Source organism: Artibeus jamaicensis, unplaced genomic scaffold (genome assembly GCF_021234435.1).
Source record: "Artibeus jamaicensis isolate MK-2021 breed Jamaican fruit bat unplaced genomic scaffold, CSHL_Jam_final contig_465, whole genome shotgun sequence".
Taxonomy (NCBI): domain Eukaryota; kingdom Metazoa; phylum Chordata; class Mammalia; order Chiroptera; family Phyllostomidae; genus Artibeus; species Artibeus jamaicensis.
The window spans coordinates 14,853,085-15,096,877 of NW_026521843.1; the positions used below are offsets into that span (position 1 = coordinate 14,853,085).

The window sequence follows — 243,793 nt, forward strand, 5'->3', positions numbered from 1 at the left end:
TGGTATTACCTATGCTTTATTTAAACAAATCACTGGATTGCTTATATTTTCCTATCTTTCAAATTGGTCAAACATTGAAGATAAATTGAAAAATACTAGGCATTTTTAAAACCTTTTTTGTCTGTTTCTATTAGCCATTCATGAGCCTCTTTCCAGTTACCTTTCATGAGAGAAGGGAGAAAAGAGAAGGTGTTTAAGCCAGTGGTTTTCAAACATGAGATATTGTGAACCATTAGCACACACTTCTCCAGACCCAAAGGGACTCAAGGGACTCCAGGCAACACTGCCTTAAAAATTAAGTTAGCTTCAGAGTACAATATAACACCAATTCAATTTAAACTGAAACACAAGATCACTCAAAAAATATAAGATTCTATATGTGTATATATGTATGTACATATATATATATGGTGCTAATCCAGATGATTAAAAATATGCTAATATGCTTATGTTATAAAACTTAAAGCACAAACTTTTAAAATTCTCATAGAACATACACAGTGCCTTGGAAATCTAAGACTCCCAGAGGCGAACAGACACAGACTGAGAAACCCGACCTGCATATGGAAGACGTTAAGTGAGGAGAGAATGAGAAGGAATTTGGAAAGCAGGTGCTCTCAGACTCTACCCCACACTTTTCCTGGGTGTCCTAATTCTGTTTCTGACCCTCCATATACTTCCTTTACATCCTATTTCTTCACATCCTATTAAGTTATAAGATACTACCTTTGGAAGCTCAGGGGTTTTGATACTATATTCTTTCCTGTGTGCGATTAAAGGTAAAATATTGGTCCAGGGAGGGGAGAAAAGTGTGGGGGCAAGATTTAGGATTTAGATAAAATACAGATCATTTGAAGTTACCAGGAGAGAGAGGGGAAAGTAGTAATGGACTAGGTCATACTCTTCTTTGTATTCATAAGTTTTAAAGGGTACCCAATAAATGACTTATTGTATTTATTTTAAGTCTTTATGGGTGCTTTATTCAGCTGCCAGAGAAAACAGCTGGTTATGTATCCTAAAAACCATCTTTGACTTTTTTTTTAAATCTTCACCCAAGGATATGTTATTTATAGAGAGAGAAGAAGAGATAGAGACGGAGAGAAACATCAGTGTGAGAGAGAAACTTCTATCAGACCAGGGACCAACCCTACAATCTAGGTTTGTGCCCCTACTGGGAATCGAACCCGCAACCTTTTAGTGTTTGGGATAATGCCCAATCAACTGAGCCACATCAGCCAGGATGCAATAAATGATGTTTTAAAAAGTCAATTGCAGTTTTATATTTCTAGAGGACAAGACAAATTCATTTCGAAGCAGTCTTCCTTTTCTCAGATATCACCAGAATGGGCCCTCCACACATACATAAAAGAAATACTAACCCTGGCCAGGGAGCTCAGTTCTTTTTTTTTTTTTTTTTAATATTTTATTTATTTATCTTTGGAAGGAGAGAGGGAGAGAAACATCAATGTATGGTTGCCTTTCGTGCGTCCCCTGCTGGGAACTGGCCTGCAGGGAACTGGTCTGCAACCCAGGCATGTGCCCTGACTGGGAATCGAACCGCGATTGTCTGGTTCGCAGGCCTGTGCTCAATCCACTGAGCTACACCAGCCAGGTTTTTTTTTTTTTTTTTTAAATAAGCTCAGTTCTTCAGAGCATCATCCTGATACAGAAAGGTTGTGGGTTTGATCCCCAGTCAGGGCACATACAAGACTCAACCAGTGAATACATAAAGAAGTGGAACAACGAATTAATGTTTCTCTCTTGCAAATCAATCAATAAATAACACATACATTTTTTTAAAAAAAGAAAGACTCGCCTTTAGCTTAAAGATAATTGTGAAATGACCATTAACCAAAATTCAGATGTTTCAGACTGAGATACAAGGGTTAATTTATTTATTAGTTATATAAATTGTGTCTTTTACAGGATTGTGCCCTGGCAAGAAAAGACACCAACCATTTCTTTCCCCTAAATGAGAAAATAGACCGGAATGTCTCTTAAAATCCTTATTTGTTTTTTTTTTATTTTTTATTTTTTTTAAAGATTTTATTTATTTATCCTTAGAGGGGAAGGGAAGGAGAAAGGGAGAGAAACATCAATGTGTGGTTGCCTTTCGTGCATCCCCTGCTGGGAACTGGCCTGCAGGGAACTGGGCTGCAACCCAAGCATGTGCCCTGGCTGGGAATTGAACCGCGATTATCTGGTTCGCAGGCCCGCACTCAATCCACTGAGCTATGCCAGCCAGGGCCCCTTATTTGTTTTTTTAAAGATTTTATTTATCTTTAGAGGGAAAAGGAAGGAGAGAGGGAGAGAAGTATCAATGTATGGTTGCCTTTTATGTCTCCCCCACTGGGAACTGGCCTGCAACCCAGGCATATGCCCTGACTGGGAATGGAACAGCGGTTGTTTGGTTTGTAGGCCCACACTCAATCCACTGAGCCACACCAGTCAGGGCAAAATCCTTATTTGTTTTTAGGAAACCAATGTATGTTTTTTATCCAAGTGTTTGCTCACAGATGATCACAAAACTGGTGCCACCCTGAAGAGTTTGTGCCAATATTATCTTCACATCTCACATAAGTGGACATGTGAGGCAGGATAGACAGCAAACCAAGGCAGAGAGGTGGAGATATGTCTCACGCATTCATTCTGCAGTCCCGAGCCTGCTCAGATGATATTGCCAGGTGTTCTGAAAAATCACAAGAAAAACCATGATAGGGCAGGAAGAGGAGGGCCCTTGAAATTCTGTATGTATTGTTTCTACTGTCTGGGAAAGAAAGGCTTTGGAATTGTATATTGATCCCAAGGTTTGGAGAGAGGAGGAGGAGGGAGAACCTAGAAGCTGGCTACAAGTATAAAACCCCTAAAATTCCAATAGTCAGGGCACTCAGACTATCTGGACACTGGCTTGCAGCTTCATGCTCAAGTGTATTTCATCAATAAACTTGCCATCGCATTTCCACTATATGTGTTGTCTCTACCCTGAATTTGTCTCTTGCAAGTGAGACAAGAACCAAGGAGGGAGGGTCCCCAGACTCAGGTCTCCCTGGTAACAGACTGGTCCGAATCACTGGTATCTTACAAAGTGGTACTATGTAAAGCCAAATTATCCCAAGTCTGGAAAGGGTCAGTAACTTCTGGGATTACATCAAGCAGGCCAAAGTGGAGGTGAGTTTTTCCCCCTAAGGAAAAGGTCGTCCCTCAGTAGGACATTCTAGAGTAAAATAAGGAGACACTGAAATGGAAAAGAAAGATTCTCTTTGGTCCCATGCCTGTTGCCATTATTAGCATTTCGAGATGTGACACAGTCTGGAGATTCCTGTTGAGGGAAGTGGACAGGCTGAACCAGTTCTACCTTATCAGGAATCTGAAGAATAGCCACTTTCAATGTTAATTGTGGACTACTCTTTATTTGTAATGTCAGTGCTTCTGTGTCTGTTTAACAGCCTGGACTGAGTTGAGCTTTGCAGAATAAAGTGAGGAGATCTGTGTCCATTGGGATGGGGCCATGTGCAGAGCCTGAAGGAGGCAGTGGCAAAGTTCAAGAGCAGCAGTGGTTTGGAGCAAGGGCAGCTGGCAAAAGCCATAGAGAGGATCTATGGCACACTTGACCATTCCTTAGGGATTCCTCAAAGTCCTTTGGTAAGGGGACTCCTTTGCCATATTGGCTGCTGAGAACTGAGGAAACACAAGTCGAGTTTGGCAGATTGGCCAGAAAAAAACAAACTGTTCCTTAGAAAAGTCCTGCTGCTTCTTGCATTCATCAGTAAGGCAGAAGTTCTTAACTGAGGCTCATGTTCAGAGTAACAAATTACTTCACATTTGTAATTATTTGGCTCTATAATTTGCTAAGGACTAAATAACAAAACCAGCAATAAAAGTAAATCTGCCAGCGACATCCAGCTACCCTGTCCACCAAAATGGCTTTCTTTCCTCAGCTGTTCCACCTACTCATCTCAACTGGTTCTTTTTTCAATGTTGATAGTTCCCTCACATGTATGTTTTAGCTCAGTGCTCAGCCCAGATCTTGAGAGGGTCTTTCTGCAGAGCTCCACTGTTCTCTGTATGTAGCTCAGTCCTTTCTGGTACTCTACCCTGAAAATGTTTGCCCCCCTTGGCCTCCCTAAACGCCAAACCTTTCTTCTCAGTGCAGTGAGATTGTCAGGCTTTGTTTGGGTTTTCCTCTCTCTACAAAGTGACCTGAAAACTCTTTCTAGGCAGTAAGCTGGGGTACTCTTAGGATACACTTCATTTGTCTCCCTTCTCTCAGGGATCACTGTCCTGTGCTACCTGCTATCCAATGTCTGAAAACTATTGCTTCATATATTTTGACCAGTTTTCTGGATGATTAAGGTGGGAGGGTAAATTTGGTCCCTGTTATATCATCATGGCCAGATTGTAAGTTTCCCAATGAGTTTTATAAATTGTTATTTATAAATAGGTCTTTCAGTAAGATTGTGTGGGTATTTTTTTTCATCTCTTCATTGTTTCTACTACATCAAATGTATTTTGCACTTGTAACAGGGTGCAGCCAAGGCGGGAGCAAATAGGAATTTGAATGGGGTCCAGAACTTGGTGTCCAGAAAATATTAGAAAAATATATATAAGATGTCCTCACCCTCACAAGTCTGAGCTAGGGGATGGGACACATGGAGCGGGGCCATTGAGAGTTGTTTTGAGTAGCAACAGTTTTGCAGATAACCTCTAGAATGGTCCTTTAACATATCTATAACCTTTAACTAGTTTCATAGATATGTTTAACAGCTGTGGCTATGCTTTGAGCCAGGGGGATGGGAATGACTTTAACCCAGGATGTACCTGGGAGGCAGCTTCCCCTGGTTACAGAGCCTGCATAAAAGCTTGGAGATGATTGGCTCCACACCACAGGGCCACACCTGCCCGGACTTACTATGGCAGCCCAATAAAGCTGGAAAAATACAGGAATGCTGGCAGCTGTGGCCTGTTGTGGGAGGAGTTGGAAATGGTACGGCAAAGGAAGATTAGCGCTGGGATTTAAACCCAGGTGCAGCAGCCGTGTGGCATCTTTTTGAGACCATGCGGCTTGGGCAGAGAAAAACCACGGACTTCTATTTTTTTTCCTGAGATCTGGTACCCTGGACTGGTCAGAGGCGGAAGGAAGTGCTGTGCATTTGTGGGTATTTTAAAGGACTTTGAGATCTCAATGAAGACATTAAATCATTACTCTTTAAAAAATAATCCCTTTCCTTTTCACCAATCTCTGGCATTGAGAGACGTCTCTCTCTGGCAGTGAGCATGGTGAACCTAGTACAGGGAAGGGGACCTTCGGGGCACAAGGGTAGGTCCATTAGGTAATAGTGTATCATTCCCCCCTGCCCCGGGTCTGTTCTGTAACACACTCATTGAATTCTGGTTTTGCAAGCAAATCTTTTATCAGTCTGACTGCTTTTTCATAGGTAATCTGTTTTTTTCTCCCATCTCTGGTATCTTTTACAATTTTTATCATTAATGTTAAATAAATGTCACTTTGATGCGCCTTATCGTGTGTTTATTTTATTAGTATTAAAAGCTTATTTTGAATCAAAAGGAAGGGTAAAGAAAAGCTTATTTTTATTTTTTAAAGCTTATTTTTAAAATTAGAGGACTAATGTCATTCATCAATACTTAAAATTCCTTTTTTAAAAAAAAAATCCTTACCCGAGGATATGTTTATTGATTTTAGAGAGAAGGGGGGGGGGAAGAGAGAGAAACATCAATTGGTTGCCTCACATACACACTGGACCCAGGGATCAAATACACAACCTAAGTACATGAGCTGACCAGGGATTGAACCTGTTAACCAAGCCACCCAGCCAGGGCAAAAATTATCTCTTATGTTTCAAACTATTTAATCATCATTCTCTTTATTTTCTTCTAGAACTCTCATATTGGGGCTCTCAATTTATTATACCTCTCTCTTAGCTATACACTATATATCATTGTGTCTCTCTTCAATTATACCCAGTTTAGAGTTCTACTAACTTTTTATTTTCACTATTTTGTTTATCTTAGTCCCAAACAAATCAGGCAAGGAGTTCCTTTGCTTGCTTTTGAGGAGGGCTTTGTCACTTTCTTCCCAAGTTTGCTCCAAAAATAAAAAGGTGTTCTTATCAGATTATTTTTTTAGTTTTCTCATTTATTCTTTTAATATTTTCCCTGGAGAGTGTCTTTTTTTTCTCTCCCAGAAGTAAAAAACTTTGTAAAAACAAAGATTAAATTTCAAACTGAAAAGCCAGACTTGGGGTAAAGGAAGAAAAATAACACCTTTGTTGGAAATCTTCAACTCTTACTGTTAAAAAGTGACATAACTTGGAGTGGAAAATCATAGGATTTATTGTCCAATTTCCTATCTTCTGAGGCTGGATAGTCCGAGAAAAGGAGAGTTCAGTCTTGTCCAGACTCTTCTCCACTTCCTTCCCTGTTAGTTGAATTTCAGTTTAATTCCTATCCTTTAAAACCCAGGTCACATAGGCATCAATCAGTCTTGTTTGAGAAGCCTTATAAATTAGTTTCCTGTAGCTGCTGTAACAAATCACACCACAGGTTCGGTGGCATAAAACACCACAAATTGATTCTCTTACAGTCTTGGAGGTCAGGTTGCTGAAATCAGTGTCACTGGTTTAAAGTTGTTGGTCTTCCTGGTCCCCCTTAGGGGCCCTGGGGAACAGTCCATTTCCTTGCCTTTTCTAGCTTCAGGAGGCTGCCTGCATTCCTTGGCATCACTCCAGCCTCTTGCTCGCCTGGTTTTACTTCTTTGTGTTCTGTAGTCAAATATTCTTCTGCCTCCCTCTTTCCTGGGCACTTGTGATTACCTTTAAGGCCTATCCTGGTAATTCAGGATAATATCCTGATCTCGAAATCGTTGATTTAATCACATCTACCAAGTCCCTTTTGTGATATGAGGTAGCATTGACATATTTCAGAGGTGAGGACATGGATAGCTTTGGGGGCCATTATGCCTACCACATCTCTCCAGCTATTTTTTGTCTGAGAAGGCAATCACACCCTTATCTATTCGGCCTATGGAACTTTAGATATATATCTGTTGTTGCACCTGTTAAGTATTTGTTTGCCAAAAAACCCCACTTTTTGGCTTTGTTTTGTCTTTTTTGTTTGTTTTGTTGGGTATTGTAACTTTTTTTGTTTGAGCAGATAACTTCCCAAATAAATACAAACTTTTTAAGGACAGGAACTTTGTCATATTCATTTGTTACCCTGCTGCCTAGCCTGATGCCTGACACGTAGCCAGCACTAAATAAGTATTTATTTCACAGTAAAATAAAGGAGCGTTAGACCACTAGTGCTACAAAGGGCCTCCAAAGCCTTACCTTACAGTTTGATCTATTTTTACAGGAAATAATTTTAGATTTAGGAAAGCCATCATTATTATTTACAACAAAGGTAAACTAACTGCATGAAGTCAACTATAAAAGGTTTATATTAGGGTTTTTAGTCCAAGAAAAGCTGCACAGTGACCTGGGAATTATTTTATTTATTCATTTTTATCCTTACCTGAGGACTTTTTTTTTTCATTGCTCTTTAGAGGTAGAGAGAGAGGAAGGGAGAAAGAGAAACATCAACCGGCTGAACCTGCAACCCAGGCATGTGACTAATGGGGAATCAAACCCACAACCTTTTGGATATGGGGTGATACTCTAACCAACTAAACTACACTAGCCAGGTATACCTGAGAATTATTTTAAAGGTACAATATCCCTGTGAGATAAATATTACCTTTATGCCAGTAAAACCCAGAGAAAAGTAAATAATAAATTTGATTTTGCCCTGACCGGTGTGGCTCAGTTGGTCAGGGATTGGCCCACATAGTGAAAGATTGACAGTTCAATATCTGAGCAGGGCACGTGCCTGGGTTGCAGGTTCAGTCCCTGATCAGCATACGTAAGAGAGGCTACTGACTGATGTTTCTCTCTCACATTGATGTTTCTCTCCTGTTCTTTCTCCTTCCTTTACCCTCTCTCTAGAAATAATCTTTAAAAATTTTTTTGATTTTAACAAAATTGAATGCAATTGTGGAAGTCAAATAATCTAAGGTCAATTCTTCATTTAGGTGGGCTGTTTGTTTTTTTATTTCCCAGTGCCCCTATTTATTTATTATGACCATCTTAGAGGTTGGCTCAATGTCTTATGACATGACAGAGGTATAGAGCTAAATAATGTTCTTATTTCATAACTTGAATAATGAATCTCAGAGACCTAATTTATGAGGCAATGTCTCAAGGAATCATTCCTAGACCTGGAGAAGGAATGAGCTGGGGCGATGGCTATAGGCCAGGCTACCTGCATCAGAATCACCTGGGAAGATTCTTAGACATACAAATACTCAAGCACTCCCCCTGCATGGGGTTCAGATTTGCTGAATCCAGGGGAGACCTGGGAGTGTGTATGTTTTAAAGCACTTCAGGTAATTCACAATTATCAAGAAATCTAGGGTTCTGTTCATTTGAAGCTCTGCAGAAATGTAAATGCCAAGCTTGAGGCAAAGGAGCATTTTTGTTCCTTTGGCTATGTCTTCAATTAAAAAAGATGCTCTTTTTGAAGAAAGGATCCACACTGTGTCCCTTAGAAGAGTGATCAGATTGGAGGTATGACTAGTGAGTCTCACACTGAGGAAGAAAAGCTTAGAGCAGAAACCCAACAGATTTTTCAATTGCCTTAATCTATGGAAACCAAAATCTTGAAAGATTCTGGACAGTTTTGTTGAAGTATAATTTTTACGCCATAAGATTCACTCGCTGAATTCAGTGATTTTTAGTAAATTTATAGACTCGCACAACCAGCATGTCACAATGCAAGCTACAGTTCTCCTGGAGATGAGGTCAGCAGGTTACTTGGGAAGTGTAGAATTAAACAAATAGATATGAGTGGTCTTAAGGCATTGCCTTTCCTTACAATCATTATAATAAACTATTTCTTTGTTAACTATTGTTTCTTTTTTAAATTAAAAGTGACATGACACAACATTCAAAAGACAAAAATGGGAATATAAGAAGCCTTCCTCCTACCCTGTCACCTAGCCATTTGGCTTTTATTCCCAATAAATAAGTTCTTGTGGTAGAAATCTTTAGGCAAATTAAGTTTGAAGTGACAATGGAGCATCTACTTTTATTCTGGAGTTTGGGCAAGAAGTAAGTGCTAATAATAAATAGAAATATCATTCAAAAAAGAAAAGAGAAATATCATTCAGGTGCTGTATTGAAAGCTCATCAATGGATGTGTTTTCTAAAGAATGGTATAGAGAATAAAAGAATACAACTTTGGGCACAGTCCTAGGAGGAAAGAATAGAAATTAAAGCTAGAGGAGAAAATTAGGATGAGTTGAGAAAGAAAGGAAGTAAATCATCATCTAAAAAAATAAGAGTTTTAAGAACGTGCTGTTCAGTGGTCCCAGATGTTAAAGAGGTCCTGGAGAATGAGCAATGTGAAAGGGCTTTTGGAGGAGAAGTTTAAAATAAATGGAGCAAGGCTTTAGTAGGGATAGAGATAGGATGGGATTCACATTGTAGGAGATTGGGGAGACAATGAGATTTTCCTAAACACAAAGAGCTCTCACAAGCTAATAAGAAAAACATGATCAACCCAGTGAACAATACACAAAGAACTTCAAAGGCAAGAAACTGAAGAGGAAATGCAACTGGGCAATAAACATTCAAGAACAATGATGCTGGAACAACTGGACATCCACATGTAAAAAATGAATCTACACACAAACCTTACACCCTTCACAAAAATTAACTCAAAGTGGGTCCTAGACCTAAATGTGAAGTGCGAGACTGTAAAACTACTAGTTAACATAGGAGAAAACCCACATGGGTATGGTGATGCTGTTTTAGATACGACACCAAAGACACAACCCGTGAAAAAAAGATAATCTGGACTTGAGTAAAGTTAAAAACTTTGTTCTGATAAATGCAATAGCAATAGAATTAGAAGACATGCCAACATATGGGGTATAATGTTTTCAAAAGACACATTTTAGATAAAAGACTACTATACAGAATATACAAAGAACCCATAAAACTCAACAAGAAAACAAACTCAATTTTTTAAAGGGTCAAAAAATAAAAAAGGACCCAAAACTTTGACAGCTCACCAAAGAAAATATTTAGACTATGAATAAGCGTATGAAAAGATGTTCCACATTGTATGTCACCAAGGAAATGGAAATTAAAACAATAAGATACCACTATGAATCTATAAGAACGAGCAAAGTCTAGAACACTGACAACAAAGCTGGCAAGGACATGAAGCAACAAGAACTCTTGTACATTGCTGGTGGGAGTACAAAATGGCTCAGGAAGTTTGGAGGACAGTTCAGTGGGTTTTTACAAAAATAAACATGCTCTAAATATACAATCCAGAAATTGTACTCTTTGATATATACCCAGAGGAGCTGAAAACTTATGTCCACACAAAAACCTGAAAATGGATGTTTACAAGAATCTTTATTTACAATTAACAAAACTTGAAATTAACCAAGGTGTTGTTCAATAGGTGAATGGATAAACTGTGGTTCATCCAGACAATGGAGTATTATTAGTCACTAAAAAGAAATGATCTATGAAGCCACGAAAAGACAATCTGGAAAAAGTGAAACAATAGAAACAATAACAAGATTAGTGGTTGCCAGGATGGGTAGGCAGAGCACAGAAGATTTTTAGGGCAATAGAAACACTCTGTGATACTCTATGGTATTATAATGATGAATATATGCCATTATGTCTGTTTAAACCCAGAGATTGTACAACACCAAGAGTGAACCTATAGTTAAACCATGACTTTGGGTGATTATGATGAGTCAATGTAGGTTTACTCTTGGTAAGAATATATCATTCTTGGGAAGGCTTCTGGGGGTGGAGGAGAGGCTCTGGAGTGGGGATGGTGGCTGCAGGGCTGAGGAGAAACTGCTAAACTTCCTTTGAAAGTGAAGTAGAATTCATAAGAACATAATGGATGGAGAAGAGAAAACTTATGATGATTGTGAAGGCTCTGATGCCATGTATGTCAAATTGAGATCTTCAGATGGTCACGAATTTATAGCAAAGGGAGAATGCGCATTAACATCAGAACAATAAAAGCCGTGTTGAGTGGCCAAGGTCAGTTTGCTGAGAACGAAACCAATGAAGTCAATTTTAGAGAGATCTCCTCACATGTGCTATCAAAAGTAAGCGTGTATTTTACTTACAAGGTTTGCTACACCAACAGTCCCACGGAGATCCCTGAATTTGCAACTGCACCTAAAATTGCAGTGGAATTGCTGATGGCTGCGAACTTCCTAGATTGTTAAATAAAATAAATCATTAATAAACTGTTAGCTTTTACAGTATATATAAAATTCTTGTGAATTATGTTGATAAAAGGAAAGACTATGCATATGTGGTGGCAGGGGGAATATGAGAAATCTCTGTGCCTTCCTCTCCATTTTGTTGTAACATTAGAACTGCTCTAAAAGAAGTCTTAAAAAGATGTTTAACTTCATTCCTAATTAAATATATGCAAATTAATTAAAGTAACAAAAAGAAAAAATCAATAAACTAAGACAAAAAATAATATGTGCAAATTAAAACAGCAGATTTTTTTAAACTATATCATTAAATTTGAAAAGATTGATAATTCCCAATGTTGGTAAGGATGTTGGGAAGCAGAACTGTAACCATGTTCTTGTGGTATTATTTATTTGATAACATTTTGAGGAGCAACTTTGCAATATATATTCAAATTAAAATGTTCTTACCTATTAATTTAGCAAGCAATTCCATTTTTAAGAATGCATAAAAATAATTTTCACAATTAGACAAAGATGTCTAATTGTACAGCAGGATGTTCATTGCAGCTTTATCAACCCTGGCGATCAATGGGGTGACAGATGTCCCAGCCAGATCGCCCTCACATCCAGTTGCAGCTTTATGTATAATAATGTGTTGGAAACAACTTCAATATCCATTGGCAGTTGTTAATTAAACATTGGCATATTTGGACAATGGAATACTTCATAGTAATTAAAAAAAATTAAAGTAGTGCTATAAGTGCTGCCATGGAAACAAATTAAATGGGTAAATTGAAATAGATTGTGTTATATGTATAAGCTTGCTTTTATTTTGAATTGTACACATATATTAATATATACATTAAAAATTTGGAGAAATACACATCTAAGTCTTAATTATTTTGGTGAACTAGGATTGTAAGAGAAGGTTTATTTAGAAAGTCACAGAGGTAGAAGAAATGAGCTATAGAAGAAATAATCTCAGGGAACAAGTTACAGAAGCAAAAGAAGGGGCCCTTGGAGTTTAGAAGAGAGAAAGTAAAGGGGAACAGGAAATGACCTGGGCACTACCAGGAGGGGAGAGAGAGCACTGTTTGAACATTTTAAACATGAATGAAAGGTTTAAAATAAAATGAGAGTCTGAGGATGCCAATGGGTCCTCCGTGTATTTGAAATGGGATAGTTGAGAAGGAAAGGTTGATAATGCTATGGCTCAGAAAGAAGAGAATGGGAAACTATAAGGATAATGGAAAACTATTAAATATCAACTGATATTTAATGGGTGTTTACCCACAGACCAGGTGTTCCAATTGCTTTGGAACTCACGAGAAGGAAAGGTTAATCTGGAGAGAAGGAACATACTTTCTTTGATATTAGAGCACAGATTTTTTTAAATTATTGATTTTTTATGGAGAGGAAGTGATAGAGAAATATCGATTTGTTATTGTTCCACTTGTTTATGCATTTATTGGTTGGTTCTTGTATGCACCCTGACCAGCTATCTAATTGGCAATCTAGAATACACTAATCAATTGAGTTACCTGGCCAGGGGTAGAACAAAGATTTTTAATTTCAATTCCCTGAAATTATATGCTAATTTTGGTGGGTAAAATGCATTTTTTAAAAATCCAAAACAAGGATTTGACCAGATATCTAAGAGCGTTTGAGCCTTCTGTTTCAAAAGTAAAAGCATCAAGGAAGGATGAGAGAGTGGTTTTAAAATAAATGTTTCGAGGTGAAAAGATGAGAAAACTAGAGGCTTTTGACAGATACCTATCTTTTTCCTATCATGAGAGATTCCATTTAAGGAGTGAAATCTGGTGATTATGACATACTCAAGTTCTGATGATGGGTTTACCCTTCTCCCCCCATAATACTTCTCTAATGGCAGAGTAAACGTCTATCCTTTAGGCTCCGTGTTTAGTTTTCGCAGATCGACGGGCTCACCCAAAATCTTTTCTCTTCCTTGGAATCAAAATTCTTTCCAAACATCTTATGAGTTATTGTTTTGGATTCTAGATTTGGTTCTTATCAACTTTCGGTAAATAGTCTAATAATGCCTTTGATTCCGTTTTTTTTTTTTTTGCCGTTGTCAGCTCTCATTGTAGGATAAGTTCAATTTCTTATGAGTATCAAATGAGATGTCCGTGAAAATCTTTTGCAAAGTTTTGGCAAATACCAGTGTTTTGCAATTACTAAGTATCAACTATTAATTTTCAGTGTTAAGGAGTTCAGTAATTTGTTTTGTTTTGTTTTTTTTTTAGCTTTCTGAATAATTGGTGCTCTGCGCAGTGTCGCCCCTAAATAATGAAAGTGGATGGCCGCTCCTCTTGGATTGAAGCTACGTCTTTGGCTCCTTTTGTCTTTCAGTCGGACAAAAACTGTCATGGCGCCTTCAAGAAGATGGAGAGGGCCTTCCTTTCGCCGGGCGGAATCACTGGGGGCACCTGGAGTGGACGGAGAGATGAGCCCAATTTGAGTCTGAAAATTATCAAATCCTAGGAGAGGTCTCCAAGGGACAAGCTCAAGGGGAGGAGACCCGGTGGAAGACGATCCCAGCGAGCGACAGTCTACCCGGGGCACCGCCCCCTCTGGCCCCCTTGTCCAATGGAAACCCAACAGCAGTGCGGCACCGCCCATTTGTTGGCCTGGACACGGAGAGGGCGGGGCTCACAGTTCGGTTGCGCTGCGGAGCACAGCTGTGAGGGAGTCTCTCTGATCTGCGGTCCCGGAACCTGGGCTGAAGCGTAGGCTGCGGGAAGCCGAGTGGGGAGGTGAGCGCCGAGGCGGCTGAGGGGGGTGAGAGGGGTCCAGCAAGAGGATGGAAATATCGGCCTCTGCGGCCTGGGGCGGTGGGACCCCGGTAGACGGGTGCTTGGAGGCGGCCCTGCTTGCTCGGCGGCCCAGGCCCAGCCCTCGGGAAATGAGGAGCTGGGTCTGGGCCCCACAATCACTGCCGGGCCATCCGCCACCTCCCCAGAGTGGCGGCCGCGGTGGCCCGGAATTCTGCCGGTGCGGGGCGCGAGGTCCTGGCGTTCGTGTCCACCTCGAGCTGGCGAGAGGCGGGCCCGGAGGCCTGCGGAAGCGCGGGGTCGGCGCGCCGACGGCGCGGGGGCGTGGCCTGCGCCTCTGGCTGCGCCGCGGGGCCCTCCTGTGATGAGGTGGCTGTCCGGGCTTGTCTCGGCTTGCCGGCCGGCCTGCGGGGCCGGCATTCACTTGCGGACACCTGGCGGGCGACCTGTTGGAGTGTGAAATTCCTCCCCTGAGCCTGTGATGTATCTGGTCGCGCAGTCCTGTAGGTCTTGGAGGCCCTCTTTAGTCGGGTCTCGGTGAGCGCGGCCGAGAGGCCTGCGGTCTGCGGCCTGAGAACTGTTGCCGAGGAGTGGCAACGTAGAGGGGCCGCAGTCGAAGAAATGCAAATCTCGGAGTTCAACTTTGCAGGACGATGCACCAACATTTCTCAGAAGTCAGCACACTGTGCACCACGGGGTGGCTAGAGGCGGTGTGAAGATTCCCTTTAGGGACATCAATGGCCTTTTACATATGTGGTTTATTTAAACCTCTGAACGACACTGGACAAAACTCCCAGTGTTGCAAAATTTCTTCATCAGTAGGGGGAGTGCTGGGTATCTTGAGCATTGCCTTTATTTTTGCCTATTCGGGAAAGATTGGGAAGGGAGATGACAAGCACATTCCAAGGGTATCCCTATGATGGACGAAAGTTTGGCTTTTCTGGTGGTGCCCTACTGTACATTGTGTCCTGGGTCCAGAAATTTCTCTCGAGTCCATTGGCTACAGGCTTCCAGTATTAGAATCCACTAGAGTTTCTTGCTGTAATCTAGCTGGAAATTTTACTTTGCTGTTTGTATTCAGGGTACATTCTATAAATATAGCTGCTCTAGAAAGTAGCCCATAAGAACTTTATTACTAAGAACTTTATTATTACTTTATTACTAAGAACTTTTCTTAGCTACTTTTCAGGGGAAGAAGAAGGAAAATTATCTCCAACTCATTTTCTGGTGGATTACTAACACATGAAGATTGTAGCTTTCCTAGCTGGTTGAATAAAATTTATGAGTCTGGAACCTAGAAAATAACATAGGGAAAGACTGTCTTGCTAGTTTTTCTGTGTAGTGCTTTATCACTCTCCAGTACTTTATATAATGTCATCTGTTAAAAATCTCCTGACTTTACTTGGCTGGTGCAGCTCAGTGGATTGAGCGTGCACTGTGAACCAAAGGGTCACCAGTTCAATTCCCAGTCAGGGCACATGCCTGGGTTGTGGGCCAGGTCCCCAGTATTGGGTGCATGAGAGGCATCCACATATTGATGTTTCTCTCCTCTTCCCCTCTCTCTAAAAGTGAATTTTTTGAAAAAAAATCTCCTGACTTGAGATAAACATGGCATAGGTTGGGGGCAGAGATGGGCAGAAGGAGGCATCTTCTAAAAAGAAGTAAAGATTTTTCAAAAAGTTAGTGCTCACAGGCTTCTGTGTTCTGAACCGACGCAGAGCAACAACTGTTTTCCAGGACATCATTTCATTCTGGAGAGCACTCCCTTGAGTCCCGCACATGCAGGTTCCAGTTCCTTCACAGCCTTTGCTTTTAGAGAGGTGGAATATAATATTCTACGGTTGTCCTATGACTATCTGGACAAGTTAATGACTTTTAGCTTTTGAGAATCCTTTTTCTTTAAAGATTTTATTTATTTATCTTTTAGAAGGGAAGGAGAGAGGGAGAGAAATATCAATGTATGGTTGCTTCTCATGCGTCCCCTGATGGGAACTGGCCTGCAATCCAGGCATGTGCCCTGACTGGGAATCAAACCGCAGTTCTTTGGTTCGCAGGCCTGTGCTCAATCCACTGAACTACACCAGCCAGGGCAAGAATCCTTTTTCTTCAAGTAGCAATGCCTGTGAAAAAAGAAAGGTTATACTATATAGTACTTTAGTACTTGTTCTTATGGCCATTTGTACTTGAAAGGAGTACCCTCTGCTAGATCCAGTTCCCTATGGGGTGGTGCCTTTGAGCCATAGAAGGCTGAATGATGTATCTTGAATTACTTGTACTTCTAAGAGTACATATGTCAGAACCAGTGCCCCAGGGGATGGTGCCTTTGAGCCTTGTGAATGAAACGAGAGCCGGAAGCTGAGTCTTACAGCTGCCTTAAATTTGTGGCTCCATGAGTATGAGCATCTTTTTAATTTTATTCACTATTGTATCTCAAGCATCTAGCCCAGTGCTTGGCTTACAATAAGTGGTTGATAAACATTTGTTAAATGAGTGAATGAGAAAAAAATGTTTTTAACTAATACCCATTTGCCACACTCACATCACAGGGAAGGTGAGGTCATTAGGGATGAAGTCACTAACCACTCCCAGTCACCTGGCCCAAGGGTGGCCTCACAGAAAGTTCCCTCCTACCCTCGTGTGTAGGAGGATGGATAGTGAATGCCAAGGTTAGTTCTAGTGGAGTAAAATCAGCTAAGGGTTTTCGGGGGATACACTGGGCTGAGAGAGCTACAGGTCCAGTCTTTGGGCTGGGTTAGTGGAACATTTTGGGGTTTGGAGTCATGTGCTCTGAACAGTGCCCATGTATCTCAGTTCTTGATTCCGTTGCAAAGGTGTACATAAAGATTCAGAGGGAAGGCTATTGGGTGAATATTTGCTGAGAAGGAATGGGACTCCTGGTTTTTGCTGTCCATTTGGACTGCAGTAGGGGTGGCTTATACTGCCGTAAATCTTGCATTTGCCACTCTTGGTTGGATCATCTTCAACCACAGTAGCTCCCTTCACCAGACTAGGAGAGCAGTTAATATGTCAGTGTTCAGACTGTTTCTGCTCTGGGATTTTAAGGAAGCAAAGGAGGTATGTTTTATTTACTCTTTAATCCCAGATGAGGCTTTTAGGATTAAATTGTTACGGAACTATCCTAACCCTTTCTGCCTTCTTTCTCCATCCTTGCCCCAACCAAGGCCTGAGTGTGTGTTCCAGCATGTCGGAGGGAGAGTCCCAGACACTACTCAGCAGTGGCTCAGACCCAAAAGTAGAGTCTTCATCCTCAGCTCCTGGCCTGACGTCAGTGTCACCTCCCGTCACTTCCACAACCTCAGCTGCTTCCCCCGAGGAAGAAGAAGAAAGTGAAGATGAGTCTGAGATCTTGGAAGAGTCACCCTGTGGGCGCTGGCAGAAGAGGCGAGAAGAGGTGAGGTGATGGTAGTGTCACTTTTGGGAGAGTGAATTCTAAGGGGTTTGAAGTAGAGAGGCAGATTCTAAAAGGGGTCGACCAAACTTCAACAAGTCAAGAGGCTAGAAGATGATCACATAGAGTAGTAAAATTGCGGGTGCGTGAGGTAACTTTAATTAACCTTTCATTTGAATCTCTTCTCAGGTGAATCAGCGGAATGTACCAGGTATTGACAGTGCATACCTGGCCATGGATACAGAGGAGGGTGTAGAGGTTGTGTGGAATGAGGTACAATTCTCTGAACGCAAGAACTACAAGCTGCAGGAGGTAGGTGGTGGGGAAGAGGTGCAGCCTGTGGGGTGTCAGAAAAAGGACTTGGTGTTGGGAGGCCGACCGAGGAGAGTGTGTTGCGGTTAGATCATTTCTGGAGAGGGCTAGGGGATGGTTTTTCAGGATCACAGTGATTTCTAACCCTGTAACCCACCTTCTTCCCTGCTTCTAGGAAAAGGTCCGAGCTGTGTTTGATAATCTGATTCAGTTGGAACATCTCAACATTGTTAAGTTTCACAAGTATTGGGCTGACATTAAAGAGAACAAGGCCAGGGTAAGAACTGTTTTCCTGAGCTTGCTGCAAAGAGATTAGCTACATTTATTGTCCCTTTTACACCCAGATATTAAAACAAGATAATCTTGAAACAGAACTGGAATCATCTGCTATGGTGAGGAGAGTAGGGCCTTGACTACCACCTAGGCCTTTCATCTGGTTATAGACAGGGCGGGAATGAATGAACTTTTGTTCCTCCTTCCCATAGCCCAGTAGTTTTCATTGTCCTATTCAATATAAGGAAGTGGTACTAGCAACAAAAGGAGAGAAACTTAAAAAACAAAAACAAACCCCCAAAGCTTTGAAATTTAATATACGTGTGGTGTAGATATCACCAGGTAGGGGATCATTTTTGCTATAGGGCCTTACTGGTGTGCTTTGCCTCTTCAGGTCATCTTTATCACAGAGTACATGTCATCTGGCAGTCTTAAGCAATTTTTGAAGAAGACCAAAAAGAACCACAAGACTATGAATGAGAAGGTATGGAGGAAAAGCAAAGTTTTAAGCTGGTTTGGGGGTTTAAAAAGTTATGTTAGTTATAAAATTGATCAGGAAGGGCTGGAGGGAGCTGTGAAGAGGGTTAGAGAGGGGATTAATATTGACCTGTGATCACTCTCTTCCAGGCTTGGAAGCGCTGGTGCACACAAATCCTCTCTGCCCTAAGGTAAGAGGGATCTGATTAGTCTTTCCCATATCTCCTGATTTAGTTCCTCCAAACAGATTTGAGAGCACTGTTCTGCTGTTCTGTGCTGTCCCACCCCACTTTCTTTGAGTCATATCCTGTAAGACTAGGCCCCCATGGGTCTCTTAAAGGGTCCATCCTAATGCCCTGAGTATGATACTGTCTCCCAACTCTTTCTCCTAGTGCTTATCCAGCTATTTAACTCATCGGGCATAATGGAGATTCGGAGTGTGGGGATTATTTTTGTGACCAGCAGGCGACCACCAGGCCCTTGCTCCTATTAACCCTTGGGTTCCCCCTGCCCTTAATTTCCCAGTGGCCCCTTTAACAGCCCAGTGCCCCCACAGCTACCTGCACTCCTGTGACCCCCCCATCATCCATGGGAACCTGACCTGTGACACCATCTTCATCCAGCACAACGGACTCATCAAGATTGGCTCTGGTGAGGGGAGGGAGAGGTTCTGGGCAGGGGAACCTCGGGATTTTGGGAACCACCGGGGTAAGATGAAAGGAATTGGGGAGAACAAAGCAAAATTCTGAAGTATGGGCTGATGACGAGAGAAAGGAGTTTTCTAGGGGTAATTTATAGGGAGAACCAGTCCATTAGTGGAAAGGGCATAGGGTCTAATTGTACACTTTTTTAGAGGGAAACAGATAAATACAAGAGATCTTGATAGGAGGTTGGGAAAGGGCAAGAGATGGGTGAAAGGACTAACTTGAGCCTCTGGGGCTGGACCCTACCAAAGGAGGTTCTAGGCTGTGCCTGCTGTGAGTGCTTCCATTTGCCGTGTATCTGTGTGCAGTGTCTAACATCTCTGTGTGCTGTGTCTGTGGTGTTTGTGTGGCCATTTGTCTGGGGCTTGGCTGCTCCATCGCTCACAACTTTTCTCTGTTTTCCTCCCTCCCGCTTACGGGCTGCTCTGTTCCCAACAGTCTTTCATAGGATTTTTGCTAATGGTGAGAGCTCCCTCTGCCCCACGTTGGGCTCTGTTTGTGCTCCCTCTGCTCCCCTTTGCGGCTGCCCAGTGCATGCAGTCGTGGGAGCAAGCCCTGTTCCCCTACCTCCCCTGCCTAATTATGTCTGTGTGGCTTCTGCCCTACCGGCCTGCTTGCCCTTCCATAACCTGCTTGTTTCCTGTGGATTCTGCCTGGCTGGCCACTTACATCCTGGATTCTTACTCACTCTCATCATCGGGCTGGTTCCGTAACTCATACTGTGCTCCCAAACTCTCTGTGACCTGTAGTCATTGTTTATGAGTCGAGTGAGTCCACATTGGGCCTGGCCCTGGTTCCTCATTCAGCCTTGTGGTAGGCAGTGTTGAGGGGGATAAGGGGATAGAGCAAGGGTCTAAAATTTTGGGGGGATTAAAAGCGAAATTGATTTAAGGGGATTGGTTCAGTTTTAAGCTATTTCTGAGTTTCAGTCAGCAGAGGTGGGCAAGAAGGAGGCTGTCTACTTGGTGATAGCTTTATATTTTATCTAAGTTTCTGAGGTCTCAAATTGCCCTCGATGAGGAAAGGCTGTCTGTTATTTTGTTATTTGCAGGGTGGATGAAAAGAACTAGATCTAACAGTTTTCTGTGACCAGAGATTAGATGTACCTAGGCTTGGGGGAAGATGAATAGGTCACAAGTGAAAGTTTCCTTAGCTTGTCTTGCTCCTTAACCAGCCCAGAGCCCCCCTTGTCCCTGTTTAGTGTGGAGCCTTTGCTGCTGTTGAGTTAGGGACCTTCTGTGAATAGTGGTAGAGCTGGGAACAGGGCCTTAGGTGGTGCTCATGTTTAGTTTGTAGTTGATGGGAAAGGATTTGTGCCTGTTGAGGGTTAGAGACTTCAGCAGAAAATTTGGCTTTTGGGGGTCTCTCTGGAATGCTACTGCTCTGTCGATGGTGGTCAGATTGTGGGTGTCTCCCCTACTCCCAGTGGCTCCTGACACTATCAACAATCATGTGAAGACTTGTCGGGAGGAGCAGAAGAATCTACACTTCTTCGCACCAGAGTATGGAGGTGAGGCATCGCAGTTTTTCTGCCCTGTCCCTCGCCCCATGTTTCCACAGAATAACATAACTGGAACTGCTAGGCCCTCTCTACTTGCATACCAAAGTTTTTTAAAGGCATTTCTGCCATGCCCCGCTCCCATTCTCTGATTCACCAAAGCCTACTCTGTTTTCTTTAGAAGTCACTAATGTGACAACAGCAGTGGACATCTATTCCTTTGGCATGTGTGCACTAGAGGTGAGGACACCACAAGGGGGAGGGATGGTGGTGATGGAAAGCAGTGGAATTGGAAGATGGAAAGGGGAAGTGGAGGGAGCATAAGCGAGGTCCTGGGTTTGAGGGAATGATTGTGGGAGCACTGAGGTGCTTAGTTCTCTGCTTTCCTTTTTATTCCCCCTCACTGCAGATGGCAGTGCTGGAGATTCAGGGCAATGGAGAGTCCTCGTATGTGCCACAGGAAGCTATCAGCAGTGCCATCCAGCTTCTAGAAGACCCGTTACAGAGGGTAAGAATCAGCAGGCTCACTCCCTCCTTAACAGACTTTGAAATGTCTTAAGTTCTTCTTTCTTTCTGCCTACTGGGAATATGCTCTCTTTTAAGAGGAGGAGAACAGAAAGCAGAAAGGACCAGCAAAAGCAGTAATCACTTGCCCTTGCTGGGTGGTTTAATTTAGTTGGAGTGCCTCGGGGTGTGTGCAGGAGGCAGCTGATCAGTGTGTCTCTCTCCTGTCTATGTTTCTCTCTCTCCCTTCTTCTTTCTCTAAAGTCAATACATATATCCTCTGGTGAGGATTAAAAAAAAAGTAGTGGACATTTCCCTACTATGTGGTGCCTACTATGTGTGTTGTATTTACACACACAGGTGTGGGGGTTAAGATGGGTGATTATTGGGGCTAAAGATTATGCATTAATTTAGGTATATATACATGGAGGTTAACTAATGTCATGGTTAACTCAGGTAATTCATAAACACTCAGAGGCATCCATCTTGAGTTTTTTAATGATAGGGGCATTCTTTTTTTTTTTTTTTTTTTAAGATTTTATTTATTTTTAGAAAGGAGAAAGAGGGAGAGAAACATCAATGTGTGGTTGCCCCACACTTTCTCTACTGGGGACCTGGCCCTGCAATGTGCCTGGATAGGGAATGGAACCGGTGACCCTTTGTTTCACAGGCTAGCACTTAGTCCACTGAGCCACACCAGCCAGGGCCCATCTTGATATTTTTAAATAAACAAGTCAGTCAGTTTGAATTAATCAAATCAGTCATTTGGGCATACACACACACACACACACACACACACACACACACACACACAGAGTTGACCCTTGAACGATGCAGGGGGTAGGGATATTGACCTGTGCAGTTGAAAATCTGTGTATAACTTACGGTTCCCTTAAAACTTGAGTTGTCTCTCAGTATCTACGAGGGATTGGTTCCAGGACCCCCTGCAAATTCCTAACTCGGGATGCCCAAGTGCCCTGTATAAAGTGGTGCAGATCAATACACACTGTCGCCCCTGCCCCCCCAACCATGAATTGAAAACAATATAGGTATTTATTTTTTTAAAAATGTAATGGTGGAACTGTGCAGTTCAAATGCCTGTTGTTCAAGGGTCGGCTACAGTTAGGGAAAGTGAGCTTAAACAATGAGCTAAGATTTAAAGGATATAAGGATTAGGAGTTGGTAGGTAGACTACAGTAAGTAGAGTCAGGACAGGAGCATCCAAACAAGGATAGTTCTTAATTGTGAAAGGGAGAGAAATTAAGGAAGACTAGTGGGAAGTCTTGAGGCTAGTGTGGAATAACTTCTCAGCTCAGTGTTAGGATGGGGGTTCAAGAGAAAGATGAGGTATATCACCTTGTGGACCTTCAAGATCAAGAGGAGGAAAGCATGTTAATTATTATGGGACCTAGGGAGGTGGGAAGGGGTGATTTAGAAGCATTGGGAGATACAAAGATGCATACATGGGGGGTACTTGCCAGATGCCTGCTCCACTTCCTTGATTCCTCTTCCAGGAGTTCATTCAAAAGTGCCTGCAGTCCGAGCCTGCTCGCAGACCAACAGCCAGAGAACTTCTGTTCCACCCAGCACTGTTTGAAGTACCCTCGCTCAAACTCCTCGCTGCCCACTGCATTGTGGGGCACCAGCGTGAGTCTCCTTGGTCCTCCTACAAATTTTCTTCCTGTCTGGAGCCTTGTTAACCTTTGCTGCCTTTCCTCTTTTACTTCCAAAGGGAGTCTTAACCTCCAGGACCTCTGTGCCTTTTAATATGACTATTCCTGCATAACTTCCCATTCTGTCATGTCCTCCAGACATGATCCCAGAGAATGCCCTGGAAGAGATCACCAAAAACATGGACACCAGTGCTGTACTGGCTGAAATCCCTGCAGGACCAGGAAGAGAACCAGTTCAGACTTTGTGAGTGACTGACTGAGGGTCTGTCAACTGTCCTTTCTCTGGGCGAGGTTGAAACTGCTGTTTTGCCTGTTTCCTTCCTTCCATCTTCTCTTTTTCTCTGTCCAGGTACTCTCAGTCACCAGCTCTGGAACTGGACAAGTTCCTGGAAGATGTCAGGTGAGAAGAGTGAGAAGGCTTTTTTGAGGAAGCAGGGGAGGGCATCCTCGGGCATTCAGGAGCCCATGTGACTCATGTAATCTCCCTTTAGGAATGGGATCTACCCCCTGACAGCCTTTGGGCTGCCTCGGCCCCAGCAGCCCCAGCAGGAGGAGGTGACATCACCTGTGGTGCCCCCCTCTGTCAAGACTCCAACACCTGAGCCAGCTGAGGTGGAGACCCGAAAGGTGGGGCTGTGTGGGTGTGGACGTTGGTATGGTCACAGTGGAAGGGAGAAGAGGACATCTCAAATAAGGCTTTGTCCTTTAGAGAAAGGACTGTGTTTCCGCTCCCTGGCAACCATGTCACTCTCCGGTCCCTGCTCTGGTAACCGTCTGTCCCCACTTTCTAGGTGGTGCTGATGCAGTGCAACATTGAGTCAGTGGAGGAGGGAGTTAAACACCACGTAAGGCTGGGGGCCAGGGTTACATAGGGTTGGGTGGCCAGAGGGTGGGGCAGGGGGACCTCATTTTCTGACTATCCTATTCTCCAGCTGACGCTTCTGCTGAAGCTGGAAGACAAACTGAACCGGCACCTGAGCTGTGACCTGATGCCAAGTGAGTCTCTCCTTTCCCTCAGAGGATGGAGAGTCTATGAGCCTTATCTGTGAGGGACATACTCAGGGGTGGGCAAGGTGCCAAGACAGTGACATACTGACATCAAGTGACTGTGTTAGCCCCCCCAAATTTAAGGGCGGACCTGACCGTTTTGCTTGTATCCTTCTTTCCCAGCCAGGGTAACCCGACTGGGGCTGTTCCACCCCTCACTGCCACCATGTGCTCACGCTGTCCTCTTTCTCTGTCAGATGAGAACATCCCAGAGTTGGCGGCAGAGCTGGTGCAGCTGGGCTTCATTAGCGAGGTGCGGTTTCTGCCCTGGGGCAGGGCGGGGGGGGGGGGGGCAGGCTCTGCCTCCCTCCGCCCCTCTCACTGCGCATTGTCCCCCAGGCTGACCAGAGCCGGCTGACCTGCCTGCTGGAGGAGACCCTGAACAAGTTCAACTTTGCCAGGAACAGCACCCTCAACTCAGCCGCTGTCACCGTCTCCTCTTAGAGCTTCCTCGGGCCAGGCCCCTAGTCCGAGCTGTGGGTGCGCTAGTCGCGCTGCAGCCCTCCGCCCCTCCCCCAGTCAGTATTACCCTGTGAAGCCCCTCACTCCTCTGTTATTTAGGAGGGCTTTGGGGCTCCCTGGTTCTGAGCATCACCCTCCCCCTGCCCCTTCTCTCCCTCCCCTCTGCACTTTGTTTACTTGTTTTGCACAGACGAGGGCCTGGGCCTTCTCAGCAGCCGCCTTCCGGTTGGGAGCTAGTGGCTGATCTGCTGGCTCCTGCCAGCCTGTGTGGCAAGGATGCCCGCGGGCGCCGGGGAGCTGAGATCCACAATCCCGCTGGGTGGAGGGGCGGGAGAGAAGGGTGGTGCTGCAGTGGTGGCCCAGGGGGCCATTTCATTCGCCTCAGTTGCTGCTGTAATAAAAAATCTACTTTTTGCTAAGAGCGTCCTGTGTGTGCGCACGCGCCTCGCCGCTAGGGGGAGCGGGCCCAGGCCGGGCCTTCAGGTGGCGGTGGGCGGGGCCGCCCTGCCAGGGCGGGTGGGGCCAGGCCCCGACCAGGTAGAGCTGTCCGGCTGCCGGTGGAGGGACACAATGCGGTGCTGTCGCGCCTGTACATTCGGTAACCGCCCCTTTGGCCTCATTCTCCCGTACTCACCTGAAACCTACCCAAGCGCCCCGGGCCCCGGGTAGCTCGGGGCCGTAGCGCGGGCTTTCCTGGTTCCCCTCCAGGCTCAGGCTTGCCCCTCCCCCGCGCTCCACAGACGCAGCCCGGGGCCCTTGGCGGCTTATGCGCGTGGGCCTCGCCCTCATCCTGGTGGGCCACGTGAACCTGCTGCTGGGGGCCGTGCTGCATGGCACCGTCCTGCGGCATGTCGCCAACCCCCGAGGTGGCGTCACCTCCGAGTACACCACAGCCAATGTCATCTCTGTGGGCTCAGGGTTGCTGGTGAGTGCGGCGGACGGGACGAATTACGGGCGGGTGAGTGGCGTGCCCTGCCCAGAGCAGCCTGGGCCTCACTCAGGCTTTGTGTCTTCCAGAGTGTTTCCTTGGGACTTGTGGCCCTCATGGCATCCAGGAATCTTTTTCGCCCACAACTGGTGAGGGGGGATTTCTTCAGTTTAAATGAGGGGACCCCGAGTCAGGGAAATGGGGGCTGACTCAACTTCAAGTGGGGAGGAGGAGCCCCAAATGGAGACCCAGTGGGCGATTCAGTGGGACAGTCAGCCACCCCAGGCTGCTCACCTGATCTTCTGACCCTGGCAGCACTGGGCCCTGCTGGCAGTAGGTCTGGTGAACCTGCTCTTGTCCACTGCCTGCTCCGTGGGTCTCCTCCTCGCTGTGTCACTTACTGTGGCCAATGGTGGCCGCCGGCTCATTGCCGACTGCCATCCAGGACTGCTGGATCCTTTGGTACCACTGGACCAGGGGCCTGGACACGCCGACTGCCCCTTTGATCCCACAAGAATCTATGTAAGTGTGCTCCTCGGCTTTTTTGCAGCTCCCAAAGCCGCCTTCTGCCCCTTCAAGGACCCTGATTTGCCACTCCTGCCCTGCTCCCTCTTAGTCCCTCCAACCTTCCTCTTCACCTTTTAGGATACAGCCTTGGCTCTCTGGATTCCTTCTTTGCTCATGTCTGCAGTGGAGGCTGCTCTCTCTGGTTACTGCTGTGTGGCAGCCCTCACCCTCCGTGGGGTGGGACCATTCAGGAAGGAAAGGCTACAGGGGCAGGTAAGGAAAGTGAACAGGAAGGGTTCATGCAACACAGACTGGCTGTGTTGAAAAGACGCTAGACTTGTAATTCAGCACCAGAGTACTAACTCCACTCTCTTCTGCAGCTGGAGGAACTGAGAGAGCTTGAACATCCTAAATGTAATAGGCAGGATAGTGAGCAGCTACTGGGTCAAAATCAAGAAATCCAGGCATCACAGAAAAGTTGGGCTTAGGACAGGTAACTGGCCATGAGGACTGTGGCCTGGGAGAGGGTATGGGCAGGGAACTGCTCTCAGAATTGAGTCTAGTCCCTTATTATTCTGCTTGCACTCTGACCCAGGCTCTCCCTTCTGTCAAGCAGGTGCTGCTGATCCAAAGGCTCAGTCCACAGGGCTTTCCACTGACCTCTAGGTGGCATGAACACTGTAATAAAAGGACTTTTCTTCTACTTGATTCTGATTTGGGGGGGAAAGGGCACTGGGCTGGTATTGAGGGTGACCTTGATCAAAGAATACAGCGATCTGTGTTAGTCATAAGAGTTTAATGAAAGAAAGAACTTAATATTCCTCCCGGAGTCCTGCCAGTTACTGAAATGAAAAGCTGGTGCTCGGGAGCCCTCCACACCACTGACTAATGAATTTCAGCACATCCTGGCACACCGGGCTGTGGGAGGTCTGTGAGCAAACAGAAAGAATGTCAGAGGAACTCATCAGGGCTGAGAAAAACATGCCTGCTCTAAAAAAATCATCTCCATCAGTGTGGGCACCTGGTTCAGGGCCTGCACCTGCCTTCTTGACAGTCCCACCCACCTGTCTAGTGGTCTGTTTTCTTCAGTGCGGCTCTCCCTGCCCCACCCTGCAAGTCTCCCGCTCTCACCTTGATAGCCATAAGGAACTTATTCCAGTTGTCCTTGTTAGCCGCCTTTCCTGGCCGCTTAAATTCAATTTTATTCCTCAGAATGGGGTATCCTGTGGGGGACGAAAAAAGATGAACTGGGGTTTGAGAGGGACTGAGGGGGAAAACAAAGATTAATTTAGGGGTAGGGAGTAGGATGTTCTTCTGCATCCTTTATTGAATCACAGGAAAGCCAATCTAGCTATTTCCCCCTCCTTTCTACCTACTACGGAACACAAGGTGCTCTGGGGTTCTGTACCTGTAATGAGGCAGGGCAGTGCCCGAACGCCAGTGCTCGCCGCCACCAGGGAAGCCTCGTAGGCACCGCGTTCATCCCGAGGTAGAACCTGCTCTAGCCGCTGGTCCATGGAGACTGTGAGCACCCAGTCTCGAACCTCTTCTCTCTGAGCCTCCTGGGGAGGACACAGGGAACAGCAGCTTCACACAGGGCAAGGCAGGGCAAATGGGTGGCAAGTGAGGAGGTTTGCTAAGCCTCATACTTTCTCCCATCAATGGTCCTCCTTGAATTAGGTGTCACAGTCACAGCCTTGGCTTTTTCACTCTGATTCTACTTTCACTAAAAGACCAGTGAGGACTGAGGCCATGGTTGACTGACAGCCGGTACAAAGCGTTGGGAGGACCATCCTAATGTGTCCTCCCTTCTCAGTGCATGCACACTGGTGAGCCCCCCCTTCTCTAGTCATCTGTCCTTACTGGTACATGCTGCTTGGCTGGCAGAGGCACTTCGAAGGGAATGTCTGTGTCCTGAAAGTCAGAGTGGTCAAGAGCATCCAGAGTCCCTTCCTCGATCGCCTGTGGCAGAGTAAGCTGTCATGAGATAGGCACAGCTGTGACAGGCAACCCCCTCTCCCCCTGCAGGCACCATCTCCCTACTCACATCCGTCAGATCCAAAAAGCGGTTGAGGAAGATGAATGCCATGTTCTCCCAGCCAACTGCCTGCAACAGAAAAGTTGCAAATAGGGGTGAGCAGCTGGGTTTGGAGGCTGCTTTTACAGGATGCAGGGGGGAGAATCCAGGAAGATATAGGAAACCAGTATCCTCCATAATGTCAGCCCCACACTCAGCTTTGTTCTTCCTGAGCAGATGGGATAAATCTGCCTTCCAACCTCTGATTTCCTTATCTCCTCAACCACACCCTTCCTTGTCCCAGCTTACCTTGGCTGCAACACCTGCTTCATAGAAGGCCTTGTCTGCAGGTAGTAGCTGGGTGTGACGTAAAAGTGAAACAGAAAGCTTGGCAGCCACAGTTTCCTACAGATTAAAGTCAAAGTGTTATGACCCTGGCCCTTCAGTGGCCAAGCAAGCAGACCAGTGATCTTATGACTCAGGCAGCCACAGAGCCGGAAAACCAACCATCATTAAACTGCGCTGGATCTCAAGCTGTTCTGGGTCTTAGTTATTTTCATCTACACAGAACTGGGCACAGATTACTTCTAAATTTCCTTCCACATCCAGAATTCTATCAACCGAGTGCATGAAATAATGACACAACATTGGTTTTCAGCCAATGTGCTACAAGAATTTTTAAAACATGCAAATACCTGACCATTGAGTCAGGGGCTGCTCTCTTTTTCCCTTAGATTGTCACATAAAAAAATGACAACAGCCAACACAACAATAGTCGCCTAGTGTGAATGAGTCAAAAATTATACCTACTTTTTTTTTTGTCAGATTGTCAAAAATGTTATTTGGTGTGCCACAGAATTTTAGTAATTAGTTTGTGATAAAAAAGATTGAAAATCGCTGGTATATTGTATTATTGGATGAAAAGGGTTGAACATCGTTGCAGTATATTGAATACTATGATGAATAAGCCAAAGGCAGGTATATAAGAGGCTGATACAGAGATCACGGGATCTGAATGTTGAAGCATAATGAGGTGGGAGCTGTGTGGGCAGATAGCCCTGAGATCAAAGGCAGGGAGAAAGCCATCTCAGCAGGGATTCAAGGTTTATTTAAACAGAAAAGAAGCTAGGAGAGAAGTGGGCCAAGCCTGAGAACCTAGAACTTGAATTCACTCCATGTTATGCATTTGAAGGTGCATTCACAAGCCCGAGTGCCCTCCCTGCCACCTCACCAGCTGTTTGACACTCTGGGCTGCAGAGCGGGTGGCATAGTAATGAGCGATCAGCAGCATCGTCTCAAACTCCTCATGGGCTGGAGTGTTGGCCTCACTGGACTTCACCAGGTTTTCACACTAGAGCAGGCAGAGAGCATAACCTGGGTCAGGGGTCAGAGTACCAGGGCCATAGAGTGGTCAACTGGTGGCCACTTGGACAGAGGAAGGTACAATAATGAGAGGGTAAAGACTTAAGTGCAGGAGAGAAGAGACAAGACAGGGACAGGCGGAGCAGCCTCATCACAGGTCAGCCCGACTTCCGCACCAGGTTGAAGAGGACATCCCGGAGGTCTGCCCAGGTGTGGTAGGCCTCAGCACTGTTGGTCCCGGGTGAGCTCACCACGTCGGTGAAGATCCTTTTGTAGATGTTGAAGTTCTGAAGGTAGAGGGGTAAGAGGAGCTGAGTGAGGCGGGGAGAGCGCAAGAGAAAGTCAGTGGAAGTAAGTCCAAGAGGGGAAAACAGGTTGTAAATGTGCGTGGGGAAGAATTGTGGGACAGTGGTGGAGAAAGTGCTAGTTTTTAGGAAACAGACAAGAGTAAGAGAATACTTTTTTTTCTATTTCAACTGTTGATTTTAGCAGGGGGAGGGAGGGAGAGAAACATCTATCAGCTGCCTTCTGCAAGCTTCTCCACTAGGGACCAAGGGACTGAACCTGCAAACCAGGCACGTACCTTGACTAGGAATCGAACCAGCAACCTCCCAATTTGCAGGATGATGCCCAACCCACTGAGCCACACCGGTCACATGAAGGTAACTATTTCTCACTCACTGGTGCTCTGTGACTTTGGGGAAATGTGGGGTTGCGTGCACAGTCACGGTGGGAATGGGCTAACGTTCCAGAGAGCTGTGATGCTCAGCTGGGGCAGCAGTGTACATTCACCGGGGGGGGGGGGGGGGAGGTGAGGCCCTGGAGGTGTGTGCGGGATTCATATCTGAAAGGCTGTTCCCTGTGGATTAGGTAAAAGCTTGACAGGTTGGTGTTTCTTCAAAGGGTAAATCTCCAGCGAGGCCATACATTTTGGAGAGACTGGGTGGGGTCTCTGAGCATGACACTGATCAAAGAATCCCTAACAAAGACAGCTCCTGAGGGAAGGGTGGTTCTCAAGGAGAAGAAAACAATGTGTTGAGGAAGGGTTCACTCCAAGGAACAGGCTGGTACCTGTGGGTTAGCAGGGGCTCCGTGTTGCACGTACAGGGCCAGTGCCTGGGCGTAGCCACCCTCTCGGATCAGGTGAGTTGCATACAAGGCCACGTACTTGTGCAGAATCTTGTAGTTCTGTCCCGGAGGTGGGAAAGCATGGCAGAGGTTGGGATCAGCAAGACCAGACAGTGAGGGCGGGGTGGTAACTTGAGACTGTGGATTTGTTTAGGAGGCAAAGGGCACATGCCAGCCAGGCCCCCTTGGCCTCTAACCCCGATTTCAGAGTGTGAAAGACTAGGTGCTCTGGTGTTGATCAGGCGTCTTTAGGGTTTGGGCTTTCAGGAAGTAAGGGATAGGTAGGGGCAGGTGGGGGTCCTGGGAACATGTACAGAAGAACTGGGAATGGGAGGAAGAGGGCGGTACCTGCTTGGTAGCTGTTTCAATGCACTTGTCCCACTGGCCCTGCTCCACGTACAGGTCCAGAGCTGCTACCACATCCACACCCACCAGCTACGGATCCGTTGAAAAAACAGAGTTAAGAGAGAGATGACATGAGGGGGAGAAGAGGGAGAGAATCTCAAGCCTTCTCATGTGCTCTGCCTCCTGCTAGCTCCTCAGGTCTCACCGAGTCCACTTTGCCCTGGTCCTTGAGGAAATCTTTATAATGCTGGTCCACATAGTCTTCGTACCTGTGAAGATGTGCAGAGATCTCACACTTCATGGTCCTGGATGGTCTCATGGTCACACCCTTCCTATGAGAACACTCTCTAATCTTAGTTTTTATAAAAGGAAGAAGGAGAATTTCCCAGTGAGAAGGGGCAGTGAGCTTACCGGGGATCTAACTCCTTGGCCACACGCTTGGCCTTGTTCCACTCCTCAGCCTCCATGAAAGCGTCAATGGCTTCCTTGACTAGGTCCAGGTTCAGATAGAGCTCCGCAGCCTGTATGGAGGGATATCTGAGACTGGAGGCCATCTTTCCTCTGCACGCCTCAGTTCGCCCTCTGTGAACTCTTCCCTTGGTGTCCCCACAAGCGCATGCCACGCCTGCCAAGAGGCCCACCTCACACACTTGCCCGGGCGTCCATGTCGCCATTCCTCCCACCTCTGCGAAACCTGTCTCTCCAGCCCCAGCGCCCGACTTACTGCACAGTGCTTTCCAATTCCAGTCAGCTGGGGTCCTACAGCCCGAACTACTTCCAGACTGCGCTGCGGAGGCAGAAACTTGATGGAGAGCTCGGCTGCCTGAGTGGTTGAACAGGAGAGAGAGATGGGGAGGAGAGACAAGGACCGCTGGGGGTCTTCAGCCTGGTCTGTTTTTTCCCTCCAGTTGCCAACTTGCTCTTTTAAACTCTCCCTCACCTTCCACCCTCCTAGGAAAAGCCCGCCTCATGGTCCATCAGCACCTCTTGACTCATCCTCTGTCAGACACTCCTTGCTAAGGTCACTGTATTTGGTCCTGCCACCTTTGACAAACTGGTTTCTCGAGTTCTTTGTCACAAATACAATCTTAGCAAAATGGTTTAGGTAAAGAAACCCTAAAGTAGCAGCCCAGGACATTTCATAAATATTCATGTGGGGCTTCTCAGATCCTCAGTTTCTTCATGATAAAAATGACAGTTGGTCCGGACTCGCAGTGTCCAGAACAGCAGCCACCAGTCACACGCAGCGTCCCAGCTGAGACGTGCTGTAAGCCTAAATGTACTTGAGTTTCGAAGACTTAGTATGGAAGAAGGAATGTACCATACATATCTCAACATGTGTTCATAGTGATTACATGTTGAAACAGTAGTTTCGGTGTATTGGGTTAGGTAAAATGTTACAATTATTTTCACCTGTTTCTTTTTCCGTACTTGAATGTGGCTACTAGAAAATTTTTACTTACGTGTGTGACTTGCACTACATTTCTGTTGGACAGTGACCACCAGTGATGGTCTAGGTGATCTTAGAGACACCTTCCAGCCCTAACAGTCGGTAACTCTACAAACCCTCGTGCTCTATAAGCTTACTCTATTTCCACTGTGATGCTGACGGCCTCCCCAGATTTTAATTTCCATGTGGTCTTGTTTAGCTACAGGCTGTGCTAGTCCTCCTGGTTCCCCGCCCCCCACTTGTTCTTGCCTGTCTCTCTTTACCCGCCAAACCCTTCGGAACTTAAAGTGCCCCCACCCGGGAAGCCATCCTGCTCAATCTGAAGAAGGTATCATCATGCACAGACCCCAATAAGCAATGCTTCAGAATAAGACACAGCAGATGCTTAGTAATTATTATACTTGCTGATTAAATCCACTAAACTCTGCCCTGGCTAGTATGGCTCGGGGGACTGGGCATGGGCCTGAAAACCAAAGGGTCACCAGTTTGATTCCCAGTCAGAGCACATGCCTGGGTTGTGGGCCAGGTCCCCAGTTGGGGGCATGTTTCTTTCCTTCCTCCCTTCCCCTCTCTCTAAAAACACACGAAATCTTTAAAAAATAAAATCCACTAAACTCTCAGAACAATCATCACTCCTTTTTACTTCCCCTCCAGCTTCTACGGGCTATTCAGTGACAAGACCTCAGAAGCCTAAGGGAAATTCTGCAAGGGCATCACTGCACCAACATTTTATTTCGGGGGCTGATCAGTCTCACCCCTCATAGCACCTAATACCATAGTTGCCTGAATCTAAGGCACACCATTTAAACTCCACATGTATCCCAACTTCAAAGGTACTAAAATGTGACTGTTTATATGTCTTAGAATTGATTAAACACATTGGCTTGGCTTGATCTGCTGGAGGCTTCTTTCCAGGTGCTGGGCGGAGGGGAAGCCTCTGCTTCCTTCCTATGCTCCATCTGGCTCCAGCTCCAGGCCCTAGAATTTGCCTCATGGAGCCTCCCGGGCCCCTGCAACCCGTGGAGATCTCAACCTTCTCTGAACTTCACTTGGAATCACACACTTTAGTGGTCACTGAGTGATCACCTCGTTCAGATACAACATTAACGGAGCCACATGTCTGTCTAAATTGCCCCAATTTCTTACTGTCAGGGCTGTCAGACACCCCCTTTTACAGCCTTCGGAGGTTTTGGACCTACATCTAGCAAGTATTCAACAGATACCTACTACCCGACTGAAAACAAGAAGGGAAAAGCGATGAATGTCTGCGAAGGAATGCTGGGCGTGAATGGGGGCCTGGGGAGGCCGGGCCCGGCGGGGCGTGGCCGGCCTCACCTTCATCCAGCACTTCTCCACCAGGCTGCTGCTCCCTGTGTCCCGCACTTTGAGGTAACAGTCGACTGCACGGCTGTACTCCCCGGCCTGCTCCCACTGTCGAGCTTGCTCCACGAGCCCCTCCATGCCCCTGTAGAGATGGCACTGCTTGTAACAGGAATGGGGAGGGGCGGTGTGGCCGATTCTGTGCACTTCATGACCCACCCCCTAGCCCTGTCCACATTTCCAGGGCCCCCGGCTTCATACCTGGCCCCCTTCTTGGTAGCTTCCCGCTCATACTCTTCCTGCAGCGCCTCCAGCTGGCCAGGCACGTAGTCCTTGCAGATCCGCAGGGCGTCGCTCCATAATCCAGCCTCCTGCTCATATTTCCAGGTATCAGGAGGGCAGAGGAAGGCATGACAGCTTCCCACCGCTACCCATGTGGCGTGGCCCCAACTCCTCTTTCGTCCTTCCTCTTCTTCTCCTTCCCCTCCCTGGCGCCAGCCTGATCTTTCTCATAGCAGAGGTCTGTGCAGCACTCTGTGGACTCAGACATGCTCTTCCCCTCCCCTCACGGCCCTGACTCCGGTGTCCCACCTTATAATAATTTAGGGCCAGGCCTGGTCTCTGGGCCCGAAGCAGCAGTCCTTCCGCTTTCTGAAAGTCCTTCTCCTCCAAGGCCACCCGTGCCTGCCCCACGAGAACCTCAGCAACGCTGTCAGGGTCGTGGGCCTCGGCCACACGCTGAGCGGCCTCCCAGTCCTGGTTATGGACAAACCTGCCCCCAGATGGGGACACAGGAGAGGCTAAGTGTGGCCTCGACGGCGGGAACAAACAGGCACGTCACTGAAGGGTGTAACGTTCACTGGGACTAGGTTTGGGTGAAGGTGAGGGTGATGGTGAGAGGCCCTGGGGCCGGGCTCAGGGACAGGATTTCGGAACTTCTGGGGTCACTCACATGAGGACCGCTTCCTTGGGTTTGCCAGCCCTGATGAACTCCGCTTCAGCCTCTTCAAATTTACCCTACAGGAAGAGCGGGGCAAGCACACAGGATGAGGAGACTGGTGTCACAGGCAGCCGTGAGGTTGAAGTGGGAACCCTCGGCGCACTGGGCTGGGGGATGGAAAGGAGGGCTCTGTGGTCAGGGTCAAGGACAACAGAAAAGGATCGCATCCATACCTCATCCTCCAGGTACATAGCATATCGGAGATGAATCTCGGGGGTTTTGTGCTTGAGGGCCAGCCGAGAGAGTTCAAAAGCAAAGTCAAAGGAGCTGAAAGGGAAGGTGCAGGTAAGGTTTGCCTACTCAACACTTCCTTTGATAAGAGAAAGAGTGGGCAAGAGAAAAACAGAGAAGAGGCAAGAAATGAGGGGAAGGGAGAGATTAAGAAAGACAATTGCCTGAATTGATACAGAAACACAGACATGAAGAAACACAGGCAAGCAGACCTGGGATGGTCCCATCACCGTCGCCATGGATTGGGACGCATTTGGAAAAGCCCAGACTAGCCATGGGGACAAGTGGGATGGGCGGGAAGCAGGGAAGGGGCCATGGGCCTCAGGGCACTGCAGCCCAAAGCGGGGAGGGCTCCCCGCGCTGCCACCTCCCCGTCCTGAGCCATGTCTATAGTGGCAGAAAAAGTCTCTCAGAGACAGTGGCACTGCCCTCAGCACTCCGACTGACGCGGGGCTGCTGCTGGCATCTGTAACACTGACTTGAGAAAAGCTCATTTTGCATTTAACAGAATCACACTTCTGCTACTCAGAAATAAGATACTGGCTTAATGCATTTTAGTGTTAAAAGCTCTCTCTCTCCGCTTTTATCCTCAGAAGAGCCAAAAATTAAACACTGTTCTGAGACCCAGGGAACAGGGGAAGAGTTACGGCTCTTTCCTTATCGCACTTCTTCACTCCGCCTCAGCTTTTAGAAATGCTTCTAAGTTACACCTCAGTCTTATTCCTCAGCATGGAGGCTCTGTCTGGAACGGGGCCAGGCAGAGAAGGCTCAGCGCCTCACCAGTTGTCGGCTGCGTGGTCGACTGCAGCTTCTAGGAGTCCCAGCTTGTTAAGCAGTCGAACCGCAGCCTCTCCTCCCAGGCTCTTTGCCCACAGATAGGCTACGTGTTTGTGGGCATTGGGTCCTCCGTGAGCCTTGGCCACCTGTAAAGCAAAGCCACTTGGAAGCTTGCCAGCACAGGCACATGGGGCTGCTCCCTTCTCGTCTCTGACCTGACCTCGGCTGCAGCAAGGATCAGGTACCGGGGCTAAAACAACAGGAGGAAGGCTGAGTTCTGGGTCTCTTAACCTGTTTACAGGCCAAGGACGGATTTCAGGTGGTCCACAGACCCTTAAGATTGCATGAGAAATTCTGGGTATAGGTGTGGATGTTTTTCAGAGACCCATGCCCAGATTAGAATTAGACAAACACTCGAGAGTAGGGAAGGAGGGCTGTGCCCCCAGTGTGCCCTGGGAATTCCTTACCCGGTAGGCCTCTTCCCAAAGCCCATTGGACCGGTACATGTTCACGGTTGCCTTCCACTCCTGGGCCTCGAGGTAGTGGTACTCAGCCTCCTGAAGTCGGCCCTCAGCCTCCAGTTCCTGTGGAGAGGTGGGTCAGCACGGAGAGAGGCCGATGCGGCTTGTCTGACGAAGAGGAAGGCAGGGACAGAGGAGGGGCTCACCTTGCCCAGGTGGAGGTGTGTGTCACTGAGGAGGTCTGGGTGGTGCTTCCCTACCAGGCGGATCATGTCGTCGTACAGCTTGTGCTTTTTGAACATGGTAATGGCGAGATCAGGCTCTTCTACTGTCACATACAGCCTGGGGAAAGGAGACAGACACTCTTGGGGTCTCCTCGACCCACACTTCTGCACAGGACACACCCTCAGACCCCACTCCCTCCCCCTCCACACTTCCTCAGGGGCCCTACTCACCTTTCAGCCTCGCGGTACTTGCCCTGCTTCTCCATCTCCTGCGCCTGGGTGATGTACAGCACCGACACCTCTTCTGGTCTCATGCACTTTGTCGCCAGCTGCGCACACAAAGCAAGAGTAGTCTCAGGTGCCTGTTCCTGAGGGAAGTGGGGCTGAACGGAACCTGTCTTCACAGACCTCTGAACTTTCTGCTGAGCACAGGAGTGTGTTTACTGCCACCCTCCCAGTCAGCGCGGGGACTTCCAAGTCCATAAGGAGCCAAGTAAGGACTATATTGTACTAAGGCAGGAGAGTCCTCTGTTTCCACTGCCACCCTCCTACTGTGGCCACCGGGTTCTGGGAGCAGGAGTGAGAGCGCAGCTGCCAATGCCGCTGGAACGTCAGGAGTGGTATTCCAGACTGCCCAGCTCCCAAGACCACCCGCTCTTCAGACTTACAGGTTTGGGGACACAGGTCTCTCTTTGTCTTTGCCTTTCCCTGTGGCAAGGGATCATAGTTACCCTATGTTTTGGTACTTCCTTAGCTTTCTGGGAACCCAGGGAAATGGGAGGCTGATCAGAGACGAAGGAGAGCAGCAGCACAACCACCGGGGTGGGATTCTCTGGTCACGGCCCCACACCCTCGCTACCTTGTGGGCCTGCTCCCAGCGGCCAGCCTGGGTGTACATGTCTATCGCATCTTTTGTCTGGTCTCCCTTAACGAAGAGTTCCTCAGCAATCTGATTGAGAGAGGCAGATGCAACAGAGGTCAGAGCAACAGAGCTAAAGCAGCCTGCAGGGGGAAAGAGCAAACCTCGGCCAGGCGGCAGTAGATAGAGCCTGGGATAGTTTTTGTACCGTAACAGAGAAGAGATGACTGTGGGTATCTCACGCCTTCTACCCTCTTGGAAAAAAGACCAGCCAAAACCACTAGGAGGGCAACACAATGGAAATTTACAAGGGCCTCACCTTACTCTAGTGCAAGGGATTTTCTATGTTAGCTAAGTTGGAATTATCCATGAGGAATCACTCATGCTGGCCCAGGAGGAGGGTCAGTGTGATACTGGAATGAAACAGGGTCAGTAAATTGTTTCTTCCCATTTAGGGTGGTGACATTGCTGGGTCTTAGAAGGAAGGGTCTGGTGAGGTGGCCCCCACGTCCCGTTCTGGTTCTCTCCCTGTCACGCTGCACTGACTGCCTCAGGCTGCAGGGAGGGGCTGGTCCTCACCTCGTACTCCTGCAGAGATGCATAGTGCTGGGCCACACGGGGATAGTATTTGGACGCAGTGTTCCGGTCCTGTAGATCTAATATATAAATTGCCTTCTTCCACTGGCGGGCGCCCAGGGCAGCTTCAATTGCCTTAATGGAGCACCTGGCATAGTTGGGAAAGGTATAAATGTGTTAGAAGAAAGAGAAAGATGGATGGTGGTGAAGGACACCTCGGGCATTCCCCATGTGCGTTTTGAGAGTTCTTCCTTTAGGCCTTGGTGCCCTTACTTGCACACACCCGATCTCCTCTGCACCCCAGACCCTCATACCTGGCTTCAATATAGTGATTAATGGCTGCATCAAGCTGCTTCTGCTGCACCAGGTGGTCCCCCCACGCCTCCTCTAGTCTCACCACCTCTGCTGGGAATGCCATTCGAGCCAGCTCCACCGCTGCCAGAGATGGAGAGGCACTCAGCTCGGACTTCCAGGGATGGGGCTCAGGGAGAGTGAGACAGGGAGATGAAGTGTGGAAAACAGGTGAGAAGTGGAGGCATGGAGAAGGGAAGCCCGTCAGCCTGAACAGATGCACAGGAGTCCGAGACACTGAAGGACAGGTTGTGGGTGACCTGTACCTTTCATGAAGGCGCTGCCTTTACAGTAACACTCCAGGGCCCTCTGTGGATTTCGAATCTTTTCAAAGAGATCACCTGCCTGTTAACACATACTATATATTACTACCAGGAAACCATTACTACACAAAGAATCAAGTACCAGCCCCAAGAAGAAGAGAATCAGACACCAGTTACTGAGGGCAATGTACTCCAAGGCCCCTCTGGGTTGGAGAGGGGCGCTGAGCCCTGGGAAGAAGGGTCAGGAACAGGAAGCCAGCCATACCCTTTCATACAGTTCCCCCTTGATAAGGGCTGCCGTGATGTGTTCCACCAGCTCGGTGTTGGCTAGCAGTTCCTCCTGGGTCAGCACCAGCCGAGCAGCTCTGGCAGGGAGCCCCGCTTTGAGGTAGAGGCTGATGGCTGCTAGCCCGTCCCCCTGGCTCTCCTGCAGTTCGCCTGCTCGCTCTTCTTGCTGGGTGTCCATCAGCCACTGGTAGTAACTCCGGCGCAGCTTTTCTAGAGCGGGGTGCCCCTGGGGACGCAACAGAGAAGAGCGGGGAATCGCCTCTCTCCTTCCCACCCTGCTGCCTCCTGTGCTTCTGCAATCCCACCGGAGCACCAGAAATCCTCCTCTACGCCAGTGTCCTGACCCCTCACCATGTCAGCTCCCAGCCCCAACCCATTCAGCCTCCTTACAAGCGGAGGTTGCTGATGTTAGTGGAACCGAGTTCTGAAGCACTGTGGAGAAGACACAACTGATACCTTGGCCTCGGCCACAGCGATGCAGTCATCCCAACGGTGTAGCTCCTGGTACATGTCCATGGCCTCCTCAACAGCATTCTAGGGGAACCCAGGCAGAGGGCAAAGGGACACCACGAAGACATGAGGATCAGAAGTCAGCAAGCTCTTTTTGGCCTGGCTAAGATACCAGCCCAGATGGCATTTACTTATACACAAGCAGAGGTGGATTTCTTGTGAAACTCAAAGAGGCTTAAGCTTCAGGGCACCTTATTTGCACAGGCCCCTTCCAAGGCAGTTTTTCTTAAAGAGGGCTTCTCAAATTGTATAGCTTCAGGCCGCCTCCTCCCTCTGGTCCCTCCTCTCCCATTACCTGTTCCAAGAAGATCATTTCAGCCAGTTTGTAGTTCTTTTCCAGCATGGCTAGACGTGCTCGGACCTGATAAAAATCTGTTCCTTCTCCACCCTGCAGGGGAAAGGGAGCTTCTGGTGAGCCTATCATGCTGCAGGTGCCATTCTGTCTGGGCAAGCCAAGACAGGAAGGCCAGAGAGATGTGGAAGCTAACAGACTGGGAAAGCTGAAAATCTTCATGGGTTCACAGGCTTGAGGTTTGGCAAGCAATTCCAAAATGGTCCAACTGGAGGGCGCAAGGGGAGTGGGCAGGGTAGAGGAAATCAGTCATGGCTGGAAAGCTAGGATTCATGGAGCTGAGGACTAAGAGAAATCTCAGCTGGAGAGACTGACTGAATAAGGAGGGTAATACTTGCATATTCCCGAGACACTTGATCTGCAATCTCATTGGTCTCATGCAGGAACCGAGCTTTTGCTACATGGCCCAAAGCAGAAAAGCACCTACAATATGGATACAATAATAGTAACAGTAATATTACTATAGGGTCATCATTAATTCATTGGCTTAGCAGGCATATACTCAGCATCTATTATGTGCCAGGCATTGGTCTTGCTGGAACTGAAGACACAAAGGGAGTAAGACAGATGGGAGGGCCTTGGTCCCAGGGAACTTACTTTCTGGTGGAAACAATTAGCAAACAAACAAAAAAATAATAATTTGAGAGAGTGAAAAAGGAAACAAAATGTGTGGCATTACAGACAGTAACCAAGGGGTCTATTTAAATTGGCAGTCAGAGAAGGCCTGGGTGAGGTGCTGACATCTGAACTGAGACCTGACTACAAGAAGGGGGCGGTCACGCAAAGGGTGAAGAATTATTGCCTGCAGAAGGTACGGCCAGTGTAAAGGCCCTGCGGCAGGAGTGAGCCCAACATGCTCAAAGGGCCGAAAGGATGCCAGTGCAGGTGGAGACTAGTGGGAAAGTAGGTACGTGGTAGGAGAAGGAAGCAGAGGCCAGATATTGTAGGGCCTTAAAACATGGCAGAGTGTGGGTTTTCTACTGAGGACAATAGTAAGCTACTGGTAGATGCTGAGCAAGTAAAATGACATAATCTAATTTGTTTTTTTAAAAATTACCTCAGTTGCTCTGGGATGAATGGATCTAAGGGTGTAAGGGAGTCTCAGTGAGACTACTTAAGAGGCTACTGCAACACTGCAAGTAGAAGATGGTAGTGGCCAGTTCTAGGGTAGGGACAGCAGAGTTGGACAGATAAGACATTCAGCATGTTTTGAAGACCCTGGATCAGAGTCGCCCAGACTTGCTGACAGTCTGGCTGTGGGGAACCTGGGGGAGGGGGACCAGGATGACTCCCAGCCAGAACTGCTGCAGCTGGCATTTACTGAACACCTGCGATCGGTGCTGTTTGCATGGAGGCTCTCAGTTGTTCTCCTCTGCCACCGCCGCCATCCTTCTTCACCAACCTTCAACGTAAGTTCTGTTATATCCCCATCTCGCATAGAGGGGGTTGAGGTACCAAGGCTTGGAAAGGTTATGTCATCTCTCCAAGGTTACACAAGTTGGTAAACGGAGCCCAGATTTGAACTCTAAGAGTCTCAAGTCCCAAGTCTGGCCTATTAACTACGCTCTGTTCCATACTCAGAATACACACATCCATGCCTGGATTGTAGGGTACAGGTGTTAAAAACTTCGAAGGGGCCCCTAGTTACAAGAAGGGGAAGCAGAAACAACAAAAGATACACTCTCAGAGTCCAGGGTGAGAGGGTTTGGAACAACTGTACTAGGGAAGGGCTCGCTGACATTTGCTGGCACGGGACGGAAGCAGGGCCTTAACCCAGGACAGGAGCTGCCCACGCGTAAAACGCCCACGTGGTCAGCCTTCTCGCTGCCAGGCCCCTCGCTCTGCGGGCCCTCTCACCTCTCAGCAATGTGCAGCTGCCTCGCCTCTAGCGCCAGCTTACTCAGGGTTTTCCACATTGCCTCTGTCTCTGGGGTCATTTCCAGAGTCTCCAAGAAGGCTGTTGCCCTGGAAAAGGAAGGAACCAAGGCACAAGGGCTGAGTCCAGGGTCAGGAAGACACGGAGGCACAGGGGTGACAGGGCGGGGAGGAGAGGGCCAGGCAACTGTCTGTCCTTTTTGTCTGATCTCCTCCCTGGTCACCAGGTCCTGTTGAGATACGGCCCGCTTCACAACCCACGCCAGGTTGCTGGTTCAAGGCCCAGATCCTTACCGGGTGTAGTTGCCATCGTCAATGGCTGTTCCGAACTCAATGAGACCTTCATCCAGCGTGTAGGCAACTGTAGTCACACCTTCGGTCACCATCACCTCGGTCTTTCCCCCGCCCCGCTCCACGCCTACAACATCACCCTGTAAAATTCAACCCCCACCCCACCCAAATTCCAAGTTGGTGTTTCCATGAGTCAAATGCAGGACACACCCACCCTCGCCCAATGACCTGGCTGTCCTAACATTTAGTTTTCCTCGGGGAGATGAAAATCCCTTATCTACGGGGTCACACGGAGGTTCAAGTAGTCACAACTCTGATGCCACTAATGCCTGCAGGTGAGGTGACAAAATGTAACAGCCACTCCTTCTTCCAGCAACACCATGACTAGGTGTTCTTAGGTATGTTCCCCTTCAAAGGCAACTTGAACCTGGCATACTGTGGGCTTTTTAAAAAATATTTTATTCATTTATTTTTAGAGTGAGGGAAGGGAGGGAGAGAGGGAGAGAAACATTTATCAGCTGCCTTTCACATGCCCCCACCAGGTGACCTGGCCTGCAGTCCAGGCATGTGGCTGGACTGGGAATCAAACCTGTAACTTTTCAGCTGTGGGACGAGGCCCAACCCACTAGGCCACACCCATCAGGGCGAACCTGGCATACTTTTTAATGCAATGCTGACTTCAACTGAGGAAATCACTAGGAATGCTTCTTACTTCCTCTTCCATTCTTCCCCCTCAAAAAAGAAAGAAAGAGCCAGAGCCAGAACAAGAGCAAGAGAAAGAGAAGGAAAGAAAGTAAAAGGTCAGCACACTAAAACCTGAGCAAAAAAATATGAAAGTTGAGCAAGTGGGAAGAATGTGCTCTGAAGGCAAACACGGTGTCAGGAGAATAGACCTTGGGTCCTCCAGCACAATGGGACGCTGAGTCCGAGAGTCCCCCATGAACCTGGGGCCCTTTCTTCAGTAAAGGCACCACAGGCGGCACTGGTCACTAACAGGCCTGATTCCTGCAGAAGCAAACTCAAGTCACCTGTAGAGGAAAACATTCTAGGTCCTTGGGATTCCAAAGATTCAACGTGACATGAGCTCATAATTAAAAAAAAACAACCCAAATATGAGTTAACAAGATACTACATAGGAGTAAACAATAACTATGAACAGCAGTTTTGGACTTCCAAGGATTTCAGACACTAAAAATATCAGTTTTGGAAAAACTATGGAATACAAAATAAGTCAATCAATGGGACAATATTTGCAGAAGGCTAAGAAAATTAAGTCAGTCTAGAACTGGGTACTGAGTCCAAGCATCTTTCAAGAACAACAGCCCTGACTGGTGTGGCTCAGTGGGTTGAGCATCGTCTTGCGAACTAAGAAGTTGCCCATTCAGTTCCTGCTCAGGGCACATGCCTGGGTTGTGGGCCAGGTCCCAGTTAAATAAATAAATAGAAACTCTATTTCTGTCCTTTTTAAAAGGACAGAAACTCTGCCTTTTTAAAAAAAAGGACAAAGGCCAACTAGAAACATTTTCAGATATTCAAAAACAAAGCTTTCATCATGAGAAGACTGTCAAGAAGAAAAAGAACTCTAGAGGAAAGGTCTGCCATTCGCAAAGGCAAACAAAGAAACTGGTACCATGATGGCTAATCTAAACAAATTGTATAAAACAATAATGTCTAACTTGGCGGATAACAAAAGAGAACTAAAATACTGGATAATAATGGCAAATGGGAAGTAACTGAAGTTAACAAAGGTCCTTTTTAATGTCCTTGTATTGTTTGCAGGGGAGTGGAGGTTAGACGCTGATTGACTTTGGACTTTGTTAATTTATGTACATGGTAAACTTTCAAGAGTAATCACTACAGAAATAAAATATATTACCTCCAAAACAAAAAAGTGGAAAAGGGGTGTTTAAAAAGTAAAAGACAACAAACAAACAAAAAAACCCAACCTTAATGAGCCTAAAACAAGACAAGAAAACAGAAAAAAGAGATACAGAAAAAGAGCAAAAAGGCAGTATCACGTGTTCGATGCACACCCGCACCGGTCACCCTAACCTGGCACGGGGCCTCTCCTCCTTCCCGTCAGTCCCCACATCTGAGGGGACCCCCTGAGTGTGTGATGTGGGAGGACAGGAGACAGGGTCTGACCTGCAGTCTGAGCAAAAAGGAATTACAGCTCTGAACGGTGTCCGACAGAACCGGCACCAGGGGAGTGACAGGAACTGCTCCTCCTGGCGGGGATCTACCAGCCTGAGGGAACGCCCCCTGTCACCCGGTGATTTCCCAGGGTCCCTGTCATAGAGACCCATACTCCAGGGGTCCAACACAAGGTCAGGAATCTGAACAAGAATGGTCCTGGGGCCTGGTCCATTGTGGGGAAGGAGTCTAAGCTTTACTTACCAACTCCTCCCAGAGATTAGGGGTGGTGGGCAGAGAAAACCCAGTAGCCCTTGGAGCCGCCTCAGGGCTCTAATTCATCAGCCTGACTCGATATCTGACATACCCTTATAGGGGACATGGTGACCCTCTCAGGTGCCTCAATGTTGTACCACACACACAAGCTGTTTCGGTTCTGAGCCACCAGCACATCGCTTCCTGGGACCCACTGCACATAGGAGCAGAAGTTGAGGATCATCGTCTTAGAGCAGCTTTCGATATCATACAGATGCAGCTGAAGAAGAAAGAGGCAGACGGCACAATCAGAAGGGCGTGCGCAGTGTCTTCGGGTCTCGGCCATTTCCCTGGTGGTGAAATGTGGCGAGCTAACCCACTGGGCAGGTGCCTGCTGAATTTCCAAGCTTACTGGCCTGCAACCCTTGAAGTTTATGTTGAGTTGGAATATTCTGACCTGTCAGATGTAGAGCAAAGATCTACATCCTAGGAGTTTAAGATAGGCGAAGGGCAGACTTTCATTCTTAGAGTAACTGGGCCAGAGTCGCCAGCCTGGGTTACAAAAGTAAAGCCACCAAGGTCAAGGCCTGGAAATTTGGTATGTGGCTTTCACATAACATTGAAAAATAAAATGAAAACCCAGCAGATATCCCTTCGCCCCTGAGGTCGAACTCTTTGGTGGTACTGTACTGAAATCAGAATCAACGAGTGGCGGGGAGGAGACCGCCCTCGAGCCAGCTGCAGTAGTCAGACCAGCGCAGCGGATGTGCACTGCAGCAGCAGGTGCGGGTGAAGGTCGGCGTGAGGAGGAGGCGTGCAGGGGTAAGGCAGTTTCCCAGGGGCACAGACCTGTGAGTAGTCCAGGAGAAACCAACTCAAATTCCCCTCCTGACTTTGGTGCCATCATGACACAATCTCCTTAAGGGTAACAAGGATGGGTTGCAGTATCCAATACAAAGAACGTTGGTTCTTCTGGGCCTTGTGCTATGCTAATAGCACAGCACCAAGATATTATGTCCCATCCCGCCCCCCACAATCCCTGATAGCAGCAGGTACCACATCCTCTATGGACCGGTCAACGGCTAAGGCCTTAGTAACCCTCCTCACACGAAGTTTGCGGTCCCTGAAGAGAAGCTTGTGCCCCGTCTCATTAAGTTCCAGCCAATCCACACGGCTCTCATGGCTGATGGTGCCAATGTTGTAGCCACCGATCAGATCCACTGGAGAGTAGAGGAGACAGGATTAAGACGAGACATTCCGCATAATCATATATAGGGCAGGAGGCACCCTGCAGAAGCCTGGCCTTCCCATCACAGGTGGGGCTTTAGGAATGTTGTATCAGTCCAGAATGTCCTGAGGATTGCAAATGACCAACACATCAGTTTGCTAAGACACTTAAGATGCTGGGTTTCTCTGAAAACTGTTGAGGTTTTGTTTAACTTTGTAGTTAACTCTAAAGGTCCAGACTCATCAAAAAATAAGATTCCCACTCTGGCTGCATAGCTCGGTTGGTTAGAGTGGTTGTCCCAATACAAGCCAATATGTGCCCTTACTGGGTTCAAGCTCCAGTAAGGGCACATATTTCAATATACAAATAAGGTGAACATCAAATCAATGTCTCTCTTTCTCTCTGTCTTTCTTTCTCTCCCCCTTCTTGTCTCTCTCTCTCTAAAATCAATAAATTAAAAATAAAAAAACAAGAAATGTGATTCCTCTCTGGCACTCCTGGAGTTGTCTCAGAGTAGATAGGAACTATGGAGCGACTGGCTTCTATTACTCCTGAAGTCTTCTGAGGCAGCACTGAGCGCGTTGAGGATGTGCCCTGTTACAGCGCCCCAGGGAGGAAAGGCTGATGCATGACATGGCCTTGACGATCAGACCGGTTCCAAGGCGCTGCCTGCACATTGGACAGCCTGTGATGGAAGAGTGCTGAGGTGCAAACAGTGGTGAAGGTGCACAGAGAAACCGGAGGAACCTCTGACTAAAGCCAGGCTGGTCAGGACAGGGGATGAATAATTTGGTCTGAACCTTGCAGACAAGATAAGAAATGATCACACTTAACACAGACCCCTCAGGGATGGCTAGGATGCTTTCAGGAAGTCTCCTGAACAAAACCCATTCACAACTCTGTTGATAATGGTCCACTATTAATAGGCAATGTGCCTGCCTTTGGTATACGTATTGAAGCTAAAGACCAAATGCCAGATAATGTCTCCAACTGGGAAGACTGACTTAAAAATGAATTTTCTTTTAATTAAGGAGTAGAAAGCCCTGTTCTGATGCCCAATTATAAGGACAGTCACAGAAAGCTACAGCTGTAGGGACTCTGTTTTGTGTACACTGGAGATGGGACCTGAAGAATGAGGTGACTTACCCAGAGTCTCACTGCTCACTATTGCCACTAGAACTCTAGCCACTGGACTATGTTATTATTTCCATTATAGACACATTTCTGAGCTCAGCAATCTGATATGAAATACAGAATTCACAAAATGTAACAATATCTTAAGAACAGACAGACCTGTATGTATATGGAAACTTGATTTATGAGAGATGATATTAACAAATTAGTAGGTGAAAAATGGACTTTCAATAAATGGTTAAACACATGGAAAAAATAACATTAGATCCTTAGGCACATAAAAATAAATTCCAGGTGAAAAGCAAAATGTAAAAAATGTTACAAGGAGTAAAAAAGAAATTCTTAAATAAGACCACGAAAGTTAAAAAACTACTTATTAAAAAGAGAAGCAATGAACATTGAGATTTTAAATGTACTAACACTAGAAGACACTGAGAAGGAGAGAGCAGACAAGCCACCGGCTGAGTTACAACACCCCCACTGCAAATAACCGCCAAAGGCTGTAAATGGATACACACACAGAACTCCTCAAAGTCAAGTAAAAAAAAGATAAGCTAATTAAAAAAGAAAATGGCCAGGGATACGATCTGGCAATTCACAGATGAAGAAAGCCAAACAGTCAATAAACAAATGAATGACAACAACAAAATACAAGGAGATATGATTTCACATACATCAGATGGAGCCAAATAATGACGTCAGGCAATTTCAAGTACTGGCAAGAATGTGGAAGGAGGAGAATTCTAACTGCTGGTAGGAATGTAAATTGGTATAATATCTTTGGAGAACAATTTGGAAATATTTGGTGAAATTAAAGATGTACCTCTTCTATGATTCAGCGATTCCACTCTAAGTATAAATCTCTGTGAACTGAACACTGTAACCATGAAAAACCAACACCTTAAGTGTCCATCAGTAAGAGAAGAGATAAAAAATTCAAGGTAAATATGATGAAATGTTAGGATTGGACAGAACTGGCTATGGATACATACTAATAGCATTATGAACAGCTACCATTGTTATTCTGTACCAAACACCAGTCTAAGTGCTTTCCGTATAAGGTGAGTACTGTTTGTACCCCCATTCTGTGGGTGAGGAAACGAGGACTCAGAAGGGTCAGCGACTCCCGAGGCCACACAGGTGCTGTAGAGAAGCGGGGCAGCCTGAGCCCTGAGCCCTGCTCTTTACAACGGCACTGTATGGGCATGTCATTCACTGCACCCCTTAGAGAGTGCTGTGCTGTTCTCTGTGCTTAAAACATTTCATAATACAAAATTAAAAATTAATAGATAAAATAAGATTTATAAATGCAAACATCCGTGAGATGCAAATAGCATCTCATCACTAGTTACTAATGCCAAAATGTACAGAAAATAAGGCACCTTCCAGTTTTAAGCATCTATGATCCTATAAGCTGGAAAACTTATAAATTTGCTAGTGGTTCTGCTCCACAATTCATAATTTTCCAGACCTGAGATACACACCTAGAGCACATGAGTGATTATATGGGCAGGCCTGTATATCCACAGGATACACGCCTGTACCTACACGTACACATGCACCTGTGGATTTGAACGCTTCACACATCCACTGCACAGCGGGGTCACACCTTACCTCTCAGGAGTCTGGATCCTCCACCACACACGATCCCTGAGACGTGGACATGCACTATAAACCCCTATTTTGTCACTAAAGTTATGAGAGGGTCTTACTCACCTACAGCGATAGTCTTAATATCAACCAGATAAGCCAATTTCTTATTCTCTTCCATTCCTCGCTGATGCCTCTCGTTAATACGGACACTGAAATGTAAAAGATGAGGTGAGGCAAATGGGCTCAGGCAGCTGGGCTGTTTATCAAGGACTCAAGTTTCAGGGGATAAAGTTTTCAGGTTAATCGAGGACACAGGGATTCGAAGTCAAAAAGCAATTCTCTTGCGGGGTTACCTGATGAGATGGGGGTTCATGAATTCGGTACGTACAGAACCCAGGGTATCATTACTCCCGTATTCCACCAGCGTTAGCTCTCCAGCGTTGAAGATCATGCACACCTGGGACGAATGGGATTGTTACACAGCAGGGAGGTCACATGATGAGAGAGAAAAATAGGAGAAGTGTCCATTCAAAGTGACTCCCACTTCTCTCTCTATTCTGTTCCTCTACCTGTTTCACCCTCTCCCTTTCTTTATTTACCATTGCCGCTTTCTTAATCAACCTGATGCTCTCTGCCATCCTTCATTTAAAAAAATTATCTATTTTGAGAGAGAGAGAGAAACATCAATTTGTTTTTCTACTTATTTATGTATTCATTGGTTGATTCTTGTATGTGCCCTGACTGGGGATTGAACCCTCAACCTTGGCTTATCGGGACAATGCTCTACCCAGCTGAACTACCTGGCCAGGGCACCACTTGCCATCATTCTGACACAGGAGCTGGAAGGAAGCTTATCAAGAAGAAATAAAGTTCTACTCACATTTTCATTTTCAAAAAAATACTTCTCATTGCCACCAGATCCCTGCCAAGCTACCTGTGAAGGGAAGAGAAGACACAGGGAGCACTGTGCGCAACTGCCCAAGACAATGCGGACAGAATGAGTGGGGGAGGCAGAGGGAGGGAGTCTGGGAGGCTCTGACACGGCACAGAGGCGGCGCTCTGCTCTGCCCCTGTGTTTCTGAGAGGCAGCATAAAACGGCCTCACAGTGGCGATTCATACCCCAGGGTGCTAAACACCCCGGCCTCCCTCCCTGACACTGGATCCTCGGCATCTAGATTCCAGAGTTTCCTGTGGAGCTCTTCCCGCTAGGGACCCTAGCTCCCCCCGAAATAGCAACTCAAGAAGCCCCATTCCCCACCCCTCCATTTTGGATCCTACCTCACTAAGGCGATTAGTGTTCAGGTCCCCCAGCAGCAGGGTGTCTGATGTGTGGGCCACCAGGTAACGCTCCTTCCCCAGGATTTTCACTTCTTCCACCTCATAGCCATAGTGTGACTTGAGTACCACTCGGGTCCCCGACGATAGGTTCTTCACAATCACCTTGGCAGAGGACAAGTCTCAGCTCCCTAGGCTTCCCCCAACTCACAAGAGGGGGGAACGTGCTGGGCCCTTTGCCCACCCCCGCGGTGCTAAACAAAGCTGGCATCCGGTTTCCTCAACTGGCCTATGGTACTGATAGTAATAAGAACACCTCACATTTGCATGGTGCTTTATTATTTATGAAGTACTTTCAGACATTATCTCTTTGATGCTTATAATACACATGAATCTGAAAGGTCCACTGGACACACAGAGTCACTCTCCCTATGGTCCTGTAGCTCTCTGCAGAAACCTTTATGGTAACTTTTACCACCATTACCGTGTATCTGTATCTGTGTAGAGATACAGATACAATCAGATATGTCTGTGCCTTCGCTGGAAGGATCTTCCCCATTAAGGTACAAAGTGTTACAGACAATTAGCTTTGAATTCGCAATGACTAACAGTATTGACACAGAGAATGGATACATGTTTCTGGACAAAGTGAAAGAATGAAGGAATCAATGAATAATAAGTAAAAGAAAAAAGGAAGGTAACAGTAGAAAAAAGTGGTGTTGGGAACTGAGAAATTAACTCACAACATCCTGTGCAGTGAGTGCTGAGGCCCTAAAACAGCAGGATTCACCCTTGTACTCCTACTTATCAACCTCTCCAGCTGACATCGTACAGGCAGCAAGGTGTTAGACCAGGAAGATGTAAGCGGCCATCTCCATATCCCTGAAGCCTGGTGTTTAAACCTTTTCTTATAACAAGCTGGAAGAATTATTTCAGGAAAGTTGCCAGAGAGTTGCCCCGACACATTCTGTTCCCCAGAAAAACTCTGCCAGAGGTTATATTTGACACTGTGGCTGCGGCCAGAAGGCAGGGAAGTATTCCAAAGATGAATGAGCCAGGGCAAGATCTGGGTGTGGCAGGCTTTTAGTGGCTCACCTGGCTGGGTCCCACGTAGGTCAACTCAAACTTGTTCTTGTAGATGCTCCTGCGGAGGCAGCAGTCGAACTGCTCCACCCCTCCACAGAGCGTGCCCTAGAGAGGAAAGCGGCAGCGTGAAGGGGAACACGCAGGGCACCCAGGTGCGGGAAGGTGTCCACAGGCACCTTCGAAACTCAGGTTCCAGAATCCGGAGAAGGGTTGGCAGTAAAAGAGTCGGTAGTTTTTAGAAGCACCAACAGGAAAAGAGGCAGCAAACACAGGACTCATGGGTGCAGTGATGCGATGTGAGGGAGAAACCAACCAGCTTGCACGACTCTGTCCCTTTAGACCTCTACTAAAGTATGCGTTTCTCCTTCCTGTCTAACGTCAGAGTTTTAGGCTGGGGTCAAAAGGAAGGGGCAGATTCTCTAGTGTCAGGAGAGAGTGTGTTAGGGTAAGGCAGAATTTTTCCTGGTTTGGAAACCGTCACCAGTGCAGAAAGGGGTTAACGAGTAATGTACCGCACACAGTCGTGAGCCGTCCCGCTTCCAGGCCAAGGCGGTGATGGTGTACAGGTTGGCGATCTCCTTGGGCTTCGCCTCTTCCCAGATGCTTCTTCGAGGGCTCCAGTTGAGCACCCGCAGCCTGAAATAAAGTATGTGGCTTTTAGAGGAGATGGAGGATGAGAAAAAGAGTGAAAGTGAGCTGGTGTCTGAAGGAAATTAGTCTTGCTAAATCAGAGAAGGAAGGAAATAAAAGAGAATAGACAAGCTAGCGAATCTACCAGGAGAGGACAAAAAGGTCGAAAGGAAGTAAGCTGAGGAAATCGGGTCCAAAGTAAAATGGAGTAGGAATGATGGGAGTGGAGAAAAAAGTGGAAGTTACAGGTGGTGAGAAAAACACGCTGTTAGCAGGAGGGAAATACGGACAAAGGACAGAGAGATGACAGGAGTCAGAGACAAAGGAAAGAAACAGGAAGAGTCGCCCATGAGACTGAAGGGGTAGAAAGACAGGGCTGACAAAGCGCCCCAGGGAAGTGGTGGGGCCAGACCCCAGCTGTGGTCTACTGTTCCATCATTCATTCACTCATTCTTTCACCCACAATTTGAGTACATAATATGTACTAGATGCTAACCTAGCCATTGGAGATTTTTAAAACGTGAATAACAGGCCCTCTTTTCAAGGGCTCTTCAATTTAGCCAGACAGACACAAACGCTACAGTATAACACAGGGTGATGGGCACTAAGCCAGTTGTCTGAAAAGGGGCAGGGGGAACACAGAGAAAGTGGAGAGAACCCCCCTGCAGAACCCCAGGGAGAGGCACCGAGACACAAGAGAGCGTGTGCATTTTGGAGCTGCCGACGCGCCAGTGGATGGCGCGGAAGAGGAAAGTGCAAACATTAAAACCTGAGAATCTCTCTCGACGTGCACTTGGTTCTGATCCAGTCTCCCACCCTGGTTGAGAGTAACTGGGCTGAGGCAAAGAGTGTACACAGGGAAAGCAGGCAGAAGACGCCACCAGAAAGAGGACACACCTGTCATAACTCCCTAGCACAACGGACTGGCCGCCAGGACTTGCTGCGGCTGTGGTGAACTCCCGCTCGTGCGGGTCGCGGCTATAATCAAAAGTCTGTAGCACATGGCCTTCCTTCCCATAGGCCACAATCCTCCGATCGCAGCCTGCGGCCACGATGCTGTTGGCAGCCCAAGCCAAGGCATAGGGTGGGCATGGATGGTTAACCAACTTCCCCTAAGATAGAAGCAGAGAGTTTCAATTGCTCTGGCTCAGAGGACTTGACCCTGGAGATTTCTCATTCCCAGCACCAGACACACTCGCTCTGATCCTCGTACTCTGCAGAACTCTCTCCCAACACATCCTAATCCTGAAGACTTCATAAATTGTCTTTCTGTCTTATACTCACACACACACACAAATGACATATATACACAGTCAAGAGTAAAACTCAAAATCCTTATGTGTTTGAGGTATTTAACTGGTACCTAATAAGCTCCCCCAAAAGGGAGATGTCCTACACATTAACCAACCACAGGGCGTTATGGCCCCTTTTTATTTATTTTTTTTTTTAGGATGGATACATTTAATTAATTATTATACAAGTAATTCTAAATGTAAATGATTCAGACCGAAGAGAATTAGAATAAAACATGAACATTCCTTTTATCCTCCATCTTTTCCCCCTCAAGAGTAGACATGTCCTTCATCTCTAAATTTATATGTATTTTAATATATAATGAGAATAATTTTCACTTTTTACTACTCAGAGTTTTTACTTCCCTGTGTCTCCAGGTCCCTTCCACCTGACTCACCCCTTCCCACAAACATTAAGCTCTGGCCTCCTAAACACACCACCTCTCTGTGGCCACACCCACGTGTCTCTCTCCCTGAGGTCTCACTCCTCCAGCCTCCTCCCCCAGCACCTCAATCAAAATTCCTCTGTGCCTCCTCTAGGGCTCTTGGCATTCCCTTACCCTCTAGCCCAGAGCATTTATTCATACCTGTGACTCTCCCGAGCCTTCATCGTCAAAGAAATACCTAACAATAGTGCCATCGGCATGACCAGAGAGAATTCCTTTCCCAGAGCAACTGAGAAAGGGGAAAAGAAGAAAAGGAGAGAAACACAGAAAAAGATTATTCTGTCTCACTAAGAAATTCCCCTTTCTCTGTCAAACCCTGCCCCCCCCAGCTCCTGCTGCCAGTGCTGCCCCCACCCCCACATCATCCCATCCCTTTCATGCTGTGATCTCCCAGCCCAGACTTCCCCTGAGCTTCTTCCTACCATTTCCATTTCCAAACTCTCGGGATACCACTCTCCTTACTCACTTCGTTGTCAGTGATACCACGTACGAATCTGTCCCATAGATGGTAGACGACTTATTAGTTTTAGTGTTTGCTAAACGAACCTGAAAATGGGAGAATGGACACAAATCTGGTTAGGGTACTTTCAGTTTCACCCAGGTCGTAAGGAAAGAGAAAACCAGAATGAAAAACTGGTCCCTCCGTATTGTGCCCCTGTATACAACGTGACCCTAGGAAAGAGTAACTGCATTTCCCTCTCCGGAATAATCACTCCCACCCGTAACGTCTCCTGTGGTTCCCCTCCCTCCTTTACCTTCCCTTCAGCCAGGCCAAAGACAATGATGTACTCTGCTGGCCACTGCAGACAGGTGACCGCACTCTGCAAGAAAGAGAATGAAAAGGATGATCATTTCTGTGTGCATCAGCACATTTACAATGGCATGGATCTGAACCACCTGGACACCTTGCCACATGCCACTGCCGCAACCACTTATAGGGATGGAGGGGAGGGGACACAGCTGGGCTCAGATGAGGATGAGGGGCCAGGGGGCACCATCCATGCAGGAGGCAGACTCAGATACAGATGTTAAAAAATGCAAGTATACTGATTAGTTTACCCTAACCTCCCAGGGACGGGTCTGAACTTTACCGTCTGGATGAACTTGTTACAGATGACTTTCTTGTCACCCCTGCCAAATAAAAGGAGGAAAAGCATATTAAAAACCATTTTTATAACGGACACAAATAATGCTGGGGGCAGAGAAGAAAGGGCAGACACCTTCCCACTACCCCATAGGCACCCTGAAAGGAGGCATGAGCGGGAGCCTGAGCAGCTGTGGAACGAACAGCACCAAAAATGCTCCATCACTCGGGGCTCCCCAGGGCCTTGCAGGGCCTGCTGTTGACTTAGCCCTATTCCTCCCAGGACAGGACCACAGAACATGTGGGCAGGCAAAGGGAGGCACAAACAGGTGCCACCTCCCATTCTCCAGCTTGGCTCCTCCTCCTCTCTATTCTTCCCACCCACCCTGCCAGCAATGAGGCATTTTCCCCTGCCTTCCCTGTCCTCTCTGAGTCACCCCCTTCTCCAATCACTGTCCTTACCAATCTTCTCCAATCTTGTACACGTAGATGATGTTGTCTGTCTGTCCTATGGCAATTTTGGTAGAATCAGGAGAAAAAGCCATGCCCTTCACCATATAGCTCTTTCTGCCATACTAGGAGTTAAAAAAAGAAAAGGAGAAAATAAAGGGAGAATATATGAAAGAGAAAAGAGCAGACAAGGCACACGTGTGGCTGTAGTGAGTGTGAGGCGTTTATACTGAGACACGGAGGGGCAGGCCGTTGCCTGTGCCTGTGGCTAGGAAGTGGGTTAGAAAGGTTTTCAGGTTCCTAAATCCCCATCCCAGGGTAAGGTACACAGGAGCACTCTTCACCTTCATGTCAGCTGGTTTGGTGGAGAATTTGTCTCTCCGCTCCCCATGTTCATCATATAGCAACACCACTCGGTCCACCGTGCACACAGCGAATTTGGCATTGTTCTGGGACCACGCCATGCAGGTCACCTTCGCAGCTCCATCCTGCAGAGGCAGAGGGGGCAATCATGAACCCAAGTGCTGCTCTAGAATGCCAAAAGCATTTCCGGTTCTGTGACTTCTGGTGTGACTTTTGTCAGTTTTCCTTCACACAAAGAGATGCCCATGATCCATTCTGGTCTCCGAGGCCAGAAAACTCTAGACTATGAAGACAAGGTGCTTCTAGAAACCCATAAGGCAAGTGTACTAAGAGGTCACATGCTTAGTCAACTGTATCAATGTATCCCTGCAATGGCCTTGTCCCCTCATATCCTAGGCCTGCTACTGAAATAAAGTCATTGATCTAAGTTTTGGTCTTTAGCTATTTATTCAATTATTTTTTGAAGTACCTCACTGAGAAAGGCACTTGGCCAGGGGCTGAGAGGCTGGCAAAGAGCAAAATAAGACGCTGCAAAAAAAGAGGAAAAGTTCCATAAGTGAGGTGTGTACAAAGCATTGTAATAGTTTGGAGAAGCCTGAGATCATTTATGTTTGTATGATCAACATTGAGCTTTGAAGAATGAATGCAGCTGAGTGGAAAAATTATCTGAGGTACAAGGATTGGCATGAGCAAAGGCAGGTATGGTCAGGAAACAGGAATTTAATTTAGCCAAAACTATCTTGTAAATAGCAGAACAGAAGAGGGTACGGCACGAAAAACAGACTGAGGCCAGTCAAGAAAGACCTTCAAAGCTAGGACTTTGGGTTTGTTTGGTAGGAAAGGGAGATACAGTAAAAGTTCTGGAATAGGGAGTAAACTAATCAGAATTGAGACTCAGGAACAATGCCACCTTGTCCCCCCCTCCCCCTCCCCCCCCTTAACTATCCACTTCATAAAAGCCCGCGTTGGAAGGGATCACCTCCCAGTGAATTATTCTTGCACGTCTGCCCCTTCCCCCACAAGCCCTGCACTAAGGATTTCCCCCCTTACTTTAAAAAACGGTTTTATTTATTTATTTTGGAGAGGGGAAAGGAGGGAGAAAGAGAGGGAGAGCAACATCAACGCATGGTTGATTCTTACACACTGCTGCTGGGGACCTGGCCCGCAACCCAGGCATGTGCCCTGACTGGGAATGGAACTGGCAACCTTTGATTTGCAGGCTGGCACTCAATCCACTGAGCCACACCAGCCAGGGCAGATTTCCCTCCTTGAAATAAAAAATTTAGCTTCTGCTTCAATTGTTTGATTCATTACTTGGGCTCTAGAGCCCTGGTTTAAAACAGTTATTTCTTACTCCTAACCCAGTTAAACCCAGAGGTTTCCAAAGAGGCTTTTTTTCATCAAAATCCTCAAACCACAGTCAGAAAATAGTCATATCACCACTAGTATCACTCTTCAACTCTTTAAAAAGGCGCCTATTACTTAAAAATAAAAATATTTTATTTATTTTTTTAGAGAGAGGAAGGGAAGTGGAAAGAGAGGGAGGGAAACATCGAAGCCTCTCTTGTGCCCCCATCTGGGGATCAGCCCATGACCCAGGCATGTGCCCTGACCAGGAATTGAACCTGCGACCTTTAGCCCTGCAGGACGATGTCCAACCAACTAAACTAACACGGTCAGGACTCACCCTCCACGTCTTACAACATGTTAGGACCGAGGGTTCCTCAACAATCAGCCAATCATCTTCCTTCATCATTTTTTTTCAGTCCTGGGCATTCAGCCCTTTCCTGCATCATGACATCATCTTATTTTGAAAGACTGAAGGAAGATTTCACTTCCAATTATTCCATTAGGGAAAAGGAATTTTTAAATTACAGATTTAGGGGGCAGTTTACTGAGCAATGGGCACATCTCTCTTTTCTAATTTCCTTCTATTCTCCTAATGCCACATCCTTTGTTAAGGCCTCCTGAGTCCCATAATCAATCAATTCTCCTTTCTCCCCAACATGTACCTCACAGGACTGTCATGAGGATTAAATGAAGTAGGAAATAGAACAATAATAGCTAACCTTGAACAAGGGCTTATCGTTACCATAGACTAGGCATTTTTCCCTGTAATCTCCACCAGAGGATATATTTGTAGATTTTAGAGGGAGAGGAAGGGAGAGAGTGAGGAAGGAGAGACACACATCCATGTGAGAAACAACCGCTGGTTACCTCCCACACGTGCCCCAACCAGGGATCGAACCGGCAACCTAAATGTCGCCACGACCAGGTTCGAACCTGCAAGCTTTTGGAGTACAGGACGACACTGCAACCAACCAAATGTCCCAGCCAGGCTAGACTAGGCATTCTGATTAGTGCTTGATATGCATTTTCTTGTTTTATCTCCTAGCTGAGGTAGATGCTATTATTATGCATCTTTTACAGGTGGCGATACTGAGTCACACAGAGGTTTGAGTAATTTGCTCATTTACTTATACAATTTGTAAATGACAGAACCAAGACTTAAATCCATGTGTGTCTGACTCCATAAACCACAATCCTAACTTCTTTACTTATGCTATTAAACATTCAGTTATGACGGGCATTATTATTAGTTTTGTATTATTTTGTTCTTTGAATTTTGAATGTCTTTCTGTCCATTTTTTTTACACTGTTTTACGCAGTTTACAATGTTCTTTTGTGTCATTGTACCTTCTCCAACTCTTCCTAAATCCCCTAAGGGTGCGAGTAGGGGGTTGCTGAGGGAGACTGTGGGAAAAGGGCTAAGGCCTGAGGCATCGGGTCATCTAAATATTTAAAGTAGTGGTGGCGCCAGGACTTGAATTCTGGTTTCCTAACTCCCAAACTCTGCCTTTCTTCAACACGTCTCGGGGCTCCTCCCCCAGTACCCAGCCTCTTCTGAATCAGAGATCTTCGCCATCAGAACGAACGGTGCGGTCTTCTGCACTCCTTCCTTGGGGGCTTGCACTTAAAGCGCTTATTTAACTCGGTGTAGGTTTATGTTCCTTGTTTACCTGCACGTCTTTCCCTCTAGTCCGAGACTTTTGCAGGCAGGAACAGTAACAACTTGCTCTGGATCCCTCCGAGCTCCTGCACGGAGCCTGGTACCAAACTGATGCTAAATGAAACGCAATGAAAGCCGCAGGGGTTAGCGGTCAATCTCGCCTACTGAACACTATCAAGGCAGCAGAGTCGCTATAGCCTTTAGTCTTCTGCACACAGTAGGCGCTCAGCATTATTAAACTTCAGTCCCCTACTTTTCTTGGAACGTTAAGGCGGGCGGGGGAGGGAAGAGGCACGCAACTCCTCACCTGAGGGCTCAGCAGGGTTCTTAGGTGCTTCAACTGCATCAGGAACACCTGTCTCTCAAATGCCACCAGACAGCCGCAACTCCCGTGGTTACCTGGACAACCCGCCACGCAACCGCAGCAGCGTAGCCGACGCAGTTGCGACCACAGCGCAAAACACGTCGCAAGGTCACTACGTAGTTCACGGCGAAGCTAAGAGAAGGTGCGCAGGCGCAGTGAGATTTAGGGCGGGACCTGGCCAGGACTTGAGGAGTTCTCCCTCTGACCAATGACGTCGCTGCTCGCAAACTCAAGATCTAGCCCTGTTCAGAATTTTGCTGCAAGCCCGGGGTCTATGTAATCGCATCCTTTCTCGTTCTTTGATATACGTCATCGTGACTGAGTGCATTTTTTTCATCTTAGCAGTTCTGAGGGAAAGCAGGGCAGTTGCTATTCAGGACCTTTTACAGTTGACGGAATTGAACCGAATGAGTTATATATATGACTTGCACGGGAACACAAGGCTAATAATGGTAGCAAAGAGTGAATGAATACTCAGTGTGTGTCCGCCAGGTTTACTGTTGCAAAGTGTTGCATGTGCATTATCTCATTTATTTTCAAAAATGCCTTTTAAAAAAATATTTACTTTTTAGAGAGAGGGCTGGGGAGGGGGAGAGGGAAAGAAACATGGATTGGTGGGCTCTTGCATGTGCCCCCACCCGGGACGGGCTGCAACCCAGGCATGTGCCCTAACTGGGAATTGAACTGGTGACCTTTCGCTTTGTGGGATGACACCCAACCAACTGAGCGAAACCAGTCAGGACTCAAAGCCACCTTTTAAAGGGGATAGCATTACCATTTTACATAAGAGGAGGCTCAGGATTTACATAAGAGGAGACTCGGGAGACCTCTCTCCTCTCAGTAGAGAGGTCGTTAGCCCAAAATACGAGTCAGTTAAAGCTGGAATTGGGATTTAATCCAGAGCTGGCACATTCGAACACCCTTTATATTCCTTCTCAACTCCCACCTCCCTGTCTCCATGCCTCTGTACCCTGTGACACTCCCGTCCCAAGAAATGATGTGTCCCCTGAGAGATGAGTGTTTTGGAACCAGTGGCCAGGGAGAGGTAAGGTAACCTCCTTCCAAACTGGGTAATGGTGGATTAAAGACTGCTGATTAGGTCAGGATACTTTCATGGTTCAGGGTAGAAGGCAAATCAGAAATTGGCTCACCTGATAGGTTAAGTTTGTGATACCTGGGTGTGGGGCTTGATGAAGTAGGAAAGATACTGACTTCTTGATCTTTGGATTGGGGTTTCTTTCAGCATTATTGGTTTAATTTCTTGTAACATACCAGAGAGATCGAGATTCAGAGAACAAGAGTTATTCCTAAGCCTCCTCTGGAAAGATCTGTAGTTGAGAAGACCTGTAACCCTCCAGGAAGCGGCCCATATGCTGCCCAGACAGACTCTGGGTTCTGAAGCCTTGCCCCCGCCTTGCCCCCACCTCCCCCACTGTTGCTGCAAATGTCAGCTGGTATTTCACTGACAGTAGGCGCACTTGGAACATAGGGAAGAGTAGAGGACAGACCCTATTTTTATAGAAAACAAATAGGCCGCAGGGCCCAAATTATAATTCTTTTGACAGGGATGTTTGAACCCTTCAGCTTTATTTCCAGAATCCTCCTCTGGATATAGTGGCAGAGAGTGAGCATAAAATCATTTATGCTTTACAATTATTATTGCCCTTGACTGAACAGAAACAGAGACAAAAGGGAAAGCAAGGGCACGGAAGAATAGGCACAGGAACGCACAGGAGGAGCACGTGGCACTGAGGGATCCATTCGTGTAGCTGCTCTTTCGTTTGTCCCAAGACACTGTTCAGTCCTTTTCTGAAAATGAGCTCAGGGTGGATGGAGGAGTCAGGAGAATAAATGGCGAGGAGCTGGGCTGGTGATGTGAAGATCAAAAGGCTACTGGCCCTCTCATGTGACATAACACTAGTTTCCACTGGCTCAGGAAGAATTTATATCCATTTCTTTCCTTCTCCCCTTTCTAACCCAACAAAGCAAAAGTAACCAGGGCTCCAGTTTTCCATATCCCTTTCTTAACCCCCTTACACCCATTCCAGGCTGGAGAATCAAAGCAAACACCTTACAGTGAGAGTTGCTCCTGTCAAGTTGGGGGTGGAATGAGGGGCCCTTGTAGTGAGAAGAGAGAAGGTGTGGAAATGTCTTCAGCATAGTATACAGTATACTATACAGTCAGCTCCAGTTTGCCCAAAACCTTTATTGGAAAATGTCCAAGGGGTGAGATCACCAGCAGCTGGGGGTGCTGCCAGGTAAGAGAGGGAGCACCTGAGGCTCCATGGAAGACATTGGAGTAGTGCAGTGCAGTGTCTGTCTTTTTTTATTTGCTGGGGGAGAGGGTGTACCTACAAAAACCCCTCTCTGAGGCCCAGAGGCAAAATGTGGGGGCAGCTGGGAATGCTGAGAGTCCTGATGCAGGTGAAATCGGGGCCCCACTTGGGACCTAATGGGATAGTGTTGAACAAGGGATTCTCCCCTGGACCTTGGGGATGGAAAGACACATCCCATCTGAGACCCACTCCCCGGGTCCAGGGGCACACACCCTAGCATACCTACCTTCTAGCCCTGTTCACAGTGGAAAGAGGATGGATACCAGGCCTGAGATTGTGGGAGTGTCATTATCTTCTGGGAGACTGTGGGATCCTTCAGTCTTGGGCAGATCATCATCTTAGGCTCTCCCTGACCCCATCCCCATCCCCAGGTTGTTAGGGCATCTCTCTTCTGGTTGTGTCTTCACTCATACGTCTATGGTGTTGATGGATGGTGACTTTTTCTGTGAATTAAAATGGCTTGAGTCTCTAATTTCAGAAAGGACATAGCCTCTCTTCCATCCCAAATTTTCATTCTCCCTTTTCCGGCCCGTCCTCAGCCTTCTCCCTTTTCCCTGGCTGCTCCTAGAGGCAAAATCCCCCTTCCCTCCCTCACTGGCCCCACATCACCTGTCTGGTCCCCACTGGCCTTCCCTGAGGACTCTGCTCTGGCCCCTTGCCCTTTTCCTTGGGGTTGTTGTTGGAGTCATTGTCCTTGATGATATCATACTGACGGCAGAACAGCCCGATTACAGCTGAAACACAACAATCTGATCTGAGCATCGATCCCGACCTCCCCATGCACAGCCTCAAAGGGCAGTGAGATACCAGTTACAGAGAATCTGAGAAGAAAATCCTTGAGTTCCTGGTGCCCATGCAGCACAAGCACCACCCTCCTAATCCTTCCCTTCGAGCTCCCCTCGAGCTTAGCCTCCTCTCCTCTTCAAACTTCTGCCCATCCGTCTCAACTAAGCATCTTCCCCCTCCATTTCCCTCACCCCCTTTCTTCCAACAACATTCACTGCCTCCTACCCTCACTGAGGCCCATTCCCTCAATTGCTGGTCCCCTGTCCAGCTGCGTACTCACCGGCCCACATGAGCAACACCACCACAATGATGACCACTTCCCCTGTCTGTAAAGGTCGCTCTCCGTCCAGACCCTCCACTGTGATGTCACCTGGGAAGGAACGAGACAGACTCTGGGTTGTGGGGAGTAGCTAGAGAGCTGTGTCTCTGCAGACAGTTAAGGATGGAGAGACTGGGGGGATGCGGGTCAGGCTAGACCCATCTCATAGTTGCCCCCTGGGAACCCCTCTCTGGGACGCTGTTGATGGACAGGTGGTCACAGGCCAAATCTCTGGAGGGCTACAGGTCAGGTACTTGCTCACACAGGCTGCAGCTGCTGTGAGCTGAGGCTGGATCAGAGGAAGTTTAAATAAGCCCTTCCTCCAAACGATTCATGAGCAGCGTGTCTGTACCCCATCGCCTGCCAACCTGCTTTCCTTCCTTTCCTGGCAGTACAACAAATTAAATCATCCTTCTATTCATCTAAGCGAGACTGTTGCTTGCTTTGGAGAAGTAAACAAGAGGCTTTTAAAGTCCAGATAAAAAGCCAGAGTGTGCAAAGCTTTAGAGTGTGGGGGATAGCTGAGACCCTCACCTGGGCTCGAGCTGTTTGAAGGCAGCCGGTCAGAACCCTTGAGAGTTCGAAAGTGCACCCGGGGCCCTGGGGGACTCTCTCCCCGAAGGCCGATGCTCCTGACCTGCACTGTGTAGTCGCTGTCTTCAGCCAGGCCCCAGAGGGCACAGGCTCGCGTGGTGGTGTTCACCTCCCGGATCACACGCTGTCCGGGGCCATTCTGTCGCTGCAGGGAGACACCGAGAGGGAGGAGGGCAGCCTCACCCCGGTCTCAGGCCACAGGCGCAAGCCAGGACTCTTGAACAACCCAGGACTCTTGAATATCCATGAAAGGGGCAGTATGAGCCAGGGAACACGAGTTCCCAGATTCTCCCACTGCTGGGTGAAGGTTGGGGGTGGGGTTGAGGGTGGGGGCGGAGGTTACAGAAGGAATATTCAGAGATCCAAGGACACAAGTTAGGGGACCAGAAGGGTGATTCATACTTGCTGGGAAATGGAGTAGCCAATGACGATGTTGCCTTCTGGGACGTCCCAGGACACAGTGGCCGAGTTGGCTCTGAGGTGAGTGACTGTCACATTCACAGGAGATGGAGGCCGGTCTGCGAGTGTCAGTACGTTAACAGTTAACAGCTTCCACCGGCAAACTAGCTCTGGTTAATCCCCACCCCGTCCTCCTTCACTCACCTGCGCGCACGAAGCCCAGGTCACAGCTGACCAGCAGGAGGACCGTGGGGCTTAGGTACGGGGAGAGGGGCGTCAGCGTAGCCATGGTCCCCACCGAGTCCGCTAGGAGGCACTGGGACATCCGCTTGGCATCCAGGCGGGGCTCCTGGGATGGCAGGAGTTGGTGGGGGGACGGTGGTCAAGGACTGTCCGGAACCCACGAGTGGCCAGCAACTCCCCCGGGCTCCCCGCGGCCCACAGCAACCCCGAACTCCCCTCTCCCCACGCCTTCCCCACCCCTGCGTCCCCAGTGCGCGGCTCTGCCCTACCCACACCCACCTCCGCCGGTCCTCGCAGTCGGTCAGGCCTCGGGGGGCTGCTCGGTGCCCAGTGGGCGACCCATCGCCCGAGTTGGTGGCGCTGCCCCTACCCCATCCCGGCGCGGGCCCGGCGAGGCGGGTAGCACGAGGCCGAGCAGCAGGCAGAGGGCGGAGGCGTAGCGGGCGCAGGGTGCGGGGCTGCGGGGCCCCCAGAGCTCGCGACGGCGGCGTAGTCTGTGGGTGAGCGCGGGGCGGTGGGCGAGCCGCGGGCCTGGGTCCCTGGTGCGGGAGGCTGTGCGGCCGTCTCCACTGGCCCCTGCTGAGGGATGTGAGCGTTCCGGCGAGCCAGCCGCTTCCTTCTGCAGAGCTGGCCCCGCTCGCTCCGCCGCAGCCTGGCCGGGACGCGCGGGTCCCCGCCCCGCCCCTCCCGGTCCCTCCCCGTTGGGGTTCCTGCCGCCGTCATCCTCCGGCCCCTCCCGCCCTCACCCCCTCCTCTCAGGGCTTCGCCCACGACCCTCGCAGGAGCGGCACCCCCGCGCGCCCCCATTCCTTCAGATACCTCCTCCCCGCCCCAACTCCCGGCTGCGTCCCGTGAGCCTGCGGGGGCGACGGCGGAGGCGCAGGTGCGAGGGTCCCCGGCGCCCGGGCCGCCCCGCCCCTTTCCGACGCGAGCGGGGAGGGGATATTGCACCTCGAGTGCGGAGGGCGCAGGGGTTGAGGTCAGTGCTTTAACAATCTCCGGCTTGTAGACTGCGTCAGCTTTTAAGTCTTTTCCCCATTCATAATGTGATATTTATTCCCTTCATCCTCTCATTCATTCTTTTATTTATGAAGCAAACATTTATCGAGGGTCGCCTATGTGCCTGAGATACAGCGATTATTAGGAGTACTGAATTTGTAGGGGGAAATTTAAACAACAATGACTTAGGTGTCTCGTCTTCCCTTTTCAACTTACTGTTCGGCCTTGGAGAAACTGACTCATCTAAGTCTCAGGTTTCGCACCTGTAAACCAGAGTCCAAAATGTCGCAGGACTGTTGAGACAACAGATCAAAGGAGACAGTGTTGGGGAACGATCTTTACAAAGGTTACCACACTGTGTGAATGAGAGATGATTAATTTGCACCAATTTGTTAGTTACTTTATTCAGTCGATAAACATCTAATAAACCCTCACTTTTTTCATGCTTTGACTTAACGTGGGATCTGGAGTAGGAGCCCGGATGTTGGTGCCAATTCTGTCAGTGTGATCTTTGGCAACCAACAACTTCTGAGCCTCCATTTCATCGTTGGAGAAAGGAGGTGTTAGTGCTGTCCACTTAGTGTTAATCTATGGAATGAGCTACTGTATGGGAAAAGAGCATTGTTCAATGTAAGTGAATGTTGGATAACATATTTAGGGCAGACGCTTTGTTTTCTAATCTTTATTGCAGTGTTTCTATTTCTGTGGTGCTTCCCCCGGCACATCCAGTTCAGTGCGCTCGCCCCCGGGGCTCCGAAGCCTCTGTTGTCTTCCTTCTGAGTGGAGAGTGATGTGGGGTAAGTGGGGCACAGACAGCTGGGCCGCTGTGTGCGTTGAGCATGGGATCAAGCCACAGGCCGGGGGCCCTCTGACCTCTGTTGACCCTGAGGACCCGGGTCTTTGGCCCCCCCGGGGTTGGGGGCCAGCTCCCAAGCAGTACTGGTTTACGCACTGGCTGAGAGAGTCATTACATCGCCTCTGACCTCTAGGTGTTCAAAGTCCAAGATAATTGTTCCTTCACTATCATTACCACTTCACATCCTCTCCCCCTGGACAGGTCTCCTTCAACCAGCTGATAAAAGGTCTAGTACTGAAATCCCTTTACACCCACCTCATTGTAAAGAGGTGATGGGTTAGCCAACTTGGCCTGTGAATATTTTGTTTGGCAGGAAGAGTGTTTTTTTTTAGAAACTGAATTTGAACGCTTTTAAGATGGAGATTGTATCCAGTTTGCTTTGGTCCCTACCATTCCTCATTGCCTTACACTTGGTCCACTTCACCTGCTTATGTTTCTGGATGGCCCTTGTGGGTAGTTGAGCTTTTCCACCCTACAGAGTGTCTATCATTGTGCCCAGCAAGTGGTAGGTGCTCATTCAACGATAAATTTCCCTTCATTCTGCTCTCTCACAGCCTGCCCTGATAAACCATAGGCTTCTGCTTTGCAACCAGTGCCACTGACCTTGAGTCTATCCTCTAGGTGGCCTCTAGGGAAGGGACAGAAAATAGTACCCTGAATGGAACTGAGGAACTGAAGAAGGTCTGTATTTTCCACCAACATATGTCCAGAGACCTCTGTCTGTTCCTTCTCATGGGGACATGAAATCCCCAACATCCAGCCAAAGGCCCTTCCCTCCCTGGTCCTGCGCCTGATATCCCCACGTAACAGATTTGCACCCTGGACTCTTCCTGGTGGCATTACCTCACCCGCCCTGCTCTCCTCAATGGCTGCTAGGAAGAAGAGGGTGTCACTGGCACTTCAGTGTGACTCTGTGAGTGTGAACGTGGGCTGGGTGGGTCAATTTTACCGGGTGGGGGGTGGGAATAGAACAGCATGAAAGATAGATTGGCAAGGTAGGTTCTAGAAAACAGAAGGGGTTTGCACAAGGAATTTTGATTTTAGTCTCACTAATTAGGATCCACTTGAATGAATGTGGGATGAGGGGGGAAGGGATCCCATCTCAGAATAACTGTGAATCAATCCGTTTAACAACCAGAATAGACGGACTGGCCCAGGCTTCAGCAGACTATGCTGGCAGGTCAGTCCAGCTGCTGCCTGTTTTTATAAAGGAAGTTTTATTGGAACACAGCCATTTGTGTTTACATATTGTCTATGGCCACTGTCATGTTACAGTGAAGGGGTTGAGTGGCTGGACAGAGATCATAGGACCTCCAAAGCCTAAAAGTTACTCTCTGGCTCTTTACAGAACAAGTTGACCCCTGCACTAGTCCCTTGCTCCTGAAAGTACAGCAGCAACATCAGTATCACCTGGGACTTGTTAGAAACACAGAATCTCAGCTCCACCACAGACCTACTGAGTCTGCATTTTAGCAAGATTCCTAGGTAATTTGTTTGAGAAGCACTGGGCTGGGCAACCCCAGGTTTCCTGTCAGCTCTCTGGCTCTAAGAACTCCCAGAGCAGAAGCTACATCCACACAGTGCTGGATGTGGAGGGAGGCACATGAGGAGATCAGGACACCGACCTCAAGGAGCTTGCAATTTAGTTCCGTAGTTTCCAAACTTGACTCTGCAGAAGGCTCCACTGGCGGAACTTGTTCACAGTGTTGGTTGTTGGGCTCCCCCTCCTTGAGATTTGGATCCAGTAGATCTTAACTGGGGCTGGGAACCTGCATTTCTAACAGGCATTCTGGGGAATTCTGATGCATCTGGGCCTTGGGAAATACTGGAGGAACCCCCGCTCATCATGCCCTCCTCTGTCTCCCCACCATCAGGCCCCTTCTGGGGCAGGCCAGATGGACTACCCCGTGGGCACCCCAGCCATCTTCCTGCCAGTCTTGGTTGGGCTCAACCCAGTGAGCATGGTCAGATGAACCTTTGGTAATGAAAGGTGGGGACTGGCCATACCCCTGGGGGACACTGGGAGGGAACCTGTCAGAACAGAGAGTACAGTCACAAAGGAGAGGGCAGGGCAAATATGGTTTTGTTCACCAAGTCTCAGAATATTAAATTAAAGATGGGGTGTCTCTTAGCTTATGAGTTTCTTTTATTTTGTCGGATGGTTTAATTATTCTCGTTTGAGGAAGGTTGAAGGCAGTTTACAAAGGACACATAAAATGCAAGAAAGCACACATTCAAACCAGGGATCAAAGAGGCAAGGATAAAAGGGGGCCTTGAACATGCATACCACAAAGATTGGACTTTTGTGTGTGGGCCCCAAGCATCTTTTCACAGAAAGAGTAAAGAGTGTTGAGTGGCCCCCTCTCCGTTGGTAAGCTCCCTAATTTCAGTGCCCATTCTCCATCATTCCAGGCCTCCTGGTCCCCTCTGGTTATTCAGACCTCCCACCATGTTCCCCTTTCATGAGAGCCCTGTGCCTCCAAATCACCTCCCTCTTAGTCTGTCTCTGAATGGCCACTTTGATCCCACAGAAGGTCAGCATATTAAACCATAGTGCTCAGCGTGGTTCTGTGGATGATCTGCCCTTTAAAAAATGAGGAAGTAGAGTCTAGCCCTCTGTGAGGGAGCTCGGATGTCGTAGGTTTGGGGTAAGGCCCTGAAAAATCTATTTTCTGAAAGCAATCCTGGAGATTCTGATGTACAGCCAGGCTGAGGGAACTCTGCTAAATATGCTCTTGGTGTGGGCCACTTGGTGAAGCGGAGGACTTCCTGTCATGGGGGCCCTTCCAGAGAAGGCTTGGTGATCTCTCAAGGGCAGCTTCGAGTATTTAGTGGTGGTCTTGGGGGCAGGGGTGAGCCGGGTTCTTTCTGTGGAACTTTTTCAATTTCCAGATGCCCAGCTTGTGGCGTAATTCATGTGAAAGTGTCAGTGTGTCTGAGGTACTCTTCACCCCGATCCTTTCAATGGATCTGCTTCCATTGGACCCAAAATACATCTGCTGCAGTGGATGCTAATTTCAGGCACCGTGACTAAGTGAAATGAAGGTTTCCAAATAATGTAGGCATGGAGATCTTCCAGTTGTTCCTTAAATCAGTGGCTTCCAAACTTGGCTGATCTTCAGAGTCGTCTGGGAAGCATTTTAAAAATATAGATTTTGGTCGGGGGGTGCTCCACTCCAGAACTACTGAAGCTGATGGGGTGGACGCAGTGCCCAGAAATGGGTAGTTTTCAGAAAACAAACTCCCTAGGTAATTTTGATGACTAGCCCAGTATGGAAATCTTGGTTTTAAGCCACACGGTAAACACCGTCTCCTCTCTCTGCTCAGATCTCCTGTCTTACCTTTCTAGGAAGTTTCAGAAGTGCTTTGAAGATAAATAATAGGCAAACACTTTACACAGTGAGTATGTAATCCGTGAAATTTGTTTGCCCTAGAATGCAGAAAAAATATATATAATAGTTCAGGGAGGGCTGGAAATTGCAGGGATAGAATGATGAAGAGAAGTAGCTAGGGACTCCAGGTACAGAGCGAATCTGAGGTCCTGACGCAGTGGGCGATTCACAAAGTATTCCTGGGCAAAGCTAGTAGACGGTCAGCTAAAGAAGGTCCCCATTCTTTGAGACCCCACGGTTGCACCAAGGCGGATATCAAGCCCGTCGATCTCTTATTATCACATTGTTTTGTTCTTGATTAATTTATTCAAGGAATAGCTGTCAACTGCTAGGTGCTTCTCAGTTTGGTTCCCTCAGGGGAACTGTCATCCCTCCTTCAGGTCATGAGTGGTTTACTATTTGGGGAAATTTTCAAAATATATTTCCCAAAATAGAAAGGGCTTCTGATGGACCCTAAGACTGAAAATAAGGTGGCAACTTTGACAATTGGATGGCAGGCCTTCCCTCAGGGACCAGAGAGTGCATGGCTAGTGTGGCCATGGTGGGGAGGCAAGGGTTAGAACCAGGATAAATAAAGTTCTGGTCTTTAGCTGGAACTTTAAACGTGAGTGTTGGCTTTGTTCTGGGATTAAGTTGTTGAGTGTTTTATTAGCCCTGTCCTTGGGGTTCAGGGACACAGTGCCCCTATAGGTTCCAAATCTCTCTAGGAAGTTATTGACCTCTGACCCCAATCCCAATGTGGTCTTTGACCCTGACTCTCATCTGAGGCCCTTCCTTTAGCTCCTCACAGACCATCCCTTACTCTGTCTTTCTTTGGGCCCAGAAGTGACCTCACTGAGGACTGGAATTCAACATTCAAACAAATAGCAGAGTGGATGCAGAACCTGCAAGAGACACAGGAAGCTTCAGTGCTCAGTTGTGCTGTTGGGGCAGGATCTTCCCCACCTCTACGCCCGCCCCTGCTCAGGATTGCCGGCCTCTTCACAAGGGCCTCTCATTTGAGGTTCTGTTACATCTTGTCTAAATTCCTGCCATTGTGTGTCAACTAAAATGTCATAAATCAAATCCTATTTTCTCCTTTCCTTCTTCACCTTACAATGTGTTATTTCCTTCCTGACCCTGTCTCTTAAATCAGTAATCATCAGACTGCCCTAAATGGTCTAGGGCAGTTTCTGTTTAGAGAAACTTCATGCATGTGTATGTAGAAAATATTAGCTAGAATGGCAGATTGCCGTATGTCTCATTCATACATTTAAATGTCAGATATAGACTTAAAAAAATGGGACGTGGTTCCACTCTTCTGCCTTTCTAATTATCTCCCCAAATCAAGGTGGGCCTTTTAAGCCTCCAGTGGTCCTGTTTCTATTTTCCCTGGGTTGTGGATGCATCTCTCGAATGTCATCTCCCCTTCCTTAGACTTTACGAAGGCCTTAGCCAAGCCCCTGCCCATGCTCCTCTGTGCCAGTGATGGGCACACCTGTGACATCCTCCTTAATCTTGCTTTTGTGAGACAGAAAGGCAGGACTTCCACACGATGCACAGTACCCTAGCTTCCGTCTCCCAGGTGCTCATCACTCTTCCTGTCTGCAACTGTTTACTTTTAATCTCCTTTCCTCAGACACTGCCTTTATCACTCCTTTTGCTGTGATTGCTTTACCTGTTTGGTGTGTCGTGGTAACACATCAGTACCGTTACAATGGCTGCTTCATTGGTCTGTTCAGGGAACAAGACTGTGGTGTTTAGGGTGACAAACTGCTATTAAACAGTGGGGGATGGGTGTAGAAGAAGTTCTCAGGCTGGGGTGAGGAGTGGGGGGGGGAGTCCTCTCTGAAAAACCCTTATCCCCAGCTAACAGGAGACTCAGTCGTTGGGGGCTCCCTCTTGGAGGCCCATGTAAATGACCAGAGGCCCTTTCCTCTTTCTACCCCTTCTCTTAGTTAAGCTCTCAACCCCGCCCTTTTTCTGACAGCACTCTGGAGGCCATCAGTGTTACCAAATGCATGCCCAGTGACCACTACCCAGAGTGTGAGTCCAGAGGTCACTGATTAGTAAACTCCAGGGTCCTCCTTTCTCTCCCAGTTCACCTGTCACCACCTCCTCAGCCCGAGGGCCTCAGGGGCTCCTCCTGGGTGGAAGGTGGAAGCTGCCCCCAGATCCTGCTGGAAACCGGCTCCTGGCAGCCCGCAGGACTAAGGATCAGGTCACTGCAGCATCTCAGCAGTGAGATGCCCGATCTCTATAAGAGAGATCAGAGTCCCTCAGCGGGTGGGATGGTGTAGGTGGGGGAGTGGCAAGTCCAAATTTAGAGTCTGGCTTGTGGCAGCAAGACGGATGCCCTGCCACTCCTCCTGGGAAAGGAGCCAGCGTGGGGATGCTGCTGTTCCTACCACGTGGCCACAGAGTCTGCGACCATGTTTCCAGTGGACCTGGATTCCTCAGATCCAGACCTAATCCCTGTACCACCTTGGACATCAAAATTAACCTAGCTTTGAGAATCTTTGGTTTGGGGATGGTCCTGGTCATGCAGAGGACAGTTCATCCCACCGTGGGCCTCCTTCCCTTACCAGGTGTCTACCCCAGCTTCCACACTGCTCCCTTACCTCCCCTTCAGCTTCCTGATCCCCCTTCTCCCAACATTCTCATGATGTCCTGTCTGTTTTTCTGCTCTTTGATTTTCTGCCCTTTCTACCTCTCCTGAACACAGTCAGGCTCTTCTCACTGCACCTTCACTGGGGGCCAGCACAACTTAGTTTTAAAGGAACTGCACCTTCCTTGGAGAGGAAGATACCCACCCAGGCTTTCTGAGGGGGCACAGGCCTGCCCTGAGAGCAGGGGAGACTCTTCAAGTCATGTTAATGAGGTGAGGAGGACAGTTCTGAAGGTTGGAGGGGCACAGTAGGCTTCTTGTTAGCTTATTCCCGTGCTGTTCCATGTGTACCTTTCTCCAATGCCTAGTCCTTCCTCATCATGATCTCTCATGTCCTGACCATGGCTCCTTCTCAGCCTGGAGAAAAAGGTCGAGTGTACCTGGTTGGCTGGCGCGCCCTTGGCATCACTGCCACCATGGATGGAATAGACTACGTCCACACCTTTGGAGCTGGTGGGGCCCTAGTCCACACCTCCTTCCTGATGCCTCCAAACCCAAACCCATTAGTCTACTAGACAAACACTTTCCTACTCCCAAACCATGGAGGCTCCTCATTTCGTGGCCCAACCCTATCTAAATAGGCATTTTAGTCAAATACTCCTTTCTTTGAACCCTGGCTCAGCCCTTGATCCCTCCACTCCCAGCCTCATGCTTGGCTATGAACTCCACTGTGTGCTACACTTTACACCTTACTTGTCATTTTCTTCCTAGCCCATTGACATCCCCCAAAGCCTAGAACCTTCCTTTCCTATAAAGTGAATTGCTCCTCTCTCTGCTCTTAAACTTTCCAGATTTCCAAGGTGTCCATGGCTTTATCATCAGTGATTACAGTGACATGTTTAACCTGAAGGCTAAGCTCATTGGCCAGATGGGAGGATGATGGAACTTGGGGAGTTGTGAGGTTGACTGGTGTGCAGAGGGCAGGAGGAAAGGGGACGGCGGAGATAGGTGACGAGTAAAGTGGGACAGTCTAGAAAAGGGGATATAGTTTGGAGGTCATAAGGCTTTGGGGCAGCACACGAGCGTGGAAAGCTCTGGACTCACCCTCCAAACCTGGCTCTAGTCCAGTGCTATTCCACCAACTTGCCGCACCATCGTGGGCAAAACACTTTATCTTTTTGAATCTTGGCCTTCTTCAGTCTCAAGGTCTACATGCTGGAGATTTTCCAGAGAGGGACTCTCTTATCTTCTGCCCCAGGGACCCCCATTCTCCCTCCCCCCAGGAGGACTCCCTGACTTCCATCCTGCCATCTCTCATGAAAAGTGCCATTGTGGTCTTGGTTTTCACCGTGGATGGTGAGAGTGGAAATAGGAGTGATGGAGTGAGGGGATGGAGGCAGTAGAGGACCTGTTATTTTGAGGGGTATCAGGGTACCTGCTCAGAGGAAGGGACCGTGGTGTGTGTCCTAACCGGCTCCCAGGGTAATAGGAAGTATGACTGAATAGCCAGTAGTCTGATGCCCACCCCCTCTCCTTGACCACCTCTCGGAGGTGCAGACTCTGGTGGAACAGGTGAAGGAGAAGGCATCTAACACCCAGTCCTTGGCACAGGGCACATTGAGGCAGTTCTTGCTGGTGAGGGTCCAGCCTTGAGGGGGGGCCCTGGGTGGCAGGGAATTCCAGCAAGGTCTTCCTGGAGATGTCATCCCCTCTCCTGCTCCTCTTTCTCTCTCATTTTCTCTCTCCACACCCCTCTAAAGAACTCTTACCCTCTACCATTAGCCTCATGTGGTCTCAGCCTTCCTTTTAATATGAAGGGAGCTTCTTCCAGGTGTGGGGAATGAGAAGGTGATATCTGCAGTGAGGGGCTCAGAGGAGAAGGGGTTCCAGAAATTAGAGACACCCAATGCTGGAGGGTAGGAAGCTTTGTTTGAATTTCACAGAACCAGCCTGAGCAAGTTCGTGTGTTACCAGGTCACTGCTCAGAGTCTCCAAGGCAACGGACTACTGTAATCCCCAGTTCTCTCTAGGAATATGCAAAAAGTACAGGATAGGCCACCAATCACCTGAGAGATAGATACATGTTTGTCCTTTGTCACAGGTTAATTGTTGATTCTATAGTCATCTTCACCATCCAAAAGCCTTTAAGGCTTTTTCTTTCTTTTGCAAGTTCTATGCTGAATTCATGGTAGATCTTACATTAGTTTAGTCTATGCTTACTAATAAAGTTATAATGTACTACAAACACTGATAACCATCATAGAAATAATAATCATTTGGGTGCACTTTGTAATTCAGAGTTTGGAAGGGGCATCAGGATGTCTGGGTGCTAGTTCAGCTTTGCCTTGTGGCCCAGGAGAGAAGCAGTTTTACAGCCCCGGTCTCGGTTTTCACACGACACCTGTCCACCGCCTATGGAGCAGAAGCAGGGCCCTGAAGGATTGCCCTGGAGAGATGTGGTATCCAAACCACTCCTCCTAGGGAGCTTCCCAACTTGACCAGACAACAGCCGGCACACTGCCTTCCCTGCACTCAGCACCCAATGGAAGCCCTTCTCCTCTGAGAAGGGGATCCACTCTCCTTCCAGTGCATAGATTTGTCTTGCTTTCTGGTGGTGTTCATTGGTCACATCCCTAATGCCTCAGCATGCTTTCCACATTTATTGTCTCCTTTGAGATTCCTCATCTTCTAAGAAGTCTTCTCCAATTAAACCCCTCTCCACACTTAGAGGTCCCATTGTATAATCGTACCTAATACACAAATAAGCCTTTGCATTTTACACAATATTGCATATGTATTATCTCAGTTCTCATAGTTGCCTAAGGAATGTATGTTTAATGTTCCTATTTCCTAGATGAGGAGCTGATACTAAGAGGCCAAGAGATTGCCCTGACTGCTGTGGCTCAGTGGGTTGGGCATCATCCTGCAAACTGAAAGTTCACTGGTTTGATTCCTGGTCAGAGCACAGGCCTGGGTTGCAGGCCATGGCGGTCCCCATTTGGGGTGTAGAGAGTCTATAAATCAATGTTTCTCTCCCACACTGATATGTGTTTTCATCTCTTCTCTACTCTCTAAAAATAAAATTTTAAAATCTTTCTTTGTTTTTTAAAGAGAGAATGTAATCATGACCACACAGCTAAGACAGTACTCAAGACTTCAACCCAGGTCTTGTGACTGCAAGTCCTTGATTTGTTTTACCGTACAGTGTAAATTTCAACTGTATCCATGAGTTGAGCCAGATTCCTTTATTCATTTATCCAACAAAAATATTTTTTATGGACCTATCACATGTGACATATTGTTCTAGGGACAAGGGATATAGTAGGGAATGTTAGTTAGTCTGTGAGCTTTTAAAAATATTTAAACATACATTTTATTTATTTATTTTTAGAGAGAGGAGAAGGGAGGGAGAAAGAGAGGGAGAGAAACCAATGTGTGTGCCTCTAGCATGCCCCCTACTGGGGACCTGGCCCACAACCCAGGCATGTGCCTTGACTGGGAATCAAACCAGTGACCTTTCGGTTCATAGGCCAGCACTCAATCTAATGAGCCACACTAGCCAGGGCCTTTGTTAAAATTTCAAAGAAAATTGTACTTATGATAGTTATCATTTGTATTGTAAATTCTTTAGAAAATACAGAAATCAAAAGAAGGAAACAATAATTAATAATCTACCTTTCCCAGAACAACCACTCAGACAGATTTTGGAGGATGCCCCTCTAGACTTCTTTTTTATGCATATATAAATATATTTATACAAAATAGAACCATACTTGACATGCTGTTTTTAACTTCCTTCTCTTCATTAGAATTATGAGCATCTTTCTGTACTAATATATCTACATCATCATTTATAATGTAACTGTATTATTTCATCCTGTATATGTACCATAATGTTTATTCTAACCCCACTTTTCAGATATTGTAGACAGTTTCAGTGCTCTTGCTTTTATTAAAATGGTGCACTGTGTCCTGGCTGGTGTAGCTCAGTGGATTGAGCACAGGCCTGCGAACCAAAGAACTGTGGTTTGATTCCCAGTCAGGGCACATGCCTGGGTTGCAGGCCAATTCCCATCAGGGGACGCATGAGAAGCAACCATACATTGATATTTCTCTCCCTCTCTCCTTCCCTCTAAAGATAAATAAATAAAAATTTTTAAAAAATGGTGCACTGAACATTCTTATACACACATATAGCTATTTTATTAGGATAAATCTTGGGATAAACATCTAAGAGTGGAAACACTGGGTCAAAGGGTGTGTAAACTTTTAAGGCTCTTTGATACATATGGTCAAATTGACCTCCGAAGAGGTTTATAAATAAAGTGTGAAATTGTTTGTTCCTCTATATCCTTAAAATACTGGGTTGTACTGTTTTATTTAATCTTCACTAAACAGTAAAGCAAAAAAGTAAAATCGTTCATTGTTGTTTTAATCTATGTTTCTTTAATTACTGTGGAGATTGTTTACTTAAAAATACATAGCAGCCATTGATTTTTTCTTTATTGTACTGCTTCATATCTTATGGACATATTCACCTATTCTTTCGGGGGGTATTTAAAAATTTTTATTCATATATTTTAATTTTTTATTTTTAAATATATTTTATTGGTTATACTATTACAGTTGTCCCATTCTCCCCCCCCTTTATTCCCCTCCGTCCTCCACTCCCCCTCCCACCTGCATTCCCCCTCTTTAGTTTATGTTCTTGGGTCATATATGTAAGTTCTTTGGCTTCTACATTTCTTATACTATTCTTCACCTTTCCCTATCTTCTACCTACAATTTATGCTTCTTATTCCCTGTACCTTTTCTCCCTCTCTACCCACCCACTCCCCCGCTGATAACCCTTCATGTGACCTCCATTTCTGTGATTCTGTTCCTGTTCTAGTTGTTTGCTTTGTTTGCTTTTGTTTTTGTTTTTGGATTGGTTGTTAATAGCTGTGAGTTGTTGTCATTTTACTCTTCATTTTTTTTTATCTTCTTTTTCTTAGCTAAGTCCCTTTAACATTTCATGTAATAAGGGCTTGGTGATGATAAACTCCTTTAACTTCACCTTATGTGGGAAGCACTTTTTCTGCCTGTCCATTCTAAATGATAGCTTTGCTGGGTTGAGTCATCTTGGATGTAGGTCCTTGCCTTTCATGACTTGAAATACTTCTTTCCAGCCCCCTCTTGCCTGAAAAGTTTCTTTTGAGAAATCAGCTGACAGTCTTATGGGAACTCCTTTGTAAGTAGCTGTCTCCTTTTCTCTTGCTGCTTTTAAGATTCTCTCCTCGTCTTTAATCTTGGCTAATGTAATTATGATGTGCCTTGGTGTGTTCCTCCTTGGGTCCAACTTCTTTGGGACTCTGAGCTTCCTGGACTTCCTGGAAGTCTATTTCCTTTGCCAGATTGAGGAAGTTCTCCTTCATTGTTTTTTCAAATAAGTTTTCAATGCATTGCTCTTCCTCTTCTCCTTCTGGTACCCCTACGATTTGGATATTGGAACATTTTAAGATGTCCTGGAGTTTCCTAAGCCTCACATTTTTTTTTTAAATTCTTGTTTCTTCATTCTTCAATGCTTTTTTCTTCCTTCTGGTATGCCATTGAGTCCCAATTTCCTTCTCATCACTGTTGGTTCCTTGTACATTTTCCTTTATTTCACTTAGCATAGCCTTCATTTTTTAATCTAATTTGCAACCATATTCAACCAATCCTGTGAGCATCCTGATTACCAGTGTTTTGAACTGTGCATCTGATAGGTTGACTATCTCTTCATCGCTTAGTTGTATTCTTTTCTGGAGCTTTGATTTGTTCTTTCTTTTGGGCCTTTTTTTGTGTGTGTGTCGGCACACCTATTACATATAAGGGGCGGAGTCTTATATGTTCACCAGGGCAGGGCAACACTCGTCACTATGTTGTGATGGTCTGTGGGGGAGGGATCCTAGAGGAAACAATGGCGCTTGCTCTACTCTCTGCCAGTTTTTAGTCACTTCCTTTAGTACCCACAAGCAAACTGGCTTTTCTGGTGCTGATTCCCAGGTGGGTGAGTCTCTCCAATGAACTCTCCTGCTACCACCTCAACTCCCACAGGTGTTTTCAGTCAAAGGTTTTGAGGCTGTATTTCCCTGCTGGAACCCTGGGGTGTGTGATCTGTCTCGCTCTGCAGTTGTTCCTCCCAGTTTATCTGCACAAAAATGTGGGACCACCTGGTTCCCAATCCACTGCCTTGACACAAGTCCTTTCTGCCCGGCTGCCTGTCTCCACCCCTCCTACTGGTCTGTATGGATCTCTCTTCTTTAACTCCTTGATTGTCAGACTTCCATACAGTATGATTTTTCTGTCAGTTCTGGTTGTTTTTGAATTTGTTGTCTTTCTTTTGGTTGTGTGAGGAGGCATGATGTGTCTACCTATGCCTCCATCTTGGCCAGAAGTCTCTGTTCATATATTTTTAGAGAGAGGGGTGACGGGGGAGGAGGGGGAACATTGATATGTGAGAGAAACATTGATTGGCTGCTTCACTCAGGCCTCCAACCAGGGACCAGGCCTGCAGCCCAGGCATGTGCCCCAACTGGGAACCGAACCAGTGGTCTTTCTGTCTTTGGGCCAGAGCTCAGTCCACTCTGCCACGCAAGCCAAGGCAAGGGGGTATTTTTAAAACTAATTTGTAAGAAGGAGTGTATGTAGCAAGAACGGTAGCCTTTTTATACTATTCCCTATTTTCCCAGTTTATTATTTTTTATTTTGTTTTTTGTAGATGTTTTCTATGTAGAGATACTTATTCACATTTTTATATAGTCAAATCTGTCAGTCTTTTGTTTTCTGTGGTTTTGGTCTTTTGTTTGATTCAAGTTTTTATCTTTCTAAATAAATGTATTGAAATTGTTTGAAATAAGCAGGCTTCCATGAGGGCTTGTAAACCTTTAGTTGTAGAAATATTTTTGATGTGAACTCCCCCACACTTTCATTTTGAAAAATTTCAAACCTACAGAAAAATTGCAAGAATCAGACAATGAACACCCACACGCTTTCCCTAGATTCAACAACCATCAGCATTTTCCCACATCTGTTCATTTCTCTTTTCCCATTGAGTCATGAGAGATAATTGGAGGTGCTATGACACCTGACACAAATTACTGTGTTCCCTATGAACAAGGACATTTGCCTACACAACGATGATATGATTATCACCCTCAGGAAAATGACAACTAAGACAGTATACTTATCTGATATACAGGCTGTACCAAGTTTCCCAAATTATCCCTGTATTGTTTTCATTTTCCAGATACAGGATCCAATCAAGGATAACACACTGCACTTAGTATCAGGTCTCTTCAGTTTCCTTTAATCTGTGTGAGCTCCTCAGCTGTTCATGTCTTTCACGACATTGATATTTTAGAAGTCTAGACCAGTTGCCTTCTAGAATGTGCCTCACTTTGGATCTGCCTGAATTTTAATTCATTATTTTCAGGTTAAATTCGTTGGCAGCAGTACTGCACAGATGGGCTGCGCCTTTATGAGCGTATCCCACCAGGAGGTGCCACATGTCAGTTTGCACCTTTTGGTGAGGCTATATTTGATCATTTGGTCAAGGTGATGGCTGTACTCTACTTTGCTCCCTACATTTGTTTAGTATCAGTATGGATTTGCACATTTTTTTGTTGTCCTTAAATGTGGTTTAAAAAACTTCTTTTTATGTAATTTTCTTTTATTAAATTTATTTTTAAATTATATTTTATTGATGACGCTATCACAGTTGTCCTGATTTTTCCCCTTTTGACATCCTCCACTTCCTCAGGCAATCCCTTCACTATTGTTCAGGTCCACGGGTCATTGGTATAAATTCTTTGGCTGCTCTATTTCCTATACTGTACTTTACATCCCCATGGCTATTCTGTAACTACCTATTTGTACTTCTTAATCCCCTCACCTCCTCACCCATTCCCCCACACCTCCCTCCCATCTGACAACCATCGAAATGCTCTCTGTATCCATGATTCTGTCTCTGTTCTTCTTGTTTGCTGAGTTTGTTTTTTAGATTTAATTGTTGATAGGTATTTGTTGCCATTTTATTGTTCATAGCTTTGATCTTGTTTTTCTTTTTTTTTTTTTAAGATTTTATTTATTTTTAGAGAGTGATGAAGGCAAGGAGAAAGAGAGGGAGAAGAACATCAATGTGTGGTTGCCTCTTGCATGCCCCTCCACTGGGGACCTGGCCTGCAATGCAGGCATGTGCCCTGACTGGGAATTGAACCAGTGATCCTTTGGTTCACAGGCCCGTGCTCAATCTACTGAGCTATACCAGCCAGGGCTTCTTTTTCTTAAATAAGTCCCTTTAACATTTCATTTAATAATGGTTTGGTGATGATGAACTCCTTTAGTTTTTTTCTTGTCTGGGAAGCTCTTTATCTGCTCTTTGATTTTAAATGATAGCTTTGCTGGGTAGCGTAATCTTGGCTGTAGGGCCCTGCTTTTCATGACTTTGAATATTTCTTGCCAATTCCTTTTAGCCTGCAAACTTTCGAGAAATCAGCTGACAGTCTTATGGGAACATCCTTACAGGTAACAAACTTCTTTTCTCTTGCTTCTTTTATGATTCTCTCTTCATCTTTAACCTTTGGCATTTTAATTATGATGTGTCTTTGAGTGGGCTTCATTGCATCCATCTTGTTTGGGACTCTGCTTCCTGGACTTGCACGTCTATTTCCTTCACCAAATTAGGGAAGTTTTCTTTCATTATTTTTTTGAATAGATTTCTAATATCTTGCTCTTTCTCTTCTCCTGGCACCCCTATGGTGTGAGTGTTGGACTTTTTGAAGTTGTCCCAGAGGCTGCTTATACTATTCTCATGTTTCTGGATTCTTTTTCCTTCTTGTCGTTGATTGTTTTTTGCTTCCCTATTTTCCAAGTCATTGATTTGATTCTTGGTGTCATCCACTTCACTGTTTTTTCCCTATAAATTGTTCTTTATTTTAACTAGTATGCCCTCCATTTCTGACTGGACCTTTTCGTGATGCTTAGTGAAGACTAAGTTCTTTGAGCATCCTTATAACCATTGTTTTGAACTCTGCATCTGATAGATTGCTTATCTGGAACTTTTTCTGGAGCTTTGATCTGTTCTTTAATTTGGGCCATGTTTCTTTGTCTCCTTGTTTTGGCAGCCTCCCTGTGTTTGTTTCTATGTATTAAGTAGAGCTGCTTTGACTCCCTGTCTTGGTAGCATGGCCTAATGTAGTAGGTGTCCTATAGGGTCCAGTGGCACAGCCTCCCCTATCACCCAAGCTGGGTATTCGAGGTGTGCCCTTTGTGTAGGTTGAGTACACCCTCCTCTTGTAGTTGAGCCTTGGTTGCTGTTTACAGATCAATGTGAGGGACTTACCCAGGCCAGTCAGTTGCAAGGATTAGCTATGACCACTGACCACAAACCTCTGCCCTTTGTGGAGGATCAGCTATGCAGGGGCAGAGAGGTGGTGTTCCAACATGGTCTGTAGCTGTCCACTGGGTGTGCTGGCCCTGGGGTTTCCTGAGTGGTACAGGTCAAGGTCAGCCCCCACCTGTGTTTTACCTGGGACCACCCTGCCTGATCTATAAAGCAATCTGAGATGCTGCTACTTGTGCTGGGCTTGGAGATTCCCAGGTGAAACCAAGCTGTGAATCTAGGCTGGCTGGCTGTTGCTAGTGCTGTGCCTGGGACTCACTGAGGCCAGCTGCTGCTTGTTTGAGAGGATTTAGGAAGTTATGAAGCAGGAACCAAGACTCATCATTCAAATGGAAAAGCAGCTTTGGTGGGTCCATAAGTTGGGTGGGGCAGAATCTCTGGAAATTTCCAAGGTGGGTCATATAGTGTTAGCCAGGTTGATAGAATCTCAGATATGGCACCAGCTTGCTGGCTTAGTGGCCCTGTGGTGGGAGGGCTCAGAAAAGGGACAATGGCCTATGTTCACTTTGATGCTAGACATCTCAGTTTCTCCCAGTATGCCACTGGTGCCTTTCAAGCTGCTACCCTGGTGCTGGAGCTCAGAGGGAGTGAGTCTGAGTAGGTGAGTCTGTGTGTAGGTTCTTTAACAGGAACTGCTTGGGGCTCTAGAAGTTTCTTCCACCAACTCAATCCCCACTGGTTTTTGAGGCCAGAAGTTGTGAGGATTTATCTTCCTATCACAGGTACCCTGAGCTGGATGGCCTGGTGTGGGGCTGGGACGCCTGACTCCTGAGATGTTCCTCCTGAATTTTTATCCACTACACATGGGTGAGAGACCAGCCTGTGTGCTCCCTTTCTGCCAGTCTGGGTGGGTGTGGTTTAATTCCATAGTTGTTAGACTTCCATTCAGCTTGACTTCTGAGTTTTGAGTGATGGTTGTTCTACATTTTAGTTGTAATTTTGATGTGGTTATGCAAAGAGGCAAGCCATATCTACCTGCATCGCCATCTTGACTGGAAGTCATTAAATGTGTTTTAAATCTATTTGTCATTACTCATTTTAATGTTCAGTATGAGAACTCATTCAAGCTGGTTCCTGTGTCCTTGGGACATATCATGTCCACACTAGTATTTAACACTCTTTGCTGTATTTCTTTTTTGAAAAAAAAAACCCCTTTTCTCTCTCTCTTTTTATCCTCATCCAAGGACAAGCTTATTGATTTTAGAGAGAGGGGGAGGGAGGGAGAAAGAAAAGGAGAGAAACATCAATCAGTGGTCTATCACAGGTGCCCCATTTGCAAGCTAGGCATGTGCCTTGACTGGGAATTGAACCCACAAACTTTTGGTTTGAACAATGCTCCAACCAAGTGAGCCACACCAACCAGGGTCTTTTTTCTCTTATGCAAAGGGTAGCATACTATAGTCTTTCCTGCCTTGTGATTTGTCATTAAATGTGTTTTGCCTAACAAGATACCCTGAAATTCACTGCATTTCAGTTTACAGATCTTTTCTTCATTATTATTTATGTGTATATGTATGTGTAATAGTTTACCCAGTCATCTCCATGTAGGAGCACAGAAATGTTGTCCAAGGTTCACCTTCTGCTTTCCTTGGTTCCAGCCCTGGAATCAGCATTTTCCAAGGAGCTCCAGTTCTTGTTACTGGAAATTGGATTTAGAAACCTAGGTGCTAGGTATGCTCTCTGCTACTGGTGTGTCCTTGCCTCTAAGCCTTTTCACCCACATACATATACACTCATATGTGTACATAATGAATCCCCTCAATTCCTTTACTGGACTCTTGTTGTCCTCAATGTGTGGTAATAGGTATTATAAGTGCAAGATAATGAGGGCCAAGGACAGGTGCTATTACACTCACAGCGCCATGTGTCTGTACACATTTTGGTTTTCAATGTTGTTTCGCATGCATTAGCTCTTTTATGTAGGAGATGATTGTAGCAAAGTAGGAAATGCCCTCATCACTGAATCAGAAGACCTTAGCTGAGATCCTGATTCTGAGTCATATGAGCTTATTCAAGTTAATTTATTTCTGGCCTCTAGTTTCTGCATATGTAGAAATGGGGATAAAACCTATTTCATAGGGTTGTCATAAGGATTAAACTGAACTCATTTTTCAGCAAACATGTATCGATCAGTAAGTACGTGGCCCCACACACTTGGATATAAAAAGACTGGGGCATTTGGTTTAGTGAAATGAATCCCAGGACTCCTCCTTCTCTCCTGTGTGGTACCTGGGAGCAAAACCCTACTGTGGAAGCACTCAGAGAAGATATCTGTCTGCCAGGGGTCAAAAACACAAATGTGTGAAGCCACCAGGTTTGCCTGGAACGGTACTTGTTTATAACCGCTGTCCTAACATTTAAACTCTTGGCTGGTCAAACAAATTATGCCTGCAGTTTTGTCCTGGTGTTTGATCCCTAGATTCCTGTCTGATAATAGGGCCCTGTTCACTCTGTTGCTCTGTCATCCTCTAATCTTTGATACTCCCCAGGTGTCTACCCTATTTAGAAGTTTTAGCAAGAACTAAGCAGCAAATGGGCGCTGAGTCTATAGTGAGTATAGGGGCCCATGTGTTTCTTGGGTAGATCTTCCAAACCACATGTGGGACCTCCACATTTGCAACTCCTCTGGCAGACTCTGGCCACACTGCAGGTAGGACATGATGAGATGGGACCAGGTGGGGCCTGACCTCAATGGCTAGGCTGCCGTAGGAAGGCATTTGCAGAGGTAAGGAGATGTGTTGGCATACAGCTGACTTTTCTCCTTTGCCTCTCCTCCTCCTCCTCCCAGGCTCAACCTTCCCTCTAAGGAGTATTTGTGTGCTCATTGGTGTGTTTTTGTGAAATTGTAACTATTTGGCAAGATTCTTTCAGTTACAAGTATGTGTTATAAAGCCAGTTCATACTGGCTTTTAAGTGGGACAAGGCAAATGATTGGCTCATGTAACTGAACAGTCCCAGGGTACTAGTTCCGGATACGCAAAACAATATTCTCCAGAACTTGATGTTTTCCCAGAGGAAAACCAAGGCGCTGGTACCAGGAGGAGGAATGAATGCTGAGCAGGTAGCTCAACAGATGGTCATGAAAGTAAGGTTGCTAGATTTAGCAAATAAAAGTAGAGAACATCAGTTAAATTTGAATTTGATAAATAATTTTTTTAGTATTATGTCCCAGGCAATATTGGAGACATAATTATGCTATTTTTCACTATTTGTCTGAAATTCCTATCTAACTGGGTGTCCTATATTTTTATTTGCTAAGTTTGGCAACTGTGCCTGAAAGAAATCAATCAATGAGCATTTGGTGAGCACCCCCCAGGGTCCCAAAACAACCTTCTCAAATGAATAGAAACAACTAACCAGTGGGGAAAAGAAGTTTCATGCTGTTCTAGTTCCTGGGGTTGGGGTGGGTAGGGAGAGCCAGAGATGCATTTGAGCTGGTCCTTGCCCTCCGAGTGGCCCATCTAATGGAGGAGAGACAAACCCATAGTTGAAACAGAGAACAATGAAGTGTCAAACTGCATGATCCTTACTGAAGTCCAACAAACTTCGGAGGAGGTAGGGTCTGTGTGCACTGTACCATCCATACAAACTGCACGGAGGAGTTGATGTTTGAGCAGGGCCTCATGGTTGTGACTTGGTACATGAAGGAGCGAAGTGTATCCTTGTTAGAAAAAACATTAGCCAAGGCCCAAGAAGGGGTACTAGGCATGACATATGGGGGACTCGGGTCTGACCACAGTGAAGTATCAATTCCTAGAGTAGTGAGAGATTATAAGGGAGCAGGAAGGAGAGAGACTATGAAAGACTCAAGGCCTGAGAAGAATTTGGACTTGTCGAATGTAGCTAGGCCTGCCCTGTGCACAACACTTGAAACATGAGGAATATGACTGAGGAATTGAACTTCACATTTGGTTTTAAAACTAGAGCAATGTCATTTTTTTCATTAAGTGAAACTTTATTGTTTAGATAGACCTATATTTCACCTTTACCTTAAGATTTAGCACTCAAATCGAGGTGTGCTATAATTGTAAGATACACGCTGAATTTTGCAGAGATAGTATGAAAATATTGTAAAATACCCCACTAATAATTTTAATATGGAAATAAAAGTTTGGATACATTGGATTAAATGCAATAATGAAAATTTATTGTGCCTTTCTTTTTTAATGCAGTACTAGAAAATTTAAAAGTACATACGTAGCTCATATTGTATTTCTCTCTGCAGGTGCTGAGCTAGACAGAGGGGAGGGGATGGCACAGTAGAAGCTGTGCTATGGATGGAGGGTGTTGGCAGCAGTGTGAAGGATGGATATGGTTAGGAAAGAAACCAGAGGAAGTGAATTCAGTTTAAAATGACCGACCTTAGGAGGTAACCTTACTAAGCCTCCTAATCTGGGGCTCCAACCCCGAGGCCCAGGCACAACGGGTGGGCAGCACCTCCCTGTCTGTGAGACTGTCATGAGCGCCCTCACCAGGCCAGGTCGGAAGCGCAGTGCGATCCCCCTGGAGACTCTGGAACATGCCCTACAGCAAACTGGTATTTTGGGGCTCTGAGACCCAGCACAGCCGATGAGGGTTTGTTGGGCCAGAAGTACATGTGTTGGGAGGCGAGGCCTAGACTTCAGGGGCACCAGCAGCCCAGGGTGGGGAGAGAGTCTCTTTAATTTGGGGGAGTTTGTGCTCTTGACCCAGTGGCCTCCACTTTTACTAGCATATTTTGATTTCAGAAGTAAAGAACTAAGTGTCTTGATTTGGAAACTTTACTTTGCAGACTTAGATCAGAATCACTAGACCAGAGGTAGGATGAGATGGGTGCCATGGGTTGTCCCAACATCAGGTTTGCTTCTTTATTTCTCCTCTACCCTAATTCCATTTTATTGGTCACTGACCCAAACCTGTTTCAGCATCTCTATAAGTCCATCTCCAACACGTAGATGCGCCCACGTGCACATATACTCCATTCCAGAATAACACGGGCAAGGAGAGGTGGGAACTTAGGTAGTTCCAGGGGAAGAGGGACCAAGTTGTGTCCCTAACCCAGGACAGCCAAAAAAGACAATCCCGCTTACGCACGACAGGATTTCTATCACTAGAATGAATGCCGCATCCACACATTGGACTGCGAAGTGAGACCGCAGCTTCTGCCCAGAATTTGTAAGGGGAACCTGAGGAACAAACTTAGAATCAGTAGACCAGGGGAATGTTCAGGGGAACAGCCATTGCTGCTGGACCTAACAAACACTAGAAACAGCAGCCTGCACATTTTCGACCTCAGCTGTCACCAGTTTTGACAAATCCACTTCACCCTCTCTGACCCATGCCAGGTCTTCAGTGCCTAGGATAGTGGAGAGCTGGCTCCCCCTTGTGCCTGAGAAAAACAAATAGACACCCAGGAAGTCTAGGGACAAAACCTCTCTGAAGCTCACTTGAACCTTTAGGCAGGAAGGTGACTGCTAAGCAGTCAGATTTGGGTTTTGGGAGGATAGAGTAGTCAACTTTTAAAGACCCTCTATGCATCTGCGGGCCTCCAGTTCCTATCTGAGCTCTTTTCCTTTCTCTAGTTACATTCACAGTAACCACTTGACCGATGCCCTTCCCCCATATAAAAAATGGAATCTGCCCTGGCTGGTGTACCTCAGTGGATTGAGCGCGGGCCTGGGAACCACATGATCACGGTTCGATTCCCAGTCAGGGCACATCCCAGGGTTGCAGGCCAGTTCCCAGCAGGGGACACTTGAGAGGCAACCATACATTGATATTTCTCTCCCCCTCTCCTTCCCTTCACCTCTAAAGATAAATAAATAAATAAATAAAATCTTAAAATATATAAAAATAAATTAAAGATGGAATCCATGATATCTCCTCTGAACCAGTTATTCTTTTTATATCTAAAGTGGTTTTGAACATTAGACAGGTAGAGGCCAGGTCACATGGGACAGGAAGGTTGAAGGGGGATATTGGGACCAGGTAAGCAAGGGACCAGTACAGCAAAATGTCTAAAATCTGATCCAGATGCAGGAATGGTTTGGCTGCTTAGGTCAAATCCTAGGGCAAAGAGGACAGGCACTGAATCTAGGTAAGTATAAATGCTTCCATCCTGGAAGAGCGAAGAGTTTGGCTTCCCTGCAAACCAGTGGCTGAGGTGTCATGGCATGGGACGAAGAAACGGGAGGAGGACCTGGGGACGTCTTCTAGTGTCAGGAAGTAAAGGAGTGCTCTTGAAAACAAAGGGCTGGGTCACGTCAAAAGGGACGCGGGAGACAGCCCAGAAGGGTTCCCAGTGGCTGAAGTTGGAACAATGTGAGCAACAAAACAAATAATGTAGTATTGGACAATAACACAAAGTCCAAAATAAGTATAAGTATATAAGTTCATACTTATATTAAACAAACAAACAAACAAACAAACAAATAAAAAGAGGATACAAATCTTCCTCCTGCAAAAATTGCAAATAATATATGTAGACACACTGCACTCCCTACAGCCCCAGACCGGGCTAGGCTTAGAGGTTTGCTTCCAAAGAATTGAGTATGGAAGGAGAAAATCGGTAGCTTCAAAGTGGAGAAACCTGGCAAACACTGCCTGAAACAAGTAATGGACATTAGATCACCAGCTGACATCACCTACCACCTGATGTGGTGTAATGGGGAGGACACATCATCTCTGTGGTAGTTATCCTTCCCAAAACACATCGCCTCTGTCCAAGTGTAAGAAAATCACTAGAGAAACCCACATTTGAGGACATTTTATAAAAGGCCTGCCCAGTATACCTCAACATGGTCAAGGTTATAGAAAAGAAGGAAAGGCCGAAACTGTCACAGGCCACAGGAGACTAAGGAGGCAGGACAACCAAATATGACCTGGTACCCTGTATTGATCACTGGACAAAAAAAGGACGTGAGTGGAAAAACTAGTGAAATCCAAATGAAGTTTGGGGTTTAGTTAATAGTAAGTATACCAATGTTAGTCACATAAATTTGACACAAGGAGCAAAGTTATGGAAGATGTTGACATCAGGTAAAGCTCACTGTGCTATCTTTGCAACTTTTCTGTAAATCTAAAATCATGCCAAAATAAAGTTTATTCAAAAACAAAATTTAAATTTCTGACTACAATACCACAGATGTAGGGAGGGGTAAATAGAGCTAAAATATTCTAAGGACCATGATTTATTCATACAGAGGATAAAGGTTTTGATTAATTTGAGAATTTGATAGGTTAAATGTGCATACTGCACTTTTTAAAGATTTTACTTATTTATCTTTAGAGGAGAACAGAAAGAGAGGGAGAGAAATATCAATGTATGGTTGCCTCTCATGCGTCCCCTGTTGGGAGCTGGCTTGCAACCCAGGCATGTGCCGACTGGGAATCGAACCACGGCAGTTTGGTCGCAGGCCCACACTCAATCCACTGAGCTACACCAGCCAGGGCACATACTGCATTTTTAAAGCTATGCTCTAAAAATGCAGTTGGCAAATTTTTTTTGAAAAGGGATATATGGCAAATATCTTAGTTTTTGCAGGTCCCCTATGGTTTTGTTAACTACTCAACTACACTGTTGTAGCATGAAATCACAGACTATATGTAAAATGGGTGTAGCTGTGTCCCAACAAATCTTTACTTACAGAAACAGGCAGCAAGATAGATGTAGCTTACAGCTACTAACAGTAGAAAAACAGTGTAAATTTTAATTAGTAGGAAGGGAAAGAGAAGTAATTGATTAGTTGTCCAAATAGAAGGCAAGAAAGGAGAAAAAAAGAAATACAAAACAGGATAGCAGAAAGTACAAAGAGCCCTAGTTGATGGTAAACTAGCCCTGGTTTATGGCTAGTTTTATGGTAAACAGGCTCAGTAGATTGAGCGCCAGCCTGTGAACCAAAGGGTCACTGCTCCAATTCCTGGTCAGGGCACAGGCCTGGGTTGTGGGCCAGGTCCCAGATGGGGGCAAGTGAGAGGCAATAGATTGATGTTCCTCCCATGTCAATAGATGTTTTTATCCCTCTCTTTCTCCCTCCTTTCCCCCTCTCTATTAACAAATAAGTAAAATCTTAAAAAAAATAAAATGTTATCATTAAATATATTTTAGAAAGAGAAAGTACAAAGAAAATGGATAGATTTTGATCCAAATACTTTAGTAATTGAATTCAATATAAATGGATACATATTCCAGTTAAAATCTCTCTGTTTTAGATGTCTCTTGTGAATAGCATATATTTATATTTGGTTTATTTTGTAGCCAATATTAAAACAAAGGGATATAGAAAGGGTAAGAGTAAAAGAATGGGAAAATATATACCATGCAAAGACCAACTAAAAGAAAATTGCTATTAATAAATATTAATAGCAAACAAAATATTAAATATTTTGTCTGAAGTATTAATATCAGACAAAATAACTTAAGGCAAAAAGCATTACTAGAGATAAAGAGGGTCTTCACTATCTTCATAGTGATAATAAATTTAATTCACTAGAAGTAAGTCATGATTTTAAATAACAAAATATATAAAGCAAAAATCTGGCATACTCAAAGGAGAAGTAAACAAATCCACAATTGTAATGGGAAATTACACACTTGTCTTAATAATTCTTGAAGAAAAACAGAAAAAGCTTAGGAAGAATATAGGTTTGCACATCAAGATAAAATAATTGACTAAATGGACGGAGGGAGACACTATTTCCAACTCCCACCCCCAGGCAACACACACACACAGGCAGAAAAGGAAGCTCTGAAGAGATGCTATTTTTAACACCTGAAGAATACATCTTGTTTTTTAAAAAGATTTTATTTATTTATTTTCAGATAGAAGGGAAGGGAAGGAGAAAGAAAGGGAGAGAAACATCAATGTGTGGTTGCCTCTCGTGAGCCTCCCACTGGGGACCTGGCCTGCAACCCAGGTGTGTGCCCTGACTTAGAATTGAACCAGTGACCCTTTGGTTCACAGGCTGTTGCTCAATCCAGCCAGGGCAATACATCTTATTTTTAAGCACATACAGAATATTTTCAATTTACCATAAACTAGGAATAAAGTCTTGAAATATTTCAAAGAATTAAAATTAAAGTATATATTATGACCACAATATACCTTTGTTAGATTACTAGAAAGTGCCCATATGTCTAGAAATAAAAAAGCACTGAATAACCCATGAATCAAGCAAGAAATCATTATGGAAATTAGAAAAATAGTTTGGACAGGATAACAAAAATTCTACATACCATAACTTGTGGAATGAAGGCTAAAGTATTTCTAAGGAGGAAATTTATATCCTCGAGTGCCTCTATCAGGAAAAAAAAAAGCTAAAAGTGAAAGATCTAGGCCTTTATCTCAAGAAGTTAGAAAAAACCCCAACAAGGAACCCAAAGAAAGTTAGTAAGTAGTTATGTCAAGTGTGTTTCAATAAAGTGGGGTGTGGGGGGGAGAAAGTAGAAGTAAGCAAATAAAGACAAAGGCAGAACGTATTGAAATAGAAAACAAACATACAGAAAGTTAGCTCTTTGAAAGGATTAATTAAAACTGACAAATCCCTAGCAAAATAGATCAAGGAAAAGGGAAAAAAGAGAAGACAGAAAAAACTGATAGCATAAAAACAAAGGAGACAGTACTAAACTTGGATAGCTTTTTGTCAATACATTTTAAAATATAGATTAGATGGAAAAAATATTAGAAAATATAATTCTCCCAAGCTGACTCAAAAAAATTTAGAAACTCTCAATAGTGTCATAACCTCCAGGTAAATTGAAATCTGTAGTCGAAAACCATCACTCAAAGAAAACTTCAGACTTGTATGGCTTTTCTGATAAGTTATACTAAATGTCGAAGGATCAAATTGTTCCAATTTTATACAAACTCTTTCAGAGCATAAAAGAAGGAAACATTCTTCAACTCATGAGTGTAGCATAATGTTGACACCAAAAAACCCCTGAAAGACAGAACAAGAGCGGAAAATGACAAGCTGGTCTCACTCATGAAAATAGGTAACAAAAATCCTAAACAATTAGCAACTAGAATGTAGCAATATATTGATAGACAAATGCCCAATTAACTTATGCAAATGTATTCACAAGTTAGCAATTATTAATAATCAGAAACATTGAGGTTAAAATCACAATGAAATACCATTACCACATATACCAGATGGGCTAAAATTAAATAGCCTGACAATACTACATGTTGGCGTGAGAAGGGAGCAAGAACTGCCTGCCCTTCATCACTGGTGGAAATATCAATACAACCACTTGGAAAAAATAGTTTGGCACTGTCTACTGAACTCCAAGTTACATATACTCTAGGTAGGTACCTTAGAGCAGGGATCCTCAAAGTATGGTCTCTGGACTGACAACATCAGCATCAATGTCACCTGGAGATTAACTAGAAATGCCAAATTCCTGGGTCTACTCGAAAGTTACTCAATCAGCAACTCTAGGGTCCAGCAACCTGTGTTTTACACTTTAACAAGCCCTTCAGGTGATTCTGACGCCTGTTAAAGCTTGAGAAACAGTGCCATGGAGAATAGGAGTACAACTCCACCAAAGTACACGAAAAAAGATATTTTTTAAAAAGCATTGTTTTGTAATAGCCAAATACAGAAAACAAGCCAAATGTTCATCAACATACTGGATAAGTAAGTTATGACATGGTTATATAATACAATGAAATAATGCCATACTAGATAGCATAAATGACTCTCAATCACAATGGTGAGAAAATATTTAGGACACAAAGAATACATTTTAATGTATAGAAAAAGGTTCTTGTCAAACTGTACCTATATATTTTAAGAACCAGAACTATACCTCCAGCCCTAATCTTTTCTTAGAACTCTAGGCTGGTATAAAACTAGTACCTGCCATGTGATGTGTGCTCAGTATGACAGGTTTCAGTCTTTATAATTACAATGTTTACAGTGACTGCAGAGTATTTCATAATATGGATATGCCGTATCTATTTAACCACTTCCTTGTTGATGTGTTTTTCAAGAATGTTACTTTGGCTGTCCCAATAGACTGAGAATTCTGAGAGGTGAGAGACCATGTTTGGCTTCATCTAAGACAGTGGCTGCTATTCAATAGTTACGTAATTGAATTGATTTCGGGTTAGCTTTCCTATAAGAAAAAAATGCCCTGGCTGGTTTTACTTATCTTTGTTAGAGCATGAATTGATTTCTTGAATTTTTTTAATCCTCACCCCAGGATATGTTTATTGGTTTTAGAGAGAGAAGAAGGGAGAGAGGGATATATACAGGGTCCAGAAGTAATTCCTGCTTGAGTGTGGTTGATAGGTTAATAATGTGGGTGTGATAATTTATAGTTTTAATTTGAACATTTCACCTAAAATGTCATCTGATGTGCTTGAGTGTGATATTGTTATGTTACAGAATTACAAAATTATGATTTTTTAATAAAAAGGGACATTACTTCTGGGCCCTCTGTGTGTGTGTGTGTGTGTGTGTGTGTGTGTAGGGAGAGAAAGAGAGAGAGAGAGAGATTGATTGCCTCTCATACACATCCTGACTGCACCCTAGGTATTTGCCCTGACTGGAAATTGAAGCCACGTGCTTTCAGTGTAAGGAATGCTCCAACCAACTGAGTTACTTGGCCAGCGTGATTCCCTGTTTACAGTGAATTTCGTTTTTGTTTACAGTGAATTAACACTAGAGAATCTATTCATTGGGTGTAATGGCAAAATAAACAGACTTGGGAAATTAGACCATGAATTCTGGAGTAAGATCATTTAATTTCCCTATGTGATCTCTTCTTTGTCTCAATACAACAGCAGCTAGGAAACGTGTCAAGCCTTAGAATTAGGAAACCGTATATATCACACTTTCTGAGAGTACCTACTTAAAGTATCCTACCTTAAATGTACTTGCCCCATTGTAATTTATGACTTGGAGCATGTGACACCATACCTGGACCTCTAAGGAATGACCGGCTCCAGAGAAGATGCTTATAGGTCAGGATAGGCCACTGCTCCTTGGAAACCTTGCCTCCATACTCTCTAATTTATGCCAACTTTTCCAGTTTGCTCCTAGAAGAGTCATAAAAGTGTTGGCTGTCACAGCAAAGACCATGGGCTGCTGCCAGAAGGAGCAGCAGATGGCCATGGCTGAGAGAAAAGGCTTAGTAGCATGCACAGTGCCTGGACCCTGTCAGGTTTACCTTGAATGCCCATTGTGATGTCATACACAGTCACAGCCTTGAGGGAAAACCAGTTTGACTGAGAGGGGATGGGGTTGAGTAATGGCGCTGACATGGGGGCCAGCCCTCCCACTGCCATCACATGTCAGTCTTCTACTATTATTTGGTCTCCTTGTTTGGGGGCTTTGGGTGCTGTTTTTTGGGAAACAGAGCAGGGAGCAGGTGGCAGCAAAGACAGACTCGGAGGTATGTGATGTAACAACTCTTGAAACTCACTGATCCCTGTCCCTGAAGCCATAGAAATTCCTATACCTTGGGCCATGGGCAAAATTGGATGGGGGAAAGATGGGAGTTGAGATAGCGCTTTTGGATGCCTTCACATATATAAGTCATTCTCAATTCTTTTCCCTTCAGTTCATTTCAACAACCTTTCAACACCTATTATATGACAGCATAGTAGACATTGAAGAAGAACAAAATACCATCACCACCTTCTAGGAGCTTGAGATGAAAAGGGGAGATAGGCAGACAGATATATGTTGAATACATAAATAACTTAAGAAAAGAGAAAGTGATAAGATTTCATAGAGGTATAATTATTGCTAAAGAGATGAGAGGCAAAGAGCATTTTGATCTACAAAAGGCCTTCTGGGGGAGCTCAGTTTGAGTTGTGCTTCAGAGTAAGGGTAAGACTTTGAAGGTGGGTGAGGTGGGTGGAGGAGAGTACAGAAAGATTCTTCAGACAGAAGGAATATATTGGGAAAAAGCATGGAAAAGAAGCAGAGGAAGGTCGGATGTGTTTGAGGAGAGCTGAAGACACCTACCTGAATACAGTGTGGAAGTGCAGGGAACTCAGGAGGGAAAAGGTTTGAAAATCGGTAGAGGTCGCATTGCAGAGGTCTGCTAATGCCAGACAGAATACTTGGTAGTATAAATGTTATTCTGTATGCAACTAAAAGACATCAATAAATTTAAAGCCAGGTAAAAATGTGCTTAGATCTGTGTCTTAGAGAAGTGCTTCTCAAACTTTAATATACATATGAATCACCTGGGGGTCTTTTCTTTAAAAGCAGATTCTGATTTAGGAGTGGGGTAGGCACTGAAATTCTGCATTTGTAACATGCTCCTATGGTTGAGTGAACCTTGACAATAACTCCAATGTATATAGTAGTTCTCTGGCATAGATAAGCCATGGGAGGCTGAATTGACAACTTAGTGTGAGGGAGGGCAAAGAAAATGAAAGAATCCGAGCAGTAAGGTGGACAAGAAGACTTGGATTTATTCTCAAATGTTTGTCACCATCACCACCACTAAAAGGCACTTCTATAGGCTATGTGGATACAATAGTAAAGCAGGGACAAGGAGATGTGGAAGATGTGGGGTCTACTGAGATGTGGAAGAGGAGGGGTCTACTGTGGTGAAAGTTTGAATGTGGGAAGTGAGACAGAAAAGGAGGGAAGGAGCTGTCTTTTCCTGATTGAACTTCAAATCCAAAGAGTTAATTATAAACATTATCATCAGTTTCCTACGAGGACTGTATTCATCTTTGCACCCCATGTGCTTAGCACACTGCCCGGAGTAATAAGTAAGTACTCCAAAAATGTCTGTGAAATGAATGATGCCTTGTCAATGTTAACCTTGAATGACTGATGAGATGATGGCTTTTCAAAGAATAGAAAACATTAGGTAGAAGTCATGAGTCCAGCCCCACTGTTTGGCCTGGGTACACCTACCAGCTCCACCATTACAATGACAGAATGGTACACACTGCTTCTGTAAAGTGACATCCTTCAGATATTTGGTGGCTTTTTTGGATATGCATATATTGATGGTCTGGGAAGTTTCATGAGTATTCTTAAAGTGAACACAAAGATTTGAACCTCTTGCTTTGCATAATTTTGTGGTGTTTTCTGGGTCAAGTGAATAGTGAACCATTTTTAGAAGTCACCAAGAGACACTGGACCTCCAGCACCAACCACAGGCTTTCTGCACCCCTGCTTGTCCCCATTCTTGCCCATTGTGCCTTTTTGGGGGCTAAAAAGCCCACGTGGTCCCATGGCACCAAGTCAGGTGCTCTGATCTGTCATCTAATTTTTAAAAAATATATAAATCATATATATTTTAAGTACAAGTTTTAACAATATTTGTACTGACTGTGTTAATTTATATCACCCATTCATCTTATCTTCTAGTATGTATTGTAATTTTTTCTTGAATACCAAGAATGTTATATGTAAAGTTACTTCCCTCCAGACATTAGAGTTATTTTTGCTTCTAGAAGTCATTTACAGAAACTCATCTTAATCCAATCAGGTATTGAACTCATCAAAGGCTAAGCTTCAATTTTTTAAAAATTTAAAACTTTTTTCAATCATAATTGACATTCAACATTTTAAAATATATTTTTGTTGACTATGCTATTACAGTTGTCCCAATTTTCCCCCCTTTCCCTGCCTCCTCCTGGTACTTCCATTCCCTCTAGCAACCTCCTCACTTTGTTCATGTCCATGAGTCATGCATATGAGTTCTTTGGCTTCTCCAATTCCTGTACTATTCTTAACATCCCCCTGTCTATTTTGTACCTACCAATTTAGTCTTCTAATCCCTATACCTTTTCCCCCATTCTTCATCTTCTTCCTCCCTGCTGATAATCCTCCAAGTGATCTCCATATCTATGATTCTGTTCCTGTTCTGCTTGTTTACTTAGTTTTTTTAGATTCAGTTATTGATAGTTGCAAATTTGTTGCCATTTTAATGTTCATAGTTTTGCTCTTTTTCTTAAATAAGTCCTTTTAACATTTCATATAATAATGGCTTGGTGATGATGAACTCCTTGTTGCTTTACCTTGTGTTCCAACTGGGAATCAAACCACAACTCTTTAGTCTGCAATCCCATGCTCAGTCCACTGAGCTACACCAGTCAAGGCTCAGTACTACATCCTTAATTTCTAGGAGTAACATTTAATTCTCTCAAATTTGCTAGATAACTTTCTATGATTTTCTGTTTCTTACAAATATGTCTAAGCTTGGCTTTTATTTCTTTTTAAAAAAAATACTTTTTTATTTACTTTTAGAGAGAGGGGAAGGGAAGAAGGAGTGGGAGAGAAACATCAATGTGTGGTTGCTTCTCATGTGTCCCCTACTGGGGTCCTGGTCTGCAACCTAGGCATGTGCCCTGACTGGGAATTGAACTGGTGACCCTTTGCTTCACAGGCCCATGCTCAATCCACTGAGGTACACCAGCCAGGGTGGCTTTCTTTAAATTTGATATGCATTGTTGTTTTCTAATCTAGATCTGATGATTCTAATATCTGGCATCTCTGTGGTCTTGTTTCTGCAGAAATAATCTATTTTATAAAATACAACATTCATGGGCATTTTTTGAAGCCTAGGATAAAGATCTTCCCTACAGAGTGTTTTATTTCTTTTTAACTGTGGCACCATCCATCCAGGTCTACTTTAAATTCATGGCTTCAGGGTTTTTTGTGAACTTGAGCAAATTACACAAAAGTCCACCTGTGGTTACAACTTCCCAGGGACTTCTCTTTAGTCCTCTGAACTTCTCAGTGTCATGAGGTTCCAGCTGAATGTGGCAGAGTGTTCTACTGGATTGTCTTTCTTTCTTTTTCTTTTTCTTTCTTTGCCTTGTGGTTTGTATTTTTGAAGTTTTCTTTTTCTTCTTAAGAAGATTTTATTCATTTATTTTTAGAGAGAAAAGAAGGGAGGGAGAAAGAGAGGGAGAAAAACATCAAATCAACCAGTTGCCTCTTGCATGCCCTGGTGGGGACCTGGTCTGCAACCTAGGCATGTGTCCCGACTGGAAACAGGCAGGCTTTCAGTTCACAGGCCAGTGCTCAAAGCACTGAGCCGCACCTGCCAGGGCTGAAGTTTTCTTTAAAAAGTTGTTCTGTGCTTTAGGTCACAAAGATTTTTCTCCTACTTTTTTTAGGTGTTCCAGTCTTACCTTTCACATTTTAATTTTTAATACACTTGGAATCCTCCTCTAAACATAAGAGATCTGATTTTCTTTTTCTCTTTATAGTGAGCCAGTTTTCTCATCACTATTTGCTCAAGTATCTTTTCCTCATCAATTTGTGGAACTCCCTTTATCATGTGCATGAGTCCATCTTTGAGTTCTCTACTCTGTTCTGTTGGTTGGTTTTTTCCTGTATTTACTGTCATGTATTTGTAGTGTGTTTGAGAGTTTGGTACAGTAGGCCTCTTCTTTGCCCTTCTTTTTAAGGTTGATTTAGCTACTAGTGAACCTTTCTTTTGTCATATAATTTTAGAGAGTTTAACAAATTTTTGAAACATTCCAACTGAAGTTTAGATTGGGAATGCATTAACATATAATTTAATTTGGGGAACAGTGATATCTTTGTAATTTCAAGTTATTCCAACCAAAAGCCTAGAATGCCTCCCCATTTATTGAGATAATTTTCTCTGTCCTTTATTAGAGTTACATAGTTTTCTACAAGAAGGTCTTTTGTATTCTTGGTTAACTTTATACTTTGATACTCTATCATCATTTTTATTGCTATTATAAAGGACATATCTTTTGCTATTTAAAATGATAGTTTTCTAGTTTTTTTTTCTGCAGTAGAGAAATGCTATTGATATTTATAAGTTCTGGTAATTAGAAACCTTGAATTCTTTGATTAGGTCTGATGGAAAATGTCTTTGGTTATCATTTCAATTGCTTTCATATTTACTGGTCTATTCAAATCATATATTTATTTTTGCCTGATTTTGATATTTTACATTTTTTCTAAGAATTTAACTATTTCAAGTATTTCTCATTTACTTAATTATGTTATTCAAACTGTTTTCCTTCTCCTTCCTCTTCTACTTCAATTTTCAAAGAGATTTTATATTTCCTTTCCTCTTTTTCCCTAGGGGCACAAGCCCAGAACCACTTTTATTTTGCTTTTGAGGGTTCCTGACTACGTAGTGAATGTAAATTAGTATTTCTTACCAGCATGAGCATAGACTCCTGGTTAAAATTCTCAGAGAAGCCTGTTTTTTTTTTCCCCCCTCTACCCAGAGCTCAAGCTTTGTTGTGTGGTGGGCATATTTTTTTTCCTAGCCACCTTTTTACTGATGTGTAGCAATTTGAAAATCCTGGCTCTTTTTCCCTGGGGTCTCAATTCCAAATACATCATGTGAGCCTTGTCTTTTGTCCCTTTCTTGTTGTTATCCAAAGTCCTTTAGTCACTGACCCTGCAAATCACCCAGGACATTGAAGTGTCAGCGGACTTTCCACTCTTGTTTTTTAGTTTTCTATTGTTTGGGCTGGGATATTTCCCTTATTCTCTTGTAAAGAGCTAAGTTCTGCATTTTAAAGAGTATTTATTATATTTCATTCAGCATTTCCAAGCGTTTTGTAGTGGGGAATTATTTAGGTCTGTGATATGTAGAGGTCATTTTGAGATAAATATAGAGAAAGATCATTTGTAAACATAGTAACCTGTATTTCAATATCAGTTTTCCTTTTCATTTGATGTTTTTAGTCAATGGTCTGTCATGGACATAAGTAATACATGACTAAACATAAAATCAATTTAAAACTGTTTAAAAGTTAAAACTGCCAATGTGCTGAGCAATGAACTCAGTGACTGAATCACGTGGACTTTCAGAAATTCCTCAGTAATTGTTGTTGAGGCTCTTTTATTTAACATGCTCTCAGAGACTGATGTTCTAGTATAAAGGGAAGAAATAAAAAATTGTAACAAATGTCGTTTTTGCCTTTCAAGTGACCTGGAACACTCTTGCAAAAACCCAGGAGCTTATTCACTACCGATAGGGAAATTTTTTCCTACAGAACAAAATTAAAATGCTACCGTTGTCATAAACCGGCTTCTACCTCCCTTTTCAGCTTCATCTCTCACTACTTAGCAAAAGTGCGCTCGACAATCACGACTTCTAATATCAGTGAAGTTCCCACTTGCTTGAAATGCTCTTTCTTTACCTAAAAACCTTCTGTTGATTCTTCAGACTTTAATGCAAATGGCAACTTCTTGAGTAATTTTTGTCTTCTCTCTCAAGCAGTTAATGACTATCTTTTGTATTCCCTGGCACTTATTATTTCTGTTACAGCATTTACCACACAGTATTGCCATTTCTCTGTTTAGAGATATATTTTCCCCACTAGTATAAGCTCCTAGAATACAGGGATCATATTCACCTTTGTAGTCCTGGCACCCCACAGAATACCAAGAACTTAGTACTCGATAAATGATTCATGAATAAATGAATGGGGTGGTCATTGTTCCTATGGATATGAATGCCAAGTGAATGGATATTTGTGTATATAAGATGAATTACACTGTCAGTAAATTCTCTAACCTAGAACATTACCTGACTTTTTTTCTTTTTGTGCCTCTCCAGACTTCAAAGCAACATAGATTGAAAAAGATCCCGAAATTCACAGGTCAGAAAGATCCTATGTTTTATTTTCAGCTGAAGGCTAATGACAGACCAACTGTGGGTTACTTTAAAGCTCTATCCTTTATACCTGGCTGGTGTGGCTCAGTGGATTGAGCACCAGCCTGTGGACCAAAAGGTTGCTGGTTCAATTCCAATTCAGGGCCTGTGCCTGAGTTGTGGGCTTTCCCACATAGATGTTTCCATGCTTCCTTTCCTCATCTCGTTTTGTGTAAAGCTCAAAGTATCAGGAAATAAACTTAGTGACATTGGAGAATGGAGAAGGGGTAACTACCAAGAGTTTGGTGGGGGAAAGTTTCAGCACCTTTTTTCTCTACCATAGACACTGGATATACACTTCTGGAGGAAAAAAAATGTTATGACCTCTGTTCCCCCCACTTCAACTCCCTACTACCATGATTATTCCTGCTCTTTTCAATCACTCACATCTATCTATATTACAGGGTAAAGGCAGCACAGTGAAGTTTAAAAAACAAACTTGAGATCTGGATTAAAACTGAGCTCTACTACTAATTAGCTTTAAGATCCCGGACATGAGTTCATCGTTGTTTCCTTAATTGCAAAATAAGGGTCTTGGACTAGGTGATGTCAATAGTCATGATACTAACAGATTCTTCACCTCTGCTCCCAGCTCAACAGTGGGAAGAAAATCTCAGGATGGGCTGCATTAAAACTAACCTCACATGGTGAGTAAAAATTGATCTTCACTGTTGTCTTTTTTCTTCTTTTCAGCCTATTCTACTGATAAACTATAAAAATTTAGGAGTAAGATAGCTGGGACTCTGTTTTACTTCCCACATTATCATAGTCTTCTCTAAGTTAAGTCTCTCTTCTTATTGGTTTCCTTACCAGTACTTTTAGTATCACTTCAGTTACACTGACATACTCTTTTTCATCCAGCTTTTCAGGACTCCCTGAAGTATGGACCCAGGAATGTATACTCTGTCTTGAACAGATATTCCAACATCTGGAAAATGCAAGGTCAGAGAATGTAGTTTCTGAGGGGGGATTGAAGGTGGTAGAGCTTTTAAGAGGGAGGAAGGAAGGGAGTAAAGAAGAGAGAAAGGGATATGAGGAAGCAGGGAGGAAGAGGAAAAAGAGCATTGTTGATTAGTTAGTCTTTTAGTTTGGGCAGTAGGGGAAGGTTCTAGGTTCAAAGGAAGTTTAAGAACTACTGGTTTATTGGTTACTTCTGACTGGAATGGGATAAACGCCTTCTTTTGTCTTGATGGAGGAATTCTTTCCACAATTAATTGATGTTGGCTAAAGCAACTTATTATCCTCCCTCAGTCCAAAATATTTTGCACTTGAAATTGGCCATTATTTTTCCCGTTGTCTACTTTTTTCTGCCTTTTTCCTGTTTCAAAGCAAAATGAAACTTTTCTCTTTATTCCTCAGATCAGCTCTTATGGAATCATGTTTGCCTGAATCACAGTGTATGATTTCTTCCTCCACCTCCTCTGGTTGTGTGGCTCAGGAGCCTATTCTACCCTTTTGTGACTGTAAGACAGCAAAATATTCTACTACCCACAGCACCTCCTCTGGATCATCATGCAACAACTCCAGTTTGTCTCACTTTTCTGTGTCTTCTGAAGGAACAACCGGGAAATTCCGGAGCCATAGTTTATCTATTTTTTCTAAAAAGCAACCATCTGTGTTCAAGAACCAAGGCACATCCCTGCCTCCTCCTCATCTCTCGGAGCTTGGGAAATCAAAACTCTTTCAGAATTTGGCAACTCTTTCAGTCTTAATACCTCAAACCTCTCTCACCAACTCTACTATCTGCAAACAACTGAAAACAGAGGATGGGAGAAGGAGCGAGAATCATTTGACATCAGATCATCGGCCAAATTCTATTTTCAAGGAGAGACGACAATTCAAAAACCGGGATCCAATCCGGATCTCTTCTTTGACTAGGTGGAAGTTAGAGAGACATATGGCTTGGAAGGTTTGTACTTTGCAGAAACAAACAGTACCTCTGCCTGTGAAGGAATCATGGGCAATGTTGAATTACTTAACCGAGGTACAAGAAAGCATCCCCGAACCAGAAAAACCCCAAATCCAGTTATCTATGCCCATTTGTCAAAGCACTGAGCAAAATATCAACAATGAATCCCCAGATCTTCCATCATTTCAGCGCCGTGTGAACATTGGAGTGGAATCTGGATTAAATCGAACAGAAACAAAAATTTCACAATCACTTACCCCAGGTAAGCAGTCACAACCTGAGGGTGGCCCCCAAATCCTTGGATCCAAGTTGTTAGTTACATCTATGAACACTCCACCTCCAAAAAGTTTAGGAGTTGACATAATTGAAAAAGAAACCACTTTACTGCAGAAGGACACAAAATATACACTAGAGCTTAATGTAAAGCAGAAGGTGATAGGTCTTCCAGAAAGAACCATACAGAAGCATGAGACCCAAGTGACTAGTGTGGAGTTGACTCAAAGGCTACCATATCAAGTCACAGATAGCATAAAGGTAACCCCACTGGCATTACTTCAAGCCATGGATTCAATGGGGTTGATCCCGGAATCACATTCAGAAGTGATAGAATCTGTGGGTTTGTTTCCACGACCAAATGAAGTTGTTAAACCATTGGAAAAACAGAGTGCAAGCTCAAAACCAGCATATCAAGTCACTGAATCAGTAGAGGTCACCCCAAGGCCTCAGCACCAAGTTACAGAATCAAAGAAGATGACCTCAAGACCACTGAATCAAGTCACAGATAATGCAAAGATAACTCCTGTAGCACTGATTCAAGTCATGGATTTTATGGGAATGATTAAAAAATCACACCCACACATCACAATGGGAATGACCCCAACATCAGAATATCAAGATAAGGAGTCAGTGAAAATGAACACATTGTTGGACCATCAAGTCATACAACCAGAAAAGATGAGTCCAAGGCCACAGCATACAGTCATGGAAACTGTGGAAATAACTCCAGGACCACAGCATAAAGTTATTAAATCAGTGGGCATAACTTCAAAGCCACAAAATCAAGTCACAGAACCAGTAAAAATTATTCTAGGACCAACATGTCAAAACACAAAATCACTGAACATGATGCCCAGGCCATTGCATCAAGTCATGGATATCATGAAAGTAACACCAGAGGCACTACTAGAAGCTATGAATTTCATGGGAATAATTCCCCCTACACAGCCAGATGGTATAGAATCTGGGAGTTTAACCCCAGATTCACAGACTCATATTTCAAATTTGACCTCAAGGGCAACTCAACCAGATGATTTGACATCTTCTAGTTTTCCTACTACTATTAACCCACCTGGAATTAGAGAGGCTATGGGTGTACCTCCAAAGCCACTACCTAAAGTCATGGAATCAGTAGGGATGCTATCACATCAATCCATGCATTCTCTAAAGATAACCCCAATAGCACTGGGGTCATCCAATGGAATGATCACAGAACCATCCTTGGAGTTGACTCCTAGGCCATGGATTCTAGACACTGTGGGGATGACTGCACAACCATATCATCAAGGCACAGAATCTATAGCAATAACTCCAGTGCCACCTCAAGACATGGAATCTTTGAGATTGACCCCATGGTATCAAATACCAGAGTATTCAGAGATGAGCCCAGGGCAAAGCCACCAAGTTATAGAAACTGTGGGATTGACCTCTGACATGTACTTACAAATGAAGAAATCTGTAGAGTTGACACAGTCACATCATCAAGTAATGGACTCTTTAAGGACAATCCCAAAGTCACTGGGTCAAGGTACAGAATCTACTAGACTGAACCAAAGACCACTACATCAAGTTATAGAATCCTCAGTACTGACCACTACATCACTGCTTCAAGGTGTGAAAAATACGGGGGCAAAGCCAATGTCACAACTTAAAATTATGGATTCTATGAAGTCATCACCCGGGTTGCCAAAAGTAAAATCTGAGAAACAGATCATGGGAACAGAGTTGAAAAGTATAAAATCTGTAGATATAACCACAGGTTCAATCCCACGCAATAAAATAATAAAATATGGACAGCTGATCCCAACTGTGAACTCTACAGAATCAACCATAGAACTTCAACAGCCGAGAGTAAAATCTAATGAGTTGACCCCCATTTCACAGCTGCAAAGTGGGAAATCTGTGCAGTCATCCCTGGGACCTCACTCTCAAGGTGAGAAATCTATCCAATTGACCCTAGGACCACAACAGCAAAGTGAAAAATCTGCTGAGTTAGCTCCAGCACCACAGTCGCAAAGTAGGAAATCTATAGATTTGACCTCCAGTTCACAGTTGCAAGGTATGGAATGTGTTCATTTGAGCCTACCACCAGAGTTGACAGGTACAAAAACTATGGAGTTGACCCCAGGACCACAACAGGAAGATATGAAATCTGTGGAGTGCACCCTAAATCCATTGTTAGAAGCTATACAATCTGAGATAGCTGAAGTACTATTGCTTAAAGATGTGAAAACTCCTCAAGTGGTAGAATGTAGGAGGTTGATTCCTGAGACGCATGTAGAAAGTATGAAATATGAGGAGCTGATCCCAAGGGTACACATTCTAGCAGCAAAATCTGTAGAGTTAGTACGCAAGCCAAATCATGAAGCCATAGAATCTGAAGAATTGACCTCATGGCATCAAGCTTCTGAATCTTTAGGGATGATTTCAGAGCCAGGATATCAAGAAACAGAACCAAAGTTGACCTCTGACACTTGTCTTCACAAGAAAGAATCTGTGGAGTTTCCACAATCATCTTTAGGAAATACCCCAGGGCCATTGAGACATGCTTCAAAATCTAGGCAGATGAACTCAATATCATTCCAAGGTACTCTTGAGGCAAAGCTCCAAAGTGTAAAAGCCATGGGGGAGACTCCACTGTCACAAGATACAATACGAGAATCTCAGAAGGTGGTACCAAGATCAGAGGTACAAGCTATGAAATCAGAGGTGTTAATCCCAGACTTCCAACTGAATCTAGGAGCATGTTCAGAAGTTATAAACTATGAGGAGTTGACCTCAGAACCACAATTTCAAAGTGTAAAACCTGTGCCATTGATCTCAGAACCACAGCACCAAAGTATAAAACTTGAGTCAGTCCCATTTGTGGTAGGAGCTAAAGAGTGTATTACAGGACCAAAACCACATGTAATGGAGTTGGCTCCAGAGACACAGCCCAAGGACGCAAAGTCCAGACAGTTGGATCCAGAGCCACAATTACAGGATGTGAAATATGTTAATTTAATCCAAGAGTCAACTCCTACCAGAGCAGTAGAATCTGAGAAGCTGATAAAAGAGCCAGTGCTACAAAGTATGATATTAGAGGACTTAACTGTAGGGCCACAGTCACAAAGTGTCAGATTTTCAAAGTTATATCCAGGGCCACCTCTCCAAGAAAAAAAATCTGTAGATTTAATCTCAGGGCCCCCACACCATGTTATGAAATCTGATGAATTGACTCCAGCTTCTCCTGTGCAAGAAATCAAACTGTCAGGATTTACATTACAGCCAAAGCCTCTAAGTGTTACACATGTACAGTCAACTCCTGAACCACAACCTCAGGGTATCAAATTTGTGGAACTAAACTCAGGACTGTGCTCAAAAGATGTTAAATTTTCTGATTTGGACCCAGAATCAAAGCATAAATGTTTCAAACATGTGCAGTTTATACCAGAAACACAGATTCAGGATAAAAAGCTGGTAGGGGTTGTAGCAGAGTCATCTTTGAAGTTAAGTCAAGGGCTCCCAGTTGAAAATATGAAATCTGTTTTGTCTATTGAAGGATCACAATTTCACAGCATGAAATCTGTAAAACTGACCTCAGAAATACAATTTCAAGGTGTTAAATCTGAGGAACTGAAACTAGGACCAAGGCAGCAAGTTGTCGAATTTTCTGAATTGACTTCAGGGCCAAAGCTTCAAGGTGTCACATTTGGGGAGCAAACCCCAGGACCACTGTTTCATCATGTGAATTCTGTGGAGATGACTCCAGAGTTAGCGCCTCAAGATTCTAAATTAGCAAAGATGTCTCCAGGGCTTCAAGTTAGGAAACAGGTTGGGCTTAACCCAGGGCCATGGCTACAAGATGTTGAATTTTGTGATCTGACATCAGGAACTCAATCTCAAGGTGTGAAATCTTCAGAGTTAAAATCAGGGCCACAAAAACAATATATGAAAAATTTTGAGTTGACCCCAGAGCCAAAGAAGCAAGGAGGAAGACCTATGGAGTTGACCCCAGGACCTGAAGAACAAGGGGTTAAGCCTGAGATGTCAGTACCAGGGCCACTGTTTCAAGGTGTAAAATGTGTAGAGGTGGGTCAGCTGTTAAGCACTAACAGTGACATTTCACATAAATTAGTGTTAGAGCCACAGATTGCAGATGTGAAGTCTATGGAGATGACTCCTGAGCAACAGTTGCCAAGTGTAAACTTTTCTGAGTTGACCAGAAGACCACAGTTACAAGGTATGAAATCTTCTGAATTGATCCAAGGACCACAGTTAAAAGATGTAAAACCTGTGGCGTGGACCCCAATCTCAAAGTTTCAAGGTTTAAAATCTGAGACACTAATCCCAGAGCCACAGTTAGAAGATAGGAAACCTGTGGATTTAACCCTACGGTCACATTTGGGAGGTTTGAAACCTGAAGAATTGACTTTAGAGCCACAAATGCAAGACATGAAATTTGTGGAGATTACCCCATGTTTCAAACGTAAAAGTTTAAACTCATCAGAGGAGACTCTAGATCCACTGCAATGTGTAAAATCTGTGAAGTTGACCCCAAGGCCAAAAAAGCGGGTAGTAAAACCCACAAATGTAACCAGAATGCAAAAGTTTCAAGGAGTAAAATCTGTGGATTCAGCTCCAAGGCAACAGTTTCAAGGGACGACACTTTTGAATTTAACCCCTAAAGAGTTAAAACTTGAACCACAGTTGCAAAGCACAAAATCTCCCAAGTTGACCCCAGGGTCACAGTTACACCAAGAGAAACCCTTGGTGTCAACTTTAGAACCACAGCTTCAAGGGGTGAAACCTGTTCTAAAACAAGAGCCACCACTTGGAAGTATGAGACATATTCAGTGGATACCAGAACATGAGTTCCAAGGTGTGAAATCTAGAGGGTTAAATCTTAGGTCACAATCTCAAGGTGTCAAATCAGCAAAGTTGAAATCTTTGAGACAGTCAAGAGATGTGAAGTCATCTAAATTGACTCGAGGACCAAAAACTCAAGGTGCAACATATATGGAGTTCAACTGTGGGCCACAGATGCAGAGTGTGAAAACCCCTGAGTCACCCCCAGGACAACTGCAAAAAGGGACATTTTTGGCCTCCACATCAGAGCTACAGCTTCAAGGCATAAAAGGTGTGGAGTTAAACCAACAGCCACAACTTGGAAGTACGAAATCTGTTCAGTGGATACCGGCATTAGAGTTTCAATGTATGAAATCTCTGCTAAATCTTCGGTTACAATCTCAATGTGTCAAACCAGCAGAGTTGAAACCTTTGATAAAGTTAAGAGATGCAACATCACCTAAGTTGACTCCAAAGCCAGAGCTCCAAAATATACAATCTTCGGCGTCATTCCAGGAACATCAGCCTGAAGGTTTTGATTTGAAACCTCATCTGCAGTTTAGAAGTATGAAATCATGTGACCTTACTGTGAGGTCAAAGCCCTGTGATATAAAATCTATGATGTTCAAATCTAGGTTTCACTTGCATGATGGGAAATCTCCTAAATTGAGCTCAGGACTACGGCTTCAAGAAGTGAAACCCTTACAGTCATCCCTAGGAACACAGCTTCAAGGGGTAAAGTCTCCAGTGCTTACACAAGAACCACAGCTTCCAGGTGTAAAATCTGGGGTATTAAGTCAATTTCAGAGTGATAAAACTGTGCAGTCGAGTTCCCCACTATGCTTCAAAAGTATGAACTCATCCAAGTTGGCTCTTCAGAAAAAGCTTCAAGGTGTGAAATCTGAGGATTTCAACTTTGGGTCACAATGGCAAGGTCTAAAATCTTCTAAATTGCCTCCTGGTGTAAAGTCCCAAGATATGAAGTTTACTGAGTTAAATCCCAGCTCACAGTTGCAAGGTGCAACATTTTCTACATCCAATATAGAAACAAAGATTCGAAGTTTCAAACGTAAATATTTCAACCCTGAATCATTGTTACAAGTTATGAAATCTTCTCAAGGGATTTCAAAGACAAAGCTTCAGGATATAAAAGACAAAAAATTCAGCATCATCCCCCAGTTGCAATCTTCTGAGCCAATACTGGGGACAAAGCTTGAAAAAGTAAAGTCAGAAGAATTCAAGTCAGGTCCACAGTTGCAAGATATAGAATCTTCTAGGATGGTCATGGGTATAGAGCTTCAAGGTGTAAAATCTATGAATTTCGGGTCTGGATCACACTTGCAGGGTATGAAATCTTTTGAAGTGATCTCAAAGGAAAAGCTTCAAGGTGTGAAATCTGTAGATTTAAAACCTAGTCATAAGTTACAAGCCGAGAAATCAGATTTGACCCTGGAGAGCAAATTTCCAGGTGCAAAATCTGTAGAGATGGATTCAGGTCCAAAATTACAAGACATAAAATATTCTGACTTGATCATGGGTATAAAGCTTCAAGATTTAAAATCTATGAGGTTCAACTGTAGATCACATTTTAAAGGTATGAAATCTTATGAGGTGATCCCAGGGACAAAAGTTCAAGAAGAGAAATTGTTTTTCAACTCTGAGCCACAGACACAAAGTAAAAAATCTCAGTCAATTCAAGCAACAAAGCTTCAAGCTGTGAACTCCTTAAGGTCCAACCTTGATCCAAAATTACAAGGTAGAAAATCTGATTTAACCCAGAGGAGGAAGCTTCAAGATGGGAAATCTGTTGAGTTAAAACCTGTTCCACATTTACAAGTTGTGACATCTGAGTTAACACCAGAGACAAAGCTTCAAAGTAAAGAATCTGTGTTCATCACCAGGCCAATGTGTCAAGATATGAAATCTTTTGAACCAACTCTAGGTACAAAGAAACAGGATGCTAAATCTTTGGGGTTTAACTCAGCCCCACAAGATAGGAAGTTGTCTATGTTGACACAAGGCACACACCTACCAGGTGTGAAATCTGCGGAATTCAATTTGCAAGGTGTGGAATCTTCTGAGTTGATAAATCTTCAAATAATGACCCCTACAGAGATCAACAATGGCCCCAAATTTCAGGTTGCAAAACCCTCTGATTTGGCTTTGGAATCAAACGTTCACAGTGTAATAACTTCTGAGATCAATTCTGGAAATCAGTGGCAAGGGGTAAAATCTGACTTGACCAAGATGAAGCTTCCAGATGAGCCATTTCTCGAATTCAAGCATGAACCTAAATTGCAAGATGAGAAATCCTCTGAACTGAATCCAGGGCCACAGCTTCAATGTATAACTTTTATGGCATTCAACACTGGGCCAGTGTTGCAAGGTCTGGAATCTTCTGAGTTGAACCCCAGGCCAGAGCTTCAAGGTACAGAAACTAAGGTGTTCTGCCTTGAGCCACATTTGCAAGGTATGAATTCTTCCTCATTAATTTCAGAACCAAAACTTCAGTGTATAAATTCTACTGGCTGCAACCCTGGACCACATTTGCAAGGTGTGAACTCTTCTGAATTTTTACTTTCAAAACTTCAAGGTATGAAATCTTCTGAGTTGAATCCAGGGACAGAGATTCAAAGTGAGACATCGATGGTGTTCAACCCTGGACCACATTGGCAAGGTGTGAAATCTAAACTGATTCCAGACTCAAAGTTTCTAGGTGCAGCATCTATGGAAGGCAGCCCTGGGCCACAGGTGCAGTGTGAAAGTTCTTGTGAGTTGAATCCTGGGCCAAACTTACAATGTGTAAATTCTACTGGATGCAACCCCGAGCCACTCTTGGAAGGTGTAAAACCTTTTGAGTTGACTCCAGGGACAAAATTTCAGGGTATAATGACAACAGAGTTCAATTCTGGCTCCAAGCTGCAAGGTATGAATTCTTCTGAATTGAATTCAGGGTCGGAACTTCAATGCACTAACTCTATAAAGTTTAATCCAGGGCCACAAATACATGGCATGAAACCTTGTGAATTGAACCCTGAGCCAGAATCTCAAGGAACGAGGTCTATTTTGTTTAATCCTGGACCATATTTGCAACGTGTAAAACCTTCTAACTTAACTCCAGGGACAAAGTTTCCAGAAGTTCAAGTTTTGGAGAACCCCCTTGGGTCACAGCAACAAGTTAGGCATTCTGTTTTGGGTCCTCAATTAAATGGTGCAAAATCTGTGTTATTTTTACCACAGCCATTGCTTGAAGATGTAAAGTCTGTGACGATGAACAAAGAATCATTGCTTTGTGGTGCAAATTCTGTAAAAGTGATTTCAGACTCAGAGCTGCAGGACTTAAAACATGAGGTGTCTGCACTGGAGTCATGCTTTAAAAGAGTGAAATCTGCGGAGTTAAATCCAGGATCAAATACTGAGTTGAAATCTGCAGAATTAACCTCACAGCTAACATCTTCATTTGATGATCCTACAATGTTGACTCATGAACAAGAACTTCAGGCTGTGAAATCTATAGGGATAAAAATAAGGCCTCCTCAAGTTATGGATTCTGAGGATTTGAATCTAAGACAGGTAAATCAGGATAGGGAATCTGAGGAGTTAACATTAGGAGAAGAGTTACAGATAGGGAATTATTTCTCTAGGTTTCTATGTAACTCTTCAAACTCAGTCATCTCAAGCACTGTCAAAACAACATCTGAATTAGGAGGCCTTTGGGATTCTGAGATGACCAAAGTATCAAGAGCCTTGGATCTAGAAAGCCCTTGGACAGGTATTTTGCAGCCTGAAGAGAGTTTTGCTTCAACCTTTCCCTTGTCCTTTCATAATCAACCCTCTGACAAGACAGCTCACACTGTAGAAACCCCCCATGCTGAGATCCCAGGAGTGAATGTCATATCTAAGGAGAGGATTCAAAAGGGGCAGGTGGCAGAGTTAGAGAATTCACTCCAGGGCCTCTTCCAACATCCACCAAAAAGCTGGAGATCACTACCCAGGACCTTCCAGACAGGATCAGGGGCTCGAAGAAACCTTACCTGGTCTGTCCTGGGAAGACAACAGAATATCTGGGAGAGTCACTCCTGGAAGCAGAAACTACCTAGAAAATATCTCTCCAATATGCTAATGCTGGGGAATGTCTTAGGGACCACTATGGAAAGAAAGTTTTGTTCTCAAATACCTTTAACAGAAAGAGTCACTACAGATGCCCAACCTATTCAGAATTTATTTGGGGTTCCAGCTGAATTGACGGAATTTTCCCAGAGTCTGCTAGAGATGGGTCAAGGTACTGTTTCTCAGGCTTCAGTGGTCAAAAACTACATTCAGAGACATACTTCATGTCATGGTCATGAGAAAAGAATGGCCTTAAGGATGTGGACACGTGGTTCTATGCCGTCCATAATACAGCAATACTCTGGAACTAGAGTGAGAATAAAGAAAACAAAGCTCACTGATATATCCCAGGAAGTCATCCAGCAGCACATGCCTATTTCATATACAGGGGACCAGCTCCTTGACCCAGTAAAGTCAGAGTCTCCCTTCAATATATTTTTCACTATGAAAGATCCTGTTCCAGTGAAAGAGAGTGAGAACTCACAGACTGATTCACAGACAAGGATTTTTGAGTCCCAATACCCCCTTACGCCAAGTTATCTTTTCCAGGACAACTCTGTCTTCTCAGAACAACTCCAGTTGCTACAAGATCTGCAGCTAAAAATAGCAGCAAAACTGTTAAGAAGTCAAATACCCCACAATGTACCTCCACCGCCAGCTTCAGGACTGGTCCTGAAATACCCTATCTGCTTACAGTGTGGCCGTTGTTCAGGTTTCAATTGTTGTCATAAATTACAGGACACTTTGGGGCCTTATCTTATTATCTATCCACAGCTCTGCTTTGTACGCACTCCCGAAGGTCACAGAGAGATTAGACTGCATCTTGGCTTTAGATTGCAGTCTGGGAGAAGATCCCAAGTCCCAAAGTATCACAGAAGAGACAGACCCGTTACACCAAGGAGCCTGATATCATCATCACTAAGGAAAGCTAAAATCTGTACTCAAGCTTCCAAGAATCCTACTTCCACAATAGATTTCCCATCTCAGTCTTCCCATTCTCCTGCTCCTATACAAGCCCACATCAGGCAAAAGCAATGTGGCAGCTCTGACCTTATAGGAAAGACAGATACTAGAGAGCCTGGACGCTATGAATTCACTGAAGTTTGCTTTTTACCAGAAAGTGACTCTGAAAGCAATCAAGATGAACAATGGGCTGAAATGAGAAGCCAAAGCACCTGTGATTCAAGATATCCAATGAAAAGAATCACCAAGGGAGTTAGAACACAAAACAAAAAGTTCTACACAAAAAGTAGAACCTTAAAACACAGTCTCTCTAGGGAGATAGCAGCTCAGTTAAAAATGAAAAGGAATGGAGCACCTCAGACAACTACTGACTCTTTTAAAAGACCGCCTAAGACATCCTCCCAACCTAAATTCATTCAACTGGTTTTTCAGGGACTAAGGAAGGCATTCCAAACAGCGCACAGAATTATGGCATTTGTTGGGCAGAAGTCTGAGCACAGAACAAGGGCAGGCCATTTGTGGTCAAGCAAAAATTACCAAAGAAAACAAAAAGCCAGAGACTACTGCTTGCTAAGAGATATTGAAAAAGAGAGGATGCCAGTTATGAAGCTAAAACCAACAGACCCAACCACTGAACAGGACAGCATGTTGTGGGAAGGAACAGACCAACTCAGATCAGCTCAACAATCAAAAACAGACAGCTCTTTCCAACTCAGACTTTTCCCACTGCCCACACGCAGAGTTCCCCAAGGAAGCACCACTCCCAAAGCCACCACAATCAGACATCCTTTGGGTACCATTCAAAATGGCAGGGGCAGCAGACCTAAGAAAAATTTCTATAGAAAAGAAATCTCTAGCCTGGAGTCCAAGAACTCCAAAACAGGAATCAGAAGTCGGGTCCAAGGGAGAATTCTACATGGCACTGCTATGAAGAGAACCTCACACAGTCCCCTTAAAGACAAACTCACACATAAGAAACCAAACCACCACAGCTTCCTTAGGGAAAGAACCCCTTGCATTTTCTCTGACAGGAGACATCACAGTCCCTCTCGGAGGAGCCATAGAAGTCCATCTGAAAGGAGCCACTACAGTCCCTCTCAGAGAAACCATTGCAGTTCCTCTCAGAGAAGCCATCGCAGTCCTGCTCAGAGGAGACATCGAAGTCGTTCTCAGAGGAGACATCGAAGTCCATCTCAGAGGAGACATTGCAGTCCCTCTCAGAGGAGCCGTCCCAGTCCTTCTCAGAGGAGACATCGCAGTCCATCTGAGAGATGTCGCAGTCCCTCTGAGAGATGTCGCAGACCCTCTGAGAGATGCCATTGTCCCTCTAAGAGGCGAGGATACAGTCTTTCTGAGAGCAGGCGACCCAGGCTCTGTGAGAGCAGTCATGGCAGTCCCTTTAAGAGGAGAGGACATAGTCATTCTGAGAGGCTCAGACACAGTCACCCTGAGTGGAGTGAACACAGTCCATCTGAGAAAAACCATGGAAGTCCCTCTAAGAGAACTCATCACAGCTCCCCTAAGGAGAGGCCCAGACATAGTTTGTACAAAGATCTCAAGACTCACTCAAATCATGTCTCCTAGGGACCATACAAAAAAAACCCCAAACAGGGCAAGTCTGGAGTCTCAGAGTAGATGAGGTTTCCACCCCCATTATTCCTTTATTGACTCAAACCTTCACTAAGCTTGCCTTTCCTGGCTTCTTTCCTGCTCAGCCACCGGCTCCAGTTCTAGCACCCTCAGCAATGAAAGAGTTTATGCCTCTCCATCAGGGGGCTGGGGCAACGGGATTGGGTCTGCAATTTCTCTAAAATAAAGGGGCAATAACTGATTTCCTTGTGCATGTAGAAAGACACTCGCTGTGCTGGGTGGGGAATGGAGGGTGGAGGGACGTGAAAGGTTAGGGTCCGGAGGCCAGATTAAAGCCCCACCCCCAACTCACAGTCCTCTGGGTCCGGGACCCTAACCTGGAGGGCGGGGTCTCAGGGTCTCGGAGTGTGGTCGTCACGTGACTCACTCCCGAGGCAGCCCCGCTGGAAGGCCGCTAGGCGGAAGTCGACGTGCAGAACGGGGTTGGGCGGCTCAGACTCCACATCCGGGAGAGGAGAGGAGAGCGGAAGTGGCGTTGGTCTGGCCGGAGCCCTTGGGTGAATTTGTTAGGCGTGGAGAGGGAGTGATGTCTTCCAGACTCGGTGCAGTACCCGCTGTGAGTTTCTCGGTTTGACCGTTATGCTTCAGAGGTAGCGCTGTCGAGCCTGCAACACGCGGTCCTCTCTTTTGTCCTAAGCTCACAATTGGTTTTATCAGAGCCCATCGTAGGCCCCACCCTTCTAGGTCAGATCTACCTGTCCCCTTCTTTCCCCTCACTTTTCGCTGTCTGTTCCCCACCTTCTTGGACTCAGTTCGTCGCCAGATTGCCATTAGCTTCTATTCTTTTTATACATGCAGTGCTCCCATGTCCGTTGTCCTCGCTGTTCTCTCTTTAGAACCTCTATCCAGACAGGGCGTTAAGAATGGGGGAGATGAAGGCTCTGGTGTTGTCACCTGCCGTCACTCTGTAGAAAGATAGGACCAAATACTTTTCCTTAAAAAGTCCTGCCTCCTTCCGTTTGAGTTAGATGCCCGGGGAGAGCTTCCATTTCTTCTGGGCACAGGGGGATTGTCATTTTGTGGTCAAGGTTCAGAGGTCTCTAGCATTCACTCATGTGCTTGCGTTTGCTAGACCCCGGGACCCACGTCCTTTAAGCAGCAGAGGACCACGAGGATCGTGGGCGCTAAGAAGTAAGTGAGGTTTTCTGAGGTCTGTTTATAACTGTCGCCAGGGCTGTCCATTCGAAGTATCTGTGATGATGAAAATTTTCTGTATCCGCGCTGTCCAGTATTGTTGCTTCTAGCCACGTATGGCTTTTGAATGCTTGAAATGTGGCTGGTATCAGAAATTGAGTTTTAAATTGTATTTAATTTTAATTCACTTAAATTTCAATAGCCACCTGTAGCTAACGTCTACCTTATTGGGCAGTGGGGGTCTAAACCTAGAGAACCAGTTTGCAAAAAAAAAAGAGAGAGGAAAAGAAAGAAAAGTATGAATCATAATAAAAATGGAGCATATGCTTTGAATTTATGTACTCATGGATACATTGAGGAACATGGAAGGACTAATAAGAAATGACCACAAGAAATCCTTGTATTTTCAAACTACTTGGCTTCCAGACTTGTGTATTATTTTGTATATTGAATGTGTTAAGCTTTTCCATACTTGTTAAGACAAAAAGGTCGTTGTTAACCAGATAGTCATTGGAAGGGATTAATTCATTCAGATAACATTTACTAAATATCTGCTATGTTCCAGGTGTGTAGTGGGTTAGATAGACAGACATGAAAAAACACAGCTAACAGTCTGAATGGGGAGATAGACAGACAAATAGATCAACACAGTACAGTATAATTCAGTATTTTTAAACAGGAATTTAATACAGCCTTTGGGAGAGGGGAGTGATAGTTTAGAAGGGAAGGTTTGACAGAGCAAGGCAGCTTGAAAGTTAAGGGAAGGGAAAGATGTTTTTTCCAGAAGAGAGAACAAGAGGTAAACAAAAATAATTTACTGGGATAGCAAGTGAGTAATTGTTAAAAAAAATATGAAGGTTAACGGGCCCTCATTTGTTAATCTAAATAAGAATAATTGGGGTTAGGACACTGACATTCTTATTTTTAACTGGCTCCCTAGGAGATTGTGAAATCTGAGAACCATTGGTGAGAACTGAGACTAGAAGTGAGTGGAGGATGAAACCATGAAGAAGAATATCAGCATTTAAGGACTGGGTAGAATAAAAGGCTGCAGATGATACTGAGATTAACTAAAATACTTTGTTAATGAAATCTAAATATTTATACCTAGAGAATGAACTAAGAGTCTTAAAAATTCCTGCTATATCAGAACTCAGTTGAAAATAAGGTTAAACTTTGCATCTCTGTGAGCAGAAGCAGAGATTGAAAAGTAGTGGCGCAGACAACATATTGTAAAGTTGCTGATTATTATAGTCATTGTTGGAACCAAAAGCCTTTTTTCTGTCATATGTATGGAAAGAGGAGTTTGAGATGATTCTGGTTTTTAAAAAATAGTGAAATGCCCTGACTTAATAGATAGATAGCATAAAATACTTCAGAACTGTTTTGTTGACCTTTAAAAATAAAGGTCACCTGGAGGGATTTCCTAACCATGTTGACTTAATACCCAAAATGTTATTCATGCTGATCATAGAAATAATTGATTTTTTTTTTTTTTTTTTTTTTTTTTTTACTTTGCTCGTGCTTATTCATGAAAGGGGTATGGATATATCTGAGTCCTACTCTGACAGTAAAGAAATTTCCATGAGGACAGTTTCCCAAGAAGAATCACATGAGACTTGACTCTTAATGGCCTGTGGACACTGTCAGGTCTTTCCAGTGAAGATGGTTCCTGCTGTTTGGGATGGTGGGTTTTGGCCCTAGAAGATGACCAGTTTCCATCTAAAAAATTTCTTAATACTTTTATGGAGGTATAAGTAAAGCACAATAGACTGTATTTATTGAAAATATACAGCATTATTAGCTTTGACATATGTAAGTACCTGTGAAACTGTCAACACAGTCGAGATAATATTTCAACCTCTTCCAAAAGTTTTTCATGTCCCTTTGCATTCCATTCCTCCTTCTGCTGTCCCCAGAGACCGCTCTGTTTTCTTTCACTGTACAGCAGTTTGCACATTCTAGGATTTCGTATAAATGAAATTATACACTATGTTGTCTTTTTATACGATTTCTTTCACTTAGAATAATGATTTTGAATGAAAATAGATTTTTTACTGAATAAAATTTCAGTATATATATGTCATAATTAGTTTATGGTCATAATCTACCTTGATGAATATTTGGGTTATTTTCAAATTGGGGGCCCCTGGCTGGTGTAGCTCAGTGGATTGAGCATGGGCTGTGAACCAAAGGATTGCTAGTTCAATTATCAGTCAGGGCACATGTCTGGGTTGTGGGCCAGGTCCTTGGTGGGGGCCAAGTGAGAGGCAACCACACATTAATGTTTCTCTCTGCTTCTTCCTCCCTTCTCCTCTCTCTAAGCAAATAAATAAAATCTTTTTTAAAATTTGGGGGTATTACAATAAAACTGCTACGAACATTCATGTGCAAGTCTCTATGTGGAAAAATATTTTTGTTTTGCTTTGAAAATATCCAAGATGGTATTTATTAGCATTTAAGGTGGTTGGGTCGTATGTCAGGAGTGTGTTTACCTTTGTAAGACATGGCTTGTTTTCTAAAGTGGTGGTATTTTATGTTCCTATCAGCAGTGTATAAGAGTAGGTCTTCAATTTAAAGGGTGTGTAGTGGTGTTTCATTATGTTTTTCTAAAATAATTAATTTTTTTGTTGATTTTTATTTTTAGGTATACAACATAGTGCTTAGACATTTGTGTAATTTATGAAGTCATCACCCCGGTAAATCTAGTGCCCATCTGACACCATATCTAGTATTACAGTATTATTGACTATATTCCCTATGCTGTACTTTACATTCCCATGACTTTTTTAAACTACAGTTCTTCATTTCTTCTCCCTTTTCATCCATCTCCCCATGCCCCTCCCACCTGGCAACCATCAAAATATTCTCTGTCTGTGAGTTTATTTGTTTTTCAGATTCCACATATAAATGAAATCATATGGTATTTGTCTTTCTCTGACTTACAGCACAGAGAAAGACAAATGGCATATTTGTCATATGCTATTTGTCTAGCATATCTTCTAGGTCCATTCATGTTGTTGCGGATGGCAAGATTTCTTTCTTTTTTAAAATTGGTTGTGGAGTGAGGGAGAGTAAGGGAGAGAGATGGGAGAAAGAGATAGAGGGGGTGGGGGTTGTTGCTCTACGTATTTATGCATTCCTTGGTTGATTTTTGTATGTGCCCTGACTGAGGTCAGGGATCGAATGCTCATCCTTGGTGTATCAAGATGATGCTCTAAACAATTAAGCTACCTGGCCAGGGCTGAATTGTAGCATTTAAAAACTGTGTGTGTGTGTGTGTGTGTGTGTGTGTGTATTCTGAATACAATTCCTTAGTCTCATACATGTTTCTTTTTAAATTTTTTAAATCCTCACTTGAGGACATGTTTATTGATTTTTAGAGAGGAAGGAGGGGGGAGAGAGAGAGAGAAAGAAAAAAGAATTCATGCAGAGAGAAACATTGATTGGTTGCCTCCTGTAGGCCCCCCACTGAGGATCAAATTCTAAACCTTTTGGCGTGCAGGGTAAGGCTCCAACCAGCCTTGCCAGGGCTGATGTGTGTTTCTTGAATACCTCCTTCCAGTTCATAGTTTCAATTTCATTTGCTTAATTGTGTCTTTTGAAGAGCAGAGGTTTTAAATTTATCATTAAAAATTATAAACATTATTTTTTCTTTTTATGTTTCATGCTTTTTGTATTCTATTTTTTAAGAGATTTTATTATTTTGAGAGAGAGAGGAAAGAAAGGAAAAAGACGGGGAAACTTTGATGTGCGAGAGATACATTGATCAGTTGCCTTTCACACTCCCTCAACCAGGGACCTGGCCTGCAACCCAGGCATGTGCCCCGACTGGAAATCCAACTGGTGACCTTTTGGTTCACAGGCTGACACTTGATCCACTGAGCCAAACCAGATAGGCCTTTTTTTCCTTTGTTTTTTTTTTTTTTTTGGTATTCTATTTAAGAAAACTTTCCTATCCCTAAATGATTTTCTGCTGTATTTTCCTCTCGAAGTGTTACAGGTTTTACATTTAGGTCTGTGACTCATTTAGAAATAATTTTTTTTAATCCTCACCCGAGGATAAAGTTAATTTTTATGTGTAGTGTATTTTAAAGGTCAGTGTTAATTTCTTTCCATTTGTGTATCCAATTGCTGAGAAGACTTTCTTTTCCCTATTTAGTTAATTTTGACCTTTGTCAAAAATCAGTTGAACATGTATGTGGGCGTGTGCATTTCTGAACTCTCCTCATCTGTCTTTTTGCCAGTACTAAAGTGTCTTGATCCTATAGCATTGGAGTTAATCTTGAAATTAGGTAGGGTAAGTTGTCTAAATTTGTTCTTTGCAAAATTATTTTGGCTATTTTAGATTCTTTGCATTTTTATATGAATCGTAGAATCGGTCAACATCTAAAAAAAGCATGCTGTAGTATTGATTGGTGTTATTTGAAATGTATAGGTCCATTTGAGGAGAACTGCCATTTTTTACAATATTGAGTTTTCTGATTTATAAGCATGCTGTATTTTTTTTCACTTATTTAGATCTTTAATTTCTCTCATCAGTGTGTTATAGTTTTCATTGTGAAAGTGTTGGGTGTCTTGTTAGAATGGTTCTTAGGTATTTTATGTGCTTTTTAATGTTTTTATAATTGTATTTTTATAAATTCATTTTTAGTTGCTTGTTGCTGTGATCTTTTTTTAATTTAATTTAATTTTTTAAATTTAATTATTTTTCAAGTACAGTTTTCTGCCTTTTACTCCCTTCCCGGCCCACCCCCGGTGTAATCTAAGAATACAATTAATTTTGTGTGTTAACCTTGTATTCTACCACTCGCTAAATTTATTTTTAGTTCTTAATGAATGTGTAGTCCCTAGAATTTGTTTTTGTAAACGAACATTTAATCTGCAAGTAAGGGGCAGTTTTACTTTTCTTCTTGTGATCCATGTGCTCCCCTTTTCTAAAAACCTTATTGCCATGGGATTTAACCATGGCACCTTCTGGGCCTGGAGGTTTCTTTTCGAGAGGTTTTGCTTAACAAATTCAATTTCTTTAAAAAAATAAAGAGCTTTTTAGTTTCTTTTTTCTATTTTGGTAAGTTGTATTTTTCAAGAAATTTATTTTTCTTAACTTGTCCATTTATTGGCATAAAATTGTTCAAATTATTATCTTATTTTAATGTCGGTATGATCTGTGGTGATAATACCTCTTTCATTCCTGACATTTGTTATTTATGGTATCTCTTTTTTGATCAGTTTACCTACAGGGTTGTCAATTTTGTTGTCTTTTCAGAGAACCAGATTTTCTCTATTGTCTACTTTATGATTGATGAATTTCTCCTCTTTATTATGTTTTTCCTTCTATTTACTTTGCTCTTCTTTTGAAAATTTCTTAGGAAATCTTAAGTCACTGGTTTTCTAATATAAGCATTTAGATCTTTTTCTAATATGTAAGTTTCCTCCTAAGTACTGCTTTAATTGTACCCCACAAATTTGGATATGCGTATTTTTGTGTTAATCACTTGAAAATATTTACAGATTTCCCTTGTGATTTCATTTGTGACCCATGAATTATTTGGAGTAGAGTGTTTAATTTCCAGATTCCTCTTCTTTAAACTTTAGCTATCTTACTGTTCTTGATTTCTAACTGAATTCTGGTGTGGTCAGAGAATACATATATAATTTTCATTTTTTTAAATTTAAAGTTTATGGCCCCACATATGACCTGTTTGGTGAATGCACTTGTCATCTATGTATGTATGTCATGTATGTGATTGTTGGAAATAGTGCCCATACATGTTAACATGAGCAAGGCGGCCGTTAGTGCCATTCCGATCTCCTACGTCTTCCCTGAATTTTTGTGTAGTTCTGTCAGTTGCTGAGAGGAGGAGGTCTTAACATTTTCTGCTAAGAGTAAAGAATTGTGTGTTTTTCCTCTCAATTCTGTCAATTTTGCTTTGTGTACTTTGAGCCTCTGTTATGGACACATACAATGAGTAATTATGTCTTCCTGATGATTTGTTACTTTTATCATTTTGAAGTGTCCCTTTTTATCTCAGGCAATATTCTTTGTTTTGAAGTCTGCTTTATCCGGTATTAAAATAGTCACTTCAGCCTTCTTGTGTTTGCTGATTGCATGGTATAATTTTTCATCTGTTTACTTCCAATCTATGTATGTCTTTATATTTAAAATGTGTACTTTGTAAGGATAGTATTGTAGGTTATTGCTTTTTGATTCACCCCGTCAGTCTGATTTTTAGCTGGAGTGTTTAGACCATAAGCATTTGAATTATGGTTGGATATGGGTCTCCTGTTTTATCTGTTCTTTGTACTTTGCCTTTTGTTCCTCTGTATCTTCTTTTTTGAATATCTAGTGTCCCATTTTTTAAAATATATTTTATTGATTATGCTATTATAGTTGTCCCATTTCCCCCCTTTATTCCTCTCTGCCCTGCATACCCCCTCCCACCCACATTCCCCCCTTTAGTTCATGTCCATGTGTCATAAGTTCTTTAGCTTCTACATTTCCTATACTATTCTTACCCTCCCCCTATTTTCTACCTGTCATTTATGCTACTTATTCTCTGTGCCTTTTCCCACTCTCTCCCCCCTCCCACTCCCCTGTTGATAACCCTCCATGTGAACTCCATTTCTGTGGTTCTGTTCCTGTTCTAGTTGTTTGCTTAGTTTGTTTTTGTTTTAGGTGTGGTTGTTAGTAGCTGTGAGTTTGCTGTCATTTTACTGTTCATATTTTTTATCTTCTTTTTCTTAGATAAATCCCTTTAACATTTCATATAATAAGAGTTTGGTGATGATGAACTCCTTGAACTTGACCTTATCTGAGAAGCACTTTAACTGCCCTTCCATTCTAAATGAAAGCTTTGCTGGATAGAGTCATCTTGGATGTAGGTTCTTGCCTTTCATGACTTGGAATACTTCTTTCCAGCCCCTTCTTGCTTGCAAGTTCTCTTTTGAGAAATCAGCTGACAGTCTTATGGGAACTCCTTTGTAGGTAACTGTCTCCTTTTCTCTTGCTGCTTCTAAGATTCTCTCCTTATTTTTAATCTTGGGTATTATAATTATGATGTACTTTGGTGTGTTCCTTCTTGGGTCCAACTTCTTTGAGATTCTCTGAGCTTCCTGGATTTTCTGGAAGTTTATTTTCTCTGCCATATTGAGGAAGTTCTCCTTTATTATTTGTTCAAATAACTTTTCCACTGGTGGCTGTTTCTTTCCCCCTTCTGGTACCCCTATAATTCGGATGTTGGAGCGTTTAAAGATGTCCTGGAGGTTCCTAAGCCTCTCCTCATGTTTTGAGTTCTTGTTTCTTTCTTCCTTCTAGTCCACTCCATTGATTTGAGTTCCAGTTTCCTTTCCATCACTATTGGTTCCCTGTACATTTTCCTTTATTTCACTTAGTGCGGCCTTCATTTTTTCATCTAATTTGTTACCAAGTTCAACCAGTTCTGTGAGCATCCTGATTCCCAGTGTTTTGAACTGTGCATCTGTTAGGTTGGCTCTCTCTTCGTCACTTAGTTGTATTTGTTCTGGAGCTTTGATCTCTTCTTTCATTTGGGCCATTTTTTTTTTTTTTTGTGGTCTCAGTGCACCTGTTACATAGTAAGAGGCAGAACCTTAGGTGTTCACCAGGGCAGAGCAACCCACGTGGCTGCTTTGTGATGCTGTATGTGGGGGAGGGGGTCCAAGAGGGAACAATGGCACCTGTTCCACTCTGCTGGATTTCGGTCACTTCCCCTGCTTCCCCCAAGCAAAGTGGACCCTTCTGGTGCTGATTCCCATGTGGCTGGGTTTTTGTAAGTTCTAGGACCCTGTTGATCTCTCCAATGAACTCTCCTGTGAGGCTGGGAGTTTCTCCCAATGCTGCCTCAACCCCCACAGGTGTTTTCAATCGGTGGTTTGAGGCTGTATTTTCTGGTGCTGGGACCCTGGGTTGCAAGGTCTGTCTCCCTCCCCCATTGTTTCTCCTGCTCCCCAGTTGTTTCTTCCAGTTTATATACACATGAATGTGAGACCACCTGCTCCACCAGCAACTGCCTTGCCGGGTCCACCAGCTGCCACCTTGTACACCCTGCTCCACAATCCACCGCTTCACCCGCTTTGTCCTGAGTCCTCTTTGTCCGACTGCCTGTGTCTGCCCCTCCTACCGGTCTGGATGGATGTTTCTTCTTTAACTTCTTGGTTGTTGGACTTACGTACAGTTCAATTTTCTGTCAGTTCTGGTTGTTTTTTGTTTTTAAATTGTTGTCCTTCTTTTGGTTGTGCAAGGAGGTACAACCTTGCCTCCATCTTGGCAGGAAGTCCTAGTGTCCCATTTTATTTTATCTGTTTGATTTTTGTCTTTCTCTCTTTTGGTAGTGGTTGCTCTAGGAATTGCAATGTGCATACCTATCCTTCCACTGTCCACTTAGAGTTCACATTCTACTACTTTACTTAAATATAGAAACCTCACAACCATATAGATTCCTTTAACCGTTAAGTTATAGCTGTCACATGTATTATATTTATATACGAGGTCTGTCCTGAAGGTATCCAGCCATGTAATATGAAAAATAGAGACATTATTGAAGAAGACACAAGATGCAAGAAACATTGTACACAGGACAATGATGCCTCAGTGCCCTTCAAAGTAGGCACCTTGGGACCTCACTCAGTCCTCCCAATGTCATCAGCTGCCCTGTCATATTTTCCTGAATCTCACTGATGGTCTGAAATGTCTTCCCTTTCAAAGGTGATTTTAGTTTTAGGGAAAGCTAGAAGTCTCAGGGCACTGCATCTGGGCTGTAGTGGGGCTGGGTCACCCGGGTGATTTGATGTTTTGCCAAAAAAAACTGCACAAGACGTAATGCATGAGCAGGCGTGTTACTGTGATGAAGCTGCCAATCACCAGTTGCCCATAGCTGTGGCCTTCTGAATCATTTGAATAATTTCTGAAGAGGAATGTTTAAGCTTAATGCAAAATTTGATGCAGATTTATTGCTGTATTCACTCAATCATTTTGAATGCACTGGCCACACAGTACACATGCTCACTCAATAGCATCTACTGCCCTCACTGACTAGTACAGTGAAGTCATCATAGTTCACGCATTTGCATTCCAGTCCAGTCTCCTTGGCTGCCAGGTTACATCGATGTCACGCAAAAACACTCTTGTTATATTAACAATGGCTGGACTATTTTTGGACAGACCTCATTGTATATTGAGAACCTGAACAAGTGATGTTAAAATTCTGCTTTAAAGAGAGAGAGAGAGAGAGAGAGAGTGTGTGTGTGTGTGTGTGTGTGTATGTATATAACACAATACCATTTCTGTTCCTCTTTATTCTCAAACTCTCTTTCTGGTATCATTTTCCTCTAGCTGGAATAATTTTCTTCAACATTTCTCATAAAGCAGCCCTGTTGACAAATTTTCTTAGTTTTTCTGTACTTGATGAAATATTTCAAAGGATATTTTCATAGCATCTTTTCTGTCAGGATTTAAAAGGTGGTGTTGCACTGTCTTCTGTCCTCCATGGTTTCAGTTGAGAAATTCACGATAATTTGAATCATTGCCTCCATATAGTATGTCATTTTTTTCTAGCTGCTTTCTAGGTTTTCTTTTAATCTTTGGTTTTGAACAGTTTCATTAAGATGTGTCTGTGTTTTTGTTTATTTTTCTCTTTTATATACGAGATTACCAGTTTATTACAAAAGACTAACTAGGGCGTAGCCAGGCGGAAGAGATACGAAAGGCAAGGTGTGTGGGCAGGGGGTGCAGCTGCCGACCTCTCTCAGGGCTCCGCCCACACCCCCAGTCTCCAGGTGTTTGCCAGGCTGAAAGCTCTGGGTGTGTTTTCTTTGAATTCATCCTTTTAAGTGTTTCTTGAGCTCCTTGACTCTAAACTCATTACATTTGGGAGATTTCCCATCATATTTTTTAAATTTGTTTTTCTGTCTCAGTCTCCTTTTTCTAGGATTACAACTACACTTCAGTGAGGCCTTTAGAGAGTGACCCACAGATTTGGGGGTTCATTTGGCTGTTTTTCAATCTGTTTTTCGTTCATATTAGATCATTTCTATTGATCTTTCATCAAGTTCGCAGATTCTTCCCTCTGTCATCTCCATTCTATTACTGAGCCTATCTAGTGAATTTTCGTTGGGTTCTTTTTTATAGTTTCTAATTTTTGCTGAAAATATCTACCTCTCCCTTCATTTCAAATGTGTTTTCCTTTATTTCGTGGAGCATAATTACAACAGCTGCTTTAAAGTCTATGATAGTTCCAAGGTCTAGATTATCTTGGGGTCGACATCTCTTAATCATCTGTTTCTTTGAGAATTGCTCATATTTTCCTGGTTCTTTGTGTATTGCATAATTTTTTCATTTATTCTCGATATTGTGATTGTTATATGTAGATCCTGGGTCTTTTAAGACTCTTCTGGGAAGTGTTAACATTTTTATTTTAACAGGTAACTTGTTTAGGTTCTGACTGTAAGTTCTGTTTTGCCTTCAGGGGGTGTTGGTTCAATGTCAGTCTGAGTCTTTGCTATGATGGTTTAGGCCTGTTTTGCACACAAATAGCTCACAGGTTAGTCTGAGACTTTTGGGGGGTATTTCAAATCTTATTTTACTCTCAAAGCTTTTGCTGCATTGGTTTGGGTTTTCACACGCTAGTAGCTCAGGTGTTAGCCTGAGACTTGTGCATTTTTTAAATCTTGCTTCACTTTTCAAAGCCTTTGCTCTAGCTGGTTTGGGTATGCCCCACACATACATAGCTCAAGCTAAGCTATGACTGGTGTGGACTCAGACACAAAATTACAGGATTCCTTTTTGCCTCTCTCTTCTTCACTGTTCCCTCTAGTCTCTAGGGGTCTCTTCCTTGTTTCTATGGCCAGAAAGGTATAGATTCCACTGGAATTTAGACTCTGCCTGTGCTGCTTTGCAGATGGAGTTCACCCTTGTTGCAGAGCCACGTGTGAGGGAGGGAAAACTGGGAAACACACACTTACGTGGGTCCCTTTTCCAAGGTTTTTTTTTTTTTTTTAAGATCTTATTTGTTTATTTACTTACTTTAAAGAAGGGAAGAGAGGGAGAGAAACATTGATGTGCAAGAGATACATCGATTGGTGCCCTTCACACACCATCAACCAGCGACCTGGCCTGCAACCCAGGCATGTGTCCTAACTGGGAACTGAACCAGTGACCTCTCAGTTTACAGGCTGGCATTTGATCCACTGAACCACATCAGCCAGGACACTTCTCCCAGTTTTGACTCCTCTTGTCAATATACCTGACTTTGTTTACTTTTCAGAGTCCAGAGTTTTTAGTTGTAATCGGCAAGAGTGGTGGGCTTATGCATCATGCCAGAACCAGGACTTCTCTGTATGAAATTTGTGATGTCGCCCCTCAGGTGCAGAGAGCTGAAAATCATTCATACTGACGCCTCCCTGTTAGTTGTTCTTATCCCTATTTCTATCCCCTTCTTCCCCCTGAGAACCATGTCAATAATTTTGATATTTACCCTTAAATACGGGGGTGGGTAAAAGCAGGTTTATGGTTGTGAATACGTGAAACCCAGTTTATTCTCATATTATTATTTATTAATTATTATGTTATTTTCCATATGAACAAATGTAAACCTACTTTTGCCTATCTCTGTATATATGAATTCTTATAAAATAGCTATTTAAATATGTATTTGTTTTTAATTTACTGAATTAACATTGTACTCTAAATCTTACTGTTTCCTTTTTCATTCAATAGTATACTTTTTAGTTATGTTCATGTTTCTTTGTATGAAACCATGTTTCATATTGCTTCTGACAACTACCTACTGTTCCATAATAGGTATCCATCACATTTTACTTACATAGTTTCCTAAGAATAGTCACCTGAATTTCTTCCAACTCTCTGTTCCTAAAACTTCTTTGTGTAATTCTTACCAGCTTTTCTAAATGTTATCTTGAATCTGTCTGCCTATCTTTACTACAGAATCTTAGTTCAAACCCTCGTCATCTCTTATCCATACCATTGCAACAAGCCGCTGACACTTCTTCCTTCGTTCAGTTTTCCTCCGTGTATCATTTTCCCATACAACCCCCAGAGTGACCTTTCTAAACCGTAAATGTACAGTGGCCTCACAGTTTGACAGCTGTTGCCCTACCACATCCTGAGCCACCTAGAAGATACTTTGTGGTTACTCAGTAATGTTTGTTAATAACACACAGACTGGTCTTGGATTTGGGAATTTGGATATACAACTGTATACCAGACTTCTCAGGGCAAGCTGAACTTAGACAAGACAGCACCCTTTGTTTAGCTGTAAAAGCCAAGTATCATGTTGCCTAAGTAAGATAGGGAGGCCACAACATAAGGGTTTAGGGAAGAGGCTACAGGAGAAGGAACATGGATCAGACTAGGGCCTATAAACTTCTTTTCCTCCTTTATTCTCAGGGATATTAGTTACAGCCCCTCTGGCAGAGACCCAGGGAGATCCAGACATGCCTAGGTATAGATCCAGGGGGGTCATCTGGCCGCAGAACACCCTGTCACTTAGGTCACTCTCCTTTCTTGGACGAATCTAGGAAGGAATGCGTACCTGGGCTTCTGAGTACTCATCACATGAACAGCTTACTCTCTGATTATACTGAAGTCCAGTATTAGTTGTATTAAATCAACCCTTGTAATTGTTTGAAGATTGAAATCTAAGTTCTGTTATTATCAGACTTCGTGTTTTTGCAAAGTTAATCAGATTGGTTATCTGCTTATGATATAAAATAATTAATAGGAACTTCATTTCACGCTCTCTTTGTGGCGTATATCTTTGTGATGTTAATAGCAGGACCAAGTGCTCCATAAAGGATAACAGTTTCCAGTACACTATTCCTCACGATGATTCCTTAAGCGGCTCCTCTTCTGCCTCTTCATGTGAACCAGTAAGTGATTTTCCAGCATCCTTTCGAAAATCTACCTCCTGGATGAAGATGAGAAGGATCAAGCGAGCTGCTACTCCCCCTGTTGAAGGTATCATTTTCATTATTTTGTTCCAAAGACAGAGCACTCTCTAAAGTTGTCTTTTCAGGTAGCCTTTGTAAGTGGCTCTTAAAGTCTTAAGTACCACAGACGAGTTTTTCATGAGTGATTAATTTCTTAAGGTGTTAGGCTATCATATACCGTTAGCTTCATGAATGATCCCTCTGTGTTGGAGTGAAATTCTGCTGCTCTTACTCCTCTAGGTTTTATCAGCCTTTCCTCTTCATGATTTGAACATCTTTCCCCTTCTTCTCATTTGATCTTCTATTGAGGGTTCAGGGACTAATGTAAGCGTCATTCTGGGTAAAATTTTCTTGGTGGTCATAGTCTCAAGGGGTCTTTAGTAGCCCTTTACTTTGAACAATTTGGCTTCAGTGTTAGCCTCAAACCAAGATGAAACAAAGCACACTATGGCGGAGAACACTGAAAAAGGAGAAGGGAAGGTCGAGCCAGTAAATCAATCAACAGTTATACCAACTTCCCCGACAATGGCACACACGCACCCGTGAGGCCCGTGCTTGCTGCTGATCTTTCCCTCTGACGAGTGGTGTTTGGAAGGCAGTCCCGGATGGGTGCTTACTCACCACACTCAGGTTTTTTTCTGTTTTTGCCTGTATCTCAGGGTCAGGTGGAGTATCAACCAAAGGGAAAAGGAAACCCAGGCAGGAAGAAGATGAAGATTATCGAGAATTTCCTCAGAAGAAGCATAAGCTCTATGGTAAGGGCGTACCTTTGCTAACTCTTTTCTCCCCGGGGGCCTGGGCTGTGTTGTTTGAGGGACAGAGACCTTAGGGTTTGGCCCTCAAAGCACTTTTGAACCCTTTGGGTTTTTTGGCAAGGGATGGCCTCCCTCCTGCCTTATTTTATTCTTCCCTTCTATTGTGATTTAAGGGAGTCGGTTGGTTAAGGGACTGGTGCATAGAGCCATGAGAAGAGCAGGGAAGAGATGTTGGTGCTGGAGAGGGGTTAGCAAAGGCAACATGTCGGGCTTCAAGTTTCTGTCTTGTGTCAGGGAGGAAGCAGCGGCCTAAAGCACAGCCTAACCCCAAGCCCCAGGCCCGTCGCATTCGGAAGGAGCCACCAGTGTATGCGGCAGGTATGCCTCCGGGCGGCAGCTTTGTGGGACCCAGTTCTCTCTTCCTGTTTTGTCGTTATCGTTGGTGGAGGGATGCTGCACCAGCGACAGCGTTTCTTTAAGGAGCCAGGCATGAACGGCATTGGTTAGAGGTTGCACAGGCCCTTGGTTCATTAATTTTCTCCTCTGCCTCAATTTATGTAATTTCTGCAAGCTTTAGTTTCCCTGTCTCTGAATAGGGAGAACAAAGGCAGTCAGGATTGTGAGGATTAAATGGGATTTAAAAAACCCATTTAACAAAGTCTCAGCCACATAGGAAACACTCAGCAAACTGGCTGTTACATATCTCAGCATCCCATTATTATATGCTGCTGGGAAAAGTGTTGCCTGTTGTCGGTTATACCTCCATAAAGCTGGGGGAAGAATGTGGCCTATTCTTTAAGTCACTGGGGTATGCATGTTTCTCAGATGGTTTTTATCACAGGGAATTGAGTAGAAGTTTTAGAAACTCCTCACTGTCTGAAAAAATATATTTCTAGGAGTTACACACAGCCGGAGTCTCTTACCCACAGAGGCAAAAAACCATTTTGTGAGACTTTTCCTAAGTTCTGGAATTGTGCTTTTCATTTCTGGAGAATACTGCAGGTCCTATCATGTTCTTTTCTCTTCTTCGTAGGCAGTTTAGAGGAGCAGTGGTACTTAGAAATTGTGGACAAAGGCAGCGTCTCCTGCCCTACCTGTCAGGCAGTGGGGAGGAAGACCATAGAGGGCTTAAAGAGACACATGGAGAACTGCAAACAGGTTAGATGTTTCCTGGCACTGTGTTGGGTTTGCTGACCACTGCGGCGAAGAGGCAGCATTGTGTCAAAATGGGCTTTGGAGGGCGGCAGTCGTGGGTTTAAACTTCCACTCAGTCACTCACTACTTGTATCATTTAGCTATTTATAGATGAGCCTTGGTTTCCTCATTTATATAATAGAGATAAAATAATTATGACTTTGGGTGGTCCATGACAGAACGAGAAATAAATAATACATGCTAAGTTCCTATCCCCATTACTTGACAAATATCGGCAGTCAGTAAATGGTAGTTCCTATTTTTTAAAAAATGAGTTGCCTTTACTTCTTTGCCCTTGAGATTGTGACACGGAGCTTTTCGAATTTTGAGATGCATTGACTGCTGAGTTTGGGAAATGAACGAGACCCAGACAGGAGCATTGGGTAGGACTTTGTGACCGTTTCCGTGGTGAGTAGTCTGGCACTGAGCGGTGTTTTTCACTGTAGGAAATGTTTACTTGCCACCACTGTGGGAAACAGCTTCGTTCACTGGCAGGGATGAAGTACCACGTCATGGCAAATCATAATAGTCTGGTAAGAGTGTCTTCTGTCCTATACTAGCCTACGGGGTGTTTGGCGGCCTTAAGTTGAGTATCGATCACTCAGTGGAGATGGCTAAGGTTCTGGGACTTTATAGGGTGTGAGTAAGAAAACCCTTTTCATAGAAGACTTATGTACAGTGTAGCCCGTGTGGTGGATACCTGGGTATTTGTGTGTTTAGGTTAGTCCTGAAGGTTCATACCCTGGGAGGCAGGGGCTTAGAACTCTGATTCTCTTCCTCTTTACTTCCCCGTCTGTCTAGGAGATGGGAAAGCCAGGAGTCACGTAACGTAGACTTCATGGGTATGAGCTTAGGTGCTTGCTAGTCCTTGATTCTTCTGTAATTTTTTTTTTCTGTATTTGTCTTTTCCATGAATTACCTTCTTGTTTGCTTCTCATGCTTTCTAGCCCATTTTGAAGACCGGAGATGAAATAGATGAGCCAAGTGAGAGGGAGCGTCTCCGAACGGTTCTGAAGAGACTGGGAAAGCTCCGGTGCATGCGAGAGGTGAGAGCCCCAGGACAGCGACTCCCTCTGCCTGGAGCCTTAGATTCAGGCCTGTCTGTTGCCCTCTTCCACTCGTCCTTCTTCTCCCTCGGGAACCTGGTTCTGCATCAGCTTCCAACATAAGAGTGGCTCCTGCTTTTCCAGGTCTCCCACACTCATTAATACGTCTTTATTTTCTTTCTGGTCTCCGAAAGTTTTTCTCCCCGGTCCTTGAAGGGGTTTCTTTACCAGCCATTCTTTGATGTGATGAAAAGGATTCTTGTAACCTTACTGTGAGGAACTTTGATATTGCAGGGTATTTGATATTGGTGTGGAATTGGATCGTAGACTAAGGAGGAAGCTCTGACACAGAAGAGGTGCAGAGTCCTAGTTCGCTGAATGTTGACCGAATGTTGACCGAACATCTAATGTGATGCTTGGTGGTAGACAGAACAGCTGTTGGGGCAGGGACAGCAAGGGCTGTGCCCGTGGGAATGTCAGAGAGGGTCCTGTGACATCAGAGGGTCTATTGGTGTGGAATGCCTTGTAGCTGTTCAGTAATGTACAGATCATGTCAAAAGATTTAACATTATAGCTGAGGTCTCTCTCCTGTGTTCAGAGTTGCTCCAGTAGCTTCACCAGCATCATGGGATATCTGTATCATGTCAGAAAATGTGGCAAAGGGGCTGCGGAGCTGGAGAAGATGACCCTGAAATGTCACCACTGTGAAAAGCCATATAGATCGAAGGCTGGACTTGCGTATCACCTGAGGTCAGAGCATGGGCCTGTGAGTACTGATTACTTTCCAGACCCTGTTGGGGTATATTCTGTGGTAGCTGCTTACTCCCACACCTTGCTGTACATTCTTTTTTTTAAAGATTTTATTTATTTATTTTTAGAGAGAGGGGGAGGGAAGGTGAGAGGAGAGGGAGAGAAACATCAGTGTTGCCTCTCACGTGTCCCCCACCGGGAACCTGCCCTGCAACCCACATCCCTGGGGTCGACTGGCGACCTTTTGCTTCATAGGCCCGCACTCAGTCCACTGAGCTATACCCGCCAGAGCTTGCTGTACATTCTTGGTTTCTCCTCTGGATCCCCATTTAATCTTTGGATGCTTTTGTTCTCTTTCCCTTTTTCTTCCTTTGTTCTCTCATTTCTGCCTTTCGAACATTCTTAGCTTAGAGAAATCAAAGTTCATTTTATAGTCTAGGCACAAGTAAACTCATTATTAATTCTATTTTTAAAGTCTAAGGCATTCCCCTGTAGTTGGAAAACCCCTGGGAACCTGCCCAGATGTGTCCCATGTTACGGTTTTGTTGTCATGACTTTCCTGATTACATTTCTGTGCTCTCCCTGCCTCATTTTCTTTTTAAGATTCAAGATGTAATTTATACATGCTAATACTCACCCTTTCTGGTGTACAGTTATTAAAGTTTTGGCAATTACTTACACATACAGTTGTGCAGCCAATACCATAAACAGTGTATTGAACAATTTAACAGTCCCCCCAAATTCCCTTGTGTCCCTTTGCAGTCGGCTCTTCTTGCCATTCCGGATGCCTAGCAACCACTGATTTATTTCCTGTCTTTATAATTTTGTCATTGGTTGACTGAATCACCACTCAAGGATATGTTTATTGATTTTAGAGAGAGAGGAAGGGTGGGAGGGAGAGGAGGGCGGGGGGTGGGGCAGGAGAGACATCCATCAGTTGCCTCCTGTACACCCCCTGACCAGGGGTTGAACCTGCATCTTTTTGGTGTACAGGATGCTGCTCCAATCAGCTGAGCCACCGGGCCAGGGCTTGTTTAGCCTTTTTCAGGATGTCATTTAAATGGAGTCATGCAGTATGTAAACTTTTGGGCCTGGCTTCTTTCACTTAGCATAATGCATTCATGTATTGGCATGTATCATTAATTCATTCCTTTTAATTCCTGTCTAGGATTCCATAATATGAATGTCTCACAATTTGTTTATCCATTTACCAATTCAAGAATGTTTGATTATTCCCATTTTGGGGTAATTATGAATAAAGATGCTATAAACATCCACTTAAAAGGTTTTGTATGAAAATAAGTTTTAATTTCTCTTGGGTAAATACTTAAGAATGGGATCACTGGGTCATATGATAAATGTGTTTTTAACTTTATAAGAAACTGTTTTCCGAGTGGCTGTGCCATTTTGCCTTCACCAGCAAAGGATGAGAATTCCAGTTGTCAGCATTCTTCTCGGCACGTGCTGTTGTTAGTATCACTGAGTTAATTCTGGTAGATACGTAGTGGTATTTCACTGTGGCTTAAATTTTTTAAAACACTTTTAATTTACTGATTTTAAGGGGGGGGGAGAAATATCGATTTGGTGTTCTATTTATTTATGCATTCATTGGTTGCTTCTTGTATGTGCCCTGACCAGAGATCAAACCCGCAACCTTGGTGCATCAGGACGGTGCTCTAACCCACTGACCTACCCGGTCAGGGCTGCTACTGTGGTTTCAGTTTGCATGTCCCTGATGATTAGTGATGTTGACTATCTTTTCATGTGCTAATTAGCAGTGCCAGTTTTTAGTGAAGTGTCTTCATTTGTGAAGTGTCTTTACAAATAGTTTGTAAAATCATTTATTCATTTTATTATGGAGTTTTTGTTGTCTTACTGTTAAGTTTTGAATACATTCAGATTTTTTTTTAACATATTGTGGATATAAGTCCTTTATCTGATATGTTTTATAAATATTTTCTCCCAGTCTTTACCCTTTCTTTTAATTTTTACAGTGTTTTTTTTAAGAACAGATTTCTTAACTTTGATCAAGTTCACTTTATATATTTCTTTCTTTATGGCTAATGCTTTTGTTGTTGTATCTAAGATATTTTACCCAACCCAGTGTATAATTTTCTACTGTGGCTGTAAAAATAAAGTTGCAAATGTATTGGCTTACACAACACCATTATATTATCTCACAGTTCATCAGGCCAGGAGTCTGGGTACAGAATGGTTCGGCTGGCTCTCTGGGTATAGAGAGCCTCACCAGGCTGGAACCAAAGTTTTGTTAGGGCCGCCCCTTTCTGCTGGGTCCAGGGGAGAATGTGCCCCTAGGCTCCTTAAAATTGTTCACGAATTCCATTCCATGCAGTTGCAGGGCCTCATTCTCTTGCTGGCTGTAGGCCAGGGGTCGTTCTCAGCCTCTGAAGGCCACCTCCATTCCCTGGCTCATGGTCCCCTTTCATCTTCAAGGCAGCAGCAGTATCGGGTCTATCTCATTCTTTGAATTTCTCCTGCTCCTTCTTCTGTCACATGTCTCTTACTTAAAGTCAACTGATTATGGACTTCAATTAGATCTACAGAATACCTTCCCATCAGCACCTAGATTCGTGTTTGAATAACTGACGGCTGTAGCCTTGCCAAGTCAACACATCAAAAAGCCATCACACCCGACACAATATTGAACAATATGTTAATTGTAACCAAAAAATAAATTTAAAAACTATTCGTATACCCAGGATCACAAAAACTTTCTCCCTTGGTTTCTTCTAGAAGTTTTATTGTATACATTTAGGGCTGTTATCCTTTTTGAGTTAAGATTCAGTTCTTTGCATATGGATGTGTATTGACTTTGAACCACTTTCACTTATTACAACAGAATAGATTTTATCCTGCTAAGAATCTTTTTTTACCAATAAAATGTACATTAAGATGGTGGAGCTTTATGATAGTGATTATTAGCACGCTGATAGCTCTTTGATATTTAGAGCAGAAAGGACAGCCGTAATCACTGGCTCTGATGGAAGCCACTTCTCAGGCTTGTGTTCTGCTGTATTTCATTTTTGCAGATCTTCTTTCCGGAGTCAGGGCAGCCGGAGTGCTTAAAAGAGATGAACCTGGAGTCAAAGAGTGGGGGCCGAGTTCAGAGGCGCTCTGCCAAGATAGCTGTGTACCACCTGCAGGAGCTGGCCTCTGCCGAACTGGCCAAGGAGTGGCCCAAGAGGAAGGTTCTTCAGGACCTGGTCCCTGATGATCGGAAGGTAAGGGAGAAACTTGTGTTCATTTTGAAGGATTATGTCTGATACTGTGCTTATTACATGCAGAAAAATAAATGCACTTGAGTACCTGATAAACAGTATTTTGCTTCTTTATTCTTGGAGGTGGAGTACATCTGATCCAGCTCCAGCGTTTAAATTCATGTAGGTCTTAGAGGAAGTCTGTTTCAGAAGCTCCTTTAAGGAGCCTCTTAATTTTGGACTACTTCCAGAGGACACCTAAAGTCCCAAGTTAGTTTTTTGCTTAGCTCTTGCCTAGTGGGTTTCCACTTTGTTAGTATATATGCAGTAGTTTATATTTAGCTTAGGTCATTGCCACTTGATTAGGGTGTGTTGTCCATTTTTTTCCTGTGGCAAAATGACCATTTCCCCCTTTGTAATCAGTGCATATTTGGGGGGGAGGTTGAGACTGTATAACTAACTTCTGTTTTATCATACTTCTACCCACTTACTTTAGCAACAGCCAGTGATTCATGCCTGCAGCAGTTATTATTGCAGTGTTTGCTTTTTTATTCCCATCATTTTTTCTATAATTATTCATTGGAATTCTGTGGTGAGAAAAGTCTGTCCTTTTTAGTAGGGACTCATAGATATTTATTTTATTCTATGGCCTGTGATCCAGTGCTATTTGCTACTCAAATTGTCTCAGATTTGAACATCAAGAGCTCTTTTTTTCTTTCTTCTGAAGATTTTATTTATTTTTAGAGACATGGGAAGAGAAGGAGAAAGAGGGAGAGAAATGTCAATGTGTGAGAGACACATCAACCAGTTGCCTCTCACATGCCCCCATCTGGGAACCTGGCTTTGTGGAACTTCAGAGTTACATAATCCAAAGAGTTGGTATGAAACTTTTGGGGTCTTTTGGAAGCTGGATTTCTCTAAGAAAATCTTTCTTGTCTTGTAGTTAAAATATACTCGCCCTGGGCTGCCTACCTTCAGCCAGGAAGTACTACATAAATGGAAGTCAGATATCAAGAAGTATCATCGCATCCAGTGTCCTAACCAGGTGGTTCTTTCTTACTCACTTATTCAGTAAATGTTTGTCACGTGTCTGCCATTGTTTCAGTTACTTATTCCTTTGTGACAAAGCACCTGAAACTCAGTGGCCTTTAAAACAGCACTTTTTTAATTCACAATTCTGTGAATAATTTTGTCGGGGCTCAGGGTGGTTCTCCTGCTATCCATTGCATGAGCTGCAATCAAGGGTCTCATTCAGCTGGAATCTCCAAGATGCAGCTAATTCAGCTGGAAGCTTGGCTGTCTGCTTGGCCTCTCCCTCTGGCAGGGTAGTTGGGGTACCTGCAGGGTACGTGGTGACTGATATTCAGAGAGCATTCCAACAGTGCTGAAGTGGAAGCTGAAGCACTCTTAAGGCCTAGTTTCAGAATTTGTTCAGTATCTTTCCATGGCATTCTATTCAAAGGAATCACAGGACTAGCCCAGATTCAAGCAGAGTTTCAACAAACTCCACTTCTTGATGTGGAGAGTGGCAGAGAATTTCCAGCCATTTTTAAGAAAAGGAGAGAGAGAGAGCGAGGAAGAGAGAGAAACATCAATTTGTTTTTCTGCCCATTTATGCATTTATTAGTTGCTTTTTGTTTTACTGATTTTAGGGAGAAAGGGAGGGGAAGAGAGATAGAGAAACATCTGTTTGTTGTTCCAATTATTTATGCATTCCTTTGTTGTTTCCTGTCTGTACCCTGACTGGGGATCGAACCCACAACCTTGGCATAGCTGGACGCCGCACTAACCACCTGAACTACCTGGCAGAGCCCCAGCCATCTTTAATATAACCCAGCTGTAGATGCAGTACTTTGGGGAGGAAAAGATATACAAGAAATAGAAGACATGTTTGTACTAAAGAAAGCAAATTAAAAAAAAAAACAACCTAACCGTGTAATTTGCTGTGTTTCTCTAAGTATTAGAAAAAGTGCTAGGGAAGGGAATATGTTAAGCTTTTGTAAACAACTTGTTTACCTCATTTCCTTTTACCTTTCATTGTTTTTCCTTCTTTTGTAGTTTGCCTGTGAATTCTTTCCCTGTTCAGTTTGTGTTATAATTTTTTTTACTTTAAGATTTTATTTATTTACTTTTATTTTAGAGAGGGGAAGGGGGAGAGGAAGAGAAATATAAGTGTGTGAGAGATATATCGATCAGTTGCCTCTCACACGCCCCCCAGCTGAGGACCTGGCCTGCAACCCAGGCATGTGCCCTGACTGGGAATCAAACTGGCAGTTTTCAGTTCACAGGCCGGTGCTCAGTCCACTGAGCCACACCAGCCAGGGTTGTTTGTGTTATAATTTATTGGACTTTCTCCAAATGCAGGGTTGGTCAGTGTCAATGACCTGCTTGCTAAAAGAAGGTTGCTCTTTTGTATAGTCTTCATGTTATTTTTTCTTCTTTTTTTTCAGGGCTGTGAGGCTGTCTACAGTAGTGTGTCTGGCCTTAAAGCTCACCTGGGCTCTTGTACTTTGGTTTGTACCTTTCTGAAATATTATCTTAACATGCCTTTTATCTTATCATGCCCTTTAAAATAGTCTGACACATAAGAGACTTCAGTTTAGGTGAACAGCTAGTTGTCCTGTTTTCTGTTATCTTCCGAGGCTGGTTAGTTTTTGATGTCCCAGAGAATCTTGTTCTGTTATTGGGTGGGATGCCAGGGTGTGTCCAAGACACAGAAAAGGCCAACACAGCCTTAAGTCATATCAGTTAAAGAATTTGGAGAAAATGTGTTAGTTCTGAATCCCTACCAGAGATTTAACAACTTCTGCCTGAGGCTCTCCCACACTGGACCTGCTCTGTCTTATTGGGGCCTTAAACTTTCTAGAATCAACTTACATGTACCTCTCTGGATTGGTGAAGATCCTCTAAACAAGCCCATCTGAACTATGCTGGTCTCTGAAGATGGGAAGTGGGATCCCTGGTGTCACGGCTAACAGCCATTCACCTCACCGAATCTTTTCCATGTTGACCCAGGTGCCCTACAACCCACCAGCCCTGGGGAGTGCCGCCACTGTCCAGTCCCTTTCAGAAGTATCTCCTCACCCAAATTGAGCACCATGGAAACCTGAAGCTTCAGGGGGGGAGAGAAGTGTCAGTTCAAGGCAACAAGAGGGTGATAGGCATCCAAGCCAGATCTGTCCAGGAATGCTTAGGAGTTTGTCATCTTGTTCTTCATTTGTGAGCCCTTAAGCTTTGCATTATGGATGGTACTCTTCGGATTCTGGGTTTCCACGGTGCTCTTTGCAGCAGTGGGAATAGTGAGAAGAATTGTACACTGGGGCCTCTTGTGAACTTTGGGAGCTTGATCGTTTTGGGGGCGGAGCCAGGGGACCTGAAGTGAAGTGACAAAAACCAGAGGAGACAGGGAAATGTGACATATCACATAATACAAGTGGGATTCGGGGTCGTGTGGAGCGGGGTGGGGGGTTTGGTACAGAATTGCGTTAGGATGGATTTACAGTGGTGGTAGTCTGCCCCAGCTGTGTTTTCTAAATATATAACTGTTTTGGATTCTCTTCCTTCTGACCTTTGCTAAAGTAGGATCCCTCTCTTCATCAGTGACAATCCCTACACAGGGCCCAGGTGTGTGTTCCTAAATTTACCAGTAATTCTCTTTTCTTTTAAAATAGGGAAACTTTGTGGCTGGAAAGTACAAGTGTCTTCTGTGTCAGAAAGAATTTGTATCAGAGAGTGGTGTCAAGTATCACATCAACTCCGTCCACGCTGAGGTGAGGATCCTGCTTTCCCAGGGATTTTGTAGTTCCATAGACCCTGCACATACTCCACCCGAGAGGCAGACTTCGTGTTTGTTTCTGTGGGCGAGGACTGTCCAGAGAAGTAAAGTGGTTACCGGAGACGTTGGCATTGAAAGCCAGTGAAATCAGGCGTGTGTGCACCAGGCTGAATTTACACTTCTGGAATTCTTACTTCACAGCAGTCTCTGTACTTCTGCTTTTAGTATTGTAACATCTTTGAGCAGCCTGGTTTTAATGCTGTTTAAAATACTGCTTAGGAACGGGTATAAAGGACATTGAGACATTTGGAGGAGTTTGAATAGTGATTATGTTAAATAACAGTAATCAAGTGTCCATGTTAATATTTAGAAATGTGATCATTGTAGTTAAGCAGGAGGGAAACACTTGTTCTTAGGTACGTGGCTGAAGTATTTAGGGATGAAGTAGCATGCCATCTGCAATTGCAAATGGCTCAGCAAAGAGAAGGAAGGAAGGAGAAAGGTGAACAATAGTAAATCTCGGTGTACGTTAAACTACGGTGACCTTTCTGAAGGTTTGTACATTTTCAAAGTGAGAAAGCTAAAAAGTCTCTGTTCCGCCCTAACCACGCCTTTCTCAGTTCTCCCCACACCCCTTCTTTACACTCCCGCTGCGTTTTCACCGAATAGTGTGTCTGTTTTGCCTCTGTAGGACTGGTTTGTTGTAAATCCAACAACAACCAAAAGCTTTGAAAAGCTAATGAAGATAAAGCAGCGGCAGCAAGAAGAAGAAAAGCGGAGGCAGCAGCACAGGAGCAGAAGGTCTCTAAGACGGAGGCAGCAGGCTGGCATGGAGCTTCCGGAGGAGGCAGAGCCCAGTCCCAGAGGAGGGAGAGACCAGAGGAGGAATAATGAGGAACTGCTGGTGTCGACCTCCTGTAAAGACCCAGAGCAGGAGCCAGTGCCAGCGCAGTTCCAGAGAGCAAAGCCCCCAAAGACTAATCATAAACGAGGGAGGAAATAGGCAGGCAGTGAACGCGCCTCTAGGAGAGCAGGAGTGATGCTGTTGTCACGGGGACCTAGGCTGGGAGGACCGAGTCGTGGGCTGAGTGAAGAGAAGTCTGCGCTTTCAGCTGTTTGTGTAAAGCTCTGACTTTCACTCTTTCCTCCTGTGTAAATTTCACTGTTTTCCCTACTTATTCACTTTGACAATCCCTCTCCCCCAACCCTTTTTGGTAGGCTTTCCTGCTGTTCCTCTTTGGGGTCCATTGTTTTTGTCTTAGCTTGCCCACAGAGCTCTCTCTTAGGGCCAACTATAGGCCCTGGTTGCCCTGTACAAGACTAAGAACACTGGTTGTCCTTTCCTTCCTGGGGTGTAGAACGTTCTTGGAAGGTCCACTGATTTCGTAGTCTCCATCATCAAGTTTATAAAACAATTCCAAGTTAATTTTTTTAAACAATACCGATTAATCATTTTGTATTTGTGCTATTACAAGCCTAGAAGCTAGAACTGTTGTCACTCGTGTAATAAGGTTACCCCGTCTCTTTGGGAAACAAACTTTATGGAGGGTGTTGGTTCTCTCAGTATGGTTTTAGGAGCAAAAGAAAGAAAACAGGCTTAGGATGAAAAAGCCAGAATTTCCCTACACTAGTTTCACTGGGAAATGCTTTGTTTGTCCCCAGTAGCAGTGACTGACTAGACCCGCAGGCATGACAAACTGGTTTGGGAGGCGTGTGTCCCAAACATGAAAATGGCTAGGAAGGAGAAATTAGAAGAAGCAATAATTACTGCCTCAACTTTCTTGGGGCTTGAGGCCTCATCTGCCATTATAATCTGCCCTCCTGAGGCTTGTTTTCCTCTCTCAGTTTTATGAATTGGGAAATACTAGGTTGATTGCCCCTGATTCCTTTGTTACGGAATTCTAGTGTTCCTGGGAATGCCGCTAAGGTTGGCAGCCAGGGCACATGTTCCATCTCTCCTGGACTCGACCTCACTTGTTAGTCTATGGCCCCCCTAAGTCCTCATCCCTCCCTTTAGTCAACCTCTGTCTGAATTTTCTGAGAATATTGCCCTCTCTCCTCTTTTATACGTGTTCTGTCGTCTTTAATCCTGAGACTTTGACACCAGATATAGATATTTCTCTGGAGTTGGAAAGAAAAATTTCCTTTTCTGTACCTCATGCCTACCTGATAATGTCGAATGGGCTGTTAGATAATTGTTTTGAAACCGGTGAAGGACACGGTGTAGCCACTCTGCATTTTCATTGGCACTTGTGCATTTAGAGCCCTTTCAGTAGATGAGGATTGTCAGGGAGGAGAAATGAAGAAGCTATGTTAATTTCTGGTGAGTAAGACTTGGGAAATGTTTGTTAATGACAAATAAATGACTCTCAGATTGACGTTTCCAGTTTTTCACTGACTTCCGACCTGCTACTTGACTCCTTGCTGATATAGTATATGGGCGTAAGAAAATGGCTACAGATGGTAATGAGTTTGAAATAAGTACCAAATGCAGTTGTCTTGGTCATTACTTAGCTCCCACAATCTGCTGGTTAAGATGAGTAATTGGAGATTAAAGCGAGTAAGCATAGCAGACTTGCCCAGTCTCCCACAGGGCCCTTACAGGCACTCCTTTTTTCTTTTCTTCTTGGGGCTGACATCAGCAGGACTCAGTACAGACTATCCTGATCATACACTATTTATTTGAGGATTTAAGTTTTATTAAAAGTCCATTAGCATAACATAAACTTAAGTTTGACAATATCAGATACGGTTAGGTTTTGGAGCCATGAACTCTGATGCATGATTTGGAATGTGAATTTGTACAATCAACTTGGAAAATGATTTGGCAGCATCTACAGTGCAGTTGAAAATAGGCCCTCAGACTCAGCAGTCTCATTCCCAGGCATGTACGGAGAAACTCCTCTTGTCCGGCTGTACCAGGGGACGCAAACAAGAATGATTATTGCAGTACAGTTCGTGATGAATACTGGAAACAACACGTAGTGGAGACTTCTGCTGTCAGCTTGCAAAATTACAGGATCATAGAACAAATAGCTAGACTGCAGTTCGCAGCCCTTCACGCCCCTTCCCTAGGGGGGGTGGGGTAGCCAACTTCTCTCCAGCGGAATGCGAGTGGAAGTGATGGTGTCACTTCAGGCTAGGACTTTGGAGTGAGTGTATGTCCACGCTTTCGACTTCCTTGGGTGCAGATGATGATGGGGCTCTGGGATGTTAGAGCACAAAACAGAGGATAGCCAACTCTGAATCACCTGCGGAAGGGCTACTTGTCAACCTGGAACATCTATCAGATGAATATATGAGCGAGAAGTAAATGTCTGTTATTTGAGACATACATTTCTGGAGCTCTTTGTTAGATTATTCTAATTTATGTAACCTAATTGTCCATTGTCAGGAGAAAGGATAAACTGACATATACAGTGGAAAACTACAGCTATGAAGCTAGGGCTTCTTTTTCATCATGAACACATCTCAGAAAACATCTGGGGAAAGGAAGTTACTACATAAGACATCAAGTATACCATTTGTATAAGGTTTCAAAACATGCAAAAATGCTCTATATTACTTAGGGATATATAAATATACAGTATATACAAATATGTTTATATTTTAATATGCATAAGCATAGTATGAAAACATGCACCAGAATGATAGACACCAAACTTAGTATAATGTTTCTGGGACCCTGGGCTACAAGTGAATTTAGAAGTTCTTATTTCTTAAGGTGGGTAGTGAATTTGTTACAGCTTTATATTTCTGTATGTTTTAAGTATTTAAAAAATCAGTTAACACAAAACGTTTTTTCAAAGATTTTATTTATTTATCTCTAGAGAAGAAGGGAAGGAGAGAAGGAGAGAAATATCAATGTACGGTTGCCTCTTATGCATCCCCTGCTGGGAACTGGCCTGCAACCCAGGCATGTGCCCTAAACTGGGAATCGAACCAAGATCGTCTGGTTCACAGGCCCATGCTCAACCCACTGAACTAACCAGCCAGGGCCAACACAAAATATATTCTTAATCTCTTTCTTTAGAGGGAGTACTTTGGAAATTTTTCTTCTGCTGTATCTTAATCTTTGATCTCCCCCTTGCCATATAGTTTACTTTCCCCAATGTCTTCACTTCTGTTTCAACCATCTTGGTTGGAACCATCATCACCTCTTGCCTAGATTACAGTAGCTTCCTGATTGGTTTCCTTCTGCTTTTCGCTGGCTTGGGTACCTTCCACATGACAGTTTGTAGTGAGCTTTTGAAAATTATAAATCAAACCTCATTCACCTGCTAACAGCAGACAAAATGTAGATTGAGATCTTAGGTGGTCAACCAGCTGCTCACTCGCCAGGTACGAAGTACCTTTATCAAATGATTCATCAGTTAGTCTTCAAGTTCTCGGAGGCTTCACTCTGAGAGGGACAGCCAGCAGCAGTATTCCAGATCCATTATCTAGGATGGCAGGAATTTAAACTAAATTGAGATAAGATGGCCGGTATCCACCTCCTGAGTTAGGTAATTGGATCAGCTATGACAGAAGAATTAATTGTAGAAGAGTAAGATTCTAAGATCTTACCAGCCTTGCATACATATTTTTGTAGGGTTTTTGCATCCAGAGAGAATAGGGCTTTAGATTTGTCTTGGGTACCATGTTTTTCAAGTGCTGTGTTTCTGTATTTTCAGCTCATGAACTGAAGTATTCAAGTTAATATAACAGCATGTTACCTAAAGTTATATTTTCTGCATTAAAAACTGCAGTTTTATTATTTGCATACTAGTATGAGTAAGAAATGCAGAAGTAATAAAGTGATGAACTAGAAAATACACTAACAAAAATAAAATGAATTGCCCTGGCTGGTGTAGCTCAGTGGATTGGGCATGGGCCTGCAAACCAGAGGATCCTGGTTCCATTCCCAGTTGGGGCACATGCCTGGGTTGCAGGCCAGTTCCCATTGTGGGCCAGTTCCCAGCGGGGGACACATGAGAGGCAACCATGCATTGATGTGTCTTTCCTTCTCCTCTTCCCCTTTAAAAATAAATAAATCTTAAAAAATAACAAAGTGAATGGATAAATTATAATTCAAGTAGCCTTTTATTTTCAATAAAACCTTGTTTAATAAAGAAACTACATATTTAACAGAAAAAAAGCTATCCCCAAGGAGACTCCTTGTTAAAGCTAGAAGTTAAAGGTACATTGAGGGAGAGTCTTTTTAATCCAGTACAAAGGAATTAATTTTACCTATGAATAAAACTAAATTCAAGAATGTTATTTTTAAGCTTTTCATTACTGACAATTTCTGGAACACATAACGTTGATTATATTTTCCCACAGAGGAGCAACGTTAAAATATGCCTTTATTAGGATTCAGCATTCAAATAAATCATTGATCTAAACATCAATATAAATGCAAAAAAGAACACTACTACCCTACCCTAAATCTATACTAACTTAAAATACTATTCCCAGTTCTATTAAGTATAAATGGCATGTGTTAATTACAAAAGGCATTTCGTTACTATTCGTTACTCATATATAAGAAAATGTAATAGGCAGCCTAAAACTAATGTGCTTAATGTATTTAACATTAAGTAATCTTACCATATTAGACTTGGGCGTGTGGCAATTGAAATAGATGGCCTACGACTCTAAAAGTTGACGTAAAATATGCTCCCTTTATCTTCCCTTCTCAATTTACTCAAAGCTCAAACTGTTTTTCGCGTCGTGGGAGCCCTGCCCTAGGGAGTCTCATCTGGTTCTCCATTACACATCTTTACCCTCCCCTAGCCTAACCCCGTTACGGGGGGAACCTCTCCTCGTGGCCACCAGCGGCCCTACCAGCACCTCCCCCTCCTCTGCAGAGTACCCAGTTGGCTCCCCAACTGGGCGGGACGGGAAAATGCTCTGACTTCCGCCGCTCTTCCCTTTCTGAGCAGGTTGGGGCCAGTTCTGGCCTCTTCCGCAGCCCCCCTATGTCCCGGAAGCCTCCCTAGCCACGTGACCTTTCTATGGTAGAGTGGGCGGGACCAGAGAGGAAGATGGCGGCGCCCGCAGGTGCGGCGGCGTCCCAGGCTTCTGGGGGTCGTCGGCCCCCAGTGTGTCTCTTGGTGTTGGGAATGGCGGGATCTGGGAAGACCACCTTTGTACAGGTGACATGCGTGGCGCGGGCGTAGCAGATGTGCGCGAAAGGTTGTAGGGGGCCGGGGAGAAGCGGAGGGAGGTCTTTTTGAGGAGTTGGAGGGGGCTGGCGCCTGGCTTTTCGGTATCTGCCGGCAACTCTGGTTCTTACTCGGCGAAACTTTCTTAGACCCTCGCCTGGGTTGATTGGGTATCCCTTTTGCGCACCCTCAGTACATACTTGGTACCGCTTACCACCTCGTAGTGGAATTGTCCCACCGATAAAATTGCCGACTTTTTGAAGGCTGCTACAAGTAGCTGGCGATTGGTACGGTGCAGGCTTGGATGTAGATTGCTAAGGAATTACTTGTAAGGAATTACTTGTTTCTTGTGCGTCTCTAATATTTCAGGTGTGGACAGAAAAGAGGTGCTGTAGTAAGTCTAACTGAAAGCAACCTCACAGAGTGATTGGCTTATACATTTTTAAAATTGAATTCATTGGGGTGATATTAGTTAATAAAATTACATAGGTTTCAGGTGTACAGTTCTATAATACGTCATTTATATATTGCATAGCGTGTTCACCACCCCAAGTCAAGTCTCCTTTCATCACCATTTATCCCCCCTTTACCCTTTCCTACCGCCCCCACCCCCTTTCCATCTGTTAATCACCGTTTTCCTGTCTGTGTCTGAGGGTATTTCTTTTGTTGTCGTTTTTTTCTTTGTTTGTTTGTTTGTTTGTTTTGCTTAATCTCACCTTTTCTTTTTCCACCCAGGGCCACAACCCTCCTCCCCTCTGACATCTGTCAGTCTCTTCTCTGAATATGTTTCCATTTTGTTTAATATGTTCATTAGATTCCACATATGAGTGAAATCATATGGATCCATGAATTCTTAACTGGGCAGGTCTTGGTGGAGAGTCACACCCCAGGCATATAACTTCTTTAGTAGGAGGTTTATATTTTCTCTAAGAAAGTTCTTTTCATTGTTATGTGCATCTCTTTTTAAGAGAGCACAGAATCCTATTAACTATCCTGTGATCCAGTCCCCACCTTTCTTTGTCCCCCTTCACTTAATCTTCCTTACTTTACCTCCAGAATTCCAAATGCATGAAAGAAACCATAAAACTGTCATTCTCAGGAGCATTTGAGAACTTGCTGCCTGGTAATTGTCATCCCTTTGACTCATACACAGGCACTGGGAATACAGTGAAATTGGATTTACAAGGTTCCTGCTTTCTGAACTGTTTTATTTGAGGTTATAGGAAAAAAAACCCACACCAAGCAAGTAAATAAGTGATGGAGAGGAGGGGAGGCTCTGTTAAATGGGTAATAAAGAAAGGTTGCATTTCAACTGAGAGTTGAATGTTGGAGGTGAATATATCAGAAAAAAAAGTCCTGTGTCCCCTTTTCATGTCCTCTCTTCTCACTCCACCCTGTACCCCATAACTCTGCAGAGGCTCACAGGACACCTGCACAGCCAAGGCTCTCCACCTTATGTGATCAACCTGGACCCAGCTGTGCATGAAGTTCCCTTTCCTGCCAATATTGGTGAGTAAACTGTATCATTCTGTGGAAAGTGCCTCAGAATGGAAAGCCTCCAGCCTGCCAGTTTTCAATGCTGTCATTCTTTCTAAACTACCCACTTTCATTTCTGTTGGATTTGCTAGAATTCCGAAATAGGCTTTTACCTTATTCATATTTTCTTTCTGTTTATTCCTTTTTCAACCACTCAGTGTTATTTCTCCTTTCTGACCCTGGGGTGTCAAGCTATTGTTACTTGGGAAAATGGAGTGACAGAAAGCTAGTCCTCTCACTGATAGGCCATAAACCTCCCACCAGGTTGTTATATATACACCTTTTATTTAGTTTCTTTTCTCAAAGTTTAGTTGGAGTGTAAGGGTTGTGGTGTGGTAATTCACTTAACGATTTGTAGGAACCATGCTTCCACTCCCAAAGTTACATGGAAAAATGTGCATATGTACATCGTTTTGGGGAGAGGTTCCCAGTTATAAGAGGAATTTGTGATTGTAAACAGTTAAGAATGGATATGATCTCAACTCTTGATTCTTGATAGGATCTAGGCTTCCTAATGTTCTCCTAACCTCCTCTTAATCCTGTTAAGATGCTTGCAACCCAAATAAACTAATAAAGGAAGGCCTTGTGTCGAGCAGAGGTCGTTTTGGGAAAAGTCTGGGGGTGGAAATCACTCATCCTCTCACTTAATGGGTGGAATTCTAGTAGTTGATGGGGTAGGTTTACAGACTGGTAGATAGGGTTAGTTAGATATTACTGGACAGATTAATTCCTTTTTAAAAGTTGTGTCTGCATTACCTTCGATTAGTAAGAACCCTTTTTTCTCAATTTAGCTCTTTTTCTATGCATGTGGTTACTGACAAGGTATTTAAGTTGTGTAAAACTTTTCTCCTTAGACCTTCTCTGTCATACCTTGAGAACTCTTGGCCTAATATTCTTCATGGGTTACTTGACAATTATCCTTCGTAAGGACAGAAACCAGTGTGAAGCTGAAGTTAGTAGAAGAGAATCCTGAAAGGCTAGTTTCAGTTTCTTGTTGGTAGAGAAAGTACAGAGCACCTTTTGCCCTTCTATTCTTTTCCTTAAATCTTGCTTCTTTTCCCACTGATTTAGTGATATTAGCTTAAAAATTTAGAAAACAAATTTGAAAAGGAATTCATGCCAAGAGAGAAATTTATTTTTTTCCTTCTGAGGAAGCAGAGATGACATGAAAGACCTATTGGTTTAGGTGTTATCAGTGGAGGGCCTCAAGCTGTATTGTTTCTCATGTGTTAAATTGATTAAGTCTTCCCCTTTTCCTGCAGATATTCGTGACACTGTGAAGTATAAAGAAGTCATGAAACAGTATCCTTTTTTACATCCTCTTTCATGTTCACTCATACCTGGCTAGTTACTGTGTATTTTGTGCCTTTAAAAGAGTATTTTTGCATTTCCTTGTGAAACATAGTAGCAAAAGCATTTGATTGCTTTAAAGTCATTTTATTAGGATGAAAGATGAGTGTGGGAAGAGGTATTATGGGTGATCAGAAATATTTTTTTGAACTCGTGATTTCAGTTTCTTACCATCATCTTCCCAGACTATGGACTGTCGTAATTAGAGAGCATAGATACTGAGAGTCTAGCTGGTCCCGTGCCTGAGTCCCAGAAGGTAGTATTCCTGGAGGCTCCGTCCGTCAGTCACCACCTCTTCAGCCTGGGAAACCCAGACATGAGTAGGTTGAGTAGGATCTACTCCTAGTGCATTGCTGTGTGAAATGTGTCCTTTCCCTGTAGGTAAGTCTAGGTAGGAAGGCCAATTATAATCAGCAGCTTGGTTGATTAGTAAGGATCAGAGCGAAAGTGCCGTGTAGATGATCTTAACAGCTAATGCCAGCAGGCTGTCACCGCCTGATGCATTTATTATGTTTTGGTCCCTTTAGTTTCTTCATTTTGCCTGGCAATCCCTAAAACAATAAATAAATGAAGAAGACCTTGATGATGAATGTTTCCTTATGATGTCAAGGCCGTGCGATACATACTAGTCAAGGATTAGCTTGCCAATATCCATTAATGGACCACTAATGCTACAGTGTTGTTTGTGTGAATGATACCCTAGGTATGAACTTTATCATCTGAATTCATCTATAAGCAATTTAAATCCTCAACTTAGTGTCCAGATACGGACTTGGGCCCAATGGTGGCATAGTGACCTCACTCAATCTCTTTGCTACCAGATTCGATCAGGTATGTCTGTCTGTTTTTGCTTATCTAGACATGGCTGTGTAAAAACCTGTGATTATTAAATGTATTAGCTTGATAACATTGGGGAAGAAGAGCAGTAAACCGGGGTATAAATATAGAAAATAAGTAGGCATTTTGGTAGACAGAAGTAGGCAGTGAGAGAATGATCAGTTTTGTGAACGCTACACATTTAGTATTTGTGACAGCCAATAAAACAAATCGAGGAGATGGGTTCATTTTTGGGCTGCAGTGTTGCCTGATCATGGAATTAGGGGATGAGGGGTAAGATGGGCTAGCAGGCATGGAAGGGACAGGTAATGGGGCTTTTTACCTTGTGACACATTAGCCATCATTGAGGTTTTCTCTGTCACCTTCTTCTGTAAGAGTGCTTTGTAATTCATTTTTCTTTTACCCTGATGTCACTCTGTGAGATAGGCTATTAGCATTTTGCTGGAGCATCAGGAGAAGGGACTTGGCAGTGACAGACCAAGTCTTCAGCTTCTCAGACCCTTGCACGGTGCTGCAGGGTGTTGCCATGCTGCCCGAGTGGCTGTGTTTCTTCGGTTCAGTGACGTATTAGTTGGTGTCCTAAGACTGAGCATACAGGGAATCGATAGTTGACGGTACCTCTGGGGCAGGCCACCTGGAAAGGGCCCTGCGATTATAAACCTGTTATAATTGGCATCTTTTTCTTTTAGGTGATGAAATTTATTGAGAAAGCCCAGAACATGTCTAAGTAAGTGATTTCAGTTTAATACTTGTTTTTTACTCTTGACACATTTCTAGGCTTTTTTGGAAGATTTTTGAGATAGCATCAAGTTTTGAAATGGTGTAGATTGGGATAAAACTGTTAGAAGTGAAAAAAGGCAAACACGAAAATTGTTAAGATACTGTGCAGTCTAGCACTCAATTTAATAGTGTCCCACCCCAGTCACTGTGGTACATGCCCATGGCCCATTAGGAGGCATTTTGAAACTTTGTCCAAGTTCGGTTGTCTGTCTGCCTTCGCTTGGGAAACCATGCTTGCTGGCCTTGTGGTCTCTGAAACACCTTTCTGACTCTTGTTTAAATGAATGTAACTTACGTAAGTTAGGATAATTGTTTTTTAGTTTTAAAAGTATCAAAATATAAAATAAAATTAGTATCCAAGGTTAACTGTTAATAGGTTTTTTAAAAGTTTGCTTTTAAAAAAATTATTTATTTTTTAACATTTTTAAAAGTTGTTTAAGTACAGTTTTTTGCCTTTTCCCCCTCACCCCTCCCCATCACCCAAATTTATTTATTTTTAGAGAGAGGGGAAGGGAGGGAGAAAGAGAGGGAGAGGAACTTCCATCAGTTACCTCTTGTATGTACCCACACTGGGTACTGAACCATTCCTAGTCAGGCAGGTACCCTGACTAGGAATTGAACCGGTGACCTTTCATTTTGCAGGATGATGGATGTTCAATCCATTGAGCCACACCAGACAGAGCAATAAGTTTGCTTTTTTAAAAAAAAATATTTTATTTATTTATCTTTATTGGGGAAGGGAAGGAGAGAGGGAGAGAAACATCAATGTGTGGTTGCCTCTCCTGCATCCCCCACTGGGAACTGGCCTGCAACCCAGGCATGCGCCCCGACCGGGAATCGAACCGCGATCCTTTTATTCGCAGGTCCGCGCTCAATCCACTGAGCCACACCAGCCAGGACAATAAGTTTGCTTTTTTAAAAAAGAAAGATAACTCAGTTATTTTGTAAAAAAGAATATATGCTCATTATAAGGAATTCAAACTATGTAATATGTAAGCAGTGAAATTATCACCCACCAGATTCCCACCAGAAACAACTATCATTGTTATTACCTGTGACTGACTGTCATTTCACATGTTTCTATGCGTATGTCCGTAGAGGGATGGACGGACAAGGTATTTTACAAAAACGGGGTCACACCAGAGGTGATTTTAAAAAACGTTTCTTGAGATACAAATTCACATATTATAAGTACACTCCTTTAATTCATGCAGTTTAGTGGGTTTTACTGTATTGATTCCTACTATTTAATTTCGGAACATTTTTACTATCCCCAAAGAAACCCCGTACACATTGGCAGTCATTCCCTGTTCTGCCTTTTTCCCAGCTCCTGGTGGCTGCACCAGTGTACACGCTCACCAGCAGTGCATGAGGGTTCCAGTTTCTCTGCATCCATGCCAGTGCCTGTTATGTCTTTGTTTTTGATTATAACCAACTTTGTGGGTGTGAGGTGGTATCGCATTGTTATTTTGATTTGTGTTCCCTCAGCGATTAATGATGTTGAGCATCATTGCATGTACTTACTGGCCATTGCTGTGTATTTGGAGAAGTATCCATTCACATTTTTGCTCATTTTTAAAAATAGCTTTATTGGTAAAAAACGGGCAAAGGACCTGAACAGACACTTCTCCAAGGGGAACATACAGAGGGCCCAGAGAAATATGAAAGGATGCTCAGCTTCACTAGCCATCAGAGAGATGCAAATTAAAACCACAAAGAGATACCACTTCACACCAGTCAGAATGGCCATCATAAACAAACCAGCAAGCAACAAGTGCTGATGAGGTTGTGGAGAAAAAGGGAACCTTTATGCACTGTTGGTGGGAATGCAGACTGGTGCAGCCACTGGAAAACAGTATGAAGTTTTTTCAGAAAACTAAAGATGGAACTGCCTTTTGACCTGGCAATTCCACTGCTGGGATTATAACCTAAGAACCCTGAAACACCAATTCAGAAGAACCTATGCACCCCAGTGTTCATAGCACCATTATTTACAATAGCCAAGTGTTGGAAACAGCCTAAGTGCCCATCAGTAAATGAGTGGGTTAAAAAGCTCTGGTACAGTTACACAGTGGAATGTTACACAGCAGAATTGTGCAACCACACCACAGTCAATTTTAGGTCATTTTCATCACTGCAAGAAGAAACCCTGTGTGTGTTAGCTGTCACCCCCCTGCCCCTCCATTGCTCTTCCACCTTTCCCTTCCCCACCCCCACCCAAGCAACCAGGTGCTTTCCTATGAAATTTACATTCTGGTTTTGCTTGGCTCATTTTTTAAGAAAAATTTTTTAGATTTTTAATTTTCATTTTTAATTTTTTTAAATTGATTTTAGGAAGAGAAGAAGGAGATAGGTGGTGGGGGGAGATACTGATTGATTTGTTGTCCCACCTTTGCATTCATTGGTTGATTTTTTAAAAAAGATTTTACTTATTTTGGAGAGAGGGGAAGGAAGGGAGAAGGAGAGGGAGAGAAACATAATGTGCAAGAGAAACATAGATTGGTTGCCTCTTGCTTGCACTCCCCCAACTGGAGACCTGGCCCACAACCCAGGTTGCCCTGACTGGGAATTGAACTGGTGACCTTTTGGTTCACAGGCTGGTGCTCAATCCACTGAGCCACACCAGCCAGGGCCATTGGTTGATCTTGTATGTGCTCTGACCACAACCTTGGTATATCAAGATGATGCTCTAACCAACTGAGCCAACTGGCCAGCGCCAATGCTCATCTCATTTTTAATGTGATGTTTCTATAACTTTTGCAGTTATAGAAACTGCATAAGTGTCCTCTGTGATCATTTGTAGAAATTTATGGACTGCTGTTCTTACCCATAAGCATGAGTGTTGGACATGAACAAAGCCTGAGGGAATGTGGCATTTTAAAGGAATGGGAGGAAAGTGGGCTTGAGAGTGTGAGGGGGCTATCCAGGTCTTGGATAATCAGACGATTGGTGTTTTGCATGATGGAATATTTTCAGCATCAGCCAAGTATAATACTTCTTTAATGGTCTTTCTTGTCGCAGGTACGTGTTGATTGACACTCCTGGGCAGATCGAAGTATTCACTTGGTCAGCTTCTGGGACCATCATCACTGAGGCCCTGGTGAGCACTGTGGGACTTGTTCCTGAGCGCCGGCTGGATGAGCATCTCTTCCTTGCCTGGGACCTCAAGTGGGAGGGAGTTAGAGAATGCCCATAAACCCTGCCTCAAGTGGTTCTCCCTTGCTAAAGAAGGTCGGAAAAGTTTGGGGACAGGCCATGAGCCCCCAGCTAAGGCTTTGGTTATTTTGTGGCTTTAGGCATCCTCATTTCCAACAATTGTCATTTATGTAATGGACACGTCGAGAAGTACCAACCCAGTGACCTTCATGTCCAATATGCTGTACGCCTGCAGGTAATTGATTATTGGTGGGCATGATATGACATCAAGGTATGAGGCCTCCTCTTCTCTCAGTCCTGCTGCTTACCCCTAGATTTGTGCTCAGTCAGGTTTGCCACTGAGTTTAGTGGTTGAGAGTAGGAGCAGGGTCAGAAGAGAAAGAGACGTGTGTGCTGTTGGGATGCTCTGTCAGCAGCTTCTCACCTTCCTCCCTTGCTACCGAAAGAGGCAGTATATGGATACGGTCTTCTGGTAGTTGTTCCCGGTTCAGTGAAACCCCAGTCTAAATAGAATAGTGCTTTTCCTCTTCTGTGTTATGACAGGTAGAGTGAAATTATAACAAGAGGTGAAACCATGAATAAAAAGAGTTACTACCACAATTCTAAAACACACAGGTTTGCCCCAAGTGTGGTGCCATTAGGAGAGAACATGCCTCACTAGGGTGTGTCAGTGCATCAGACCTAGGAGCGAGGCGTGCGATTGTTAAGCTGGGAGAATTGGATTTTGGAGGTACACAAAAGCCCTCGCCAACACTTGTCCCTTCTAATATGACTGGGGATGTCTCTTATTAGATGGGAGAAATCCTAGTCCATTTTTGTATTAATTATGAAAAGACAATTATTTGGTAAAAATAAACAACCAAACCAAATACAAACACAGGAAACAGGATCAGTAGCAAAGCACTATTACTCAGACAGAGAGAGGGAGAATGTGTGTTGTGTGTTTGATGGTGGCTGTGGTTTTCCTCTTGGAGAGGAGAATCTGTTATTTGTGAGAGTGGATACCTTTTAGTGAGTGTCTGAACTCATTCCCTTTGTTTTTTACTCAGTTCCAACAGACTGGGTAAGTAAGAGCTGAAGTGTTTTTTACTAATAATGTCTTGATGTTTGATTTTCAGCATCTTGTACAAAACCAAGCTTCCTTTCATTGTGGTTATGAATAAAGTAAGTAGATCCTTACTGTTGCCATTTGATACTGTATTTCTTGTTCATCAGAACTTTGTGTTATTGGAAGATTTGGAATAGGTGGGAAGAATTACTTCAGACACTGGAGAGCAGCTTAAGCTAGAGTGAAACTGTCATGGGCACTTCTAGGAAGAAGATGCAACCAGATTAACTATTTATCACTGACTCTCAGGCAAAGTTATTTCGGCCTAGTGAGAGCAGCCCTTCAACCATAGGATATAAATTATCTCTCAGAATCAAGATTGTGGGGGTGGGGTGGGGGAGGTATGGGACTGCTAGTCTATCAGAAATAGCTAACTAAAAACACCCCCCAGACTCCCCTCCTGGTTGGTAGCTATAGGATACAACAGACCACTTGACTTCCGAACTTAGAATGTGCAGGCGTCCACTGTGGTCGTGGTCACTGGGCAGTGGATGAAAGGTCTGCTTCACCCAAGAGCACTCATATCTTCGTCTCATTATTTACACCACACAGGAATCTTGGTTCTTTGGCATGTTGCAGTGGGAAAGGAACTGGGGGAAGCAGAGAAAGAAAATACGAATAATTGTTTTGCTGTCACCACCTAATTAAAAATTTTGGGGGGTGTTGTTTGCTGTCTGTACTCATCTCCTGTTGCTCATAGTTGGATTCTCTCTGGGACAGACTGACATCATTGATCACAGCTTTGCAGTGGAATGGATGCAAGATTTTGAGGCTTTCCAAGATGCCTTGAATCAAGAGACTACATACGTCAGTAACCTGACCCGTTCTATGAGCTTGGTGTTAGATGAGTTTTACAGCTCACTCAGGGTAAATGTTCTCCTCTACTTATGCTGATTATCTTTCCAGAAAACCTCTCAATGCCGATGGCTGGCTTTAAACTCATCTCAGGAAGGGAGTTCATTACCTTCTGAAAAGTAAATTTTAAAGCATTAACTTACTGAAAGCTGGAGGTTTAAAAGATTAATTACAGACCTATTGTCAGAGAGTGTATGGCCTAGCTGGAAGAGAAGGCCGCACACAGAGCTGAGGCAGACGCCGCGTGGTGCCTGACGAAAGGCGGGACATTGGGACGGTGCTGGGGAGGGGCAGGGCACTCTTGAAATGAGAACCTTCGGTCGGTGGGGATATAGCGTTGAGGCATGCTTTGAAGGAAGGGTAAGATTTGTATAAGCAAAAGTGGGTATGTGTGGCAAGGGTTATGTTAATTGCCCAAATAAAGGCACCAAGATACTAATTTTCATAGAGAATAGCCAGTGGTTTGATTTAATAGAGAACAGACAAAAAGTCCTGCTGCTTATTTCGCCCTAATCATCTTTGTCGTTCAGTTCTCTGTACTTCATAGACTTACTTCCCTTACGTTTTAGTAGGCGTGCTGCTTTTGATTGGTCAAAAAGTCTGTATGGTTTTTTCTGTAAAATAAAAGACACATTTTTAATTTTCACCAATTACTTTATTGATTTGGACATTGTATGTCGGTTGTCACCCATGTGGTAGAAGATTGGTTGTTTTCAGTTAGTGTCTCTATTTGATCGCTGTCAGCTTCAGCTGGTCTGTCCGACTGTGAAGCATCATCCAGCGAGAAATCTCTAGCATGTGAAACTTCACAAACTGCTTTTGATAAAATCAGTCATAGCACCTTCTCCATACACTGCACAAACCTTTTTTTTGTGTTTCAATTATGTTTTTACCTTTTCTGACATCATAAAGCATAATATGCCAAAAATGTTGCTTATCATCTTCCATCTTAAGTATTAAAATGTCTACACAAAAATTCACCACTTTTGATAACTTTTTTTAATGCATGCTGATATGACAGGTGTCACAGTACAATCTAACAAAGTTGTTTTGAGTTAAGTAAAAAGACAACTAAGTGCTACTAGAACCATTTTATGGGAAAAAAACCAAACAGACTTTTTTGGCCAACCCAATATTAGCTTTACAAGATCTGTCCAGAAAAAGTGCAGCCATTGTTAATATAACAAGAACAGTTTGCGTTACATCGATGTAACCTGGCAGCCAAGAAGAGTGGACTGGAATGTGAATACGTGAACGATAACTTCAGTATACTAATCAGTGGTGGCGGTAGATGCCATTGAGTAAGCATGTGTACTGTGTGGCCATCGCATTCAAAATGACTGAGTAGACAGTCTGCATTAAGTTGTGCATTAAGCTTGAACATTCCTCCCCAGAAACTATTCAGATGATTCAGAAGGCTGCAGCTATGGGCAACCTGTGACTGGCAGCTTCATCATGACAGCGTGCCTGCTTTTGCATTGTGCAGTTTTTTTGCCAAACATCAAATCACCCGGGTGACTCAGCCCTAATACAGCCCACATTTGGTGCCCTGTGACTTCTGGCTTTTCTCAAAACTAAAATCACCTTTGAAAGGGTAGAGATTTCAGACCATCAGTGAGATTCAGGAAAATACAACAGGGCAACTGGTGGCGACTGGGAGACTGAGGTCTCAAGGTGCCTACTTCGGAGTGTGCTGAGGTATCATTGGTCTATATACAATGTTTCTTGTGTCTTGTATCTTTAATAAATGTTTCTATTTTTCATATAACATGGCTGGGTGCCTTCTGGACAGACCTTGTACTTGTTGCCAGAGACTTCTTGAAGTAACTAAACTTTTATGAAGATTTTATGAGATTTGAACAAAATAATGTACACTGTTGTGAAACACATTTGTTTCCTCAATGGCATTCATATTGGCTTTGTCAGGTGGTGGGCGTGTCTGCTGTTCTGGGCACGGGCTTAGATGAACTCTTCGTGCAAGTCACCAGTGCTGCGGAGGAATATGAAAGGTGAGAAAAAGGAAGATCCTGTTGATGACACTCTTAGTAACCCACAATTCCGATGTGATAACCAGTTTTGCCAGGCAAAGCTTTTTGGTTTTCATAGTGTACGTATCATACTTGGCATGAATATGTATACTGGCTGTGGCCACACTTAGGTGTAACACATCTCCATTAACTTTAAAAAAAAGTATAAAATCTTCACTACATTGAACGATTAAGAGCAGGAGTTATGAGATTTTTGTAAAAAGCCGGATAATAATTACTCTAGGCTTTGTGGGCCTTATGACCTCTGTCACAGCTGCCCGGTGCTGCCATTGTGGCACAGAGGCGTCCGTGGGCAGTCTGTGAGTGAGTGGACGTGCTGTGCTCCAGTAACACTTCACTCACGAAGGTAGGCAGTGGGCTTCACTGGGCATGGGTCACCACATTGCTCACCCCCCGATTCAGAACGTGGACCTTGAGTCAGGCAGGTATGAATCGTATTTCTGTTTCCTCCACCTTAGCAAGTGACCCTAGCAAGTTTTCCTCATTTCTAGAGCAGAGACAATAGCATTTATTGCCAAAGCCATTGTGAGGATTGTTGGAGACAGCACCTGCAGCCCCCAGCGCAGTTGCCGACACATCGTGAACACATTTGATATTAAATGGCTGTCACAACTGTTGTCACCATCAGTACTGGAGTTGCACTTACCTAAGGGAAAGTGGAGTCAGAGCACGCAGATGCTTCCCTAGGCCTGGAGCCTGTTGGCTGCTTCCTAGCGTGCTCCTTGGCTTCATGCTTACTAGCAAGATGCTAACAACTGTATTGTGGTTTTCAGGCACGTTACTTAAATTTTGATTCATCCGGTACGGGTTTTGTGAATGTGTGTGTATGTGATCAGAGCCTCAGTTGAGACTCTGTATTTTGTATCCTCATTATTATTGCCCTGATAAACCACATAACTTCCTGAACCCATCAGACCGAGCTTCCTTCGCTCAGGTGTTTCAGCCGTTTGTCCAAATGAATGATAAATTTTATCATTCGTGGTCTCTACAGTAGGGCTGACAGACTGATTTTCACCAGGGGCCACATCAGCCTCGTGGGTGCCTTCAAAGGGCCGAATATAATTTAGGACTGTGTAAATGTAACTGCTCCTTAGCTAGTGGTAAGGACCTTGGTGCTGCCGCCAGGTAGAAACAAGGTGACAGGCTGGATAAAGCAAGGTGGGGGGCTGGATTTGGCCCACAGGCCTGGTGTTTGCCAGCTGTGCTCTAGAGTTAATCTTTCCAGCTCGGCAGTCAGATGTTTTCTCTAGTTTCAGGGTGAGGACAGGCACCTTGGCTTTCAATTCCACAGGGATAGAATTTCAGCAACACTTATTTTGCCTGATGTTCAATGAAGTGAGATCTTTTTTTATTGTGAGAGTCCTAGGAAAATAGAGGTGATGTCGGGGCGGCAGGATAGGTCAATAAGCATGAGCATTTAGAAAGTGTTTCTCTTCTAGGGAGTATCGTCCTGAATATGAACGTTTGAAGAAATCACTGGTAAGAGGGGAAGCTGTTTGTATATTTTAAATCCACTGGAAAAAAACCCTCAAACCTTCTGCCATCACTACTTTTGTTTTGGCTGTTAGGGTGTCTTTTAGATACTTGTTAATTTAAATTGGTAAATTTCTGTGTGTGCTGTCTGGGTCCAGAAAGACCCCTTAGTTATTTTTCTTCTCTTTACCTGAAGTTTTAAAAATCAGATTTTTCCTGTTATATGTGCTAAGCCCTTATGTGCCCTACCCTACCCCTATTCCAAGGTCCTTTTAAAGGCTAGTTGTAGAATTTTGTTTAGGAACGGAGAGGTGGTTCACAACTCTTACCCCAACTGATCAGTGTCCCGTTCCCATCAGCTGCGCTGAGCTCCTCGTCACTGAGCCTTCCTGCCGTGTCTGCCTGAGGGGTCTGTTGATGTGTTTTGTGTCCAGTTTCTAAAACTTCGGGTTCCGTCTCCAGAGCCCTGCAGCCCGAACTTCAAATCTGGGCCCACACCGCTCAGTGTTCCTGCCTCGGTGCCAGCCCTTATCTGTCCAGTGTCTCTGTTTATATGATGGGTCATCTCCAGTTAGAAGTCCGCTGTGTAACTGGGGCCTCCTTTTTTGAATCTGATGATATTTTTTTCTCTGTGCATCTAGGCCGGTGCACAGAGCCAGCAGCAGAAAGAACAACTGGAACGCCTTCGGAAAGATATGGGCTCTGTAGCCTTGGACACAGGAACTGCTACCGGTACTGGAGGGTATCTCAGTGTTAGGAACCCAAAGGGTTACAGTACTTCTGCTCAGCAGGAAGATACTTATGTTTAAGAGAGGAAAGGGAAAGGGGGGATGTTTTCCTTATGTAGGGTTTGCGTATTTCTTATTACATTTATTCCAAGGATTTTTCTTCATTGTTACTGTTGAAAATAGGCTTTTCTGAACCATTGTATCTTGTAACTTATATTTGTATATATGAAGGCTTTTGATTTTGGTACATTAGTCTTTTATTTTGCTACTTTACTTTTATATTGTTTGAGTTTTGTCATTGATTCTCTAGGGATTTCTAGGTTGGTGCTCATAGCTAAATGTGCATACTCCCAGCCACCCACACTTATTGGTGGACTGGCCTTTGAAGGATTGAAGTTCTATTCATGGAAGCTATTGCTATACACCTAGTAGAGAACGGCAAAGCCGCTTGGAGATGCTGGGAGTGGGCCAGGTTGGCCATTTGCATGAACTTGCCTTTGCCATCCCTGTTGTACAGCTCAGACACTTAAAGTTCTGTGTGCTCAGGTCTTTGGAATCACTCATGGATACGTGAAGTGACAACTGTTACAGCTGCTTTTGGAAAGGGTCTCCTGTACTCAGATAACCTGTTAAAGTTTGGGGGAGTTTTGGTAAATTACTTGAGGAAAATCACAAGTATCATTGTATAATTCTTAGTTTTGCACAGAATGAGGCATTGACTGTCAGGTCACCCTGCCATCCTTTCTCAGGGCCACAGGCCCCTTGAGATTTTTGCCCCTTGATGTTGCTGCTCTTTGCCACCCTGTTCCCCACTTGACCTCTCAGGCCCCTGCAGAGAGAGTGGTGGAGTCTTCCAGTGGCTTTGGGTTAGATGCATGGTTTTAGGTTCTCATAGAGCCCAACCCCTGCAGGCTGACCCCCTGCCTAGGAATGGCCCGATTAGACCTTTTCCTGGTTTTCCAGCCCTATTCAGTTTCCTTGAGTGGAGAATTTGCCTCTATTACCCTATTCAGTGTCCACTTTCCCCTCCCTTTTACTTTTGAATAATACCCTGGCTCATCTGCTGTAGATTGTTCTACCCTGTGCTCTCTTCAGACCCTGTCAGAACTTAATTCCCACTAGGAAGCTTCCTGGGTGCTCCATGCTCACCCTGGACCCACCCGCACTGTGGATCTGCTCAGATGTCTTTAGCCTTCATAAGAAAACCACAGTCTGTTCCAAGCTGTGAGCTGTTAAAAACAAATGACCTTCCTACTAAGACAAGCTACTTGAGAATTACTTTCCTGGGTTTAAAAATGAGAGCTCTTGAGTTACTGGGACAGTGAAAGTGCTCTGTGAACTATAGAAATGTTAAGCGGCATCAACCCTAATGTTTAGAATTAGGACCCTGCCTTTGTCGTGACCACTTTCCTCCACCGAATTTAAAATCACAGTTATTTCCTGATTCAGAACCACCTTATTGAGGAGGTCTGTGTTCATGACATACCATGGGCTTTTTTTCTGCAGACAGCTCACCTCCTGTGCGGGACCCTTCCGACTTGATCCTGACTCGGGGAACCTTGGAGGAAGAGGATGAGGAAGCAGACAGTGACACTGACGATATTGACCACAGAGGTGAGTGGTAGCTGGGGTGGCTCGTGAACACAGACTAGTGGCTTATCCTCACGTGGTTTGGTTGGGAGCTTCTTGCTCAGAGAGGACATTAAGTGTGCAAGTAGTAGGTGGAGGAGGAGCTGGCAAAGGATACAGCACCAGGAAGGAGTTGCATGTCCCACGAGTTCCTGGCTTTCCTGCTGAGTGGTTAATATTGAGCTAATCACAGGCCTTTTATTAGTCTCTCTTCTCATCTTTAGGCCCTAACTAGTTTGAGGAATCTGGGGTTGGAACACACAAGGAGGCCTCAGCAGAGCTAAACTAGTCGGAAGGGACTGTAACACAGTACAGAATGGCCGTGGAAACCCAAAAGGGTCAGCTTGGTGACGCTTTACAGACAGAATCTGTTCCTTTGACCACCCTTTACGTTCTAGCTGCAGCCAAACGCAAACCTCTCTTTACTCCAATGTACTGGATGCTGACGTGTGAAGTGCCTCATTTCATCAGATTTATCGAAACATAATTTACAGAGTAAAAAACCAGCTTTTAAAAGTTTATGGTTTGATGAATTTTAACACACATCTATATAGTCTTGTAACCACCTCATAATCAAGATACAGAACACTTCAATCTCCCCAAAAGTTCCCTCATGTCTGTGTTTTTCCAGTTTCTTCCTGCGTAGAGTTCCTGCCAATCACTCATCTGATTACTATTCCTATAGTTTGCCTTTCCAGAATGTCATGGGATTGGAAACACAGTTTGCATCTGTCATGTGATTGGAAACAAGAAGCTTGTATCCACTTCTTTCACTCAGTATAATGCATTTGTGACCCACCCCTGTTGATGTATCAGTAGTGACTTTTATTGTTGAGTAATATTCCATCATGTGGATGTACCACTATTGGTTTATGCATTCACCACCTGATCGACATTGGGGTTGTCTCCACATTTTAGCTGTTATAAATAAAGCCGCGGTTAACATTCATTAATAGGTCTTTGGACATATGCTCTCATTTCCCTTGGATAAAAATACATAGGAGTGGGACCTCATTTTAGTTACATTATGAGGGAGGTTTTCTCCTCACTCTGTTAAAAAAATATTGTACCTTTTCGTAACATGGTAGACAGAGCAAGCTCTGAGAGATTTTCCTCCCTGGGAGAAGTGAATGGCCTGTCCCTTAGCAGTCGAGTGCTGTGTCTGGTGGGTGGGCGACTGCAGCTCTAATCTGTGAGGCTGACGGGAGAGTTGGAAGACTGTTGACCTTCTCATTTTCCTTGCAGTTACCGAGGAAAGCCACGAAGAGCCAGCATTCCAGAACTTTATGCAAGAATCGATGGCACAGTACTGGAAGAAAAACAACAAATAGTTTCTGGAAGTCCAAAATTTGGAACTCTGTGAAGGAACTAGCCTTACCTCTGATTGGGGTTACTATAAAGAACAGTTTTGTTCAGAATAGCAGTTTCTCTTATTAGGGAAATCTCCTGACTTGATGAAGCCCAGAGCAGGAGACATTTGTACCTGGCCAGTAGAAGTCAGTTCCCCTTGGCCTTTTCCTTGGTTGTTTGCAAGGAAGGGCATTCCATTCTTGGATGCGGGTATTCCTTCAGGCATAAAACTTCACGTTTTCTCTTTTGAACTCAAGTACTTTTGCTGCTGATGGGTGGACTAAGGAACATATTGTTCATTTCAGATCTGTTATTAGGCTGGATCTGTAGCCTCCGTTTCCCCGGCATCTGGCCCTTGAGCCACAAGCTCCCCTCCTTTTGGCAGGAGAGGAGAGGGGATACACGAGCCTGCAAAGTGGCAACTACTTGGTGCTTGTGTGAAATGTGCCTCGTGTGGTAGCTCGTTATAGGACACCTGGTTTGTTGAAGAAAGTGGGCAAAACATGTAATTAATAAATAAGAACCCTGCTTTCGTTGGTGCCTTGGATAGAGTTTTTAATTTTAACTTTGTTCTAAGCCTGCCTGTTGTAATTTCAGATAATACAAATGATCACAGATAGATTCTCTTCTCTTCATCAGAGACGTTTAAAGCCACATGTGCAAACCTGTCTCAGTAAGGTGACGTTTACTAAAGTTTCCCCTCTACACACACTAGCAACCAGGTGTAGGGCCAGGCCCTGTTTGTTTTGTACTTTGAACTTGATGCAAAGTATCCTTGATTTACTCAGAGGCCATGGGTGTGGGTCAGATGTACATTGCACATACAGTGATCACAGTAAGGGTTTACCCTGCCTTCATTCTTCCCAGTACCTTAAAATGCAGCACCTTTCTCCTAAAGGAGTTTTTTTCCCTGCGTAATCTGTTCCAGTGGTTCTGAAAGTGTGGTCGCTGGACCAGAAGCATAAGCTTCTCCTGGGAAATGGGTAGAAATGGGACACTGAAGACCTGACTCAGAAATGGGTGGGCCCAGCAGTCTGTTTGAACCGCTGCTCTAACTCAGACAGCCTGTGACGGTTCTGGGTCAGCTGAACTTCGGCACTCGGTCCTCATGTGACCTGCTTTGTCACGAGTACCCTAACTTTGACCATCTGGTACCTGTTCTCCAATTTAAACATTCTACAAATAAAAGTATTTTATTTTACCATGAAGTATTAATTTCAATATTGTGCACCTAGTGGGAACCACTGGTCTAAAAATTTGAACCTGTTCTTATAGAGGAAACCATACGCATTATAAAGCACTGAATATACCTGGGTTTTTTTTTTTCCCCTTAGTACCTTTGAATACTTTTCCCTTAAAGAATAACTTTTATGGATTGTGGGGGAAGGAGGATGGGTGGAAGTGGTAGAGAGTATAGGGATAAATGGTAGTGGCAAATAAAATTTTTTTAAAAAAAGAATGACATATATGGCCTACACTATCAGCCCTTATAAGGGCAGGTACAAAGTCTTACTCATCTTTGTATCCCTTGCAAAGGACGTAGCACATAATAGGTACTCAATAAATACTTCCTAACTGAATTAAATATTAGATGGCTACTGTATGGAAACCAATGTCCACTTTTATAAACAAAAGGCAAACAAAGCTAAGCCTGGAAAAGGGTTTAAATTAAGTGTGCTAAGGATGTACAATTAGCAAATTTATAAATAATCTGGTAACAGTTTAGATTATAGCCTTTCTATTGCATTCATCTTTATTCTCAATGCCTGGGACATTTAAGGCACTCAGGAGTGTACTAAGTTAAGCTGTGCCTTGATTTTGGTCTTTAATAAAGGAGTGCCCTGAATTTCACAAGACTCACATTCTGCGCCTGGAAAACAAACGTCAGCAGTATTTAACATGCTGGTACTTATTACCAAGGCACAAAGCACATGTTTGCTGACTCCTGGTCATCCCACTGCTGCACCATTAACTGTAAGACTGACGGAGACTGCAGGGCAGTACTGTGGTGGGTAACGACAGTGAAGTTGTTGGGGACATGCAAAGTGGAAAGGTACCAATTATCATTTTAGGGGCCGTGCATCCAGTAGGAGCATAATGTGCAGATGTAGAGTTCTGGCAAAGGAATGGACTGCTGTCCTCTAAGGCCAAGCAGATGCAACACATGGAATAAGCACAAGCCTGTCCTTCGACAGGCCGTTTGTTTCATTCAGAAAGGGGAAAATGAAAGAAACAGCTTGAAATAATACAATAAAAATACAGTGGTACCTCAGTACTCGTCCTGAATACGTTCCAGAACTCGAGATAGTGCCGAAACTAATACCAAACGACGAAAAATTTCCTTCTGCAGGTGGCATTGTGACTCACAAGTTCTAGCAAGTGTGATGAGTCCAGAGCAAGCGTTGAATGCTGATTTATTTTTTCTTGTCAAAATGCAAAAAGCAAAAAGCACAGGATTTGACAAGTTCTGAAGCCAACAAGTACCAAGGTATGACTATATTTTAAAAATCTGAGTGGAACTAAGAAAGACAAAAAGGATGAGAACAGATGGAATAAATCTAAAGCAAGAATAAGTGGCTGAGATAGGGCTGTCTGAACAACCAAAAAGTCTGTTACCACAGACAATTTTAACAGACTTCATGGGCAACAAGAATTTAAAAGGCTCCTGATGGAAAGGTTGTAAAGAATTTAGCTATTTCCTGTCAGGTAATAGTACTGGATTCCCAACGACTGAACCAAAAATGAAGCAAATTAAATGAAAAGCTGACATGTGATACCAGCACGCGTTTACTTGCGGGTCTGTTCAAGCACAGCTTTGGGGTTTAATAACACCTCGGCATTCTCGCGGGCCCCGCGACACTGGCCAGAGGGAACGATGATTCTCAGCTGTGCGAGAGGAACAGCCGGAGAGGCTAAGCCACGCGTCCAGTCCACAGTAGAGGTGGGTCAGAGCTGGAGCTGAGGTCTGCAAGTCGTCCCTGTGTCACGACCTCTGTGAGAGGTGGCTCGGCTGCTGTGGGCGTAGGAGTAAGATGCAAACTTGTTTCCTTGAGTCCCATTCTACTGAACTCAGGAAAATCCACTGTGGAGACAAACTCGAATCCATTGGGTTTTGTTGGGTTTATTGGTCCGGACAGAAAGTCTCCCTTCCTTTCATATTTTCCTCATCCTCTTCTTGCAGCGCTGGTTGAAGACGGGGGAGGAGCCCATGAGGCTGTCAGTGGAGTGAGAACCGTAGCTGCTGTCTGAGTCTTCGGGGCTCTGCGGGATCCCAGCCTCACTCATGCCCGACATGGGCTCCTCGAAGACATCGCTGCCCAACACGCCGTGCCCGGCGACATTGCCTTCTTCGCTCTCTTGAGGTTCCATTTTCACGTGGGCCAGGTTCCAAAGCGGGGAAGCATTCACCTCTGTACCTAAAAATGGAAGAGCATATAACTGCTGGTAAGCCAACACTGGAACAAAGTAAAACGAATATACTGTCCAGGACTGATGGATTCTGAGCCCAGCTTACATTCTGACTCTGGCTGGAGAATATGGCTGTATTTCTCTGCTTCAAAAAGTTAGACCAGCTCTGAATACCTTCCTTTCTACTTCCTCCACCCTCCTTTATCCAACCTTACCCACCCCCATTTTGCTAAACAAGGGAAGTAAAACTGCTTGTATGTGGAAAGATTCCCTGTCTCAGGGCCTAAAGGCAGGTACAAGCACAGGCTCTTCTTAAGTTTGCCTGTCCTTCCTTCTTTTAACGGGGCAGTCTTGTTTTCCTGCTTTTTGTCTGGGTCGCTAATCCTGTCTCACATTATGAAAAGTCAGTGATCACGCCAAAATGCTGGCAGTTCCTAGACTGTCAAAGAGACACAGCCCCGAGTCTCTGCAACACGGTCCTCCTATCTCCGTGTTCTAGCAATATTGTTCTGAGGTTATTCTTCCATGGTGAAAGGCTCCGCCTGGGTTTAAAAACTGTGATCTAATTCTGCTTAGGCCACACTGGAGGGCTTTCTATTTGCATTATTTGTGCATTGATGAAACGGCAATTTATATTTGTAAAGAACCAGTGTCTAGACTAATTTGCAATCTGACTTAAGGACCAAGTTGTCCTGGTTCATAAAGTAACAGCAGAGTCTATCTAGAAGAGGCCAGCTACCTCTGTGTAGCTCCTTTTCAACTGCTTTTAGCTCCAATTTGTTGTGTTACTCTAGCAAGGAAGCCCAACTGTTGACGTATATTTGAGCAATTAACACTCCTCTGTCTATCTGGAAGTTGTCTTCATCAACTGAGTACAAGCACCAGGAAGGACCAATACAGATACTAAGGCAGGGGCATCAAACTCATTTTCACTGGGGGTCATATCAGCCTCACGGTTGCCTTCAAAAGGCTGAATGTAATTTCAGCTCCTCAACAGTTAAGGAGTAGTTACATTTATACAGTCCTAAAATTACTTTGGCCCTTTGAAGGCAAGCTTGAGGCTGATGTGGCCCCGGGTGAAAATGAGTTTGACAGCCCTGTAGGGAAGGAGGGGACAGCTGCTTACCTTGCTGGGTCAGCTGAATTAACATCTAATCAGCAGATTAACATGTATTGCATCTACATCCTAAGTAGGAATCATTTAAAAGAATGCTTGTACAGCTGTGCTTGTCCTCTAGTTACAGAGAGGACCATTGGTATCTCTAGATTAGTGAAGCCATATTTGTTTTGAAACTTCATTCTTCTGCCCCCCCCTTTGTTATTCTGTCTTCAGAGTATGATTCCGTAACACAAAAAGCACTGAGATTCGAGATCTCCCAGAACCAAAGTAAGCGGATTTCTCTTACTTGAAGCCTGTGGTGAAGCCTCAACCTCCAGATTAGACGGGAAGCGCTCACTCTGAGCCCCAAGGACTCCCATGGGCAGTGACTGGTCTCCAGGAGCAAGGTCCGCCTCCAGTTCCTCACTGACAGGGAAGGGGATGTCACTCACAGGTTCCTCCTTGATCTTTACAGGCTTAGTGTCCTCTGTGGCCTTCTCAGGATTGACAATCCTCTCATACTCTTCAGAAAGTTGCTTACTAATCTATTGGCAAGCAGGGGACAATTTTCCAAAGAAATGTTAGAAACAAGTTGGATAGTCATGGAAAAGCCAACAGAACATGCATATGAATACGAATAAAGCATGCACTGCGAATGGAAGGAATTTGCTTAAGGTGTTGAGTTGGCATGTAAAGTAAATTTGTTTGCAGAGAGAGTATGTGTGTGTCATTGATGAAAAGCTACATAAAGGTGAAAAACAGACAAAGCTAAATCAGAACTGGGACAAAAGATCACATTTTTGGTTATAAAAACCAAGAGTTAACATACATACCGTAGGTGGATAATGAATGGTGTAAGAAATCAGAATCACCTCGAAAAGACTTTTTTGTTGGGTGTTAAAAGCCCCTTTTGATACTTTAGATTTGGGGAAACCAAAACCATGAACAAACTTAGGGCCTGCATGAGGCCACAAGTGTTGAAGAGGTGAGATATTTCTGGTTCTAACTCAAAGTGGTGTCTCTCCCCACCTTGCCACCCTTGGGCAGTATCACCTTGCTGATCTGTTTGGGCAGCTCAGTGATGAGGCCAGTGAATCTCAGCTTGGGCCTGAGGAAAGCAGGCTGTGTCCACTCAGGATCCTGTGCTCTGCATTCTATAGCAATTGCGGGATCCTGCTCAACGCCCGTGGACCACACATTTTTCCGTTCTCTCCACAGGCCACCTCACCTGTAGCATGTAACTGTGATAGTCCTTGATGCGGTGCTGCCAGAACTTCTGGAGGGAGAGCACGCTGCCAATGCCCACCTCGTGGAATACCTGCTCCATGACATCAGGGAAGGGCGTCTGCCCCAGCAGGGCTTCCCGGTCCACAGCAAAGCGCAGCAACTTGGTGAACTTCAGGCAATACTCGTGTGCCACGTCAGTCAGGGTCTCCAGGACACTCTCATTTGCACACTCAAAGCCTGCATGGGCCAGGATGGTGGCCACGGCCTGGTAGAGGAGCTGCCGGCAGGAGTGCCAGCTGAGTTCGGTCACAGGCTCCCCTTTCCCACTGGAAACAGAGACATGGTAGCAGTGTTATTAGTGCTCTTGCAAAAGGCTGACCTGTCCTATCTCCCTACAGGCTTTATAATCCCAATCAAACCGCTGGCCCAGCTTTCCAGGGGAATCCTACACAGGTTACACAGCCCAGTTCCACCTGTGCTGCTGTCAGAGCATGTCTAAGCAACCCACAGCCATATATTCCGAGCTCCTCCGATTGCACAGTTTGACTAGGCAATACATGCCTGTAAGAAAGAGTATAAAAGGGCACCCAGTGAAAAGGAAGGGTCCTTCTTATACCAACTGCTCAATTTTGATCTCTTATAGGGTCCGATTAATTTTAAGAGTGCAGCCTAGACACTGCTCGATGTGCCCAGGTTATCTCACTGGAACATGGCCCTCACATGCTGGGCAGCATATGGCCTTTCAGAAATTTACAGTCCCAACTGGGAGGTTCTCACGTAACTGCAACAGACCACTTGTAAAACTGGGGAAGCAACTCAATTTTACAAAGCAACGTAGAACATAGACAGCTTACAAAGCCTTTGAATCCTCTCCTACACTGTGAAATGAGTAGGGTCCACATGATTATTGCTATTTGGTAGGTGAGGAAATCGAGGTTCAGAGGGGCTGACTTGCTGAAAGCTGTCTAGGTGTTATTAATCAGTGCCGCATGGGGCTTCTAACTCCAGATTCCACGTTCTTCATAAGGCACCATTTTGTACCTAATCTCTATTGCAGAAATCGTAATCTTTCCAATGGACAACTTCAAAAAGTTGTCTGATCTCCTAAAAATAACTCTTAACAGCTTCTAATAAGGTACCTGTTCTCCTGAAATTTCCTATCTTCTACTTCACCTTGACAAAGGAAGTAAATAGTTAAAATATAGAAAAATGAAATAGGCCACAGAAAATTACTCTCCCCTGCTCCATGCTTGGCATGGGTCAGCCCTTGTAGTACAAAGAGCCCTTGAGGAAGCACTCACCCACTTTATTCTTCTTATCTGCTCAGTAGTGCAATTTACATAACAATTGGGAAATAAGAAAACCAATTGCCAAGTAACTTTTCATTTACTATTTTCATCATTTCCTAGGCATTCTTTCTGGGCCAAACACTTCAGGCCTCAGAAGTGCCTAGTAAACAGAAAGCTAAACAGTTTTGCTTTACTTGAGTAATAACATGGACCTGTATATTTTTGATTCGCAGGCCAGCACTCAATCCACTGAGCCACACCAGCCAGGGCATGGGCCTATATATTTTCAAAGGAAAAGAATTCTTTTGGCACCCTCATAACTGATGCAAATTATCTTTGTTACACAGTTTCTTAAATATGTATAAAACAAACTACGTATGACTCTCTGATGTTTATAGCTTTGTAACAATAAAGTTAGAAATTTGACACAAAACTACAAAATTCTAAGTAGAAACATCAATTTAATATGATGGACAATACTATTTTGTTACAACTAAATTGCTCTTGAAATGGTGCTGCTTGCTACAGAGCAAGTATTTCTAAGTTGGACTTACCTATAAAAATGTGCCCCACATGTAATTACATAATTAATTATTCCTCCCCTATTCATGATTCCAACTTCACCATGACATCATCTGGACTTCATCAGCCCAAATGCAACTTTTACATATTAAGTCTATTTCTGTTCTTTTCTTGTCAATTTGGGACAATTAAAATAGTACTATTATAACAAATAGGCACGTGCAATAAGTGATATACAATATTACTTATGTAAATTTTTGTTAAACTTAACTTGCTCTAATCTTGAGGAAATAGCAAATTCAGTAAGTGGGATATCTAGAAGACAAATGATCTAAACTCTTAAGAAAAGATTAATATATTTTTTAAAAAGAAGAAAGCTTGACTAATGTCATCCCAATAATCTTAAATTAATAAAGTAAAATAATAATAATATAAAAGAGGAAGCTATTCTGGCTTAAAAGACACTAAAATGGCATAAACCAAATGCAATGCATGAATCTTTGTTAGCTCCTGGATTGAGGAAAATTTACCTACGAAAGATATTTCGGGGACAACTGGAGAAATCTGCATATGGACTTGTTACATGATACCATTTAATTAAGTGTTCATTTACTTTGGTGTAATAATACCATGGGACTATGCAGGAAATTTTCCTTATTCTTAGGCTAAGGTGAAAAATATAGACATGAAATATTGTGATGCCTGTAACGTTAAAATATTTGGCAAAAAAAATGTGTATATGCATTTGTGTACAAACATGGGAGAAAGTAAATATGGCAGAATGTTAACCTGTCATATAACTAGAGTAATCGTTCACTGTACTATTATTTAAACTTTTCTGAAGGTCTGACAAATTTCAAAATGAAAAGAAAAAGTTATTTGGCACCAAATGCAAACTTGCTGAACTCCTACAGTAGCACTAGGTTATAAGTCAGCCATTCAAAGCTCCAGAGCAGGGCTTCTGAAGCTTAAACACACACGAATCTCCTGGAGGTCTGTTACAGGGAAGATTCCAGTTCTGGGGGTCTGGGTGGGCCTGAGACCACGTCTCTAACAAGCTCCCAGGTGATGTCGATGCTGCCATGTTCAACCAGATTTTGAGCAGTGAGGATGAAGAATGGTTTTATACAGTTATTTCTTAAGCTGTGTTATCAAAATGAAAGTACATCATTAAAAAATTCTGGTATAGAACTTATGGGTTCCTAATAATACCAGAGTAAGTCTATGAATCTCAGTTTGAGGACACTGAGCTAAATCCATGATAAACATTTTAAATGAGAGACAGACTAGGTTCTGAGGACGATGAGGCCATGGCCTGTTTCACATACCAGGGTCGTACCTGCTCCTAGTAAAGTCCTGGTACATAGCTGGCACTCAATAAAGATTTACTGCATCAGAAAATTTAAAAATACAGACTTTGGGTTTTGAAGATTGGGGTTCAAGTCTTAGACTTCCCATTAATTACCTGAGCAACTGAGTGAGTGACTCCTATTCTGAGTTTCCTCAGGGAAATATTATTACGTGCTTACTAACAGGGTTGTTGGAAAGATTTTGTTGAGAAAAGTAACATACAGCAAAACCTTGACTTACCGATAAAAGTCACTCTCTGGGTCACTGTGCCGAATCTGGAATGGAGCATTGGGATTCTTACAATCTAAAGGCAGGAGGTCATCAGGAAGAGGAGGTGACCCAGGACAAGAGGGAAGGGGTTCACCCTCTTCAGTCTTTACACCTTCTGTCTGTTGCTGATTCTGGGCCTGGGCTGTGGCAATGAGGTTGCGTAGTCGCCGGTTGTGCTGGATCAGCTGAATGGTATGGATGGTGAGGCTGCATGGCTCCGACGGGACATCCAGCATAGTGGGGGGCTTGGGCTTGTTGGCTGAGGGTTGGTGCAGGGGCGGGTCATGGACTTCCACTAGACGGAACTCCCGTGGCAGCAAGTCAAAGGAACTTCGGTTGGTCTGACTTGATGAGATTGGTATCTCGCCCCAGTATCTCAACATTTTGGAATAAGAAGAGTTTCCAAGTCAAATGTAGATGGTATCCTAAAAGTGGTGTTTCAGATCTCTGCCAACTGTAGATTATAGGCTTCTGAAGTGAAAAACATGAAGTCTAGCTGTTATTTATGTGAAAAGTAGTCTGTTCAAGACCACTTAGAAAAATGCTAGTGTCTGCCACACCACAGGACTAACAATGTTTTCCCTGAAGAAATCAAGAAAAATACAACTATTAGATGACAGTCATCAAATCATACATAATGATAATTCCTACTGCACTGAACCACACAGTGAAATTTGGGTTACTAGCTGACTAAGAGCTGCAGTAGTATCTGGGATTCTATTTTCCATCATCATTCCCAATCCGGAACAATTTGAAAAGCCAGTTACTTAAGTAAGACCTGGAATGTTTTTCTTTTTCTTTCTTTTTAATATCAATGTGTGGTTGCCTCTCACATGGCCCCCACTGGGGACCTGGCCTATAGGCATGTGCCCTGACTAGGGATTGAACTGGCAACCCTTTGATTCCCAGCTTGTGTTCAATCCACTGAGCTACACCAGCCAGGTAAAATACTTCTTTATCTTGACACATATGTCCTGGATCAGCAGGAGAAAAGGAAATAGAGTTAAAATAGGAAAAGTGGCTTTTATTCTGTGTGTTGTATATGGGACCCTTTTAACTGGTCCTGGTGGAAAAAAGTGTTAACCAGTAATCTAAATGGTCTTAATGCCTTCAATTTCTGATACACATATACAGGAAGAATCTGAGAGACTTCTGCTGACTCCTAACTGGTATTTCCTGCCTCCCATCTCTCCCTGTGTCTAATTTACCCTCCAGTACTGCTACACTTACTCTTTTAAAAACTCAGATTAATGGCTTCCCATTGTCTATTGGAAAAAGCCAGTCAGAATTCTTTGGTCTACCATTCAACAAAATTCACAATCTGGCTTCAACCTACCTTTCCAGATTAATTGCTCATATGTCTCTTCAAATTCAACAATTATCAAATGCCAGGCATTATGGGAGGAGACAGAAACCAATGCAAGATCCCTGATCTGAGGTGAGGGAGTGAACCATGAAAAGAACACTTCAATATGCAAATGTATGGTAAGTGCTGTTCTGGAGGTACAGACACTGTGCGGTGGAAGTCCAGTTCCTGGAGGAAATGACCATCTCAGTTCCAACAACGTCATACAACCAGTTTCTTGAGCATGCCATGCATTCTTTAAGGAATTTTTCTGCCAGAAACTCCCTGCCACTCATCACATCCCTGGTAGACTTATGCTCATTCTTAAGTCCCCACCCTCCATGACCTCCTCAGTACACCTTCCTCCACTATATTCTCCTAGCACTGCAATGAACGGCATTGCACGTTCCATCCCAGCACTTACCTCTGGATTTAAATGAGTTTTTATCTCAACTGATTTTATTCTCCCATCTCTCTCTCAAAACCATGATCTTAGTACAGTGTCTGGCTCACAATAATATTTGGAACTTACTGAGTGTTTACTACGTGCCAGACTTTGCCTTAATTGTTTAATTCCATTTTCTCAACTACCCAATGAAGTAGATACTGTTATCCCATTTTTCATATGTAGAAGCTGAGACCACTTGCCCACTTGTCACAAATGGCCAAGGGGGAAATCAAGACAGGCTCCAGTGTCTGTACTTTTTTTTTAGCAGCAGTAAGTTCTTTATTTTATTTATTTTTTTAATATTAAATTTTATTTAGTTACTTTTCAAGTACTTTTTTTTTTTATCTATTTCTCCCATCCCACCCCCCCCCCCCCCGCCCGGTCTCCCCCCTCCCTCCCATTCCCCCCCCTCCCAGTCCTCATCTCTGTGTCTTTCATACTTGTTCCTCAAAATCAGTGTCTGTACTCTTAACCACCACACATGATGCCTCAATAACTGCTTTTGGAAAGAATAAAAGAATGGACGAATGAATGAACGAAGGGACCAAAAAATTGCCCTCTTCCCTAACTTCACCGAAAGGAGTACGAAGAACAGGTTCCAAGCCCAAGGAATGTCCACTGGCCGCGGGCGCCTCCACAGGCTCAAGCACAGATCACGTGGTCCTGGATTCGCCTGATGCCCGGGGCAGCGGGGAGACGAGGAGGTCTGGCCCTGGAAACGCCACTCTTCCCTACCGCGTTGGGAGAGCCCGGGCCTGAGCGGATTACTCCGGGGCCGGAAGGCTGGTTGCGGATTAGTGATCCAAGGCTTCCGGAAGAGCTTCTCGGAGGCGGGCTGTGCCAAAGGAAGTGCTTATTACCCGATGTGCAACCTCTAAACATGTCCCCGTCTGACAGTTGTCCCGACCGCCTCTTTTCGGGGTTCCTCTTCTTATAACCTTTTTAGCCCTACCCACCTCTTAACGGCGCTGTCTTCTCGCAGCTCCAGCACCGCTGCCCGAAGAGGCCGCAGGGAGCTGGGGAGAGGGAGGCACGGAGAGGAACGTGGAGACCGAAGGGAGAGGTTTCCCAGGACCGAGTTTCGAGACTGCACCCGACTGAGGATGGCCGATAGTCCCCCTCAGTCCGAGCCAATGGCTTCAGAAGAAGTCAATGACGACTTCAAAAAGCCAGCCCTGCCGGTGCCCCCGGCGGAGCGAGGCCAGGTCCTGGCCAGCAATCCTTCAAACCTGGAGGAGATGAAGGAGGGGCCCATGGAGCTGCAGGACCCAGATTCCGGGGAGCCTGACGCCCCTCCGCCTCAGCCGGAAGGCGCGGAGACTAGGAGTCCGCGGGAGGGGCCGCCGCGGCAGCCACCGACGGCTGCTCCTGCTCCCGGTGGCCCCGCCCGGGCCCCGCCTTATCGAGAGCCTCCGTGGGCCGGCCCCGCCACGGCCCCCTACAGCCTAGAGACCCTGAAGGGCGGCACCATCCTTGGTACCCGTAGCTTGAAAGGGACCAGTTACTGCCTTTTCGGGAGGCTGTCTAGCTGCGACGTGTGCCTGGAACACCCCTCGGTGTCTCGGTACCACGCCGTGCTGCAGCACGGGGCATCCGGTCCCGGTGGAGAAAGCGACGGCCACGGGCCGGGCTTCTACCTGTATGACCTGGGAAGCACCCACGGCACCTTTCTCAACAAAACCCGCATCCCACCCCGCACCTATTGTCGGGTCCACGTTGGGCACGTCCTCCGCTTCGGCGGCAGCACCAGGCTCTTTCTTCTTCAGGTAAGTGGAAAAACCTAGAATTGGAATCTCGGGAGCGCACCGGGCCTGGTTCCTGAGCTCCTTAAGCTTCCGCGGCGGAGGGAGATTCTCCTAGTCGGCGATTACAAAGGTGGAGGAATCTGGCGGGTCTCCAAACCTTAGGACACACTGCAGTATTTTTGAAAGCGACTTCAACTTTCCCGAACCTTAAAATAATTCTTTCGCTTGGTTCATCAGGGACCAGAGGAAGACCAAGAGGCAGAATCCGAGTTGACAGTAACGCAATTGAAGGAATTGCGCAAGAAGCAACAAATGATGTTGGAGAAGAAGATGCTGGGAGAAGACTCGGATGAAGATGAGGAAATGGATACTACTGAAACGAAGAGAAATACCGGTGGTCAGGAGGATGAAATGGGCTGCACCTGGGGAATGGGTAAGAAATTAAAATTGCTGCTGGAGGTTAATATTTTAAAATTATTAGTAGTGGTACCCTCAGATGTGTTTTATTAAGCAAATTTTAAGGACTCTAAATACAATTTTTCACATCAGGTTACCAAAACCCAGAGAGATTCTTTTACTTCTCCGAAGTCAAAACATCGAATTATGGACACTATGGATTTCTTTTCATGTGTTTTATTTACAGTTCACTCGTTGGAAACTCGTTCTCACCATACAATTAGTTTGGTATTTCAACCATTTAAAAATAATTTTTAAAGTAAAATACCTTGATTATCATGGAAAAAGCTGAAACTACATTTAAGCAAGTCAATTGGAATATTACTCAGTGTAGGATATTCCCTTTGATTTTGTTTTTTTATGTTTTGTAAATACCTGAAATGTGAAATAGCTAACCAGAGAAAGCTGGTCCCTTAGCCAGAGGAGCTAGGAATATAAAAAGATAGAAAATATTGTTGGGAGGACAGGATAAACAGGAAATTACTGTGGTAATGCCAAACAAATTTAGAAACCGCACTAGAGTGCGGGTTCAGAAAAGGGAGTGGTCTCTGAGGACTTAGACCTGCGCTGTCCAGTGTAGGAGCCACTAGTCATGTGTGGCTATTGGACACTCCCAGCGTGGCTAGTCCCAATCAGCATGTCCTGTACGTGTAAAAAACACACCGGATATGAAGACTTAGTGTGCAAGAAGAATGTGAAACATCTCATTGATAATGTTTAATATTGATAATGTGATTGTGATTTCACCTGTTCTCCTTTTTAACATGGCTGCCAGAAAATGTTAGATTACATATATGGCTTTTACTTGATTTCTGTTGGGCAGCACTTAGATCTTTGGGGAAAGTTTATAAGCAGGAGAGTTTTGAGCTGGGACTTGAAGGAAAGAAAAAGTAGTAGCCCGTAGGAAGCTGAAAGGAGTGGTGTTCAGGGCAGGGTTTGATGATTTTCAGGGAGTAATGAATAGAGCAGTCTGTTTGGCAGATAGAAGTGCTGGGAAGTTATATTGGAGGCGAAGTATGAGACCTGGAGCTTAGATAGTTCTTCTGTAGAACATGTAGTAGGTAATTTTGCTTTTAAAATACAGTGATAAAAGAAAAAAGCGTCACAAAAACAAGTTTTAACTTGTTACACAATTCGGAAAACCTGAAGATGTCGACACTGGTGGTTTTCTGGTTGTCCTCCCTGCCACCTCTCCTTTTCATCACTAATAACTGTGTCTTTGTGAAGCCTGAAAGGATAGTATCATTCATATGATCTCCTCTTGTATCTCATTGTCTTTCCTTTCTTTTCCCATATCCTATAGGAGAAGATGCTGTAGAGGATGAAGCTGAAGAGAACCCCATTGTTTTAGAATTTCAGCAGGAAAGGGAGGCCTTTTACATAAAGGATCCGAAAAAAGCTCTCCAAGGCTTTTTTGAACGAGAAGGTGCGTAAACATATTCTGACCCTCCTGGTGAAATGTGTCCTCAGCATTGTTGTTTTCTAGGTCTTCAGGTGCTTGGGAGTGCCGCATTTTATCCGCTGTCTTCCTGGTTCAGTACTTGCCCTTGTGGTCAGTTGTGTCAGGTTTATTTTGAAAACAGTAAAAATTTTGTTAGTCTTTCTCACCTTGGAAAGAAGGAAGTTTTTTTTTTTTCTGACTCTCCTCATTTTTTTCCCCCAAAAGATCCTAGATTTTGGTGGCAGAAGATTGAGCCAACTTCTTGTAGTTTTTTTTCTTTGTAATTCACCTGATATTTTGTAATTCTTAGCATGGATTTTGACTTTATAGGATTTAAAAAATAATTCCACAGGGGATTGTTTCATTTGTGATATATTGAAGGAATGTCTGTGTGTATGTGTGGTTGGATAGGTGTATGCGTATGTGTGAGAGTGTGAGTACGTGAATATATGAATTGGTTGCATTCTTTGCTTAATATTTATGCTTCTAAAAACCAGGTAGTTTAATAACCTAGGTCTACAATTTATTAAAAGTATGAAAGCTACTATACAGTGGACAAAGCTGTGTATGAAGAGTTGATTGGTTTGATTTGAGTTTGCTTTTTTCTGCCTCACACTCATCCTGATTTTATTATCAGATGATAATCCCCAGGAATAAGAACTGAAATGCATGAAAGTTAGTTTGCAGTGTGGTAGGGGAACTTGATATTCTTATTTAACTTTAGTTCTTTTAGATCCTATTAAAATTTTCTTGTCTTTCTTCCTTCCAAAGGAGAAGAATTGGAATATGAATTTGATGAGCAGGGGCATAGCACTTGGCTCTGCAGGGTGAGGTGTGTTCTCTTCTCATTAATGGCCATTTTTGCAAAGTAGCAAATTTCAGGTTTAATTTATGGTTATAGCTAACAGTCCAAAGAGTAACTTTAGTTTTAATTTTAATTAAAGTTATTAATTTAAGTTATTAAACTGTTCCTGATTTGGGATCTTGATAGTTTAGTAGCACTTATATTATTGGAGAGGTGGGTGGAATGGGTAAGAGGTGGAAGGGAAAAATTTGAAATCTAACCTTAGCAAGATACAACAAAATGAACTGAGAGATTGAAAAGCCGTCTCAAAAAAATGACCATTACTATAACATATTAATTTTTTTCATTAGAATTGGACCTTAATGCTGTGCTATAATTCCCTCTAAACCAATGCAGGTTACCTGTGGATGATTCAACTGGAAAACAGCTGGTGGCAGAGGCCATCCACTCGGGAAAGAAAAAGGAGGCGATGATCCAGTGCTCCCTGGAAGCTTGTCGGATCCTCGACACCCTGGGGCTGCTGCGGCAGGAGGCCGGTGAGTGTGGGAGCGCTTTCGTCTTTAAAGAAAGGAAGGCAAGGAGGAGGAAATTTTAACCCAGTGGAACCTCTTTTCAGGAGGAAAGTGTAAATTGTACAGAATTCTGTGAAGTGAAGAGAAAAAGTTCCCTACCTCAGTACCATAAGGTAGCCATGGTTTGTGTTCTCCCAGACGTTTTCTGTGCATACGGATGTGTGTTCAGAACTAGATCCTTAAACAAAAAACGAACACTTGTACTCAAATGCAGTTACATTATTTATACTCTTTAGTGACTTTGTTAATAGGAATGTACTGTGGAAATTACCTACATTGTTATGTTATTTACCTCATTTTAGAAAACTGGCTATACTATCATTTATTAATAAGGCTTATTTTTATTTATTCTAAAGTTAATTTTTTATTATTGTAAAGTAACTTGTGTATAGTTTTAAACTACCAGAAGTTCTAACAAAGTGCACCTGCTCCTTGCCCTGGTGCTCCTCAGCCCTTGTCTCTAGTCATCTCATCGTCTGCTGGCTCCGTTAAATTAGGATTTAGTATGTATGTGATTATGCTTATGCCAGTATTACTCACAGCTGAGCAATTTTTAATTCTTTATGTTTTTCCTAAAATTAATAATTGTGTTTGTTTTAAATGAACAAACAAAACAAAACAGAAGCAGACTCATAGACGCAGGGAACAAGCTGATGGTTGCCAGAGGGAAAGGGTGTGAGGGGAAGGGCAAAGATGAGGAAGGGGAATAAGAGGTACAGATTGACGGTCAAAAAGTTAGTAAGCCACAGGGATGAAATGTACACCACAGGGCATATAGTCAATATTGTAATAAGCTTGTGTGGGTCAGATGGTTACTAGACTTGGTTATCACTTCGTTAGGTATATAAATGTTGAGTAACTATGTTGTATACCTGAAACTAATATAATGTTTTATGTTAACTATATTTTAATTAAAAACATAATTCTGTTTTTCATGTGTTTTATTTTTTTGTACCTCTTGCTCATTCTTCCCACATCTTTCGAGAGCTTTTCAGTCTGTTTTCCACATGGTCAATCACAATAAATGATTCATCAATTCTCATATTTGGGGGAGACGTTTCTCCTGAACAGCACCATTCCCCACCCACTAGAAGTTGGTAGGTGTTTCCCTTTGTTCTCAAGGTTCTGAAACTTCACTGTGGTACCTTCACCTTTTTGTGGGTCTGTTCACCCACTTTTCTGGGTGCTTGTTGAGTCCTTTTGATCTGGAAATCTTGGCATTTCAGGAACATCTCAGGAACCATTGACTAGTCCATCTCTCTGCTCTGTGTCTCTGGAATGCTGCTATTGAGATATTGAACCTCATGTACTGACCATCTAAGTTTCTTGTCTTTTTTCCCTTCTTTCTCTATGTGTTTTCATTCTTCGTGGCAGATTTCTGCAACTTTATATTTCAGTCTCTATTTTGCTATCAAGATTTTAATTTCCAAAGCTCATTTTCTTTGAATTTTCATTTTTAAAACATAACATCTTATTGCTGTTTCATGGACTGTAATTATCTCATTTCTCTGCTAATCTGTTTTTTCCAGGTTGCTTTTTCTTTTTGTTTGTTTGATCTCTATTCTGCATCGTAGAGAACTTTCTCAGGTGTCGTGTAGTCCTTGGTTGTAGATTCTTATTTTGTGATGAAAAAGGTGAGTGACAGTTTGGAATATTTAGATGGGAACTTCTCACGTAAATATCCCTAGGTTTTTCCTCTTCTCCTGGCGAGATTCCCCAGAGAGGGCTCTGCCAGTCTCCTTCGTGACAGGAAGGGACTGGCTGCCAGCACTCCTGGGGCTTGGTGGTGGAAGATGGCTGAGAGGCTTCTCGGCATTCAGCTGTTTTCAGGACAGTGCTGTTTCCAGAATTTAGTACCCATGTCCTCAACTGTACTCGTCAGCTCAGAGTCCAGAGGCTTTCTGTCCTACCCTTTCAGAGATTAACCTCTGAATTTTTTCTGGGGGTGGGAAGGAGATGGGGGGGATCTGTCTCCCATCCAGCTTTTACCCGGCCCTGTTTGACAGCTCTGGGCACCTCCTGTGAGTGCAGTCATGCAATGTCTGTCCTTTGTGTCTAGTTTCTTTTACTTAGTACAGTGTCTCCCAGGTGTAGTCCTTTGTTTTCATATGCAGTTTGGCACCTTGTTGAATTTTGTCTTTTAATAATTGATGGTGGTATTTAAAAAAATACTTATCTCTCTTTTTATTGAATAACAACTGACATAACATTATATTAGTTTCATATACACAATGTAATGATTCAATGTGTCAATGTTGCAAAATGATGACCACAATAAATCCGGTTAACATCTGTCATCATACATAATTACAAAATTCTTTTTCTTTTTTTAAGTGTATTTTATTCATTATGTTATTACAGTTGTCCCATTTTTTCTCCCTTTTATTCCACTCCACCCTGCACCACCCCCACTAGCATTCCTCCCCTAGTTCATGTCCATGGGTCACACATAAAAATTCTTTGATTTCTTTATTTCCTATACTATTCTTAACCTCTCCCTGTCTATTTTGTATATACTAATTATGCTTCTAATTCCTTGTACCTTTTCCCCCATACTCCCCCTTTGCCCTCCCTGCTGATAACCCTCCATGTGATCTCCATGTATATGATTCTGTTCCTGTTCTAGTTGTGTGCTTAGTTTGATTTTTAGGTTCATTTGTTGATAGTTGTGAGTTTGTTGTCATTTTTTACTGTTCATGGTTTTGATCTTTTTCTTTTTCTTAGCTATGTCCCTTTAACATTTCATATAATAAAGGCTTAGTGATAATAAACTCCTTTAACTTCACCTTATCTGGGAAGCACTTTATCTGCCCTTCTATTCTAAATAATAGCTTTGCTGAACAGAGTAATCTTGGATGTAGGTTCTTGCCTTTCATGACTTTGAATACTTATTTTCAGCTTCTTCCCTGTAAGGTTTCTTTTGAGAAATCAGCTGATAGTCTTTGGGAACTCCTTTGTAGATAACTTTCCTCTTTTGCTGCTTTTAAGATTCTCTCCTTATCTTTTAAAAAAAATTTTTATTTATTTATTTAGATTTTATTTATTTTTAGAAGGGAAGGGAAAGAGAGAGGGAGAGAAATATCAATGTATAGTTGCTTCTCATGTGTCCCCTGCTGAGAACTGGCCCCTGCTGGGAACTGGCTTGCAACCCAGGCATGTGCCTTGCCTGGGAATTGAACCGAGATCCTTTGATTTGCAGGTCCATGCTCAATCTACTGAGCTACACCAGCCAGGGCCTCCTTATCTTTAATCTTGGGTAATTTAATTATGATATGTCTTGGCATGTGCTCCCTTGGGCCCACCTTCTTTGGGACTCTCTGAGCTTGTTGGACTTGCATGTGTATTTCCTTTGCCAGATTGGGAAAGTTCTCCTTCATTATTTTTTCAAATAAGTTTTCAATTTCTTACTCCTCCTCTTCTCTTTCTGGCAGCCCTATGATTCCGATGTTGGAATATTTGAAGTTGTCCCAGAGGTTCCTAAGCCTCTCCTCATTTTTTTGAATTCTTATTTCTTCATTCTGTTCTGGTTGAATGTTTACTTCTTCCTTCTGTTCTAAATCATTGGTGTGAGTCCTGGTTTCTTTTCCTTCATTGTTGGTTTTTTGTGTATTTTTCTTTATTTCACTTGGCATAACCTTCTCTTCTTCCTTTATTTCGTGTCTGCACTGAATCATCCTGATTACCAGTGTTCCAAACTCTGCATCTGATAGGTTGGCTATCTCCTTGTTGCTTAGTTTTTTTCCCTGAAGTTTCAATCTGTTCTTTCATTTGGGCCATATTTCTTTGTCTTGGCACACCTGTTATATTGTAAGGGGCGGAACCTTAGGTATTTGCCAGGATGGGGCAACCCACCTGACTGTGTTCTGGAGCTGGATGTGGGGTAGGAGTCAGAGAGGGAACAAGGCCTCTTGCTTGGCTCTTGCCTAGCTTTCAGTCACTTCCCCTGCTACCCACAAGTGAACTGGGCCCTTCAGGTGCTGATTCCTGAGTTGATGCTTTTGTGTACATTCTAGGACCTCATGAGTCCTTCTAATGGAGTTTCTCTTGCTGCTGTAACCCCCACAGGTTTTTATAGCCCGGGGTTTTGAGGCTTTATTTCCCTGCACCGGAACCCTGTGTTTCATGGTCTGTCTCGCTCCCCAGTTCCTCCTGGTTTATCTGCATGTGAATGTGGGACCATCAGGTTGCCAGCCGCTGTCTTCTCTGCCCTTCCTACCAGTCTGGATGAAAGTTTCTTCTTTCACTTCTTGGTTGTCAGACTTCCATACAGTTTGATTTTCTGGCAGTTCTGGTTGCTTTTTGTTTTTAAATTTGTTGTTGCCCTTGTTTTGGTTGTGCTAGGAAGCAAAGCCTATCTACCTGTGCTTCCATCTTGGCTTTGGTAGTGACATTTTAGGCTGCTTGCCCACTTGCCTTCTTTCTTTTTCTTTTTTTTTTAAATACTTTATTTACTTATCTTTAGAGAGGAAGGGAAGGAGAGAAGGAGAGAAATATCAATGTATGGTTGCCTCTCATGAGTCCCCTGCTGGGAACTGGCCTGCAACCTAGGCATGTGCCCTGACTGGGAATCGAACCTCGAACGTGTGGTTTGCAGGCCCGCGCTCAATCCACTGAGCTACACCAGCCATGGCTCTTTTTCTTTTCTTTAAACTTACTTCATTAGCATTTCTTTGTCTATCTTTAGTATCTCGGAAAAGGAAAGCCAAGAACTGGGAAGATGAAGACTTTTATGATAGTGATGATGACACATTTCTTGATCGGACTGGCCTGGTTGAGAAGAAGCGTCTGAACCGAATGAAGAAGGCTGGGAAGATCGATGAGAAGCCAGAGACATTTGAATCATTGGCAAGTTTTATTTATAGAAGTAGCTGCAGTAGTTTAATTTGTTAAAAAAGATTCATTTATTAATGTTTAGAGAGAAGGGAAGGAAGGGAAAAAGAGAGGGAGGGAATAATCAGTGTGTGGTTGCTTCTTCTGTGCCCCACACTGGGGACCTGGCCCGCAACCCAGGCATGTGCTCTGACTGGGAATTAAACCAGCGACCCCTTGGTTCATAGGCTGGCACTCAATCCACTGAGCCACACCAGCCAGGGGAAATTTTTTTTTAACTTTTTAAAAAAGATTTTATTTATTTATCTTTAGAGGAAAAGGGAAGAAGAGAGGGAGAGAAACATCAATGTATGGTTGCCTCTTGTGCATCCTCTGATGGGAACTGGCCTGCAACCCAGGCATGTGCCCTGACTGGGAAGGGCAAATTTTTTAAATAAAATGATTTATTATTTAAATTTTTTAATATATATTTTAAATTTTATTTTATTTCATTTTTGTCCTTACCTGAGGACATTTTCTCATTGCTTTTAGAGAGAGAGAGAAACATCGGTGAGAAAGAGAAACATTTCATTGGTTGCCTTCTCGTACAGCCCGACCAGGTATTGAACCCACAGCTTGGGTATGTGCCCTGGCCAGGAATTGGACCTGTGACTTTTTGGTCTAGAGGATGATGCTCCAACCAACTGAGCCACACTGGCCAGGGCTATTTAAATTTTTTTATAATTACAATTTTTAAAGTAGTAGTATTGAAAGCTGGTAGTGAAGTGTAACTTTTGTCATCTGTAAATTTGACAGTAGTAAGTCTTCAGCAAGTTGGAGAAAAGTTCTGATTGCTGCTAGAGTCTCTGTCCGCCTCTAGGTAGTCAGTGGTCCGTGGGTGAGCATTCTGGGATGTTACCCCTGAGAAAGGAAAGGAAGAAGTTCCCAACTGGGACATTCTGAGGTGAATTTGACTATAGGCTTCTGGCAGTCCACAAACATGAAAGGAATTTTGAGTAGTGTAGGTTGATAATAGTCTTACACAGAGTATCCTTCCTCAAATTATCATAAGGTATCAGGTGCTTTTACTATAGTAAGTAGGACTCAGAGCTTAAAACACTACCCAGCATCTATCCTTTTGATTTCTCATTGAAAATCAATAACTTAATCTTTTCCTTTTGAGCAAAGTAAAGTGTGTTCTATATATATATTCTGTTTAATTTTGCATTCTTTAATTCAGAAATTAATTCAGTTGAAATTAAATAAACAATTGGAAAATGTTAACTCCACAAGGAACAGATTTAACAGGACTTCAAATTAATCATCCCAAACTTATAACAATAGTGGCAGTAAGAGGAGAAAGCTACCAGATTTTGAAAGAAGAAAAACATGTGCTAACCCTGTCAAATTTGGGCATTTTAGGTTGCAAAGTTAAATGATGCTGAAAGGGAACTCTCTGAAATTTCTGAGCGACTGAAAGCCACAAGCAAAGGTAAGGCCATGAACGACTCATATATTGTGCACTACGCTAGGTGCTGGGCTCCATTGGTTAGTAAGATATATCATGTAAAATGTGGAGCCTTCTAAGGAGCAACATAGCATTTTAGAATGAGGAAGAACATTATAAATTATTTAGTGTAGCTTCTTTATTCAATGATGGGAATGAAGTCCATTCAGGCGAGGTGATGTCCCATGGTCTCCCAGCTATAACCCACTTCCTTATTCCTAGTATCAGTAATGGCCTTTGTCCAGCTCTGTGTTAGTGACTTTTCTATGGAAACTTTGGCTGAATTGTAAAACATTTGCAGTCATCTTTTTAAACATGTATTATCTGTCTCCTGACAGCTCTGTCGGAGTCCCCAGCTCAGGACTCTTTAGATGCGTTCATGTCGGAAATGAGATCGGGGAGTGCGTTAGATGGTGTGTCCCGGAAGAAACTTCACCTGAGAACGTTTGAACTGCGGAAAGAGCAACAGAGACTTAAAGGGTTGATAAAGATCGTAAAGCCAGCAGAGATTCCAGAACTAAAAAAGTAAGTCTTATATTTGGAATTTTATTTATTTATTTGAATTTTATAAAAAAGTTCTTTTCTGTTTAATCACTATTTGTATTTTTAAATTTTGTTTTATTTTTCACTTACAGTTGACATGCAATATTAATTTCAGGTGTAAACACCGTGATTGGACATTTATATAATTTATGAAGTGCTTACTGTAGTATATACTTGGAATTTTAAATAAGCATTTTGCACAGATAACATTTGAATTTTATTTTTATTTTTTAGATAATATTTTTGAATAGAAAAATAAAAGTACAGAAGGCAGTGGCATCATAGAGTAACGAAAAACCTATTTCATTTGTGAGCTATAGATTGCTACAGGGTGTTTAGAGAGAAGGGAAGGAAAGGGGAGAAACATTGATGTGAGAGAGAAACATTGATCCGTTGCCTCTCCCATATGCCCTGACCAGGGATTGAACCCACAACCTAGACATGTGACCTGACTGGGAATCGAACTGGTGACCTTCCTCTTTGTGGGATGACACTCAACCAACAGAGCCACACTAGTCAGGGCTGCTCTGTTATTTTTTCCCCTAGTTTCTACAGTCCCTTCACTTTGCCCTTCCTCAGCTTTACCTGACTTCAGTGGGCTTAGCTTTTATAACTATGTGTAGCCAGTGAGAACATTGACAAACTCATTGTAGGGTCTCTCATTACGCCTTTGTCATTCCTCACTACACAGAGTATCCTTCCTCCTGCCTCTCCCCACAACACATATACACACAGACAAACACACACACACTTTTTTTCCAAAAGTTCTGTGCTTAGAGCTGCTGTGTGTGGTTGTAAGTGTGGACTCTAGGGAAGTAGGCACTTGGAGTCCTCCTGAGGTGTTGGTGAAAACAGGGCCTCATGTGGTGGGTCCGTCTCCTGCCCTGTAGTGGGGGTGGGGTCAAGCTTACCATTGCTAGTGGCCTTCGTACTGTAAGCATCATCTTGTGAACGTGAAGTCATGTGGCCTGGGGTGAGTTACTAGACTAAGTTAGGAGGCTCATCTTCATAACTCGGTGTCTGTGACAATCTGTAGTGTCACTGTCCATTCAAGTTCTGTTGGCCTGAATACCTCTTTCATGTTGGTAGATGCTCACATACTCATTTTGTGGGAGTTTTTGTTTTGCTAAAAGTTTCTTTGTCACTGTCATGATGTTTTTAAATAAATTCCTGTCCTCTCTGCAATAGGTGTGCATACTTATTCTTTCTTCCTAGGACTGAGAGTCACACTATAGATGCTGGAAACAAAGCTAAAAAGCTTGCACTGCCTCTCTTTGGTGCCATGAAAGGAGGAAGCAAATTCAAATTAAAAACTGGAACAGTTGGGGTAAGTTGTGGGTCAAAGTGTCAAACTTCGGGTGTTTGAGTTATCTGAGCTAGTTTTTCTCTTCTTTTTTCAAAGCTCAGATGACTCATTTCATAGTATGGGTCATTTTTTCATAGTAACGTGAGAAAAGGTTGAGAACTTGTAATGACCCCATCTTTCCCATGGCTTGGGTTTTGGATTTTTCTCTTCATTTTAGGGTTATCAAGAATTCAGGTTGGTAGGGAGCAGAGAAAAAAAAATACAACAAAACCAAAAAGAAAAGGAAGACTAAAGAAGGATTAAAAAAAAAAGAATGAATTGATTTATGCCCATCAATTTGCATGTAACTGATTTGCGAATCAGAATGCTAGTTGATTGATTTGGGGGGATGTTACATTTAAGAAAGGGCCTTCTGCATTAGATACCTCTGTCCCGGTGGATAGCTGTCGTAGTGCTCAGACTCAGCTAACATTTGTTGGTAGCAGCGTGTGTACTTGGCTCTGCCGTGTGGTTCTTCCTTACTCCACTTAATCCTCCTAACACCTGGTGATGTGTGGCAATCATTACCTCTCGCAGGTGAGAAAACTGGGTTGGAGAGGTTAGATATAAGGTCATACCGTCAGTTTGTAATTAGACTGGCAGTCAAATCCAGGTATTCTGTCTCTTGAGTTTTGTAGTCTACTATTCTCTGATTCAGAGAATTAGTATTTGGGTACATCCCTATTTGTAGTTGCAGCCTTTAAAAGGTTTTCATCCCTGCAAAGAGCTGAACCTTGTAGATTAGTGTGTTAGGGCTGCCATAACAACATACCACAGACTGAGTGGCTTAAACAACAGAAATTTATTTTCTCACAATTCTGGGGCTAGGAGTCCCAGAGCAGCGTGCAGCAGGGTCAGTTTCCTCTGAGGCGTTTTTCCTTGGCCTGTAGATGGCTGCAGTCTTGCTGCCTCGTCACACGGTCATCCTCTTGTGAATTTGCAGCTCTAAGGATACCAGCCAGATTGGATTAGGGCCCCATGGGAACAGCCTTATTTTTACGTAGTCACCTCTTTAAAGATGTTATCTCCAAATACAGTTACATTTTGAGGTCCTGAGGTTTGGGACTTCATCTATGAAACTTGGGGGTACCTAATTCAGTTGACACCTTGAATTAGGGTAAACTGCCCCCTGGTGGCAGAGTTCCAAAGTCCCAGCCGTATGTTCTGAGTGAGTAGGTGGTTTGCCTGAGACAGGGAAGCTCTTCTGTGTTGTGTGTGTTGGGGTGGAGGAAGCAGGGGTTACTTATGCTTTAGTCAGAAGAAAAGCTCTTTACTAAAAAGCTCTCCTGAGATGATTACTGAAATAAATCCTATATTTAAAACATGATATACTCAACATACACTTCGGTGCCTTTTCTCTATTCCTTAAGCTGTGATCAACTTTTTCTAATAATTTTGTTAAAAGGTCTTGACTAGAATAGTTGGTCTTATTCTTCAGGAAATGTCTTTCTTTTCTTTAGGAGCTGCTTCACTTATTTACATTCTTATTTTCTTGAAGCTGTGTTAAATCTAAAATGAAAAGGCTGTACAAATGATTCATTTCTTAGAATTGTGTGATTGACTTATTTTCTAGTGGGTTTGGTAATGAGTTAAGATCCTTTAACATCACGAGGGGGTAACAGGACAGAATTCCTGCAGCTGATACTCACCTGGAATAACTTTTGAGTTCCTTACAGGTAGTTTCCAGTGTTTTATGCTTAAATATTCCTTTGACCCTATATACCAATAGACATAATTCTTAAGGGCCCATGGATGGACAGAATTTCATGTGAAAGTCCTACTTCCAGCAAACTTGTGTAGGATTTATCAGCGTATAGAGGCTAGACATTCCACTCATTCAGTGTCACCCCCTGGAAGAGATTTGTTTCTTTTTCATTATGTAGCGCCACTTGTTCCCGCGTTTGTTTCTCTTACAGAAGTTACCCCCCAAGCGTCCTGAACTCCCTCCAGCTCTAATGAGAATGAAGGATGAGCCTGAAGTAGAAGAGGAGGAGGAAGAGGAAGAGGAAGAGGAGCATGAAAAGGAAGATGAGGAAGAGAAAAAACCAGAGTCTGGAAGCTGGGGGCCACAGCAGGAGAGAGGGCCAGAAGCTGTGCAGGGAGTGAGTCTGCCCGCAGATCTGACCTGTTCCGAAGAAACAAAACATCATGGTAATGTGTTTCTTTATTCATGTGAAATGTCTGCATTAATTGGATTCTTTGAAAAAAACAAAGCCAGTTCTTACCTTACCTTTGAAATACTTTGTGATGTGAGGTACAGCTGACTCTGTGTAAACATACTTCAATTTTCAGTCATTTTTTTATCCTCATTGCAAAATAGGGGCAAGTAGTTCCAGTCTCTTCCAGAATTGTGGAAAATTGAAACCTGCAGAATCTGAACCCCAGCTACCGTGGTCAGTCCTGCGCTGTTGCCGCTGTATAATTAATTGGAGGGCAGTGGGATATGGTGGGCGGTGAGGCCTGATGAGGGGGTCTCAGGATAAGCCTCCCCTGACTCGTCGCCCCGTCCTAAACCGGACACTCAGCGTAATTGTGCACACTGACATACTTCTCACGGAGGAGCATGGTGGTGGCCATTTTTTTCTCCATGGTGCCTGGTGGAGAACCTGGCACGTAGTATCCCCCCCACCCCCCACAGGAAAGGCTTGCTGAGAAAGGGAATGGATTGGTTTTTAAATGTAATTTCTTCTGATTCTGAAAGGCATATATGCTCATTCAGAAACTGAATCATACATAAAAGTCAAAAGAAGAAATCTCCCACAAACTCATCCCAGAACATGAATTGTTTATCTTCTCGGTATCCTCTTATCCCTGCAGGGGTTATTTTCCTGCAGGTGAGCCAGACTGCTCAGCAAGATTCAGTCTGTGGGGGGTGGGGAACAAGGGCACTGAATGTGTGCCCTTCCAAACACACCGGGTGTGTCTGCATGAAACACGGGGCCTGGGGTGGAGACACTCTCCTGAATCACCTTCAGTTGTTAAAAAATTACCATTTCCTGTTCTGAGAGAGGTAAATCTTTTGGGGTTTTTTTTGTTTGTTTGTTTTTTGCATTTTTCTTTGTTTAGTTATTGGCAAAACGGTTGGCCTTTTTGAAGAAGGTGCTTATTCGTACTTTTTCCGAATCTGGTCTTTGACCCGAATGTTAGATCTATGTAGCAGGGAGGGGAGCGGTAAGCATTGTACTTCTGTGTTTTTTTGTTTAAGGGACCAAAGCAACTACATGTGTGTAAAAATAGCAGACTCTAAAACTTGGTTTATAAGATACATTAACTAATAAGTCTGCCACTGATTAGGATTATTTCAGGCTTTTTTGTTTGTTTTATAACATTGGTACATGCTGTCTTGTAACCTTTTAAAAATATGTTTAAAATATTTTTTTAACATGTGGTTTTAATAAGGGACGTGGTGGTCAGTCACATGTGTGTGTTGTGACTTATTCAGTGAGCTCCCTGGTGTTAGACATGTAGGTTGTGTGTTCATTTTGGCTACTTCAAACATGCTTGTGTGTAATAAATCTTGGTACTCATTCCGGATTATTTTCTTACAATATGTTCCTGGAAGTAGAATTTCTAGGAATATGCACATTTCAAGGAATATGTACATTTTGAAGGTTTTGCTAAGTATTGCTAAAAGTTTTACCTCAGTGGTGGCCAGTTTTTCAAGTGGAAAGTTAGTGATTCTCTGTCAGGCCTCTGGAGGCACATTTATTGAAAACTTAATTTTAGTTGAAGCTAATGATGGTAAACTTGGATGATGGTGTATGTGCTTAGCTTTTCTTGCTTTTGTTTTTGTTTTCTTGGTCCCCCACCATGAATCAAATCATAACAATATGCTTTGGTTCTGTGTTTTATAGAAAACATGTCTCAACTCAGCCAGGCGGGACAGAATAAAGATTATCCAGAGATCAGTGAGGCGGCTGCATCGCACGAGGAGCCCTCAGGCAAGTGGCGCAGCCGGTCCACTGTGGCTCTGCACCCAGGCAGCCTCGCGGGTCCTAGAGGCTGGAGGCGCCGTGAACGGCCTTTAAGACGCTGGGCTGCCAGTGCCCTGGGGAGACCTGGAGTGAATGAGGGGTTCACGTTCGGCGCCATCCCCTTTGCCGTTCTTCACTCCTCTCCTGCCTCCCGGGGTTTCCTTCCCTGACCCACAAAGTACCTGATGCTTTTCAGCTTCCCTCTGGCCATGCAGAGCCCTTCACAACTTACAGTTCCCAGAGTTGAATATGTGCCTATTGTGGGAATCATTCCAAAACTGTTCAAAGAAGGTGGTTGAAAGTTTGGCCTATTCAGCCCTGACTGGCGTGGCTCCGTGGGTTGAGCCTCTTCCCATAAACCAAAAGGTCGCCACGTCCATACCTAATCAGGCACATGCCTGGGTTGTGGGCCAGGTCCCTGGTTGGGGGTATGCGAGAGGCAACCACACACTGATGTTTCTTTCCCTTTCTTTTCCCTCTCTTCCTTTCTCTAAAAAAATAAATAAAATCTTCAAAAAAAAGAAAGTTTGGCCTTTTCAAAGGGCTTTTTATCTGATTTTCTACTGCTTTTATCTGTCATGATTAAACTATAGTGTAGTAAAGTCAGCCCCATTTCCCTTCACTTATTCAGATGGTGTGATTATATTCGAGCTTGTAGAATAGCCTTAGGATTTGAAAACCAAAGTTAATGAAGGGGAAATTCTCTTAATATACAGTCTTTACAATAGTAGAAGGAATTTTTGAGAATTAATTGTTATGTTTTCTTTAAGTATAATGCTCTCAGTATTTTTTTTCTATTTTACTTATTCTGAAATAGCCATTGCCTCTTGTTTTCCCATCTTTATTAAATTAGCATCAGAGAATGAATACGAGAAAAGCAGAGACGAGTTGAAGAAAAGGAAAGCTCCTGGTCCAGGCAAAGTAAGTGAAAACGAACCCTCACACCCAGATGGGTGAGTCTTCTGGGGTGGTCTTAGCCGAGTTCCCAACTGCCTCGTGCCCCTCTCCTAGGAGCCTGGGCTCTATTTTATTTTTATTTTTGAACTTTTTCTTTTGAATTCTGTATTCTTGCCTCCATTTACCCGGTAACTGCTCATATCCCTCTTTTATTAATTAGTGAATCTTTGCATTCTTGTGTGCCATACAGAGACATTTGAGTGATATATTCTTATTTTTCTCCTTTCATTACTCAGAAGATAGGATGTAATTTACTGCATTCTACATCTTGGGTTTTTTTTTTAGCCTCTTGTGGAAATCATTGTATATCAGTACAGCAAGAGCTTCCTACTGTACTCTATTTAGCCAGTTCCCTCCAGATAGTCCCTTGGGTCATTTCTAGTCTTTTATTACTACAGTGTTATGAATAACCTTGTATAGGCATGATTTTGTATGGATACAGGAAGTTCCCAGAAATGGGATTGCTAGGTCCTCTCCCTGGGAGGCCTTTAGGACCACCCTCAGGTTAGTTAATTCACAAGAGACCTCATAGGACCCAGCGTGTGGTTGTATTCACAGCTGTGATTTGCTACAGCAAAGTATGTACCAGGCACAGTCAGCGAAGGGAAAAGGCCCACAGGCTGAAGTCTGGGAAACCAGGTACAGGCTTCCGAAGGACCTTGTCCAGTGGAGTCATACAGGACATGCTGAATTCCCCTAACAACGAGCTGTGACCAGTTGTGAATTGTTGCTAACTGGGGAAGCTCATTAGAGCCGAAGTGCCTGGGGTTCTATCGAGGACGGAGATCACTGGGCGAATGCCTGCCTGACATGTACCCAGTTGCATTCTCCAAGAAGGAAAGCGGGTTCAGCATAAGTCACATGGTTTTTACTAACAGTTTAGGCACAGTGAGCCCCTTTTATCAGTTAGGATAGTGGGAACCCTCCAGAAACCCAGATTCCCGGACTCCAGCTAAGGGCCACCTCGCAAACAGGCCTTTCAAAGGACAGCAGTCGGGCTTGCTACGCTAACTTGTTTCTGCTCCTGGAGCAAAAGGCAAGCGCCAGATTTCCCTCCACGGGAAGGAAGTTGGACCTGTGTGAACTGCCCTTTATAAAAACCATCACTTTCTCTCACTCACTGAAATCAACTCCTCGAGGCTTTAAAAAAAAAGAGTCCAGGTTGAGAGAGAATGTGCCCCCATTTTTTATTACTTATGTCAAGATCACTGATGGGAAACTGTTCTTTCTTAGTTTTGTTTTCTGATGGGCACAGGAACAATAATTCTTAGAGTTAAAATTATTCTAAATAAAATAACCCGTCTCCTCTTTGTAGCCTCCCCCAGCACTTTCCTCCAAGTACCCAGAAGATGACCCAGACTACTGTGTGTGGGTCCCGCCTGAAGGTGGGTTATTTTTACTTTCTTTTTCTCTAAGATTTAGTTATGTATATTTATGAACATATAATATACAGAAAAGGGCAAAGATAGGTTTACAGTTGCAATACAAATAAACAGTACAATAATTAACAAGAATAAACTCTGTTTTGTGCACTCACAGCCGGGAAGTACTTTTTGCCAACCCCTGTGTATTTAAGGTGCAAAAGAAGAAAGTTACAAGAGTATGTAGTAGAATAACCTCCCTTCTGGAAGAATAGGTGAATTAGAAGCTCTAAGGCAGGGGTGTCAAACTCATTTTCACTGGGGGCCACATCAGCCTTGTTATTGCCTTCAAAGGGCCGAAATAATTTTAGGACTGTGTAAATGTAACTACTTCTTAACAGTTAAGGAGTTGAAATTACTTTTGGCCCTTTGAAGGCAACCACAAGGTTGATGTGGCCCCAGTGAAAATGAGTTTGACACCCTGCTCTAAAGAGATAATGTCAATCAAATATAATCTGTGGACTCTGGATCCTTGTTCAGACAAACTACTGTAAAAGAAAGCTATAGGCCCTGGCTGGCGTAGCTCAGTTGATTGAATATGGACTGCGAACCAATGGGTCGCAGGTTCGGTTCCCAGTTAGGGCATATGCCTGGGTTGTAGGCCAGGTCCCCAGTGGGGGCCATGTGAGAGGCAACCACACATTGATGTTTCTCTTTCTTTCTCTTTCTCCCTCCCTTCCCTTAAATAAGTAAATAAATAAATAAATCTTAAAAAAATAATCTATTAAAAAAAAAGAAAGCTATAAGCCAGATCATTTTAAACACTAGTTAGGTATTTGATGATATTAGGAAATTATTCTTAATTTTTTAAGAGCGTGAATAGTGTTGAGTTGCATTTTTTTTTTTTAGAATAAGTCCTTATCTTCTAGGATTATGTATCGAGTGTTCACAGATGGAATGATATCTGGGATTTGCCTTTAAACAATCCAGTTGTGGAGGATGAGGGAAGGCAGGGGAGGGGAGTTGGTAAACGGGTTCGCCGTTTACTGGTGGTTGTTAAAGGGGCGGCAGGCTCGAGGAGGTTCGCTTTGCCTTTCTCTTTGCTTTCGTATTTTCAGTTTTCTTTAAAGTGAAAAAAAATTATCTGGCTCTGCCTCATCTACTTGGTTTATTTCCTCTAAATACAACTAAATATTAGTTTCTTATGACTTCTTATATATATTATATACAATTCATAAAATGCCTACATCAACAATAACATACATAATATTTCACCACTTTTTTACACCTAATGGAAGCCTATTCTCTTCCCCCTGTAGATTTAAGATTGTTATCTATCAGTCAGAATAACTAAGTTTGTAACAGTGGTAGGCATTGTTACAGACAACACCTAATGAACCCACAGCATGCATTTTGTGAATTTATTTATTATTTCCCAAGTGCAAGTAATTATGCAGTACAAGTATTTACCTTGATGAATACAGTTAATTATATTGTGTTAATTTGTTTCATAACTGAATTAAGAGTTTAATTAGTTCTATTATTTAAGAGAGGTGTATACTAGTCAAAATAAGAGTAGTTACTTTTTTTCTCAATTAGGATATCATAGAAATAAGTTTATCCTTTTAATCGATCCTCCCTTTTCACACTACACAAAACTTATAATAGGAAATATTGAGATGTTTTCCAAATAAGGCAGAACGGGGTGTTACTGGGGTTTTCTATAATAAAATATTTTCTAATTATGTTACTTTGAATGTTTAGTCATATAAATGTTTTTCTTATTCCAGATAAGTCAAACAATGTCATGTGCAAAATTGGAAGCATATTCTGTACCTCGCTGTTTAACACTTAACACTGTATGGAGACCCTTTTGTAGTTTATAGATTTCTGTGCGTGTGTGAGCACAATCCTCTTAACGGTATGGATGTGCCTTCACGTATTTAACCAATTTCCTCGATGACTATTTGCTGTGTTTCTCCTTTTCTTGTGACAAACAGTATGTAACCAGTGGCCTCTAACATTCGTCACTTTGCAAGTGTAGAGGTGCACGCACAGAAGAAAATTTGTGACAATTAACGTGCTCGGTCAGAAGCTGCGAGTGTTTTAAAGATGTTTGAATCGCAGTCTACAGACACCGTGCCAGTTCACGGTCACACATGTGTCCTTCAGGCAGCGGAGGAGATGCTGGTTGACCGTGTGCGCCTCACAGGCCGCTTTTTCTGTGGGTCGAGTTTCTAATACGTTAGTAATCAAGAGAAATAGGATTATTGGAAGTGTTTGCTTTTTTACTTAATAATTGTTAGAGTAGAAGTGTAGAGAGGGCTATATTTTGAGATTGTATGTAAAAAGTCAGTTTTTATTATAGAAGGAACCTTTACCTGTTTTACTTTTTGGCCCACTGAAGTCTTTTTCTTTCCCTCCTGACTTTGGAAAACTGAATGTATTTCATTCTTTCTTTCTTTATACTCTGATGTAGGTCAAAGTGGAGATGGCAGGACCTACCTTAATGACAAGTATGGCTATTGATGGCCGCAGAACCCTAAAGGAGGACTGTGGAGACCACGTGACGTGGGGTGTTTTTAGGATAACATATCAAGCTGAATGTCCAGAGAAGGAGCTCGGATGACCATTTGTAAAGTCTGGTGACTGGCCTTTTCTTCTATACTGTTGGCTTTCTAAATTTATCTGCCCGTCTGATTCTCTTGAATTTGGGGTTTGTGTTTCAAAGTGTTTGTGTATGTGTGTAAAAAGGAACCGTATATTTTGAGAATTAGTAAAGTAAGAGACATGACTGTGAAAAGGAAAAGGCGAAGGTGTTTCATGTTTGTTTAAGGCCACGGTGTCTTTCACTAAGTTTTGGGGACTGTGCTTCTGAGCAACAGGGTGCTTCTGGCGGGCAGGCTCCAGGAGTCGCTGATATTGCCTCCTCAAAGAGTGCTGAGATACGAGGTCATGCCACGGGTGTGACCCTGAGGGACCCAGCGTTCACAGTGGGGGTTTCCTCCTCCCTCCCACTGCCATCCTCCAGGCAGGACCCGGTTCAGGACCATGGCATACGTCATGCACAGTCCTGATCAAATCTCAGCCCTCTGGGTGCCTTGGACTCGGACCAGTCAGATTAGTCACTCCTTCTCCCGTGGAGAGGTGCAGGTAGGTCACAGAAGGAAAAGCTGGATGTGTCTCACCCAGTGTGGGGCTTCTCACCTCTGTGGAGAGGGGAATAAAAGTTCCTTTTCTGCGTGGAAGCAGGAAGAAGTGCAAGAAGATGACCTGTCTCCCCCTGTCCCACCCCCATCATGCCTCCCTTCTAGAGGAAGGGAAAGCCTACGCGTGGAAGCAGGTGGAGAGCCCGTGGACTGGGCTGGAGGCAGACGATGCGCAGGCAGGGGAAATGCCTCGGCCCAGCGGGAGAGTGGACCTGGGTGGCGCTTTCCGACTGTGGATTATACGACGTGTGTGAGGTAGGCAAGAAGCAGTGATGAGAGACTTCGGTGACCCTGACAGCTGTGGGAAGGCTGGTCTGCTACGGGTGATGGCTTCCACTTCTCAAAAAACAATACCAAGGTTGGTATTGTGAGAGACTGTTGTTTTGAACTTCATTTAGAGCAACAGGGAGGAACTTGTTAATGATATAAGTGACAGGAATTTGGGGACAGGCTTACTATGCCATCTTGTGTGAAGTCAGTGGGCAAAGGTCTGAACCAGAGCAGTGGTCTTCAAAGGTGAAACTCTTCATTCCAATGAAACTGTGTAGGATCCTAACACTTGAACAGGTAGAAATATGCCCGCTGTGGGGGAAGCAAGGGCTCCGAGACTGGGTCTGCGCACACTGCGTGCGCACATTCTCTCCTCCTCACAATGACCCTGAGGAACTTAGGGCTCCACAGAGCATCGTCTGCTTTAAGAAGGCATGTTTCTAAGTGTCCTGGGGAGGTAGGCATGGCCCCACATCTAGAGATGCTGAAGCAAGTAGGGCTCCACATGCCACAGTAAAGTGGTAAATCATGTAACTTGTATAATTAACATCAGTGGTCAGTGGCCTTGATTCAAAAGGCCTGCACTTGAGTCTCAGCTCCCCTTTACAAAATAGCAGACTTTGGGGATACGACTTACATTCCCTGAGCCTCAGCTCTTTCACGTGTGAAGCAGAGATGACAGTGCTTCCTGCCGTCTGAGCCGCAGATTTGTTCCGAGGATCGAATGAGATGATGCGGATGTGTGTGCTTAGAGGGCTCTGTAGATGTCAGTAGTCAGTGTCCATTATAAACAGGAGACAAACCTTGACGTCTGGACCTGCGTCCTCGTCTGGATTAGATCAACGATTGTCAACTGTGGCTGCATATCAGAATCACCCAGGGAAATTTAAGTTTTCCATCCCAGTGCGTGGATCCCACGTCAGAGCATTCTAATCAGAATCTCTGGTGATCCCTTGTAAAACCACTCAAGGTGGTTTTAGTGCAAAGCCTGTAGTGGAGAACCTCTGGTGCTCAGCCAGCCAACCTCTTCTGGCAGTGCCAGGTGCTTTGGGCTCTGCAAGGGCACAGTCCCCGTTGTGACTGCCCAGCTCTGCTCTTGGAGCACAAACGAGTGCGGCTTTGTTGTGGCAAATACTTACTTACGAAAGCGGGCGGCTGGCTGGAGTTGGCCAGCAGGTCACTGGTGGCCCAGTGCTGCGCTAGGCTAATCTTTCAAGGTCTCATCTGCTTAAAGAGGTGCCTTACAGGATCTTTAGGAAGTGATGCGTGTCCTGCTTGTGGAAGTCTGGAGTGTTTTTGTTGGAAAGGCTTACCCGTCCTGAATGATCACAGTTTATCGTTGCCAGAAATCAAGATAATTCAGTCTTCTTCCTCAGAAACAAATGTAAGGTTATTAGCCATTACCAAAAAAGTATCATTACAGGCAGAACACAGTAAGTTAACTGAAAGCAAGGTGTCCCTGCCCTGCTATCCTGGACTGCCCAGGAGATCAACTCATACCTACCTCTCTTGTTAAAGAGCAGTGTGAGGCCACTGGGTGTTAGTGATGGTGAAATGATCAGATTTCGGTTTTTAAAAGAACATGTGAGCTCCAGGGTGGAGGATGGATGGAAGAGGGCGAGAGGATGCAGGGGGACCAGTTACGCCAGTCACAGCTGCCCGTCACTTGTCACACCCTATCCAGGAGGTGGCAGCATTTCAATGGTAAAACAACAGATCCCCAGGCTGGGGCTGACGGTTTCAAAGTTTTGTAGGAATTATGTCACATTTCCCAAAAGAGCTAACTCCAACGAAGTCAGTAATGGATAAAGGCTTGGGCTACCAGGAAATGGTGGGGCTTCATACTTCCTGTCCTAGATCAAAACAATTCCAGAGAAAATATTTATAGCAGGCATTCAACAAGCATTTTCTAATATACCAGGCAGTGTAAAACCCTTAGAAATTTCCTAAAGCAAAGAGACTTGTTTTAACATTAAAAACATATCCCTGACATATCTCATGTCTACACCAAAGTCTAGGTGAGAGATTATGGCAGTTCGTACTAAGTGGAGAACCAAAGGGTTGCTGGTTCAATTCCCAGTCAGGGCACATGCCTGGGTGGTGGGCCAGATTCAAAACAAAAACCAAAAAAACCCAGTAGAAGTAGAATGGCTGAGACTGAGTGAGGAGTAAAGAGCAAGGAAGGGTGGGGAGTGATTTCTAGATGGCTGATGTCATTCACTGAGATGAGGGGACGCTGGAGGAGGATGGGGCGGAGGTGGAGGATGTCATCGGTTCAGTTTTGGACCAGTGGAGCTTGATGTCCTTTGAGACGTCTGAGTGAGGATGTCTGGAAAGCAGCTGGTTGCGGAGGTCTGGATCTCAGAGGAGGGCCGGAGGACAGCCGTCGTCTTCTACCAGGGACGAGCCTAGGAGTCCGGGGCGCTGGCAGGTGAGTCTGAGGGCCAGGCGGCGGGCAGGAGTGCTGCGGGCCGTCTCGCACAGCCGGTCTCCATGTCTTGCACTGGAAACAAAGTTTTTCTTGGCTATGGGTGCTCATTGCGGAGGGGGGGGCGGGGCTCAGTAAGGTGAAGTTAGCAGCTCTCTGTAGAGAAAAGGTCGGGGATGTTTTTAATGTTAAAACAAGTCTCTTTGCTTTAGGAAATTTCTAAGGGCTTTACACTGCCTGATATATTAGAAAATGCTTGTTGAATGCCTGCTATAAATATTTTCTCTGGAATTGTTTTGATCTAGGACAGGAAGTATGAAGCCCCACCATTTCCTGGTAGCCCAAGCCTTTATCCATTACTGACTTCGTTGGAGTTAGCTCTTTTGGGAAATGTGACATAATTCCTACAAAACTTTGTAACCGTCAGCCCCAGCCTGGGGATCTGTTGTTTTACCATTGAAATGCTGCCACCTCCTGGATAGGGTGTGACAAGTGACGGGCAGCTGTGGCCGACTTCCTGAGAGTGGGAGCCAGAGGGAAGCCCGCCAGCCCTGTGGCAGTCCGAGGCAGGAATCCAAGCCCCTTTGAGGGGAGGGGGGTTGAATTTCCACACGGGGTTTGGACCTAACAAGGTTTGATGGACTGCTGGGAAATGATATAAAACTCTCCTTGACCTTTGTGCGGGGAGGGGGAGGTAGGAAGGTCAGAGCATTGAACTGGGATGGTGTCTTCTTGTGACAGGCTGCTTTTTGACCTTGAGATTCCTCGCTTATTTTGGACATTGAGGACAGTTTTCAAGATTTCTCCTCTGCAATGTGAATGGACTTTGCCTTGCTTTGGTTTTAGAGGCTTGGCACAACTACAGTAGGGCAAGAATGAGACTTCCAGCCCACCGGAAACCAGAAGTCTTTCTCCCCCTAGTCGGCCCTGGCATTGGTGGTGCAGCCCCGGGGGGGGGGGGGGGGGGCTCAGCACATGAGGGGGTGTGGCTCCCCCTTAGGGAAGCTCCACCTTCTCCATCCCCCAAGTCGATCTCAGCAGCTTCTCTGTGCCTCCCTTTCCCTCGCCCGCTGTCTTACCCAAGCTCCCCTTTACTCGGACTCTGCACAGAGCCCCCTTCCTCTCGTGTCTGCCCCATCAAGCTCTCCATGTGACTGCAGTGGCTAAAGTACATTTCTGAGCACAGTCCTTCGCTCTGAAACCTCAGCGCCTTCTCCATGACCCAAAGAGTGAGGTATAAATTCACTAGAGGCTTTCAAATCCCTTATCGAAGGGATTCCTGTAATTTTTTAAAATAATTTTTTATTTTTCAATTATAGTTGCCATACAATATTATATTAGTTTCAGGTGTATAACTAGTGATTGGACATCATATAACTTACTGTCAGCCTGATAAGTCTAGTACCCATCTGACACCACACAATTATTACAGTATTACTGACTGTATTCCTATGCTGTAGTTCACATCCCCATAACTGTTCTGTAACTACCAATTTGTGCTTCTTAATCTCTTTACCTTTTTGGCTCCTGTACTTTCTGGTCATCATAACCACACCTACCATATGCCCTTGCCCTTTCCTTTTTGCCACCTGACCAGGCGTACCTGATACTCTAATAATAACAGACTATTTGCCCCAAACACACCTTCTGCTTTTACGTTCTATGTTTTCTATTAATCCTCGCTGTGTACATGGCCCTGAGCCTTGGTTTCCTTGTCTAGTAAATAGGGAAGATAATACCTTGTGGTACTGTGGTGGGGATTAAATAACACATAGCTATGAAACTCTTGATCATGTTCAACACGTAAATAGGTCTCCCAAAATGCAGTCATCATTCGTGGCGTTGCGGTCCTCCTTGTTCCTGTTTGCTGGGTGAGGTCCTATTTATTTTTCGAAGTCCAGCTCGAGTGACTCCCCCCTTCAGGAAACCCTGACCGCCATGGCTGTCACTGACTCTTCCTCCCCGGCTAGCCCTGTAGTGCTTTACTTCTGTATCTCTGATGGCCCTTCCTCCAGCGGTCTGGTGTCTGTTAATTATATGCGTGCTTAAGTAATTTATGCTTATAAGCTTTATGAGTTGGGGACAGGAACTATATATCTTATTTTGCACCCCACCTACACCCCGTGGCACTTTTCTGTTCACTAAACAGGTGCTCAGGTAACTTAGTTTAAATGGGTGGGGTTGGAGGGCACGTGCTAGTTCTGGTCCTCCTGCCCTTGGGTGTCCGTCCCAACCAGAGAGGGAGGAGGAGCCATGCTCATTTCCAGACCAGCTGGACAGTCAAGGAGCTGAGTGTTTTAGCTGGGTAAATGCAAAGGCCTGAATCCTCTTCCTACTTGGGATAGAATCAGGTGGGACTGCCCCTTGCCCTTAAGGAGCTCTGGATTCCAGTGGCTGGCTTTAATTGTTTGTTTGTTTGTATGTTTGTTTTTATCCTCACCAGGGGACATTTTCATTTGTCTTTTTTTTAGAGAGAGAGTGAGAGGAATGGAGCTAGAGGAAGGGAGAGAGAGAAACATCGATTCCAGAGAAGCATTGATTGGTTGCCTTCATATATATCCAGACTGGGAATCCGCCCTGGGGCCAGGGATGAACTGGCAACCCTTGCAGTATGGGACGATACTCCAGCCACTGTGCCACACTGGCCAGGGCTTTAATTGGGTTTTAGTTCTGCCAGCCCTGGAAAATCTTCATCTTGAAGGTTGGGTCTGGTTTCCTCGGGCTGTCACGCACATCCCTTGCAAAGTCAGTGCCACTAGTGCTGGAAGTGACCACAAGAGGGCAGTAAAGACCCATTACTATGCTGCAACTCGACCATGAGTTGGAGAGCTACCCCTTTCAAAGCTAAGAGTGTAAGAATCAGAGAAGAGCAGCATTCTGAAGTAGTGAAGGGCACCAAGCAAGTTCAACTCACCAGCTTCTTGACCAGGCCCAAGACCTGAAAGCAGCAAGTTAGGGACAATGGCGCTCCCCAAATCTCTCCCCAACCTGTTTGTAGTCTTCACCTGGAGAAAGTTATTCTCCAGCTGTAATGCAAATATTCTACACAGGAGTTCTGGCGTGGCCTGTTTAGTCCTCACACAGTCTATTACAGCTTTATGGTTTTTCACAGAGGCTTTTTCACACCTGCTCTCCCCTTATTTTCACTGAGGTATCATTGACAAAGAATGTACAGGATTAAGGTGCACACCTTGATGTTTTGATACATCACACCCATTAAAAAAATCTGAATCTCCTATCATTCTTAAAAGGTAAAAAGAAGAGGTATTATCATCTCTCTTTAAGGACACTGGGGCTCAGGAACATGAAGGGACTTGCACAAAAGTGATTTTGTGGCAGAACTGAGTCTAGAGTTTTTCTGATTCCAGATCCTGTGCATCTTCCTCTGGTTTTCAGTTGTTGGTGTTTGTCATCTTCATTCGTTTTTAAAAGCAAGGACTACAGCCGATTCATCTTTCTGTCTTCGAATGGTGTCCCCTTCATCTTTAGGACCGTGGCCAAATGTATTGTATAAGGCCCTGCCCCTTGGGAGTCAGAGTCTGTGATCTCTCTTAGCCTCCAGGATTCAGTAGCTCTGTGATTTTGAGGCATAGCCCTGACAACGACAGCGGTGGCCTCGAGCGATCCTGCTGGCTGAGCGTTTCCACAAGGGCAGCCACTTTGTGACTGCCAGCCTGTGAAGGCCCATTTTCAGCAACGCAGGCGGGAGCAGGGCGGTCGGACAGGTGCTCGAAGTGTGCGCCAGTCCTGGGCTCGTGAGAGCTGGCTTTCGGGGAGGAGGGTGAGGGTGGTCAGTTTTAGCAACAATACATACACATGCATACATTATCACTTAAACATATACACACATGTGTATTGTTGCTTAGAATGGGGTCAATTTTTAAAGTGACTGTAGAAAAACATCAAGGAAATAATAGTAGGCAGCTATGCAACGAGGCAAAAGCGTGAAGCAGGCATACCAATGACTGAAGTTCAAAAACTGGTGAGGTGGGAAGATGTTGGAACTTAAAAACTAACTTCAAGTCTGGCTCTGTGACCCTTAAGCCATGTAACCCTGATTAAGTTGCTGACCTTGAATAAGCCTCAGTTTTCTCATCTGTGAAGTCAGGAAAGAATTCTCACCCCTCTTAACTAAAATGAGGATAAACAGAAGCATGCTGAAGCCTGGGAAACCTCTGTGCAAGTGTCTCGTGGTGCTAATACCCCGATTCCCCCTTTTACCAAGGCCTGTCCAGGACCCACTCTTTCCTGCCACAGCAGATGCCTCCCATTTCCCGGGGCCCCAAGTACGGAGTCCAGTTCAGTTTGTTGTCCACACCTGGGTTTGCCAGCCTGAGAATGGGGAGGGGAGAGAGACTGGAGAAAGCCTGGAGTCAGTGTGGGAACATGTCCCAACACATGTCACTGTTTGCTTTGTCATCCTGATTTAATGACCTCATACAAGGAAGGGAGGGAGCAGAAGGAGCTGTTCTCTTCCAGATACCTAAGGAGGCTTCTGACATCTCCTGTTTTCTTTGGCATGAGAGGAGCAGGCGCCAGGCTGTGATTTTTAAGGTCTGAGCTAATCTTGGAAGTGAAGGAGAACAGCACCTCCCAGAGCTGGCCAGACTGTGCAGGCTTGCCCGGAGCTAAAGGGCAAGGGGGCGGGGCGTTGCAGTGGGCATTGGAACCCAGCTGTTGCTCCGGCTCCTTGGAGGGGCTCCAGACCGCATGGCCCTGTCCCCAGGTCTCACCAGTGTTAGTGCTACTTGGATGAGAGCTAAGCATTGGCCTGTCACCCAGCTGGGGAAAACAGCCTGAGGCCAGGGTAGTTCTTGAATCCGTTCTTAGCCTGGCCCTCCTGGGACAGCCACCTGGGGCTGACAGAGGCTTCAGTGACCCCAGGGGCCAGGGAGTCATCGTCACCACATGCTCCAACATCCTCTCACACGCATGGTGTTCGGTGAAGATTCTCTGAGCACCTGCTTTGCACTGGGCCCTCTGGGGGTGCGGCAGTCAGTGCAGCAACAGGCTGCGTACGAGCCCAGTCTCCTTTGGGCCACCAGGATTCCTTTTGTTATCTTTCTTTTTCCACCCTGTCACTCTGGACTTGGGTTTATATGAATTATTTTGTCTGCAAAAACCCGTTTACTAATTATTCACTTCTGAGTTTTTGTTATTTAAAGATTTTTAATTTATTTTTTAGAGAGAGGGGAAGGGAGGAAGAGGGAGAGAAACATCGATCGGTTGGATGCCTCTCATACACAACCAGCAGGGTCCTGGCCCGCAATCCAGGCTTGTGCCCTGGCTGGGAATTGAACCGGCAGCCATTCAGTTCACAGGCCAGGGCTCAGTCCACTGAGCCACACAAGCCTGAGCATCTCCAGTTTTCTGTAATCAAATACTTACATAACTGCAAATAAGTGCTTCTTATCAGTATGAGATAATCACTGGCACTATCACACAGATGGTACCCAGTCAGAAGTGAAGACAGTCGGCATCTTAGCTATCCTGTTGATGCTGGTCGGCTTTTTAAAATTTGAACAGCCCCGGCTGGTGGGGCTCAGTGGGATGAGTATTGGCTGCAGACCCAAAGGTTGCTGGTTCGATTCCGGGTCAGGGCACATGCCTGGGCAGCCAATTGCTGTTTCCCTCACATGTTGATGTTTCTCTCCCTTTCTTTCTCCCTACCTTCTCCTTCTCTAAACATAAATAAAATCTTAAGTAAATTAAATTTGAATAGTTGCTGGCAGACTACAGGGGAGGTCAGTTCCAGGTTCTGAAGGTAGTAAGGTGACAGCTGGGTTTTGAAGACTAAGTAAGTTCATGAGCAGGAAGCAAGGCGGCTGCCGGCAGAGGGACCAGAAGGACAGGTGCTAAGCCCGACACCTCCATTCCTGAGCTGATCAAGTGGGTCAGGCTGTGGCTTGAATTCCAAGGGCAGAAGCTGGGGTTTGGAATGGAGCCAGTGAGGGTGGAAAGGAGAACCAGTTATCTTATGGCCGAATGTCCTCGTCCTTCCGTAGACCATGGTCCTGGAAACCAAGGTGCAGGAGATCCCGCTGCAGTCCCTTCGGCTCCCAAGAGTAGAAGGCAAAGACCGCAAAGGACAAGCCGACACTCCTCCCCAGAGCCGGCCTGAAACCTGGCTCCCGCCCCGGCTGCCCTGCCTTAGGTCCAGGAACAAGCCATTTTTCTGTGATTTCTTTGGCTCATCTTTCAGATGCTCCCGAGTCAGAACAGGCTGTGCCATGGCTGAAACAAACATGTTGAAGAAGTAAACAAGGCCAGCTACAGGGCAGGGAAGCCCTGAACACATGTCCCCAACCAGATCTGTGGGGTCCGGCTAGTCTGCTTATTCCTCTGACATGAGAAGTGAGAATGGGTGTTTTGGGGCCCCTTCCAGCTGTGTGCTCTAAGCAAGTTGCCCATAGAAGGGGACACTCCAGAGCTGCCAGTTCAGAAGCAGCCTCCTTCCTTCCCATTACACAGTGTAGCTAAGGGCTGGGAGGGAAGAGATCTCATGGCAAATGTTGAAACCAAAGGACGCCAGTCATTTGTTCACTCATCAGACACCGAGTGTCCGATGTGTGCCGGGCGCTGTGCCGCCTTCTCCCTCCAGGAGCATCCGAGGAGCAGTCAGTGCCCCGGCAGAAGAGAGAATGTAACAGGTCCTTGCACACACCGAGCTCTTGTCCACCTTCTGTGAGAATTGGCCTTTGCCCTGCTGTTCCCACCCCTCCCTCCTCCCTGCCCTTCAGCCTGAGCCCGCCTGTCATTCCCGCAGGAAGGCTCTGCCTGACCACCCACATGTGGGAGACTCCCCATCTCTCCTGCCGCACTCCACTGTCCCCTTGGACTTTATGGCACTTTGTGGTCACATGTCTGCCTGCTCATTCAGTCATTGCTTTTCCTTCTTTTCGACCAGAATATAAGCTATGTGAAGGCAAGAATTCCATTTGTATTCACCACTTCTGGACCCTTAGCAGTGTATCCATGTAGAATTTGTGAATAATATTTTGGTATGTGCCAGGTTTTTTACACAGACTAACTCCATCCTCTTGACAGCACGAGAGAAGCATTATAATTATTATCTACATTGTGGAGGGAAGAGACAGAAGTCTGGGGTTGGTAAGGGCCTTGCAGTTGGCAGGGCTGGATTCGAACCCCATGTTCATGCTGGGGCTCCTCCAGCACCCTGCAGGGACAGGTGAGGTGAGGCCGCGCCTGCCTCTGACCAACCCCTGGCTATGGCATTTTTTCCTTTTTATTTTGAAATAATTTTAATTTACAAAAAAACTGCAAGACTAATACAAAGAACTCCTATGTACTGTTCACTCAGGTTCTGTTAACATTTTGTTGTATTCGTTTCAATATTCTCTTTCTCCTTACATGTCTTTTTACACATTTATACTTATTTTCTTTTTTGAACTATTTTAGAGTAAGTTGCAGACATCATAACTCTTTACCCTCAAATACTGTAGTATCAGTTTCTCAAGAACTTGTACTTTCTTCTACATAAAACCAGGGAATTTAACATTGATATAATACTGTTAATTCACAATCCATATTAAATTTCATCCAATTGTTCTACCGATGTTTTTTATAAATACCTTTTTTTCCTAGTCCAGGATCCACTTCAGGATCACACAATTCACTTCACTGTCATAACGCTTTAGTGTTTAATGTAGTTTCTGATAGTCCCTCAGCCCCCTTTTCTCTCGTAACACGAGAGTTTTCCAGGAGTACAGGCCAGTCACTTTGTGGAACGTCCCTCGGTGTGGGTTGGTCTGATGTCCGCTCACAGTTTGGTTCAGGCTGGCGTTTGTTGGCTGGATTCTCACAGAAGCCACGCTGTGTCCTTCTTGGTGCATCCCCGAGGGAGCCCGGTGCCCGTGCTGTCCCACCGCCGGTGGCGTTAGCTTCGGTCAACTGGCGACCGAGGCGTCTGCCAGATCTCTCCACCGTAAAGATACTGGTTTTTTCCCTTTGTAATTAAGTAATTTAGGGATAGGTACTTTAATCCTGTGAGTATCCCACCCTCATCAGACTTTTCCATCCACTGATGATTTTTAACTTAATCAGTTATTAGTATAGTGGTTGCAAAATGGAGGCCTCGGTTCTGATTTTAAGACTGGTTTTCAGGACGACAGAATGGGACGGAAGGGAAGGGGAATCCAGAGATGGCATCCAGTTCTGCAAACAGTTGGTTTCTCAACTGTCTATCATGGGAAGCTGGTATTGACTTTCTAACCTTACAAAGAAAAAGAAAAAAAAAAAACCAGAATCAGACTGGGTTTTAAATGATACGTGTCATCTCCTAATGGTATAAGGATCCTCACTCGTCTAGCATTACTGAGTCCCAGACACCGCAGAGCCATTTAGCAGATAACGATTCCACTTAACCCCCCGAACAAGTCTGTGAGAGACTGTTATTTTCACTTTGTAGAGGAGGAGACTGACTCAGACAGGTAAGGCTGCTGCCTGAAGTCGTACCGCTCCAGTGGGAGTCCAACCAGGACCCGCTGGGCCCCAAGGCTCTTGCTCTTTAATGGGAAGGAGCACTAGGTTGGGTCACAACACTCAGCCTTGACACTTGACACACGCCCCAGGCAGTGCCAGTTTTCAACTAATGCCCAGCTTAGGAGGGAGGTGTTCCTAAAGTGGGTGCTGAGCCCAGGAGTCCCAGTCCTGTGAAGAGGCTGGGGAAGCCCCAGTGAAGCGGTCCTCTGGGCCGGGCCAGGTGGTCCTTGATGACAAGGAGCAGTCCCCTGGCTGGGTGTGGCCTGAGAGGACCTCCTGGGCCTTTCAGCCCAGGTGGCAGAACCACCCCCGACACTGACTCATCAGTTCCCTGATCGGTGTTGCTGCGTCTCCTGTGCTTAGAGAGGCAGGAAATTGAACTCCAGAAGTTTAGAAAGTCTTTCAATGATAAGCTTGATTAAAAGGGGATTTTTCCAGTTAATCCTGGAGAATTTCAGTTAACCAACACCTTATTGTTTTCTAGTTCTTTGAAATGTGGTAATCTATGTTCAGTGTGTATTTATGGTAACTCAATAACCAGGTAATTCAATTAAGCAGGGTTTTCCCACCATGTAGGAGAAGCCATAGAACCACAGAATTACAGGGTTGGGGATCATTTAATAGGATCCTTCATTGTACAGATGAAGAAACTGAGGCTCAGAGAGGGTTTGTTACTTACCCAAGGTTGCACAGCTCCTGGCTGACATAACCGTAGCTAGAAACTCCCAGTCCACAGTGCTTTGTCCGCATCGAGAATAATCACAGAGCAGGAACCTTTTGTCCGGGTTTCCTGCTGGCAGGCTGCATTTATCTTGCAGCAGTGTTTTGTTTGGCCTGCACTATGTTTTTAAAAATTGGGAAATTTTCTACAAAAATCCAAATTTGGTGTTTCTTTTGAAAAACTGGATGATCTGGCCCCACGGGGACAATAGCAATGAAGGAGGGCTGAGGTGCAGTGACCCCGCTAGACTGGGGACGTGGGCTCTTGATGCCATGTCCCATCACTCCCTGTCACTGCACACGTGGCTTTCCTCCCCCACTTCATGACCTGCTGGTCACTCTAGGCACCAGAATTTGGGCTCTCTTCTTTCTGGTGAAGTGTGCTCCTTGGTTAAAAAAAAAAAAAAAAAAAAAAGGGCCAAAGTGAGCCAGATTGAAAAGTAGGGAAGACAGTAAGGAATCAGAAGCACTTGTGTTAAATGTCAGAGTGCAGCCCCAGGACCCCCGGCTGGCCCTGGGTAAGGGCTGGGAAAGAGCTCTAGAAGCTCCTGTTTAGGTGAAACATGGGAGAAGCTAAATAACAATAGGAGGGATACTACTTGGCAAGATAAGATGCGCTGGCAAGGTGCATGGAGTAGGCGAGATCTGCTAAAGCAGTTCAGGTGGTCAAGAGAGTTTTAAAGGAGGTGGGTCTTGACCCAGAACGTAACCCGTATTAAAGAATGGAGAGACTGTGGGCAAATGAAATGCCTCCCATAGTCCGAGGCTGCCGCCAGAGCTGAGAGCTAGGGTCAGGTGAATGGGGGTGGGAAGGGGCAGGAAGAGATGGATGTGAGAGAGAGATCCTGAAGGGAGGGTGGACAAGATCTGGTGTCCGCCCGGAGGCGGGAAGAGGGAGAAGAGAAGCATCATGGCCGAGGGAGCCTTTGTGCCTGGGTGACCAGGGGAACAGTCATGCCCCAAATGGAAAAGGGACAGCAGGTTTGGGGAAGACGAAGTTCATTTCTAGATACGCCGAATTTGAGATGACAGCAGGGCTTACAGTTTCCCTATGGGCAATTGAAGTTGGGACTGGAACTCAAGAGAGGTTAGAGCTGGTAGCCAAGAGGACACAGCTGAAACCACCAGCGTCAGTGAGACACCTCTACCGAAGGGCAGAGGACGGCGAACTGAAGGCAGCGTGATGACGCCTGGGTAAAAACCATCCTTAAAAGGGCACAGAGGAGGAATAGGAGCCAACGATGGGGAAGGAGCAGTCGGAGAGGAAGAGAACCAAGTTGGGCATCGCTGGAGAAACTCAGAAGAGAGCTTGAGAAGAGCCCTCACAGTGTCAGAAAGTATAGAGGTTACTTCCCGGAGTCACGAGCGGGGGCTGAGGATGGTTCCTGAACTGGACAAGTAGGAGGGCATCGCACTGAGAGTGCAGGTTGAGGTGCCCTAGGGACACCTCCTGGGGCTGGGGAAGGAACTCCGACAGTAAGCCTGGGGCCCTACCATGGGAAGTGGACGGAAGCAGGCAACAGAGGAAGAGTTGGAGGGCCCCCTTTCGGTGCCTGTGGGAAAGGGGGAGATCCTGAATCAAGATCAGCCAGGTTTCAAAGGCTTGAATCCCGTGTCAGCCGCTCTCCATTTGGGGGCTATTGACTTGTCACTCATCATTCTGGAGGTACATCATCTGATGTTGCTTTCTTATTTTGGACCATTCCATATTTCACCTGTCTGGAATAAAAAAGATGTGTTGGGTGCTGCCCACTCTCAGAGACAAGGTCTGAGTGATGCAAAGAAGTAGACCGGCCCCTTCCCTCGACTCGGAAATACCCGAGAAAGGCACCTCTGACGGTGCTGCCTCACTTAGTCCTGGGAGGGCAGTGCTGTCGTCGGCTTTGTTATCAGGGTTCCACTGTGTGAGTGAGATGGAGGCTCGGGGGTCCAGGCACCAGTGTGCCCAAGTCCAAGGCCATGTTCTTTCTCCCAGATTCAGGCAGGACTCAGGTAATGAACTAGTCTGGAGACTCGGGCATGCCCACCACCCCAAGTAGGCACTCTGCAACCTGACTTCCGTTTCACCCCTTTGGGGGCGAAGTCCTCGCAGAGACAGAGGCACAGGGGCAGTGTGATGAGCTGACCGCAGGGGCGGGGAGGGGGGAGGGGGGATGGGTCTGGCTCGGCTGGAGGAGGCCTGGCGTTCTCAGGACCTCTGCGCGGCCCCCAGGGTTCCAGGCACAGCCCTGTCACAATAAGCAGAATTGCAGTGTCTATGTGTATGGGGCGGGGTGTTACTTTCTGGGGAGAGGGTGCAGGTCTTTCATCAGATTCTCAAAGGGACCTTTTCCAAAAAAAAAAACACAAAAAACCATTGATTTGGAAGTCCCTGTAGCCCCCCTGGTGGATCTGGAAGATGGTGGTATAATTTATACCCAGTCCCTGTCATTTTTTCTAAATCCTTGCCTAGAAATATTCTGGCAAAACTCTTTCACCCTGCAGAGGGAACAGAGTCCCTCCTTCCAGAAACCCTTTTTGGGGGCCACTGTGGCTGAGCCAATCCCTGGGCTCTCGGCAGGGCTGCCAGTTCCCCAGAGAAGGGTCGAGTCTCTGTTTCCAGGGGCGGGAGGGGAGGCGAGCGGATGTCATGGCTTACCTCAGAGCCCGAATTAGAAGGCTGAAAAAGTCACAGCAGGAAATAATGTGGTGCCTAAAATAGAAGCACCAACTGGGAGAGAGGCCGGGAGTAGGTGGCGTTTGCGGCTCCTGCGGAGTCCTCCCCAGCGGCTGCCTGACAGGCCCTTCGGAGGAGGCGTGTGGATGCAGCGGGGCCAGAAAACGCCAGAAAGGCCGAGGCTGCCTTTGTGCTGGGGAAGGAGGGACACTCAGTAAACACTCTCTCACTGGGGGTAGGCTGCCTGGTCTGGCCAGGCCCCCCCCTTCGGTCCCCTCACTTTCCTCCCTCCTCCTCCCCACAAACTGCCCCCGCAAATGCCCCTCCCTTCCCCCCTTCCCAAATTTGTCTCCCACCTAAGCCCCCTACCTTCCCTGTAACCCTCCTTTCTTTCTCCCCCTTACCCTCTATTTTTTCACACACCAACCCTGACATTTCTATCCCCTCCTCCCAGGCCCTGCCCGCTCTGCTCTCAGCTCCCCTTGTAAGCACCTTGTTCTCCAGACAGGAAGCCTCCTGGAGGCCCTTGGTGACTTCCTACTCAATCCAAATTCTAGGAGCGGCAACCTCCGGGCAGCGTGCCACAGCCTGGCTGCAGTAACCCGTCCACCACCCCGGACCCTGTCCCCTTCCCCACTCTGCGAGACTGCCAGGGCCAGGCACCCAGGAAAGGCCGGCGGGGCAGAGATGCCTTCACCTGGAGCCCCTGCTCCAAAGGGGCTGAGAAGAAGCCCTGCGGACCTGGGCCGGCCCTCCTTCCGTGGCCGCTTCCACAGGCAGGACCCTCAGAAAGGTTCTCCACTGGCTGCAAAGTTTGCCAGCTGAAATCAGTCACATACAGAATAGGGCCGGCCAGCACTTAGAGAGCATTTGTCCGTTTGCACTGATTCAGCCCTCACAACAATCCCCTAAGGCCAGTTCTTTCGTCATCCCCATTTTACAGACGGCAAAACCGAGACACAAAAGGCGATGAACTTGGCCACGTTGGCAGAGCCAGTCAGGTTCTGGCTCTGCCAGGATCCGGGCCCCAGTGCTCTGACCGCAGGGCCTGCTGTGGAACTTCACCTGCCAGGGCCTCTCAGCTTGGTGCCCTTCTAAGACCCAGCTTTTCTTTCTAAAAAGTGATTTTTGTTGTGTTATGGGTTTTGTTTTTTCTGAAAACAAGCATAAGGTATTTGAGGTTCTAATTATTGTGGGTGCTTTAAAAATATCAGATGTCCTTATTTTTACTTTTCTGGGTGCTCCCCTCCCCCTCCCAGCTGTTGGTGTACTAAAAACAAGTACTCTCATTTTTGCCAGTTTGAATGCTGTGCATCCTCACTACCATCTGGGATGAAGTGGGCACTCAATAGTGCTCAAGTGCCCTGCATGTGCATACACACACGCACACACGTGTGCACCGCTAGCTCCCTCCCACGTCATGCCTTCATGTCGCTGTGGGGTTAACAGGTTACGTTTTGCCGAACAGAACTCACAGAAAAGGCGTGTGTCTGATGCGGCTTCACACAGGCTTCGTTCCCTGGAGGCTGGGTGTTACTAAATGAGTGGTAAGAAATACTGGCTAAAGTCGTGGGTGGGGGACTAAAAGAAATCAGAATAACATAATAATACAATTAACATTAAAAAAAATCCTCACCCAAGGATATGTTCATTGATTTGAGAGAGTGAGGGAAAGAGAAAGAGAAATATTGATGTGAGAGTAACATCGCTCAGTTGCCTCCCTTCCGTGCCCTGACTGGGGGTCGAACCCGTAACGTAGGCATGTGCCCCAACCCGGGATCAAACCTGCACTTCCGGTGTATGCGATGGCACTCCAGCCAACTGAGCCACACTGGCCAGGGCTATAGTTAACATTTTTAAACACTTATTAATTGCCAGACTTTGCACTGAACATTTTACAGGAATGATACCAAATTTAAGTGACTCTGTACCTCTATAGTACTAGTAGTCTCATCACCATTCAACAGAAAGCTCAAGGTTATGCAGGGTTTGGGGCTGGGGTTCTGATGCACTGAACCAGCACTCGGACTGGAAATGAAAAGGGGTGCTGGTTTCTGCTCATTTTCTTCTTTGATATGGAAATATCATTGTCATTTTGCTAATTATAAAAGTAACACATGGCCCTATCTGGTGTTGCTCAGTCCGTTGGAGCATTGTCCCGTAACCAAACTGTTGAGGGTTCATTTCCCAATCAGGTGCATATCTGGGTTCCAGGTTCGATCCCCAGTCCAAGCACATACAGGAGGCAATCAGTCGATGCTTCTCTCTCATGTAGATGTTTCTCTTTCTCCCTCTGTCTCTCTAGAAGCAATGAAAAAATGTCCTTGGGCAAGGACTAAAAAAAAAAAAAAGTAATACATGCTTATTATGAAGAGTTAAAACAATACAGAAATGTGCAAAGTAAAAATACTGAGGTTCTTTCCCATAATGCCCTTCTCCACGGACTTTAATATACTTCTGCATTTTAAGATACCTGGTATCACATTATTATATTCTTTGGGAACATCTTTGCATGTGTCAGTCCACACTTGGTGGTTATTTCCTTACTACTCATAGGGGAATGGGTGGGTCAGAAGGTATAAACATTTATATTTTGGTCGCTTGTTCAAATGGACAAATGACTTGAAGCTGTAGAAGACAATGAAAGGTACGAGTGGGGTAGAAGTAGGGCCCTTGTATTGCTGGCAGCAGTTGAATTAGTATGGTCTGAAAGAAAGCAATTTGTTAACAGGTATCAAGAGACTCAAAAATGTTCACACTTTTTACCTTCAAGCTATTCCACTTACGGAGCCTGTCTGACCCGAGGAAATACACAGGCGAAAGTAATGTTTAGCATTATGACTGGTAGGGTTTGGGCATAACTGAAATGTCCTTCAATAAGGGGATGGTTAAATATGTCATGAAAAAATATTATGACCACCTCTGTGCTGGAATAATATATCGTCATTAAAAATAATGGTTGTGAAGACTCTAGTATGTGATGGAGATGCTTAGGAGGTCGAACAGAATGAAAAAGTAACATGCAAAACTGTATGCACATATGACAGTTACGTAAGAAGAAACCAAGTAACAGTAGTAAAGTTATATATATCAATGGTTATGTTAGTGTTGAGATTAGTGTGGTTTTACTTTCTCGTTATTTCTGTAATGTGGTTTATTTTTTTAGTAAAAGTTACACTTGTTCAAAGACTGCAAAATAGATTGAAATTATCAAAGGACTCTACCTCCTTTCCTCTTTCTGAATTTGAGTTTTTGCTTCTGTAAATCAGGCAGTTAGACTACAAGTAGATGACTTCTAAGTCACCCCAGTCCCCATACTGTGTATTCTCTGATATAAGCAGAAGGATCTTTCTGTCAGAGCTTTAAGGCCAAACTTCGGTCTTCGCTCTGAAAGTGCACGGGGTGGACTAGAACCTGTTTTGTGACCATTGGCTCAGGCTATGTATTGCTAACGTGCGCCAAAGCCTCCATGTTAATTTGAAGAAGAAAACACAATGTTGTTCGAATCTGCATGGACACACCTTAGGCTGCGTTCCCACTGAGGGTCGGCAGGCCCCAGACTTGGGAGTCGTGGCTCTGGTTGTTTGAGCGGTGACTTCCTGGCCCCTGCCGGTGTTGAGGGGCTTTGTCCCAGACTGCCCTGGGTGCCCGTGGTGTGTGCAGCTCCCCCTGCTCTCCCGCGGCTTGCTGGCCACTCCTCTGGAGTGCGGGCCTGGATCGAATCTGTGTTTCCTCTGCCAGGTGGAGAGCTCCTTGAAGACAAGGACTGGGTTTTTATCCCTGCTACACGCACAGGGAATGAATGAGTGAAGAAAACCCATTACATGGGAGACCCAGTAGGATTTCATCGAACCTGCCGGATAAGTGAGGCTAGCTAGCAGGGGAAGTGCGTTGTGATTCACTGCTCTGGGGGAGTGGGGGTGGTGTGTGTGTGTGTGTGTGTGTGTGTGTGTGTGTGTGGCAAGGCTGGAAGAACGCCACTCTTCGTCAGAGCCCTGAAAAGGGCTGAGTGGGCTCTGACTCAGCTCCATGACTCACCCCATGTGTTGCCGTCTCCAGACCCCGGGCACATCTTCTGAACCATAGCAGCTTAGCCGCCAGTGGAGGAGGGATGACTCACCCCACTGAGCTGGAAGGAAGGGCCAAAGCTCTTCTATCTCACACGCCCCCGTCACCACCCCTGCCTCCCAGGGGTTCCCATGCAGTCCCAGACTTCAGGTGTAGGTTATGGCTGCTCCATTAAAGGCCCCCAACCAGGCAGTGCCCACCCATTCACACCTCCCTGCTCAAACTGCCATGATGTCCTTGGTTCCTTCACTTGGTCATTCCTTGTGCTTCCTGGGGGCATCTGAGGTCAGCTGACAAGGAGGGCTCTAAAGCTCTGCTGGACCGCCTGTCATTCTGTTCTTTACCTCTCACAAAACTTTGCAGTTTGCAAAACAGTGCTACATCCCATTTGATTCTCTCTGAGACTTCAGGAAGCCCAGCAGGGCAGTGGATATCACCATTCTACAGTGAAGGACGGGGGAGGACAATGAAGTGAAGGGACTAATAAGGATCACTGAAAGGCACCGAGGGCGGGGAAGGACGGAGCTGTCTCGGGGAGCTGCAGGGCCCTGGGCTGGACAGCGGGCTGAGGAAAGGGGCGGTGCTGGCTGGTTTGTGATAGGGTAAGACATGTGACTGTGTGGGGACAGAAGACAGACAAAGCGTTTTTACTGTATCCCAAGACCAATGGCAAACCACTGAGGGGCTTTGAGCAGGGACCTGGGGGTGGTGTGGCACGGAGGTGGAGCAGGGCAAGTAGAGAGTGGACGGTCTGCCTGTGTGCAGTGGCCCCTGGGCTGGGGTCCCCTCTGAGTAGGGTGTGTGCTTTCATTCCATGGCGGTGGGGGGGGGGTGCGCAGAGCTCTCCGTAGATGGTGACAGGAGCCAGACAGGGCGTGAGATGCTCAGGGAGGAGGGAGAGACACTAGGGACAGCAACACTTAACAGCTGAGCAAAAGCCAGTGTGGCATGGTAGGAGGAAGGCATGTCATGCTGTAAAAGCTCCCGCCCACCTTGACCTCCTCCCATGTGGTCACGCCTCAGCAAAGGAGACAGATTGCTCTTTCCTCACAGAGGCTCAGGGGAGAAATGACCCCAGGGAACCCCTGGTTCTTCCCTGTGTTGTGGCCCTTCTCCTCTTCCATCCAATGCTGGGTTGCGCGGGTCACCACCCAGGAACTGAGGATGCAGCCTTGGCAGCCGCCACCAAGTGGTCTCTTAGGAGAGTTCCTGGGACCTCCCATGGGCTGGGCTGCCTGAGCCCTTTCGGCCCTGGGAAGGTGTGGGTAGGGCTTCCAGATAAAGTACAGTGTATTCAGTGAATTTTGAATTTCAGATAAACAGAAAATAATTCTTAATATAAGTATATCCCAGACATTCCATGGGACATACTTGCATTTAAAAAGTATTTGATAATTATCTGAAAATTTAAGTCTAACTGGGTGTCCATCCTGTATTTTTATTGCTAAATTTGGCAACCCATAGAGGGTGTCTCACTGCCCCTGCATACCAGGGCCTTGGAGACTTTCCTTTGTCCAAGGTCATGGTAAGACCAGCCACTACACCCTTCAGCCTTCCCCGATACCGCACGTGGGTCTCAGGGTCTCATGGGGAGGCAAGCTCTGCCTCTGACGGCCTTCCTCCAGCTCTGGCTCAGGCCCAGTGATGTGGCTTCCAGTGCCAATGGCTCCCCATCCTCACAGACAGCCTGCCGTCTCTAACCATGGGGCTTAATAAATGAGGAGACGGGCTCTCCTGCTGTGACCAGGGTGCTTCCTTCAGGCCTGGTGGGTGGCCCAGGAGCTCCCAGCCCTCAGCCAGCTGACAGTTTGCCCTGAGGGGCTTGGGCTAAGGACTAGTGGAAACGGGAAATGTAAGTTCTGCTGTGAGACTGGGAATGAAGGTGTGTGTGTGTCTCTGTGTGTGTGTGTGTCTTCAGAGACCTACTGTTAGAAAAGAGTAGTACCATCCCTGGCCTGGATTTTACAGAGTTCAAGGCATTTTCTCCTTTCTGACCTTATTTGACCCTCACCATATCTTTGTCAGGTGGGCAGGGAGGGTGTTTTCAGCTGCCCCTCCTTTTATGGGTGAATGAACTAGGGCTGAGAGATATTAAGTCTTTGCCCAGAGACACATATCCTAACACCAGCACGGAGGAAAGTGATAAACAATGCAACTCCCAGGAGCCTGGGCAGGGCGGGGGTGGGGGGGTGGGGGATGGCGCTCTGGGTGAAGTTCCTCCCTGTGCACAGTAGGGGGCAGACCTGAGGCCTTGTTTAGAGAACCAGGTGGACACGTCCATAGCCCTGACCTGGCCATAGGCAAGAAGGACAGGCTGACAACTCTCACTGGCAGAGCTCGGAGAGCTTCCTCAGGGTGCATTGTATAGAGATGGTCTGTACCCCTTCCCGGACATGGAGTGGACAGTGGAGATCTTGGGTTGACAGCCTGCTGCCCTTCCTGGGGCAGCGAGACAGGGTGCTGGGTGGTGTGAGTGGGGGTCTGGGTCAACCGCAGCAGAGGCTGTTGAATGTTGACCGGCACTTGGAATGGGGAAGACAGTGGCGTGCGTGGCCAAAACTGCGTGTATGCAGAGTTGTATATATTTAGTCCACAAATATTGGGTCAGCCAAAAGTCCATTTAGTTTTTTTCTGTAAAATAGAAGACACATTTTTCATTTCACCAGGGGGACCTGTTGATTTGGATATTTTGAGTATGTTGGCTAACTCCCGCATGATATAACATTGATTGTTCTCAATTAAATGTCTTGATTTCATCACTATCAACATCAACTGGTCTGCCTGACCATGGAGCATCGTCCAGTGAGAAGTCTCCTGCAGGAAACTTCACAAACCGCCTGTGACATGTTCCATCAGTCACAGCACCTTCTCCATACACTGCACAAATCTTTTTCTGTGTTTCAGTTGTATTTTTATCTTTCTTGAATAACAAAGCATAATATGTCAAAAATGTTGCATATTTTCTTCCATTTTCAATATGAAAATAGCTATACAAAAATTTGACAATTTTTAAAAATGTATGCTGATGTGACATTTGCTGCAATACAATCTAACAAAATTATTTTGAATGAGATTAAAGACAACTAAATGCTACTAGAGCCATCTTAGGAAAAAAAAAAAACAAAACCCAAACCTTTGGCCAACCCAGTATTTTCCAACTGTTCACTACATGCCAGATGCCACCCCAGGAACGGGTACCATGGGGCAGAGCAAATGTGCACACTCAGGTGCCTCCCAGGTTACCCTCTCTCTTGCTTGTGGGTTGACTATTTTGACCCCAGCAAATACAATGTAAAATTCAGCCTCTTTACCAGATTCCAGAAAAAAGTCCTTTCCCACCAAACATGGAGCGGAGGCTGGGCTGGGGGTCGGTGGAGGGCACTAATTTTACTGAAGATTTACTGGCTGTGATTAGAGGCCATGTTGCTTCTCTCACGGCCTCTTACTCTGCATTCTCACTGTACAAGACCCTTCTGCCAAGTGTCCCTTTGTCCCTGCAGCCATCCTGGGGGCGCACCTCCCTCCACCTCCCACCCCTGAGCTCCCAGCCTGGACAGCTTTTCCCCAGCAGTTTTCTCACAGACATTCAGTCTTGGGAAGAAGGGCTCTTGTCTCCTTCCCTTCCCACTGTCTGGCCTTGAGGGAGAGTCTCTCTGCAGCGCCCCTTCTTTCTGGCATGAGGATGTGGTCCGTATCCCGTTTGTACTTCTGGTAACTGGTCCTGGGTGGAGGGAGCCTGTGTCTGAAAAGAGTTGTCCCTGAACTCTCCAGCGCCACAAGGGCCATGTCAGTCAGGGACAGCCTTGCTGGCTGTGTTGGATCAGCGGGGAGGGGGGAGGGAGGCCGGGCTCTGGTGTTTACAAACTGAGACAATGACCGCCCTGTGGGGGCAAAGGTTGGGCTGCCCCTCTTGTATTCTGGATGAGATGTAATTCAGCACCTTGTTCTCACTCTTTTGTTGATGAAATGAAACAAACACACACTCCCATCAAAAGGCCGTTGACAGCCTGTGTTTGTGTTTATGTTTTGTCTGTCTCCAAGAAGCTGCAACTGCTATGCAGATTTTTTTAAGCAAAGTGGGTTTTCACCCACTGTTAGGGTGTATGGTGATTAAGAACAAAAAGGGAGAGCCAGCGCTTCTTCTGTATCTTTCCACTCCTGCTCTCTTTTTCTCCTTTTTTTCTTTTTCCTTTAAAGCAGATGTTGACCTGTCTGTCAGGGTTGACCTCGGTCGTAGCCAAGGCCCAGACGATGGGCCCTCAGCCTGTCTTTGTCCTCTCTGTGAAGACTGTCACTGGGGAGGCAGGCAAACGTGCCTTCCGTCCTCTCTCCCCAGGACCTTTGTCACAGCCCTGCCCTGCTCTCCCCGAAAAGGACTCCATGTGTGATCTGGAGCTCTGAACATGGTGCTGAGGTTGGGCGATATGTGAACGAGGAGAACAAGGGAAAAGAGAAAGACAAGACAGAAAACAAGACAGAAAAGGCAAAGAAGGAAAAGAAAGGGATACTACCAATGAGAGAGACTACAGAATCAGTGTAAACTTTGTGAACTCAGCCCTGGCTGGTGTGGCTCAGTGGGTGGAGTGCTGACCTGAGAACCAAAGGGCCGCTGGTTTGATTCCCAGTCAGGGCACATGCCTAGGTTGCAGGCCAGGTCCCCAGTGGGGGGTGCAGGAGAGGCAACCACACATTGATGTTTCTCTCCTCTTTTTTCCTCTTTTCCCTTCTGCCTAAAAATAAATAAATAAAATCTTAAAAAACAAAACTTTGAACTCAGGGACAAGGATGACAGAAACAATGGTCATTTCTATATTTTAATTTGGAGTTCAATCTTTTGGCTGAAAGTAATAGAAACGCCCCTCTAATGAGCTTGGGCCAGAAAGGGGACAGTGCTGGCTCACATAAGCCGACTCTGGAGGCAGCAGGAGGAGCAGCTGGGAGGGACTCTCTCGCCCTCCCGGGGTCTGGTGCACCCACAGCTCTCAGGCCGTGCCAGACAGGAGACAGCTCTTCCCACCGTCCCCAGTTAGAAGGCTCCGGCAAACAGCAATACACCATGTTTTAGTTAGATTTTTAAAAAATGTTAAACTTTGATACTCTCAGCTGTTGGTGGAGGAATGGGAAAATGGGGATCCTGATACTTTAATACATTCCTGGGGGGAGTGTATATCATCCCAGACACTTTGGAGGGAAATTTGGCCCTACCTATTATGATCTTAAATGTGGATATTATTGCTTTGATGATGCTACTTCTCAAGTTCCAGACCAATAACTTTCATACATGCGTATAAGGAAATACAGGCAAGGATGTTATTTAAACTGTTATTTGGCCTTGACCAATGTGGCTCAACTGGTTGGGCATTGTCCCACAAAGCAAAAGGTCGCCAGTTCGATTCCCAGCCAGGTCAGAAACCTGAGTTGCAGGGCTGGTCCCCTGTTGGGGGAGTGGGACAGGCAACCGATTGATGTTTCTCTCCCTCTCTTTCTCCCTCCCTTCCCCTCTCTCTACAAATAAATCAATACATTCTTTTTTAAGTGTTATTTGTGACACAAAATTAGAAATAACCTAAAAGTTCATCTTTAAACCCTGGTATATACATATTCTAAAAATATGGAAAGGACTAAAAAGAATGAAATATGTACGGATACAAACCCTAAGATATGTTAGTAAGGAAAAAATTAATTTTCAGAATGATACGTACAATATGGTATCACTCAAGCTTAAAAATAAAACCTTGAAATAATAACAGACATGTTTGTGTATGTTTATAACATGCACTTCTAAATGTATTCAAATGGATAGAAAAAGGTCTAGCGAACAGCTCAGATTAGTGGTGGGGTTTGAAAGGGACTGCCAGTTTTGAGTTTTTGGCTGATAACACGTTTCCGGACTAAAGAGGTCCATTTGCCTGAGCACATCAAAGCCCAGTGAAATATAAACAAGAAACGCAGCCAAGAAAGTGAGGGTTTGTTAGTTGAGGAAATGGCAACAAGCCTGGGGTGACAGGTGAGCGATGCTCAGAGACTTGGCTCCCTGATGGCTTCCAGGGGATGTGTCACTCCCGAGAAATCCTTAATCGTGGTGACAGAGTTTGGGTCGTGGACTCGGCTGACCGGCAGGGGCCAGGGCAGGGGGCAGTTGACCACTGTATCAGGTTCTGATGTCGGCCAGGGCTCCGTCGTGTCTGGTTTTGTGATGCTGTGGCTGTGAGGTTGGCTCTGCCCTCACGGGCCTGGGGCCGAAACACGGCCGAACTCAAGATGTTGTCTGTAGTTTGACCAGAACTCTGCTTCCACTGCGGGGGACTGAAGCTTTGTTCCTACGACAGTTTGATGCTGACCAGAATCTGATGTGCTGAGAGCTCACTGATTAAGGAAGGAAGTGGAGCTTCTGTGCGGTTGCAAACACAGTCGTATATAATTTATTCGGAATTAAAAATTTAAAGGAAAAACCTGTGGAAGCATTCTGATCGCTTTGGCTTGGGTCACGTGTCTATTCCTAGCTCAACCCCTGTGGCCAAGGTCCCCTCAGAGTCTGTGACTGGCCCCACCTGCTGCACACGACAGCACCTCTTTCCGTCATTTCATGCTAGAGCGGGAAGGAGAAGTCCCCCCAGAGAAGGGGGCTGCTGTTCTGGGCAGACGAGATGATAAATCTCCTCTATAATGAAAGCACATGGGCCAGCAAGTGTGGTTATACATATGTCGTTCAGGCTGAGAACTTATTTCTATTATATGGGATAAGGATTTGCCCTGCTCACTGTCGTAGCCCCAGACCCATGGAAACAGGTGCTCAGTGTGATGGATACTGATTGAGTGGAGGCACCACCACTACAGCCTAGGGTTACTTAGTAGCGATCTACAAAGGCACGGCTGACGATGACAACTCCTCCCGATGCTCTCAGTGAGGCGGAGGGGGGAAAGGAAGAGGAAGTCAAATTGCCAGCTCTGGATGCCTCCCAAGCCCAGGGAGTCACCCTGACACACGCCTGGGACAGTTGGACAAGGACCTGGTGAGGTGTGGGGTGGGCAGAGGGCGTGTCCTCAGGCCAGTCTCACACCGCTCACCACTTAGTGCTTCCTTTGCAGGCTCCTGAGAGTGAGCAGATGCCCCCTCGGCTGGTCTCTGGTACTGTAGCCCCGCAGATCAGCTGTGGGAGACGGGGCCACATGGGAGAATGATGGCTACAGGGCCCGGGTCGCATAGGGTTGGTGACTCTTGGGGGAGTCACCTAACTCATCTGAATCCTTTCCTGTCCTGCAAAGTGAAGAGGGTATCATAAAAACCCTGTCCCCTACTCAGTGGTGAATACGTTCCTCTACTGTCCTTCATGCTGTATGTAAACAGAGGCACCCACTGAAACCAAGAGGGGCTCGTTTTCTCTGAGGGAGCCCACCACGGAGAACGAAGAGCAGAGCCCGGAGGACCGAGTGTCCGGGTAACCCAGCGGGGAAGGAAGGGTGTGTGAAGGGCACAGTGAGAGAAGACCGGCTGGTCCGAGGTCGGGAAAGCCCAGACGCAAAGGGCGTCTGCAGGGGCCCTGGCAGTGACATCACTCCTGCTGTCGGAAGGGGGCCCGTGGGGCTCTGGAAAGGGATGGTTCCAGAAAACAGGAGAGGCCGCAAGCCTGTCTACAGAGAAGAAGGAGGGAAATGGCTTTCGGTTCTCCCTTGAGGAGTGAGAGAAGGCATTTCCCCCGCCCTCCTCTTCCCCAGCCCCGTGGGTGAGCCCTGAGAAGGTGGGCTGGCCGGGACTCCTTCCCCTCTGCCCCATCCTTCTCGAGGGCTCTGGCTTCTGCCTGGGGGAACAGCTGTTCTGCCACAGGTCTCCAGTCACAGGACACTCAGTCCTGAGCCCCAGGCCTGACCCCAGCTCTTCCCATTCCCTCTGCCAGGGAACCCGCTCCTGCTGGGCTCTGCACCCACCCCGCCCTCGTACTCCCAGTGGGCCGAGGTCCTGTCTGGGAGGCTCTGACCTGTTGAAACCTTTCTTCTCGTGCCTGGCCTCCCAGGGCATGAGAGCAGGATGAGTTTCCTTCAGCCAGGTCCAGAGAGTGTCCTCCCCAGAACCTGGCCTGCTGTGCAGAACCTCCCGGAGCCCCAGTCCTGCGCCTCCTCTGCTTCTGAGTTCCCAGAGCGTCTTGCCTGAGCACATTTCCTAAATGGAGAAATGGGGAGAAATAGGATGGTCTTAAGACAGCATTTTAAGGTGTCATATTTTATAAACACATGCATAAATAATAATATACAAGTATTATATGTAGTATACATATTCCCATCTCTTTTATATTTTGGGGTAGACTATAGATAAACACTCTGTATCTCCCTCTTTTATTTTTCTTCACTTACCACCAAGCCATAAGCATTTCTCCAGATAGAAAAATTCTTGTGAAGGCATTTTAATTAAGGCCGGGGAAGACTGGTGTATATTTGGAGGCAAAGGAGAAGGTGTGAGTGGAGAGAGAATGCTCGAAGATGCTACACAGTGAAGTAGTTCAGCCAGGAGTCCAGGTGGGGCCGGGCCTGGAAGGGTGGGCGCTGGCAGGGCAGGGGGCTGGTTGCGGGCTGCAGGGGGACACTGTGTGCTATCCCTCCAGTGACCCCCGACTCCCACCGCCAGGCAGGGAGCCGCATGCTTCAGGTTTGATGGATTTTCTGTCTGGAGAAACTTGAGAATTTTCATTGTTGTAACCAAACCGATGTAGTTGCTGAACCTGGGGCTGAGTTTGGCTTGGCTGAGTCTTCGGATTGGAACAAGGGGGCACTAGACGTGCACTTGCCCTGGGGAGACCAGATGTCCAAGCCAGACCGCCCGTGAACTGAGCAGATTCCAGGATGCATGTTCAGGCCCCTTACCTCCTGCCCCACCACCCTCTCCCCTCCCCACCACCCTCTCCCCTCCCCACCACCCTCTCCCCTCCCCACCACCCTCTCCCCTCCCCTGCCTGTCATCACTGGCCACCTGACTCTACAGCTGAGGTGTGTCACCCATGAATGTGTCTGCTGTGGACTTTACCCCGTATTTGATAAGTGTTGCTCATTCATTCAACAAGTATTTGTTGAGCATCTACTGTGTACCAGATAGTATGCGATGCAGTTGTTATAAGATACATCCTTATTTTCAAGAAGCTTCCATCGACCCGGCAGCCAGCTCAAGGGACCCCAGATATCACCAAAACTTTTGTCTGGGATAGATCCCTCTGTGAACGGATGACAACTTCACACACATCCCCAGATAAATACATGCTTGCATGGAAATTTGCATACCGTTGAGGGTGGCACCAATTCCCTGAAGCCCAGTTATAATTTAAGGGTCTGTGTCTCCCCAGTGCAAACACTTGATCTAATTTAACCTCATTTTATACACCAGGAAACTTGGGCCTAGAGAAAGGACTCATCCAAGGTCATACCGTGGGTTAGAGGCTGAACCAGCCCTGGAAGCCAGGATGCCTGGCTGCCCAGGTGCTGCTCCACCAGCCTCCTAGCCCTTCCTTGGTGGTTGGGAGAGGCCGCTGGGGGAGGGGTCCTAGGCCAGTCTGCTGCTCAGCCTGCAGGCCTCTCCTCTCCACCACCCCTCAGGCCTGAGGGATGTGGGTCAGTGACTGGGAGCTCCCTGAATAGTTGTTCTGACCCTGACCAGTTGGTTTCCCCCCAGACGTCCAGGAAAATGTTCTGGAAGGAACAGGATGCATTTTCCTACAAAACCATTTGTGTCATGAGATGATTTGCATACTGGGGGGACACAATGTCATTCCTTGCCCATTTCCTCCCTAGAGAAAAGTGTTCCCATCACAGCTTTCTCCTCAAGACGGGGGCAGCTGTGTGTGTCCAGGCCCAGACCCAAGAGACACTTCCTGATGGGGGGGACCAGACATTGCCGAGGGCTCCCCAAAGTAAGAAGGTTCCTTTCTTGACCCCTCCCTACTCTCAGGGCTGGGCTGGAAGGGAGCTCCCGGCTCCAGCATTGGCAAACAGCCAGCTCCTTTGATCCACAGAGCCCTGGGCATCTACCTTGGTCTTGACTGCACTTTCTTGGGCTTAAATTACTGAATCAGCTGCTAGCAGAGAGGCTTGAGGTGATGTTAGGTGAAAAACAATAACAAATACCTGGCTGTTCTTGTGCTCCAGACATTGCTCTAAGCAATTTACTGTAAACTCGTGTAATCTTCACAACCATTGAGTGAGCTTGGTTTATTTTTCCATTATCAACATGAGACATCAAGGTTCAGACAGGTTAAATAACTTGCCTAAGGTCACACAGCTGGTGAGCAAACTACTAGGATCTGAACTCGGCCAATCTGCCTTCAGGTCAGGACTCCGACTACTGACTATGTTTTAAGGGGAGAGTTGGAAGGTTGGGAGCCTACTCTGACCTTGAAGGCTGTGCTGTGTGGTCTAGAAAACTGGCATGGCGTTCAGGGCCCTTGGTGATGTGGTCCCAGCCTCACTGCTGTCCCTCCCTGCCAGGCCCGTGCCCGGCTGGTTGGCAGGTGCTGGTTCCTCTTCCCGGAGGGCACGTCCCTATTTCTCTGTGTGAGCTGCCTTGTTATCCAAGCAGAACCTCTGAACAACCTTTCCAGCACCTATAGGCTGAGTAGTCAGGACCCTCCCCGTAATGAACACGGACTCCTTTTGTGATACAAAAGAAAAACATTATTAAAAAATTGTTTATGAATGAATAATAATAGCTAGTATTCACTGGCCACTGTTAAGCACATAAAACGTTAAGAGCTTTCTGTGCACTGTCTTCAGTCCTCACAATGGGTCTCTTTGGTGAGTCCTACTGGCCTCATTACCATTTTACAGATGAGGTAACAACAGGTCCAGAGAGGTCAAGTGCCTCATTCCAGGTGACACCGTTAGTAATTAGTGCAGTTGAACTTGGAGTCCAGCTGGGCAGACTCCAGAGCCTGGACTGCAGCCAGTCCCTGCCCACAGAAGATGGGTAGATGGGAAGTGTCTCTCTTTTTTAAAAATCGACTTTTTATTTTGAAATAATTTCAAACTCAGAACAGATGTAAAAATTATACAATGAACTTCAGAATGTCTTTCTCCCAGATGATGTTTTGCCACATTTGCTTTATCACTCACTTTCTCTCTCAACATACATACATATTATTTTTATAACAGCTTTATTGAGATTTAATTCACACCCCACACAATTCACACATTTAAGGTGTACAACTCAATGGCTTTTAGTATATTCACAGATATGTGCAACTGTCACCACAGTAGAGTTAGAACACTTCATCTTCTCAAAACAGAAACCCGCACCCTCTAGCTACCCTGCCCCTCCCCCCACTCGCCCCAGCTCTGCTCTGTGGATCTGCTCTCTGGCTCTGTCGATTTACCTGTTCTGGATGTCACATAGGAAAGGAATCACATAGCCTGCCTGGTGTGGCTCAGTGGATTGAGCACAGGCCTACGAACCAAAGGGTCGCAGGTTTGATTCCCAGTCAGGGCACATGCCTAGGTTGCAGGCCAGGTCCCCAGTGGGGGCCATGTGAGAGGCAACCACACACTGATGTTTCTCTCCCTCTCTTCCCCTCTCTATAAATAAATAAAAATCCTTAAAAAAAGGAATCATATCAAATGCCATTTTTGACATGCTTTCACTTAGCGTGTTTTCAAGGTTCACCCCCGTGTAGCATGTGTCAGTACTTCACACCTTGTCCTAGCTGAGTAACATTCCCGTGTGTAGACGTGTACTAACTACATTCTGCCTCCTGTTCATCAGCTGGTGGGCATTTGAGCTGCTTCTGCATTTTGGCTGCTGTGCGTGATGCTGCTGTGGGCATCGGTGTACCAGTGTTTGTGTGGACACGTCTTCACTTCTCTGGGACACATGCCTCGGAGTGGGACGCTGGGTCGTACGATAACTGTCTACTTACACGTTTGAGAATGATAGTGTACTTATTATTATTATTATTATTATTTCTGAGTCCTTGGAGAATACATCGCAGACATGCCCCTTCAGCCCTATGTACTTCAGAGGAAACAAACCAAGGACACTCCTTTTCATAACCACACTTTAATGATCAAATTTAGGAAATTTAACATCAATACAAGATCACTGCCTATCGTGTAGTCCACAGTTAACTTTCACGGGCTATGTCTAGCACGGCAAGTTCCCTCCTGCATGCGGTCTGAGATGCAGCGCAGGATCACCCAGGGTGTGCAGTTGTTATGTCTCTTAGTCTCCTTCATTCTGGAACAGTCCCTGAGCCCCCCTTTATCTTTCTGTTGTCCTGTGAAGTGTCCCTTGTCCAGGTTTGTCTGATCTTTGGATGGATGAGCCTCCATCGCCCGTGTGGGTGCTGAGGTCCAGCGGCAGCTGCAGAGGAGCAGAGACGAGGCACTCTCCTCATTCCTTCCAACCCAGGGCGGGGCCCAGGGGAATTCTCGGCCTCTGAAGAGACCACATTAGACCTGGGCCCAGGGAGGGAGAACTGCTGTGGAAGTCCCCCACCTGGAGGGCTTACTGGGACTTGCCACCAGGAAGAAAGAGGCTCTGTGGGGGCTTCTTCCACCCTTTCCCAGGAACAGCTGAGAGCGGAGGGGCGTGCCTCTGGGCCAGTGGCTTCCTGTTGCGGCTTCACTGAGGGCTCGGCCAGCCTGAGCGCTGCCTGGGAAAGGCTGCAGTGAGAGACACCGGGATGTCCGGGAAAGGGCGGGTGGGGGAGACCCGCAGGCCCTGTGCTAGGAAGGAACTGCCCCTTTCTGGGAAGCAAGATTCCACCCACTTCCCTCCTCCCCTGTGCCCTGCACTCCTGCTTTGGGGGCAGCCCCAGCCTGATTCTCTGGAAGGCGCTGGGGGAGGAGATTTCAGCCTGATTCTAATCAGAGGCAGGAGATGCTGGTTGGGAACTGGAAGTCAGCTTGCTTCACTTGGACCTGGGCCAGTTTGCTGGCCAGGACGCCCAGCCAAACGCCCCACCAACCTTTGCAAGAGGCCTAATGTTAGTGCTCCTTCAACATTATTGAGAAGAGCAGAAGGTTAGCTCCTGCCCCACACTGCCAAGCAAAGTTTTGCAAGGGGCATCAGTGGCTCATTTGTTCACTCATTCATTCATTACATTTTTGTGGCGGAAGATCCCTGTTCCTCATCTTTCCCTCTCCCTCCTGGGGAAGAGGCTTGGTGGGGCTTGCGGGTGGCAGTCCTGTCCCCGGCCTACTTCTGGCCTCGAAGCACCATAAGACCTGTCCTCCCTCTGCCCCAGGGCCTTGGGTTCAGGCCACCCCAGGGCCCCAGTCCAGTTTACAGTGTGGGTGACAGGCACCTCCGGTGAAAGGCAGAGCCTGGGGGAGCCAGTCAGAAAGGAGAAGAGCAGCAAGAGGAGGAAGGAAACTGCTCTGGTGTGCAGTGTGCCGACACACCTGCAGGGACACAGGCGTCACATTCGTGGGTGGACAGCCTGCAGACTTGCCTCTTCTGTCCTCCCAGGCTTTTGAAAATTGGAAAAGTTAACACAGAAATCCAGGTTTGTGATTTTTCTTGACAAGTGAGATCTGGCAACCCTGCCAGGACACCTTAGTGTGGAAGCTCTCTCTTTGTGAGTTCTATTACCTGCCTGTTCTTCAGGCCTCACCGCCGCCCTGTGAGACCATTTTATACATGAAGAAAGCAAGGGAAGAGGTCCCTAGCCTCGCCCAAAGTCATAGCCAAGGGGAGGCAGAGCTGAGAGCCTCCCCATGTTGTCTGCCTCCAGGTCCGTGGTCTCTGTACTCCCCTCAGCTTTTCCTGCTCAAAGAGCTGGAGCTGCCAGCAGCGGTCGGATGGACTGCAGATGTGGACAGAAAATGAAAACACTCTGGCCATCCAGGTGTGGGGCCTCGCAGGCTGGGGCTGAGGCTCTGCAGAGGCCATACTTTGCCAAAGCTCAGAGCAGGACGTGGCCGGGCATGGGTCCCCCAGCAAGCCCAGGCGGGCGAGGAGCCCCAGCACCTCGGTGCAGGGTGCTGACCTCTGGCCAGTTGAACTGGTGCCCCCTTCCTGGCCTCCCTCCCTCTGCTGGGAGCAGTCTCCCTCTGGCAGTGTTTGCTCCTTTTGGCCTTTCTGCACGTGGCAGGAGCTGAAGGCAGGACAGCGCCAGAACTGTCATCATCTGTAAATCACAGCACAGTCCGTCGGTCAGGCTTTCTTGAGCAAAGTGCTCCTCCCAGTCTGTTTGTCCAGGCCCCTCCTGGAAAGGCTTGCTGACCCTTTTCCTGGATGGGCTTGTCCAGGACTCTCGTAGTTTCTAGGAATGAATGGAGGGGCAGCACCTTAGCGTCACAGGGCGTCAGAAGATGCAGGGTAACTGCTCTGTAGGAACAGCTTGGCTGTGTATGGCTTCCACATTTTATAAAACCCTTTCATACCCTTTTATAAAACCCTTTTAAAACCATGCATATTACATGGTTTTCACGACTTTATGAGCCAGACAGAGTAGCAACTGGCAAATACTGATCATCTAAGAAAGGGCAAAGAATTTTGAGACTCATTCTCAAACCTCCTTACCTTGAGCAAGTTCACTTCATCTTGTTTAGCTTCTATTTCTTCATTGATTAAAAAGAAAATCTCTCCCAGGCAAGGCTACTCCAGATAGTGCTGTTCACCTTGAATACGACAGGATGAGTCCCTTGGAAACAGTGCAGTGGGTGGAACTCCTCATATGCATGTTGTGAGGATTAAATGACATGATTTAATGCACTAGCACGAGGCCTGGGCCCTAGTAAGCGATTAACAAGTGCTTGTGGAGCAGACGAACTGCCCCCTCGGCCATGATGGCTTCTTGGGTTCAGAGGGGAGCTCACAGGAAGAAGGAAGTAGTCCTGGCTCCTGTGGCTGGTGTTGCATTTCCTGCCCTTTTTTTCTGTCTCTTGCAAAGTCACCTTTTGTACTAAGCCTCTGGGCTCCCAGCTGGCTGGAGGCACAGACTTATCTGTGGGCCCTGGAAAACTGGGCCTGGGCTGGGTAATGACCAGCCTTCCGCTTACTTGCAGTTTCCGCTGGGGGACTGGAAGCCACAGCATCCAGATGGCTAATTGCCTTGTGCCTGTTTCTGCAAATCACAGTGATTCACTGTCCCTGCTGAAAACACGCTCTCTTTTCAAAGATTTAATGGTTTCCAAAATTAATTTAGCCTCATCTGTTATCCCCCTGCCCTTCTGCCCCGTCCCTCCCCAACACCTTCCTCTGGCCCAGGGTGGAGCTGTCTGCTCCAGAGAGCCCCCCTTTCACTCTGCAGGGCACAGTGTTCAGGGGTCAGGGCACAGATCTCTCCCCAGGGTCATGAGAGTGCCTGCTGAGTGTGGAGTTTGAAGTGGAGACACCGGGAGGGAAGGGCTAGTGTCCATGGGACATTTGTCTCACTGTCCTACCTGCCTTCAGCCACCCAGGGCGGGTCTGAATGGCACCCTAGAGGAAGGACTCCAGGGATCCCCCATGGGCCCTGCTTTGCTCCCAAAGATCATCTGCGCCTTGCATTTGAGTGGCATGGCCAGTGTTCTCGGTGTTAGAGAGCCATGATGGGTCAGTGCGACCTTGAGGCCAGAGCCAGAAGTTGGGAGAATCCGCCTCCACAAGACTCTGACTTGTTTCTTGACCATCTTCGGGCATCTGTTCTTCCCCAGTAACACAAAGGTGATATCATCCCCGCCTCTGCCCACTATTCATTTATTTAATAAACATTTATTGGACCTCTCTATATGTCAGGCACGTGCTAAGGACTGGGGCTACAGGTTTACAAGAAAAAGAGCGAAAACAAGCACCACCAGCCTGGCCCTGTGGGAGCTGACGGTCTGGTCTGGAGCGGAGAAGGAAGGGGGAGGCCGGCACCTGGGCCCCTGCTCTTCTCATTGCTGGGCACTCGGTGCAGTTCTGCCTGGTGGTTTGAACAAAAATCTTCGCCCCAGTCTGTGTCTTAGGTGGCCTTATGACACAAAGCATTTCCCTTTTATTTTCTACCGATTGTCCATCCCTGCAAGTCCCCAGATTCTGTGTTCCTTTTTACCTTTCATTCCTTCTTTGGAACCAGCCAGTTCTTTTCTAAACTCTTTCCTGTCTTGTAGAACAGCATCACATGCTCATAGTAATAGCCAAGGCTTACAACCAAACATTCTGCTTCGCAACCTCTTGAATCTACAAGCTTATTAGTTACCCAGGCCTTCCAAATGTTCACAAGTGACAGCTTTTCGAATGCTGTACCACCACAACACGGGGTCACAATTTTCCCAGCCTCCATTAAACCTTTCCTCACCATCCCCGACCAAGTCCAAGGCCAGTGTCATACATAGCTGCTGTTTTCTCTTTTTTATGTTGGCGTGGCAGCCCCTTAATTCCGTGCAGCAATTTCTGTTCCCAGTGGTTTTCCATTAGGACACCGGTGCTATCACTTCTCTTTCAGTCTCTGTTGTGGCAGATGACGAGCTCACCATCGGGCTGACTGTTGTTTCTAACGTTCTTTCCCTTGGCTCTGAGTATTTCTTTTTTAAACCATTTATTTATTTTTAGAGAGAGGGGAAAGGAGGGAGAAAAAGAGGGGGAGAAGCACCAAATGATTGTTTCTCACACGCCCCCAGCCTGGGACCTGGCCCTCAACCCAGGCATGGGCCCCTATTGGGAATCCAGCTGGCAACCTCTCAGTCCACAGGGTGGCACTCAAGCCACTGAGCCACGCCAGCCAGGGCTGAGTACGTTCTTCTTTACCGACGTTCTCTTGCTTCACTGCAATGCTGCTGTATTTCCTTCTTCCTGAAAAATTCTCAATGGTTATCTTTTAGAAAAATGCCAATTTACTATCCTCTCCAGTTTCCTCAGAAGTCTTTGAGGTTTATATATATATATATATATATATATATATATAATCTTAATTATATTTTTTCCATTACCATTTAGTCCCCTTATACCCCGCTCCTCCCAGTAGTCATGACACTGTTGTCCATGTCCATAAGTCCTTTCTCCTTTGTGCTCAATCCCTCCCCACCAAAGCTCCCCCTCCAACCAGCTGTCATCCTGCTCTTCATCTGCGAGTCTGTCCCTACTGTCCTCATTGGTTCAGTTTGTTCACTAGATTCCATATATGAGTGAAATCATATGGTATTTGTCTTTCCCTCACTGGTTTCTTTCACTTAGCATCATTTTCTCCAGGTGCATCCATACTCCCCAGAGTTCTTCTGAGAATGTCGGCATCTCTTTTTGTGCACATCTGCTGTCTCTAGCTGTGACCTAGGAGACTGCCTCACCTCTGTTTTCCAGATCGCTAATTCTCTTGACCTATGCGTGTTCTTGTCCTATAGCTGCCCGTTCCTGTTTGATACATAATGTCCCCTCATTTGGACAAAACTGTTTTAAAGCCCCTTTATACTGACTGCTCTTCATCTAATTCCTGGCTGTGTGTCCTTCAGCTTCTGAAGTTGTAGATTGTTTTTCATGGTGCTCCACTTCCTTATATGTTCTGCAGTTCTTGTGTTTTAGTTCATATTCTCTAGAAATTATTTTCTATGGGAGTTTTCTTTTGAGTATGCTCTGGATTGAGAAGGCCCCCTTATGGACTATTTAGTGATTATCTTTGCCCAGATACTTTGGAAATGCTGATTCTGGCAATGACGTCTCACAATATTGTTTAGGAGTATAGTTTCACATTACGTGGAAAGTACAAATGTGGACCCTGCGGCACAGACTGCAGGTTTCACTCTGTGGCATGCAGCTCTCCTTTATCTCCCTGAGCTGCAAGAGGAGATACCGTGGTCCCCGCTCATGGATGGGTCTGGCGCTCCTGGCTCCTGACTGTATGCAACTCTTTGCTTCCTAAGAGAAGAGTGCTTGGGAGGTAAGTACTTTGAATATTTCCAAGCATTGAAAATATCTTCTCTTGCATTTATTTGATAGTTTGCATGGGAGAAGAATTTTGGAGTAAAATCATCTCTCCTCGGAATTTGGAGCCACTGTTTCTGGGATCCAGCACTGCCTTGAGATGTCGGCTGTAATTCGGATTCCCAGGACTCCTTTATTAGCTCTTTTTTTTTTCATTCTGAAAGTTTTGGGATATCCTCTTTTCCCCATTGTTATGAAACTCATGATACTTCAGTGAGTGTCTTCTGCCCTTCTTCTTGCTAGGCACCTCATGGTCCTCCCAGCCTGAAGTCCCAGGACCTCTGCTTCTGGGATAGCGGACTTCAGGCTTTGGAAAGGGACAGGGACGGGATGGACACGAGGCTTCCTGAGCTGCAGCTCGAGGCTTCCGACGTCACTTACCGGGGAAAGACCAAAGATTCAACGGGCCAGAGCCCAACCCCTGTCTCCAGTGCTTCTTGAGAAAAACTGATTTCTATTTTTATCAAAGTATATAGAAAAAATCAAATGGAAACTTTCATATTAAAAAATCTGTTATATAAAAGCATCGGCTCTCCACCCCTCCTTCCCTGTTTGCAGTTTCCTTCCGGAGATAGTTACTTTCAACTCTTTTAGCTGTTCTGGTAAGTTCTGCTTTTAAACAATGCTTATGCTCATACTGATATTTCTTTTTCTTTTCTTTCTTTTTTTTTTTTAAAGAACAATAAAAACCTTTATTATATGAGCTAAGACAGAAGGGAGGAGGATTTATTTGCCTTCCTGGCCTTGGTTCCCTCAGTGAGAGCCCCAGCTCCCTGCCCCGCAGTTCGTGGCCGTCTGCATGGCCAGGCCGCCTGGCCTTGGGCGGTGCACGGAGGAGCTCGCCCGGCTGGAACTGCACCTCTAGAAGACGGCTAGTTGTGCTGTTCTGTTTCCTATCATATGTTTCTTCTGAGTTTCTTTTGATCATTTTTTTTGCTTAAAATCTCTTCCTTTTCAGCGCTTAGCTTGGACCCCTTCCTGCGGCCCAGTGGCAGTGCCAAGTGGGACTGACTCCGCGGTTGCTGGTTGCTGCGGTGCAGTGAGCTGCTGTGGGCGCGGTCTTCGCACAGACCAGCTCCTCCTAACACGCTCCATAGACGATGCTGGTCGGCCTGGTTTTGTGTGCACAGCGCCCTGGGCCCCAGGAGAAGTCGCCCACGTTCGGCACTTCTCCTTGCCTCCTTGCATGCGGACTGGTTGTGTGTGGTAGGGTCTTCGGGGCGTCCCAGTTAATATTTTCACTTCTGTGGTAGGGCTGCCCCTGCCCCCAGTCTTGCCCCCAGTCTCGGGGCACTTGTGCCAGTTGTCCTGAGAGATGCCCGTAGTTCAGTGCGGACTGGAAAGAGCTCTACTGGTATTTCTTTTTCTTTTTTGATTATTTATTTTTAAAGAGAAGGGAAAGGAGGGAGAAAGAGAGGAAGACAAACATCAGTGCGTGGTTGCCTCTCACCTGGCCCTCTCCCGGGGACCTGGCCCCGCAACCCAGGCAGGTGCCCTGACTGGGAATTGAACCGGCGACCTTTTGTTTTGCGGGCCAGCGCTCAGTCCACGGAGCACACCAGCCACGGCTACACTGGTATTTCTTGATACTGCATGGGAACAGCTCTCTTGGTACCCTCGTGACCTTGCACATATTCAAACAGGCCAGGAAGGCAAAAGGTTGGACCACAACTAATCTGATTCTTGGTGGGATGCCTTGTGATCCTCCGGGAACAGGGCGGGCCTGCGAGGAGCTGCTGAGCCCCTGTCTTCCACTCAGCTCCCAGTGTTTCCGGGGAGGCTGTTTCCAGACAGCGTCTCCTGGCCTTTGGCTTCTCACGAGACAGGCTTCCTGCCCTGCCCTCAGCCCTGGCACTTTAGGTAATTAGTTCCTGTTCTCTCTTGACTTGAAAATGGAAATTCATTCTTCATGTTCTCTAGGTTCACTACGATATTGTTATATTATCTCATTTCTAGAACATTTACAAGTATTCTTTACAAATTCTTTATACCTTTCTTCAATTTTCTCCCAAATTTCCAGCTGTAGGACTTTTACCGCTTCTTTCTACCCAGTCTCAGTTTACCACTGAGCAATGCGATCGTGGAATTACATTCCCTCTAACTTTGTTTTTCCTGCAGTTAACAGTTACCACAGTTTTTATTGTACTTAGTTTCTTTTTAATAACTATTGCTAATATTTTCAAAATGTTCTCTGTGTATCTGTTCAACGTCTAGCAGTGTCTTTTCCAACCACCCCAGTGTATCAAAAACCACTGTCTTCTCTTTCCCTCCCTCCTTCCCTTCCGTGCCGTCTATCATCCTGCTTCCCATCCAGAATGGTTACTCTCTACACCCGGGGCCCAGGTATCAGTGTAGGGCTTCCCTGCATCCCTCTTCTCCTTCGGATTGCTCCTTTGTTTTCTAGAGTCTCTTTGTTCCTCCTTCTTGGCTTTAGTCTTTCTTTTATTTCGCTGAATTATATCCTTCACTACCTTCCTAAGAAAAGGTGTGTGGGAGGTATAACTTGAGTTCTTACATATCTGAAAATATCTTCCTTCCACACTTACCCTTTTGGATAAGTGTAGAATTCTAGGATTAAAATAATTTTTACTCAGAACTTTGGGCCGGAGTTCTCTAGCATCCTGTACCACTGTTGAGATTTCTGGTGCCACCGCTTCTTACTCCTTCACAGCGATGTGGTATTTCTCTCTAGAAGTTATGAGGTTCCTTCTTTTATTCCTGTATTCTGAAAAGCAAAGTTATTGCCTTGGCTTCCCTCCCTCCATTCTACTGGACATTTAATGGGCACTTTCAAATTGGAGATTTATATCCCTCACTTCTGGGAAATTCACTTACATTATTATTATACAATAATAATTTCCTACCCTTTGTTTCCTGTTTTGTGAAACTGCTTAAACTTCTGGGACGCCTTGAACAACCCTCTAACACTTTTTCTCCCCCAATGGGTGTCTGTCTTTCTTTTCTACTTTCTGGGAGGTTCCTTCACTTTCATCGTCCCTCTCTTTCGTTGAATCTTTTGTTTTTGCCATTGTGTTTTAAATTTCTAAGTGCTCTCAGTCATTCCCTCACTATTCCTTGTCCATACCATCCTATACGTTTTCATGGATTTGCAACTTCTTTTAGATCTCTGAGGCTATTAATTAAATGTATACATAAAAATAAAAAATGTTTTCTTCTTACATCATCTATGTTTCCTCTTAGTTCATTTTCTCTTAAAGTATTTACTTTGGCCTCTCTTTTACGGGCAATACTTTCTGCAAATTCCTGGTGGTCCTGGGCTTTCCATTCCTGTGTGACAGAGAGCATCAACATGATTGGCAGCTGTGTGTGTGGGGCGGGCCAGGATTTGACTGGCGGGCCTCACTCTCGGGCCATGTCATTGAGAGACAATAAAAAGTCAACACTTACAGAATTTTTCTCTGGGGCTAGTGAATTTTTTTCCAATGAAGAGCTTCCAATCTTCCACAGGGGACGTATCCGTAACCGTTCCTTTCTGAGAGTGGGATAAGGGGAGGGGTCTGGCAGAGGGCCCTCCTGTCAACAAGTGACCTTACCTTAACCCCTGCATTTCCATCCAGACAGTTGCCCTCTACTGCTGCCGGAACCCCTGAATTTGGGGTGCTCTGGTTCAGTTTTCCAAAGGAAAAACCTCCAGTGTGTGACAGGGACCAGGTTGCCTAACCATGTGGGGTTGGGAGGGGACCTACACTTGCCATGTCTCTGTATCTGTCTTTCGACTTTTCCCTAAGGCAGGGTGTTCAACCCATGGCCCGCGGGCCGCCTGGGGCTGGGATGTGCATGAATGTGGCCCAACACAAAATTGTAAATTTACTTAAAAGATCATGAGATTTTTTTGAGTAATTATGCGTCACAATGTATTTAATATGTGGCCCAAGACAACTCTTCTTCCAGTGTGGCCCAGAGATGCCAAAAGGTTGGACACCCTGCCTTAGAGTTTAGTCTGTTTTAAGCTCACTTCTAGCAGAAACTGCTACTTCTGAGTCACCTCCTTTGGAGTCCATGGGGAGAATCTCCTCACTCCTCACCATTGGTTCTCTCTCCAGCCCCTTTCAGTCACCCCAAAATCACGGAACTCTCTTGTCCACTGATGTCCTCTCCTCCATTCTCTGTATTCTCATGGGTCTTTTTTTTTTTTTTTAGATTTTATTTATTTATCTTTAGAGGGGAAGGGAAGGAGAGAGGGAGAGAAACATCAGTGTATGGTTGCCTTTTGTGCACCCCCTGCTGGGAAATGGCCTGCAGGGAACCTGCCTGCAACCCAGGCATGTGCCCTGACTGGGAATCGAACCATGATTGTCTGGTTCACAGGCCCGCGCTCAATACACTGAGCTACACCAGCCGGGGGGGTCTCATGGGTCTTTTCTTATTTATTTATTTATTTATTTATTTATTTATTTATTTATTTATATTGATTATGCCATTACAGTTGTTCTATTCCCCCCTTCATTCCCTTCCACCCTACCCCCCATCTCCACCATTACCCCCCTTTAGTTTATGACCATGTGTCTCAAGTTCTTTAGATTCTATATTTCCCATACTATTCTTGGGCCCCCCATCTATTTTCTATCTACTGTCTATGCTACTTATTTTCTGTACCTTCTCCCCCCTTCTCCTCCTCCCACTCCCCTGTTGCTAACCCTCCTTGAGATCTTCATTCCTATGTTTCCACTCCTGATCTAGCTGTCCTTTTAGTTTGCTTTTGTTTTAGGTGTGGTTGTTAATAACTGTGAGTTTGCTGTCCTTTCACTGTTCATGGTTTTTTAACTTCTTTTTCTTAGATAAGTCCCTTTAGCATTTCATATAATAAGGGCTTGGTGATGATGAACTCCTTGAATTTGATCTTATCTGAGAAGCACTTTATCTGTCCTTCCATTCTAAATGAAAGTTTTGCTGGATAGAGCAATCTTGGATGTAGGTCTTTGGATTTCATGATTTGGAATACCTCTTTCCAGCCCCTTCTTGCCTGTAAGGTCTCTTTTGAGAAATCAGCTGACAGTCTGATGGGGACTCCTTTGTAGGTGACTGTCCCCTTAGCTCTTGCTGCTTCTAGGATTCTCTCCTTCACTTTAATCTTGGCTAATGTAATGATGATGTGCCTTGGTGTGTTCCTTCTTGGGTCCAACTTGTTTGGGACTCTCTGAGCTTCCTGGATTTCCTGGAAGTCTATTTCCTTTGCCAGATTGGGGAAATTCTCCTTTATTATTTGTTCAAATAAGTTTTCCAATGGTGGCTGTTCCTTTCCCCCTTCTGGTACCCCTATAATTCGGATGTTGGAGTGTTTAAAGATGTCCTGGAGGTTCCTAAGACTCTCCTCATTTTTTTGAATTCTTGCTTCTTCACTCTTTTCTGTTTGGCCATTATTTGCTTTCTTCTGGTCCACTCCATTGATATGAGACCCATTTTCCTTTTCATCGCTATTGATTTCCTGTGTAATTCCATTCATTTCAATTAGTTTCGCCTTCATATGTATATCTGATTTGTGGCTATAATCAACCAGTTCTGTGAGGATCCTGATCACCAGTGTTTTAAACTGTGCATCTGAGAGTTGTGCTATTTCTTCATCACTTAGATTTATAGGCTCTGGGGCTTTGAGATCTTGAGCCATTTTTGTTCTGTTCAAGCCCATTAAGTTAAGTATGAGGAGGGGAGCCTTGGACTCCCAGGTCCCTGGGTTGTGACGCTATATGTGGGGGCGTGGTCAGAGTGGGGAAATGGCAGCACCCTCTGCTGCTGCTCGCCACTGGGGCCTGCTGGGGCCTGTCCAATCACCCACTCCCTCGCTTGTCTATCCACACACACGGATGCGAGACCACAGTCAACCCGCAGCCCTGCTCCCTCGCTGTTTCCCCGCGATTGCTTGCTGAGTCGCCCACCAGGTCCAACCCTGCACCTGGGTTCCGTGCGCCTGAGTCGTCTGACCGAGTTTTCCTGTGCAACCCCGCTCCTCCAGCTGCTGGTTTTGCCCCTCTTACTGGTCAGGCTGAAGAATTTGTTGTTATCAGACTTCCGAAAAGTTCAATTTTCTGTGTTCTGGCTGTGTTTTCTGTCGCTAATATTTAGTTGTCTCTCAACTTGGTTGTGTGAGGAAGCACAGCGTCTCCACCTACGCTTCCATCTTGGCAGAAGTCTTCTCATGGGTCTTTTCTTTTCAAAAAGTTTTGTGGGGTCTGTGAGGGAGAGGAGGTGAAGGCATATGATCAATTTGTTATCTCAGACTGGAAGTTTATACTTTAAAGGGTTTTCAGATTTTATAAATAACTCATACTTTATAGAAAATTTGAGCAGTACATTGAAGCAAACATTATGATCCTACCATCCAGAAATAGTCAATATTCATATTTTGCAATCACTGACTTTTAAAAAAATAAACTTTTAATTTTAGAATAGTTTTAGATTTATAGAAAAATCACAGTGATGGTGCAAAGCTCTCATACACCCCACAGCCGTTCCTTCCGTTACCAAGTTCTCATGTTAGTGTGGTGCACACATCACGATGGGCCAGTGTCGATGTACCGTTCCTGACCGAATCCAGTCTTTGTTTAGATTTCCTTAGTTTTCCCCAATGTCTTTTTTAGGGGGCAAGATCACACCCAGGACACTACATTATTTAGTTGTCACGTCTCTCTAGGCTCCTCTTGAATGTGACTTTTTTTTAGATTTTTTTTTGTTTTTGATGATCTTTAACAGTTTGGGGGAGCACTGGTCAGATATTTTGTAGAATGTTCCTCACTTTGGATTTGTCTGATTTTTTCTCATTGTTAGACTTGGGCTAAGAGTTTCTGGGGGAGGAAGACTACAGAGATGAGGCACCATTCTCATCACATTATATCAAAGGTACACATTATGGACATGACATCACTTCTGATGTTGACCTTGACCATCTGGCTAGGGTAGAACTTGACACTGCACAAGTGAAGTTAATCCCCTCCTTCCACACTGTACTCAGGGAAGGAAGTCATTGTAGGCAGCTCAGGTTTCAGGGCTGGGGAGTTATGCTCCACTTCCCTGAAGGCAGAGCATCTACACAAATTATTGGGAATTCTTCTGCCTGGGAGATTTATCTGTTCTCCCTCATTTGTTTAATTATTCAATTATTTATTCATTCCAGTATGGACTCAGGGATCTTTATTTTATACTTTTGGTTATAATACAATAATACTTTCTTTTATTGCTCAAATTGTTCCAGCTTTGGCTATTGAGAGATCTTTCATTTGGCTCCCGTGTAATTTTGGGTTCTTTCCCCCAGTTGTTGTGGAGCCTTTGAGCTCTTCCTTACTCTTTGGTACTACAAGATGCTCCTAGATTATCCTGTATATCTGCTGCCCCAGTTCCAGAATCAACCATTTCTCTAAGATGACCTAGTCTTTGTGTTGGAGAGTGGTATTAGAAACCAAGTTCTGGGCGCTATGTGTGCTTGTTGCCACTGGGGTGTCTTGGCTAACAAAGCAAGGAAATAGAGGTGTGTGTACACACATCCATAAGTATTTCCATATGTGACCATCTGTATCTATAGTAAGTTACACATGAGTTCCCACTAATGTCTTCAACTCTAATTCATTAGCACATGGATCGTTCTACTCATCTCCTCTGATTTATCTGGAAGCATCTACTCCAACAATAAGAAACCTGGCTCCCACTATCTGCCATGAATTTTCTCAATTATTCAATTCCAGTGTGTACACACATTTTACTTAAATTCATTTAAATTGAACTACTTATTTCACGTGTCCAAGGTTTCATATAAGACTTTTACACCACTGGGTCCTTATAGTCCCTGCTCTGTTCCCAGCCTTCAACTCACCAAACCAAACGCCAGTTCTCACATCCATGTCCTCTCCAGGCTCTGGCTTGGTTATTTTTTGCTGGTCTCAATTCTTCTGGAGGCCCACTGACAAAAAATGCGTCCATGCCAGGCGCCCGCTGCGTGACAGACTCCTGGTCTACCACAGTCTGTGCCCTAAGTGGCTGCCCAGGCGTGTAAAAGGCAGGGCTGGCCTTTGCGGGGACAGAGGAGTGTGTTCTTACGTTCCTCCTCACTGTGGACAAGGTTCTCAAAAGCCACTGTGGCTGCAGTGAGAGACAGAAGTCTCCCTTAAATGGTGTGTTCCCATGTCACAGCACAGCACGCTGCCCCAGGAAACACTGCTATAAATAGCGCTTGTTCTCCTGCCAGTCTGCCACAGGCTGCTTGACCCAGGCGGGAGCGAGGCTTGGCGGAGAGAGGAAGCAGCAGACAAATAGATCAGCAGGAAGGAGAGGAAGAGAGACAATGGGGAAAGGGTGGATATAATAAAATAATAATATTTGTCATTAGTGAGTTACATTTGCGAAGAACATGCATGGTCCATTTATTTCATTAAGAATAAAAGCTCAGAAAAGTATATATTTAGTTCATTTGAACTGTTTTATGGGTTAATTTGGTTTTTGTGGGGTTCAGGTTTAGGGCTAGGCACGTGACCCATGCTGGGCCGGTGAGAGCCGGCCTGGGGACTGCTAGGACCATTGGAAAAGAAGCACACTCTCTCTTTTTTCTTTTTAAAGATTTTATTTATTTATTTTAGAGAGAGGGGAAGGGAAGCAGAAAGAGAGGGAGAGAAACATCAATATGCGGTTGCCTCTTGTGTGCTCCCTACTGGAGACCTGGCCTGCAACCCAGGCATGTGCCCTGACTGGGAATCGAACTGGCAACCCTTTGGTTTGCAGGCCTGCACTCAATCTGCTGAGCCACACCAGCCAGGGGGAAGCACACTCTCTTTTCGCTGGGATTGTAAAATAAGCGTGGGTGGATATTCCGTGTATCTACATACTTGTTTGCTTGTTTTTTGTTTGTGTGCTTGGAGGAATGGAAGGAAGTGCCCCCAAATGGATGTTGACATGAAGTTTCCACGGTAGGACAATTGGTGATATTTATGGTTCTTACGCATTTACATATTAAATATATATTTTCTATAAATAGTACATTTATATTAACAGATTTTCTGTCATAAGTTATTTTTAATTATTTTATACTATGTTATAAAACAATATAAGTATACAGTGCTATATTCGTAATGTTTATATTATTACATAAATAATAGGTTAGTATAATTATTACATTAGTATCAGGTAGGAGTGCTTTAGCCCCCAAATGCCCGTTTATTCCTTCCCTTGGTCACTGTCAGAAACCCAGGTCCCTATGACCAGCAGGATATGCACCATTAATCCAAGGCTAACCCAGTTTCCTAGATTTTTTCAAAATAAAGTACTTTACCTTTTCTAAATAATGTATTTAGGAAAAAGAAAAATTTCAAAGTAAAACATTTAGGAGCTAAGAGGGTCTACTGGGTTTGTTCTCATCCCATCAGACCTCAGGCCTTCAAGGAACAGAGCGGAGGGTGGATGAGGCTCTGCTCTGGGGGCAGGGGTGGGGGTGCTCAGTCCTGCGGTGGCGGGCATGGGTGGGGTGGGGTGGGTGTGGCAGTTCTGCCAGACCCTGTTGTCTTTTTGCAATGAAACTCAGTGGGTTTCCAACCAGCTTTGATGCTCCGGGCAGCCCTGCCACACAGAGGGACAGGCCACTGTCCCTAACAGAAGAGTGATGGCCGGCCGGCCCAGGCCTTTCTTGAGCCCCTCCTGCAGTGCTTGTGAGGACTGCTGGGAACCCGCACAGCCTGGGGCGCCCGTCTCCGGCTGGGTGCTGCTCTCTCCCACTGTGGGCACCGGCCCTCCCTCCACTCCCACAGCATGGCTAAGGCCAGGCTGCAGCATTTACAAAATTCCTCATGAACTCTGAGGGGATGCCATTCATTCCAAAAGAAAACCACTTTTTACAATTACAACCAGAGCCTGCAGCTTCACATGAATCGCATTGTCTCTTCTCCAGAATAAGTTTTATCCCCGCATAACCCAAAGACCTATTAAAATATTTTCCTAAAAACAAACGGGATTATTCCCACAAGAGCAATTTGCTTCCACCTCCACAGGAAATAGAGGGACTGGGAGAAAAACCTAAACCCATGCAATTAGAATAGCAGTTTGTCCCCGTTTCTTGCCATTACAGTGTTCTAAAATAGAGGAGACCCCTTTCTGCACACTCCAGCACATACCTGCTTGGAAACAAAAGACTGAATCTGAAAGAGGGGCAGGGACTTGGCTGGCCCAGACTATGGGACAGACTCTGCAGGATGGGGGGCGGCTGGGGGGAGGTCAGTGGACGCAGAAACCACCAGTGTTCCCAGCAATCTCACTGGTCAGCTGGGGGCGGAGAGGGACAGGCGTTGGCCCGCCACGGGGTCATGGGCAGTTCTCCCAACCTCCGAGTGTTCGTTATTTCATCTTTAATGATGGCACCTGGAGCAGAAGGGCTCTCAGGCCTCTTCCGGCTCCCTCCACATCCCGAGGGTTCAGTGAGGCAAGGGGCTCGCCCCCCAGGTGTAGGTTTCCACAGGCTCCTTCCGGGATTGCATCACTGCTGCCTGCCAAGGCCGCTCCTTCTCCCACCCCCACAGGCGCCCACACTCCTGCATTTGAGATAACACCCTTTTGTTCTCCCAGTGGCTCCACACCCAAGGGCAGAGGGAATGAGGAAACCTATCTGATGGAGAGAAGAGGTAAGCCGCTGCCCCTGGGCTCCTCTTGCCTTCCCGCCACCGCCCTGTGCGGGAGGCCTTTCTGGGCTGGGTTTCCTGGCAGGGGAGCCTCCTGGGCACTGGGAGTGCTGAGGAGGGTGCTGGTTGTGCAAGAATGAACACCATTTCTGCTGGATTCGTGGAATGTTGAGCAGCAATAAGAGAACGCTTCTGCCACCGTGGACATTCCCTGGCCCACCATGCTGTCTCTCCAACAAGGGCCATCTACTTGTGTGTTTGAGTTTGAGTCTTCACACAGCCTCAGCACGGCACTCCTCGGGTTGTTTTACATCTGATTTATTAGTGTTACAAGTTAACCCTATGGGTGGTCATTATAGTTGCCATCATACAGTGGAGAGACTCAGATAACGAGAGATTAACCAACTATGTTTAAGGTTACAGTACATGGGTGGCAAAGCTGGGGAGGGTGCGGTACTGTCTTCAGCGTTCGGATTGCTCAGGGTGTTTTTTCCCAGATAACCCCCCAGGACGGAGGTGGGTATCTTTTCAGTGGCTCCCCACCCAACTCCTGATCAGGTTTAAACTCCCCATCATGGCATCTGGGGTTTTGCAGAACCTCTCTCTCCCTTCCTGGCCAGCCCCCCTCTTCCACTCTGTCCCCAGACCCACTGAGCGCCAGCTGCACAGCACTGCTACTCCTTTTGCCCTGACCGTGTCTTGCGTGTTCGAGCTCTGGGACTGCTTCGAGTGTGTTCTTTTCTCCGTCTGGTGCCCCCTGCCGCTTCTCTTCTTAGGGAACTCCCATTCACCCTTCAGCACTCTGCTGCAAAGTCAGAGGGCCCTTCGAAGCCTTGCATGACTCCCGTAGTTGGCTGCTCTGTGCTCGGAGGCACAGGGCTCCTTCCCTGGCGCTTCACTGGGCAGGGTAATTATGAGGATTTGCATGCTTATCGTGCACCTAGCTGCTCCTCCAGGGCCCGGACTGGCATTCGTCTTTGCAAACCAGGCCAGGCCCTAAATCCCTCCGGCAATAACTGGGCAAGAATGAACACCATTTCTGCTGGATTTGTAGAATGTTGAGCAGCAATAAGAAAACGTTTCTGCCACCGCAGACATTCCCTGGCCCACCGAGCCATCTCTCCAACAAGGGCCATCTACTTGTGAGTTTGTGTCTCCACACAGCCTCAGCATGGCCCTGCTCAGGTCGTTCTGCGTCTGATTTATTAGTTTTGCACATTAACCCTATGGGTGTCATTATAGTTACTGTCATATGATGAAGAGACTGGATAACAAGAGATTAAACAACATTGTGTTTGAGGTTACAGGATCTGTGTGCCAAAGCTGGGACTTGAACCCTGTTATTCTATCTGTAAGATTCACAAGACCTCTGCCTACACCAGTCTCAATTAGTGGTCCTTAAATTAGCAGATCAGCATCACCTGAGAACTTGTTAGAAATGTAAATTATTGGGCCCCACCTCAGGTCTACTGAATCTGAAACTCTTAGGGTAGGCCCAGCAGTCTGCGTTTTAACTAGCCCTGCAGGGGATTCTGCTGCACTCACTTTGAATTTGAGAGCCCTGGCCTATACCCTAACTGCTCCTCGGCTGGCCAGAGCCAGAGGAGGGCGCTCCAAGGCAAACTTTCACCCTTAGACAGCCCTGGCAGCCAGGACGGGAGCCTAGCAGACAGGACGGAAGGGAAGAAAACACACGGGCTTGGAGTCGGGAGCCAGAGTTCAGCCCCACCTGCTTGTTCTGCAATTATCAACTGAGTGATTCTGGGCACCTCTCTGGGCCTCAGGTTTCTCACGTGTAAAATGAGGATGTTGACTAAATGATCTCATCTTCGATGTCCCTTTACTTTGTTATGCATGCCTCCTTCTTTGGAGCAATATGCTGTCTGCACCAGGAATGGAATGAAGACTGAGTACGAGTACTCACTCATTTTTCGTGGATTTTCCCTGTACTTGGAAACCGATAGTGCCAAATTCTAAAGCCTCGGACCATCTATCTCCTGTCTTCTACTATGTGGGCAGAACATCAAGCAAACCCTTGAGTGGATACGTGAAACTTTATCAGGTAAAAAATAGAAACCACCTAATGGTATTGGTTTGGACTTCCCTCCCCTGGCAGAGGGACCCTTCCCACAGGTCTTTTCCCCGCCCGTCTCCTGTCACCTGCCTTCCCACTGTGACCGTGCCTGACCCCCCTGCTCACATGACCATCCCCCATCTCTTCTGTGAGCTCGAGTGCTTTTCCTGCTCTTCTCCGTGGGGTTGACCATCCACAGGCTCTCCCTTGCCCACCCTCCTTCTGAGGAAGGAGCAGGGAGTTGGGTCAGGGGACCTTACCAGGTGCACCAGAGGCTCAGTGGCCTAGTTGGGCGGCCTGCTGACACACTGAAGCCTTGTCCTGCTGGTTTCGTGTAGACTTGCGGGTTCTCTTGGGAACCCACCCGCTAATGGGTGGGGCTGTGCCCATAGGGTACCCAGTCGGGCCCAGCATTTAACTGGCAGCTGGAAAACCTCCTGGGTGCATCAGACTGAAAGGAAGGAAGAGTATTTCTTGTCCCTTTGAGACAATTATAAGACTTTGAGGTAAGTAATTACATTATAAAAGTAGAGCCCTGAATCGGGTGAGTTGAAGAATTTTAATTACTTAGGACCTGGGTGTCAGCAAGGGAATATGGCTGAACTCTCAAGCCTGGAGGGGCTGTGAGAACGTGGGCAGTTTTAGAATATTGGTGGAAGAATACGTTACCTTTAGCAAAACCGCACGTGCCAGATCAACAGCCCGAGTGTGCCAAATCAGCATGATACACAGAGGAGGACTTTTGGCACAAGGTTTCCAGAGTCCAGGAAAAGAGGAGGAAAAATGCAGGACATCAGGTGTCACCAGTGGCCCTTGGGTTAAAAGCCGAAGAAGGGGGTTGTTCAGGCCCCAGGAAGAGCAGGAGCCCGTATTGCCTCCATCAGCTGAAACTCATCG

At 44.8% G+C, this 243,793-nt stretch overlaps 10 protein-coding genes and 1 pseudogene across 21 annotated transcripts; 8 read left to right on the forward strand and 3 right to left on the reverse strand.

Moving 5' to 3' along the window:
- The first annotated feature begins 10,989 nt into the window (after positions 1–10,989).
- Positions 10,990–11,323, forward strand: LOC119050374 (elongin-C-like; annotated as a pseudogene).
- A 2,653-nt stretch (positions 11,324–13,976) lies between these two features.
- Positions 13,977–24,872, forward strand: NRBP1 (nuclear receptor binding protein 1). Of its 3 annotated transcripts, none has more exons than XM_037146645.2 (18): positions 13,977–14,076; positions 17,277–17,506; positions 17,693–17,815; positions 17,991–18,092; positions 18,483–18,572; positions 18,716–18,756; positions 19,122–19,216; positions 20,696–20,779; positions 20,949–21,007; positions 21,177–21,275; positions 22,786–22,918; positions 23,083–23,188; positions 23,294–23,344; positions 23,436–23,571; positions 23,736–23,789; positions 23,877–23,940; positions 24,189–24,244; positions 24,331–24,872. In XM_037146645.2, exons 2-18 carry the CDS (start codon positions 17,297–17,299, stop codon positions 24,433–24,435), a joined length of 1,608 nt encoding a protein of 535 aa, XP_037002540.2. In that variant the 5' UTR covers positions 13,977–14,076; positions 17,277–17,296; the 3' UTR covers positions 24,436–24,872. The 3 variants fall into 3 exon arrangements, with proteins under 3 accessions (XP_037002540.2, XP_037002541.2, XP_037002539.2); XM_037146644.2 differs by lacking the exon at positions 13,977–14,076 and adding an exon at positions 14,469–14,597; XM_037146646.2 differs by lacking the exons at positions 13,977–14,076; positions 23,877–23,940 and adding an exon at positions 14,468–14,597.
- An 84-nt stretch (positions 24,873–24,956) lies between these two features.
- On the forward strand, positions 24,957–26,591 carry KRTCAP3 (keratinocyte associated protein 3). The gene is made up of 7 exons (XM_037146647.2): positions 24,957–25,051; positions 25,194–25,378; positions 25,471–25,530; positions 25,697–25,903; positions 26,027–26,161; positions 26,269–26,381; positions 26,505–26,591. Exons 1-6 carry the CDS (start codon positions 25,024–25,026, stop codon positions 26,374–26,376), a joined length of 723 nt encoding a protein of 240 aa, XP_037002542.2. The 5' UTR covers positions 24,957–25,023; the 3' UTR covers positions 26,377–26,381; positions 26,505–26,591.
- An 83-nt stretch (positions 26,592–26,674) lies between these two features.
- Positions 26,675–58,014, reverse strand: IFT172 (intraflagellar transport 172). Its single transcript, XM_037146643.2, has 48 exons — positions 57,856–58,014; positions 54,520–54,663; positions 54,188–54,300; positions 53,733–53,772; positions 53,397–53,462; positions 53,108–53,187; positions 52,783–52,870; positions 51,801–52,015; positions 50,786–50,909; positions 50,283–50,378; positions 49,191–49,352; positions 48,792–48,845; positions 48,265–48,368; positions 48,035–48,120; positions 45,064–45,176; positions 44,069–44,236; positions 41,572–41,708; positions 41,260–41,367; positions 39,741–39,825; positions 39,346–39,438; positions 38,997–39,074; positions 38,518–38,766; positions 38,256–38,334; positions 37,953–38,073; positions 37,642–37,786; positions 37,063–37,152; positions 36,435–36,532; positions 36,186–36,321; positions 35,986–36,102; positions 35,522–35,664; positions 34,684–34,777; positions 34,463–34,527; positions 34,102–34,282; positions 33,772–33,881; positions 33,526–33,655; positions 31,465–31,563; positions 31,152–31,261; positions 30,946–31,009; positions 30,744–30,830; positions 30,339–30,455; positions 29,444–29,554; positions 29,137–29,256; positions 28,215–28,310; positions 27,936–27,995; positions 27,752–27,850; positions 27,297–27,450; positions 27,020–27,111; positions 26,675–26,817 (listed from the first exon to the last, which is right to left on the reverse strand). Exons 1-48 carry the CDS (start codon positions 57,892–57,894, stop codon positions 26,728–26,730), a joined length of 5,250 nt encoding a protein of 1,749 aa, XP_037002538.2. The 5' UTR covers positions 57,895–58,014; the 3' UTR covers positions 26,675–26,727.
- Positions 58,015–60,220: 2,206 nt separating this feature from the next.
- On the reverse strand, positions 60,221–63,228 carry FNDC4 (fibronectin type III domain containing 4). 2 transcript variants are annotated; one of them, XM_037146792.2, is made up of 7 exons: positions 62,869–63,222; positions 62,551–62,695; positions 62,350–62,465; positions 61,888–62,092; positions 61,315–61,404; positions 60,858–60,982; positions 60,221–60,691 (listed from the first exon to the last, which is right to left on the reverse strand). In XM_037146792.2, the coding sequence occupies exons 2-7, from the start codon at positions 62,669–62,671 to the stop codon at positions 60,656–60,658; spliced, it is 693 nt and encodes a 230-aa protein (XP_037002687.1). In that variant the 5' UTR covers positions 62,672–62,695; positions 62,869–63,222; the 3' UTR covers positions 60,221–60,655. The 2 variants fall into 2 exon arrangements, with proteins under 2 accessions (XP_037002687.1, XP_037002688.1); XM_037146793.2 differs by lacking the exon at positions 60,858–60,982 and having other exon boundaries at positions 62,869–63,228.
- A 28,854-nt stretch (positions 63,229–92,082) lies between these two features.
- On the forward strand, positions 92,083–112,132 carry CUNH2orf16 (chromosome unknown C2orf16 homolog). Its single transcript, XM_053666994.1, has 8 exons — positions 92,083–92,226; positions 98,368–98,463; positions 99,064–99,110; positions 99,325–99,405; positions 99,823–101,618; positions 102,681–106,640; positions 106,707–108,429; positions 108,856–112,132. The coding sequence occupies exons 1-8, from the start codon at positions 92,083–92,085 to the stop codon at positions 112,130–112,132; spliced, it is 11,124 nt and encodes a 3,707-aa protein (XP_053522969.1).
- A 506-nt stretch (positions 112,133–112,638) lies between these two features.
- On the forward strand, positions 112,639–139,414 carry ZNF512 (zinc finger protein 512). 3 transcript variants are annotated; one of them, XM_037146639.2, is made up of 14 exons: positions 112,639–112,754; positions 113,271–113,329; positions 126,142–126,326; positions 126,958–127,053; positions 127,348–127,431; positions 128,087–128,211; positions 128,694–128,780; positions 129,195–129,293; positions 129,892–130,059; positions 133,094–133,285; positions 134,205–134,306; positions 135,712–135,774; positions 136,933–137,031; positions 137,728–139,414. In XM_037146639.2, exons 1-14 carry the CDS (start codon positions 112,725–112,727, stop codon positions 138,037–138,039), a joined length of 1,701 nt encoding a protein of 566 aa, XP_037002534.1. In that variant the 5' UTR covers positions 112,639–112,724; the 3' UTR covers positions 138,040–139,414. The 3 variants fall into 3 exon arrangements, with proteins under 3 accessions (XP_037002534.1, XP_037002535.1, XP_037002536.1); XM_037146640.2 differs by having other exon boundaries at positions 126,145–126,326; XM_037146641.2 differs by lacking the exons at positions 112,639–112,754; positions 113,271–113,329 and adding an exon at positions 115,004–115,019.
- A 3,616-nt stretch (positions 139,415–143,030) lies between these two features.
- Positions 143,031–160,579, forward strand: GPN1 (GPN-loop GTPase 1). 2 transcript variants are annotated; one of them, XM_037146637.2, is made up of 14 exons: positions 143,031–143,173; positions 144,598–144,691; positions 145,981–146,020; positions 146,833–146,899; positions 147,595–147,632; positions 150,707–150,785; positions 150,982–151,076; positions 151,960–152,005; positions 152,670–152,816; positions 154,731–154,813; positions 156,292–156,331; positions 156,967–157,057; positions 158,560–158,667; positions 159,928–160,579. In XM_037146637.2, the coding sequence occupies exons 1-14, from the start codon at positions 143,033–143,035 to the stop codon at positions 160,011–160,013; spliced, it is 1,155 nt and encodes a 384-aa protein (XP_037002532.2). In that variant the 5' UTR covers positions 143,031–143,032; the 3' UTR covers positions 160,014–160,579. The 2 variants fall into 2 exon arrangements, with proteins under 2 accessions (XP_037002532.2, XP_053523129.1); XM_053667154.1 differs by having other exon boundaries at positions 143,041–143,078.
- A 754-nt stretch (positions 160,580–161,333) lies between these two features.
- SUPT7L (SPT7 like, STAGA complex subunit gamma) lies at positions 161,334–172,037 on the reverse strand. 5 transcript variants are annotated; one of them, XM_037146634.2, is made up of 6 exons: positions 171,947–172,037; positions 171,565–171,825; positions 169,168–169,668; positions 165,768–166,092; positions 164,847–165,084; positions 161,334–163,448 (listed from the first exon to the last, which is right to left on the reverse strand). In XM_037146634.2, exons 3-6 carry the CDS (start codon positions 169,578–169,580, stop codon positions 163,186–163,188), a joined length of 1,239 nt encoding a protein of 412 aa, XP_037002529.1. In that variant the 5' UTR covers positions 169,581–169,668; positions 171,565–171,825; positions 171,947–172,037; the 3' UTR covers positions 161,334–163,185. The 5 variants fall into 5 exon arrangements, with proteins under 5 accessions (XP_037002529.1, XP_037002526.1, XP_053523128.1 ...); XM_037146631.2 differs by having other exon boundaries at positions 169,168–169,779; XM_053667153.1 differs by having other exon boundaries at positions 169,168–169,779; positions 171,431–171,825.
- A 56-nt stretch (positions 172,038–172,093) lies between these two features.
- Positions 172,094–193,316, forward strand: SLC4A1AP (solute carrier family 4 member 1 adaptor protein). Its single transcript, XM_037146638.2, has 14 exons — positions 172,094–172,756; positions 172,973–173,168; positions 174,495–174,617; positions 175,404–175,464; positions 175,834–175,973; positions 180,694–180,854; positions 182,241–182,310; positions 182,664–182,850; positions 184,084–184,195; positions 186,130–186,364; positions 188,068–188,154; positions 189,041–189,108; positions 190,460–190,529; positions 192,985–193,316. Exons 1-14 carry the CDS (start codon positions 172,094–172,096, stop codon positions 193,032–193,034), a joined length of 2,223 nt encoding a protein of 740 aa, XP_037002533.2. The 3' UTR covers positions 193,035–193,316.
- A 92-nt stretch (positions 193,317–193,408) lies between these two features.
- Positions 193,409–243,525, forward strand: LOC128627723 (uncharacterized). Of its 2 annotated transcripts, XM_053667156.1 has the most exons (3): positions 193,409–193,969; positions 240,770–240,825; positions 242,695–243,525. In XM_053667156.1, exons 1-3 carry the CDS (start codon positions 193,557–193,559, stop codon positions 242,730–242,732), a joined length of 507 nt encoding a protein of 168 aa, XP_053523131.1. In that variant the 5' UTR covers positions 193,409–193,556; the 3' UTR covers positions 242,733–243,525. The 2 variants fall into 2 exon arrangements, with proteins under 2 accessions (XP_053523131.1, XP_053523130.1); XM_053667155.1 differs by lacking the exons at positions 240,770–240,825; positions 242,695–243,525 and adding an exon at positions 198,884–199,237.
- Positions 243,526–243,793: the final 268 nt, after the last annotated feature.

What these genes read in the sequence shown, in the direction of transcription:
- FNDC4 (XM_037146792.2), bottom strand. Translation starts at nt 62,671, where the DNA reads ATGTCCCAGTGCCTCCTAGCGGACTCGGTGGGGACCATGGCTACGCTG. An exon ending in TTCAAACAGCTCGAGCCCAG is followed by an intron (nt 61,405 to 61,887) that starts GTGAGGGTCTCA and finishes GTTCCTTCCCAG; the next exon opens with GTGACATCACAGTGGAGGGT. An exon ending in GGTGTTGCTCATGTGGGCCG is followed by an intron (nt 60,983 to 61,314) that starts GTGAGTACGCAG and finishes GTTGTGTTTCAG; the next exon opens with CTGTAATCGGGCTGTTCTGC.
- ZNF512 (XM_037146639.2), top strand. Translation starts at nt 112,725, where the DNA reads ATGTCTTCCAGACTCGGTGCAGTACCCGCT. An exon ending in TGCTACTCCCCCTGTTGAAG is followed by an intron (nt 126,327 to 126,957) that starts GTATCATTTTCA and finishes CCTGTATCTCAG; the next exon opens with GGTCAGGTGGAGTATCAACC. An exon ending in GCATCCAGTGTCCTAACCAG is followed by an intron (nt 134,307 to 135,711) that starts GTGGTTCTTTCT and finishes CTTTTTTTTCAG; the next exon opens with GGCTGTGAGGCTGTCTACAG.
- GPN1 (XM_037146637.2), top strand. Translation starts at nt 143,033, where the DNA reads ATGGTAGAGTGGGCGGGACCAGAGAGGAAGATGGCGGCGCCCGCAGGT. An exon ending in CCATCATCACTGAGGCCCTG is followed by an intron (nt 150,786 to 150,981) that starts GTGAGCACTGTG and finishes TTGTGGCTTTAG; the next exon opens with GCATCCTCATTTCCAACAAT. An exon ending in TCATTGTGGTTATGAATAAA is followed by an intron (nt 152,006 to 152,669) that starts GTAAGTAGATCC and finishes TCTCTGGGACAG; the next exon opens with ACTGACATCATTGATCACAG.
- IFT172 (XM_037146643.2), bottom strand. Translation starts at nt 57,894, where the DNA reads ATGCAGTTGAAGCACCTAAGAACCCTGCTGAGCCCTCAG. An exon ending in CATCTCTGCAGGAGTACGAG is followed by an intron (nt 37,153 to 37,641) that starts GTGAGGACCAGC and finishes TCTCTCAATCAG; the next exon opens with ATTGCTGAGGAACTCTTCGT. An exon ending in CTATGTACCTGGAGGATGAG is followed by an intron (nt 34,528 to 34,683) that starts GTATGGATGCGA and finishes CTCTTCCTGTAG; the next exon opens with GGTAAATTTGAAGAGGCTGA.
- NRBP1 (XM_037146644.2), top strand. Translation starts at nt 14,576, where the DNA reads ATGTATCTGGTCGCGCAGTCCT. An exon ending in GGCAGAAGAGGCGAGAAGAG is followed by an intron (nt 17,507 to 17,692) that starts GTGAGGTGATGG and finishes ATCTCTTCTCAG; the next exon opens with GTGAATCAGCGGAATGTACC. An exon ending in CTGCATTGTGGGGCACCAGC is followed by an intron (nt 22,919 to 23,082) that starts GTGAGTCTCCTT and finishes CATGTCCTCCAG; the next exon opens with ACATGATCCCAGAGAATGCC.
- SLC4A1AP (XM_037146638.2), top strand. Translation starts at nt 172,094, where the DNA reads ATGGCCGATAGTCCCCCTCAGTCCGAGCCAATGGCTTCAGAAGAAGTC. An exon ending in CCAGGCTCTTTCTTCTTCAG is followed by an intron (nt 172,757 to 172,972) that starts GTAAGTGGAAAA and finishes TTGGTTCATCAG; the next exon opens with GGACCAGAGGAAGACCAAGA. An exon ending in AAGCTCCTGGTCCAGGCAAA is followed by an intron (nt 189,109 to 190,459) that starts GTAAGTGAAAAC and finishes TCCTCTTTGTAG; the next exon opens with CCTCCCCCAGCACTTTCCTC.
- CUNH2orf16 (XM_053666994.1), top strand. Translation starts at nt 92,083, where the DNA reads ATGGCGCTGACATGGGGGCCAGCCCTCCCACTGCCATCACATGTCAGT. An exon ending in AGGCTAATGACAGACCAACT is followed by an intron (nt 98,464 to 99,063) that starts GTGGGTTACTTT and finishes CCAGCTCAACAG; the next exon opens with TGGGAAGAAAATCTCAGGAT. An exon ending in TATAAAAGACAAAAAATTCA is followed by an intron (nt 106,641 to 106,706) that starts GCATCATCCCCC and finishes AAGTAAAGTCAG; the next exon opens with AAGAATTCAAGTCAGGTCCA.
- KRTCAP3 (XM_037146647.2), top strand. Translation starts at nt 25,024, where the DNA reads ATGCGGTGCTGTCGCGCCTGTACATTCG. An exon ending in CTGTGGGCTCAGGGTTGCTG is followed by an intron (nt 25,379 to 25,470) that starts GTGAGTGCGGCG and finishes TGTGTCTTCCAG; the next exon opens with AGTGTTTCCTTGGGACTTGT. An exon ending in AGGAAAGGCTACAGGGGCAG is followed by an intron (nt 26,162 to 26,268) that starts GTAAGGAAAGTG and finishes TCTCTTCTGCAG; the next exon opens with CTGGAGGAACTGAGAGAGCT.
- LOC128627723 (XM_053667155.1), top strand. Translation starts at nt 193,557, where the DNA reads ATGGCATACGTCATGCACAGTCCTGATCAAATCTCAGCCCTCTGGGTG. An exon ending in GATTATACGACGTGTGTGAG is followed by an intron (nt 193,970 to 198,883) that starts GTAGGCAAGAAG and finishes TCTTTTTTTTAG; the next exon opens with AGAGAGAGTGAGAGGAATGG.
- SUPT7L (XM_037146634.2), bottom strand. Translation starts at nt 169,580, where the DNA reads ATGTTGAGATACTGGGGCGAGATACCAATCTCATCAAGTCAGACCAAC. An exon ending in CCAGAGAGTGACTTTTATCG is followed by an intron (nt 166,093 to 169,167) that starts GTAAGTCAAGGT and finishes CTCTGTTTCCAG; the next exon opens with TGGGAAAGGGGAGCCTGTGA. An exon ending in GGCTTCACCACAGGCTTCAA is followed by an intron (nt 163,449 to 164,846) that starts GTAAGAGAAATC and finishes TTCCATTTTTAG; the next exon opens with GTACAGAGGTGAATGCTTCC.